Genomic DNA, 269,537 nt, shown 5'->3' on the forward strand with positions numbered 1-269,537 from the left:
GTTGATCACGGAACCAGAGTACCGGTTTTGTAGGTAAGAATGCCGGTAGACGTAAAGAAACGAGGCTATTTGCTGATTGTGGGGCCACTGCAAGATGAACCACATGGCTACCGCAACCGCACAATTTACACCATTTCCAGTCATACTGGAACTATTACTGCACTTCACTTAAACCCTTCGAGGTACACTGTGTATATACCTTTACGCCTACAAAAAAAATATTCACTGTTCTTATGTCTATTGCTTATCACATCGGGGTCGCCAGTTATGGACGCTAGTTTTGGAGTCAAGAATTGCTACAATTAACAAAGTTCGATAACTACTTGAACTTACTATATACGGAGTCCTTCACAACGAGCTGAATCGATATGCATATGGGAAAGTACGTTTCAGCTAAAATAATTTCAGTTTTCTGAAACTTCCACTTCTGAAAGTGGACCCAAACTTCATTATTTTGAGCGGAATGCTATGGTTTTTATTAACTTTTTGGAATCTACGTGAAATTTAAATATAACTTTATATGAGGCATAGTATGCCTAAAGTCCAACATTTTTCAATTATTTCACATTTTCGAAATTTTTGGACACATGCAGCCCTCCACTAAAAAAATTATATTTCCAAGTTTGAGTGAGTCAGGTCTAATATTTTTAGGATTTGGACAAATAACATTTACAGCTTTCAATCTGTCAAACCTTGACAAAAAGTTTAGGTCCACTTCCGATATAACCAGAAGTTTCAGAAAACTGAAATTATTTTAACTGTAACAAGCATTTCGGAAAATCCATGCAAGCAAATTTTCAGAACACTAGTCGCATTACTTTCCCATATACAGATCGACTCGTTGTGAAGAACCCTGTACATATAATCAGTGGCAGTACCATGTAATGAGGGGGGACCTTAGTAGGCGGAAAATATGCAGAGGGGAGGTGCGATGGTTTCAAGGTTGTCAAAGTTGGAAGCTAGTAAATTTTCTTGCATGACCAAGAAACTAAATATGAATAAAATTGTCTAAATATGACGATAGAGATTAATGGGACTCTCTTTATCAGAATATTATAAACATTGTATGGGGGAATGGAAATAAAATCGCAACTTTAGTTTAGTATTGTACAATTTGATACTTGACAGCGCGCGGCGTGGGAATGACTCAAAGCAATAGCACATTCTTGATTGACTGAACAGTCATCTACATCGTGGGTTTTTGTTTTAATTAGACAATTTAAAACGGAAACTGTAAAACGGAAGGTGTTGACTTTGTCAAAATGATTTTATCATTTATCAATTGTTTACTTCAAAGTAAAAATCCCCGTCCGGCCCTCCTGTAAATATGGCACTGCATATAATTAATTCCAATACTCTACGCAATAATAATCATTTTGTATCAAACTGTATTTATTGTTGCCTAGTAGAAAGTATCTAACTATTAATGTGAGTATGGTTGTCTAATGTTAGTACACTTCTGTTCATTGAAATAGCATACAAATATTAAGACATAATTTGGCAATTTTTAGCTGTGTACATTTACTTGACATTCGGTGCCATGTTCACCAATAATAAGTTATCAGTATTTACAAAACAATTTTCATTATACCATAATTATTAACCCTTTCAGTCCAGCCGACTCGGGTAAATCCTCACCAATCAAACCCATTTGTCCGTTACAAGGTATGCTTGAGAATCACAGCGGAATATCTCTTTTTTCTCTTTTTCTTCTGAAGACTACTGAAGCGCAATAAGTCCATCAATCACTAATAGTAACAAATCTCTTTGTGCCGTTGTATCTATAACAACACTATTTATCATCTTTTTAATTCTACCTAGAAGAACTTGAGTTGATATGGACACCTGGTTCAAAACTGTCTTCCTTGGGCATTGTGCATTTACGTTTAACGCCAAAAATCGACGTAAACAGCCAGAATTTCTACTGGTAACTTAAGTTAACGCCATAACGCCAATTTTGGTATTGATATTGATCACCTTGTCCTATTGGAAAAAATCATTTCTAGACTAAAGAGGAGATAGAGGTTGATTAGATAAATTACCATATGTACTATAATAGCTGTAAGAATTTGACTAAGAAATTGGCGTTGCTGCTTTCATTTCTTCAACTTTTGATGAAGTTGGTGTGGCATCTATTTTTGTTTATTTTTTATTTAACGCATCCTTGGTTCATTTCATATGTTGTTAGTGAGCTTCTTGTACAGATTGGATATGTAAAACGAAATCTTCCAGGATTCCAACTTTACTCGAGCAAAAAAAATCTCTTCAGTATATGTACTATGTTTAAAAATGAAACTCACTGTTGTTACCTGGCTGGCACTATCCCCTGGACTTGGTTGATCCAGATCTCGGAATACAGTTCTATATGTAAATAGGGGGATGATACTAAAAACATCAGAAACTAAATGAAATATTGAAGTCAGCTTTGCATCGACATGTTCTAGCACCAACTTGGAAATTGGAAAAAATGGTGGAATTACTATCATTTTTTGCAGTTTTTTGAAGGTTAAAAAAATGTAATGAATGATAATCGTTTCATTGCGAGCAAGAGAGGCGAATCGTACCAAAGTTGGGCAACATTCTTCCGGGGAACAAATTGTTTAACGCTAAGTACGGTTTATGATAGTCAAAATCAGTAAATGTGTTATAAATGCCTCCTTAGTTAATTGAAATTCAAAAAGCTGCCATTATTGCCAAATTCAAAGATGTCTGGTCTATCAGAGACTAGCAACTCATCTAGGTCCTATAGCAAATAGACGAATTAAAGCTTCAGATTTGAAAAACTGTGAGACCTTCTTTATGCATTAGAAATATAGACAATGACAAAGAAAGATGAGAATAAGCTGGAAATATGAGAAAGAAAAATATATCGCTGAAACAAAGAAGTTAAAATGATGAAGTCTTCCGTTGTCATTACCAAACAGAGCTACAGTATGAAAACATTGAAATAAATCGTATTGGTTCATACTAGAACTGCTAATTTGGTTAATTTCCGGGTGTTTTCAGTAAAGTCAATGATTTGGCGGATAGATCTGTCTCCTGTACTGGAAGGATAGCTTCCCTTTTAAATAAGTACATAATAAAACTAATATAGAATAGAAATAATACTTTTATTGATGATAAAACACAATAAATAATTGAATAGGAGAACAAATTTGTTAGTAATGAATTGTGGCTTCATTTTTTTCAATCAATTTTTCTAATCTTCTTAGCATGGAGTGAATTAAATTCCGACAAATATTTCCATTTAATTTAAGGTCTTCTTAAGCTGTTTCAATGGCTTCCCTTAACTCTTCTTGATTTCTGGAACGAAAACTCCTTCTGTTCATTTTTTTTACAATGCATCCCCATAATTTTTTGATGTAATTCGTATCAGGATTATTTGCTGGCCACGGTGTAGTCAAAGCGTCAATATTGTTTTGTCGAAACCATTTTTGAATTATGCGGGTGGTGTGGACAGGTCAATTATCATGTCTGTAATTTAAATCACTTTCATCATAAGTTTGATTTATCGATAGCAACATAATTTTCTCTAGAATAATGAGGTAAACTTCAGAACTGAACCTTGCACCAATCCTGCAGCAAACTCCAGCCCATTGGTACTCATTCAACTACAAATATTTACTGAAAATATGGCGGACTTATTACTTCACTCAACATATTGCTTTTTAAATCTTCAATTTGATGGTCTATGAATGCGAATACGTCCGTCGTATTGCATTGCACGATTTGAATGTTTTTTCATTTGTGAAGACAATTCTTTCCCAAAAATCCAGATCACTATACACATAACTATGTGCAAATACCACTTGACTTGCAATCATTTAAAAGGGATGCTTTCTCTTAACAGTTGCACAGTTTTTCAAATCCGAAGCTTACATGTCGTAGAACAGGATCCTGGAAAGTTTGTTGCATTTGCAGTACTAACAGCCGATTTAAAGAGATGTTCTCTTAACAAAATTGATCAATGCAACATCTTGTGTGCCATTTGAAATTTTACTTCCTCCAGACCCAGCCTTTGGGCGCAAAGTCCCGTCTTGTTCCCATCGCTTCTTTAGTCCGACTACGGTAGTCGTATAAAGCCTTGCTGAGTTGACAGTTTTTGATAGACCAGCTATTAAGGTGTAGACGAACACAACAGTGAAATTGGATGAACACTGATTTTATTGACAGTAGTTTCCTTATATCTGACAGAAGTTAGATAACTTGAACAAAAAGGGAAGTATTAAAAAAGTCACTGCAGACTACGCAGGCGCGGTATCATCTTATTGCTGTTTCAATTTCACGATGACAATGCTTTCACCATGTCACAGTCACAACACCAGCTATCTTTGAATTTGGCAATAATGGCAGCTTTCTGAATTTTAGTTAACTAAGAAGGCATTAACTACACTTTTACTTCAAATTATTTCAGATGTGATTTAAATTGATTCCCTTCCACCATTTCCTATTTTTTTCTTTCTTTTTCCAATCCTGAATTCCTCTCTCTCTTAGGTCTTTCATCACCTCTGCGTACCATCTTTTCCATGGTCTTCCTTTTTTTGTTGTTCCTCCTTGTTCCATATCCATAATTTTTTTGTTAGTCTAAAATCTGGCATTCTCTGTATGTGACCCAGCCACTCTATTATTTTGGGTCTTATTATTTTGCTTAGTTCTGCTCCTCCAAATAGATTCCCCATTTCATTATTTTTCTTTCCCATATATCTAACTTCTCTTCCTCTGCTTTGTTAAGAATCCACGTTTCGCCGTAGCTTCGTAGCTGTCTGTTGGTCTTACTATTATTTTGTATAGATGTAGCTTCGACTTTCTGGAGATTATTTGAGATCTTATTATTACGTTCAACGCTCCCACTTGTTTACTCGTCATCCTCGCTTCTAGATTTTCTCACTCGTCACAGTCATCTTTGATAACCACCCCAAGGTATACAAAACTTTGAACTTGTTCTAGCTCATTGCCTTTTCTTCATTCAGTTGTATTGAAAAACTTCTCATTGATCTTTTTTTGTGGTGTTTTCATTATCATAACCTTCGATTCATCTTCGTTGACTCGATCCACTGCCTCTGCCTTTTCTATGAAGGCTTTGCGGGTTTCCTTTTCCTTAAGCTCGTTTTTCTTCGTTCTTAATTTTAATAAAAAACAGTGGATGGAAATTAGGAAATACATATGCAAGTTTATGAATTATCAGTATGTTTACATCTCCTCATTATTTGATGGTGTCATTGAAATGGTACCATTAAAAATCCCTTGCGAAATACATTATACGGTAAAATTCTTTTTCTTCTTGAAGAATTATTTTCACAGTATCCTAAAACAATTAAAAATAGAGCAGAAATTAATGGAAAAAATAAAACATTTAGACCAGGACTATACAATTTCTTTTACTCAACAGTCTTTCTTATTTCCAAATTATTACAATCTTACACAAACTCAAAGTGCGTTTGTCACTTTTCATCTCGTCAATGAAATATTGGCAAACAAACCTCTATATAAATGCAGGTGTGGTTTTATGGGAGGGCACGGGAGTCGTGACACCCCTTAAATTATCTTACTTTCAGGAAAAGTTTCAAAGCAAAGTATCAAAACTTCGGTACAGTTTGAGCGAAGTGTCGAAATTAAAGGAACTAAGTAGTCACCAAGAGAAAGTTCTGATCGCAGTTTTACTTTTTCTTTTCTTTCTTACTTGTTTTATTTTAATTTATGACTAACCTCCCAAATTCAAAAGCTAAAACCACGACTGTATAAATCTAACGGTAAATTGTATGAATTATATTATTGCATTGAAATATTTGTGAAATTAGTAATAAATTCAACGTTCTTGGTATGATCTAAATACTTTCCGGTCATATTTTTGAGTTGGGTAGGTGTTTCATCTTGAATAATAAGTTTATAAATAAGATTAGTTACTAGTATACAAAAGAAGCAAACTTTGACAAACTAGTAAATTGTATTTCAATTGAAACTTCCGATGTTTAAATTATTTGTTTATCGAAATATTTCATACTTAAAACAAATAATTAAAAACTTATTAATATATAGATAAGTTATAAATATTTCAAGCAATTACAATAATTTCACAATCAATTTATTTGTAATATCCATGGAAGTACCTTTTCTATTTTCATGGTAATTTCCGATAAATATCTGTAACATTTTTGAGCTGAGCATTGTATATTATATATATGATATAAAAAACGGCCCACGATTGGGCTCTTCTCAAAAAGGACATATTCAACGTGATTGGTTGAAATTACATAATTACTACGCTCACTTATACTGATCAGTTGTAGTACACATCTTTCTTCATATTGCAGACGATAGTAAAGGAGCAACTATCAATAGTGTTGGAATAGAAATGCGAAAAGAATGTGAAACTATCATAACAAGGCTAAACTGACATTGACAGCTGGTTCTGACCACAATAATTGGGTGTGTGATATTTCGCAATTTTATTTCTGTTGAATTATATTATTGGTGAGTGAAAAGGCATGTATTTTTTAAACTCAATTCTTAGCTTGTTATTTGTTATATTTTATAACTAATTTTTGCAAGTAATACATATAATGTCAAGTATATGGATGTGCTTTTTGTCAAGTACCTAATCTATTTATGTATGTTTTAATCGAATATGGTAAATTTAGTTGTAATTATTTGCATAAAGATAAGAGGTAATTTTGTATTGCTTTCATTTTCAGTTTATTTGGTTTGGAGATTATTAAAATGTCGCCGACCCCTATGCCTGGGTAAGCTTGAAAATAGCTTTGATTTAAACTGTTTTAAAGAAATTAACTGTATGGTGTTGTGGGGCACAGTAGTTGAAATTTAACAATTCTAAACCAAGAAAGTAGTTGAAATTTTTATTTTGCTTATTTAGACTTTTATGGTGTATGTATATTATATAGCACTGTGAAACTTGTCTATTTAAATCTCGTCTCTACTAGTTTGAGTATCAATTTATATGTTTTTTGTACATTTCAATACTTTCTTTTGTTACACACATACTTATTCTATGTAGCCATAAAGGATTAACACTTTTTCATTATACAATAATATATACAACACAATATAATATCATATTGTGTTAATTGAATATAATGGTCTACAGATCAATACTAAACTTTCATACTATCTAAATAAAAGTTTTGAGTATACATTCTAACTTCTCACAAGAAGTAGGAATAGAAGGTTTGTGACAAACTGGGGATTCATTAGTTATACAATACATAATTGAATATATTCCCCCATAAAAATCATAAATACTTAATCATAAGTCATTTCATCAATTAGATACTAATTATTGTTCTTATAAAAATGGTTATTTATTTATAAAGGCACTAAAGTCATTGTGTCACGAGGCAGGAGTTTAGTTGCTGAAGGCAACTAACTAAATGAGCGACAAAGGGAGTGCTGATTTACATATTATATTTTTTTCAAAATCGCCCAGAATCAAAAATATTTATAATTGAGGCGAGCAGAATAGGTTATGAGTGCTGTGTTTAGTTACACTGCTGATATGATTATTTTTCAAAAATTGGCATGCAAATATTATTCCTCTTCATTTATTTATATTAGTGAAAATAGAATATTTGAATTATTCGTAATGCTGTTGTAAACTGATTGACGTGTAATTGAGTGCTGTCGAACATGAAGCAGATGACAGCTCAGTTACTTCAGTTCCTAGACACTTAAAAGCTATTTCAGTGCCAATTTCTATCGACCAATAGTCATTAATGTTTCACAATACTGCTGTTTTCGAAAAAAAAAAATATTTTACATTACATTGAAAAGATCAAAATAGCATCATTTCAATTTGAGTAAATCAATATCCCACCTATAGGGCTTCTCTAGTTTATTTAAATAGCATAAGGAATTAATTGGAAGTTTTTAAATACACTTTCAAATTCCTATTCAACTCAATATATCTTAATAGTAGAGGAGACTGTGGGAGATCGACCTTCACCGATCTGATTTTTTATCAAATATGACTTATAAACAAATATGCATATGATAACTTTCCTATCAAAAAGTGCTCATAGTTATTTTTAATACAATTAATGTTAATCAATTTTTTCATCACCTTCATTCTTTTGATAACTGAATGAATTTTATCTCAACTAATAGTTTTTAACACAAAGAATATGCCTAGGTAGGTTTGCCTATTCATTTCTGTATATGGCTACCTGGCAAGCATATGCGAACAGGTAAGTCAATATAGGTAACTACACCGACCTGCTAACCAATCAAAATTGATGTCAAAGGTTAGTTATGTTAATTACAAAACCAATTTTATAGACTTGCCTGCAAAAAATCGCACATAAAATATTATTGCCAAGCTAAAAACTTTTAAAGTTTCAGGTATTTTATAGGTGCGAGAGAGGAAGTAGAGGATCCAAAGTCTGTGTAGAACAGGACACAACATAGCAGCTGCGTTAAAAGTATTCAAATGCACATGTGAGTGATAGAGGCAGCATTTATTTACACTTGATGGAGTGACTAATTCATATATGTAATATTCCCATATGGTCAGTTGTTATGGGAAAAAAACGTCCCTATGATACAGTGCCTACAAAATGCATTTTCTCTTTCGTTCGAGACACTTAATCTATACTGCTCATGCTTGAGAATACGCAAAAACGAGCTGGAACCTCGGAGAATAGAGAAATTGTTGTCATTCTGTCTTCCTTAGTTGGAACAGCATCCACTTATAGAAACTGTCCATATAGAAGTATCACATATATGGATTAATTTCGATCACACCTTATATACTTACAGCTATGCAATAATCAAAAATTAATAAATAAGAAAAATTATTTTCAACAGTTTTTTTTTCACTTTAAAGCTAAATTATAAAATTTATTTATTATTTAAAATTAAATAAATGCTGTAAGGCGGAAAAGAGTGAGTGTTACTTTTAAAATATTAGTATAATAAAAAATTAATACATTTATATTTTTAAAAGTGTTAATTACAAAGCATAAAAAATACATAATAAAATTAAATTCAAATATTTATTATTTTATTTTATTGTTCACTATCAGAAACATCAGAAGCTATATACTGATCATCAGATTCTAATAATTCTCTATTTTCTTTCTTGCACCTATCAAATAGCTAAAACTAGTTTTTAGCACGGAAATAATATTTTTTGTTATATAATTAACATATCTAACCTTTGATATCAATTTCGATTGGTTAGCAGATCGGTGTAGTTACTTATATTGACTTACCTGTTCACATATGTTTGCCACGTAGCCATATACAGAAATGAATAGGCAAGCCTACCTATGCATATTCTTTGTGTTAAAAACTATTAGTTGAGATAAAATTCATTCAGTTATTAAAAGAATGAAGGTGATGAAAAAAATTGATTAGAATTAATGACATTAAAAAGCACTTTTTATAAGTCATATTTGATAAAAAATACGTCTCATCTGGTTATCAGATCGGTGAAGGTCGATAGGTCGATCTCCCACGGTCTCCTCTACTATTAAGACGTATTGAGTTAAATAGGAATTTTAAAGTGTATTTAAAAAATGCCAATTCATTTCTTGTGATATTTAAATAAACTAGTCAAGCTCTGTAGGTGAGATATTGATTTACTCAAATTGAAATTACGGTATTTTGATACATAAACTGCACATAATCATTAAAGTGATAAACAAACCTGAAATAGCAGAATTAATTTGTGGGTTTAGGGGCTACTATCCTAATAAAAACTAGGACCAGAAACTATAAATTGTGGGTGACTTTAGTAGACATATAATACTTCAAACTACTAGATTACTTCTAATACAAACTATGATTTACATATTTATATTTACCTTATATATGCATAGATGAATATTTGGGAAATTAATGATTATAAAAAACAATATGTTTGTCCCAGCAGACTGTCTATAACTACTTGATCATGCTCGAAATGAAAATAACCTTTCAACAGTATAAAGTTCAAGCAATGATCAAAAAAAAAGTTTTATGTTCCAGCAATGAATTTGTTCAGTATTAATTCGAGTCGAGCAAAAATGTTTTGAATAAAATGAATTGTCTAGGCAACCTTATATCATTTATTGTGTTTTAGTGGAAATAAAAGTGAATGGTCTAGTGAAACTATATAAAAACATAAATGATGAACACAATTATGGAAAAGAAACCCTACCTGGGTTAAATGTGGTATTCCAACAGCAATTGTTGAATACATGTTCCTAATAGATTATAGTCAAGTTATGCGTAGTGCATCACAATTCAAAATATGATTAGAGCAGACTACTGGAACAAATCTTATATTTTACTTTTTATTGTTATGTCAATTGAAACAGATATGTAACAAGAAATAAAGATGCAGTAAAGAAACGAGAAAACATGTGCCCCGATGACAAGTATATAGAAGTTAACAATAAACACATTATAAATGCCTGGTATCTATAAGGCAGAAAACAAAGATGACTGAACAACAAACTTAAGCCGCGTCCCCACTGGACAAACATTTGTCGAAAATTTCGACAAACTTTTTTGTTTGACAATCAATGTTTGCCGGTGTTTTTGGTGTGGACGCTATCTCAACAAACATTTCATGTGTGGAAGGAAAAGGGGCCGCCATTTTTGTTTGTCTAGAATGTTCCCGTCCTAGATCGAACATTGTTTGTCAGTGACTTCCCCTACCACCTGTTTGGCTTGTTTTAGTGTATTTTGAAATGGTTTTCCGGCGCAATTTTTGAATATACACATTATTATTTGTATTGTTTCATTGAAAATATTCAGTGAAAAAGAGTGTGTGTGTTTTGGAGCCAGGAGAATGTGATAAGGTTAATTAACGTTTACGAAGGTAAAAAACCTTTATTGTGGGACCCTAATAATAATGATTATAAAAACAAAATCAAAAGAAGAGGTGCATTAGATGACATTGCAAAATATTTAGGTGTAAATAATGTCGCCGAGATTAAAAGAAAGATTGAAACTCTTCTAGTGCAATATAGACGAGAGAAAAAGTTACTAGCAACAAATTGTAAGTCCGGGATGGGGGCCACAGAAAAAAAGAAGCCTTAGTGGGGATTAACTTATTTTAATTTTTTGGTGGACAAATCGACACCCTGGGAAACGTTTTCCAGCGTTATATCAGTCCAATTGGAAAATAGCGACAGTCAAGTGGGATCGCCATCCATTAACAGCGGTATGGGATCGTCAGAAAAAAGCTCCACGAGTAGCATGCCGTCGACGTATTCTAATAAAAAGCCTAGCAAGAGGCAAACTTCAGAAGAAGCTTATATCATAATGAAAGAGTGCTATGAGGGAATGTATAAAGAGAGAGAGATGAACAATCTGTTTATGGCGTAAACGTAGAAAATTAATATTTTGTTTACTTATCACTGATCACTTATCGATATTAACAATTCAAACTCCCCATTTGACATTCTCGTAAAATTTGTAAACAAACATCCGGCTGTCAAATCATTTCGGAAATCACCACCACTATATTCATAACGCCGTAACGTCTCTGCCACCATTGACGAGAACGAGGTTCTTCCATTAAAATATAATCTGCTGCAATGCAGGCCAGATGACGGCGGCGTCTCAAATCACCCGTTCTTCGACAATACCTAACTGACTAATGTTTCATGTCGAATCGCAATTGTTTGGTGAAAATGTTTTTCAAATAATTGTTTGTTGAAATAAGAAATGTTCTTTAAAACTGCACTTAATCAACGTGTTTGACAAACTAGTTTCCCCATTGTTTGTTCAATGGAGACGCACCTTAATAGAGACAAGTGCACTGCTACATAGTTTCAGTAAAATAAAATGAAGTAATAAAAGGAAAATGAGGAAGAATATACGATTCAATATAACGGAAATGACAAATGCTAAACATTAAAATCAAAAATATACAGTATTATTAAAGGTAATTGAAGAGAATCATATGGGAAGCAAGATTAATAGAAAAGAAAACAGAAGTGAATGACAATAAAAACACTGCAAAAATAAGGAGAAACGGGATGATACACAAATTTTTCTAGCATCAGAGTATTGGGATTTCAATTTTCATTCTCCTTTCATGTCATGAACTGCATCGATATTTTCGGGGACTGACACAGAAACTAGCTTTCCCGATCGGTCAATATCTTCAATGGAAAATTTACCTCTTTTGAAGCTTGCAGTCCAATTTTTCACGGTCGCATACGAAGGACATTGATCACCAAAGGTATTAAGCATATCTTCGTAAATCTGCTTTGCTCTTAACAGTAATACAGGTTCTTGATGATGGATCGATACTCCAATTTTTCGATTTTCACGATTTCGGTGAACATCTTCTTTCTTTTAATTTATTGCTCAACTCTGGTTTACTTTTTTGACGTCAAACTTTACACTGACACTTCTAAGAACTGGCCTAGGCTAACTAGATATCAATACATCCTCGTAAGTAGCTGATTTTTCTCAGTCACATTAATATAAGACAGAAATTTGGTAATCCGAGAGGATAAGTTAATGGAGGATAAAAATAAGGAACGTTATTGTATCCTTCGACTAAATGACTGACGGATCCCAATGGTTCGCGGACGGGGGTCAGTTAAATTACACTCAAGAGATTGTATCTCAGTCCGGGTTCCATTTGTTTTTTTAAATTTAAATAATTTTAAATAAGAAATTATTATATCCAAAACATGTACTTGTATTGGGACTTCCGGGAAATAGGCTGGCCGTTGATGATTATGGAAGAGGCTGTAGTAATCTTATGATTTTTCTTAAAGATTATAGTGGCGCATTTTTGGGGAGACAATGTCAGCCCCTTGGATGAGGGATGAAGATTGAGTTATGGAATTTTCGGCAGATATCAATAAAAAATCAACGTTCACCGTAGCAAAAGTGTCCGGATAGTTACTTCCAGCAAACCATTTTCGACCATTTTTAACGAACCGAAAGAATAATCTACGTTCCCGATAGAAACCACTGTATATTATGAAAGTAAACAATGTGTACTTTGTATGAATATTTAGTACTTCGTGACGTAAAAAAATATTCAAATACGACCTCTAGTAAATATTTGGCATCCGAATTAATGTATAATAAAAACGTTACGTAAATATGAACAAAAATACGTACCTTCGTCAGTGGAAGAGGAAATATTAATTGACAGTCGTAATTTGTGTACAATTTTAACAGCAAAATAAAAACATTATTAATTTTACATGTATTACCAGTCGAGTTTATTTTTTCGTACGATGATCACATAATTTTTAATAAAGAGAAATCGTGACTATAACAGACGCAGTACAATGTTCAATTAATAAAATTGGGATACTATTCAAGTACCTAATACTTATGTAAACAAGATAACGGAAAAAATGACTGTTCTCATTTTGAGATAAGGCATAATAGCAAAGTACGCGGTTGCAAATTCACGTGAAAATTAAGTATTTATGAGTAATAGTGAAATAAAGAGTGTTTTAAAATGCTAAGTTTGAAGGATACATCGCCAATAATTCCAAATATAGGAGCAATTTCTCAAAGTTCTTTATTACAAAGAAGAGCAAATTCTAAAGAGGAATTAGATTCTTCCTATCACAGATATGACAGTTATGATAATGTTTCATTGGAACCACGCAGCCCTCGGATGCCAGAAAAAACGCCATTTGTTTTGGAGAAACCGAAAAGGTATTTTTTTTGTTCCTCTAGTACTTCTTAGTCAATTTGTTTTCAAATGGATCTTTAAATTATTATTTCAATTGATAGGATCTCGAAATTTATTTATATAGTTCAGTTCTAGATATCTTCTGGACTCTTGGCTTCAATCTCCTGCACTTTCTCCAGTTCCTACATCATGTATATCGCACTTGACTTCTTGTAGCTATTTTTTCTAATCGATTTCTGCTCCCTCCAGCACTATTTTTACAATTCTCTGCTATGACACTCTGGCAGTGTGCTCTAACCGACTTGCTCTTTGTGCTCTAAGTATTTGTGTTATTTTCGGCTTGTTTTATATCATTATTAGCTCTCTGTTTGTACGTCTACTCCAGATAACTTCTGCCATTTTGACACCGGCTTATCGCAGTTCCGGAAGAACAGTGACGTAAATGCAAAAACTTTGGTTTTATGAGAGAGCAAAAAAGAATTTGCAGTTGTATAAAACGTATAATTGAGAAGGATGTAAGCGACAGAAAATAATAGTATAGAGAGTGTGTAATATATGATCTTTCATTTTACAAAGATTAAGATTTGATTACTTTACTTATAACCCCTAAATGCAGATACGTCATTGTTTATATATAAATTGTCCTTTCTTCTAGAAGACGCTGTTACTTCTTTCTCCTACTTCATGACATTTTCGCCTCTGAATAAATAAAAAGCTGTTCGAATCATGTAAGAGTCAATAAAACTACACTTCTCATTGTCAGTGACAGATAATTCAATAATTAATTGAGTTCAGTTGAAGTATTACGACGTCCGTTTTTTTCACCCTCCGATAGGCTATAAATAAAAAATAAGTTCATATAAAAGAATAATTTGATTTTCAAAAGATTGATACAATTACAGTTACTTTTCGAAATAATCACCGAAGAGATTGAGACATTTGTCATATCTATAGATAGACTTTTCAATACCCTCTTCAAAGGAAGTTGCCGCCAATGTAGCCTAACCTAACAATAGAGTACAAAACAGTCCTTGAAATTTCTGGAAATTCCGTATACAAAGCAGTAATAGTGAATCTTCGGTGATCTTTAACCATTCTGTCAACTCATCGAACAAGGACATCTAAAACGACAGATTTGCATCCTTGACCTCTTTCATCATGCACAACATTACGACCATCTTTAAACTTTCGACACCATTCACGCACAACACCGTCATTCATGAAGTTTTGCCCATACACACGACTCATTCTCCGATGGATTTCTGCAGCACCATCACCTTCAGCCTGTAGAAAACGAATCACACTTGGCGGGAGCATCAATAATGGCGGACATTTTTACAGGGCTGCAGCACAACGCCGACTGACGCCTGATGTCAACAAAGGCGGATTGTGTAGTGCGGGAGCTTCGTAGTCGCCTACAGCGCATGCTCTCTTTCTTCAGCCGGCATAGTGTTTTATTATGGAGTCTTTTAAAAATCACTCACTTATGACACGGCCTATAATGTAACATATGGTGAATAGATATCTTAATCCCTCCAGTACAGGAGTTATAAGTTTGACTTTATTTTTAAAAACTTTATTAACACAAAAAAATACAAATTATAATTTAAAAATAATATTGAAAGAACTTAATTAATCCCAATGATTTAATTAACTAAAATTCATTATTAAAGATCCTATTTATATGAAAATAAACGCTGACAAATTTTTATGCAATATAATCTTTTTGCGTTCTAATTTTTTAATAATAATCTCGATTTTTCTGCATATAACTCAGGAGACTGATCTATCCACCAAATCATTTCTGGGGTTTTTACTGAAATCAGACCGGAAATTTACCGAAGTTGCTGTTCTAGTATGAACCAATTTATTTCAATGTTTTCATTCTGTAGCTCTGTTTGGTAATAACAACGGAAGACCTCATCATGTTACCTTCTTTGTTTCGTTGTAGATCACTTTGGGCATTTTTCCTAATGACTATGTCATAAATACCTTATGACGGTCTCGAGTGGAACTACAGTCCATGTGCATATTGGACGATAGCCGCGAAACCGTTAAGCAATTTATTCCCCAGATGATTTTTATTTCACTTTGTATGACTTACCGTTCTCGCTCCGAATGAAACTATTATCAAAACCAATGAGTTGATAGTCCCATTCATTACATTTTTTTTAACCTTCAACAAGTTTTATTTTTAAAGCTGCAAATGAAGAGAGTACTCCATCATTTTTGCCAATTTCCATGTTGGTTTTAGGACAATAGACATCGATGCAAAGCTGGCTTGAATATTTCATTTAGCTTCTGCTGTTTACCATCCCACTATTTATGTAAAAAACTGTATTCCGAGCGCACTCTGGATCAACAAAGGCCAGGGGAGAGTGCTTAGGAACTACAAAGCGAGTTGAGGTCAAAATTCGTACAAGGAGAGGTTACAGAACTGATATTCATTTTTTTATAAAGTGCATGTTCTGAACAGATTTTTTTTGCTTGAGTAAAGTTGGCATCCTGGAAGATTTCGTTTCACATATCCAATCTGTACAAGAAGCTCACTATCAACATATGAAATGAACCAAGGATGCGTTAAATAAACAAAAATAGATGCCACACCAACTACAACAAAAGCAGTACTTTCAGAGAAATTACCAATGGGGTAGTTATGGTGTTGGATATGGATACTTAAGTTATCTGAAGGAATTCTGGCTGTGCCTTCAAAAAAATTAAATCGAAATTCGCGTCGATTTTGGTGTTAAACGTAAATTTTTATTAGAGGTTATATTTATACTATTCGGTAGACTTGGCTTCTCTGATTTATGGCTATTTTCACAGATAATATCAGTCGTAGAATCGTATTTCGAGAATCTTATATTTTTACTTCAGGGATGGAATTCATAAATCACTGGAGTCCCACAAACCACCTTTTATATAGATGTTTCACACAGATGGCTCAAGGTTGATTAATTTTTTTTAAATCAAGTTCAGATCCCTAATTGAATCTGCTAGCATAACTATTTATCAGGTTGGCAAGTTTGAGACAAACTTGGATAATTTAATGTTGGTAGACATTGTTTGTGTGTCCTTTTGATTATGTACAGCGTTAGCCGTGGTTATTTTTTCAAAATGACTTTCGACGAATGTTGTTATCAGTGATTTTTTAAGAGATATAGGATTTGATTTTGAAAAATGTGATGGAATTCTTTTTGGGATCGATATATATATATATATATATATATATATATATATATATATATATATATATATATATATATATATATATATATATATATATATATATTTAATGTTTGAGGATAATTTCATGCAAAAGTTGGCCGCGGATCCGCTTTAGATAGCCCATGCGCAAGGTTCAATTTTTGCACACTCTCCAATATATCGGCCAGTATTTCCCGATAAATGCTTCTTCCCGAATAAATGCTTCAATATTGGCTTCCAGTGCGTCAATCGTTGCTGGTTTATCCCTGTAGACATTAGCCTTAACCCTTAACATGGCCGCACAAGAAATAGTCCAAAGGCGTTAAATCACATGGTCTAGGCGGCCATTTGACGAGCCCCAAAGTGAGATGAACAGTTCATCGAAGGCGGCTCTCAACTTGGTCATTGTTACACATGCCGTATGGCTTGTGGCACCGTCTTGTTGAAAGGCATGTCCCATTTTGGGCAAAAAAATTGCCAATCATCACTCGGTAGCGCACGCCATTCACAGTAACGTTCCGGCCATCGTCGCTTTTAGAGAAGTACAGCTCGATGATGCCACTAGCCCATAATCCACACCAAACAGTGACTTTTTCGGGATACATTGCAATGCTTCTGGCTGGTCTTCACTCCAGTTGCAGCAATTTTGCTTGTTGGCGTATCCATTCAACCAGAAATGAGCTTCGTCGCTGAACACAATTTTTCGATAAAAAAGTGGCTCTATCTCCAACTTTGCCATTCACCAAATGTTAGACGTTGTGGGAGATCCTGTGGCTTCAATTCTTGCACTAGGCGTATCTTATAAAGTTTTACACCCAAATCCTATCGTAAAATTTTCCACGTAGTGGAGTAACAGAGGCCCAATTGTTACGAACGGCGGCGAATCGACATTTCACGGTCATCAGTATCACTGACGGATACAGCCGCAATATTTTCTTCAGTCCTCACTGTACGTTAGCGTATTAGTGGTTTAGTGTCCAATAGTGTGAACTGGGTTCGAAATTTAGTCACAAGCTTCGGATTAGTTCCCTTAGTAGCCCAACCAAACTGCCCATAAATTGGAAGAAGTGTGCGATGCACTATCTTAACCGAGCAAGAATTCACTAATTTGCATGCGCTGTTCGTTCGTAAGTCGATTCATGATTAAATTATAGACCAAACTGAACAAGTTTGACAATGACACACGACACGATTCACGCGTGATCTTTCAAAAACAGTGTTGCCAAAAACATACCAGCAAAAAAATCACTAGTTATATAACATTGAGAATCTATTAATGTGCTGTATTTGTTCCCAAATTCTCATAATGGCTGCCGGCTATAAACAATAATAAATTAACTGTAAGGGATGTATTATAAATATCAAGTAATGAATTATATTGAAATTGGGTATAATTACTTAAGATGTAACATTTTAATTAGCTATTTTTGTATGCAATGTTTTGTTTAAAACTACATAAAATTTTTACCTTATTAGTAAATACGCAAACGTTGTGTTTAGATTATTATTATAATTGAAGGATTATCAGATAAATTTCAAAAACTTTTTTTTACTCGAGTAAAGAAATAATTGCCCTTACACTAACTCAAATATTTTTCTCCTAACAAGATTAGAACTAATAAATTTTCAGATAATACTTCTCAAAATTGTATCTTTTGTGATATATCTTCACAGTTCTGAGATAGCAGTATGAACTACTTTCAAATAATTCAAATTACGCGCCATGATAAAATTTAAATTTGCCTGTATTTTCTGAAGGATTTCATATTATAAGGTTGGCAACTAAGTACTTTCGCTTTTTACTGATAGAGAGCGTTGCTTTATTTTTTGGATTACTTATGTTAGTGCTATACTTTACCGTTTGGCACGTGATATTGGTCACATTAACGTATTTGTAATTTCTATTAAAGCTATTAGTTGGGGATTAATTTTAAATGGAATGCAGAAACGAACAAAAGGAGAGAAAGCTGTTGCGGCTCACAAAGAAATCTGTCAAGTTTATGGTGCTGATTGCTTAACAGAAACAGAACGCACAGGTCAGAATTGGTAACAAAAATTCCGTACTGGAGATTTTTCCATCAAAGATGAGCAACGTTCTGGTCGGCCTACTGAAATTGATGATGACCAAATCAAAGTAATTGAAGAGGATCGTCATATAACTGTTTGAGTGATTGCGAAGAGGCTACATATACCGCACGCAATTGAAAAACACTTAAAATGTCTTGGGATAGTTAAGAAGCTTGATATTTGGGAACCTCACGAATTGAAAGAAATTCATTTAACACAAAGAATCAACATTTGCGATATGCATCTTAAACGAAATGAAACCGACTCTTTTTGAAACGAATCATTTTTTGAGCTGCTTCCAAATGATGAATTCTGATGTTTAATGTCAACAATTAATGAAACTGAAGCAATCAAAGAAAAAAGGCCAGAATTATCAAATCGAAAAGGTTTGGTGTTCTACCATGATTATGCAAAGCCTCACATCTTTGGCAACTCGTAGGAAACTATTGGAGCTTGGCTGGGAAGTGATGCCACATCCCCCATACCGCCCTGATCTGGCACCTTCTGATTACCATTTAATTTGATGTTTACAGAATTCTTTGAATGGTCAAACTTTCACAAATGACGATGACCTTCAATCGCACCTCGTTCAGTTTTTTGCTGATAAGGACCAGAAATTTTATGAGCGCGAAATCGTGAAGCTGAAGGAAAGATGGCAAAAGATCATTGAGCAAAATGTAAAATATATAATTGATTAAAATCTATTACTTTTTAAACTAAAAATATTTATACTACGAAATCGCAATTACTTTGTCGCCAACCCAATAGTAATTCAAGCTTCATGTTCAAACTCTCAATCGACGTCAATTTTGTTAGAGCAAATAACATTTTCCTATTCCCCTATCGACATCAAAGTTCCCAACTTAGGAGTTTCTCTCCCAACTTTAGGGGGAAAAGATGTGAGATAAGATGTTTTTAGGAGATTGTTATAACTTTAAATATTGATATACATCATTGTAAAGAATGAATTGCGTAACATAATATGCATTGAAATGTTACAAAATATGATTATGGTGCGATTCACTCTGCAATGGAATGGTGGGTGATGCTCCACCATTCGCAAAAATGATAGAATTATTTAATGCCAATATGTATTATTTCAAAAACTCAGAATATGAAGAAAACGATTTGTTACTTGAAGTTTTCGATAATTTATGAATGAAGAATTAAGAAAAATGATATTGTCGAATGAAATTATTTATTGATTGTTTGAAATTTATTATTCAAATTATTATATTTTTAATGTTATGTATTTAGATATATTTTAATATTTCTTTTATGAATAATAAATTTTTTTAGAGAGAATCCCCAGTAATTGTGGATATTTTAGGAGTTTTTGATTGGGGCTTTAGGGAGATAAATTTTTGCGAGTTGAGAACACTGCATGTCATATTAGTAGTTCAAGTCTAGGCCCCCAGTCGACGTGGAGCATCTAAATATAGGTGATCTGTGGCGAGTCCTTTTCCTATATTGACATTGATTATCTCTTTAACCCCAATGACAATTATTGTCTCGTTTTCTGTTGTCTCTACTACTTACATTTCCTTCATTTTTATCATCACGAACCTAACTCCATAAAACTTAGCGGCCTTAAATTTAAAAAAATAAATAAATAAAAAAGGAAACGTAATTGTAAACAGATGAGATGAAAGTCATAATAAGCAATAAACAAGGTTACGCGTGAGTCATAAAATAATTTTATTCGATACCCTATGGCAATTAATGATTTATTACCTTTCATCTTCAACATATTCCGGAAAGAAATAACATTTCATCCAAACATGTCCGATTGTGAGTGTTCTATTACAAGGAGGAACAATTTTTGAACATTTTGCAGTCATTTATGTTATATACGAGAGCTGATCACTTTGCAGTGCCCGTGACCCATTTAGAAATCATAAATAAATTATTTATCACTACGTCACAAAAAATGTTACAATAACTAAATCATTTAAAGTATTTACCGGTTTTACTATTAGTAGACTTCGTCCGTATATTATATTATGTTTTAAATTGAAGGAAAAAAAAACTATTTTTTACGCAGTAATTTGAATCGAATGTATTTAACGACTTACCCGTATGTTCTGGAGCAGCAAAAAACTTCATCGTGATAATCCTTATCACCAATATATGCATCAAAGTTTAAAGCATTTGGAATTTTAGCTGAATATTGAAATTGTACTGGTATATGTCTAACAGCAACAACTGGATTGGAGCAATTTGGAAAATTAGTATTTATTTTCAGATCGATTCCTACTGGGTACAATGCTGCAGCTGAAGACTCATTTTAGACTGCCAACTTTACAGCTATAAAAGTCCTGTAAACAATTTTTTCTAATTCCCAAGACAATTCAACCTTTAGAATAAACTCATTCGAAAATATAAGAGCAAACTTTTTTCGAATATATATGCCGGACGTTTTTAGACAAATTATGAAATATGAGAAGTATTACATACTTTCCCTAGGCAGTGTATACAGGGTGCTTCTATAGTCGACCGTCAACGATCTGCCACAGAGATATCTCAATAAATGATTCATTTTGATTTTGACTTTAAATCAAAATTTTGAACACTCAGTACCACCGTAGACTTACTTGAATACATTAGCAATGAAATTAATAAAAATAAGTATGTGGCTGCAGTGTATATAGATTTGTAGAAAACTTTTGATTCAGTAGACATAGAGCTAATGTTTGAAAAGCTAAACAATATGGGACTCCAGAGAACTTGTATTGAGTTAATGAGGACTTACTCTACAAATAGACTTTATTGTACCGTAATAGGTGAAACTGAAAGGAAAAATTTAGTGTCGGAGTGACACTGTACTTGGGACCACTGCAATACCTACGTCTGTTCAAGTAATTTCTTGCTACTGCAGCAAAATGAACAGCCCCATCGTGTTGAAGAGAAAATATCAAATAATATTTTTGAAAGTCCATCTTTAAATACTGGAACTGTAGGTCGCGCTTTGTAAGTGGACCATTCTACTCTATGGAAAGTTTTAAAAGAACAAGTGTTACATCCATACAAATTGACTAGTGTTCAAGCATTAGAACCTAGAGATTTTCAGGTGTGTATGGAATTTTCAAACTGGTATTTACAAAATTGTCGTGAAAATCAAAATTTTCCAAAATATGTGTTGTATACCTACGAGGCTAGATTTACTAGGGAAGGAATTTTCAACTCTAGGAATAGTCACGTTTGGGATGAAGAAAATCCGTACTTTGTTCGTGAAAGGGGATTTCAGCATAAATATTCGGTTCATGTGTGGGTGGGTATGTGTATGTATATAAAAAACAGACTTTTAAGAGAAAAACGGATTGGTCGAGCTTGGATTCTAAGATCACCTGACTTAAATCCTATTGATTTTTTATATGGGGCTATATGAAGCTCAAGGGTTCGTATTCCCATATCAAAATAAATTATTTATTGAGATCACTCTGCGGTAAAGCGTTGTCAGTCGAATATAGAAACACCCTGTATAATATCTAGGCATTCTATAGAATAACAAATGCTATTTAGGCAAAGTATGAAAATAACGTCCTGATGAGCTTATTATGTTGATAATGTACAGTCGGGGGAAAAAATGCATAATCCGATCTATCTCATCAGCAAATTGTCATAGAAACATGCACCAGGTGCTATACTTCATGGATATAAATCTTCTTTATAGTTATGCATTAAAAAACTGCTTAAGGGGTCGTCTTCACATAAAAATTTACACTATCTCAGAATTTTCCAATACTATCACGTAATTTTTATCCTGGAGATCGAAGTTTAGCCCTAGAAAACAAATTTAAAGTCGGTTAGTAGGTTTAAGAAGTATTCTCATCCAAATTTTTAATCTTGTAATGCTAATTTAATTTGAAAATTGCAAATTGTCTCACCTGATAGAGGTGGTTTTGATGATGTGATGAAATTTTTGTAGGTCACAATTTAAATTCTTTTCAAATTGTATGCAAAATATAGAAATTATGATGTTATTTATTTCAACAAATTTGGATTGTAACCTACAAAAATTTTAAAACATGTCGATTTAGTATGATTTCAAATAGAGGCATATAAAATTTCTGCTCAATCAGTCCATTAGTTTTTGAGTCTTCTTCTTCTTCTTCTTATTTTAAGACTGTGTCTTGTGTTTTCAAAGAGGCAGCCTAAGTTGTGACTGCGAGGACCAGCTCTCATACCAGCGCTTTGGTGGTCTTCCAGGCGGTCTACTTGTATTGGATCTCTCTTCCTTTGCGATTTTCGCCAGTCGATCGTTGTTCATTCTATTGGCATGATCTCTCCATGCTCTTCTTCTAGTTCTGGTCCATCTCACTATATCCGGAACGTCACACATTCTTCTGATTTCATTGCTCCTTATTCTGTCTCTTAGTGTTTTCCCTGTGATTGAGCGTAATGTCTTCATCTCGGTTGTTCTAAGAATCCGTTTAGTAGTTGCAGTCTCCGCCCTCGTTTCTATGGCGTATGTCATTACTGGTCTGACACAAATTTTATATATCCGTATTTTGCTTTCGATATTTATTCCTCCATATCACGGTTCGAAGGAATCCTGAATCTGCCAGTATGGCCGTTGGGCGGATTGAGTAGCTCAACGACCATGCTGCCGGTCCCAAGCCCGGATAAAAGAGGAGGGTTGTAAGGCAAGGCTAGCTACCTACCTCATGTAAAACAGCCATTTGCTCAGAGAACGAAGAAAGTAGCCTCAGTTTTTGAGTAACACTCAAAAAACTAAATCCATCGGGAGAAAAATTTGGCAATTTTTGAAAATTTTAATTACGAGGATATATTGAATAATTCTTAGTCTACTATAGAACCAAAAGAACCAAACAAAATTTCAATGTCAAAATATTTTATTACTCAACATATTCTTCTCTTATCGGATATTGGATTGGAAGAAAATTTACGACCTTTTAAATTTTTGTTCAGTTGAGGAAAGAGATGATAGTCGGACGGAGCCAAATCAGGTGAATAAGGGGGGTGCTCTAGTAATTCAAACCTTAAATCACGAATTTTTTGAATGGCAACATGAGATTTGTGTGCAGGGGCGTTGTCCTGCAAAAACAAAACACCTTTGGATAGCTTTCGGCGTCTTTTCTCTTTAATTTTTTCCTGTAAAGTGCTCAGCAATGTCGAGTAGTATTCTCCAGTTATTATTCTATCCTTATCCAAAAAATCAATCATGATTACTTTATGGCAATCCAAAAAAAACTGAAGCAAAAATATTTCCAGCAGATTTTTGGACACGAAACTTATTAGGTCTTGGAGAACCAGAGTGTCGCCATTCCATCGATTGTTGCTTTGTTTCTGGATCGTGGAAATGTACTCAAGTCTCATCCATAGTAACAATTCGGTTATAAAATCAAGTCATGAACTGCATCGATATTTTCAGGGACTGACACAGAAACATCATCTTCAATGGAAAATTCACCTATTTTGAAGCTTGTAATCCAATTTTTCACGGTGGCATACGAAGGACATTGAATACCAAGGGTATTAAGCATATCTTCGTAAATCTGCTTACCTGTTAACTCTTTTAAATACAGGTACTTGATGATGGTTCGATACTCCAATTTTTCGATTTCCACAATTACGGTGGACACTTTTTTCTTTTAATTTATTGCGTAACTCTAACTCTCTCTCTATCTAACTAGATATCAATACATCCTCGTACAAGCTGAGGCGCTTAGTTCCTAAACATACTGACAGAATAACTTCAAATTTGGTCTCTAGGGCTAAAATTGTCTGAAAAATCGATCTATAGGATAACAATTGTTCGCATTAAAAAATTTTGAGATAATGTAAATTTTAATGTGAAGACGACCCCTCAAGTATTATCTTAATACATAACTATAAAGAAGACTTAAATCCATGAAGAATGGCATCTAGTATATCTCTATACGACAATTTACTGATGAGGTAGCTCGGATTATGCATTTTTTTTTCTCCGACTGACATTTCTCAAAAATACAAATATATACAATATATTTGCCAACGTTTATCATGTGGTTGAGGGGCGGAGTCCGGGAATCAATCCTCCTGTTTATAATTTGCATTATTTTTTTTATCCTGGTGCCCCTTGTCGAGATACTTTGACAAATTTCTGGAAAATTATATTCGTTTATTCTAAAATGTGTAAATAATTATATAGACATTTGAAACTGAACAAAAAGTAATATGCCATTATAAAAAGATTTATGAATACCGTTACCGGGGTGACTTTGCGCATTTTTAAAATTTACAATCAAATTTCGGATTTTTATAGATGGATTTTCCAGAAAAAAAATCATCCCATTTGTGCGACTATGATCTTGTCACCAAAAATTGAAAAGTGAGTGGGCAAAGTAATCGCCATGATAGGGTGTGGCATGTTCGAAGGACCAGGATTGAAAAGAATACAAAATTAAATTTACTTTATTTAGAAAAATATTTGTATAGAAAAATCTTCATTCTTCTTGAATTACACCAAACTTAATTCTTTAATAAACTCATTTAGATCACACTTTAAAAATACCTAATGAAAATAAAGGATGGCCAAATAAACACTTTAATACACACATAAAAAAAATAAAAGACACTAAACCCACACTAAAAGAAATATTTAGAAAAATCTTTTAAAAAAAAAGGAAAACTCCTCTTCTTTCTTGTTGAGTATCAGCTTTGAGAACAATGTCTACGCTTTGAATACTCATCTAAAATTCCCAAGAAAATCTCCAACATTGTATGTGATGCTATCTGGTTCCATACGTTGGCCAGAGGAAAGAGTCTCCAGTCTTAGTTTTGAGATCTTGGTAAAGAATTTTCGAAATGGAGAATAGAATAAATGAAGAAATGATTAAATTCAAACATTTTGTTCAATTTGTAATGTAAATAGAAAAACGTAGAATGGTTATAATAAGACTTTAATAATTTTCATAGGTAAAATTAACATTACAATATTCAAAAATGGTAATTTAATGAAGATTAAACAAGAGAACTAGATGAGCAAAGAAGCCCCGCTTTTCTGGTGAAGTGCAAGGTTACTTTGCCTACAATGTTTGGAATGATAAGAAATTCCTAGACCGCTAAAAACTCAGTGGTGCCAACAGTACATCTGGGAAGGTTGATCCAAGATACTCCGAGGGGCAAAGTCGCCTCAATTGACGGTACTATAAATAGAAATTTTCGCAAAAAAATTCGTATTTATTAAAAAACTGTTAGCGTCTATAGTTTCCGTCAGTCTAACCAATAATCTACCATAAACTAAGTATAGTCAGTAAGAAAATATGTTTTTTATTTTTACAGACTCACTAATATGTCAAGGGAGAATATGGTATGCTCTAAATGTGGAGACGGATTTGAGCCGGAAGAGAAAATTGTTAACTCTACTGGACAATTATGGCATCAGCATTGTTTTGTGTAATTATCATCTTATAAGGAAATTATTAGATTAGAAATCAATGTAATCATTAATATGTTTCAGATGTGCCCAGTGTTTCCGAGAATTTAGGGATGGGGTTTTCTACGAATTTGACGGAAGAAAATACTGCGAACATGATTTTCAAGTACTGTTTGCTCCTTGTTGTAACAAATGTGGAGAATTTATCATCGGAAGGGTAAGTTCACTGTTGAGAGGGTACCCTCACCAATATCTGCTGAAATCAATGGTTCAATATTTTGCCTTTACCTATTATGTATGTTGCTCTTGTTCCAATTTGTTGATTAACAAATATTGATATTACATTACTGTTGTTGTATTTCAATTTTTTCATTTTCATTTATATATAATTTTCAGGTGATTAAGGCAATGAATTCAAGTTGGCATCCAACTTGTTTCAGATGTGAAATGTGTTCCAAAGAACTAGCCGATACCGGTTTCATTAAAAATGGAGGTAGGGCTTTGTGCCATGATTGTAACACAAAAGTTAAGGCTATAGGATTGGGCAAATACATTTGTCATAAGTGCCAGTAAGTAAATATTAATATTACTAATATTTCATATTTATAGTTAATTCTAGTCACTCAGATTCAATTATTTGTATGCATTTTTCCATAGTCTGCAGGTTCTTTAATGTTCTTGATCTGTGGTTTTTCCTCATTTTATTGATTTTTTCCCTTAGTTGATTTCAATTTATCATTAAAAACAACCAGTGGTTACTGGATGCCATATCGTTAGAATATAGTAGGTGTAGAAGCAACTCAAAATTGCATTCATTGAATTTTATTATCGTTTTCTATTAACGAGCATGGTTTTAGTGTGAGATATTTTTTCCTTATGCATATTGTGCCGTTGCTTTATGTTTTCCTGCTTCATCATTACAATTTCGACAGCCTGTTGTGAGCCTCGACTCTATCAAGCTAATTTCGTCACTGACATCGATTCCTATTTCTGGTTGAAAGCTCGTATATTATATTAATATTGCTAATGTTTCCAATCACTCTGATTCAATTTATTATCAAGCATTTTTCCATAGCCTACAGGTGCGATTTTTTTTACCTTGGACGATTTCAATTTAGTTCTAACAACAACCAGTGGTTGATGGATGCCATATTGAATATGGTAGGTGTAGAAGCAATTCAATTCCTTGCTGGTATTTTTTGGTGGATTTGAAAGTTACATCAACGATGACATAATTCACTGTAACTGATAGTCATTGCAAAATGGATTTATTAAAAGTGAATAACAGGTTTTCATCAGTTCTACTAGGTGCCCAGGTTTCTGATCTATATGTAAGACATGTCTCTCTACTGAAATTCTGCTTACATATCCCAGTCATCACATATTTTGCTAAATAAGCTCCCCCTACTTTTTTATTAATTATTCAATTCACTTTAGAAGTATGCTAAGGTAGTAAAGTTGATCAAACAGCTAAACTTTCAGATCCCACTTTAGTATACAATACCGTCAGTTTTGTAGCTCTTCTATTAAATGGATTCCCATACACTTTTTCAATAAATATTAAGTCTCTTTTGAAACTCCATTTCTTTACTTTATTATCATGCTTAATTTATGGTGGAGCAACTATGCAATGAAAATTATAACCATATTTATTTATTTACAAAAAAAAGCTTCACATCATACAGTTATCAATTACTAGAGTTTGTTATATTCACCCCAGTACTAGCTCCAATTCATTTTTTATTCGGAAATATATTTAAAATTTCAATATTTCTTTCTATTTATTTCAGTGCAATGATTGATGATCAGCCCTTGAAATTCAGAGGAGAAGTTTATCATGCTTACCACTTTAATTGTGCCGCATGCGGTGTGGAACTCGATAGTAGTGCTAGAGAGGTTTGTTTTTATATTACATATTTTATGAAAATATTCGACTGATAAATTTTAGGTTAGAAATCGTTCAGGTTTTGCTAAAAACGAAATGAACGAACTTTATTGTTTGAGATGTCATGATAAAATGGGTATTCCTATTTGTGGTGCATGTAGACGACCTATTGAGGAGCGTGTAGTTACTGCGCTAGGAAAACATTGGCACGTTGAGGTGAGCCTTCTTGAAATTTTGTTAAGAATAACACAAATTTCTATGGTGCCATGAAACTAAAACTGTCTGCTCCATCCGATGACGTCGGTCTGAGGTCACTAATAGCTCCTCTCCACCCTATATATTGTTCTGTTATAAAAATTAGTAAACCTACATTGTAATGTTGCCAACATATTTGTAAAGAATTTGTCTTCAAAATGGTTTTTAGTTTCATGCGTTTTTCATGGAATTAAAACTAAAAATTTGAAAGAAATAGAGGGGAAAACTATACCATAGTTAAAAAGCAGAACACAGTATTGGAAAATATTTTGTGGAACGTAGGAATTTCAATATAAAATCTTCAACTAACTTATTTGCGATTTACCAAGGTAAATTATAGTATCACGATAAATTATAATACACCTAACTTCCAGTAGATTCCTACTCAACTTTGTGAGTATCCCATTTGTCTATAATTTCAAAGCAATTTATTCCTACAGCTTTATAAACTCATGTTAACTTTGAGAAAATTTCGTTCCAGCGAGACACTTGCCCTACTTACAATAAACGTTAGTTTTAAAATTAATTGGAAAATACTTTTTATGTGGTTCAATAAAGTGGCCTCCATAAACAACAGAATTATATACAATTGATTTTTTTCTTTGGGTTCATTTCTTTTATTTCTATATCCAAAGCTAATTTCCAATCTGCTTTTAGCAAGCAATAAAATGATGATAGAAGATAGGAATCATTTAAAAAAAAATTTAAAATCATTCCATCAGATAACATCTCTTCGTCTTCCTAAAACTGCTCCTGGAGTACAGTTCGCCCCGTACACACCTTTTCTTCTATTTTAATTTCCTGAAAGAGAACTTTTATGCTTTTCATAATGAAGGCCTGTAGGCAGAGAAATTTCATCAAATAATAATACACCGTAATGTATCTATTATGCCAAAGATTTTTCAGTTCTATAAGTAACTTTAATCGAAAAGTGCTTTTACTCTAATTTTTAAGATAGAAATAAAACTTGAAAGCAACTAATTCATTTTTGTATTTAATATTACTGAAATTATCTTCGCTTCTTATATTAAATACAACTCTGTACAATTTTTAATTATGGGTTCGTATCTACGTTTATAAGCCGATTATGATTTTACAAAGTGAGAACAGCTGTAATAACATTTTCGATATTTGACGACCAGCAATAATGCCAGATTGGGAGAACATGGTATTCTTTGTTTAATTCATTTAGTGCTTTTACCAAATCCGACATCGTTATTTATGAGATAACTATTTCATGGCTGCACGACTTTCGGGTGGGATTGCTATATCTCTTTTTTGTTAATTCTTATCCATATCGAATTCCGCATACCTCCCAATCGGTAGAATTTACGCCTGACAGGAGCTAAGATGGGTTCCTATTTATTTTTCCAGAGTTTTGGTTCTTGGGCCATATAAAACTATTGTGGTTTTGAAGGTATCAGCATACCAAGTCATCCTTCCAATTATTTTTGTTACTCGTCAATACTGAGCACATATTTAGTTGCAAGCGCTGTCCTATGCTCTTTTTGGTATTATAAAAAATACAAAATCCATTTTTCATTTGCTTAAGAATACACTGAATAGGTTCTTATACATATATGTAAATTTTGTAGCATTTTGCTTGTGCCAAATGTGAAAAACCATTCTTTGGTCATCGCCATTATGAGAAAAAAGGATTAGCGTATTGTGAAACACATTATCATCAATTATTTGGGAATCTCTGTTTCGTTTGTAATCAAGTAATTGCTGGAGATGGTAAGTAATCTATGAATATTAGTTTTTGATAGTATAAAGTTGGTATTGATATCATTGTACTTACAACCAAATTAATTTTTGAAAATTTTCCATGCATCTTACAGCATCTGATCAAATAATCATAAAAATTTTTTCTCAAAAATCAGTTTGGGATCGTCGTTAATCCCATAGTACAGCCATATACAGGAAAAGTAACGTGTATAAGGCATATAAAAAAGACGCCAGAAGACTTGTAAAAATGCTATTGATAAAGGGAAAGGAAGAGAAGAGGGAGACCAAAGGAAAAATGATTGGGAAATATGTAGAAACGATTTATGGCCGAAAAGTACATAAGCATAACATCTGAAGAAGAACTATGAAAGAAAAAATGAGAAGTGGATATTAAAGGCGTTCATTACTGTCTATATTCAAATATACCGGAAAACACTGTTTGTTATGATGGACAATGCATATTCTTACCTGACTTCCCCAACTGGAAATTCTCCCTCACGAAGTGGCATTCGGCCTCAGTTGAAGTATATGTATAAATAACTGGTACTTAGATGGGATAAACAATTAATATCAAATTGGACGCCACCAGCTTTTTAACGAATGACTTAAAAGTGATTAAAATAAAAGGTGGAAAAACTGGAAACGCCTTATGAATTGAATTATTAAAAACTAAACAAACTCTTCTCAGACACGATTCTTCAAATTAATAAAAAGATAATGAGGTGGTGGTGTACCGGTTGAATCCTTTGTGTAGTTGAACTCCAACCTGGTAGCTACAGAAATGCGGAAACAAAATGAAATGAGGCAGGAAACGGGAACACAGATGGAAATAACTAAAGAAGGAACTAGTAGGTAGAACAGATTCGAATAAAAGGAGCTTATGTTCTAACATATAAAAAAACTGAATTTATATTTTTTAAAAATATAACAAACAGGAATCTGTTGTATTCTATTTATTTTGTTTCTGAAATAAATAGAAAATAAATTTACATTGAAATTATCTTACAAAATTTGCTTAAAACAAAAGGAAATTAATGAAGATAACTGAAATTTTATGAGCACTATATAAAAACCGTTAAAAAGATATAAGAAAAACTTACTAGCGAATATAATTAATACACTTTATAGTGTAGATAGCAACAGAACTTGAATTCTTCGAATGGAGTGCAAGGTCGATAACAAATCAATTTCTTTAAAAACTCGAATGTTAGAATTGAAATAGAAGTGACTTCTGAGCCACAATACGTTTCAAAACGATATTCAAAATGTTTGAACAAAAAATTAACAAGCGAATGTCATGTTAGAATATCATCAAAACCGAAACCGAGAGGTGTATTTAACATGATAAAATTTATGGTTTAGGAGATATTTAGATTTTTAGATCGTTGTATATGTCAAGGAAACCGTTTGCTATAAAGAGACATTCTGAAGAAAGTTATCATAAATTGTATTTATTTATTGAAATTACTGAGATATACTCTTTGATTTTTCACTTCTTAGACGTCTTTGATATGGTTTTATTGATAATCTATTTTGATTTTAAGTCTTTATTATTTAAAATTTCATTTCGACTACTTTCAGTCTGTATCCAAATATCATTTTCTCCTAAAATTGCAGCAATTGTGTTTTCACAAGATTTCTTTGGGCGTCCTCTTGTTCTCTTTAACATTTCTCTAGCTTGCCAAATCTTTTGTATCGGTCTATTGTACTCTTTTCTACAAAGGTGTCCAAATCATCTAAGCTTTTGTTTTTCAATTATTTTAATCATATGTTCTACATTTAAGTCTTTCCTTATCGTTTCGTTTCTTATTCGATCTTTTCTAGTGACACCTTTGATTCTGCCTAAGTCTTCATTTCAGCTGCTTGAATTTTGCTTTTCGGTTAGTTCGCAAGTACCCTGCTTTCACTATCATGTATAAGGACAGGGCGGAAAAACATTCAGAGATTCCAATTATTTCTATGTTTCTTGTATCTGTTTCACTTTTGTTTTCAATTCTTTCAATACATCATCTATTATTATTATTATGATTAGCGCCGGACTCAGTACTCCCCCCTGTCTTGAATATTGTTTAGTCGTTAAATTCTTGCATTGGTCACTATTTTTCCTCACTTGGTTCCTTCTTGTTTCATATATACTTTCTTAATTTGACTCCGGCTCCTCATTGTTGTAAACTATTCCATATTTGGTTTCTTCGAACACTATCAAATGCTTTTTGAATGCCTATAAAACCGATATATACTTTTTGTTTTTAATTTTTTTTTGTTATCTGTCTCAATGTAAATACATGAACTTGTGTACTTCTTCCTTCCTTAAAGCCGCTTTGAGATTCCTCCAATTCCGCTAAAACAAATAAAAAAGAATTTCAAAAATATTTGTTTAGTTGTAAACTTAAATTTGACTAAAGCTGCAGTATAGCTGATCTTCAAGAGTCATTAGAAGCATTTAATATTTAAAAAGATTTAGTCTTTGATTTTAGGGGTAGTATATGACAACTAAGTTTCAATGGAACTTATTAATAGTTTTTATGTTAAAATGTGTGTGTAATTCATATTTTTTATTTTAGTTTTTACCGCTATGAACAAAGCATGGTGTGTTCATCATTTCGCATGTTCAGTATGCGATCAAAAAATGAATCAGAAAACTAAATTCTACGAATACGATTTGAAGCCAGTTTGTAAGAGATGCTATGAAAAATTCCCCAATGAATTGCGCAAACGTTTGAGACGACAGCATGAAGCTACTCCAAAAAAACCAGGTACTCCGGTACCGCCTTGAAAATATCGATAATGTGGAAATTGATTGGATTTTGTTATTCCTATAGAATATACAAAAATTATGATTTTAATTAATTCACTACTAATTTTTTTTTATTTATATTATCAATGAATATTTGCTTTTTTATAATCGAATTTTTAAAATCTAACACTAAAATAAAATAAAAATGCTTTTACATGTATTTAAATTTAATAAATAATCATAATCGAAATTTTTTTGTAATAGGTGTAATATGTTTAAGGGGGGGAAGTACGTGTAAAAGGGCGTTTTTCCATAATTTCCATAACTATTAGATTAATTTATAAATATATTGATGAGTATTTTTTCATAATTTACCAAAATATAATTTAGAAAGTAGCAGGGATATCAGCATACACATCGAATATTGACATCCGACTTAGCAGTTGGTGTACACTATGGAAGCCAAAATTTCCATCCAAAAACAATCGCACAAAGAAATTACTTTTTTCATATGTGTATCTTCTATATAAACCTCAAATTAAATGAAATGCATTTTTTAGAGGGCTGTTCAAATAAATATTTTTTCACAATTTTTTCATATATTGTTTGATAGAAAAAAGGTAGTTAAAATAAAAATATCGCTTATGATTGAGGTTGGAATTTCTGGAACCGTTGATGATATTCATACTGAAAACACTGCTTACACCAACACTCACAATTACACTGTTTGACGCGGGTTTTGATAACAAAGTTATCGTCTTCAGAGACTGAAGTTATACTGTTAATCTTTAGTCTCCTAAGACCTTAACTTGGTTATCGAAACGAACGGCGTCAGACAGTGTAATTGTGAGTTTTGGTGTAGTGGTAGTGTAAACAGTGTGTTCAGTATGATTGAGGCTCATATACAGCACAATTGTGTAAGGAAATTATAAACCAAATTTCAAAATGATTGGTTTAAAACTTTTTAAGTTGGATTGTATACTATTTCGAAAAAACTTGTTTCAAGAAAAACGCGTTTAAAATGTGAATGTAAACTAATTGAAAGAACTTACCAATTAATTAGCTATAATTCCAACACTATATTCCAATTTTGGATACAAAGACATCATTTTAACTTTAAATTGATATTGCAAACGCATGCTATGAAGGTTGGTTGTGAAGTAATACTATATGATTGTTACAAGGACACCAATGCTTCTAATAATTTCTATACGAATAAAATATAAGAACGCGTTCCTTTTTCTTCTTAAAAATACTTACCTGATAGTATATGAATGACTATCTACTCGGTCGCTCCGTTCTGCAAGTCAGGCTATCGGACGCTATACCAAAGATCACTTACTAAATCGCTTATTACTTTTGAACGAATAAGAATTTTGACTTGAAATTTTAAATCTATATTTTTGAATAGTTTTACAAGCGATTGGTGTAAAAAAACCTCTACACGTATTTCCCCCCTAATCCAAATTGAAACTCTAAATGATCCAACTCATTTAACATCAACAAGTTATTGTAATTGAAAATATTTTGAAGAAAAGAAGATTTCAAATGTTCCTTTTTGTATTATAATAATCAAACTCTTCAAATATATGGAATGTGAATTTTTTAAACAATTTTAAAAACATGGTATTTAGGGAAAAAACTAAAGTAATTATTGAAACCTCTCATAAGAGGAAAACATTCATAATTACTTACTTTCTACCATTTCATTTATTTTAGAATGATATTTCTTAATTTTAAACAATGCTTAACTATAATAATAAAAAAATTATACCCAGAATTATTACAATGATGGCGATCTTCAGTGCAGTGGCTTTCTACGCAGAACATATATAAAAACATATGACGAATGCCTATACAATAACAACTAAATTGGAATTTCTGGAATTGGCGATATTCATACTGAATACACTATTATAATATAACCAAGCTATCATCTTTAGAGACTGAAGGTAAACTAAACTTTAATGACTTGACTATCCTGTTTTATATTATATTTTCCCACCAGTAAACCTTCTCCCGCGAAAATTAATTCCAGCGGGAAAAACTCCTTGGCGAGAATCTTCACATTCATTCCTTGACTACTAAACTATAGAGTGGGTTGTAAGGAATTGGCCATTTGTCCCTAAGCTACTCTTACATCTAGCAATTTCAATGCTTTCAAATGCATCCAACAATTTATTATTGGATAACTTTTTTAACAATTTTACATTATTAATATTTATGTCATAATTGTGACTTGCAGCGTCGGTAGTGGGCAATACCTGATTTTCCAGTCCATATTTCAAATGAGCTATGTGCTCTTTAAACCGGATAATAACGGATCTCTTAGTCTGCCCAATATACTTTCTGTCACAATCACCACAGCTAATTTCATATATACCACTCCCCTCCAAATTTGGTATTTTATCCATTGGATTGCACAATTATTGTTTTAATGTATTGTTGGATTTATAAACCAATTTAAAACCCACTCTGCTATATATTCCTTCCAATCCTTTTGTATAAAGAGTCTCTGAAGACGATAACTTGGTTATCGAAACGCGCGTCAGACAGTGTAATTGTGAGTGTTGGTGTAAACAGTGTATTGAGTATACAATCACAGAAGTTATATCAGAAAGTAGCTTAAATGTGGTATTTTTTTGTGCAAAAAGTATTTTTGCTATGTCTGTACTAGTTCTTTATGTATTTCATACTGCCTCGTATTATTCTTGTTTTTTGTAAATATTTCCATGCCAAATGTCAAACTTTTTCAATCTTAATCCAATTATTACAAATTTTTTCTTGTTAATGTATCAACTTGTTTATTAATTGATATTAGTACTTAATTGTAGTATAGTTGCGATCTAAAACCTACTGCTCTGCTTTTTTTAATTTAATTATAATCTGTCTCATGAATTTGAGACCGAAAGAATTGTGTAAAGTACAATCATTAAGTTTAGGTTTTGTTCTAATATTGAAAGAAAAGTGTTTAATAGAAAACTTTATTGGAATTTAGGTAACATTTAACAATTTGAATATATTTATTTTTTAAGTAATAATTTAAAGAGCAATATGTAAATATGTAATAACTATAAAGTATTTCTTCAAATTTAATGCTGTTGAAAATCCACCTTACTACCTTCTTCTTCTCTAGAACTCTTTATGTCCTTTTGTGAGTCTGAGTGTTGTGACCTTGATAACAACATGTACGTTTTGTGGGATGAATACATTTTTTTAAAATTTAATATTTTCAAACTAACACCTTTTCTTATTTCCATGTCAGGTATTGGTTTTACTAAATCTTTCTTTTTCTTTGTTGCCGACTTCAAACTGTATCTTGATTCATAATACCTACAGAAAAATTCCTCTGGAGACCTTGCCTAGATCTTCTTAGATTATTACCATTCTCCTTAAATCCTGCCGGTGCTCTGTACACAATAGATTTTGTTACTTCAAGATGAAGTGCTACTTTAGTTGAAAGCAAAATTTGCTCCACAATCTTATAAAACTGACCATTGATCAAAATAATGTCTCAGAGTATCGAAAAATTATTTTTTGGTCATGTTCCTCATTTGTTTACCAACAATTTTAACAAATATGCTTTATTTCTTTGACATGTTCTTTTCTCTAAAACTAAACCGTTCCAAAAAAGTAAAAAATATTTTATACATTAAATGTTTTTTATATATGTAAGCGTTTATGTGCCCCTCAATATAATAATTTTATAGTTTGAAACAATTAAGGTTTTGTACCATTAAAAATTAAAGCACATACATTAATGACGGGTATGCTCTCATCTAACTGTAACCTATTCTGATATGTTTCTAATGTCTCTTTACGAGGCCAGTAGGTGGGAAGATACCCACTGTAGCAGCTCCTAAGCAAGCTTGATGGGATCGAGGGCAGGCGATAAAAGAAACAATACTAAATATGGAATACTATGGAAGTACAAAACATCCTCGACAACTTTTACATGATGCGGTCGAGCATTATCGCTTAAGAAAAGGGAAGTTGATTCAATAGAAGTATGAAATAAACATTGTTAATCACTTGTACATAAATACACGCAGTCATGTTTTCATGGAACCTTAAAAATCCTGTATATTTAACCAAATATTTCTGCAAATAACGTCTACACCACCTCTGAACGGGTGAATTTCCCACATTGTTCTTCGATTTTGAGCAGTCTTTACACGAATACGCCTCGACTCGTCTGTAAACAATTCAGACTTCTAATCAATGTTGCTATTAATTTGTTTGTATTGTTTGGATAAAGTAGAACCAATAGCTAATATAAAATTTTGGAAAATGCAAAATAAATCTACTTCTCGTGAATTTAAAAACTTACCAATTTTGAAACACAAAAGGTAGTCATTTAAGCAAGTAAATATTCAATATACAGTACAGACGAATCATGAATGGAACAAATAAATTCAATTTTATAAACTTTTGTGGAGCAGATTATCAGGTCATACCACAACCATGTAGATATATGTGTAGATATTGTAGTGAGATCATGTGCCTTTTAAAACTCTTATTAAAAATGCTCTATAGATTTTTTTATATAATTAGTAACTAATTGAGTATAATATCGATAAAGCATTATTGAATAGTATTCTATATTATATTTTATATAATCATATTGTTTATCATGGCATATATTGAAAATTTACATAATTCTTTATTAATTCTTTTCTGGTCCTGTATATTTTGTATGTTATGACTTAGTATGTACCATTAGCACTACGCAAATATGAAGACTTCGCTAGTTTTGGTTATTGGTATTCCATTTTAATTAGTCAAGTAGATTTCCATTTATATATATAAAATATCACTTTTTGTAGAAAGTTGTTTAATTTATATTTGTTACATTATAGAAACTGAATTGATTCAAAAAGTTTTTAAAAATTAATTCGCTCCATTTTTCATAGTAAGGTAATACAGGCAAACATTGGCACATTTTTAATTAACTGTATACAATTGATTAAAAAATTATTATATATGCATTTTTTTATTGTGTAATGTAGGGTGGGGGGGGTTTCAAAAATTTTCCCTTCGTGTCGCACTCTAAGCCATCCCCATAGCTCTCTCAGGGCAGAGGAGCACGTTTATTGAGCTTTACTGCATAACGCCAAAGAGTCACATATTGTAAAGCTGGTAATAAGATCAGATTATGTCTGTCAAAGTAGGGAAAAGTACCCGAATATCGTATAGTTTTTTTGCCACTCAGTGGTTTTATGTTTACACTTTACACTCAGTCTCTAAAGATATACTTTCTTGATATGTGCTCCCAATAATGAATAGGGAAATAAGGTGCAAATATGGGCTAGAAACAATATTAAATGTTCCATTATAAATTTAATGATGGAACGTAATATTAAAAAGAACAGTATAAAAGTACAAAACAATTAAAACAAAAAAAAAAATAAACTGTAACAGATCAACACGAATCTTTTATTGGCGTATTAGATCATACAAAATTGTCTTTTCTTTGCATCTTATACAATGCTCTCCCCATGTATTATTTTTGTAAGGTTGACAGCAGTGACACATTCTTCATTCGCGTTGTCTTCATCATCTGTCGATACATAAGGGACATCCATGTCGTTCTAGTCAGATGAATCATATTTTAGAGGAGGTTTAGCTTTGACCCTTTTTCCTTGCTTGAATAATAGTTGCTTCATACAAGTTGTCTTCTTTTTAGATACATCAGAATTCTTCATAGACTCTTTCTTTGGAATATCTAACCCCTTAACCATATTTGCAGCCATATTTTCATTTCATTTTTCATCTTTTTCCATCGACTTCTTGATTTGGTTTTCCAAATTGTTTTATATGGCGAGCTAGTGATAACTGCGGCTTTTCCAGCAGGACGTCCACGCTTGGGATTGGACGATTTTCCTGGGAAGCTTTGTCAGAGGCTTGAGAATGAAAGGTGAAACAACTATCTTTGAAGAGTTGCCTTCTCCGTGTGTGACGGGCACATAAATGCCACGTCCATTGGCTGGAGTTTGTGCGATGTGTTGGGAGAGAGGCGGACAATGATAACTCCATTTTCTCTGGCCTTCAAAATTATATCAATATTCCTTAAATGAGTTTCATGACCATCTAAAACTAAAACAACGGATCCTTGGTTTGAAGTAGTCTATGAAATGCTGCAGCCAGTCAGTAAAAATATGGGTTTGAATTCATCCAGACTTGTGGCATCTTGCAATGGTTCCTGGCGATGTGCCATCCAAAAGTCAAGCTTCATATTTTGCATAGGAATAAATGGAGGAATAAATATTTCTGAAGTCTCATACCTGTGATTGGAGTCATGAGAGCCAATCATGCATAATAGGTTATGTCAATAGGCAGTTTGTTGTAGGAGATGGGAAATGCAGTTCAAGTTTCAAACCAAATTTTTATATTTTGTTGTATGAAGGGTAGAGGTAAGGAGAACCGTCTTGTATGGGGGATTAGTTGAAAAAGTGTCTAGCTGTAAACAGCAAATTAAATACGAAGACTAGCTAAAATAGCGCTAGTGTACTAAGTGGAAATGATATGAATTTAGGAGTTATGTATATATTTTATGTACAATTTTCAAATGAATTTGTATATTAGTAGTTTCTTTGAAATAGTTATGACTTTCAAAAAGGAATTTAATTTACTATTCTGTAATAGTTTATAGCGCTCGTTTAAAATTCTTCTACTTCCTACTATAGCGCCATCTTAATTTACTTCCTTTTAACAGACATTTTTCGATACACTCGTTGCATCAAACCTCCATATTTGTTTGTTAAATTTATGTCAATCTTATTCTCGTGTCAATGTTGGTCCGTGTGACCTTATATAGTAGATCATTTGAGGCTGCTATATCAGACAAGTGTTATTGCTGATTTCTGTCAACGTGTCTTACCATTCTACTTTTTACTAGTCTCAGGTAATTACAGCGGCATTTTTAGGAATATGTTTGACAATTTATAATGCTATTAAATTTGAAGATAATGCAAATTATTGATAACGTCACTAAATGTTTACATCCAAATTGTGAGTTGATACAAATAACCATTTATTACCCGTATCAAATCGTATGTTAGTCTAAAAAGTGCCTATGAATATGATTTTCAAAGCAGGTTTTTATAGAACTTATTCTGCTAATATTTGTTTTTATTTTTGAATGTCCTTGTTTAATCTGGAATTAATATATAATAATAATAATATAAAACCAATTTAACTTATTTTTATAGAATTTTGATTAATAAACAATTAATATTGCTGTACTTATTTTTATTTTTCGATTTTAACCGCAAGGTATTAAATGGCTGGCATGTTCCTGGAGATACGGAGACAAAAATCTATTGGTAATTTCCTGTATTTTTATTATTCAAATGACACCAACTGTAAGGTATCTTGTTATTGAGCACTAATTCGGGAAGATACATCAAAGTTAAACACGTTAACTTCTGTATAGAATTATTGGTAACTGCAAAATTGAAGTCCTGTTTCCTTCATCATTGGTGTGTCGCCTCAACCTCCAGCCCATAAGCAGAGAAATGAGATCTTAGATACAATGGCCAATTGGCGGTTTAAGTTGTGTGCAAAGGAGAAAACTGTATAAATATAAAATATAAAAAATACCGATTACGAATAGAGATCACTCACCTAAGATCTTTTCACGTCCTACTAACATATTTATTGGTTTAATGACAGACATTTTTGGCAGAAGAGTTGCAAGGGTTCTAATTGTTAAATATATATGAAAATGCAGGGTAAATCATTGATTTTTCGTGATTTCTGCCAACTGAACGAATCAGACATATTTGGTTCAAAATGGTCAAAAACAACAATGGCAGGACGTATCCTAGGATGTAACTGTTCCTTAGACTCCGAAAATTTTCAACCCGAGTCCGTGATTTTCAGATTCCTGGTTTTTTATGTTCCAGAAATTCACGGACTGAGGGTGAAAATTTCCCGCAAAACTTTCAAAGGTCCAAAAACATTTACACCTTAGGGGACGTCCTGCTAAGATGTTTTCTGATCTTTTTTGGCAAGAGGGGGGTTGCAAGGGTTCTAAGAGCTAAAATATTTATATGAAAATGCAAGCAAAATCATCGATTTTTTTGCGACTTTCTGATTCCTGTCAACTAAACCTATCCATATTTGATTCGAACTGATCTAAAAAATATTTGCAGGGCGTCTCCTAGGGTAAATGTTCCCCCTATTTTTGTCTGAAGGTACCCTGGGAGAAAATAATAGGTTTTGGGTCCAAGGATGGCATAAGAGGAGGGGCTTTGGCCAGTTTTTCTGAAACTTGACACAATGATAGTTTGAAGCAAGCTGATTGAAAGCCTTAATGAGCACGAAACCCCCCAACAAAACTACCCTTGAATTGTCCTATATATTCGTGTATTTTCAGAAGCATAGATATTTTTCTTTAAGGAAATATTGAATACTCAATCTCAATATATTTCTATTGTGCCCAGGTATAAAGAAAGTTCTGTTTATCCATGATATAAGGTGGTGGAGACACATATTTTCTGTCATAACATTCATTACCTTATGCACATTGAATATCCATTGAATCCAATCATATTGGGACATTGGGCGGACATCTACAGAAATAGCAAATAAGGTTTAACAGCAAAGATTAGAACCTAACCCACCTCATTTTCCCTACACCTCTTCTATTTTATCAAATGTTGAACTGGTAGCTCTGCTGGGAATTTTTGGGCGATTTTCCACTATCGAAAAAGAGAGGAAACTGGATTCCAAAAGGCATTACCCCAGGTGGGGTCTGAGGGCACAGCCCCCAGTGTAGATAATAATTCTCTCCTCCTACGAAATCTTTTCTAAACATTCATTCGTTTATTATATCAATCGTTGGAAGCTTATCGGGAAAATGTGTCTATTTCTTTTATTTAATATTATATGTTTCAAGCACTTGACATTTAATCATACTTTTAATTTCATGGATCCTGATTCCAGTGCATACAGCCAAAACATGGAGCTAGTGTGGCATGATGCAGGTGACAATGTACCAAAATTGTTAATTATTTTGTAATTGTTGAAAATTTATAATAAGAAATAAAATAACTTTTTATTGATATATAGAGAAATCATGAAACGGTAAACTAAAATTATGTTAAAAATAAAAAATAATGTTTTTTCCGATCACCTCTTAAAAAAATGTTTCCCCCACCTTTAACATAATTTAACATGTTTTGAAGTGGAGCCCCACTTCTATATATTTACCATAAGCTTGCTTCAAACTATTATTTTGCCTTCTAGAAAGAATGACTGAAACCCAATTTGCAAAAAGATTTAACGGGGTCCGTTATGGTTTTATTTTAATGTGATTTTTATTGCATAAAAATAAGGTGATTTAATTCCCTGATAACTAAATAAAAAATATATTGAAACTTCTATTCATGATTAATCTATCTCTTCACTTTCTATTATGCCAAAGGAAAAAAGAAATGAACAAAATTATTTTTATTATATTTCTATTTACAAGGGAATGTGCCTCAAACTCAAAATGTACAATAGTTTTTTTCTTTATGTACATAACAAAGTATAATTTCACTAAAACAAAACAATAAAATACTGTCTTTATTATAATGCTAGCAAAGATGCATAAACCAATGGTATAATATATATACTCATCATTTTTGAAGGATGTAGGGATAATTTCTATTTGAGAAATATCAGTATAGTTTGAACATTTATAAATATTTTTTGAATCACTTGAATTTGTTTTACACAATACACTACAAACAATGAAATATTCCACGCAGGGAATTTATTTCTCAGTGTTCAGTTGAAAATAGAATGAAAAATTTCTAATCCAAGGTGGAAACTATTTTTATAACATTTCAACTTAAATAACGGAAAACTTCTGTATTTCTAACTGAACCTTGAAAAAACAGAATGAAACATATTTAATTGTCCTTCTTCATTCTGGTACTTGTCATACGGTAAATGATGGAATCACGACCAGGATCCATGTTACCAATAGCCATACATATAGCAATGATAGAAAATAGCATAACTACCCCAAACCAAAGAATAATGTTGAACATAACAGGGAAATCCGGGTTGTAGTAAGACGCCAAGTTATATTCAGTTTTCTGAAATAAAATTCAAAATATAAATAATGTAACAACTACTAGCTACTTTCATAGAAAAAATTGATTGGTAGATATTTTCCCAATAAACTTACGTCACTCGAGTCACTATCACTTGCAAGAACACTCCTGCCTCTCCTAGTATGGCTTGCATCGCTAGTTATAACAGTAGTGAGTACAAATCCATCATATAATTTAACAAATGCAGTGTTAAGTCTCAAGATAACTTCATTCAAAATTTGTTTAGCTTCTATTACTTGAGTGGAATTGTCTCCATATAGATCGATAAGTGCATGAAGACCAGAAACTTCAAACCAAAATACATCAGGAACATTATCTTTTGTAATAGTGCCTTTTTTAACCTACAAAATAATATAAATAGTATTGATAAGAAAATAATATTGCGCATTACAAATTCAAATCAAGTAAATCAAAACAAATCAAAATCAAACCAAAAAATATTACAAAAGATAGACCAAACTATGTACGATTTCACTGTAGAAATCTAGATATATCAAGTTTCTTCTTAGCTAGATCAGAATATGAATAAATTTATTACTAATCATCAATATGTTTATCAAACAACACATATTATATATATATATATATATATATATATATATATATATATATATATATTAAATTTTGACGTTTCGACTTTTCTTTAAGTCTTTATCAAAATTTATCTTTCTTTTAAAAATTATCTAATTAATTTACTAATTTCGAATGGTGTTGGGAATTGAGGAGTCCAAATAAAACTAATCTTTTTTTGATACTTCTGCTCTAGGATTTGAGCCTGTGCAGGTTTAGTTACACACACAATATTGTTTGTACAGGTTTTTATATGTGTATGTATTGGTTTCTTTAAATAACATTTTCATTGTTCTTACATGTTACGTAGTTTGTCTTAGATGTAGTGTGTCCTATTCATTTATACATATTATTTATTTATTCATATTGTTACAATATCTAATTATTGTTTTACTTCTAATTCTACAATTTTTTGTTTACTTGTTTATCTTCATCAACGTTCGAGTTATAATGTACCATATATTTTTAGCCTTGATAAAGACTGAAGCGTTGGCATTTTAAAAAACTCTTGAACAGTTTTATTTTGAGTCCTCAACCTGGAACACCATGCGAGATTACATACTAAGAAGGACAATAATATCAACAATGACATTATCTATACTAATATTATAAAGCTGAAGAGTTTGTTAGTTCATTTGGTTGAACACGAAAAACTAAGATACCACTTAAATGGAAAAATCATTTTAGCTCATTCATTGAAGAAGGTTATTGGCTATATAACTTCCACCAATACGAGCAAAGCATCAATTAAAAATGTTGCAAAAACAATGAAAATTTAATGGTTAAAGTTATGTAATAAAGTATAATTGGAAAGTTTTTTTTAAATTAGGTATTAATCCATATCAAAATAAAGACCTTTCATCAATCGACTTCAATGAATACCTTAGGGGCAAATATAATTACAATGAATAGCTGATTACAATAAATGCAGAATATGTATACAATTAAACATGAAAGATATCTAAATAATTTGTTTAATCATAACATAATAAACCCTGAAAGTTGAAATTTCTTTGTTTTATGTGACAGTGCAGTAAATTTTCATCCCATGTTAGTCAATAATACAAATGTTGCTTTTTGGAGGCATATTGTGAATTTGTTTTTAACAGAACTCTCAGTAACTTCGTAGAAACGTCTTGATGGTATCCTAAACTAGACTAAACTATTTGATTCTGAAGGTTTCAAGTAAACTTTACCTGTCTGTGTTAAACCAAAACTGACAATAACTGAAAAAGTGTGATCCATTAAATCACCTAAACCGATAAAAATTTGTATGTATTATTTTCATAAATTATGAAAACAATTTAAACAATAAATTAAATAAAAATTCCATTTTTTTGTTTTATTTGAGTTATGATTATCATACTTATAGTTTTTTTCTTTATGTACCAATGTCCCAAATTGATAAAATTGGTCTTTTTCAGCTGATAAAATATGTTCATATAATGATTGAATCTTGTAGTGAATTAAAAATATTTATCTTGCTATTTCACTTTCTACTATTTAATTATTGTTAATAGAGTTTGACTGCATATTTTTCCGATTAAATGGCTTACTATTAGTACAAATCCTTCATTTGCGGTATTCATAAATATCTTTCTATAAAAAATAATAACTTAATATTCTCATCTTTTGAAGTTTTATTTATTAAGGCGGCAATTCGCATTCTAGGAAATCTCACGAAGTAAGGGTATATAGTCATGACTATGCAGATACACCTCAAAATGTGTGTTACCAAACCTGCACAGGTCCAAAACCTAGAGCAGAAGTATCAAAAAACGATTAGCGTCGACCTGTGTCAGAGTATTGTCATCTAGTGTACCAGAATGTGTGAATCACATGTTACAATTATTATTAAAATTAAAAATTAAAATTATTGTATAATTCATTCTTCTTGTTGCTAGTATTCTTAAAATTGCAGTTAATCTCTCATGAGATGGAATAGATACTTTAAAATATGTTTCCTCATTCAAAATTTTAGTTTTACTTTTAACTCGTTTAATAAGTGTAGGAAAACAAAATTTGCATTATGTTTGCGTTTTTCATTATACTTTTTGATAGCTACAAATAGACTTATCACTATCTTCGACATCTTGGGATATCTTCTTTTCAAATTAGAAAATCTAGAATTTTACCAAGGTGTATGTGGTTTTTAAGTTTCTGGTAAATATACCAGCACAGCAGTTTTGCAATTATATTCTATAGAGTTTCATTTATATTTACAGACGGTATCAATTTTGTTTCATGTAGATATTTTTTTCCTACGAATATTTACCAACTTTTTTCTTAATATTTGCTGTTATTTTTGTGCTTCACAAGTATGAGTTTAGTATAGTCTTTTAACTTCTTTTTGACTCTGTATTTCAGTTTTATTTATATAATTTAACAGCTAGTTACATAAAGAAAAATCTAGAATATTCTAAAAAATTAAGAGAAATATCATATTTTGTAAAATGTGTGAGCATTATTCTAATATAAAATAGGATTGTTATAAAACCTTTTTAATGAATCTTGTTAATTCAATCGCTTTAAACTAATATTCATTCATTCATTTGTAACACTGTAATTTGTGTTTTTCTGTTAATAAAATTTTTTAAAAGTAAATTTTTGAAAATTTAATATATAATTAGCTTTATTTTCTACCTCTTTATTACTTTGGTTTCATAATTTTTTGTTAAAAATTGTTAAAACAAAACAATTTTTTAAGGTTTTATTAACAAAGAGCAACTAATAGTTATGGGAGTTGAATATAAAATGTGAGAAACAGTGTCGCATATATGTTTGCATATATATTTTGAAATTTTCAACATGTTAAAAACTAAATATGTCTCTCAACTGATTTGAATAAATTATGAACTATGCAAATCCTCATAACAAATACTGAAGTTTTCAACAAATTAATCTATATACTTACTTCTTTAGCAATAGCATTCAACAAAGTCATTTCTTTAATAAATCTTCTATCTTCCTCCGAATCTAATCTCAAAACTCTGTGCTTAATTTGTTCAATTTTGCTTGACCCAATGTCTTCAAGAACTGAATATTTGCGAACCTTAAAAGAAATTAACTCTATTATTAGTAGTATTAATATTAATATAAATTTCAAAACGAACATGACCTAATGTAATGTCCACTCTCATTTATTTTTAACTATCAAGAGGATAGATTAATACACATCCATTCATACATGTTTTTGATACCAATTACTCAAATTTTCTATTTTGGAATGATTACTGTTATAAAACTATGTTGATAACAAGAAACAGAAGAAAGCTTGAAGAAACCGCAAAACAACTAATATCAGCGGCAGAAGAGATAGGCCTACAGTGAGACAAAAAACAATTTTAAAGTACATAAACATGATGGGATGTTAATAGAATTGAGGAAGTAGAAAATCATGTATTTGGGTGTACTACTAGATAATAAATGCCAAGAAGAAAAGGAAATTGAACTAAGAATTGCTAAAAGTTACAGTTATGCAGGCAACCTTAGAAGAATATTAACATCGAAAGATATATTCAGATCTACGAAAGTCGAATTTATAAGATAATTTTGAGACCCACCATGACATATGCCTGTTGGTCAAACAAAAATAACAATCCCTTATGTGATTGGTAGATTCGCACCATATCAATGATTTACCAAAAAGCATTGCTGGGTATTGCTCATTAAACCAACCTGTTAAATTTCTGTGATAGGAGATACAGCTCATCCAGGTTGAAATATACAGGATAGCACTTCTTAATTTAAGGTGTAACAGGAGTAGGAACATATTCACCTCAAATGTAATAAAATAATTTTTAAGATATAACACATTTGCACGATTTAGATGTCAACTTCCAAAGGTAGCTTTGCGAAAATAATTGATGATAACTCTGAGCTACTTAAATAATTTAACAGAAAAGTGACAATTTGGTAGAAAAATATAGAAACGATTTTCGACATGAATGACAAAATCTGTAGTTCTCTGATAAGTTTTGAGGTGCTACCAATAAAATGTACAACAGATTTGGTTGAAATAACTTTGGGTATTGCCTAGTGTTATTGTATTGTACAAGAGAGTTATCAAGTATATTAAAAAGATATAAAATATATAATTTTGGGAAACTTATGTGACCTACTTGAAGAGCTTCATGAGCAGCATTATTGTAACTAAAATTATGACTAAAATTACCATGTTTCTATTTTACGGTGAACTTCTAGAATGAGAGATTCAATATATAGAGGGGTTAAGAGCTTAAGGTTTCTCTTCAGATTTGTTATAACAGTGAAAAATTACATGACATAACTTTTCTCTTTTAAAACATATGGAGTTAGTTTTATTGATTTGGTAAGATCATTTGCTGACATAATTAACAATTTTGAGACTAGCTAGGACATTTGTTTTATTTGTTACAAATATGGATTGATTAAAAATGCTCGAACAAGCAATAGAGTGTGACTTGAAAATTTAAATCAATTAAGTTAAATATTGTACTACAAAATTTTTGCAATGAAATCTGAAATATAAATTTTTCATAGCTAATTGTTGTACAATGAAACAATATACGTGTATTGAACTTTAAAATAATTGTACAAATAGAATAGTCACATGACACATTTACAGAGAAAATTTGTTTTAATTCAACTTACATCTTCTAATCCATTGGAGAGTTCAATCCTGACTAAATTAGTTTTCTCTTCAGGATAATGTTCATCTATTCGTCTCTCCAAATTTTCAAAGATGTTAGATTCGCCTATATCAGTCTTAAGAGGGAACCTGTGTCCTTTCTGATGATCGATATTAGACACTCCATCAACATAAACGGTAACTATTGCTTGAGCCACATCGAATGGATCCAATAAGTACATACCTCTCCATGTAGAAAAATGTTCAGTAGAGAAACCCAATGAAGCTGCATATACTTCTTTGAGAGTACTCTCTCTTAATGCTTCATGACCTTTGAAAAGAAGACTAGGTGCATGATGAATCACTGAGAATTCTCCAGCCCCGTGAACTACAAATTATAAAGCAATGAGTTATTATTAAAGATAATAAAAAAATAATATTTACTAGATGTTATGTATGATAATATAATACTTACCCGTAGAAATGAGTAAAAATGCTAATGACATGAAAAAGATCATTTTTCTACTAACTTTAACCACCACACACCCAAACAAATCATATGATAATGACAGTTGAGGTTGAGATACATTAATTAGAAAATTGACAGATTGTAGTAAATCTTCTTTTTATCTTTCAATTAAAAGTGCTTCTATAATAGTTTCTAGCAACCAATATTGACGACTATATTATTTCGAAAAAAAAGTGTATGGAAGTTTCATTTATTAAATAATAATTTATAAAATTGTCAAAATACAGAGTTTGAGTATAGATAATATAAGTCTGTAGCGTTGCAGTCTTAGTCTAGGTAAAAGAGTCTAGTAGAAACCTTACCATGAAATTCATAAGAAAAATCAGTAACATCTTTGACACTGACAAAGGTGTAAAGTTGTATCTATCAAGATTTAAAACTTCTATGATAGAAAGTTAATATTCTTAAATATCTGGTGATACCTGAAAATATTTCTGCTGAAATGTTCCACTTTAGCATCTTCTTTAGATTCCAATGAATTACTTATATATATATGAATCATGGAAGCAGCACAAGATAATTTTGATTTAAAAGATCTCGCCACGAAAAAAATTATATTTGGGGAAGAACTCATTAAATCTATTGAAATATTCAAACAAATAGAAGGTTCACAGAAGTTGTCTCGTAAAATTAATCAGGAATTGAAATTTTTAAGGAAGGTAACAGTTTTGCTTATATCAATTGGATACTTTTGATATATCTTAAATGAAAGTTGATCCTTTTAGGAATTTCCCATATTAATTACATTACCTTTACTAACCATTATCCTTTCTTAGGCTCATAAAAATAATTCTTTAAAAAAAGAGCATCTGCAGTGTTCAAACCTTACCCACTTTTCTGCTCTCATAAATACTTTGAGAACTGTAGAAAAATGTCAAAGTGTAAATAAAGTCTTTGTGCTCGATGGTAGAAAAATCACAGTTGATATTATTAGTGATGGTGGACTCACCTGGACAAAAGTAATTGCAAGGAATCCTAAATCTGTTAGTCAAATATGTATGGGAAATGCAAGCTATGGAGTTAGAAGTATTATCGATCAAGCTGATGAATATATTAAATGTGCCAAACTCCATCCTTGTTTGTTTCAATCACCAAAGGTAAATCATATCAATATTAGTAAGTATAAAAAAATAGAAAAATGTATTGCACTGCTCCAAAGTCTTCAGAAAGTCAAAATAAACATTTCATCTAAATATATATTGAATACCTTGAAATTTTTTGCTTTTTGAAATAATGGGTTGAATAATTGTGCTAAACAAATACCACTTTTATGTCTAATATATTCTATGATGAAATACTTCACTTAGGACCTGTTTATTAATTACAATTTATCTGTGATATAAGTCTTAACTAAGAGTTATAATTGAAAATTGGATTTATCCACAAAAGGATAACTTTTATAAGTTAAATTGTGACATAATTAGTTCTTAGTTCCCAATGGTAAATAAGTTAGTTTCTTGGATGATAGCCCATATATACAATGGAACAAGGAGGGGTTTAGGCTAGATTTTCTAAAACTTGGCACAATGATAGTTTGAAGCAACTGATTTGAAATCTTCAAGGGGTCAAAACTCCAAAACCTCCCCATCCCCATCAAAACTACCCCTGAAGTGTTTGAGGGTACTCTGGAACGCGTGGAAAAGTTTCACTTTATATATAAATTAATTGGAACAAAGACATCACATAAAGGAATTTCAGAAAACTGGATATTATGTTGAAAATAAGCAATTAGTCCTAAATTAACGGTACAGTTTCTTACATAAAAATCATGCTCACCCTATTCCTCAAGATCAATATCTTCATCACTATCCAATATGTAATCAGCAAAATGCATGATATAAAAAAAATTGAATGAAAAATCACTTACAATATGTTTATTGATTTACAGAATAAATACCTTGCCAATCGAGTCTGTTATATTTATTTATATTATTGTCAACATTCTGTATCTGTCAGTTGATAATCTAGTGAATAAAAAATATGAGAAAAAACCAACTGAAACATTTTCTGTAGTATTCAACATACTTAACGAAGACTGCGAAGGCAATTTTCACAATTTTACTTAATCGCATTTAATCAACATACGAATTTAAATACAAAGTTATCACTAGAAGATATAGAAAATGGAGTTCTTTTCTTAAATTATTTCTTAGTTTAATTATACAAAAAAATCTCGAGGGGGTGTATTAAGAGTTTTTTGTAGTTGGCAGTCAATGTGTTGAACTACAAGATAAACATTGCAATTGATAAATGGGCCCCTTAATGCAACATTATATTACATTAAAATCCAATCTATGTATTTAAACATCATGCTGAAGCTACAGATAAAATATAAATGTACTGTATGTTGTACTACCATGCTAGTTGGTAGTATGAAATACAGAATTGGAATCAAATTTGCTGTTTCTGTTTTATAAGCTAAACTACTTTTTACGTTTGTAGATAGTATTTGTTTTTACAAATGGAATTGGTTGTCACATTGCAGCTAAATTAGAATCACGAGGTGTTATTGTCCATGGTGAGAGAGTTAGTGATAACCCCCTAGATTCAGATAGTGATTCAGATGAGGAAAATTCATATATGAGGATACCAAATGTTTCAGAACTTTCTACAAAAGATGTAGCCAATATAAATAAATTGAATCTTGATGTTTCAGCTATGTTAGCTTACTGTAGCTCACTTACAAATGGAAGTGCTCAGTTATATGATTTCAATGTACCAGTTTTAAAACAACATGCTGAATGGGAAAGGCTAAAACCACAAAAACCTATACTTGATAGTTTTTTCAAAGATAAAAAACTCTATTGTTGTCAGACAGCAAAAGACAACTTTGTTAATATTGTTGAAACAGTCGGTGGTCCTTCTGAAAAAATAAGGGCCCAAGAACTGCTAAGTAGATTGATAGTTTTACCAGATGATGCAGATTATACTAAAACAAATTACAATGAAGACTTTGAAGACATATTTGATAAAGTACAGTATTCTGATGAAAAGATATTGAAAGTTGGGGGGAAAATTAAAAAAAGATCTCTAATTGTCTTTACATTCGGTGATAGAATTAAAGCTGTTACAGTTACAGCAAATGATGGATTCGTTAGATCTGCAAAGCAACAGGTAATTATTTATAAATTTTGGTCTCCATTTATGTTACAAGTAAAATTTTCATTTATATCCATAACTCTAATATTTGGTTTTGAGGAGTTACCTTGAATACAGGTACCAGTATGTAAGCTACAATAATCAAAATAGCCTAACAAAGATGTGCATGTGTGGAAACCTCGGGGCTGATAATAGAACCAACATGGTAGGATAAGCTTGTATGCAGATGATATGTTACTAACATACTTCTCACAAACAGCTGAAGAAACAAAAACTTGACAACCACCCTCAAGGTTTTAGTGTATGGTGGCATTATTTAGAAAATGATCCTTACCTTCTGTGAAAATTTCAAGTAAATTCAGGCAGGACGAAACGATTTTAGCCAAAATGCTTCATTTCCTGGAGTATAGGTATCTCCAATAACTATATGATAATTGTTCGCATATTACAAATCAATTTATTAACCCTGTGTGAGGTTAATCCTCTCAAATGGTTATCTACCTGTTTGTTATTATAATACATAGTCATCTACGAGAATGGATGCTTTGAGAAAACACTCTGTGACAGTTTAAAAAGGACTCAACTGTACAAAAAGGTGGTGTCTATCGCTGGCTCTAAACGCCAATTCGGACAAGACCTACCTAATTTTCTTCACTAGGAAGAAAAAACTTAACCTCAAGCCCATTAAGCTAGACGGGCAAGTAATCGAGGGGAAATATCTGGGACTCGCACTAGATAGTACACTTCTCTGGAACAAACATGAAAAAGAAATAATCACCAAAGCCACAAAAGCTCTGATGGTGTGCAGAAACTTTGTAGGGAGGAATTGGGGTCGTAACCCAAAAACGCTAAAGTGGATGTACATGGCAATTGTGAGACAAATCACCACATATGGGGCAGTGGTTTGGGGTATTAGAACTCTCTCAAAGGTACAAAGACTGGCTTGCTTATGTGCAACTGGGGCCATCAAATTTTGCCCAATAGCTGCACTAGAAGTGATAGAAGCCCTGGGACATGCCTCAGGAAGTTGCATAGAAGAGGTTTCGCTTTGAGAAAAACTTCACCTCAAAAATAATAAACTGTAAAAAGAAAGTGGGATCAAAACACCATACAAGAAATGAACATAAATGCCTTTAAATGGTATACGGATGTATCAAAAACAGCAGACGGAATTGGAATAGGAGTGTACGGGCCCAGAACCAAGCACTCTGAGAGCCTGTTCAGCGCATCAAGCATTTTTCAAACAGAAATCTACGCAATTGAAGGATGTGTTCAGCTCAATCTAGAGAGGAACTATCGCAATCAGGAGATCATTATTTTGTCCGATAGTCAAGTAAACATTAGAGCTCTAAGCTCCAAGATCATAAAATTCAAACTCGTTTGGGATTGCGAGCTAAGCAATAAAAATAAAATTAGAGAAAAGAAATAGCTGATAAGCTCGTTAAAGCGTGGGCAGACAAGCTCTTCATGAGACCCGAACCCTTTTGTGATATCAGTTACAGAACAATGGAAAAAGCACTGGAAAAGATAGTAGATAGGATCAAAACCAATTATTGGGAAAACCTCCTGGGGGGACTGAGACAGAAGACGAAGATTTCTGATAATGAAAGCCATCCCACATACTAGACTTTTTAAAAGGAGTGGGATAAATGGATGAGCTGTAAATACTGGGCTTTCCAGTATGTCAGCAATAAAAGGGGACACAATAAATCTTTAGGGTCGCTGCGTATACGAGACCTCAAATTTATATTTACATATATACATTTATGTGCATATTACAAATCAGTTTATCAACCCTATGTGAAGTTAATTCCTTCCAAATGGTTGTCTACCTATTTGTTATAATAATGCTTCAACAGTTAAACAACTTCTTTCAGTTCATTTGCACCTTTTTTGTTAAAAAAAAACTTTAATTTTGTTTAATATTTCTTCCTTTACACATTTCGATTAGAACCTATAAGTATCTTTATAATTTGAGAATTTCTTCACTAAATATTGATCTCAGCTTTCTCAATAATTCCTGGATTTGTTTGTAACATTTTGCTGCTATTTAATTTTTTTAGGGTATAAATTTTGTAGTATTCATCCATGAATCTAGGGCTTTAACGGAACAAAAAGAAAAAGCAATGGCAATTTTAATAAAATAATGAACTATTAATGACATATTAGATAATTCCATTTATATTAAAGTTTACAGTTATTTTAAACCTGCCATTTGTACTCAAAGTATGAAATTATACAATTTTAAGAATCTTCTTTTGTGTTTAATTTTATGGAACCGGTGGAAAGTTTCAATTTTTTCAAATAATGTTGGAGTGCAGTAGTGTAAACAGATTGTTTCAGTATAAATATCACTAACGGTCTCAGAAATTCCAATTTAGAAACTTAACGATGTTTCGGTTTGGTGCTCTTTGATTTTAACCCAGGATTCCATTCCACGGCCAACTCCGACTTAACCTGGTTCGCGTGGTACCGAGTTGTACTTACAACACAGTTTCGTGGGTCGTCGGTAGCTACTTTTAAATAAACCATCCATTACCAAATAGTTTTTCTATTGACTGAAAAATGCAAAAATTAATCGAAATTGTGAGATCCTTTCTTGTGAGATTATATTATGAGAGCAAAACTGAAGGATGATTTGTGAGAGAACAAAGCAAATGAATGAAATTTCTCACTCTTTTTCGCAAATTTTTGTTGGTAGTTGCAACATAATAAATCTTTTGTAATCCTCAGATTCAGACTCCAGATCAAAAAGAAGCTGCTGGCTCGCTATCATCTTGTATACTAATGGGGATTTGGGGCGTGGGCTGTGTTCAATATGCGTTGTTACTATTAAAAAACGTGGACACGGGCTGGTTCTGGCCCTCACGTGGGCTGGGTTCAATTTGCGGCAGGCCTTATGGTCACTGGCCGGCAATACATGTGTTTAAATTTAGTATCGTAGAACGTTTTCGCTTGTCAGTTGCTGGTGGACCACCAACTCGATCGTGACACGTTATGAAAACAGTATTTTTTATTTCATTCCATTTCTAGTCTTGTTAATCAGAGTGTATCAGCGGTCCGGTTACGGTTAGGCGGTGGTTGTACCGATAACAGAATACTTTATTAATTAAATGTTTTCAAATAATTCCACAATATAATTAAAAATGACACTTGTTTCGATATTACCAAATATCACATGTCATTTTTTCATTACTTGGTGGAATTATTTAGAAACGGTGTATCATTTAAAAAACAATTTGAGTACATTCCAATTTAATTTATATATGTGATATACAGATTGTTCTACTTCTCTCTAACTATCGTAATTAAGTTACATACCTACTGTTGATGTTTACCACAATAATGGAAATTTTAAAAACTAAATATAATAAAGGTACATTTTGATTTAAAAAATTTTATCTCCTTCTATCAATTATAATAATATCAACGAAACATGTTACTATTGATAAATACAAAAATAAAATTTGAAATATAAAAAATATATTTCATAGAAATTGGTTAAATATATATTTTTGCATAGCGCTTCTCTAATGCAATGTACTTTTGATAACGTACTACCACTAGCACAATAACCGTCACAACATGGTGCAACAATCAATTTATATTCGAACGCACCAAAGGTTAGGTATCGAACAAAAACGCTACAACAAAACCTAACCTATTATCTGTCGCTTTGACTCTACGCTTTAGAAAGTGTTTACAGTTAACTTAAACTTTTTAATTGAACAGTTAAGTAAAATTGGTTTTATTAGTGTAACAACTTGATTTTTATTATTTACAATGGCCGATTTTTATATTCGATATTATGTAGGCCATAAGGGTAAATTTGGGCATGAGTTTCTTGAATTTGAATTTCGGCCTGATGGTAAGCTCCGATATGCCAACAATTCAAATTATAAAAATGATACTATGATCAGAAAAGAAGTTTACGTACATCAGTGTGTGATGGAAGAACTCAAAAGGATTATAATAGATTCGGAAATAATGCAAGAAGATGATTCCTTGTGGCCCCCTCCAGATCGTATTGGAAGACAAGAGCTTGAAATCGTCATAAAAGATGAACACATTTCATTTACTACATCAAAAACCGGTTCTCTAGTGGATGTAAGTCAATCTAAGGATCCAGAAGGATTACGATGCTTTTACTATTTGGTTCAAGATTTAAAGTGTTTGGTGTTTTCTTTGATTGGTTTACATTTCAAAATTAAACCTATATAATTTTTAGTTCTCTTTATAAGTGAAGTAATCAAATAAAGTATCAATATTCAAAAGTGTTTTAGTGTAAGAAATCCCAGTATATAAGTTTTGTAATTAATATAGTTTTGACATTTTTGAAATAGTGTATCTAATTATATGATAATAAGATTAATTTTCATTACTTTGATAATGTATAAGACTATTCAAAAATATTTTTAACTACTAACATGTGGGTGATTTTATTTCCTTGTAAAAATTTAATAGACTTGAAGTGTATAGGGTTCCAATATACAAGTATATAAGAAATTCATTTTTACAGTTTCTAATAAATCTTTTCAACTATTTGTGTCAATTTTTTATTGTTATCAACATACTTAGACTATATGAATTCTGTTATGAATAATAATAATAATATATTTTTTATAGATAAGAAAGTCTTAGTTTATAAATTGAGGTGAAGCAAATAATTTCAATTTTCTGATTTTCGCTAGTTTTATTTTGATAAATACTGAAATGGACCGAAAAGTCAAAATTATTAACTGTTTTTAAAAAGCTAATTTTATATAATCAAGATGATTTAGCAACAAAACAATGTAAAAAGACCTAAGAAGTAATAATTTCAAAGTTTATTTGGAAGTAAAGAAACCCAAATATGCGAGAGATATGCCAAAATTCACCGATGAAAAACTGCAAAAAGGGGATGCAGAATGTTTCTTCAAAATAGAAAAGATACTATAGCAGCAATATGGCAAGATTCTAAAGAGGATTTAATTCCTTCCAACTGCCACTTCCCAGACATCACATAAGTGATTACAACAGATTCATGGGAGGAATAGATTTGTCTGACCAAAAAATATGCTTATATGACAGAAGATCTACAAAATGGTGCAAAAAGTTTTTTATACACTTTTGCAATGCAATTGTTAAAAGAAAAAAATCAGGTCGACTTGCAAATGCAACAAAACTTATGATGAATATTGGGGACCATTTGCCGTTGGAAAAACCAACAAGAAGATTTGCTCGCTGTACCAAACAAAATAAGGAAACACGAACAAAAACTGTGTGCGCAATGTGCAAAATTGCAGTCTGCAAGAATTGTTTTGCGTTATATAATACGTAGAAAGTTGTATCATAAATATTGTAAAAGGGTGTCATCTAATAAATATTTTTTTGAACCAGTAAACAGAACTTTTCACTGTGTTTTATATCGTCATTTCAGCACCGGTGAAACATATATGTCCCACTCTCGAAAATGACCCAACATTTAAAATTTTTACAGGATGAGTAGACTATTTACTTTAAAGTCATAATATACCTTTTTGTTCGCATTTAAAGGTTTAACTATCGCAAATGAGAAAAGTTTCATTGAAAATATTTATTTTAAAAATATATGGTTAAATATTTTGTGCCAAAACTATAGGGACATAAGTTATGATTTTTAATACCGAATTTATAAAAAAATTATTTCTACTGCAACGAAAATTTTATAGTTTATTCTGTAAACTTCATAGTCAGTCGTAAGAAACTCACTTTATTTGAAATAAACAACAGCTTCATTAAAGCAGCTGGTCTAGTTATTTTTGACGTCTGTGTAAAATAGTTGAAAAGGTTAATTTTTTATTACCATCTTTAGCTATAAACTAACTAACATTCGAATGGTGTTTTTATTTAAAACTTCAATTGCTACTTACCTTGTTTCTGCAGTACAAGAATTATTACAACTAAATACAAATAAAAAACCATCAATTAAATGAGAAATAATCAATGGCTAAAGAAAATTGGCAAATATATTTTTAAATCAATGTCTGCAAGTAAGCTTTCAAGCAATACCTATCGAAATTTTAAACACTTCTGTTTGTTTTGTGCTTAACTTTTTTTGACATTAGTTTCAACTGTTGCATTCAAGTTTAGATATGAAGTTTATCAAACACGAGTGTGTACTTTGAAAAGTGATAATCCGGTGGTAGCTAAAGGTATAAAGAAAAACTTGAAAGCAGTTGTTGTGTTCTGAAATTTAACAGCAATATTGGTGTTACCGCTAAGTTAGATGTGAAGTTAATTAGTGTATAATATGACTAAAGTTACCAAATCCTAAATATATTGTAGTTGCATAGAATAGGAAATATTCCTCTTAAAATTATCTTCTTCCAGTTTACGTTATATTATTAATAGTAATCACCTATTCTTTGGATGATATGAATATTTCATTGCTGATTTTTTTGTCAGTATAAATTCGCGTTTGGCATCACATGGTTGCATTTAACCAACAGCAAGACTACAAACATTTCCGTCTTGATTGCCAAATAGAAGGTCACCAGACTAGTGCAGCAAGATGCGAACGAAGTTCGCTGAGCACTCGAGAAAATTCAGAATACTTCAAATAAATGTGGTCAGGGGGAGACAAGCGCATGATCTACTCACGGCTACTACTAAAGATGTACAAGTAGATGAAATTTTAATACAAGAACCCAATAAATCGGTGGCGATAAACTCAAATATGTTGATTGCTAAGAGAAAAGACATCGTGCTAGCATTCTATTAACTCACAGTACAGGATAAGGGTTGTGGCACTGGGCTTCACCTGAATTGAAATGGATGATGCACTTTCATCAAAGAGAACTCATCAGTAATACGCTTACGCGGTCCCAAAGGTTTATAAAGTTGGAAGCAAAAAGAGGTGTGGTTTTAATGGGTAGGACACCCTCTTTAGCGAGGCGCGAGTCCCACATATTGTACGTAGAAAGTATTTCCACACCTCCCAAGAAACCAACAGCAAGACTAATTTTTATTTGTCAAACGTGTAGATGAAATGTGGATTTTTAAAATTACATATGTTTTATACCACATGTTTTTGATTCAAATGAAACACGAGTTATGCTAAGCCTTAATTTCAATGAATTTACTATTTACCTCTTACCTACACTAAGTATAACATTAAATAATAACAAAGTCATGTTTCCGGGAGAAAAGTTTTAAATGTGAGAATAATGGGGTCTAAAAACCAACAAATAACTTCACAAAGCAAATAAATCTTCACACAGAAGCTTACAGCAAAAGCATTCGCTTAGCCCGCGTTGGCCATTTTCAAGGGGCATCAGCTAATTTTTGGTGCATTCTACTAAGCACTGACGCCAATCATGTTCACAAACACGGTCGCTCCTGTTCTACTTAGTACAGAGAATTACAATCGTGAATCCAAATGGAATGAATGGATTATGAAGTGGTTTGAGCATTCGAAAATAATAACAAATGTCAAAACAGACAAAATACAGTAAAAGTTCTAAGAGATTATGTTATAATTTGTATATCATGGAATATTTTAGTAACGTGCTTAAGTTATTTACATTAAAGTAAAATTCATAGTAAGATATATGGTTGCAATGAAGATTGTGTTAAAAGTTTTGGTAAAACATCTGCTTACTAAGAAATATCGATCGCATTCATCGGAGGAAACCGTTGTGCAACTGTTGTAAACCCCTAGGAGAATCGTGGAGTTGAAACGCGAGAAAAGTTAACAAAAATTAACAAGATCAGAAGTTTGTTACATTAACTGTGTTCTGTGATCAAACGTTAAGTAGCCTTCTTAGAATAAAAATGATTGAATTCGGTCAGGAGGGTCAGAAAAATGAAATAAAGCTCCATGATTTATTCGCATAATTTAGATTTGAATTATAATGTTCATTTATATATACACTGGCGCGCAAAAAATTGCGGTTGCCTCAAAATTTTTATGTACTTTGAAATTTTACGTTTTCAGATAGTATTCGCAACCTGTACATCATTGCATGTGCGTTTGTAAGCTGAATGTGATACTCTATACTAAAGAAAAATGCATTTTTTTTCTTGGATTTGATGATTTATACTGAAAAAGCAACAAATTAAAATTTTGGGCGAAATTCAACATTTTTGTTGTTAAGGAAGATATGGAACGAGCAAAATAAAAAAACTTGATACTAATAACGTATATTCCCTCCTCTTACATTGATGACTGCTTGAAGTTGGCGCGGCATACTTTGAATTAAGTTGCGTATCACATTCTGGTCGATGTTATCCCATTCCTGCAAAAGCAATCTTCTTAGCTCCTGGGCAGTTCTTTGTGCTGGTGTGTGTCTGCGGATCTGGCTGTATGTGGTCTAGCATTATCTTGCATAAAAATGCCACGTCACCATGAAAGGCATAACATGGTCTTCTAGCACCTCCGTAATGTACCTATGAGAGGTTAGGGAGCCAGTTTCTATGAAGACAAACTCTGTACGAAATTGTGCAGTAATTCCCTTTCAAACCATAACTGACCCACCGCCAAATGGAAGACTCTCGTCAATACAAACTTCAACATATCTTTCTCCAGGTCTTCTCCATACTCGTCGACGTCCGTCTGATCCAGTGGGGTAAAAACGCGACTCATCTGAGAACAATACCCAGCTCCAGTCATCATCATTCCAACGAACGGGATCTCGGGCAAATGTCTATCCTGCTTTCCGATGCTGGCGTTGCAACGGGATACCTGTTGCCATTCTTCTGCATGACAGTCCAGCAGCATGAAGTCTTCTTTTAACGGTCCATTCACTAACGTTGACATTTCTCACATCTTCCAATTGATTTCACAAACCGCAGTAGCTGTCCTATTCCGCAAACTTGTGAACACCAAAAAACGGTCATCTCGTTGAGCGGTGACTCTTTTTGCCCAGACCCTGGTCTTCTAGTGATCAGGCTAGGTTCCAGAAAGCGCTGGTACACTCTTTGCACACCACAAAGACTAGCACCAACAGTTCTTGCAATTTCACGTTACTCCCGACCAGCTTGTAACAGCGTAACAATTCTTGCGACAACAATCGGATCTAAAGGCATTATGGGCCCGTTAAATCACTACACTTTGCAATCGTTAGATTTTACACAAAGAATCAACAGTAAACTGGAAAACAAGCAAAGGAAATGTGAATGTTCAATTAGCGCAACGACACATTTTTCATCAAAGTCGTACTCTAATACATCGAATGACAGTTGTCAAGTTTCGGAGAAAATTTGTTTTAACGTCTACTAATCCTTATCAATATTGACGCTAAAATTATTAGCAATTTCTGAAGTGAACTAAATTTTTTGCTTGCCAGTGTACATATAAAAGTGAGTGAATGCTGGATACACATCGTAATTTAAAAAAAATAGACAAAGTACAACCAAATAATGAACATTCGATAAGTTTAATAAAAATAATTTCGCGTGAACACACTACACCGGTAGGTAGCAGTAGTGTTAAGAGCTACGTCAACTAGATGGTATAATGGTACCCATAATTGTTTAAAATAATAATTACAAAGAATCTTTCATTTTCATATATTCATATTTACTTTTTTTAGTAAATATACTGATTTATAAATTGCGTAAATTGTTTACGAGCCGATTTGTGATTGCCTTTTTAAAGAAAATTTCATTAATTTAATAGTAAACTACAGCAGACTTGACCCGTATTGCCCCCACTCTTCTGAGAAACTATAACAAGAGTAGATCGGCTGAATGTATCAATCTAAGTAAGAACAATCTACGAATACTTACAGGAGTTCTGTCGAGGCATTGTCACCTCAACAAACACCTGAAGACGCTAGGCCTAGCAGATAATGTGGCGTGCAGTTTTTTTGCACAAAGGAGGAAACCTCTATCCACATTCTCTCGAAGTATGAAACACTTAGGAGCTCCAGAGCACTATACCTGGTAGCGCTTGGAATAGAAGACGAAGATCTCTGGTAATTAAAGCTATCCCATATTCTAGAATTACATTCAGCTGTAAATGATGGATTCTCTAGTATCGCAGCAAGAAAAGGGGACACAATAGATCCTTTGGGTGGCAGATACGGGACCCCAAATCCATAAATACATACATTAGCCCCATTCAAATACGTCGCCAAGGGGGGCAGGGGGGGCAGTTGTCCCTCCTAGAGATTAAATGTAGCTAGCCGCAAAGCGAACAAAGTCCTTAGGCCTTGCGAACAATTGACTTGATTATCGATTAATAAATTCCGAATCGCATGACAAATTAAGGTTCTATGTATATTGTAGAGAGTATTGAAATATTCAGAATAACATTAAGATTTTGACATCCGTTTTTAAAATCACCGTCATTTTCATCACGATTACATCAGATTTGCAAAAACGCAAGGCCATTATACAGTGTAAAAATATGTAGGTAGGTATGGTGTGTATGTGTATTGCATTTATTTCTACGACAGCCGTTCACCAACATTAACGTTAGTTTTGTGTAGTTTGTGTCCCATTTGTAGCTTTAGACGTAGTCAAAACCTCGGAACACGTTAAAAGGATTTTACTTTTAATTAAAAACGTAATAGACGAAATTATAAAGGAAGCTGCTGTTGTTGCACAGAAAGTCGGACTGGAGGAGGACATTATATCAATGCCCAGTATTTCGAGGAAACAACGTCATAGAAGCAATTATCCAGCTGAAAGCCCTTCAGAATACTAGAAGAGAATCCAAGTAATACCATACTTGGATTCAATTATCACATACCTTGAAGTACGTTTTGCTGAAGAAAATACGCCATCTTTCGGATTATCTAAGTTATAGCCGGCGCAGATGCAAAAGATGACAACTGAAAATCTTAAACTTGTGAATCTATTACCCAGTGTTATGATTTATCGAACATAAAGAATAAAATCGAACTTTGGCAGAAATTGTGGCACGATAAGGTTAATCTAACAAATCTAACAGTTGTTGATGTCCTAAAAGAAACAAATTCTTTTTTTCCCGAAACGGAAAAAGGATTAAAAATTTTAATCGCTTTACCGTGCAGGACCTGTACAGTACAGCGATCCTTTAGCAGCCTCAGAAGACTAAAGAAGACTAAGAAGCACCATGGCAGAAGATCGCCTTAATGGTCCGGCCATGATGAGTGTACACAAAGCTATAATAAATAGAAACCTGAATAATTTTAATGATAAAGTGGTTGAAAGTTTTGCTAAAAATCCCCGTAGGCTTTAATTAAACCAGCCCTGTGGAGGGCTGGTGCAGTTTTATACATTGATATTGATATTAAAACCGTTCTTATTACAATCGTCATCGAAGCAAAGACTTCCAAAGTGTAACGCTTCATGCTATCGACTGTACCAGGCGTTCATATTTTTTATCCTACATAATATTGCTCCATTACCACACCCCTTAGTCATAAGCTACATGTAGACGTTGCCTTTTATGTCTTATACTTTGGAGAATCAATAGAGGTCACAATTTCAAGTACCAGTTGCATTAAAAGTATCATAGTGTTTTGCTATATGGATTTGTTCGTTATTTTGTGACTGTATTTATCCTAAAGAAATAATAAGTTTTATAAACACATAAATGTATTTTAATTAGGAAACTAATTACAGTCAACTTTATACGATTTACAATACAAAAATGTAACAGTGTGCATATAAATTATTGTTTACTATTTTTATTACTGTTTTCTTCAGGTTTGTAAGAATTTGAGTCTGCAGGTCTATCAGGAAAGAAATCGTAATTTTCCCACATTCCTGTTACTTTGCCAAAATAGAAGGATCCAATGAAAAAAACGATTCCAAAAACGAGATTTTTATTGTGCTTCTTTTGTAATTCTGCATATTTTATCTGCCAATTTCCTTCGGGCTGATGATAATCATTATAATTTCCTTCCCACCGCACATTTTTAGAAGCATAACGATTCAATAGCTTTGAAAGATGCTTTCTTTTAAATAGAGATTTATACACTTGTATCGAGAACATATTTAATACTTTCGAAATGTCAAATTTGTGTCAAAATTATGAATTCCCTTAACAGCTGAGCTAAATATTTTTTTTTGTTGACAAAATCAAAATTTCGTTATTCCAAATCTTGTTTTTATTTTTTATGACTATTAAATTACCGTTGTTGTATGTACAGTCGATAAAGTTAATCTTCATTCTGACGTCACTAACAGTAATCAAAAACTTTGGCAACAAATTTTATGATATACGTTCTTTTGGATGTCTTATCATAACCTTATTATGTCATTTTCAGCTGTCGTTTGCATGAAAACGAATTTGTTCAAGGTCTCGTTCGAACAGTTCATCTTGAGAGTCGTACATTTTGCTTGGAGGATATATATCAGACTATTTCCTTCGAAAAATTTAAGCCAACCAAAAAGCTGTAATATTTTATGTTTACCTAGCAACGATCAAATTTCAACGATAATACTGCACTAGTGCAAATTATCGATAATTTGCACTAGTGCCAAATTTTCGTCTAGGATTAATAAACATCATTTGGTTTTAATTTTATATTTTAAGAAAAGGAACAATTATTGTTTATTTTAAATTAAATTTTTCTCGGGAAATAGTCTGCCAAAATGCCCTCTCGTGCATGTCAAATTGTCTCATAATTTCCTCTCGTGCGCGAATTAAATTATCGACAATTTGACATGCACTCGGAACATTAATATTGATTATTGAGTTATCGATCGTGTGCGTGTTTATAGTAAAAAAAAGTGTTTTTAATAACAAAAATAATGGAGAGAAGTGAATTTTATCAATTACTAAGTCTAAAAATTAGTGGTGAGAATAATCGATTTTGCAAGGTTTTTCCTCAACTCTTGTACTTATATGATGGACCCGGTAAACTATTCGATATTAATGAATAGCTATTATATCTAGAAGCAGTCAAAAAACGTTTATTAATATTATGAATCTAATTTCATATCTCTTCGTGAAGAACATATCAATTAAAATGCTTCCACATCACACAAACGTTTTTTAATAGTCAAAACATCGAATTTATGGGTTATACGCCGTACAGACCTTGTTTGACAACCAAAGATTTCTTTTTATTTCCGCAAATCAAAAATAAATTGCGAGATCAACGTTTTTCTACACCCGAAGAAACGGTTGATGCGTTCAAATCACATGTTTTGTACTCAAATAGAAATCGAAAAAATGCTGCGGCAATTGCTTCAAACGCATGCAAAAGTTTATTTATCTCCATGGAAAACATTTTGAAAAACAATCAAGCCATATCCAATAATACGACGATGTATTGATATCTAGTTAGCCTAGACCAGTTCCATGCATAAACAAAATATTGCGTTACCATAGCAACGAACAATAACTTATTAGAAGTGTCAGTATAAAGTTTGACGTCAAAAAAGTAAACCAGAGTTACGCAATAAATTAAAAGATAAAAGATGTCCACCGAAATTGTGAAAATTGAATGCTTAATACCCTTGGTGATCAATGTCCTTCGTATGCGACCGTGAAAAATTGGACTGCAAGCTTATCAGACCGTCGAATTGAGCTAAAACAGAGCAGAAGCACTGAATATTTCATACGAACGCGTTCATCATATAGTTCACGTCAATTTGGACATGAGAAAAATTGCTGCAAAATGGATCCCCAAATATTTAAATGTTGACCAAAAGCGTGCAAGGGTAGAAGCATCGCGTTCGATCTGTGCTTGATTTGAAAACGATGTAGACTTCTTAAACCGAATTGTTATTATGGATGAGACATTTTTATAGTACAGATGAAATACACATACAAACACACAGCGTAATTATGGCGTCACCACTCAGTTAATGTCGATCTCAGTTTATTGTACATCCATCTCTTTTACCCTGAATAGCCAGACAAGAGGCGTATCAAAATCAAATAAAAATTCAAACAGTTCATTGTTAACCGTATAATTGAATCTATGTCCCTTTCCAACTTCATGAGTGAAATCGGGCAACATCGGAAAAAGACTGACAATAATAAAGTATCCATGTATACGAGACCGCTTCTGTTAAACTTGTAATTTAAACCAAGCAAAAACCGTGCACGTTGCCACTTCATTTAGCAAAACATGTTCTACACAATAAGCATACGGAAAACTTGTAAACCCGCCAATGTAGTAAAAATACAGTGAACAAAAGGGATGAGGATATTCTTACGCTCTTTTTCAGGTATGACGTGCCTGTGTTTTTCTTATTTGACTGGTACTTTCACTCTGGTTCTCCAAGACCTAAGAAGTTTCGTGTACAAAAATCTGCTGGAAAAGTTCTTACTTCAGTTTTTTGGGATTGCCATGGACTAATCTTGATGTAATAAAAGCTGTGGAGGTCTGGTTTGCAGAGCAAGAAGAAACATTTTTTTTAAGCCTAGAGATATTGCAGGTTCGCTGTAATAAATGTATCCGAATAAGAGGAAAATATGTTGAGTAATAAAATATTTTGACATTGAAATTTTGTTTGGTTCTATAGTAGGCTAAGAATTTTTCAATATATCCTCGTATATATTAGTTTTTATTTTCAAAATTCTCGTGTGTATTCTCCATTATCATGTTAAGTTGAAACTTCTGTATGCTGGCCATAGAAACTTTGTTAAAAAACGCGGCAGTCAGATTATTTTTGCGGTTGAGGTGTAGGATGCAGGAGAGAACTGAAATGTACCGGAAATTCCAACATTTATTTTGCATTAAAATTTCAAATCCTTTAAAACATAAAAAAGTATAAAATAAAACAAAATAAATTGATTTTGTAAACTTTATTATGGTAAATTCTACAAATCCATTAGAAATAACAGCAAAACAAGGTATATATGAATAACAATAAAAATTAGTCCTACTTTTAGATTTTACATTTCCGATGTAAAAAAATATACTCAAATCCTTTTTAAGAAAACATAAATCATTGACTGTGGATACAAAATACACCTCAGCTTTTACATTTTATCAATGTATCCTAACCTAACCAAAACATTCAAATGTCTATCAAGGCATACATAATAGTTGTAATAGTAATAGTTAGTAGTTGTTTTTAGTGTATACATACAGTAAACTCCCGGTTATGCGAGTCTCGATTAACCGAGCCTGTCTTAATATCGCGACATCTATGGAGAACCGCGATGGTTATTTGTTTATATTACAATAACAACCTCCGCCGAGCCGTAGTCCAAAGACTTTGAAGAAAGGTGCCTAGGAGCAGACGTGTGAAGTCCTTTTTAGGCAGTCCTGTGAGTAGGCCGATGCTACAGTCTAAGTGTGCGTTCACATTGGCAACGCTCAAGCAGTGAGCGTCGAACGATGCCGCTCCAGCGGTGTTAAAAAATCTTTCTGGTTATAGACTTTGAATGAATGTGTTCACATTGCAAAAGACCACCACTCAACATCTGCGATGCAACGCATCGCGCAGGTCGAGCTTCGACCTTGTTCTTTTTTTTGAGCGGCATCGCCTTTGTGGTGCGCTCATGTCTATATTTTTATTCAGTATGGAGTCGAAGTGCGACCAATCTATCCGTTATAGTTTTAATCAAATGACGTCGCAAAATGAGATTATTGATCGTGAGTTATTAATATCGGAAATTCAAACCAGGCCAGCCCTTTGGAATGATAGACACCGTTCCTACAAGACAGGAAAATGGTAGCAAAATTATGGGATGAATTATCACAAACTGTAGGAGTTCCAGGTAAATAAATATATATTTATATTACCTAAACGTTTTGTTGTATTGCATACCCATTATATTCTTGAAAACTAAAAAAATCTTATTGGATCAGTGCGAAGTTCAAGATATTTCTATTTCTATTAAGTTCATGAACGCCTTGTATTTTTTTGCTTTTCTTTAAAATTAGCCTTTGCAATCGTGTACTTTCTATAAGTAATAATCGTTTGGATACCAAATTCATTACGTCCTTTTGGTTCGAAAGTTAGAAAATAACTAAAACGACGCTTAACCAATTTGAACAAGGCAACGCGCGCGATGACATCGCAAAAGCCGCATCGCTCGACATGAGCGCACCACAAAGGCGATGCCGCTCAAAAAAACAAACAAGATCGAAGCTCGAACGGCGCGATGTGATGTGAACGCACACTAAGGCGCTTGAATTTCATAAGAACTTTAAAGACGACGAGGAAACATTTATCACGAGTGTACGCCCCACGACATCCTGTCTCTACAGCGTTGGTGCAACTTTGCATCGAAGTAAGAGGTCTAAGTCTAAGAAGACGACCAAAGACTTTTTTAAGAAATAATATGTCCACTCGTTTACAGGTTTGTAATATGTTTTTGCTTCCAATAAACAAGTTTTATAACCTTTTACGGGGTTTTACGTCTTTTTTACCATAACTGAACTTAACCTTCGTATTATCTGAGATTTCCCGTATCCGAGGAGGTCCCGGTCCCAATTATCTCGGATAATCGAGAGTCTACTGTATATCTATTATATGTAACTTTACATAATAAAATTGATTGTTTCAAATTGCATTACAATAACATTTAAAATTTTCAAAGACTTCGACAAATGATTCTATGAGTACTAACTGTCTGTCATAAACTTTTGTATGCGCATATAATAAAACATTCAGCTCTAGATCTGAGAAAGGATAAAAGATACTCAAATGATTTTGTAAAAATATTCTGAATACACAATGCTTCGGAAGGTATTAGCAGGTACTGTAAGATTAAATAAACAAGAAACTCAAACTATTCAAGTACTGCAGCTGTTAATAAAATAAAAGACTGTTTCAAACGCATTCTCTAATAGTAGTTTATGGCAGCAGTTAATAGTTATTCCAATATAAATTACAGAAGACAGTTATGCGAGGAGAGTTTTTATAATCTGCAATTAATATCGGAAGAACTTTAGTATTCTTGCAGTCATTCATCGAAGATATTGAAAACATTTGTACTGTTAGTATCATTAGTCACTAAATTTAGCCGATTCCTTATAGATCAAATGTAAAAGTAGAATTCGAAGCTGAAACATGAAACTGAAAATTGAGTGATACCAACTTGAACTCTATCATTGAAAGGACAATTAATAAATACTAAAATTCAATAAGAGAACCAATACATATCATGACCTGCAAATTAATTTTTGAACAGCGAATACATCAAATAACATGTATACACCTAATGACATGTATATAAAAAATCTGTCGATGCTGAGTATTCCTTTCAAACGCAGAAATTAACTGATAGAAAACGTGGTTTTAAAACAGAAAATGTAAACATTTGTAGCGGTGGGCACCGGAAGCTATTGTAAGTATTAGTAAGTTTTATCATTTTTCAAATATGAAACCTCTGAGGAAATCTCAGTTTGTGAGATATGAAGTAATTTTATAATTTCAACAGACTGATTAATACTTTCTAGAAAATCTTAAGAGATGTGACAAAAATTTGGACTGGCAATGATGACATTGGAAAAGTTTGGCTAAATCTGTCAATGTGTTAATTTATCAGATTAGTCTGTGACCTTAGTAAAAAATAGGGAACAAGAAAAAGACATCACAGAAACATAAAAAAGCCAACTAATAAATATGAGACCAACAAAAACATTTTGATTATCATGACATACGATTCTTTAATATTCTAACTTGAACCTAAATATTCCTTTTTACCTAGATGCTAGGTAATATCTTAATATAAACAAAAATAAATATTCATCAAAAGTGCTTTATGCTGATATACAATATTTCATCTACTTCTTTATCGGTAATATTAAAAATCTATCAATACGATGTTCAAGACATTTAATTACTTAAAAATTGCTTATATATTGATACCGACAATGGAATAAATATTTTGAACATCCTCTATAAACAATGGTTACATGTATTAGAGACGGATTTTAAATAATGCAAAATGAAGCTCCACCTTATTTCACTTTGAATAAAATAACGAATTAAAATAAAACTAAATCGAAAGAAGCAACTTTCAAATAGAGTTATACCCAATCAGATTTTTGCAAATATTGTGAATTCGGTGATCAATTATTATCCTAGATATTACTGTCTTTTTAAAAGGCATGCAGTATTCTGTATTATTTTACATTATTTAAGCTATCGATTAGAAGATGTCACGGCAGTAATGAATATCAAACTATTTTGCTATAGGAATCGTGCGTGCAATACAGAGACTGTCGGATTGAGCACTCTCTAGTGTTTCATTGATGCACATAGTGGGAACAAAACAAATATTTAATAACATTAACCCTAGATAATGCGAAATTCGTAAAATTTACGATGGTGAATAGTTCTAATATTTCTTTAATTTTACGATAGTCCCGTATATACGTTGATTAGTTTTAACGCGAGCTTTTTTGGTTTCATATTGTGAACTGCGGTTTTGCTAACATTTAGGGGACATGAAGTAATTATTTATTATTTTTACTTATGGTGTTCTGAAAATATGTCGTTTCAGCAGAATGGCTTCAAAACGGCCATTATCTCAGGCTGAATTGGAAGAAGAAATACGAAAAATTAAGGGTTATGAAAACCGCAAAACGTGTTTCTACTGCCCAAGTCAAAAAAGACGGACGACAACAACGTGGAAAATGTGAACATCCGATCTGCTGGAAGCACCGCGGAGACATTTGTATAAAATGAATAGAAATTTGTACTTTTTATTTATATTTTGTTTTCTCATTTTTCGTAAAATGCGGGTATATACTAGGGGTGGGCAAAATAATCGGTAAATCGAAAAATAATAGATTGATCAGGTGATCGATTAATCGATATATTTTTAAAAATAATCGGTAATCGATAATAATCAAATAGTCGACAAATATAAAAATATCGATACGATAATCTTGAGGTCTTTAAAAAGTTTCGCGGCTAGGGCATACACACTATTTTTCGTACAATCGTTAAAATAACCAAATAATATAATAATCAATTTAACGATTAAAAAATTTATTTTCTGAATAATTATTCAACATACCAACATAATTCAATATCAGAATCTTACTTCCGTAGGTTCATTATTTGGTTTGTTTTTATTGGGAACCAAACCATAGTGACTTCTATATATTCCTGATGGTATACTCGATCTTTATCTTGTTTCTTGTAGGAATCAAACCACAATCCTTCTTTTGAAGCTTTATTTCGGATTTTCGATTAATCGATTATTTCTGATTTTTTGATTATTTTATATAATCGATTATATTTTTTGATAACTGCCCAGCTCTAGTATGTACTACCGTCGTAAAATACGTAATGGTGTGTTCCGAAATATGTCCCGTTATCTAGGGTTAATAGAAAGTTTCAGTATTATTTAGGTTAAAAGTACACATATATCTTGGACATTAACAGCATCAAATCATACATAGTAATATTCGTCTTGGGTATGTCGAGACCCTACTTGAGAGTTTTTTTGTCTAATCTAGTTCATAATTAAATACACTAAAAAATAGTAATAAAGCTCTTGAAAATGCGTGCCACAGCTCAGTAATCAGGAATAATGTCTAGAAAAATACATCAAAACCGTTTTTCAATACAGAAAAAATTACATAATGATAAAAAAACTGTTAAAAAACAATAATTTTGAAGGAAATTTCGTCTTATCATGTTGAGTTCGAACGTTGATTATAGTGGCCAAAAAAGGCATAAAAATATACGGCGGCTACTATAATGGCCAATATTTAATACTATTTTAGCAGAAAATAGAAGATTTGAACGGTTAATACGGTGTACAGAAAGGGTGGCGAACACGCCCTTGGTAATTATATTGGTCGTGCAGTACCTGCACAAAGTGCATTAGTCTTTATTTAACATGTGGTACTCGAATGTCTTGTTCAAGATAAACCAGTATTTGTCATTTTTCTGTATAGACTCTATTGAATAAGGAAAGTTGAGGCCATTTTGGAGTTGTTAGAATGATTCCGACGTTTGAGAGAGCTGAAAACCATCGCAAACACTTCAGGGGGCCTCATGACATCGCAATATGTCATCCGTGAATCTCAAACCATCTCACAGGACCGGCTTTTGCAAGCTATGCCGGAACTTCTACACGGATTGCCTGCGCTTCAGTTCCAGAACCACCACAAATATTTAGCCAGCTGGCAAGCTTTCTGAGCAGCCTTCCGAGATTTCTTCTTTCCTGTCAACTACCACTTCGACATGGAAGTAGCCATTAGCAGGAGAGTTCACCAGCTACAGGAAAGTACCGCCACGAACATCGCCGACATACAGACCCTCATCCGCAGTCATAGAAGCATGATGATAATGAAAAACAGTTTTCCTAATTTTTTCAAGACATTGTTCGAGATAAAATTAGATATTGCACGTACGAGGATGGTCTCTAGAATAGGCAATAGTTGCTTCAACAATACCACTGTATTAGAAAGTACACAATCTATACTATGCTTCAAGTTTGACGTCACATTGTTTAGTATTTGTTTGGCAGCCATGAATATTGAACGTTTCCATCGAATTTGTAAACATGGAAAGCATTGGTCATCGTTATGTGATACAATACTTTTATTTGAAAGGCCTTAGCAACCAATATAAAAGCTGAACTAGATTCTACTTTGGGTGAGACTGCATCTTCGTTATAAACGGTAAAATATTGGGCGGCAGAGTTTAAACGAGACCGTATGACAAAAACCAGCATAGCAGTAGTCGACCAAAAGACGTGACGACTCCAGAAAATTCACAAAGCGATACTTGATGATTGTCGACTAAAAGTACTAAGGCATTTTAAAATGTGCGGTACATCACATATTGACTGAAAATTTGGACATGGAAAGCTGTGCGCAAGATGGGTGCCGCTCACAATAGAACAAAAACAGCGTGGTGAAGATGTTTTCATCGAGTATTTGGCAACGTTTCACAGAAATAAAGCCTAATTTTTTCACCCGTTTCATAATAATGGATAAAATGTTTGAGTGAAGAAATCAAGCAAAAACGCCCGCATTTGGCTAAGAAGAAAGTGTTGTTCCATCAAGACATTGCACCAGCTCACACATCCGTAATTGTAATGGCCAAAATTAATGAATTAATTTTTAAATGTTACCTCATGCACATTATTTGCAAGATTTAGCCCTCTCGGAATATTTTCTGTTCCCAGAATTGAAAAAATGGCTCGGTAGTTAAAGATTTTTCAACAGTGAAGAGGTGTTGTTGGCGGTTAAAGGTTATTTTAGGGAGCCTGACGATTCTTGTTATAAAAAGGGTTCTGAATTTATTGAACAACGGTGGGGAAAGTATATGGGGTAAAAAAAAATTTTTGTGTTTTCTTTATTGGGCTACGTAGTTCTGGGACCATCCTCGTATTTTTACAAGTATTTTCTCTATTTTCGGGATTTTCAATTTGTGAATTGGATTAATTTGTAAAAATGCAACTATAACTAATAAACAGTGCAAATAAACAAGTTCAAAAATTAACAAATTATTCGAATACTTGTTTTTGGAAAATGAGATTAATGTAATAAAATATAAAATATTACAACATAGAAATATAATACTTATAACTAATCCTAAAATAACAAACAACAAATAAAGTTTTGTGCATATTATTGCAACTAATCATCTATGGATCCGACATTTTTTCTTGTGTTAACAAGAAACCTAGATAACTAATTTTTTTCTTCTATATACATTTTTTATAAGAACTTTACAGTACAGTTCTAAACTATTTTTATACGTTTTATAAAAGATCTTTTAAATAAAATACTGACCAACGCTGTACAAGTGATACATTGTTCATAACTCTCTAAAAACCAATTTAATCATCACATTTTACCAATTATTGCACAACTGTTCACAATCAACAACCTCAAAAGAAAATCTCACCTTGTACAGTATTATCATTTCAATTAGAGGATTTTTAAAAAGTCACCAATTTAAGTACAAAGTATTTAATTAAATTTCAATCTACATAATTTAAAATATCTATTCAAACGCTAATTTTGTAATAACCTACTATTCTGACTATTGTAATATTTTTTCGGCTCAATCGAAAATAGTGTGCTTTTAGCTACAATTGTTTTGGTGGAAAAAAATAAACTGCAAAAATCCCATGTTATTTAAATGGGAAATGTATTATGATATAAACACTAGTTAATGTGAATATTAAGGGTTGGTTTAAGTCTGATTACCATTACCTAACCATTACGTTAAATTAATATTATATCGTTTCCTAAATTGAAACGCAAACCCATGAATATCTCGATTTGAAAATAAATGGAGGCCATTTTCGAAATAAACGGCTCATCTTTCTCAACTCTGTTTCAATAATCAATATCACTGCATTTGTTAATAAATTATTAAATTGTCCGTTTTTTATTATTTTTTATTTTGATGATACTGGACTATATTTTTTAACATGAAAAACACTTTTATTTAATATTATCATTGAATCTATATTTCTTTGTAGCAGGTCTTTTTTAATCTCCTATTTTAGTTCATGATTTTAGATATTGATTATGTATTTATTTCTAAAAATTCATATTACATATGAACTTGTTTTTCCTTTCCATTATCCACCATAATATTTATATTTTATTTAGTTTTATGACTTTTTATAATCCCCTAAATATTTTTGCATTGATCCAAAAAGGCACATGACATAAGAGTTAGCCAGTACTTTGAAACATAAACGAAAAGTACAGAGTATTACATGTTAAATTTTCGAAAACAGGATTGTCTATGCTTATATATTTTAATCGGGAGGTAGGTAGCTAAAAAGCTTGAATTTGTTTCGAATGTGCGGTCTGACGTCTTCTTTCTGAAAAAAAAATTATTTGTATAATGATTATTGAAGTACTGAAAAATATGGAAATTTCAATTTAAAACCTTTAACTAAATTACTTCCTATAAACCAACATTAATTTCCATTGAACATTGCGATACATTTTTGTAAGCTTAACTGTTCCACTGGATTCTCAATCCACTCTTTGAGCAATGTAATTTTATTAGCATCAAAATCTATCAGTATCAAAATAAGAAAGAAATCGAATTAAAAAGATTATTTGTGACAAAATATGCCATAAATTATTCAACTTGTGTAAATTTAAAAAAAGATGAAGAAAATTCAACAAATACATTTAAATATAATTTTTATCAAGTATAAAATAGAATTATTCCACCAAATATAATTATAGCTATTATTAATGAATAATTTGTAATAAGCGAGTGTTGTACTACCTGAGTAGGTATTAGGCAAAGTGCATGTGTTGATTATACTTTATCCACACCTACATATCGCACATCTAGATCTAAAGAGAGTTAACTCAAAAATCGACCAAATCGAGTTAAACAAAACCTATCTACCAGTAAAACAGGTTCAAAAATATCTCTGCTATTCGATGCTAGATGGCACCATCAACCTTCGCTTACCTCACTCTAAAACAGGGACATTACTAGTTGTAATCAAAAATACAAGTGCACGTGCAAGTTGTAAGCAATTTAAAGTTATTTAAAATTGCACCTATATTGTTGACATTTTCAACAATATTTATTTTGGGTTAACTCTTTGTATATGGTTAGTGCTGAGTAAAGTTTATCTCATTTTGTTGACAAGGTGACCAAATTTTTTATTTTTATTTTGAGTTGTTGCCATATTGACGAATCATTTTCAAATTTTGAGTCAACTCTGTTTTGTTGAGCCAACTTACTGAAAAAACAAGGCTTGTCAAAATATATAACGAGTAGACGAGTAACACTGAAGATTTGTAAGTAGAGCAATATTTGTTGCTTAATTAAATATTGGATTTAAATTGCCTCCCATACAGGCAGTATTTGCTACCGATTTGAGAAGTGAAAAATGGAATCTTTCGAAAAATGCAGATTTCCCCAAATCTACAATCCAATAGAACTATTTTTCTCGTGAAATAAGTAGAAGTATCAACGCTGTTCTATAAATATGCATCGAACAAAACAAAAATAATAGAGCTATTATCTGATTTTAAGGAAAAATCACAGTTTTTTTTCCAGTTGACCATGTTTTGATCCAAGCAGAGGTTTTGTGAAAGTTAAATGAAAAAGTGAAGGAGCTTAAATGGAATGTAAGCAATGTAATATCTGTGAAATTAAATCTGATGATCAGGGTGTTAACAATTATTGCAGTAAAATATAAAACATATTATCAACAAAAATATCAATTTCAACGCAAAAATTGATAGATAAAAACCATTCATATTCCGCATCAATAAATAAACTTATGATTTTAATATATTAATAAGTACTTACCACTGTTACCAAACTTTCTAGGAACGGTATCAATTTCATGAGTTCAGAATCACTTCTGTCTTCAAACCAGCTTTCAATAGGAATCCCATTATTCAACTGAAAAAAGAAAACTTTTGAAAAACATTCAAAATAACCAGTTTTATGATCTTGCTATAAATAGATGTGTGGAAACTTCCAGTGACTGCAATTATTAATTTTTTTTGCTAACAATACTATATAAATAGTGTCAAACTAAAATCTTGGGATATCTTTCATTATTGATGGTTACAAACATATGAAGATAGTCCCGGAAGAAAACACAAAAATTTTGGAAAAAAATATATTTATTTTTTAATGTAACCTCCTTGTAGCGCCATACAATTTTTCCAGCAATGTTCAATAAATTAGATGCCCTTTTTATAACAAGAATCGTCAAGCTCCTCAAAATAATAATCACATCATCATTGTTGCAAAATATTAGACTACTGAGCCATTTTTCAAGTCTAGGAACAGAAAATAATACGAGGGAGCTAAATTTGGTGAATATGGTGCATGAAGTAGCAACTCAAACTTCAATTCATTAATTTTGGCCATTGCAATAACAGATGTGTGATGTGTATTGTCTTGATGTAACAACACTAAAGCATGCGAGAGTTGTCAAGTTTCTCTACATGAAAAGTGTTTTGATGAATTCCGTAACATGTAAAACTTTTAATACTACATTTTTTTTATTTTGTTGAGACAAAAATATATTAGACTTTTTCTATTAATTTTCTTAAGTGCCCAAAGGGTAACTAGTGAACCACTCTCAAAATAAAAAACTATAATTCAAAACATTTTATGCTTATTTTTTGTGGCATATTTTAGTTCACCTTTAACAAAAAACACTTATTTTAATCATCACAGGAAGATTTAATAATTCTGGGCATTATTGAGTTAAGGTCATTTACTTATCAGAACTAATATTTGAGTTTATAAACAAAACTTACGTGGTAACCAAATGCTTGTGGAGAGTTATCAATAATAATGGTCTTCGACAGATCCCTACCAAGTATAGAGAGGTCCTTAATGTAATTACCATTCACGCAAACACAATGTTCTCTAAAAAGTCTATATTTTATCCATTTTCTCTCCGGATCAAGCAAATTGAGTAGTTTATCTGCATATACTCTTTTAGATGCCGTGAAAAGTATAACTTCAAACATTTGGGACACCTTCTCCATAAATTCCTTAAAAAATGGCCTTGTTCTTACGTAAACTGTATATGAACAATCTTGAAATAGTACTGGAAAATGGAAGCTGGCATCTTTGAGTTCTTGGAGACTGCAATGCACCAACGTTTCATCTAAATCTAATACCTGAAAAATTTCGTAAATTATATCGATTTAATTTTGGTTCCAAAATATAATTTTATATCAAAAAACAGTTAATATACTGGACTAATGAACTCATTTAATTTCTCCAGTCTCCTAGTAGGCTATATAAGGCAATTAAAATTTTAAGTACACCAAGTACCATAAGTTCTAATAGAATGTAGACAAATTTTTCATAATTTGCAAATATTTTCACTAAATCATTGTAAATTTTGAATGTACATAGCCAGTTAGTTTGTTTATACATATTTAAGCTGAATAATATATAATTTATACTTTATGATTTGATTGTTTATTACTCAACTATCAGTAAAATCGAGTAAATAGGGTCCAGAAATTCTCTTGCCAAATACAAACTACAGATACTAAAGGTGATTTTATGTCCATCTAACACATTTCACCATTCCCAAAAGTTACTCCAAAGGAAGCTATCACCCTTTGAAGATAACACTGTAAAGTCAGTTTATTAAATTAAACACATCTCACAAAAACCACCACCTACAAATTTTATACCTGGTACATTATACAGGGTAAGTAAGAAGATCTTTACATACTTCTACTATATAAAGAGTCCCTCAGGAATAATGTCGTGGCTGTTAAGAAGTGTCAACTCCTCATCTTTATTAATTTAAAGAGTGATTTGTGAAATTGACTATGAATTGGTAATTGACCATAGTGTTTAAGCAGCTGATTTGATTTTTAAATTTTTTCACGATGCAGTACATTTCTATCAAGCATTCAATTGCTTTAGCTAAACTTAGAAATTCTATGACCGGCTTTAGCAAAATCAAATTAGGGATTCGTATTGGATATTGTCCCATATATAATTTTTTTTAATGCAATAAGTGATATGAAAACGATATATTCGAAAAAGTTGTCGCATTGTTATTCAATTTTTAGTCAGAATCTTACCAAAAATAGAACAACCATAATCACCTATCACATAATTCAAACAAATTTTATAAATTTCAAGTATTTCAACTGAAATGAGTATCTGCACCATCTAATATGTATGTATAAATTCTAGCACATCTTTACTATTTCTAAGATTAGAATCAATTGTTGTTTTTCAATTTCGAATTTATAGACAAAAATCGCATTGGGACATTATTTTCAATAAATAAATTGAGTGAAAAGTCAAACCTCATGTATATGTAAATGTGTGTTGATTATAAATGATAGAAATTTTATGTCAGCTAATAATATATTTTATCAATTGTACCGAATAAAAATCGAGATTGGCATTTCTTAATATTTTATACCCATTGTCATTACTGTCATTATTAACATATTTTAAAATATTAAATACGAATCCCTAAATTGATTTTCCCAAAGTCGGTCATAGTATTTCTAAGTTTAGCTAATACCAGTCGAATATTTGATAGGAGTGTACTGCATCATGAAAAAAATTAAAAAATTAAATAAACAATAGATTGTTTATTATAAATCCCTCTTATTTATAATTATTTATAGTGAACAATTAATCACTGCAAGTATATATATTTGACATGAGCACCTTTAATAATATACTATCCCTTAAAGAATTAGTAATTGATGATTGATATTATTTGTCAGCAAAGATGACAACACATATTTGACGAAAATAGAGCTGAAGTGATAACCAATGCAAAAAATTTTGGAACTAGTTGTCCATACAAAAGCTCACTCACTCTATTATTGGTGGAAGTAACCTAAAATTTGAATCTAAATATGTAGCAAAATCAAATACAGACAATTTAATACTAAATGACAGCATTAAAAAACCTTTTTCCAATGGACAAGTGAAATAATTTTTTATAAAAAACAGTATTTGTAAAAACAATAGTGAAATGAAAATAACTATGAAAAGTCAGAAAAATTAAATGAAATCTAATGGAAAATTTTTTTGCTAATTAAAATTAGCTGTCTCCATAAAATCAATGTTAATGCTAACCAAACCAAAAATTTTGCAAAGCAATAGTATCAAATTGCTCTCTAAAAAAAGTTATTGCTGACAAGTGGCTTCACATGTTTTAAGAAATACCTATATGATCACATGGAATTTTTTGTCCACTAATTAGTACCACATTTTCCCACAGGGACTGATTTGATATTAACTGAGAAATTATTGGCAGCCAATTCTCCAGCAAAATTTATTTGATTTTGCTGGCTCCTGCTACCTTTCTAAAGCCCTCTATAAAAAAGGAATATTCAATAAAAATTTCTTACCAAACTAAATTCAGGACTGGATCTTGTTTTTAAAGGCAAAGCTGGACATTTTGATCTCATTTCACAAGTCAAAGGAGGCAGATGTTTAATAAATAAATATGGATCGAAGGCATCCCAAGTATCTTCAACTTCAATGTGTTCGGGTTGTCTATCTAATCTTTCAACTTCTTGAGAAGAAACACTTGTTATCATATGGTTATCGGGCAAATTTGAGGAATACAATGTAGTATAATCATACACATTTTGCATATTAACATCCTTAGTCATTTCTTCGTCCAACATATTAGTAAAGTCTTGGGTATTGACATTATTAAGATCATTAATATCTATTTGCAATTCGGGGTAATCATTTTTCATAGAAGGATACTCATAATACATAGTTTCGCAAATCTTTTCTGCAAACATGTTATACGGGTACTTGTCTTTTTGATAATCACAAGTTTTTTTCTCCGCGATGTGATATTGTAATTTTTCACTATAACTAATATTTTCTATAGTATTTAATTCAATGGTGGAATATTCTATCTCTTTCGGAAGGTCAGTATTTATCATATCAGGTTGGGTTTCATAAGAACTGGGACCAGATGGTGTACTTTCATAGTATTCACAACATCTATTGGTTGCCGACATATCACTAGCAGGAGGGACATTATTTAAAGTTTCAATAGTTTGAGTCCCTTCTTCATATAATTGAGGGACTACTTGTGATTGATAATTTTCTTTACATTCTTCAGAAATTTTTGGTTTCTTAGGTTCTTTTTCTTTTATGAACTTCTTGTTAACACTTTTTATACAATTTTTATACAATGATAGTGTTCTAGATTTAGGAACCCAGCTCGTTTTTCTCACCGATTTTTTAGACTTATTCACTGTTAAAGAAAATTTGGAGAATCCTCTGCTTCGTTTCTCACTACGCAACCACATTATGCTTAGCCATGCAACCTGAAACAATAATATATGATAAAATGCTGTTTATCACAGCGAATATTGAAAGTCATGAAATAAAATTTGATTTCATGTTTCAATGATTTATTTCTAGTAACCTTTTAGTATTATGATGGAAACTTCAAAAATTTTGTATCATAATTTCGATACATATAATTAAAAGCAAAAAACTGCATCAATAAAAAAAATATCCTTAAAAAAATATGAATAAAAAATATTGAAAAATATTATAAAAAATTAATAAGCACCTATCTTTACAATATTCCAAAATCTGTACCATCAACAGAGATTTTGGAGAAGCGGGTCTATGATAGACGCTACTCATATTAACATATTAACCTAGTTAATAGTGAAATGTTAAACATACTCAATTTGTCAGTTTGATCAAAAGCAAACTAAGTGGAATAATATAGAACAGAAAAATGTCAGCAAAATTAGATTTAGAGATAAAATTTTTTACTGCAGTAATTACATCTGGATGTGAAAATAGTTTTCACAAGATACCGCTAACTGCAGCTTGAGTGAATACACCAAGATAAAAATCTACATACTAAAGAGAATCAATATGCTTAGCAAAGAAATGCTACTAAGAAAGACTACAGTTTTGAAAGAAAATTTATTATGTTTTAAAAAAAGTCAGTGTGAACTGCTAATTAATTTGGAGATAAAAGATAACCATTAAGTAAGATATAGAAAATTCAATGAAATCGGAAAGAATATGATGCATACATGTAAACAGAAGAGATCAATACCCTGCAATTAAAAAGGTGAATAACTGGATACCAGAAGAAAGCAAACTAGGGGACAAAATAAAATGCTGAAAATAAATTACAACTGAGTTGCAATGGAAAGACGTACAGAACAAAGCTAAAATCATCAAAAAAAGAAGGAGAAAATGTAAATTATAGCTGAATAAGCAAAAACCTATAGAAGAATATATAGAGGAGAAAATGAAGTGGAGCAGATAGAATTCCCTTGGAAATGTGAAACCTTTATACATAAATATAAAAATGCTGGGATATAATCACTATATTTGGAAAGTCACCAATATAATGGAAAAATTAAGTGGCATTAACTAACCATAAAATAAAAAAAATATGCATTCAGTTTTAAAATTTCTTGAAACAGGAACTGATACAAAAATGAGAATGTTTAGAAACGGTTTATTTTTATTGTTATAATAAAAATGAAATAGTTATTAATGATGAAATACCTAAGTAATTTGAGGAGAAAATATATTATTTCTATAATAAACTACATGTATGTGTCCATGAATAATTGATTAATATGAGTATTATCATAAGTTAAGTAGTTAAACAAATTGTTCTATAATGTTCTTGAGTTGGTAATAAAAGCAAATAATTGCTGTATTAAATTCAAAATTCCAGGGATTTGTGATAAATTATAATATTAGTATTTCTTTTTAATTTACTTTTTAATTTATGGTTCTAAGACGTAAACTTCTTTTTAAACAAACTTAGGCCTTGATAACTGAATATGCAAAACAATTAAAATTCTATTCTTCTGTAATTCAGTACAATTTGAATACAGTGAATTCAAGGTTGCAAGTTTCAAACAACTGCAAGTTTGTTAATTTTGACTAGCAGATACTGTTAAAAAATATAAGGGCTACTTCTTGAAAGTAAAGATAGTACTTTATTTTGTAATTTTCTTTGGATTTTTTCTTGTATATATAAACGGAATCATTTAAATCGGTAAAATAAATATAAAATCTAATTATTTTGAATATCAAATGTTAAAACATCTACTTTGGAACAAAACTTTAATCGTTCATTCCAATTTTCAGGGCATACTTTTTCATAGTCGAAAATAGAGAATTAATATTAGCATTAGGATGGTGAATAAATATGTAGGACTGTGGATTTAGAATGTTTCCAAATAGTTATCAACAAAATTTCACAAGCATCATATTTAGTTACAACTTAAAGTTCAAATACTTCTTAAGCTAACAGACACAAAAGAACCCTATCAATAGCTTCTGAATTAAATTTTAGTTTCCAATAATTCTCAAAATAAACTACTAAACTAAATAAATTTCTCAAGAGACTAGAGGCTTAATTATTGACCTGAATAAATCTAAAAAATCATTGGGATTTCGACAGAAATTAGTAACTCAAGGAACAATTTATAACAATTCAACAGCAACCACTTGTAGTGAAGATTTAAGCATCTCTGTTACAAGTAAATATCAAACTTGTTGAGAATTAGACTATTTGCAGTGGGGCCTTAATCAGAAGGAGGTTCCAAGACAGAGATTGTAAAGAATCCATACTGTTTGTACAAGAAATGTTCAATACCAGGTTGCGAAGAGATATGCTCGAATGATGAATCAAAATTTGATATTTGTTATTAAAATTCCATCACCCTGTTGCAGCTGATTTTTAGATCATCTAGCAGAGATATTGTGCAAATTAAAGGAATTTAAAAGAAAAAAAAGGTTACAAAACATACAGAATAGAACATTACCTCTGGGAAACTGTGCAATAGACAACCGATGTGAAAATCATAGTTTTGTGCAGTTGTCAATAAATACAGGAGTCTACAATTTGTAAATCACATTGTCTACAAAAAATTGAAATCCTTAAATAATAAAGTTAGCTTTATTTATTTGTACGAAATTTTATTTATATTATGTTTGACACTTTTGGCATTAATTATAAATTACTGACTTTAATATACCTATATTAAAAAAATTAATCTTGAATAACTAAAAATTCTATAGTTTTTAATCTCAGAATTAAATTTACTTAATTAGAAACATGGATTTGCTGAACAAATCATATAAAATAAATTGAAAACAACCAACCAATGCATCTTTCAATAATGAGTAACACCTGAGTAGAATGCAATATTGATTTTTATATCGCAGTAATGATGTAATTCTTTTTGCAAAACGAAACTTTTCTCTTGTGATTTGGAAAATAACAGTGCCATTTTTTCCTTGTGGTCGGTATCTAAAATACCGAAATATATACAAGTATAAAACATGAGATTTTGCTAAAATAGACCTTATTGATTTTTGAAATGAAGTAAAAATTCCAATATTAATATTTAGTATAAGTTTTCTCCCGCCTTACAAGAAAATAAATATGTGAACGATATAAATGGAAAATTGTAAAAACATTTGAAAAAACACAATGCGGTTTATCATAAATATCGGACGCACTTCTACTTTTTTACCCTGAGTGTTTACAAACACTGTGATAGAAGCGGCTTTAAAATGTTTTAAAAACAGTTAGTAAAACAAGCTAAAAGACAAATTCTATAAATTATAAACAAATTGTAGCATACCGTTAAAACCGAAGACTTGATTCCAATCAATTAAGTGTTGTCCAAAGCGTTTATTATCATTCCAATAACTTTACGGTAACATTAAACACAAAGCACTTTATCAAAATGGCGGCCCATTCGATTGTCTGATTGATATTTTGATTATACACATGCGCAATAATGAGTATGTTGGTAGAAAACCTAAAGCTGAATTAAATTAATAAAAACTTCATTGACTTAAACATTTTTCATTTAGAAAAAGATTGTAAATTGTATTTGTAAATTGTAATTTTTGTCAAAATTATTATCTTCACGCTACGAAATAAAAGACAACTCAGAAACAATTTTTGAGATCATTTTTTATGTATTACTATGATAAATGATATACACATATTGTTGATTAAATCTGAATTAACATAACATCACGTACAATTTTATATATGCCGCATTTATCTAAAATAATTTATTCAGCCCAAAAGCTAAGTCAATATATAAAAAAGTATTCAGTATAACAAATCGCGCCATTTTTTGAAAACCTGTTAGTGTGGTAATATTAGTCTAGAAATTTTTCTTGATCGGGGTTGCCGCTTCTTATCAATATTTCGCAAAAACAATTATCTTTATAAACTGTTCTACATATATACTGAATTTGCTCTATATTGAAATATTTAATTTTCATTTATTATGGTACCATGACAAGCTATTATAACATTTAGTTACGAAAATACTGTAATACAAATATACTGCTTAAAAAATCTAAAGACTAACAAGAAATTTGTTTCATTCTGACTGTGTTAACAGTAACTATGATAACACTAACTTTGAAATGAAGCTACAGACATGACTAAAATAACGACTTACCTATAAAACATCCAGTATTATTAGCTCTACTGGGTAGTCAACAATAAAACAACTCTTTCGTTTAATAGGTATAAATATCTATTCAATGTTGCTAGACAACATCAAATAATTGCAATACTAAAAGTATTTTTGCAGCCATGGCAACAGAAAACTTGGTATGCTCTTGGTTTAAGACACTATTGATAAGTGAATATTAGGTTAAGTTTTCTTCTGTCACATGCAGCTGCCAACAAGGAATGTATTGAACAATATGAATTCTAGAAAGACTGCACATTATTGGTTTTAATTCGAGAATTATCGAAAAAAAAAAATAAATAAATAAGAACGAAGGAAGTTACAGAGTAAGGAGTAGTAGCGAGAAATGGTAGTTGCAGTGATATTCTATTAGTGACAATAGATCATTTCGAATATTGTGATTTGAGACGTCGGCCATATTGTCTTGGTGGGCAAAGTCTTTAATTCATTTGTGTATGAAAAATTGATTGTTTCGAACGCTTTTTTTGATTGAAATGAATATCTTTAGCCAAAAAAAAACCGAAAATTAAACACCAATATAACCATAATTTTTGTCCCCTAAAATAATATGGCGGCTGGTTGTGACGTCTTTCAAAAATGACCTATACTACTGTAGTAGTGAAAGTGGTAGTAACATTCGTAATTTTTGTGGAATATTTATAACCGTCAATTGGACGTAATAAGTAATTGGCCGAAAGTCATTATATAAGTTGCATTATTAACCCATGTTAGTTCATTTGTTCAAACAATATCAATAATTACCTGATAACAGAATTTCTCAATTTACTTGCAAATCTCACGTCACCTAAACCACTTGGCATCATTGGTGGAATGGGTTATTTGTCACTTTTTGCGGTATGCCGGTGTCCCTTATTTTATTTTTCATTTAACGACATATCGTTGAGGTGTTGTGTATTTATTTTTATGTTGTTACATCAAAATGGTTACTATTTATACAAATGAAAATAATCCAGCAACCTTAAAGTTAATTATAGCTAAAAATTTAACGAAACAAATAGTTGATATAAAATTGGTAAACGTTAATGGTGAGTATGGGAAAACCCACGTGGAAATTGTTTTAATTTTCAGGAAAAATTGTGTTTTTTAATATTCATAAATTGTATACATTTTAGACAAAGCTATTCCGGAACCGAAACATCTACCTTGTGTGGAAATAGATCATCAAAATGTTCTTTTTTCTCCTAATAGTGCAATATGTTATTTCCTTCAAACTAATGACAGCAGTTTTGAGGAAGTTTCAAATTTATTAGAATGGGAGGCTAGCTCACTATCTCCTCATTTGGCCAATTTGCTGGGTGGTACTACCAAAAATGAAAAATTAAAATTGTCATTGGTATCAGATTTAAATTTCATAAACGAATATCTGCAGAACAAAAATTTCTTAGTAGGGGTAAGTTAGCCAATAGAAAAAATTAAATATAATTAATTTTCTTCAATTCTAGAACTCAGTTACAGCTGCAGATATTGCAATTTGGTGCAGTTTATATCCTCTTAATGCCTGTGTTAAAAGCTCTAAAGAGTATCTATCACCATTACCAAATCTCTCAAAATGGATTGAATCATTATCAAATCTTCCCGAATTTAAGGTAACTACATCCATAGTAACATTTTTCAAATAGAAATAGCGTGGAAGAGTTTGTAAATAGTGCCGAATCAATATTACATAGGTGCAGTTAAAATATGACATTGATAACAAAATTATTGCATCATGCTATTAAAGAATAAGAATATTTGTAGCAATATTTGATGATAAACTCTTTTCATATAATGAAATAATTATTAAACAAAATATTGATAATAAGCAAGTTGAAAGGGTTCAAGCTTTTCTTTTAATTTAAATTGTGTGAACATGCTTTAAATATAAATTTTCTATATTACAATAGATATTGACTACGAGGGTTGCTAATATATTTTATTTAGTAATTAAATGGAAAAAAAATTTAACCTAACTACATCTACAGTTTATTCAATATTTCAAAGATATGCTGAGATTTTTCATATTTTAACTATATCATATCATTTTTGAGTCTTTTTCCATTTAGTTTTAATTTTAGATGGCAATAGCATTTTCTCTGAGTTTGCTATAGAAAACTGTCATTTGTTGATAGTTATACACTGACATGTTATTAGATGAGTTTTTAGGAAACTCGTGTGCAGATATCACGCATTATGCAGAAAAGTTTCCTCAAAGAAACCCACCAAGTAAAAATACATTTAGAGCCATTTAAGGATGTTGTCAAGAAACCGGGAATGTGAGACCTAAAAAAATAAATTCTGACAGACCAAGAACAACAAGAACCATTAATGAAGAGAATATGATTTTAAATTTAATTTATCAAAATCTAACAATTAGCGTAAGGAATGTGGCAAAACAAACAAATATGTCTTCTTCAAGTACTTGGTGGATACATAAAGTGCAACAGTTACATCCTTATCATTACAGACAAGTCCAAGAGCTCTTGCAAGACGATCTACAGGTTAGAGTGGACTTTTGTCATATGTTACAAGACTTTAGGTAACAAATTCATATGTTATCACATTCTACCTGAAAATTGAAATGGTGATATGTACCTGGATTTCTTTAGCAATCACTTATTCGAGATATTAGAAGATTTAATGCTAAACGAGCTAAGATCTCTATTTTTTATGCACGGTGAAGCTCCAGTACACTTTGATAGAAGGTGTCTTAATTGGTTGAGTAACCATTTTCCAAATCGATGGATTGGTAGAGGCACAGAAGCTCCAATTCATTGACTTCCTTGGTCTTGCGATTTTAATCTTTTGGATTACACATTTTGGTCATATCTTAAAGAAAAAGTTTATGCAACAAAAGTAAATTCACCTCAAGAATTGAAAGTCAGAATTCAATGTTACTTTAATGACCTCATAGCTGACTCCCAACCATTTAGAAAATTAATGGATTCTTTAAAAGAAAAGGTAGACTTGTGTATTCTTGAAAACGGACGACATTTTGTACACCTACTCTAATTGAATTCTATTTTATGTTATCAGCCTTATTTTTAAATTTTCATATTGTGATTTTTTGTTTACATTACATTATCATTACTTCATACCAGCATTTGTTATTATTTCATTATTTCAAAATCAAAATATTCCGAAAACGCTACACAGTATCGTGATTTATCAAGAATGCCTTTGGTGTAAAATTAAATGTTTAAATTCACTTGAGATTTTGTTTAACAAATCTAATATTGAAAAAGTTATGTTCAATACTACTAGGTACGAACCGTGTAACTAGCGCCCTCTATGAGAGTCAAAAATAAAAACAAATTTATTGGAATTATCAGTTTTCAAAACATATTCAATAAAATTTCAAGACAATGTTGCCAGTAGTTGCGGCGAAATTGTAAAAAATGTGTATTTTTTTTCTTCAACGCCTTTTATCTTAAATACGAATGGCGTTACGAAAATTTTTTTCAGTTTTCTATCTATCCTAGAAACGAGATCACCTTTTTTTTGAAACACCCTGTAGATTTTGGTTTATTTAACATTATGTTTCGACTAAGATAAACATTCTGAAAGTTATCTACAGGTATGGAAGTTAACTGAAACTTATCAGAATTAACACCCTTATTTATTGAATCAAGAAAATTGGTAAAACAATTTACTAGGGAATGTTCGAACCACGTTAAAATCAGTGACTAATTGATGTCATAAATTTATGTTTTTAGCAAAGAAATGCTGATGTAACAATGAGAAATATAGCAATTCCATATTTGATGATAATCAGTTATTTCTAGAAATATGTCAAATTTGTTCAGATTAATTCCTGTAATTCATATAATTTTTTCTTTATAATCTGTTTATGTGTGATTGGCTATGTAAATAATGCACACATCTGTTGCAATGTATTAGGTTTTCCCATAATTTTATATCTTTTTATTTATCATTATGCAGTTGCTGATACAAAAAATTTTATGGTCACGTGAAATTTGCTTGTTATCTCTTGGAAATTCCAACTGCAAATAAAAACGTTATACATTATTAACAGACTATTGAGGGTTATTCATTTTTCTACTGATTATGTAGTATTCTAAATTGATTGCAACATTGAAACTAGGTGTAAATTTTTAAAATGTATTTTGTCGTGTCAACTACTTTAACATTTTCTTTTGGTACTAATATATAAGGATATTTAGCTATTAGTTTTTTCGCATCAGAAGGCAATCCAGAAATAAATAAATGTCATCCACAAGTCTAATTGAAATGAAAGAAATAACAGCAAGAAAAGTAAAAAAGTATACAAACCATTACAGAACACCATTGAATTGAGTATAGAAATAATTGGAACTCAGAATGAAGTTGACTACTTAAAGTGGTGAAAAATAACAACATATGGTTTTTTCAATGCCAGTAGTCGGGACACATCTTAATAAAATGCCGAGGATCTCACGATAGAAATGTTTGCTAAAGCAGAGAGTCATATTTGCAGTGGTTGTTAACACTAATATGGAAAGGGAATAACCAGAGTCAATAAACACCAGATACAAATATGTATCAAAATAATGTCCAACACCTTTAGCCTATTAAACAAAAAGCTATGTACACTTATTTTGAATGACAATGCTAATACATTTTATGGAATAATTTGAAAATTTATTTGATGATTAACTAGTATGAAACAACATGTTCCTTAGCATGCTATAACATATAATTTAATGAACAATGATGAATGAACTTAATCAGCCAAATTCATTTCAACAATAGAAATAATCATAATATACTTAGCTACAAAATACATTTTAAAAGCCACTTTGATAGAACTGTAAATGAAGGAATTGGCAATTCCATAAATGAAACTAAAATATTAAGACATTATCAAAATTTTACATCTTAAAAATTAATTTTCTCAGTTATAATTGCACCAAATTGAAAAAACTTTATATTTTTGAAAAGAGGACTAAAGTTCCTTTCCAACAAGGTGCCACACGACCCCCTTATTTAAAATTTTCGAGGCGGTGCTGGAGGGGGATAATATTTTCATACTGTAAATTGACAATTCAAGAATAAAAATCGACCTGTTTCAGGTTTTGTTCACATATTACATAATAACGGTAAAATTGAATTTATTCCATACATATGGACTACATTTTATATTTATGTATGGTTTTAGGACGCAGTATCTAGTTTTAAATTAGATATTTCTTCATCTTACAATGCTTTGCTTCTTGGTGCTAAATATCTCTCAATAACAGTTGATGAGAAAGCAAATAAAGGAGCTTCTAAACAAGAAAATGAGCCTCAATCTGAAAAAGTATCACAGAAAGAATTAGAAGCTGTACGAAAATCTTGGCAGAAACACATTTCAGAGTTTCCTAAATTGAAAACTACTGAAGGTCCAGTGTAAGTAATTGACACAAGTGTTAACATTACAATACAACCAGTAATATATTGTCATTTTTAGCCTTCCAGTGCCAGGAGAGAAAAACGTATTCGTTACTTCAGCTTTACCTTACGTTAATAATGTGCCTCATTTGGGCAATATTATTGGTTGTGTTTTATCTGCAGATGTTTTTGCTCGTTATTCAAGAATTTGTAACAATAATACAATATACATTTCCGGTACTGATGAATATGGAACGGCAACAGAAACAAAAGCTTTGGAAGAAGGACTCTCTTGTCAGGAAATTTGTGATAAATATTATAAAATTCACAAGGAAATATATGATTGGTTTAATATAAAATTTGACAAATTCGGTAGAAGTTCACATCCACAACAAACTCAGTAAGTAAATGTATTCTGTATTATTAAATTTTGATAAAGAAATTACTTTACTTTCCCATGGATGTAGGTATTAGCAATGACCTTACTATTTGTTTCTGATAGCAACACTAGTCTTCAAGAGTGTCCGTTCTCACTCAATTCCTCAATGATGTTGTCCAGGTCTTTCCCAGGCTGGATTTGCAAGTTTGAAAGGGTCTGTAGTTGGGCATTCCCATCATATGCCCCAACTATCAAAGTTGAGAGATTTCGATTCAAACTGTTCTCTCTTCTAATTTTGTTTGCTTTTCTCAAATGATAGTAGTTTTAAATAGGATGAAAAGTTGTGTCAATGTTGATATTTTCGAAAATCGTTTGTTTTAGAGTTTGTCAGGACATGTTTCTCACTCTCAATAGCAACGGATTCATGTTTACGGAATCTATCGAACAATTACATTGCGAGAAATGTAAAAAATTTTTGGCTGATAGATTTGTGGAAGGAGGATGTCCGAATATTGGATGTGATTATCCAGATGCAAGAGGTGATCAATGTGATGGTTGTTCAAAATTGGTCAATTCAGTCGAATTGAAGAACCCTCGGTGTAAAATATGTGGAAATACACCAATAATTAAATCATCAAATCAATTCTTCATTGATTTACCAAAGGTAAATGATAATTTAACATTGTGCTTTAAACAAACTATCATTTGCTGACAATGAAATGTTGTATATATATATTTTTTTAATATTTCCAGTTAGAACCACTTATTTATCACTGGTTAAAATTAAGAAGCTCAGGTTGGTCAAACAATGCTGAAGTAATAGCAAAATCTTGGTTAAAAGAAGGACTTAAACCGAGATGTATAACTCGTGATCTGAAATGGGGCGTACCTGTTCCTTTAGAAGAATTTAAAGACAAGGTGTTTTATGTATGGTTTGATGCAGTTTTAGGATACATATCTATCAGCAAATCATACACTGAAGATTTTGAAAAATGGTGGAAACCAGCTAAAGACACAACTATCAAACTATATCAATATATGGCTAAAGATAATGTACCGTTCCATGCTATACTGTTTCCTGCTATGTTGTTAGGTGCTAATCAGGGATATATCACTGTGAATCATCTTATGGCTACAGGTAATTTCTGGGTATTATCTGATTTTTTACATATAGGTGATTATATATAACATTATTAAGCCAAAACCAACCATTTTGTTAAAAGAAGCTATTTAAACACGTGGCAGCGTGCCAACCCAAGTTCAAGTAACAGAACTGGCGAGCAGCACCGTGTGTAATATTAAATGAACCATTTGACACCACTTTTGACCCCTTCATAATTCAAAAACTATTTCAAATAAACGTGTCAAATATTGAGACTTATTAGATATGTATGTCCTCCAAATTTCATAAACACATCTCAAACGGTTATTTAGATATTTATGTTCAAAAATCGTCATTTTTATCACTGACTGACCTACAAAGTTCAAATTAGGCATACAGATAGGTAATCAGGTCAATACAGAGAAATTAATCAGAAATTGGTAAATTTTTATCATTTTATTGTAAGTTTTCTATTTTTTGTTTTCATTATTATGTCATTAGAAATATAAATATTTTTTTTAGAGTACTTAAATTACGAAGATGGTAAATTTTCAAAATCTAGAGGAGTGGGTGTATTTGGAACTGATGCCCGAGATACTGGAATTCCAAGTGATGTATGGAGATTTTATTTGCTTTATGTTAGACCAGAATCACAAGATTCCAGCTTCAGTTGGAATGATCTTGTAACCAAAAACAATTCAGAACTGTTGAATAATTTGGGAAATTTTGTTAACAGGTAATATACAGTAAATTCTAGCTTAAACATTTATTTATTATCTAAGCACATAGGGCTATAAGGCACACTATTGGGCTTTTGTGGTACATAGGAATTTCAATATAAAATCTACAACCAATTGTTCCACTGGATTCCCACCTCACTTGAGTACCCTACTCAATAGAATTGGAATTGATCATTATCAAAACAAAATAAACTGAAAATGTAGATGAAAAACAATATTAAACTGAATGTTATGTATGATGGTGAAACAATCCACTTCTTTCAGCTAAACAATATAAAAATCTCTAAACAAAGATAGTCTCATCTCTCACTATTGTCTACTACACAGTTCAATTATTTTGGCTTTAAATTCGATGAGATTTTTAGCTTATTCAAAGCCAGGTATATAAATATTTTGTTTTAGATGATTCCAAATAAAAAAATCATTTAGAAATAAATCTGGAAGTCCACTTTATTAAACCATTTGAGTACGTTCCCAGGAATACTCAGTCTTACAGTGAATCTATTATGTTAATAATATATAAAAATTGTAGATTCATATGAAAATATTTCTTCCATTAAAATTTGCTGGATTCCCTCCATTTAATATTGTGGGAAGTAATTCCTGGATTGTTGGTACTTTGATAACCATTACACTGTATCTTACACTTATATCAACTTGCTTAGCTATTATGGTTTTGCTTGAAATCTTGATAGGTCACTATTTCTGCATTTCCAACCATTTTTAATATACCATTCTTTCAGTATTAATTGATAACTGATTGGCACAAATGAAAATGAACCAACAACAAAAGTAAGCTAAAGACAAATCCTCACTCACACCCTTTCACTAGCCCCACGACGAGGCGAACTCACTCACCAGATTGAGATAGGCAAATTCACCGATGGACCCAGAACTTATCCTTGGTTCTCCTCTCTCAATGGTCTATGGAGAGAGACCCCTGGCATAAGACAAGCTAAGCCACATATAGATGGACATCTCACACCAAATAACTGCTCCAATTAAACAGACGCGAAGTCCGACTAATAACCGGACACTGCCATCTAAGAAGCCATCTCCACACCATGGGCATTATATCCAGAGTGCCGTTTGTGTATGGAGGAGGACGAAACCACAGACCACGTCATCTGTGAGTGTCCTGCACTCATACGAGCACGGTTTAAACACTTGGGCAGCCTCACAACTTGCCTAATGACATCAAAGGGCTCAAGCCAAAGCGCCTGATAGGCTTCTCAAAGTACATCGGTCTTTGTTAATGTGAAGTAGGGCACCTACAATTAACTATGAACCCTTTCACCACATTAGAGTAAAGTGGACAGACAATCCAGTGGAACAGTTAAGTTCGGCGAAGTTATATTGAAATATACATCGGTATATTGCAAACAAATTAATTCATCATAACTTTAGTCTTAAGGCTATACAAAATTTGAAAACCTCAATTTTTGCTGCGCTAGCATTTTCTCTACGCTCATTTGTAGTTTGAATTATGTATGTAAATTTATTGTTAAATTTTTTTAGGGCATTGGTGTTTGCAAAAAACAATTTCAACAGTAAGATACCCGAGATGAAACTAACGGATGACGATTACAACCTACTTGCGTTATGTACTAGAGAATATAAAGGGTATATTGAGTCACTCGAAAAATCGAAATTTAGGGATGGGATAAGACATATTTTGTCGATATCACGTCTTGGAAATCAATACATGCAAACAAATCAACCTTGGGTGTTACTAAAGGGAATGGAAGACGAAAAGTAAATGAATTGTTGTAACTAAATAAAACTAAGTTTAATGATTCTATTTTTTTAGATTGCGTGCTGGTACGGTTATAGGAGTTTGTTGTAATTTATCTTGTCTAATAGCTACGTTGCTTCATCCCTACATGCCCGATACCAGCGACAATTTGAAAAAACAGTTAAATACCGAAACTGTCGTATTGAATCCTGAGTAAGTATTTTTCAATATTTAATAAATCCATTAGTTCAATTTTGCTAGAAACAAAATATTTTCGTAACTTAAGTCCCAAAAGTACTGCAACCCCTATTGAATTCACATGAATTGAAATAAAATTTTTGTATTGTTAACATTGAAAAGTGTGTAACATTAATTTTTAAATGAGACAATTTAATAATGTAATGTGTATTACTTACTTACGGCTTATCCAGAATCCTTATTTATTTATACTTCACTATTCACTAATTTATTTTTAAAATGCACCATTCACAAATTGATGTTCTCGCGTAGATTTAAAATATTAATACCTACAATACTGTTCTTCGGTCTCCGGACCACTGTTTTATATGTTAAGGTCTTTATTCAAGATTCAAATTCTGAGAAAAACTAACGCACTTCCCAAAATATGAAAATTTGTTTTATTAGGTAAGGGCGGCTACGAGGTTAATTTATACAAATGATCGAGAGAATATGTATTTTTCTATCCACATATTTAATTTAAGTATGCAATCCCCACAATTTTAAATCGTTACTTTTGATTATCAATTTAATATTCGTACTTTTATTTATAGTGCACCAGAAATTGTTACATTGCTTTCACCCGGTCACCAGCTTGGAGAACCAACAGTGCTATTCGCTAAAATTGAACATGCAAGAGCGGAGGAACTAAAGAAGAAATTTGCTGGGAAACAACAGCCTTCTGAAACTTCAGCAGGAAAATTAGTTGGTGTAGAAGTCCTTCAAAAAGAAATTACAAAACAGGTATGAGCTTTTGAGTATTTGTTACCTATAATTTACAATTAATGAGAAACATGGTTGAATAATCTTATTTTTCAATATCTGTAAGTTGTGAGAGTGAATTTATTTTGACTTGAAATTGAATATTTTGATTTTGATCGCGAACTTTTTATTATATTGTAGTATAAGTTTTTGGGAAATTCCTTCTCATGTTATTGCAAACTTTCCCAGTGATACATGATTACTTCATGGAAAAATGTCAAAATATCAAATTTAACAAAAGTAAACACATAATTAGAAGAGAAAATAAATAGAAGTATATTAGTTGATGGAACAATATTCCAATCAGAAAAACACAAGTCAAGGTTAATTTCGATGCACTGTAACAAAAAAAACCTATGGGCATTTACAGTTGTTTCATGGTGTGAATTCAGCAGAGTATATAAAAAAAGGACATTACAAAAAAATCTAGAAGAAAGATGACCAGCCGGCCTGAAATTAGAGAACAAAAGTCAATCATATACAAAATGTAGTGAGTCAAAAAAAGTCTAAATGTAATTATAGCTGCTCAATGGTATGTACCAACCATACATCAGAACCTCCATTTGTTATAGTCTAAAAGACAATACAAAAAGAAAGCAAAATTCTGCAATTGATGGAAAGATTTTAAATGCCTCCAATGAAAGAAATTGATCCCAGACAATGAGAAAGATGACCAACGGGCCTGAAATTAGAGATCAAAAGTCAAGCAAATTCACATTGCAGTGGACTTAATATAACTTCTGAGAACACCATGGAAAGTATCCAAGCATACCATATCAAGATCTCAAAACTGCAACATTCCAATGATAATCCAAACCATAATCAGATCTGAAATTTAAAAAAAAACCCTAAGATCAATAGTGGAATGTATCCAACCATGTTACGCCAAGACTCCTTAATTGGAATAATCCAACCCTCTTTTGTTGGGAACCATTGAGATCTGTTATTCATCTAGTTAAATGATGCAAAGTGTCCCTTATTTTACCCTCCATTAACGTATCGTCTCGGATTACTTACTTTTGTCTGTGACTGTAAATCATAAATTTAACTACATAACTTCAGTTTATTATTGTATTGGTTGAGATTTATTGTACTCTGACCATTCCTAATGGGAACCAAGGTCGTAGTTAAGCGATTCCAAGTGTCCCTTAGACACTTATAGGTCTATTAACATATCAAATTACTTACTTTTATTTTATATAAATATGGTCAACCCTCATTGGTTAGCTAGAAGATACAATAAAAGATATCTTCTTAATGAATAAAGCTCCCTAAAATTATTTAGAATAGTTACAATATTTAATTTTATAGTAATTAATATATTAAACATTACTTTTAAAGGTATAAAGCAGAATGAAGTGTTAAATATTGTATTAATTTATTCTAAATGGATATAGTTGTTACAAATATAATTAATTTTTGAATTGAAACTTTTCAGGGTGATAAAGTAAGACTTTTGAAATCTAGCGGTGCAGAAAAAAGTGTATGGGAACCAGAAGTTAAAATCTTATTGAATTTAAAGAAACGGTTAGAAGAGGCACAAAAGGGTGTCACTGCAGCTCCTCAAAATAATAAAGTGGATCCAAATGAGGTGAAAAGACTTGAAGAAGAGGTAGCTAAACAGGTAAGGTTGTTCCTGCATGATTCTATGTATACTTCTTTTTTTATGTTTTTTTTTTAAATTCATTTCGCCAATATACTTTTAGGGAGATGTTGTGAGGAAATTAAAGGAAAGTGGAGTGGAGAAATCTGTTTGGCAACCTGAAGTTAATAAATTGTTATCTTTGAAAAATGATTTGGCTAAAGCGTCTGGTACGCCACTGGCTGCTACCCAAAAAAATAAAAAAAATAAAAAATAAAACCATATTTATTTTTTCGTGTAATGTTGGGAGTATGTTTAGTTTTTGCTTTATTTCTATTTTTAAATTTTTATGAAAAATATAATACATTATTGGGCAAACATATCTGCTTTCATATATCATTGGGTTTTGTTTGTGATACAGTTTTTTAAGTTTTAAAATTATTATAAACCAATCTTTATTTATTTCGACAATTTTAGTTAAATAAAAAATAAAAATTGCAAATAAATGTTTTATTTATTAGCTACTTATTTCCATTAAATGTAGCTTTTGACAAAACATGATTCCCTCAGTGATAGTGGGAGACCCATTATAATGGAAATATTTTCATATGTATTCGAAACCCGGCCAATAGTGTGAAAATTTGATTTAAAAAGTCATCATAAATCTAATAAAAGCTTGGACTTTTTGCAAACAATTATTTTGCTTATTTAAGTCAAATACTGCCTTTTTCCTTTGAGGTAGATGCTAGTCAATTATAGGAAACGTTGAAAATATTTTTCGACAACTTAAACAGCTAGATCTTTTCCTTTCTATTTTTAAAGGGTCCGACTTCATGGTTTGTTGATATAAGAGAAGTTATGAGAGCTGTATACGCCAAACTTCCAGTACTATCTATTTTTATTTCATCTACTAGCAGGATTTACACTTATCCAAAACTGCAACCTTTGAAAATAATACTCAAAACTATTGGTAAAATACTATTTTAATAAATACTCTATGAAATGTAACTCGATAGATAAAATTAATAGAAAACAAAAATGGCACAAATATACTTGTTGCACTAATCAGTAACAGGTAGGTAAGTTAATAAAAAAATAAATAACTTAGTTGGTCCCTTAAAAAGTATAAATCACAGCCTTTCAAATGTAAGCATTCAGTTTGTTGTCTTATAAATAATTGTATAAGGATCACTTTGCATGAACACATCCCTCATCCCACGATCGTCAAAGGGTTATTCTGAGTCCTTGGATTGCTGGCTCTAGAAAATAGAAACACATTTTCAATTATGATTTTAACAATATTTAAGGTTTTTAGTTTTGTAATTATGCAATTAAATCTTGTATTTATAGCAGTTTTCAACAGGGAAACATACCAATAATATCTATTTTACATATGGCATCAAAGCATTTTGATTCCATATTCAGAAGTTGATAAAAGTTGGGTTCATATTACGAATTTTTTTACTACTCTGGCACTAAATGTAATAAACACTTTCAATCACACATTATGTGTTTTAAATATTCTCCATAAATAATTTTATTCATTCAATTTCATCTCCCCATATCAAATTTTAACTTCCCTCACCTAACATAATATCAAGACTGAAGTTTTGAAAATAAATTAGTTTAGATCAAAGTTACCATCTGCAGATGCTAAGGCGGAAGTAAACAGTGTGTTAAGTTTCAGAAATTCTAACTACTAATATTTCCTCTATCTGGTGAATAGAAGTCACCACAAATCACATTTTTATATTTTTCCCTCGAAGTACAATCTTTAAAATAAACCTGTCAAATTTTGAGCTCATTCCCTTCTAGCAGGCTGCTAGAATTTTTTTGCTAGTAACAAAAAAATTCGTAATAAAAAACTACAAAGTTACATTGAAAGTGATAGTAGACTTTAGAGAGATACATGGAAGTGTTTACAGTTTACACAATTTTATCTGAAATTTTGAACATGAAAAATAAAAGAAAACTAACAAAGAACTGCATGATAATTCATCGTTCTGTCATCTGAGTAAACTAGACCCTTTGAAGTAGGCAAAAGTGCAATAATCTGCTCACAAGTTTATGGCATCTGTATTTTGGAAAAAGAGAAACAATTAACAGTGATTAAAGTTAAACCGTCCCAAAGAAATGGAATTCAAAGTCAAAATTTTCACACAAAAAGTATTTGTCTGGTGTAAGATTAAAGGAGCTGAGTTGGAAATTCTGAAACTGTTAATGATATTCATACTGTTTACGCTACCACTACAATTTTATCTCCAGTCTCTGAGAACGTTAGAGAAACGCTGTCATTGAAATTGTGAGCGTCGTTGTAGCAGTAGCGTAAACAGTGTGTTCATTAAGGGAACTGAAGTAGTATTTTCAAAATATCTTAATTCAGATATTTTTTCATTACATTTCAATGAGTTGAAAACGTCTATAAAAATTGATATGTTGTACTACACAATCACACAAATTCAATCTATATTTCCAAACCCATCCTCTAATAATAACTACAAGAAAAGAAAGCACTGGTGTATATACAGTAAATCTATTGCGTTAATTTCTAATTTCAATAAATCACACCTTACTAGGTTATGACATATTAGGAAAAATTTTGAGAACAAGAATATCAATGTAATATCGCTAACTAGCTCAATACCAATGAGCCAATGCACATGTCAATAGAACATAATGATGAACTTTACTGTTCCATTAGATTCCCACTCCACTTAATAACGAAAATGTGCCTTTTGCTTGCGTTTGCTTTAGTTGATACAAAAAAATGAAAAACAGTTTCCATAGCCGTGTATAAACAACTTATTACCTGAATACAATATCTAACAGATGGAGTTTAGTGAAATTATTGTCGAGAAGTACTAAATATAGTTAATCTACTGTTCACATATGAATCTATGGTTCCAGCAAAAATTCTTTGGGATCATTTAAAACAAAATGTTTATTGAAGCAACAAATTAAGTAAAAAACTAAACTTTGTATTGAAATAAAGCTGAAATATTTAAGACTATCTGGTGTATAATGGATTATTCAGCTAAAAGAAGTTATTTGGGTCTTTACTACAATAATATTTTTGGAATGTCTATTATATCTATTTTTTAGAATGTGCATAAGCCATACTGGCAAAAAGAATCAAAACGTTTTTAAGGTAAATTATTTGTTTCGTGTTGTGTTACAAATAATATTTTCAATAATAATAATTCTCATGAATTGATCACTTGAAAATTTCCATTTTTAGGACCTCGATGTACCTTCTTTGAATTTTTTGAGGATCCCAAAAAGTAAAATGAGGTTCTAGTAAAACAGTTGAATTATATCACTACGTTCTATTGAAATATATACTAGTAGATTGGAAATAAGTTGAAAATTTTATGTTGAAATTTCTGTTTCACAAAATAGTTACGAATACTGATTATAGCACTAAAATCAACTAGTGTATTTTAGCAAGGTTCAAAATCTATGAAAGCGTCATGCAATTCTTTACATCTAGCCGTTCGTATTTGTGAAGCTCAATTTGAAATCTTCAAATGTGTAAAGAAACTAATACTTTCTTCATCCAAATAAAGATAAAATGGATGTTTTATTAGAAATCATGTAGATATTTTCGAATAATCCTAATACGTGAACAGAAACAAGATATTACTATATACTAGTTTATTTTTAAAGTAACCACTGAGCTGATTGAAAACACTCTAAATATCTAAAAATTTATTGTATACTTATTATTTAGATTGCAAGCATTGATTATATTTCCTAACTACAACACTGTTGGTATTACAATTAAAAGTTAATATATTGCGATAATAATTTATTTCATATATTTGATTACTATAATTTCCAATTTACGTGGGACACTTATAGCACGTATGAGGTGATGCAGCATAACACGTAGTTTTGTAATCTACAAGAATGAATACATTGACGCAAATTGATGATGCAGCGCGACCTAAAACGACACGAGTGAGCTCACAGACGTGTCCCGAAAAGTTGATAGAGGGTGTAACGAACACAGAGAACTTTAGATCAGATCATCTCGTATACTTCAGCAAAGTGGTTTCGATTCATTCGGAAATAATTAGCAAAATCAGTATCATTCATTTTAGTTGTAATTATAAATTGTCCACTGTTTTTTCTCTTTAATAAAATAACTTTATTAGGTGATTTAAATTTCTTCCTCATCAAGGAATTGAACATTTCCTCCTCAGCATCATCCGATTTTGAATCCAAACTTAAGTGCAATGACAATAATTGATTTGTTCAATTGCAAAAAATGTCAGATATTTTTTTATGCCAGCTAGAAGCGAATTGCCAATCAAATCCAAACCCCACCGTTTCCTATTTGAAAACACGTGCCTCAATATGCAGATCACCAAGCAGCACGTGTAGCATATACGAGTCGTGTCACGCTACCTCCTATCTGTCCTAATTTTCGCCTTGCCTTACTCTGTACATTACTACAGACAATATCGAAAACAGTCTTCTCGAACGATTTATGGAGGTTTAATCTGGAGGAGGGTTTGCCTCCTTCTTATCTAAAATAAACACGTTCAACTGCGCTGCTAGTGAGAGATTTATTTTGTAAAGCCAAGGAAATTTTATTCAATGTTTTTTAATAATTTAACAAAAACAAGTGTTATGATTAGTCCTTTTCTATACTTTTTTGTACTATGCCTCACCTTAGCCCTTCTAAAATTCTTATCCAACATACATAATATTTAATATTAAAAAATGGCATTGTTTGCTTGAGAAAATTGAATGATATGTGGAAAAAGTCACGACAATTTTCTTCCGCATTTGGCTGAATTTGGGTATGTGATTTCTATTTCTTTACAAAGCCATGCCATCGCTCCTTTTTTATCAAATAAAGTTTTAACTGACTCATAATTTTTCAATTCTATGAGTTTTTGTTGTTAAAATGTTTCTGACACAATGAAACCAAATATTTTCACTTTTGCTTTCACAAGAGTTTTAATTGTTCATTGCATCAGCATCAGTTTTAATAGCATTAAAACATTTATTGTTGAAAGTAGTACGTCAATCAGAGCTGACGAGATGTTATTAGCTACAAAGTTTTCCTAATGAATAATGTAATACACAAGTATCATTTATGGATTCACATATTTCATTAATTTTAAGAAGCCAAATTATATAACATTCAAATTTAGCACCGGAAACTAGTATGACATAATTGGCAAGGAGCGAAAGGCTTAAGCTCGTGTCGGTTCATTTTAGAATCTCCCCCCTTAAAAATCAAACTGCCCCGTTGGGAAACACTGGTATAAAACCTTGTCGAGCAAGTCACAATAGTATTATCAGATTTTCTATACACATTTCAAGAATTTCAATAAAATATGAAGCAGTGTACTAGTAACACAAAAATGCACACTGCTCGATACCTGTATATAGAGGATGAGGATGTTGACCTTGACCAAGATACCAAAAACGTCTCACCTCTTCTAGTTGCTCTTTGCTCGAAAATTAATGCTTGAATGATATCATCTGGTGAAAAAAGTGTTTGGCTCACCCTGTACAAAACTCTGTAAAAATTATATGAAATTATCATATGTAAAAGAAGAGTAGTTATTTCTATGAGTGTATAATTAACGTGCGGCGGCGGATCCACAATTTTATTAGGGGGCTGAAGGCAAAGTAAATGTAACTACATTATACAAAGTATTAAAGCATTAACGGATATCATATAATTGAAGACGTAGTAGTGGAATTTTGCTAATGAATATAATTTACGAATTTCAAACTTATTACATTTATAGCCCGAAAGCCCCCCTCGTAGATACCTCACTGTTAACATGTATATATTTAATTTTCTGATTCATTAAAAGGATAATTAAAAGCAGAACATGAAAACTAAAAAACTGATTACATAATCAAGGTCCAATGTTGTATTATTTAAAGCTGACATACTGTCTACAGCTACAACACTAATAGGCATAATTACTAGCGAAGCAGCGCACAGTGTCTCAAGCAATGGACAAAAATAAAAAAAAGACAGAGCAATGGACAAACATTAAAAAAATCTGCTTTTTTAGAAGTCAATCTAGCATTATGGCAGAGTTGAATGTTAAGAGAAGGTAAGTATTATTCTGATAAATAGATGGTTTGTATCTTGAGTATTGGTCTAATTCCAACTGTGTAAACAGATATTCAACCATTTCATTACATCTATTTATTGTTCAGTGTTTTTATTATTTTGAATTGTTGTAAAAGTAAAATTCTCGTATGTTTAGAGAAGTTATTCTAAATACATCAAAAAACACCTCTGTTTGTAGCTTATTTAGAATTTAAAATAGGAATAAAAATCTGCATCATACAGGTGCTTCTAGGTGATCATCTAATAACTTCTTTGATTTGTTTGGAAACAATCTGGATTATTAAATATTCTATTAATTTCCAATGAAATGACGACATCTAAAAAACATGCGAATAAGGCTGTGGACGAGGTCATAGAGAAATGTGTATTATCACAAAACAACAAAGAAGACCCTAGCGAAGAAGCAATGCACTTTTTGTGATATCAATGTTAGCACAAATAAGGAAACTGATTAACATGTAAATAGTAAGAAATTAATGTATTTTACTAGAAAAACTTTATATTCCTTAAAAGCGCTGTATAAAGCACATTTTTAATTTTGTCCACTATCCCTATACATTGTAAATTTGATATACTTTACCTTGGTAATAAAGCCACTACACAGGATAATAGAGTTACCAACCAATATGTAGGTCTTGACATAGCTATTTGAATGGTCCAATAGGTGCTAGGCAATCCAAAACAATTGACACAGTAGGTGTTGTATATTAAGGAATAGAGGTAAAAGGCTCCTATAGATAAAACTATAGATGCTGCATGAATAATAGTCTGAAAAAAAAATGAAATGTAGTAATATAAAAATGTCAGTACTCGATTACTACTTGAGCTGTTGTGTGTAAAGTTGATGAAAAGCATTCTTGAAAAATATAACAATACTGTATAGAGTCATAATTTCTCAATTTTCAACATTTAACATTTGTGATGTAATCCAAATAAAAAGTTTTTTAATAGTATATTATTAGGCAGAAATGAAATTTGAAAAATTACAAATAAATTCGAAATTCTTGTTCCAATTACCTCAAAGTTAGAGCCATTGAATTTCATTATGATGTTTATATGAAAAATGATGCAATTCACAAAATTCTTTTCAAAGCTTTCATTAGTTCAATGAATTGAAATTAAATTAGAAAACAAGTTAATAAAAATATTTTCCTCGAAAATTGAGCAACTTCAGCAAGTTCCAAGTAGGCGATCTAACCACTAGCGATCTAACGTAGGTGACGATTTTTTATAACAGTGTGAGAGAACGTTTATATAAAATCTCATTACGCCATCTATAAATGGAGACACTGGTTCAATACAGCAGTTCAATTTATTGTGACTCAATAACCAATTGTGTTAAGAATTTCTAATTTGGTTCAGATATTGTCATCCAAATTAAGGCAGTGTGCGAAATTGTATGACAATATATCTATAGGAAGTTGATCAATGTAGTGAATCAAATTTTTCAAAAAAATGTTTCATATCCGACCAATCGAATTGCATAATTTATTTGATACTACAAGACGTATATATGAGTAAATCAGGTATTCAGATATACATAGTTTTAGTGAATCAATTGAAATGAAAATGTAGATTCTAGGATAAATATGCCCTATATTGATGAGTTACTGGTACCATTTAACTTAAGGAGGGAGCTTGTTTTAGAAGTTTAAAAAAATCTTTTTCTTGCATAAATGTCTTCCTAAACTATCCAAGAATCTACCCCTAAAATTTCAGAAGCAAAAACGAAATGTTTTCGGAGTTACCGAAGAAATAGTGAGCAGGTATATGAGCGGACGGATCGCTTGGAGAGCGCGCGTTCCGTCTCTCTATATATTGTACGTATTATAATCCAAAGGAACTAACGGTCTTTCGAGAAACTATTCAATTCCACTGTGTGCCGCATAACACCTAAACAGCTTCACTTATGCATTCGTCGAGATTGCTGCTTACATCGCTGTAGGAATGTTCAATGAAGGCTACAGTGCAGCATTGGAAACCATGCAGTTACTATATAGATTTGATTGGACAGCAATGCAACAATTTTGCCGGGAAAGATATGCAAAAAAATAAACGTCCTAATGAAACGACAAAATTCTCTTCTAGTTGAACCTAAAAAATCTTGAGAAAGTTAATATTAACTCACTTTTTAAATATTAAAATATTTATATAATAATTATTTTTTCAATTTCCGAAAAATTGTTGAACTTTTCACTTTTTGTGGAATTTTCTTTGTTTAACTAGAAGCTATAATATTGCAAAATCCAATTTTATTTGTGTTCTTTGTTTCAGATGGAAATTGCGACCCGCAACTTTCCGCACGACAAATGCACACTCGAGGCGCCTCGGCGAAATTCTTATACCAGGCATAATATGACATTTATCTTAATGAAAAAATTTGAGAAAATTGTTGGAATCTATAACAATAAACCCTGATAGTTTGTTTGTTTTTACACAATTTCTGAAATTTAGAAGGCTACGGCAAAATAAATTAAACTTATTCCTCAGGAAGCCTTTGAAAAAAATTTCTCCAGTCATGTTATCAACATTGGGATAAGTGCATTGCTAACCGTAAGGCGGTATTTTGAAGATGAATTTATGTTAACTCTCTACTTTGCATGCAATGAAATGATTCACCCTTTTTTTAAATCATACCTTCTAATGTTCCATTAAAACTAGCTTAAATGATATTATATATTTGGAGTATATTAATTTGGTATATATAACGTCATTTACACCTAATACTAAGAAAAAATAATAAATAAATAATAGTACTTACCCAGGAACGCATTTCGATGGAAGCATGGAAAAGCATGACAAACATACAGCAAGTAGTTGCAGCAGTCCCAAATTCAAATACATCCACATCTGTATCGTCATAAGCGTATTCACATATAAAAAATATAACCGTACTCTGAAAAAGTGCATCTAACATTGTTAACCAAAATGAAAATGACCTATACACTTTTCCTAAACGTCCCCGACTATACAAATATGGATTCTTCAATAGGATTTGTTGAGGAGCATCTTGATCATACACACCTAAAAAATAATTTTACATGCATTAGCTGAGATTTTAGTAATTTCTGCATTATTGAGATTTGTTTTAGCTTCAAAACAAAAAACAAATAGTATTTTATAGCATTGCACAGTACTGACGAGCTGTGGTAGTTTAAGATAATGTGCTGGATCCACATTAGTATATGAAAGATATATTATTACCCGCGACAGTTGCATGATGGAAAGACCAAGTATTTGCGAAACAAATATACTGAATGACAAAAAAAACGTTTTTGTAAAAATTCAGTTGTTACAGCTTAACTTATTAAGCCACAAATATGGTTTGTTTAAATTTTTACGTTTATATGTTAAGTTGTCAATGAAGCAAAAGCCCTAGGTTGGATTGTTGCATGTCGTGAAGAGCTCATTTAGAGAGGACCAACAGATATCTACACACTAAACTACGATGTCAATGTATGCGCTCTACGCACTATACCACGATTTCAATGAGCGTGTGCTCAAGAAGGTCGAGTTCATAGTACTACAGGCTTTGGATGATGATGGATGAGCGACTACATAACGACAAGCTTGTCGATCGAGGCTTTTGGCTTTTAGAGACCAATTTAGCATCATCCAAGTAACAATTAAATCATTGGTTTGAAGAGCATCGAAGAATTTGCAATAACAGTATGACGTAAAATATGAAGTTTTGGGCTTGTTTTACCGTTCTCAATGGGTGCTGCTCTTCAACGCTTAATATGGTCATAGCCCTCTGTTCTGGTGCAAAAAGAGAATTCAGTGAGAGCAGCAATGGAATCGGGCCATCTTCAATAATGAACTGTTTTTTGTCGGGGGATACACGGTAATCGGAAAAATGTGAAAAGGAAACGTGGAGCCAAATTTAAACAGTGTAAACACTCTGGATGTTAATTTTTGAAACCGTTGGTGATATTCATACTGACAACACAGTTTACACCAACACTACCAGGGAGGGATAAAGGACAAAGACAAAAGGCTTGTTCCTTACAGCCCATACTATAGTTATTGGATTTTAGTTTACCTTCAGTCTCTTATGATGATAATTTGGTTATGGAAATGCGCGTCAGACAGTGTAATTGTAAGTGTTGGTGTAGTGTTAGTGTACACTGTGTGTTCAGTCTGGATATTAAAGCTAAACAGCTACATGACAAACTGATAATTTGTTCAGGAAATAGCGGAGCCATATGGTCATTCTAAATTAATGTACATCGTACAAGACTAGTATTTTTCAAAAAGACAATACCAGACCAAATGATGTAATAAAATTGAAGTCTTTATGGAACAACTGCTCATCAACCATTTAGAGTGGGCACTAAGCTAGCACGATAGCAACTTTCACAGACTTTATCTCGCAAAGTTGAGGTTTACTTGGAATGGAAAGCGGCAAGATATGGATTACCATATCGTAACCAAACCTATGCGCTTCAATGAGTGTATATGGCATTCTATTATCAATTTGGAACTGTTAGAAAAACTCATTCAAGAATCCCTAATGGACTTCAAGTAACTCATTTAAAAATTCTTAATGTGCTTCAAATGTTACAAATGTGACATGTTGACCTAAAGTGAGTCCCAGATATTAGGGCCCGTAAAATTTCATGAAATGAAAAGAACAGTAAAAAACTCCATTTTTCCTGCACTATGAGTTTGTTCAAGTAGTAGTAGTAGTTCAGATACTAATATTATTGTCATTACACTTACCAATAGCTAAAGGAGGTAATGAAGTAAATAATAGATTATATAACATAAGATACATTTGATCGATCATCACTGTTCCAGAGAATCCACAATACATCTGGTACCAAAAACAGAGGAACACAAATGCCTGAAATAATTTTAAAAAGTATAGTTGTATTTTGTACTGAATAATATACTTTAAAAACCTTGGACATCTTAGAAGAAATTTTAATGTTTATGTTATTTTTAATAAAAAAATGAAGTTGGTCAGATATATTATAAACACATGAAAACATTCTAATTTATAGAACATGATTTATTGATATTTCAATATTACTTTCATTTGATGTTAATTTTAAGGACAACAACAACTGATACTGACAGCAATGATGAGAAACCTTATTCTTAAAACTTTTAGTTAAACGTATTCAATTATATACAAACTTTATACTTACAGCATTTTTATAAAAAAAATATAAAACCATTCTCGAAAGTCTATCATAGCTCCAATGACCGTGAACTAATAAGAACTTTTCCAAATACTTGAACCTGGGTAATGCAAAATCTGCAGCCATTACAGCTTGCATACCTTCTTGACCTGATATGCCAATGCCAACATCGGCAGTCTGAATCATCGATACGTCATTTGCCCCATCGCCAATAGCCAATGTCCTTTTTTTAAATTCTTCTTTAACTACCCTGAAAAAGTGGAATCATTATTAATATTCTAAATATTAATTTGAACAAAGAATGTCATTTTAGAGTAAAGTTACAGAAACAAAAAACAGTATTATAAAGTATCAGTTGAAACATAAATAATTACACTCGACTAATAAAATTTCAAGTTTTCTTATTAGTTCGTTTCATAATTTGGAAATTTTGGAATATAATACTAAATAAATCCTAATAATTGTTATGGCGATAACATTAGACACCTTTGAAAAAAGACACCACTAAAATTATATCTAATTCTGATAACTTTGATTTATAATTTTAAATTTTCACAAATATAAACAAGTGTAGTGAGAGAAGTTCTCAAAGTTTAATAAATGAAATGTGATTTGTTCTCATCTTAAAGTAAGGTTATTTTCTCTTTGATATGAGCAAATTATTGAATATTGGCTCAAAGGGTGTCTTAGTATTTCCTATTTACTTCAAAATATGAAATCAATGTAAATAAATAGCATTGGAAGTGCCATTTTTTCAATGTTCTTATGCCAAGAGGCATCATCCTTTTTCAAGTGATTATTAAATTATATATGATATATGTTCGTCTACCTTCTACCAATATACAAGAGTTTTAAGAGTACAGTATATACCAATAATTGATACAACTTCATCAACAGACAATTTTTGAGATATCTTGAGGAATGTTTGACGACTTAATGTATGTAAAATCGAAATTAATGACTCACCTAACAATATAAGCTTTCTGTAGCGGTGTGGCTCTACAACACAATACTGAATTACAGTATGTTGTCAGTTTTAAAAATGGTTTTGTAAGATTTGCTCGCCTGTCTAAAATAAAAGTTAAAGTTTTTCCATCAACAGCCAAAGCTCTAGTTTTAGATTTATTTGAGATTTGTGAAGACCCAATACTATTTAAGGGCCGTATCCTACTGTCTTCTTGCCTTTCTTTTTCCTGGCGTTCTATATCTGCCAAGTAAAAATGAATAGTTCTTTCTGCGGCTTCTTTGGATCGTGCCATAATTTTTAATAGTTCCATTTGAGGAGAAAATAATTTTGCTGAATAAGCTATATTGATTGCCGTTTCCGGTTTATCTCCTGTTAACACCCACACTACTATTCCTGCTGAAATTATATTTGCAAGAGTCTCTGGAACCCCCTCTTGTAGCCTATCTTCAATACCTAAAATTCAATAAATATTTTTCAGGACTTAGAAATCGACGAAGACATTCGAATAAATACAATGACAAATTATAAATGAAAAAATTTCTCTTATAATTTATTTAATAAAGAGAATGGATATCTTTATATAACATTCATGTTTTTATCATATACATCGAAACGAACTTAATAGTCTCCTGAAGCAAAATCCATAAAAATATATATGTATACACCCTTAAGATGGCATAAACAAAGGTTCAGATTTTGAAGAAAATTCGAAGTGTGAATAATAATGATACATGAAATGAAATAATAAAAAAGCAGAGTGCGATTCTCACTAAGCAAGTAGATTTCATCAGCTAATATTCCTAGTGGCAAAGTGATCACGAAAATAAGACATGAGACTTTGATTACAGTAGTAAGTAGAAAGAAAAATTCTCAAATTGTACCCAAAGAGTTCAAAACTTATATCGGGAGCTAGCTCTAGAGTATTTTGGAATTGGCATCAAATACTCACTTCCATTAGGATCCTGTACGAGCGACATTCAGGCAGAAATTCATTGAGAAATGTATGGATAGGAATTTGGAAAGAAATAATCGTAAATGATGCAAAATGATCCATTCTAAGAATCGAATCATAGAAATAAGGAAATCAATATAATTACGTAAGAACGTTTCTGGGGTCTAACCAAATGCACTTATAAGAAAGAAATTTCAAAGAAGAAACAATCTGAAAGAGTATTACTAAAGTCATTTCTTCAAGCTAGAACTTTAATACTGAGAAATCTAAAAAATATTTAAATTTGAATAGAAACCATCTAATGAGACTACATCTAATAAAAACTAACACTTGCAGATTGTTGGGAAGAAGAAGACACTCTAGTTACTAAATTCGCATCTAAAGCCAATACTGAAACAATTTGGAGCATTGAATCTAAGGATGGTGAGTAGGAGGGCAAGCTGTAGAAGATCTAACGACGAAACTAGGTCGCAGTTTAAGGTTACACTCTATATATAATCTACAAAATAAAAAATTATGTAAAGGTCTTAAAATATATTAAAGAGAATATTTATGAAGTTTTTATTTCAGGATATCGGATGGGTCTTTGTCCTCTTCTAATTATACTTGTCCTGGATAGGATGATGAAAACAGTAACAATAAACTGGAAACAATAATTGGCTATATAAACCTAAAAACGGTAAAAATAGATGGATTAGTTTATGCAGATGATACAGTAATCGTAACAGATACAATTAATAAAATGGAAAAAAAGTAGACATATAGATTAAGACGATAGAAGAACTAAGAATGAAAGTAAATATCAAGAAATGCAAAAGGATGGCAATAAATAAAAAAAATGGGACAAGAGAAAGAATATTTGGAAGTTATTTTCACAACGGAAAAAGAGAACAAATCAAATAAGACAAAAAAAGTACAAACACGATAACTGTTCCCACGTTAATATATGGTAGTGAAAATTAGGTAATGAACAAAAAGATATAGAGTAGAATAGTAGCATCTGAGATGAAGCAACTGAGGAAAATAACAGGGAAAGCATTTTTCATCAATAAACATTTTTCACCAATACTTATTAAGGAAAGATAACGGTGACAATAAAAAGATTATGTGAGCGTCTAGAAATATATTGAAGAGAATATTGTTAAGACAATGTTATTACCTGTAGCTCCCAATAAAGTCAGATTAGTTTCAATACTGCAGTAACTGTCTCTTATTTTTCTTTCTAAATTGTCTGAACTAAGTTCTAATTCTTGATGTTTTCGATGCCATTCGTCATATTGATGTTGAGCCAAAACACGTTTTGCCATTACTAAAATCCGAAGACCTTCCCTAGAGTAATTGTTTAAATGTTGTTGTGTTCTATTTATTATCAATTTCTGTTCAGAATCATCTTCAACAGGGGTTAATTGTGGCAAGATTGCTGAATCGGCTCCTAAAAATGAATTGTAATTGAAAAGACTCAATATAATCAAAGAATAATTTTCATCAACACTTGGCCTTTAACTATATGGTAACTTCGTTATCGAATATTATGTAGTGTCTATACTTAATCTGTTTTAAAGAATTTATGGGAATATTCCATTGTTTCGGATTGGCTACAGAAGCAGTGCATGGCAGGCAGAGAGTAGAAGTTGAGAAAGTAGTCAGAATTGAAAAAAACGTCAAAATTTCAAAAAGTAAGTTATAAACCATTATTTCTGGCATAAATAGGTTTGAACTCTGGTATGTTTCAATTTGTCATCAGATATGGGGTTAATTTCAAGATGTAGAAACGCCCAACAAGAAATCAAGTGAATTATTGATGGAGTATCTTGGAAGAGTTAAAACAGTGAGAGTTGGTGTATGGATGAAGTAGATTTAAAGATTAGGATTCCACCATGCTAGGTATATTGGACAGTGTTGTTGCTTTAGATCGATTTCAAGACGGTTTCAAACTATGATGTTGATACAAAAGACAATGAACGCAACAGTTTAAAGAAGGATAGCAGTGATAACAGAAAAGGGCAAGGACAACGTTTACAGGACGAGCTGCAGAAAGGACAATAAATAGTTAAAAACCGGATGTGATACAGAATTACTGTTAATTATTTGTACTTCAGGTTTTGACTGGATGAAATGTATGAAAAAAAAATACTGAAATATGCACTGGTGGATTAGATTTTTGTTAATTAGACATTTTATAACGATTTTTTAATACTTTATAATAATTTAAACTAGTATTTTAATAAATACCTTTTGTATACATGATGATCTGTTTTGTTAATGGATGCTTCACAATGATACTCATTCTCTTTCGTACAGAATCAAAAGATAGTACATTCAGAATTTCAAAATGCAGTTTTCCCTTATCGGGAGTTTCAATATTAACAAAAGTCGGAGTTCTTTTGATAAGTTTTATTCCATAATTGTAGGCAGTATCTACTAATGCCAATTCATCTGGACTTTCTGCTTCAAAAATTGGTTTACGATCATAAGGTGATGGTGTCACAGATACATTTAATTTTGCTTTTTGTTCATCAGTCAAATTCGTACCTTTTTTAAGGAAATCTGAAAATAAACAATTGAATTTTTACTAACAGCCAAAATTATTTGAGATAATGTTCCTTGTTTATAGACCAAGTTAAGAAATAATACATTTTTTGTCTTTTAAACTAAATACATATTACGAATACTGCTAAGAAGTGTGTTATAAATTTAATAAAGATAACATGAGAATAAAATGAGAAAGATAACAATTGAGAAAAATAAGCCACTATTTTGTAATGATAATGCAATGAAATGTCTGAGGCTCTAAAGGGCATAAAGGGAATAAGAAGACATCATATGGACGTGAAATAATTTACAGAGCTCATAAACGTTTGTTCTAAAAGTATCTCTTCCATAAAATTATGGTGGCAGTTTAGAAAGGTTTTGGTTATGAACTCATGACAGCTGATAGGTAGATCAGAGTTTTTGAGCCACATATCTTAATGCAACATTCATCAGGAACGATTTCACACTAAGGTATAATAATGCTCAGTCTTACATGTTGCAATAAATATACATGAGAATTTAGCAGAGTTTGAAATCCCACTAGCAAATTGGTCAACTATAAACCTAGATCTATACCCAACTGAACATGCTTTAGATATTTTTTGGAGGAAAATGCGATCTGTACGAACTCCTGCAAATTCACATCAGCTCCGCTGTTTTAATTGGAGAATGGTAAGAAATCAACCCAGCTTATATTCAAAATTTAGAGCATACCGAGATGAATTATCCTTAATATTTGTGCATACTTCGTATAAAGTCTTTTGTATTGTTCACTTTATTTTCAGTTTTCATTATGTCTCATATTGAATTACATATGTAAACTCATTGTTGTTAACATAGGTTTAAATGTAACGTGTTTTTAACAAAGGGGGAACAGCCCTGTCTCTGGTGGTATGAACTAATTCTCCCAGTATCTTTCCTTCTATCAAGAATTGAAGCCAATGGTACCTATCATTCTGTATCACATGTCCCAGGTATGCTGTTTGTCTACGTTTTATCATGTCCAGCAATGTCCTATTCTCCTCAGAATTTCTTCGTTGGTTTTTCTTACCGTCCATGGTACTCTCAAAATACTTAGATAGATCCACATCTTAAATACCTCCAAACTGTTAATGGTGTTAACCTCCCATACCATATAATAGCACGGAACATATGGGGCATTTTGTGAATCTTATTCACAGGTAAAGGTCAAAGTCAGAGTTCATAAACACGGTTGTGAATCACATGAACGAGCTCTTTACTTTTTCTATCCTGTACTTGATCTCTAGGCCTGATGACCAGTCTTCACATAACCAAGTTCCCACGTAGTAAAATTTTGTTACCCGTTCAATCTTTTTACTATTGCATGATAGTTTTACATTCTGGAACTCATCTAATTTGCGGGTGATTACTAGAATAAGCCGAGTATGTATTCCAATTATGTCCAGGAGCCTTTGAAGGTAATTCATGTTGTCTGCTAACAGGACTGTGTCATCGGTATATTGTATATTGTTGATCAATGTGCCATTCATTTTGATGCCTAATTGTTGACCCTCGATAGCTCCTTGAAAGATGTTTTGCACCATCAAAACTAGTATTATTTTGAAACTGGTCTACAACAAAAAATTAGGTCATAAAACCAGATTTTGATGGTTTTTAGTTTTAATGACTTTGGAATTGGTAGGGAGTTAGTTTGATTTTTTAATTAGGATTATAATTCAGGTACTACATGTCCTTGCTTCAATCTTTGTCATAAGGAGTAGTTTCCGTTTATATTTCTCTTATTTACTTGTTATTAATATGAGCCATTCTAAAGTTTATTTTGGTATTATAAGTTTACTTACTTATGGATGGTATATTGAGCAATTTAGGTCGATTAGCCTTAGAAACAGTAACATCAGTCTGTGGTGTTTCAAACGAAGGTGATGATTCTATAGAGTCTATAGGAGAAAGGGTAGGAACATGTTGATGCCTCTTAGAATCAAATAAATAGGAATTTAATGGTGGGGACGGAGTTACTGAACGCGATTCTTCCAAGCGACTGTACTTGTCATTTGATGTTACAGATTGTGATACAGTACTAGTGGAACTATTCTCGCTGGAGTTCTGTTCTAATTTATCGAAAGAAGTATCCTCGATGACACCTAAAATAAATTCAACTATAACAATTGAATATTTATAGAAAAAATTGGGAAATATAAATATTAATAAATTAAAAATAAAAATCGTACAAATAAAAAAATATCAAGTGATAATTTTTTAAAATAAAGATAATAATTTGCAAATATTAATTTATTTTTAAAATGCTTCTAATTTATGTAGAATTGATCAAAAAGTAACGTTCTGTCTATGGTGATGTATTGAAATAATTTTGAAAATTATTTATTGTCTAAGAAAGCGCTAGAGGAACTGAAAGGTGAGAAGTGAATAAAAACTGGGACAGAGCCAGACTAGAAATTTATAAAATCAACTGTGTTCTATGATCAGACTTTAAGTTGCAAAGAAAAATGATTGGATTCGGTCATGAGGATGAAGAGAATGAATTGGAGCTCCATTTGTCTCCATTTCATATATATATATATATATATATATATATATATATATATATATATATATATATATATATATATATATATATATATATAGTAGGTGAATACAGTATACATATCGTAATCCTTTAAAAGGAAACTAGATAAAGTACCACCACATAATGTAACACTCGTTAAGTGAGGCAAAAATCAACATATATAGCTTCTTTATAAGGAATTAACCTGTAAAAAGACAACTATTGACAGATATTGAAATTGAAAATGGCCTGCCAACGAACGTTCAACACACTCCCAGATGTTAATATGTCAAATTTGATTGCCATTATGAAATTTGATATTTTTAATGGTGAACATACTCAGAACGTATTGTCATACGAGTGTTATTTGGGTTGTTTACAGATACTCTAAGAATAGTTTTGATTGGGAATATAAGTAATGAAATAATACTTACCGCTTGCATTCATTAAATCATGATGTGGATGTTTTGCGCAAACAACTGTATTACAAATTGCTAACAATAATAGGAATTCTTCAATCCGAGAAGAATGATTGTTATTAGAGATAGAAACTTGATCTGTGAAAATACCACCTAATTCTGACATAAGTCTACTATTCACAGCAACAGAACAACATAGATTTGATGTTTCACCGCTCCTAAAATAAAATCAATATCATTAATTTTTGGTAAATGAAAAGAAGTACAATGTATAATGCTTTATTTAAAGAGAAAATGCTTTAAACAATAGCTCATCTTATATAGTTTGTATTCTATTCGGAAGTTGAGTACTTTGTTTTAGAAAAAAGTCAAATCTTACCCATTTCCTTCATTTTCAAGAACATGCTCATAATCCAATCCTGCTATGGCACATCTTCTGAATATCATTCGGTTTTCTGTTAGTGTACCAGTTTTGTCAGAAAAAATATATTGGATTTGACCAAGTTCTTCGGTTATATTTAAGGCACGACATTCAGTTCTCTTGTCCGTGACGGGATCATAGAGATCAGTATTATTATGGATATGATATACTTGTATAATCTTACACATTTCTAAGGTTACATATAATGATAAAGGAATCATAATCTGAAATAGGGAAAAATAAAATTGCTCATTACTCAATTTTCTGTTCAGTTAATCAGATATTATTGGTTAGGAATGAACATGATTGTATGATTTCTATTAATAATAAATTATTAATAGGAAGGAATATAAACCTAGATCTTAACAAGTAGCAGCCAATGTTTGGTAGAATTTTGATCTAATATCCACCAGATTAGTTTTATTTTAGAAAGTGACATACTTAACACATCACTCAATAAGTCGTGTAACTAACTAAAAAAAATTTTTTTTCAAAATACAATACAATACAATCATTGCAACTTCTTGATACCGTGCTTGTAGAAGGATTTGTCTTTTGCCTCAAAATTGGCTTCAGTTTCAGCAATTGCTTCTTCATTTGAGAAGAATTTCTTACTATTTATTTTTTTTTACTTTGTCATAACCCATAACAACTAGATTATATCCAAAACACAAAAAAATAGATTTACACTGCATTAAAAAACATCTGATGGTACTAGTGCGTACATTCAAGTGCCCAAAAACGAGAACAGCGGATAAATCACGCATATTTCATTGTACCCCACTACAGACCCAACATTCCTTTTGCATGATTAGCAAATTTTGAGACATTCCTGAACACTTGAAAATTTGGACTTTTGGGCAGGGTTCAGTGCATCGGGGGTCCACTGTGCGGTATCTTAAAGGTTGCATGTAAAATATTGAAAATTTATATTACTGGAATAACGATTTATTCAAGTTATAAATCGTTCCTTCTTGTCTTAAGTAATGAAAAACGATAGGGAGAAAACTTTTTATTATATGTTATGGGTTGTAGTTAATTTATTGTAAAGTGATTTTGTTGAAAAACCAACTGTCAATTCAGGTTTTTGATGATTTATTTCTTTTAAAGGAATAATTTTTCTGAATAATTTGTACTGGATTGGCAGTACGGGGATGGTCCCGGAAGTACCTGGACTGACCTAGAGATGGCGGTAGTTGCTTGGTATATATCACTCTATTAGAAAATACACAATCTATACAGCATATGATACAAGTTTATGAACGCCAAATTGTTTAGTATTTGTTTGAGCATTAGCCCATCCAATATAAAAGCTGAAATAGATTCTACTTTGGGTGAGACTGTTCCTTCGTTATCAACAGTAAAATATTGAGTAGCAGAGTTTAAACGAGCAGTACGACTTACGAGGACCAGCATCGTAGTGGTCGACTAAATGAGATGACGACTTCAGAAATGTTGAAGAAAGTCCACAATGCGTTACTGGATGATCGGGACTGAAAGTGCGCGAACTAGCAGACATAGTAGGCATTTCAAAAAGTGCTGTATATCGAAAATTAACTAAAAATTTGTATAAGAGAAAGCTGTGCGTAAGATGGATGCCAAAATGGATCAAAAACAGCGTTGTGAAGATGTTTTCATTGAGTGTTTGGCAGTGTTTCACGGAAATAAAGCCGAATTTATGCGCCGTTTTATAACAATGGATGAAACGTGGTCCATCACTTCACACCTGAAATAAAACAACAATTAAAACAATGTATTGAAAAGGAAGAACCAGCTCCACAGAAGGCAATGACCGTTCCTTCTACTGGCAAGGTCATACCGCCGGTTATTTTTGGGAAGCGCGTGGGGTAATTTTCATTGAGTATCTTGGAAAAAGAAGAAAATATCAACGGCTAGTATTATGCGAACTTATTGCAACGTTTGAGCGAAGAAATCAAGCATAAACAGCCGCATTTCGCTATGAAGAAAGTGTTGTTTCATCAAAATTAATGAATTATAGTTTTAATTGCTACCTCATGCATTCTGTTAAACAGATTTAACCCCCTCGGATTAATTTCTGTTCCCAGACTTGAAAAAATGGCTCGGTGGTCAAAGATTTTCCAACAATTAAGAAGTGATATCGGCAGTTAATGGCTATATTGAGTAGTTTGACAATTCTTATTATAAAATGGTTATCGAACTTATCGAACATCACAGGGTAATGTCAAAATAAGTTATTATTGTAAATACTCTACACTTCGCATATTTACTTATTAAACGTTATCTAGATAAATAACTTATAACTGATAACAATGTCGCAACTTTGGAAATGTTTCAATTTCCATGGATGAATTGCCTAACTCGTACTTATATTTTATCGATACCATGATCGCATCTATTATTTTTATCATTAATATGAAATTACTGTATGAACGTACCTGTAAAATAATAATAAAAGTCCAAAAAGTTAAGAAAGCTTCTCCCGAAGCACTATCACTTTCTTTGTAAGGCGCTTGTAAATCGTTATAGGAACTGATCCAAATTTTACATCCGACTGCTCCTAATACGCATAATAAAATTAATATAAGCACACACCAAATCACATCTTGATTCATTAGCTTCTCTACTGAAGATCGCTTATATCTGGGACCCCCATTATTTAACATTGCTTTAGTTTCATGACCTAAAAATATATATTGAAAGTTCCGAAATCTATAGTTTCCAATCTATCCAATTATTACCTGCATAAACAACGATTCCCTCAATAAAATCTGTATTTTTCAAAAGGCACTCTCTTAATAATAAATTGTCAGTTCCAACAGGTACTCTACTTCCATCTGGATGAACGATTGCACCATGAAATCTATAGATTTTTGTCGTAGGAGCTTCTACTTCCACCGTACTTCTAAATTTACTAGGCTCGAAGAAATTTTGCTGAAATAAAATAAATCATACAGAGTGAGTTTTATATATGGAACGCCTCAATTATCTCAGAAAGGGCTTGTACGATTTTTATAAATTTTTGTGTCTTGTAATTCGGCGGTATTTACATTGTTGTCAGATCTTTCCTTTATCCGGAAAAATAATGATCTTTGCAAGCTTCAAAAGAGGTAAATTTTCCATTGAAGATGTTGACCGATCGGGAAGGCCAGTTTCTGTGTCGGTCCCCGAAAATATCGATGAAGTTCATGACATGATTTTATCAGACCGTCGAATTGGGCTAAAACTAAAAATATTAGAAGCACTGAATATTTCATACGAACGCGTTCATCATATAGTTCACGTCAATTTGGACATGAGAAAAATTGCTGCAAAATGGATCTCCAAATGTTTGAATATTGACCAAAAGCGTTCGATCTATGCTCGATTTGAAAACGATGTATACTCCTTAAACCGAATTGTTACTATGGATGAGACTTGGGTACATTTCTACGATCCAGAAGCAAAGCATCACTCTGGTTCTCCAAGACCTAAGATTTTTCGTTCCAAAAATCTGCTGGAAAAGTTCTTGCTCCAGTTTTTTTGGATTGTCATGGAGTAATCATGATTGATTTTTTGGATAAGGGTGGAACAATAACTGGAGATTACTATTCGACATTACTGACCACTCTACGGGAAAAAAATTAAAGAAAAAAGACGCGTGAAGCTATCCAATGCACGACAACGCCCCTGCACAAAAATCTCATGTTGCCATGCAAAAAATTCGTGATTTAGGGTTTGAATTACTAAAACACTCCCCTTATTCACCAGATTTGGCTCCGTCCGACTATCATCTCTTTCCTCAACTGAAAAAAAGTTGAAAAGGTTGTAAATTTTTTTCCAACGAGGAGGTAATAAAAGTTGTGGAGGTCTGATTTGCCGAGCATGAAGAAACATTATTTTTAAAGGTGTAGAGATGTTGCAGGTTCGCTGTAATAAATGTATCCAATTAGGAGGAGAACATGTTGAGTAATAAAATATTTTAACATTGAAATTTTGTTTGGCTCCATAGTAGGCTAAGAATTTTTCGTACCAGCAATTGGATCCACCCCGACCAATCCATTTTTCTCTAAAACGTTGCTTTCCAGCATTATTTCTTTTAATAAACAATTTTCCGGTTTCTTGAAGCCTTCTTTCAATACTTGCAAATGTAGAATGATGTCGAATTCGACGTTTGTGAAAGCTTTGTTGGCTTAAACGAACTGCCATTCTATCATTTTTTTTTTTCTAGCTCATTAATAAATCGGTCAACACTTCAAATGAAAAATTCATTTTATAACAGCAAAATTGTAAAATGTGAAAACTAATTTAAAATTCTATGATTTAATCTGCCAAGATCGTGTCAAATACACAAATTGTCCCAAACTATCAAAAATATGACACGTGCTACTAGATTATTATTTAGAAATTACTCGCAGAGTTTTGTTTAGAGGAAAATTTCTACATCGTTCATTTTAGCTCCATAAAAGGTTATTAGTTTTTTTAACTAAATATAATCAGGCAATTTAAAACAAAATTAAGAGAAGAATTTGCTCCACTGCCGTAAAAATAGAAATGTGACAATGTGTGACTAGGGACCAGGGGGAAGTTTTGTGACGTCACATGTCTAGTACTAATTAAAAAGAGTCGTTTATTGTTTTTAACTAGTCGTCTGTTTTTTATTGGTTACCTGAAATATTGGATGTTGATTTGATTTTTCATTAAAGGCGTAAGTAAAAAATGGGAATATCTGTTTTATCTCAATTATTTTAAAATACACGTATAAATTTAAAAAATGTGTAACGTCACATCAGGAGAGAGGGATTATAAACATGTGACAAGGACGGGGGAAGGGGTTCTAACGTCCTAAAATTCGTGTGATGGATGGGCCGCCCTTAATCGTAGAGGAATTTGGAGAAAACTGACAATAGTTATTTATGCAACAACTGAGTAAAGTAATACCTTCTTTCATAAGTAGGACGGTTTGACGGAAATTCATTTTACTCACGAGTTTCATATAAAAATTTTTCTACGTGAGTAGACTTTAAAAAACTCGACAAGACTTTGATCAATTTTAATTTGTGATAGTAATAGTTACGTTACTACTATTGGTACTTGAATTGACAACATTTAACGTGTGCAAAGAAATAACATCGTCTATAGTTGTATTAGGCACTTATTGGATTGTTGGTAGGATCGTGAACATTTAAAATGTTGCTTGAAGTCAAACTTGTTGTTCCCGTTTTCACTGCGGAATCCATTTTATTTTTTATTGAGTCGTAACCCTCCGCAACTGTGTTGTATTTCCACCCTCCGTGCTTTTTTAGTTGAATTATATCACCACCGGAATTCACTAATAGAGACTCCGAAGAGCGTCGAAACGCATGCCCAGCGTAGTTTTTTGGATTAGGTAAATTCAAAAATATGTTGCGTTTCACGAGAGAATTTTTGAAAAGGTATTGATACCTACAACTTGCGTTGTGCATTTTTCATTTCTATGCTGTAAAAAGAAATGATCTTTTTGGCTTTTGTGGGTCGTTGGTTTTTATATATTTTTATAAATGTTTAATCTATTGTCAGATATTTCACCAATAACAGTAAATCGACGTTGAAAATGAGTTTTTGTATCTGGTACTGTGATGATTAAAATATTTCCGGTATTATTAATATCGTTATATTAAACTCACCTGAAAGATGTTACAAATAATATCTAAGCTTACTTTAAAATTTTTTGCTGTAATAACTTTGTCTGGAACTTGCAACAGAAACTTATTAATTTCTTAATTTTAATTATTCTTAATTTTATAGCCAACTGATTTATTTTTCAAATATGCAAAGAGTTACGAGTATTGACTGATGTCCACGTCGCTATTTACCATTTGGGTGTATTTCAGTATTGAATAAGTCGACGAAAGTATTGAAGACTTCCACATTTTGGATTTAGTTTCAGAGGAAGCTAGTAACATTCTTTCTGTGAAGCTGTTTATGGCTTTTTTAGTACGCCACTCCATAAAAAAATTATATTCCTTTATACTGTTCCCTGAATTTCTCAGGGAGAAGATTCATAGTGGCTGCAGTTGCCGATTCAACAACATCTTCTGGTGTGCAGTTTAAACTTTCTTCACAATTACTCTCCATCGCTAATAATAATACTACACTCCTTTTAATTAGACACAAAACGTATTCTTTTCAACGAATATAATGAAATAAAAGTGTGACAGTTTATCGGAAAAAACGAATTGACATGAAAAAGAAAGCGTTCACAGCCCATTATTTTCATAAAACAATTTTATAATTGCGTTAAAAAATGACACGTTACGGATCTTTTTTTAATGCAAAAGCGTGAAAAACTGAACCGCTACTGTACTTTTCACGCTTTTTGACCGATTCAGACATTACATTTTTTATGAATACAAATGAACGAACAAAAAAGACGTGAATATTATAACGGACGTAAAAAAAATATTATTAAATTAAAAAACTCACCTTTTCAACAAATCCTCTAACAACTTGTCTTTGTTTGAGGTTAGTTTCACCATCCAAGTGACCGGTGTCGATGTAACACAGGCCACTAGTATCGCTAGATCGCAATAATAAAATGTCGGCTGGGACAACTTCATTGTTCGATAAATGTATCAAATCACCAACTCTGACTTCTTTCCATAATACTTTTTTGTACCGACAGGCTTCACTGTAACAAAACACAAGATATTTAGCTAATCTTCTGGCTATCAAATAATACGAAAAATCAGATCAACTGGTCAATTTTTTAGTTAATGCTATCCCATTCTTAAGTGAGCGCGGTTTGAAATCCGACTTTGTGGCTGGGGAAGGATTTCTAGCCTAAACTTTTCTCTTAAGTTTATTCCATAAATGCTCGATAGGATTTAATTCCGGCCTACAAGCTGGCCAACCCATAGCGGTAATTTCGATATCTTGTAAATACTTCCGTGCGGAACCTGCGAAAATGCGTGAATCTTTCACCAAGTCCTGTGTAGACTCATCCTCTTCTATCGCTATCATGCAAGCACACTCTGCTTTCGTCTGAGAAGAGAACGGAGCCCCATTATTCGTTAAACCAATTAACGTGTTCTTGTAGACGAGCTGCTCGGTGAACTGGGATTAATTCAGGACCAGTCACTGCTTTTTTGGATAAAGGTTAGTTGCCCTAAGTTAATCAATAATCATCTCTCTCGGATGCTCGAATGGCTACCTTTTCCTTGCCGAAAGACGTCTTCGATGAAAGTTACCAGTTGGTAACGACGCTAAACAATGGAAACAGTAAACTGACTCAGTTCAGCGCAGTGGCCTCGCTGACTCTGGACTAGTCGCAATAGGGTGATCGTTTGAGAAGGTTTATCACTTGTGCCCATTTTCAGAATTCTTGTTTGCTGTTAACGGACATGTGCATCGGTTGACATTTGATGGTGTGCCAGGTAGATAACACTTTATAAGGGTCCATTAGCACTATCGTGAACAAACATGAAAAAGGTGGTTACTGATCATAACATATTGTTGGACTGTGAAATCAAAAAACATAATATTTTATATAATTTTGAAAATGTTGAAAAATACAATTTTGTGTTCAGGTTTTTTGTCAGTAACTTGCGATTGTAGGGTGTCGCATGAGTATATTTTTTTCTCACGAGTGTATTTATTAAAAGGAGAGATAATAAAATAATGCATATCAGCAAGGTTAAGCTCTAATTAATTTTGAAGATTTTTCTTAATAATATTTTAGGTCACGATTGTAAATAGAATTGAATGCCTTTCATTTTCATTCAAGACTCTAAAAGTAGCACTGATCAACAGTGGTTTTGTTGCCCTCGATGCAAAATTGATATTAAATATTTCAATGAACTCATTTTATGAAACTATTAATGATTTTGTAAGATTCGCTCTCGTTTTTTCTAAATCTTTATTTCTATTTTACATACAACAGGTATGTTTACAATGGCAAGTTCGTTTTTTCAATAAAACGCTTTTGATTAGCTTTTCTTCTATAATTTTCCAGAAAAAAATCTCTTTCTAAAGATCAGCAGTAATCGGATCCCTCCGAACCTAATGCTATAAACGGAGCAGACTTAATGGAAACCTAGTTAAATGTGCATTTATTTGTTCTAAAAAATTATTATTATTACGAAGTGTCTTCATAAATGTTAAAACCTTACCATATTTGTAATTTTTGGGAAATTTTCCACTTAAAGGAAACGGATCTATATTGTTCACAAGGACTATTTTTTGTTTGTATCTAATAGCAGTTTCCGGGGTTTTAATTTCTAAATTCACAAAAAAACTATACATATTGAGGTTTTAAAACTATAGATATGCACAGAAACAACTACAAATTTGAAAACGTCTTTGAAATAAGTCAAATTGCACGGTTTATGTATAGTTCTTCCAATATCAATTACAGAAGACAGTTATGCGAGGAACAATCAATATTTCACAAATACGCAAGGCACTCATAGCAAATCAAGAAATGAAAAATAATGTTTACTCCTCTTATAAAATTCTTTAAATACCTAACAAGCCGTCAGTCCACGTGGACTCATCATCACCAATGAAAACATCGAATCGTAAACATAAATGCATTTCTATCAGCAGAAGATGTCGGAAGCCGTATGTACACAATTTTTTCGAAATATTCCTGCCTACTGCCTGCGATAAGCAGTAGCGTCGCTAGGTGAGATTCGTTTAATTCATAAAATTCTTTAAATAAATAGAAATATAGCGTTCTTTAAACCATCGGCGAATGAAGACAATGAAATTGCACAGTGTAGTGAGAATAAAGACAGGTATGAATTTAATAATGAGGATTTAGATATAAGCTCGTGGCCATAACTAACGCGTCACCCTTTATTTCAATATCGAAACCTAAAATGTTAATCTTTTGGGTTTCTTTTCTTTTCAACTACAAAAAATTGAAGTATACTAAATGTTAGCGATAAAGTGTAGTAGGATTTCTTATTAGCAAATAAATGTTTTTGTGGTTTTTTAAATTTCAATTTTTAGCATATTTTAATGTTTCTTTCATTCTATTGATGTACCAACTTGTGGACAGCAGTACTTTAAGTCTGTTTGGTGTACACCACACAACCAATGGCACATTGATGCAAATATTTCGAGAGACCGGTTCACATTCTAGGAGGCCTGGACAAGGACTTCCTTCAGTTGTAACTCCTCTAGTTGGCCGTTTTTTGCAATTAAATTTATTAAGGAATCGGTCATGTAAATATCTCTGATAGATCAATAAGACGACACCTTCAGAATGCTGGTCTACATAGCAGAAGAGCTCACCAGGTACCTTTGCTAACCAGGCAGCATCGTGTTGCTAGACTAAGATTTGCAAGAAAATTGGTGCCAAGTTTTATTCTGCAAAAGGTAGCAGATTATCCAGAATACAATTATACCAGTTTAGAAACATTGCGACATTTTTCTTCTCTTTACAATCAGTGCACATCCATAACTTTCCTTTGGTTTCCAAACAATAATCACATCCGATACTACTATTGAATTTTTTAATCTTTAACTTCATCGGTGTCATTATCAACAGTTTTATTAGAATCTAATTTGCAATATTTACAGCTCCATTGTTGGAAAGAGATTCACTTTTTTATGCCTGACATGTAGTTTCAAGAAGACGGTGCCACAAGCCACACGGCATGCAAAACAATGGCTAAATTGAGAGCCGCCTTTGGTGAACAGTTCATCTCACATTTGGGGCCCTTCAATTGACCGCATAGATCGTGTGATTTAACGCCTTTGGACTATTTCTTGTGGGGCCATGTTGAGGCTAATGTCTACAGGGATAAACCAGCAACGATTGATGCACTGGAAGCCAATATTGAAGCATTTATTCGTGAAATACCGGCCGATATGTTGGAGAGAGTGTGCCAAAATTATACCTTGCGTATGGGCTACCTAAAGCGGAGCCGCGGCCAAGGTGTTCTGACTAAGTGAAACAAATAGTGTCCCGTTCTCTCTCCTACGAGCGCTTCATTTAGGTATGCGCATTTTTGCGCGCACGAAGCATGCGCTGTGTAGATAAAGCGTCTCGAACGTGAGAGAAAATTAATATTTTCGGCACGGTAACTTTTTTTCCCATACCAACTGTCCATATAGGAGTATTACATATTTTTTTTGTTACACATTGTCATTTTTTTCCACCCTTCATGCGGACGACTATTTTATGTTATTCATCCGTTTAGTGGATGACTAGACACTTCGTTTAAAAAATTTAATTCTGACAAACTGTTGAAAGGAACAATCTCAAAATTCCATACCTTTCATCTGAAAGATTGTACTTAAAAAGAAATATTGTTATTTTTGGCGATCTCTATCAATCAAACCGGAAACTTGATGATTTTTCATTGAGAAATGTTCTAAAATGTTTTAGAATATATAAATTCACCCCCACACTGATATTCTTCGATTGTTGTATCTTCCAATTTTTTTGGTTTACTGTATAACGAACTTTATTTGGGGTCACTGAATGAATGAAAAAAAAAATAACTAATCTTGTTTGACTATAAAGAAAAAATCGTACATGTTATATTTGATAAATTATAACCATTACGCACGAACATGTCTACTTCATGTAAATAATTTTTAATAAAAAATGAGAAAGATCTCTGATTAGAACTAACGAAGGTTACATGGAATAAATGATTTTTCACATTTCCCAAAACATGATAATAAAAAAACTTGTAATTGAAAGATTATCTCTTTTTCTTGCATGGTATTTATTTATGCAAACAACATTGTGCATTGTACGGGTCATTATTTCTTCATAATGTTGATTAAAATAATGGAATTTTCTAGTTGATACTTTCAGATCAGTGACTTTACTAAATATGTACGAGGTCTGATCCCTTAGCTCTGTTTTTGATTTTCTATATTATTTAATTCAATAATTATTTATTATCACGTCGCATTGTAACCTATTAAATATAAACTAGTAAACTAGTTGACTCAAGTAGAGGCCCGAAGTCGACGGTCTTATCGTAGTATCAAAATAGATCGTGTCGAGAAACGTGTAGTGATTAAATACTCGCGTTAAATAAGAGTTGAAAACCAAGGAAATTCACAAGGATTCGATGGATAGATTGGAAATATTTGCAATATCATTTAACATAGTGAAACTCACAATTTTCTCCTGTTTCTTTGATAAATATCTGTCAAAAAAATAGAAAGAGAAGGGAATATATTATTTTTCGGTTGTTTGGTGGCAACTATAGTCTCCGGCCAGCTCCCAGTGAGGACCGGTGTAGTTTACTATAAATATGCTTTCACTCAGGGGCGTCAGTTGATTTCGCTCATGTCTTAGCTTTGTATTCACTTTTCTCCGAATATCAGAAAATAAGGTGAATGTACACTAGTAGTTAAAAGCTTTTGCTCACCATTGTGGGGTATATATATACATAATGCATTCATTAAATTCCAAAATAATACAAATTTCTCTTTCATATTGTCAAAAGAAGGTCGAAACGGTGTCTTGCAAACAAAAAATTTTTGTTTACTTTATACGTGTGCATGTTTATACTTTGTAAGCGAGTGCGACAAGTTTTAACTTGCAAGTAGCGGCTAATTTATTCATAATTATTCAATTGTGCTGGGCTGCGTTAACCTTTATGACATTTTTTATTGAATTCGTATACGAATTGTTTTCGTTCTTGCAAATTCAGACTGGTAAGTTGTAAAATGGGTAAACCCAAGGAATTATCAGTTGAAACTCGTACATTAATAGCAAGTCTTCATAGCCTAGGAAACAGTAACCGAACCATTACCGCCGAATTAAAAAAATCCTCAACGTACCGTTGACTACAACGTGAAAAATATGCATCGGCCAAAAGCTTTGATGATAGGAAACGTTCAGAGCGGCCTCGAAAAACCACAACCGCTGAAGATAAACGTATTGTATTCATCAGTAAACGTGATCGACGACTCACGGGCCCAAAGATTGCAGCTTGGATCAATGAATCTACTGATCTGCCTTTGAATACCTCTACAGTAGAAAGGATATTGAGAAAAGCTTGCCTTTTCGGAATGGTCGTAATGAAGAAACCTCTTTCAAGACGTCAAAATAAAATTAAAAGGTTGCAGTGAGCTAAAGAACATAAACATTGGACGCATGTAGAAAGGGAAAGAAATTTATGAAGGGATGAGTCGAAGTTTTAGATTTTTGGAGAAAGAGTTTGAAAGAATAATGGATGTTAGATCCCTGTGTAATTCGACACGGCGGAGGTTCGAGGATTGCAGTCTCAATGGACGAAACCTCTATCCCATTCTCTTGAAGTGTGAGAAACTACAAAGCTCCAGAGCACTACATCTGGGAGCTTGTGAAATAGAAGACGAATATCTCTGGTAGCTACAGCCATCCCACAATCTGGACGTTTTAGAAGGAGTGGGATTAATATATCAGCTGTAGACACTGAGGATCCCCACTTCGCAGTGCCACAGTAAAAAAAGGGGACTCAATATATTCTTTAGTTCGCAGTATACATGACACTTTGAACATGCATATCAAAAAGTTCATAATCTCGTATTGCAAGATCGACATGTGACTATTAAAAAAATAGTTGAAGAAAGTGGTCTTTCATACAATAACATACATACATACTACAACAAAATCTTTACGATGGGTATCTCTTTCTTCTTTTCAGTGCCGTCTTCTAACGAAGAATGCCGACCATCATTTGATAGACTTCTCCATTTTGCGCCGCATGAATTATATTCGAAGCTTCTAATATTCAGAACCATTCGCGTAGGTTTTTCAACCTGGTTTTTTTCATTCTACCTAACCCTCTCCTATCTGCTATCTTACCTTCCACGTGAAGCTGTAGCAAACCGTATTTTTCATTCCGAAATATATGGCCTAGGTAGGACACTTTTCTTTTCTTAATAGTTACAAGCAATTATAAATCTTTAGCCATTCTTTTCAGTACCTACGAATTGGTTACTCTATCAGTCCAAGGTATGCTAAAAATACAGCCACAAGGCTTCTGGTTTTTGCATTGTTGCTACATTTAGTGTCCATTCTTCATATCGTAAAGCAGCGTGGAGAGTACGTAACATATCGTGGTTCGCCATCGGATACCAATGCTCAGGTTTCTCATTTTTATGAATGTGGATCTTGCCATTTCAATTCTAATCTCTAAATCAGGGTTCCATTTTTATCATTTATTGTATATCCCAAGTATTTGAAGCGGTGTACTGTCTCAATGGGATCCGTTTCTATATGCAGATCTACATTTTGTATTTTTCCCTTACTAATCACCATAAATTTGTTTTTTTTTCTGTTGATCTCAAGACCAGCTTTGACGCCTAATTAAGAATTATCTGTAGATCTTCGACGTTATCTGCCAATCATCCGCATAGCGGAGATTGCTAATTGGTACATCGATAATTTTGATGCCCTTATCACATTCTTCCAGTGCTTTTATAAATAGTTGCTCTGAGTATAAGTTGAACACAACGGTCATAGAATGCAGCCCTGCCTACGTCCCCTAGCAATGCCTATGTCCTGACTTTTCATGTTTCCATATTGGATAAGTGCTGTTTGATTCCAATACAGATTTTTTATAATCTGAATATCCTTGGTATCGAGTCCTGAACGATATAATAGTTCTATAAGTTTGTCGTGGTTGATAGTGTCAAATACTTTTTCGTAATCGATAAAGTGAGCATAAACATCTTTTTGTTGCTCCAGGCGCTTTTGAATCAAGACCTGCATCGCAAAAAGGGGCTCCCGTGTCCCATAGCCGCATCTAAATCCAAACTGTGTATGAACCATACGCTCTTCTAATTTCTTATTTTGGAATGAATAATTCTTTTTGGAGTTTGCTGTTTTGGGAAGTGTTATAAACGTAGAATTCAACCAGTCAGATGGAATTTGACCGGTATCGCAGATATTATTAAACAGGTTTATTACGATATTCAGATTGTTCTCATTGATAACTTTCAAAAATTCAACCGGTATTTTATCGCATCCTGTTATTTTTCCATCCTTTGTTTGTTCTAGGGCTTTTATTACCTCACTTTTTATTATCTAGTGTCTATTCAGATCAAGAGTGTTCATTGCATGACGATCATCAGAAAACAAATATTTGATGTAAGTTTCCCATATCTCCATTTGCTCTTCCTTGTCTATAATGAGCTTGCTGTTTTCGTTTACCAACTTTTCAACCTGTCTTTTCCTATTAGTAAAGGTACGATGAGTGAAAACATGAAATACTAATTGATGCACACATGCAAATTTGAAAAGACGTTTTCAGTCTTCTTATAAAGAAGTATGGATAATAATAAGACATATTTTGCAAGATTAATAAGAGTGTTTCCATCACTATGAGGTAGATACCAAAATGCTGAGGTAGGGAAAACAACCGACGTTCACTACCGACGGAAAAAATTCAAGATGCAGCGGGGAAAGTGAAACTAACTGTATGTTGAGAAAGTGAAGGCGTAATATCAGTAAAATACCTGCGAAATGGTGCCACATTTACAGATAATTATTATGCCAATTTAGTTCCAAGTGAGTGAGCCAGGAATCGGGCAGGGTTCAATTTTAGCCTATTTTAGCCTGGTTATAATGTATTATACACACTATATACCCTGTGTTTTGCAGACGACCAAATTATCTTGGCACAGGACTACGAAGACTTAGAATATATGACAAGAAAGCTAGGAAAGTAGTGTACAAAATACAAATACCTAGGCATGATCATCACTAATGATGGAAGATTAGATGAAGCAATTGCACAAAGAAATAACCAAGGAAGACAAGCAATAAGACAGCTAAATAGGGTATTGTGGGACAAACAAATATCAAAGGAAAACAAACATTGAATATACAACAGCATAATAAAAAGTATAACAACATATAGTAGCGAAGTCTGGCCCCTAAAAGAAAAAACAGTAAAAATGCTTGAAGTCCCAGAAATGGATTATTGGAGACGCGCTCCAGGAATCTCAAGACGTGAAAAAATAAGAAACGAGAGAATCAGGGAGATCATGATAGTGCAGCATACGATTACAGAAGATATTAGGGTGAATTAGTTAAGATGGTACGGACATGTCCAAAGAATGCCTGAAGACCGCATACCCAAACAAATTTTAAATTGGACACTACGAGGAAGAAGAAAGAGAGAAAGACCAAGATTAAGTTGGAGGGAGGGTATCGAGAAGGATAATCGAGAAAGAGGATTGGAAGAAGATCTTTGGGAAGATCGAGAAAGATGTAAGCTGGGAATCGGAAGACGGCTTTCCATCCTGGTTTGCTGTTGAGCTATTCAAAGCCTATGGAATGAATTTAGAGTCTTCTTCTGCAATGAATATGGTTAACTTTATTATCATTAACGACAGAACAAGCGGAATCTGTTCCATATTCATCAAAAATATCTGTACAAATAATTGTGTCATGATTCTGAAGTATGGATTTAAGGGTTTTGTTATTGAGAGTAGGGCACTCAGTTTATGAGTGATAAATGACGTACGGTTTGGGAATAGTAACTTCATACTGGTAGAAGTAGATGGAATAATTCATACTTTGTTTATCCGTAGATCAATATAACTCCTTATATTCAAAATTAGAATAAAAATTCTTGACATTCCAAAAAGAGAAACAATCAATTACTTTCATGAATAAAAAGTTTAAGTCTTAGCTCACGTCATTGAGCACCATAATTGTTTCACAAAGTATTCTACATTAATATCAATACACTTGCTTGCTTGCGTTTGAACCAATTTTCGAAGCATTTTTCTCATTCCGATTGAGGTATCTCCAAAACAAGTGATTTGAATGCATCAATCGCTTCTTCAGGTGTAGAAAAACGTTCACCTCGAAATTTATTTTTGATCTGAGGAAATAAGAAGAAATAATTGGGCGGATGACTCATCAAGTCGATGTTTTGACAGTTTAGGAACCTTTTTGTTTTAGCTGATGTGTTAGAGAATGTGGTATCTAACGCGAACAAATATTTTTGACAGCCAAATGTGCAATATTGAATGTATGCGAGTGGAACTAATGCCCAAGTATGCCTCAATCTCACGTTACCTCACAGACGATCTTGCAATATCAGTTTATGCACAGCATTGGTATTTTCTGGTACAACAGCCGATTTTGGACGACCTTAACAAAATTAAACCTGTAGCGAAATACGACCACGATTGAAATCGGAATACCAGTGAATCATGGTGACTTGCTTACCAAGATTAATGTTCTAAGTATAGAAAAAAACTCAAATAGCACTTAACATTAAAAATGTCAAACTTTATGATGTCAGTGTCAAATTTTACATATTCACTTAAGAGTGGCTATATCTCAAAACTTAAGTAGCAACCCTCGTATTACTTGGATTATTCGTTTTATAATGGTTTTGCACGCATTTGCGAATATGAATATTTTGATTTCCGAAAGTTTGGTATATTAACGGAATATATACTATATATCTGTGGAATGTATAAGGAATGAACTTTCAACTACAAGTATCGTAAATTAAAATATTCGGTCGTGAATCATTCTATTCAATATTTAGAAATCAGTTATTGAACTGAGCATCAACATCCGTCTGAATAACAGCTGCCTACTATTAATTTTTCAAACAATTAGATTACATTTTTCCTGTTTTCAATCACGTTATAATATTGATTCTTTGGAAAATATGCTTGAAACGGTTAGAAAATTGAGTTTAATAATTCCTTAGTCAGCAACGGGTATTTCTGGAAAGCGATTCTAATATTTCAATTACTAGGTCATGAAATCATTTCCTTATTACAAAACAATATGGTACGGTTATAATTGAAATAAAGAAAAAGTGATAAGATGCGGGGTGTGTTCGAATAAATTATAGTTTAATAACACGATTTATTAGAAAACCAAATCTCCAAATATATTGGATAATAATTAATAGATTCATAAAATAAAACAAATCTTATTACATCTATAGTTTATTCGGAATGTACGTGGAGTAAATAAATAATAATAGCGCTAAACGGAGAACCTTTTTAAACCAATAAAATATTACTAGAACAGCAATGGCTAAATTTACTATCAAGTATTCGTATCAATGCGTAATTCAAACAAATTGTTTTTTATGTAATACGAAGATGGTCCTTGAAGTACCTGGCCTAACCTAGAGATGGCGGTAGTTGCTTGGGAAATATCACAGTTTTAGGAAGTACACAATCTATACAGCAGATGTTTCCAATTGGAAGACGCTGTTTAGTATTTGTTTGGCAGCCATCAATAGTGAATGTTTTCAGTGAATTTGTTAACATGGAAAAAATTGGACGTCGTTATGTGATACAATACTTTTATTTGAAAGGCATTAGCCCAAACAATATAAAAGCTGAACTAGATTGTACTCTGGATGAGACTGCTCCTTCGTCATCAACAGTAAAATATTGGGTAGAAGAGTTTAACGACCTGCGAAGACTAGAATCTTTGTGGTCGATCAAATGACGACTCCAGAAATGTTGAAGAAAATCTGGAAAGGAGTACTAGATGATCGTCGACTAGAAGAGAAAGCTGTGCGCAAAATGGGTGTCACTACAAACAAAATAAGCGTCGGATTCACAGAAATAAAGCCGAATTTATGCGCCATTTTACAACAATGGATGAAACGTAAGGCCATCGCATCACACCCGAAATAAAAGAACAATCAAAACAATGGAATAGGGAGAGCCGGACCCAAAGAAGGCAAAGACCGTTCCATCTGCAAGCAAGGTCGTAGCGTCGGATTTTTGGGATGGGCGTGGGATACTTTTCACTGACCATCTTAAAAAAGAAAAAAACTGTCAACAGCGAGTATTAAGTGACCGTTTGAGCGACGAAATCAAGAAAAAATTGTCGCATTTGGCTAAGAAAGTGTTGTTTTACAAAGAGCCCACACATACGGTATTGCAATGGCTAAAATTAATGAAATAAAGTTTCAGCTGAGCATATAAATCTCATACGATACATTTACTGAACAAATTTATTCATATTGGCATCACAGATATTGACAGCTTCATAATAAAAATAGCTGTGTTTTCATCAATGGTTGCCTAGCTGCAGCTGGGATGATAAAGACCAGCTTTCATACCATCTTGTAGGTGGTCGGAATGTATTCGGTTTTTCTTTCTTTGCAATCTTTGCCAACCTGTCACCTGACATTCTGTCCACGTCATCATTTCTCTTGTGGTCAAATAAGCGAACTAAATGACGTTATTTCAATTATTACAATTCGTCATTTCAAGATTTCAATTTCAAATTATAAATAATGCAGGTCTCTCCGACACTAGCGCTTGAAATGGAATGTTTTATTTGTACCCATAATTCAAATGATTAACTTAATTTTTAGTTTATTAGACTATAGTATTTAACATTAAGCAGAATATAAGAAAGATAAATCACATGATAAATATACAGAATTATTTTTAAATTGCCAAGTAATGCAACAAGCTTTTTTGATAATTATAATAATCCATAAAAACATTATTTTTAACGTAATTGCACAATCGTAAACGTCATAAGATTGAAATTGATTTAATCTGTTTTTGAATATCATATCACCTACCTAAACATTTTTTAATGACTCAAAATTTCTTTGCAAAACCTCATTGTTCCGCTTTGCTAACCCAGATTAGTCATTGGATTGAATTCACGGCCAACGGATCGTATTTAGAAGAGAGAGAAAGAGAGAAATGCTTTATTGTCAAAAAATTGTTAAAAACAAACATAAAAATAACTAAACAAAGATACAAATGAAATAAAATTTCAATATACAGAATAAAACCACAATGAATAACAAAATTATAGATAATAATTAGTATGTAAGTCCATGGCAATATTACATCAATATACAGCATGCCCGGAATTGAATATCATTAGTAGAATAGAAGTCGTTTACAGAGTAGAGAGCAACTTTAAATAAATACGCTCTCAAATTATTGCGAAATGCGGGAAAAGATGATTTCGATTTGATTTCAATTGGCAAGTGATTGTGCATTTTTTTTGCATTGTAAAATATTGAGCCCTTCACTAATTCTAAACGTGGAGTAGGTAGGTAAAGGTCGTGCTTCGAAGTGGATAGCCGTGCAACGATCTTTCTGAAATTGGAGAAGCGTGTTTACGAATTAGGCAAACGGATTCAAAGAAGATTAAGGAAGGAAGGGTCCTAATTTTTAAGTCCCTGCAGTTTAGTCCGAGTAAATATCTGACAGCTCTCTTTTGTAATTTGAGGTTTCGCTCAAAATGAGTCGCACCACACGTCCCCCAGAAGGGAAGGGCATATCCGAGATGCGACTTAATAAGGGCATAATAAACTGTTATAAAAGTTATTCAGAAGAAATACTGTAAATAACCCGCCCGCTATAATAAAAATTTCTAAAGGGACACATCAAAGACGCTTCCGCTATTTATAAAAAATGTTAGAGACGCCGCGCGAAGTTGCCTAATTTTAAAATTCCATTGTAAGTAGACAGGGCCGGACTAAGGACCCATTTCGCGAACTTATCCGTAACAATAGTATAAAACAGTCGTAACAGAATACCATTCTAGCATTTGTTCCTTCGGCCGTTCGCGCTACGCGGTCGTGTCCGAATTTGGAATTCTTGCTAAAATGAAAAGCCTTCTGTTACTTGTACAGGGTGCGGCAGCATAACTTCCTTTTTTCAAAAGTTAATAAAACTTATTGTATGAATCAGAAAATTTTTATTCGTTTTTTATAATACAGGCACATACATAAAGTTTTGTTTTACTGAGTTTTGAAGATCAAATCAGTTAGGTGACGTCCCCCATTCTCCATATACTGAGTAAACCGATTTCTGGCGTTTGTCATGACTCTTGCCAGCATAGCAGGCGTTATGTTGGCAATTTCTTCCTGGATGTTCGTCTTCAAATCTTGTAGGGTCCTTGGACGGTTCACATACACACGGGATTTCAAAAAACCCCATAGGAAATAATCACAAGGGGTCAAATCGGGAGAGCGGGCTGGCCACTCCAAATCGCCCCTAATTGAGATAAGGCGCTCTGGGAAGTGTTCCCTCAAAACAGCCATCGATGTTCTTGAAGTGTGTGCCGTTGCTCCGTCTTGTTGGAACCAAGTGTCCCCTAAGTCCAACTCATCTAGCCGTGGGAAAAAAAATTCCTGTAACATGTTTACATACCGGTGCGAATTCACTGTCACTGTGACTTCATTTTCCTCAAAGAACCAGGGACCAATAATTCCACGTGAGTAAATTGCACACCACACTGTGACTTTAGGTGAATGCAAAGGCCGTTGATGCAATTGTCGAGGATTGGTATCAGCCCAGTAGCGCATGTTTTGTTTGTTTACGGATCCACACAAATGAAAATGGGCTTCATCACTAAAAAAAAACAATAGCGTCCTCAGGAACGACTTCCAGAAAAACCTCACACGCGTTCCTCCGAGAATTGAAGTCACGTTCAGAAAGTTCCTGCACAATTGCCATCTTGTATGGATGAAAATGAAGATCATCATGAAGTATTCTCCTCACAGAACGATCGGAAAGTCCAAGGGCAGACGCATGTTTGCGCGCAGAACGCCGTGGTGATCGCAACACTGAAGTTCTAACTAACTCAATGTTCTCCGGTGATCTAATGGGCCGAGGGACTCCAGTTCTTCGTCTTGTCACACTTGCAGTTTGTCTGAACGTAGTGACCCACGTAACAATTGATTTCCGGTCCGGGACAGGGGCCAAGGGGGCTAAATTAAAGCGATTCCGAAAGGCGCGCTGGGTTGCGATCACAGAACATCCGCTCGAAAAGTAAACCTCAACGGCAAACGCACGCTCCTCACTGTTCCAACGCATGATGGCGACTGAACTGTGCCGGGACAAAACTTTATAGTCCCCCCTCTCGAACGAGACCACTAGCACTCTGTTACGACATCTACCGACTAAATGGCGAACTTTTTAAAAAAGGAAGTTATGCTGCCGCACCCTGTATTTTGATATACTATTCTATACGTTAAAATATTGATGATTAATGGTGAGCAATTTATAATGAATATCCCTTTACCGTCTATTGTTATTTGAATAGGTATGCTGTTAAATTTTTTTACATTATTTGAAATGGAAGTACATTTCATAATTGCGATATGACGTTGTTTTGCAAGTTGTTAAATTTCGGATGTTATGAAATTATATCATTTATCTTTATTGCACCGGTTTCAAATTAATCTTTAAATAAAATATATTTTAATTGTTTATCGTTATCTGTTATTATCTTATTGAGGTATGTAATGATGGGTGAAGTATCTGATTATAGCATTTACCTTGAGCTGCGTTTGATTTGAACAAACACTTATTTTTTTAACAATAATAATTCTTTAATCGATATTATCATTAAAAGGTCCATGTTCGGGCTTCTATCAGAAGACTTATGTGCTTGAAGTTCCTTAGCCGCCCACTATCCTACTACAAACTACGAAGGTTGATATTAAAGTTTTGAGAGATAGACATATAAAAACAAATAAACCGATTCTTTATTAACATCAATACATTTTTACATGTTTAAACCAATTGATGAAACATTTTTTCCATTCCGATTGAGGTACCTTACCTCTTCAGGTTTAGAAAAACGTTGACCTCGCAATTTATTTTTGATCCGCGGGGATAAGAAGAAATCATTGGGAGCCAAACTAGGACTGTATAGCAGATGAACCATCAATTAGATGTTTTGACTGTTCAAAAACGTTTTTGTACGAAATTATGTGTGTGAGCTCGCTTTGTCGTCTGGTAAACAAATGCTGTACCATGTATGTACCATTTGGAATTGACCATTTAAGTTGATCTAATGGAACGGTGGCGACATGTCCAGTTCTTTGCTTCGAAGTGCTTGTTGTTTAGTTTCGACTTCATATGCATAGATCCATGATTCGTCATCTGTCATGATCTTATAGACGTCTTTTGAAGCATCGCTATTCATTTTTTTCAGCATTTCTCTGTATCAAACGACGAGTTTTTTTGGGCGATTGTCAAACTATGAGGTATCCAACCCGAAGAAATATTTTTGACAGCCAAATGTTCATGCAATATTGAATGTCTGCGAGTGGAGCTAATGCCCAAGTTTGCCTCAATCTCTGGGCATGTCACATGATGATCTTGCAATATCAGTTTACGCACAAAATCAATGTTTTCTGGCACAACAGCCGATTTTGGACGAAATTTATCCTGTAGCCACCACGATTGAATTCATTTCATTAAAAGGCTTAAGTAGATTGAAGGAGTAGTTTTAATATCTTGGGAAGTGGGACAAACCAAACCCAGAAAAATAGATACCTTAGTAAGGAGTCCATGTATTTTGGAGGCAGAACGATATGCACAAAATATCTTTTAAGATATAGGTACAGAGCGACTGGAAAGCCAAAGCGACTCCCCAAACAATATAATTTAAATCTAATGAAAATTACCAACAGTTCTATAAATTTTGTTAATAACCTTGTCGTGTTTGAAGTATTCATAATAAATAGCGTTTCTTCCAAAAAATGACGTAAATTCAAAGTAATGCGGAATATATTTATGGGCTCTAGTTTTAGGGTCTTCGATGATGATGAGGTAACACATAAACAAAGTTCGATAACTACTTAAACTTACTTTATATACATCAACTAAACAATCTACACAGAAATATATACAAAACTTAAAATTTCCTCGCGCGTACCGAATCTCTAGGAGCAGCGTAGCTTCATTGAGATGTAGGCGTTGGAGAGCTGTTCGCTCCACTGCCCCGGGGTGTTTCCGAGGAAGATCCCTGAGGATGTTCTCTTCCATTCAAAACGTCTCGTCTTGGTCCTTGTCCGTCTTGGTTATTCATAAAACGTGTATCAGGGATATCGGTGAGAAAAAATTTAACTGTCTATTAGGACATTGAAGAGGTTATGAAAAAAAAGGTGTCTTGGAATTCCTGGGTAAAATAATTATTGTTTTATTGAGGAAGATATTCGGGGAAATGTGTAGTTGTATTATGAATTTTTAAATGCGACGGCCCACGACGTTGTCGCCACATTTTTTTCGCCGAAACGACAAATCATTGTGCGTTATGTCGAGTATTAGAGCACATGCAACGATTTGATGGACCGTTTAACAGGGAAAATTCAATATGCAATCTATTAAAAGAAGTTTATTTTTAAAATATGTTAATATCTTATAACGGTTTTAGTAGTATATTTTTTTGAAAATATTCTATTTTTAGACGGTAACTAACGATGTTTGTGAACATAAAATTTTTAATAATACAAACCGAGGTAGGAGGTTATATCAACAAGACATATTTGGACCTTGTTAAGTAATTATGGATAATGCGGCGTGATTTAAGTCATCCGTGCAATTGATGCATCCTAAAATTTAGAAATTTAGTATTTGGTTTATACACGTGAAAGAATCATATACAGTGAGGTCCATTCATTTGCTACGTAATGCGCATTTGAAACCTCTCGGAGTAGATTGATTTTTATACATAAAACCACATTTTCCGGGTGAAATTACTTGAATTCTGATATTTTTTGGCCGCCTACACTCACTAATAAACAGAAATAATTTTATTTCGATTGTTGATTCGTATAAGCAGTACTACGGTGATGAACGTAAACAACTGGTAGGGAAAACACAGTCGGTAATATACTTGTTTTCCTATTATTTTAAATTTCATGATTAATGAATAATGGCTGTGATTACATGAATATTTTTGTTATATTTATAGAGAACTATGTTTCAAATAACAAAATTTTACTTAATAGCCCAGTCAATCTGGAAATTCAACGAAAGTTAGTATTATTTTATGAAATATAATTAAAAATAACATATTAAAAATCCTCATCGTTTCAGTATTTGGCAAAACTTTACTCCAGGTCAAAGGTAAAAATAATTATTTATTATACCAGGGAAAAAGTAAAAAATTTTAGCTCGAGGTTGTATTGTCTCCCTAAGTACAGCGACAAAAAACGGTTTTTTTAAGTGACGTGAAAATCGATGATTTATTATATTATTAGAATATTCAAGAGAGGAAATAATCCATGTGAAATTTGAGCATTGAAATTTTTAGACTATGTTGTACTTACAGCGTTGCTGAGGAAACTTTCAAAGTAATCAAATATCTGTCAATTTAGTTTTGTTATTTGATTTAAAAATTTTACACTTAGTGGTTGTTTAGAAGTTATTTTCGATACTATAGTCTATTTCAGAAAGGTATAGAGCAATAAAATGGGGAATTCCGTCCAGTTCGGCTTAATTTCAGTGTCGACCATAGGTGTAGGTCTTTAAATATTGTGTAGGGATTACTTAGGTAGTATATTATACAGTTACGTTTTGCGTTTAACAGGTACCGCTTGACCTTGTATTAGTGCCTCTGCCTATTTCCAAACCTACTTCAGACTCGGTTTAGTTTAACGTATCAGTATTTGATGTGAAGCCGTAAATAGTGTTGGCAGTATTATAAGATTAGTAATAAAATGGCGTCATTTACACCAACGAAAAGATGTTCCAATAATTCTCCACTATCAGTGAATGAAAAACTTATTTTAAATGTACCCAATTCCATAAAATACGATTACCCAACATTTACTGTACAAGAAACGGTCGACCGATGTTCCCGAATGACTGGAGTCATTCATTAAATTATTGCGGGGGAGAAAAATAGCAGGCCAAGTGGCAACTCCCAAGAAAAGTCCAGGCAGACCAGTAAAAGTCCTTGATGAAGACACTAAAAGTGTAGTTCGAAGAATAGTTCACTCTTTTTTTGATTTTAAAAAAGAAATACTAGATAAGATTTTAATGGAGGTAAAAAGCTTTTATGGAGCACTTTGAGAAATATGGATTTTGCCTGGGAAAAGCATAACCGTAAAGCACTTTTAAAGTTTATGACTTAAAGTAATCGGTTATGTTTGTTTGTACTTGATTGCTAGTTGCTGAAACCTGTTTCTCGATAGAATAAATTTAATCAAAAATATTAGAATTATCAATATTTGACGGTTCGAAATAGTTGTGTAAAGTTTCTAAAGCTTCCATTGCCTCTCGCTCTGAAATTTTTACTGGAGTCTCTTCACAGTCTTCTTCTTCTTCTGTGTCCAAAGAAGAATACATAGCAGCTATGTCATCATCATTGAATTCCCCTGAAATGAGTACATTATCATCTTATTTATTATCCTCTTTTATAGATTTACGAACATACTGAACAACTTCCGTCCTGTTGTAAACCTTAAAATTGTTGATAATACCCTGATCCATGGGCTGCAATTTACTCGTGGTATTGGCGGGCAAGTACAATAATGTAACATAGTCTAATTTGTTAATATTTTTGTGAGCTGTGCAGTTGTCGACAAACATAATGATGTTTCGTTTTTGGGCCCTCACTTTTTTTACCCAATCTGCAAATAATTCAGAAATCATCCAGGCCTTTTTATTGTTTTGATAATTAACAGGCAACGTTTTAATACCTTCGAAGTATCTTGGCATCTTAGATGTTCCAATTAAGAGAAGTGGCAGTTTTTCAGTTCCAGACATATTCGCACTTACAAGGATCTTAAATCCCTCCAACCACACATTACTGCCAGAAAAATTATCAATATGCAGCTTACTTACAAATTCTAGAGCTTTCTCTTTAATCATTGGTCCGCTTATTGGAATGTTATTATTCTGATCCTGCTTTATCCGGGTACTTTTTTTCAGTTGAGGAAAGAGATGATAGTCGGACGGAGCCAAATCTGGTGAATAAGGGGGGTGTTCTAGGAATCCAAACCCTAAATCACGAATTTATTGCATGGCAACATGAGATTTGTGTGCTGGGGTGTTGTCCTGCAAAAACAAAACAACTTTGGATAGCTTTCCGCGTCCTACGTCCCTAATTTTTCCCGTAGAGTGGTCAATAATGTCGAATAGTAATCTCCAGTTATTTTTCTACCCTTATCCAAAATATCAATCATGATTACTCCATGGCAATCCAAAAAAACCGAAGCAATAACATTTCCAGCAGATTTTTGGACACGAAAATTCTTAGGTCTTGGAGAACCAGAGTGTCGCCATTCCATCTATTGTTTCTTTGTTTCTGAATGGTAGAAATGTACCCAAGTCTCATCCATAGTACTAGATCACACGAGTGCCAATGTTCAAGATGTAATTTTCGATTACATTTCAGATATTTAGATTTTGTTTAGTTAGTAAAGTTTGTTAAGGGTTTGTTTCTTAGTCGAAATATGCGCGGTAAATTTAAAATTTGCGATTATTGAATTATTAATTTTGGTATATTTCTTTATTGAAATACCTTGACACCCTGTAGCTAAAATCATATCAACAAGAACTGTTAGTTGTAGTGTGACCCTCGTATTATTATTCTATTTGCTGACTGAATCAAAATATGACTTTTTGATGTACTGACTATTTAATAAAGTTGAAAGTATTGAACCACATGTATATTCGTATTATTTTACCCCTTTCACCCCTTTCTAGATATTTTGGTTATAAGTAGGTTTTTTTTTGGAAAATTTTGATTCACTGCAATTGAATTGTTGGAATTATAATTTTTCTTGGTTTTTGGGGTTCGTAGTTGAATTTTTCCGAAAAAAAGAGGTTTTCAAGGATAGCTTGTTTAAAATGAGAATTTTTCATGTTAATTTGGTCTAAGACGGCGTTTTCTTGATCATTTTGGGTGAAAAATGAAATTTTTCAAGACGAAATTATTATTGAAATTGGAAAAATCAATTTTCTGAAAAAAATTGGGCCTGATTAGTTTTACTGAGAGTAATTGGTCAGATATAGGCTTTTCTGAATTGGATTTTGACAAAAATTGATTTTTCGGGTTAAATTTTTTTTGAAAATAAGAGGTTTTCGAAGTTAACTTGATTAACATGAGCCCTTCTGGTCAAAATTGACATTTTCTTGATAAATTTGATTCAAAAATTGAATTTTTTCGTGACGAAATTTTTGGGACTGGAAAAAAATTGATTTCCTGAAAAAAATTGGGTCGAACTATAGTTTTTCTCAAAATAATTGGTAAAAAATTGGCTCTACCGGATTTAATTTTGACGAAAATTGATTGTGAAGGGGTTAACTCGATTAAAATGAGCCTTAATTCTTTTAAAAACAGGTACTTGATGATGGCTCGATTTTCACAATTTCGGTGGACATCTTTTTTCTTTTAATTTATTGTGTAACTTTGATTTACTTTTTTGACGACAAACTTTACACTGACACTTTTTAATAAGTTATTGTTCGTTGCTATGGTATCGCTGCAATCGTATCTGTATGTTTGGTAGCACCTATTTATGTGAGCAGATGTTTTCCATCATGAAAATAAATAAGAACAAACATCGCACAAGACTTACGAATGAACATCTCCAATCAATTCCTAACATCTTTTATAACTTTGATATGAATTTTAACAACCGTATATTATATACTTATATAATTTAATAAATAAAATATTTCAATAATTCAATTCATCTTATATATTAAAAAAATTGATGATTTCCATTCCGAGTCCATTCAGGCGTTCTACCCAACCGATTTGCTTAATTTTTTTTTTCAATGAAAGGTATTGATGCACAGATCAGCCATCAACCATCGGATTTCATCTAATTTTCACCATTCTCAAGTTATACTCAAATGCGATTTCATCCTGTACATTACTTATGGGAGTTTTTCACATACACACGTTCTATCATCAATATCAGGTTCTATTCAAGATAGAGACTTCGTTTTGGTTTAAGAACATTCGCTGAAACACCTTCTTCTCTTGAGGAGCTAGGCGCGGACATTCAATGTGGAGTTATGGATTTTTGTAGGTTTTTGGCAATTTTTCTACATTCAAAGATCTATATCTCAAGTTCTAAAATAGCTACATAGTTCGTTTTGGTTTAAAAACACTCGCTGAAACACCTTCTTTCTTTTGAGTTTTTGACCATTTAAATCGGTTGAGTTGGAGAGGAGCTAGGCGCGGACATTCAATGTGGAGTTATGGATTTTTGTAGGTTTTTGGCAATTTTTCTACATTCAAAGATCTATATCTCAGGTTCTAATATAGCTACATAGTTCGTTTTGGTTTAAAAACACTCGCTGAAACACCTTCTTTCTTTTGAGTTTTTGACCATTTAAATCGGTTGAGTTGGAGAGGAGCTAGGCGCGGACATTCAATGTGGAGTTATGGATTTTTATAGGTTTTTGGCAATTTTTCTACATTCAAAGATCTATATTTCAGGTTCTAATATAGCTACATAGTTCGTTTTGGTTTAAAAACACTCGCTGAAACACCTTCTTTCTTTTGAGTTTTTGACCATTTAAATCGGTTGAGTTGGAGAGGAGCTAGGCGCGGACATTCAATGTGGAGTTATGGATTTTTGTAGGTTTTTGACAATTTTTCTACATTCAAAGATCTATATCTCAGGTTCTAATATAGCTACAGAGTTCGTTATTTTCTATTACCTGTATAATGATTTCTGATACTTATTTAATGGATTCGATGCGAGCGAAGCCGCGAGTAAAAGCTAGTTTTTTCTCAAATTTCTCAATTGAATAGATGATTAAAAATAACAGTCGGACTTACCTATTATATATTCTACATGTGGAATTATTAATCCTCTTATCACTAGAATGTCTCCTACGATCTTCGAACAAGTCTTTAACGGCTGTAACTCCGAGCACGAACATCACCGGAACCATTGCGATTTCTTTACCGAACGCATTTATTGCCGGAAACCAATTGAGCAAAACGATAAAAATAAAATACAAATTCGCCACTCTGTGGAACTGTTCGAGTAAATTACGCGGAAGGAACGAAAGAAGCGTATATTTTGTAGTCCTGATACTATTATTAGGTCTACGACCGTTCGGATGTTCTTTACGGGGTGTTTTTGGGGGCACTATGTGATTAGGAACAACTATACGGTAACGTTCTTCGATATCTTCGTTTTTTGGAGAACGGCGGATTATGGCGCAAAGCACTCTTCTCCATAACGGTGGCGGAGCAGATCTTCTTAATGTGTAAATGGAATCGGATCTGCAATATACAATACAAATAATACTATAAAAAAATTATTTTTAAAAATTCTTATTTTTCAATACGTCAGTTAAATCAATACATAATGTTTTCTTTAATTCTCACTAATTAATACTAATATTTATCTCTACTCGTATAACTTGGATAGTCTACTTAATTGACTAACAATTTTACGTTTAAACGTAATTCATTAATCTTTTGGGAAAAAATCTAGAATGCTCCGCTTCCGAATTAACTAGAAGCTGAATTTAAGTTCAATAACGATATAAGAAGAGAGGAATGTAAATTCAATTTTGGTGAAATTAGATATTCATTTGGGACAAGTACATCGGTCAGTCAATAAGATCACTCACTAATTGGATAGCAAATTATTTCCCGATAGGTGTTCTTTAGCTACCACATGTTTTTTATGTAGGCCGTTCTATGAATTATGAATCTGCCAGTTTTGACAATTGAGAACAACTACAAAAAATGTCTATTTTTAGAAACAACATTCATTGCCCAAAAAGATCGATGCATTAAGTAAAAAACTTATTTAAACAACCTTAATGAAATCTATGTATTTTGAAAAAGAAATTCAACGCCATCAGCAACCAGCTAACATTACCTAATCTATAAAATTCAACTTTACTCATAACGAGCTTACCTATACGAATTTAATGTAATTCATAATCTAATCAATAGATTTTCAACATCATTCATAACGATCTAATCTAATCTAACCTAGAAAAATTTAATGTCATTCATAATCTAGTCAATGAAAATTAAAGTTTTTGTTAGCAACCAGAATCAATAAGCTTAACATTTGTATCAAGCGTCAATTTGAATATTGCTTTTTGAACTGTATGAATTCAATAAACCACAAAATTTAATACACAGCAATTCTAAATTAATTAATTCGCCGATGATGAATATATAAGTATTTGAAAGCTCGAAAAATATATTAGTACACTTTGTGTTTAATTGTAAATGTATTAACATTTCTATATATTTCGATCTCTACCAAAATATACAGGGTGTTCCAAAATTATCTTTACTTCAAAAATTCATAACTTCGAAAATAAACAAGATATTTATATTCTGTCTTTTGCATGTATTAATGCAAATAATAAAAATTTTTTTTCAATAGACTGAACACTTATAAGTGAAGATGTGGACACCACAACAGAAAGTTCAATGCGTGTCATGGTTCATAGAGACGAAATCATATAAACAGGTTCAATGGAACTTCAGGACAAAATTCTAAAGAGACCCACCATCTAGACCCTCCATCCGTGCATGGCACACAAGCTTCAGGAACACCGGATCAGCATTACATAAAAGTGGAGCCGGACGACCCAGAAAATGTGGAGCGAATATGGCAAACATTCCAGCACAATCCGAAAACTTCAATTCGTCAGGCTTCAAGGCAACTCCAAATGCCTACAACCACAATCCACAGGGTTCTTCGTAAACAATTGCGTCTGTATGTCTATAAGGTACAGTTGCTGCAGGCACTGTTGCCAACAGATCGACCAAAACGTGTGGAATTTGCCGTAGACATGTTACAACGTATTGAGCATTATGAAGATTTCTTGAAAAAGGTGTGTTTCAGTGATGAGGCCACGTTCCATGTGTCTGGTACAATAAACCACCACAACGTACGAATTTGGAGTTCTGAAACCCCACATGCAGTAATCGAGCTTCAATGAGACAGCTCAAAGGTTAATGTGTGGCTGCGTTTACCTGGATATGCTTTAAAACTTTCGCGTTGCCATCCTCACTTCCAACTGCGAACCACTGGTCAGGTAGAAATCTTACGTAGTCGCCGATAATGTAGATTTCGATGGTAAATGAGGTATGTCAAATATATCAAAATAAATGTTTTCTACTATTAACATCTGAAATAATTTCGAAAATTTATTCTGCCGTTCTTCGGCGCCAAATAGTGTTCGCTGGGAAATGTTGACCCAAATAGCGACGCTCTTTGTCGTTGTCTTCAGTTCGGATCTCCAACCCGAACGAGAGTTTGTTATACAACTCTGATGAGACGTAATAACGTCGAAACTAGTCAGTGGTTACAAACCTCTCCTTGCAATTGCGAACCATTGCGGATGTTAATATCGACAAAAATATCGATTGACATCACGCTCTTCCGAGGAGATGTAATTCAATATTCGTCGAGATATTAGCCAGCAAAGTAATTGTTTTTTCCATTGAAGAACGATTACCAAACTAAGTGGTTCTCTTACATCATGGCACAATACATATATAATATTAATTCTTTTGAAACTTAAACGAGTCCCAACCTTTTTTATAATTCTACAAAATTAGTACATAAACAATTTTATTTCATAAGTGGTATTGATACGTCATTTGGAGTTGTTATTAAGTTTAAAAGCTTTCAACAGTACTCATATACATATGCATTTCCAGATAAAAATTTTATAAATGTTCACTTCGAGTTCGAAAATACCCATTAATGAGATAAGACTAAAAATAACTGAAAAAATTACGATGTAGCAGCAAAAAATACGGTTAATAATTTTTATAATAGTATTACGAACTTGATGACATGGATCTATTCAGTTATGATGAAAGAATATAAAGTTTGGCGAATGCGGCGTCTTTCATATTGTTTTTTTAAATGTGTTTATCACATTTGTTTATATTGTTTTTAAGAACCAGTTTCTAGGAAAGCATTTTTATTTGTTTTTTTATGTTCACGTTCTAGAATTATCCGAGAAATTCCTGTCTTGTTTAAATACGTGCTTGTTTAGCAGCGAGAAGTCAGTATATAATGAATATCATAGTGAACGAATTATGTTCATAGTTTTAGATATTTTCCCACTTTCTAGGCCATAGTAATAGTCAATTTAAGTGTAAAATTTAAAGAAGAATAGACTTTCTATCAACTGACAGCGAACCGTAGTCATCAAGCCCGTAGGTACTAGGGGATAGAAACGTTAAGTTTATAAATCCAGATTTGAAGTGATTAGGTTAGGTTAGTGACACACATTTCATTTTTTTTCACGTTGATGCATTTACTCAATTGACACAATTCAATTCCGCGACAGATTTTTTAAACTTTCAACTATCAAAAACGCTTCTAATAACAGTTAAAAGCGACAGCTGGTAAATGAAAAAAAAATTGAATATTCACTTACCTAGAAGCCTGTCTCGAGTGTCCCGATTTCACGGATCCTCTAGGCGCTGGAGTTGCATCGGACTCTTTATGTCCAGGAGGTAATATAAAATCTGTTTTCGAGCCAACTCTGCTATGACCTGGTTTATGAGGTGGTCCGCTAGAATCAAACATTTGCCCTTGAGATAGAGCTCTTTGATGACCCCGCGCACCTTTCATAGCCGACCGACCTACTACAACGGCGGAACTGCTACCCCCATGACTTACGCTGCGAAGATGACCTCTAGTTTCAGGTGATCGGGTCGGTTCCGGAAATGTATAAGTAGAACATTGTGCGTTTGTAGATGGAGCTAGAGTTTCCGTTGGAGGGATGTTGGTAAAATTTTCTCCGGTGTTGATGATGTTCGACATTTTAAATCTGAAATGGAAAAGTGAATAAAGTTATAAACGATGTTCTAGTTCACGTTTCCTCAGTACGAGGATATATTGAAAAATTCTTAGCCTACTATGGAACCAAACAAAATTTCAATGTCAAAATATTTTATTACTCAACATATTCTCCTCTTAATTGGTTAATAATACATTTATTACAGCGAACTTGCAACGCCTCGAGACCTTTCAGAAAAAATGTTTCTTCTTGCTCTGCAAACCAGACCTCCACAGCTTTCATTATCTCCTCGTGGGAAGAAAATTCACGACCTTATAAACTGTTTTTCAGTTGAGGGAATAGATGACAGTCTGACGGAGCCAAATCTGGTGAATAAGGTTTGCACGGCAACATGAGATGTTTGTGCAACTCATTGTCCTGCAAAAACAAAACACCTTTGGTTAGCTTTCCGCGTCTTTTTTTCACGTAGAGTGGTCAGTAATGTCGAATAGAAATCTCCAGTTATTGTTCTACCCTTATCCAAAAAATCAATCATGATTACTCCATGGCAATCCCAAAAAACTGAAGCAAGAACTTTTCAGGCTGATTTTTGGACACGAAACTTCTTAGGTCTTGGAGAACCATAGAGTCGCCATTCTATCGATTGTTGCTTTGTTTCTGGGTCGTAAAAATGTATACAAGTCTCATCCATAGTAAAAATTTGGTTTATGAAGTCTACATCGTTTTCAAATCGAGCACAGATCGAACGCGATGCTTCTACCCTTGCACGCTTTTGGTCAACATTCAAACATTTGCGGATACATTTTGCAGCAATTTTTCTCATATCCAAATTGACGTGAACTATATGATGAACGCGTTCGTATGAAATATTCAGTGCTTCAGATATCCGTTTTTGCCCAATTCGACGGTCTGATAAAATCATGTCTTGAGTTGTGTCGATATTTTCGGAGACCGACACAGAAACTGGCCTTCCCGATCGATCATCATCTTCAATGGAAAATTTACCCCTTTTGAAGCTTACAGTCCAATTTGTTACGGTCGCATACGAAGGATATTGATAACCAATGGTATTAAGCATATCATCGTAAATCTGCTTACCTCTTAGCCCTTTTAAATACAGGTACTTGATGATGGCTCGATACTCCAATTTTTCTATTTTCACAATTTCGGTGAACATCTTTTTTCTTTTAATTTATTGTGTAGCTCTCGTTTACTTTTTTGACGTCAAACTTTGCACTGACACTTCTAATAAGTTATTGTTCGTTGCTATGGTAACGCAATATCTTGTTTATGCATGAAACTGGTCTAGGGTAACTAGATATCAATACATCCTCGTAGTACAGTTTATAATTTTCAATACATTTTCCTTTGAGATAAACACACTTTTCTATTTCCATCTCACGTTGTTTTGGTTGGAAATTGGAGTCACAACAATATACGGTTAGCTTCTTGCGGAAGATTGAATTTTTTCGATGGAGGCGAACCTCTTGCAAGAAAATTTTCTTTATTTTGTCTATACTGCTTTAGAAGCCTGTCCAGTTTTGCGTGTGTGCGTCTATTCCTGGTATCCATCGAGCAACAAATTGAGTTGGATTTAGCTCTTCTACAGTCCCACACATTTATAACACTTCCAATATTATTAAAACTTATATAAAATCCCTCGCCGACAATTTTATTTGATTTACCATAGGCGTAGATACCTTATTTTATGAATTTATTATTTTTATGAATACTTTTAAAAAATCGTTAAAAGGCAATCGAATCATTATAAATTGGTCATCATTATTCGCCGTTATTTAGAAAAAATGCACTTAAATGTAGTCCTACTTGGAACTTAGAAAAAAATCATTATTATATCTCATCAACTAACTGAATATTAAATTATAAAACGTAAATAGACGAGTAAAATGTACCTGCTTGTAAGGGAGTTTGGTTAGGTCCGGTCACTCCGGAATTTATACATAGAAATAGTTTTCCCCGTTTTGTCGCGGATGCCGAAGTGCCCCGATATCGGCAATGATGTTTTCTTGTACTAAGCGGCAATTATCTAGTTTTAGTTATTGTAAAAAAGACAGCCTTATTCTAGTGGGTGGTCTGCGATTTTAATTCTCAGGTTAGCGGACCGCTCCATTATTTTTAAAAATACTTAACGGCAAAGTCTGAGAATTTCTCGACATAAAAACGGTAGTTTTTGAGCTTGTCAGAATTAATGTTTTTATAAGTTAGCCGGCTAACTTGACAGGCGTAATGTTAACTATTAACCCCGTACTACGAAACAATCCGAAACCTGTTCAAATTATGTTTGGAACAATCGGGGATTCAATCTATTAATCGTTAGATTTCTGACTGTTGTTGGAACGCACTTTTAATCAACAATGAAAATGTCAGAAATTTGACGTTCATGAATTTCGTATTCACCATGTTTCAATTCATAAATTTTTTGTTATTTAAACCTAGTCGTAATGTTGCAACATCGAACGATTCATCTAAAATTGCCTTAGTCAATCAAATGATAAACAGCGACAAAGTAGTGATATTTTCCAAATCATATTGTACGTACTGTAAATTGGCTAAAGAACTTTTCGATAAATGCAATACGAAATATACGGAATACGTTCTGGATAACAGAGAAGACGGCGAAGAGATACAAAGAATTTTAGGGATACTAACAGGAGTGAAAACTGTACCAAGAATATTTGTCAATCAAAAATGTCTGGGAGGTAGAGCGGAATGTAAGCAGCTGTACGATACTGGAGAGCTCCAAAAATTATTGATTTATTAACAATATTATCACTGAAGATTATTTTATCAATTCCAATTTGTCTGTATAGATTACTTTCATAATAATAAGTATATCAATAACACGAATTGCTAAATTATGGCAATAAAGATTATTTTTTAATTCGAAATTTCTTATGCTCACATTTTACGAGGTTTGTAGAAAAAATTTCCTATTCAACCCTAATAAACCACCATTGAACCAATATCACACAAGTACCACTGAGATGCAGTCTCAATAACCGCGAAAATTTCATTATAGAAAAAATTTGTTTTCAATTTTATAAAGCAGATTATTGGTATTTGCAATATATCATATTTCTTCCAATATCAATTGCAAAAGACAGTTATGCGAGGAATAATCAAATTCGGTAAACATCTAATAAATCGTCAGTCCACGTGGACTCATCATCTCCACTGTTTACCAATGAAAACATTGAATCGTAAACATAAATGCATTTCTATTGGCCGAAGCTGTCGGAACACGTATGTACACACAAGTCAGGTATGAATTTAATAATAAAGATTTAGATAATACAAACACACCAAGTTATTTTAAATATATTCGAATGTTTAAAAAAGGAAAACATTCAGCAGTCTGATAATGCAATCATAATAAGAATTCCTGAATTAACTAGAGTAGAGTCACGAATAAGTTGACAAAGCTACTGAAGATTTTATACGTAGGACAATTTACGGGGTTGTAACATTAGAAGTAACACAGCAAAAGGTATACTAGTTTAGAAACATTGATTCAAGTTTTGTCAGGATGTGGTTTTAAACACAAAAAACTGAATAAACTGGTGGCAAAGATCGTTCGATGGCGTCAGATAAAAGACTACCGAAATTCTAATAGACGAATGGGGTACAAAAGGTCTCAGTTCCCGTCTGGTACCCAGTTTAAACCGAACACCCTTACAGGTAGGTACATTTTACTCGTCTATTTAGGTTTTATAATTTAATATTTAGTTCAATTTATAATGATTCGATTGCATTTTAACAATGTTGACGCCTGGATTTGACTAAGCCATTTTGTAAATTTACCGAAAATAAGTCGAAAATGAAGAATTAAATTTTTCGATATCTCGCTTCGTTTTCGAGATATCGATACTTGAAGTTGGAAAAATTTAATAATTGTACCTACCTAACTTAACCTTCTCGTGGTGCACTTTGAGTGTAAAAAGTCGTGAATTTTTTACAGCCAAAATTGTCTAAAAAACTTTTCTTCGCGCGAGGATTATTTTAGTTTATTATAATTTTTTTCTTATGAGGGGTTTCGCCCCATCGACCTCACGGGGGCTTCGCCCCTCGTCCCGAAAATAGATAACTTTTGAAAGCATTCAGAACGTACTTTTTGCTCGAAAGAGGATATTTTTACATTAAATTACTGATTAAATCTTCAAACTATCATTAAATATATTTTTTTATTTTATAAATAATGAAAAACAATCTACAATTCTTTTTGAAAAACATTCATAATCATCAGAGAGTGATGAAAGTTATCAAAAATGGCTCATTTTGCTATAAAAATCTGTTTTTTTTCAATATAATTTTGGAGTAACAGGGTAAATAATATAACAATTAAATAAACAATCTTTTGTTTATTGAATTACAAGATTCATATTGAATTTGAAGTGATAAAATATTCATTTGGAACGAAGTATTGAACGCCATCTGTTCAATAAAGCGAATTTTGAACTAACGTTTAATTATAACTTCAAGTATCGAAATCTCGAAAACGAAGCGAGATTTAAAAAAATTTCATTCTTCATTTTCGATTTATTTTGGCCTAATTAAGTCCAATCCACTGTTAAATTGCGGCGCCATGGAAATCGTACTCTCCCCCTTTCTTCCATAAGATATACATACATATTTTTGAAAGTATTTATAAAATGAGGTATCTACACCTAAGGTAGATCGAACAAAATTGTCTTCGCGTTTATGTGGTGATTTAACGAAAATAACTCCTTAAATTTTTTTCTTATTTTCAAAATCACCGAAATGCCGAAATCAAAATTATATTTTGTGTTGTTCCAGGTAATAAACTATCTGTGTACCTTTCATCCAAATCCGTTCACGTAATTGAGTAAGAAACATCCAAACTTTCACATTTACAATGTAAAGAAGGATATTCAATAATTTCGTGCTTGCACAGTCGTAAATAATTGTGACAATAAAATGTATGCTCTCGAAATTAAAACGATACAAAACGTGTTCTGCGGTTCGACAATTCATGACCTTTAATTTTTATTTTAATATGATATTGTGGAAGGTATGCACTTAACGGGAATTTTTTTAATCGCTAGAAAATGTATTTTGCCAATTTCAAGGCAGTGTAATTCGATTATTTACTTAATTTATAAATTAAATTTATTATTGTCAGTAAAGTAGTCTAGACGTATTGAGGTTATGTACTGTAAATACAAACAGAAAACATTATACGTTGAACATCTGTTTTAAAACAAACCTCGTTAGCAAATAATAATAAATCGGAGATGTTTACAACAAAAATAAATCGATGAAAAATGGAGAGAGGTTCGTTGAATTGTTTGTGAATGGGTTGGTGACATTAGTCTTGTAGGATGATTAATATCTTATATTCGGTCCAGATATGGGAAAAATTTTCCTCTGCAAACTTTGAATTATGGTGGATTTAGGAGGAAAGTGTAGTACGGAATGAACAGAACAAAAAAAACTTGACAATTTTTCGGAGATTGAAAGATTTTTTTTTTATTTAAGTAAGCTGACAAAAAAACTGCAAGGATTTAAAAAATGAAAATAAAACTGTATATAAGATGTTAATATAGTTGAAATCCCACAATTCGTATGAGTGGTTCATATTGTAGATCGATTTTATAGGTCATATAACCTAGACAAAAGTTATTTTCTTAGTAAATTTTTGAATAGCGACACAAAGGGAAAGATCCCGTATTAGTTTATAAAAAAGTCGTTACACTCTCGTAGCAAGAGACTATAGGGCATGTGTTACCATTAGCAATCAGCAAATATTAACAAAAATCTCAATTTATAAAACGAATTCCATTTGTTTTCAGATCGTCTTGATTTTAGGCCTCCTCTGTTATAAAATTAGTTTTTTCTAATAATTTTTGAAAGATAGATAAAATTTTTTACGTTTCGACTACTTGCAGTCCTTACTAGATAAAATTAATTCCATTTATTTAATAATTTTGTTCTCATTATTTCTTAACAATTCTTATAATAATTGATTTATGTAATGAAAAATATGATACACAAATAAAAGTTTCAATTTTGTAAGCACTTAATTTTGCAAAAATATGAGAATAAATATAGTTTAAAAAATGAAAAACACGCTTTTAAAGCGTATCAAACTGAAAAGTTGAAAATAATTTTTAAAATAAGCTTATTAAGTACATCACTAAATAAGTCGTGTGACTAACACAAAGATGGCGCTGCCATTGTCAAATCCATATGACGTTTATGAACTACCAACTTTCAAAAGACTATATATAAAATTTCATGACATTTCAATTAATCAGAAAAAAAGAACAGCCATTTAATTGAAGCTACTTTTGTTTTTTTCAAAACTATGGAATCAAAACCATTTATCATTGCCCCTTAATGAAAAAAATACTGTACAAGCTCAGCTTCAAAAATGTTATCCGAAAAGAACAATTTGTTATTGGTTTGCTGAATTTAAACGTGGTCGTACAGACACCGATGATGGTGAACGTTCTGGTCGTCGAATTGAGACGGTTACTCAAGAAAACATCAAAATAGTATACAAATTGGTTATATCTAATCGTAAATTGAAATTGCGTGAGATAGCGGAGGCCGTAAAGATATCATAAGACAGTGAGTTTACAATTATGTACGAACATTGGACCATGAAAAAACTTTTTTTCCAAGTGGGTGCCGCGTTTACTCACAGTAAATCAAAAACAACAACGTCTTGGTAATTCAGAACAGTGTTTAACCAGATTTACACGTAATGAATCAGATTTTTTTGCGTCGATATGTGACAATCATCATCTGAATGGACTGCAATCGGTGAACCACGTCCGAAACTTATACATTATACATACATACTACATAGAGTAGTTAGTTCGCTTGAATGCAAAGATCAAAAAAACAGCCTCATATATCAAAGAAAAAAGCACTGTTTCACCAAGACAATGCAACGATTTACAAGTCGATGGCAACGATGATTAAATTGAACGAAATACACGTCGAATTGCTTCCTCATCTACCGAATACTCCAGATCTGGCCCCTAGTATCTACTGGCTATTCATTGATCTCAAAAAATGCTCGGCGGAGAAAAATTCAGCTCAAATCAAAAGAAACAATTGCTGAAACTAAAGCCTAATTTGAGACAAAAGATAAATCCTTCAACAAGCACGGAATCGAGAAGTTAGAGAAGCGTTGGAATGATTGTATTACTCTTGAAGGAGATTACATTGATGAATAAAATCGATTTTTGGCTAAAAAATGTATTTTCCTTAATTAGTCATACGACTTATTTAGTAATACGTTAAAAGAATAATGAATAAAAAACTATATAGTCCCATATTTTTCATACATCTAGCGCTCCACGCTTTTTTCACAATAATACTACATAATTTTTTTTTCATTATTGTTTTTAGCTTATTTTAAAAATTATTTTTAACTTTTTAGTTTGTCGTGCTTTAAAAGTGTTTTTTTATAGTTTTTTTAAACTGGATTTATTTACCACTTTTTACCAAATTTGAGTATAGCAATTTTTTTGGGTTAAAGGACATATTGGAATATTTGGTTATGAAAAAGCTGATCGATTATCAAAAGATTCAGTACTAAATGGAGTATACAGGAAAAGATGCCATCAATTCATTAAAAGATAAAATGTACGTGTCCTCGCAGAAACACTGGGATACCGCTTCACGATCCTCAAATAACACTTATTTTCAAATTTATCCTACCTTACATTCACCTCCGAACTACAAAACTTCGAAATTTTACTCATCAAGTTTAGTTAGAATGGATACTGGACATGGGAGATATTCCGCCCATCTTGCCAATCTGGATATTATACAATCATCAGCCTGTTCTGCGATGATAATTCTTTTGCTGATCTCAATCACATTTTTTCCGGCAATGAAGCAATCACATTCATAAAACAATTTGTTACAGTCATTTGTTAAACAAAACTACTCCCTACCTTTAAACCTCACACCTTTTAATCATAGATAACCGACATACTTTAGATCTAGTAGTAAATTTTATCAGGATATTAAAATTAATATTCAAGTACAATAATCGAAAGAGACGTATACAGAAAATTTGTAGTGATATTTGTTGAAAAAAAGTTTTCCGAAAAAAAACTCAATTAATGTGGTGGGATATACTAACAGTAATAATGAGAGTTACAAACAAACAAGCTCATCTTCATTCGAATAAAAATAATTCCAGACTGCTTATGATAAATTACCAAAAGGCAACACCAAAATAAAATTGATTCATTTTTTCTCTTTTCTATTAGTTCCGATGATAGTGCGATTTAAAAATATTCGTAATTATTCCACTAGATGTATATATATATATATATATATATATATATATATATATATATATATATATATATATATATATATATATATATATATATATATATATATATATACAGGGTGCGGCAGCATAACTTCCTTTTTTCAAAAGTTAATAAAACTTATTGTATGAATCAGAAAATTTTTATTCGTTTTTTATAATACAGGCACATACATAAAGTTTTGTTTTACTGAGTTTTGAAGATCAAATCAGTTAGGTGACGTCCCCCATTCTCCATACACTGAGTAAACCGATTTCTGGCGTTTGTCATGACTCTTGCCAGCATAGCAGGCGTTATGTTGGAAATTTCTTCCTGGATGTTCGTCTTCAAATCTTATAGGGTCCTTGGACGGTTCACATACACACGGGATTTCAAAAAACCCCATAGGAAATAATCACAAGGGGTCAAATCGGGAGAGCGGGCTGGCCACTCCAAATCGCCCCTAATTGAGATAAGGCGCTCTGGGAAGTGTTCCCTCAAAACAGCCATCGATGTTCTTGAAGTGTGTGCCGTTGCTCCGTCTTGTTGGAACCAAGTGTCCCCTAAGTCCAACTCATCTAGCCGTGGGAAAAAAAATTCCTGTAACATGTTTACATACCGGTGCGAATTCACTGTCACTGTGACTTCATTTTCCTCAAAGAACCAGGGACCAATAATTCCACGTGAGTAAATTGCACACCACACTGTGACTTTAGGTGAATGCAAAGGCCGTTGATGCAATTGTCGAGGATTGGTATCAGCCCAGTAGCGCATGTTTTGTTTGTTTACGGATCCACACAAATGAAAATGGGCTTCATCACTAAAAAAAAACAATAGCGTCCTCAGGAACGACTTCCAGAAAAACCTCACACGCGTTCCTCCGAGAATTGAAGTCACGTTCAGAAAGTTCCTGCACAATTGCCATCTTGTATGGATGAAAATGAAGATCATCATGAAGTATTCTCCTCACAGAACGATCGGAAAGTCCAAGGGCAGACGCATGTTTGCGCGCAGAACGCCGTGGTGATCGCAACACTGAAGTTCTAACTAACTCAATGTTCTCCGGTGATCTAATGGGCCGAGGGACTCCATTTCTTCGTCTTGTCACACTTGCAGTTTGTCTGAACGTAGTGACCCACGTAACAATTGATTTCCGGTCCGGGACAGGGGCCAAGGGGGCTAAATTAAAGCGATTCCGAAAGGCGCGCTGGGTTGCGATAACAGAACATCCGCTCGAAAAGTAAACCTCAACGGCAAACGCACGCTCCTCACTGTTCCAACGCATGATGGCGACTGAACTGTGCCGGGTCAAAACTTTATAGTCCCCCCTCTCGAACGAGACCACTAGCACTCCGTTACGACATCTACCGACTAAATGGCGAACTTTTTAAAAAAGGAAGTTATGCTGCCGCACCCTGTATATATATATATATATATATATATATATATATATATATACATTATTTAATTTCCATTAAAATAATAATAAATTGGGTTATTAACATGTGTTTTAATTGTAACGAACATATGGGAGGAATCTAAAAATATACTATAAAACAGTTATGCTTCCCAATTGATACAATCAGCATTAAGTAACAATACTTGAATAACAATCAGGTACGTATTATGAAAATTGCAACACTAAAAACTTGTATAAAATAAAAAAATAGTCTCTCAAAAGTTTTTTTTAACTTGTGTCTATATTGAACTATTTTTCAATTCATACATATTCATTGTATCACAAATAAAAACATTTGAACCATTTAAATCGACTTAAAATGTCAATCAAAATCGTCAATAGAGTCTTAGAAGGAGAAAAAATTGCCGTATAAAAGAAATACCACGTTTATTTTAAAGGTTTTGTTAAATTTTTATCAGAAAATATTTTCGAAAAGATAGTGAATGGACCCATCTATCTCTTGTTACATTGTGGATAGAAGGTGATTTCTAAAAAACTGATCACTTGTAAAAATTAAAGCACTAATAGAGAATATGAAGTAGTGCGTAAAAAAACGTATTATTAAGGTCTCCGTAGTGTAGTGGCTAGAGTACGAGGCTCACTTGCGGGAGGGATATATTGGAATTGACAATACAAATCAGAAATGGGAAAATTGAAAATGTTGGATGAATTGAAGGTTAAAGAAGAATTCTATCACTATTTTTTTTGCAAAAACTTGATATTTGGAACGAACGATTTTGAGTCTAATGAAATAAGAATTCAAATTACCATCCAAAAGGCAGTGTGCATTTTTCAATATTGATTTTAGCACAAATTGTAAGGTTTTATAGTTAAAAATTTTCAATTTCATTGGGGTGCAGGTTGAAAATGATTAAAAACTACTAAAAGATGTGAAAAAAGTTTCTAATAAAAAGTGTAGAGATCAAGACATGATAACAGTGTCGCCATAAAAACATACATTTATTAAAAAATTATATCATTTCGATTATACAACCATTTTGTAGACATATAATATGATCATATTTTATTAAGCCTTACAGCTGAGTTATAAATTTCAATCTATACTGGCAAATATCTAGGTTTCTGTTACATATCTTTACATACAGGATGTTTCTAAATACAAACTTTAGAAGGTGATTGCTCGTATGAAATTGAGATGTGTCTTTCTTCTATAACAAAATTTCTTCAGCCCACTCCTTCCCAAAATGTCTCCCTTAAAAGGTGGTGACTAAAATTTAGTTTTAATTTTTTTTCTAAAATTTCAGTAATTAATAATTAGAAACTTGGAACTCTATAATTTTCGTGCACTCGCAAAGGGCATTTTTCCAATATTCTTATTAGATTTTCAGTATTTATTATGAATCGCATTACATTTCACATCTTTACTGTTTTTCACTCAATTAATTGAAAATATTATGGCGTTTGTTTTTTTTTCTCGGCAGCTAGGGAAAAATTGAGAATAAAAGATACATTTAAATAAAATAAGGATTTTAAATTATAATTTTATTACTCCATTTTAGTCACCAGTTTTTAGGGGTGATATCCCGAAATGGGGTGGGCTGAGAAATTTGTGTTATAGGAAAGACTCATATTAATTTCATAGGAGCAAACACCTAAATTTTGTCGCATGAATTTAGAAAAACCTTGTATTTTTATGAGATTGTCAAAATATATTCTAGTCCCTCAAATGAAATTCCAGATTTTTTAAACATGATACATTCAATTCAATTAGTTTAATTTTAATCCACACAATAAAAACTATTCAACTTATAGCTAAATCCGAGTCTGGAGATGAGTTTAAAGCGAGCATATTAAGTAGAATCTGTTTATAACTGATTAATAAAAGCCTCACGTCAGATAATTGAACAATGTTTAATAATGTTTTGGGTCAAATACACTGCACGCCAGTTATTGTAATACTAAGATATCTGAATTTGCAATAAAAAAAAAAAACGTTATAGGTACCACTATTTCTTAAACCTATTTTCAACGATTTACAGTTAAAGCATCGATTTTGCCACACAAAATAAATCATATAGGTAATTGAAACATAATCTTTTAGATGATAAACAAGTTCCATACACACAAGTGTTTTTTATTATTGATGTAATGTATTTGTTATATGTATAAAATAAATTTGCCATACATCCCGCTGAAAACAATTTAAGGAACTTTTAGCAAAGCCACTGTGAGGGGAAGGGCACGAAATACATTTCCTAGGAAACATTTCCAGCATAGATTTGTTTTTGCATGGCAACCTTCTCAACATAATAACGCATTTTTTAAGATCTACAAAAATACTTATCATTTCTTAGAAATATCAATATCAAAATAAGATTATTAATCATTTCACAGAACCCAATCACTTGTATGGCATTCAAAATGATAGTTTATAAAATTATTAATAATTTGGACCAATAAGTTAAACTAAATCAATGGTTCGAAAAACATAATACACAGATCACAATAAACATGCAGATGTATCAAAATTGGTTGGAAAAATTAATCGAGTTCATCACACAAATAAGTATTTGGAGAAAATTTTACAAGAAACTACTAACTACCAACCCAAATCAAGTATGACGGTGATAAAGTAATACTAGATCCTAAAATAAAGTACAGAAGTTTTTCCAGAATCTTGTATCAAACCCCAATCTTTTGAAATGGCAGGTTCAAAGAAATAAAAACATTCATTCAATAAATTATTTCATTACTAAAATTATGATTTAATGATACAATTTAAAAAGTTGAATGTAAAACTTAAGAAAAATTAACGGACAAAACTGACATTGACAGTATATCTTTGATATTGAATTTCTCAGAAAAGATTCTTTTACTATGTTACAATATATTTTTGTTGATAATTTTGTTTCAAATTCTAAAAAATGGCAAGTAGGAAGGTTGTTTATAAATAAAAAGCTAATTAAGGTCAACTAGGAACCAGAGAAGTCTAAGTAATTCAACTATAATTTCTTTGTTAGATATGATTTTTAGATAGATAGCTTCAATACGAAAGAATTGACAGAAAATTTGGCATATAAAGGCAAAACAGGTTCAATTTCTATAGAATAATATAACGTAATTCTACAAATTGTTAATGTGTGAATAATACACTATTTCAATATTTCAAATTGCATTGAGAATTAATTGGTATTTGTGCAACTGTATCAAGTCCAAAGATGGTGCTAAGTTAACTCACGGTTTCTGTACTTTAGCTATATATAATATAGTATTTATAAAAGTTTTCTTTTATACTTTAGACCCTTATAAAATGAACCCAATTCGAAGGGATACTTGGATCTAATCCAACAAATTGTACATTATCAAACATATTCAGAAGAAAATTTAAAAATACTTTTTAAATAGCTTTTAGCATCTGATGAATATAGGAAATTTCACACAATAAGCAACCAAAAATGATTCGTGAAACTAAAAATCCTCTAGAGTATAACTAACACTCATTTCCAATTTTTCTGTTTTCATATTACTAATAATTCTCATTCAGATTGTCTCTTCCACTTACTCTTCCCTCATCAGTTATTCATTCTATATACTTTCCAAAAATTATTAGCTCAATCATTTGTCTTTGTCTTTTGGGGGGTAGTAAAGAAAAGTATTTATCGCTCCCAAAATATACATAACTATTTCAAATATGAAATAAAACAAATATGAAAAAATGTAGAAAAAAGCTAACAAATCATGTAAATAATAAAAAAAGCTAAAGAGAAAAAGAAAAGTTAAGTTTTTTTCAGATATATCACCTTTAATTGAATCAGAGAACAACTATTTTGTTTTATGTATGGAGACATAGTAGGTTGTATTTTGTGTACGCTTTGTTACTGTGTCCTTGGGAACTGCATTGTTAAATGTTAATCTCAAAGAGGGTCGAGCAGAACTCCAAATCAAACAATTTATTCACACAATAAATGCAGTGGCATTAGAATAATTATATATTTGTGTTTATGAATTTGGTGGGTAAATTTTGGTATTCTGATTATCAGAGATTTTTACTTATTTTAAGTAAAATTCAACATATTACAAATTTGAATATACACGAAAATGGATATTATTTAATTGCCACTTATATACAGTACAAACCTATACTTTGATTTAATGACTATGAATGTAGATAAATTTTCAACTAAAATACAACAAATGATTCAATATTTGACAAAGTACTAAGATACCCACCAGTTATCTACAATGATTGGTGAAGTATTTACAAAGATTACTTCATTTGTGGTTATATGTTTACATATATCAATTATTTATTCTTGTAATTGTTTTCAAATATATATTTGGAAATATGTGATTAATTCTTACCCACCTTTATTGATTTAAGTATTTTTTACCAAAGAATACACATGAAACTGCTATATCAGTAGTTCAATCAATCATAACATTTTCTTGCTTATTCACTATATTTCAATTTAAATATGTCTGCATAAAGCAATTAGAGTTCATGAAATGCGTTACTTGCTACTTTCTAATGTATCTAATTAATGTATTCTTATTATACAAATTATGTTATGCATACTAAACAACTACATCTTTAAACTCACTTTGTTTTTAACTCATGTCTAACAGTTTTAAAACCATTTAAGGTTTAATAATAGAAATCAAGCAGCTTTGCTTTCAAGTTAAAGCTTAATTTAAAAATATGGGAAGTTATAAGTTCAAGGATGAATTCAGGCGCTTTTTACACATTAATAAAATTATTAATACCACATGAAATAGAGAAACTTGTATTTAACAAAGTTTCTAGTTACATAAATCTCGTAATATATAAAAATGTGAATATAATTACAAACGGTAATTGAGTAGGTAATCAAAACAAATGAAATAATTCAATTCAATTTTTGAATTAAATTTATTTATTCTTATAAGTATGACCTGAATAATTCATACAAACAAGGATAAATAGGATATATGTGAAAACGATAGAGCACTAACAACAATACTAATTTAGCAAAACTACTATTGGCATTGAAAATTATTTTAACAGCTGTAGATTAACACAGAAAGTTTACCTTGGCATTTTAACATTTAATACTATAATCGACTAGCATTTTGCCGTGAAAATGATACTGTATATTAGTTCAACGTCCTTCAAATCGAGATTTTACAAAGATAATAACCATAAGCAGTCAATATATAAAAATATAAAAGTAAAGAAGAAAGGTTAATGAGAAAATCTTAAAACATACAAATACTTACCTTTATTTTTCATATCTCGAAAAAAACTCCATAAATTGCAATTTTTCAAAAAGAAAATATGGTTTGTGTTACACAAATGAGAAAACTATTACATGCCACGCGTAGTAAAGCTTTCAATAAACACTAAGTAACTGAATTTTATTTCAATAACCAGCACCTCTAAACTATTTCCAACTCATAACTTAACTGGTTACATTGGCGCAAACGCTTTGCCAACAAATCGCGAAATTAACAAACGTCAAATAAGGTACGTCATTGGCAGTTTAATGACAATGATATTTGACTGGTCTGCAGTTACACCAACATTAAATATTGTTCGTCTTCAACTTATTCCTGCTTAGGAATATACTCGTATAGTTTTTCACATAATTTTTATAATTTCAAAATAACCAATACAAAGTTTTTAATACTCAATCCTAATGTTTAAATCCGCTAAGAGGAAGAAATAGTATATAAGATGAGAAAACTGTCTGGTGAACAGTTCTGGATGCACACAATAGGTCTAAGTTTAAGTGAGGTAGATTCACGAGTTTACAATATAATGATATATAATTAATGTTCTTAATATAATTAATGTTCTTAATATAATTAATGTTCTGAAAAAATGGCTATGTCATTAGTAGGAAAATACGCATTAAAATAAATGTCACTTCTGCAACTGGCACCACTGGAATGTATAGTGACGTATCAATTTCTTCAATAAAAGTGGGCCGTATCGGTATTGGTTTTGCCGTCAATTGAGTTTCTTTATTAATTTATATTATTAGTGTATTACAATGGATGAAGAATACGATTGCATTGTTTTAGGCACTGGTCTTAAAGAATGTATCCTTAGTGGAATGTTATCGGTTTCGGGAAAAAAGGTATTACACGTCGATCGAAACAAGTATTACGGCGGAGAGTCTGCTTCAATTTGTCCATTGGAGGAACTTTTTGCAAAATTTGGCATTCCTCCTCCAGATGAATCCTATGGAAGAGGAAGAGATTGGAATGTTGATCTCATTCCGAAGTTCCTCATGGCGAATGGATCTCTGGTCAAGCTTCTTATTCACACGGGCGTTACGCGATACTTGGAGTTCAAATCTGTCGAAGGAAGTTATGTCTACAAGGGTGGAAAAATATCAAAGGTAATTTTCTTAAACATGTTTATAGATATCTTATCGCACCCGGTAGGTAGGAAACTGCCGGTTTTGCGCATTTACATTGCAAATTTTAGGTTCAGAACATAACTGTTGGAACAAATTTTTCTACTTTATATAAAACTTATTGAAACTAATATGAGTAGAATTAGACAATTACAGTCCAATTTAGCTGACCTTAAGCCTTTTGAATTTGGTCACACTTGAATTTCCTAATTTAAGTTACTGTAGCTTAATCATATTTTTGTTTTAATATCTTCCAATTAAGTGTTCATTATGTTCGAATTTATGAAATAGATGATAATTATGTTGCTTCTTCAACAGAATATACTTTTTGTGTGGTTAATTTTAGAAAATGTGCACTGGAGCATGTAATTACCAATCTTTCAAGCTCTAATGGATATAATGTTACCTTTTTTAGTTAACTGAAATCGGTAGATTGTCAATGCTTCTGTAACTTTACTCTTTATTCATTATATTAGAGTTTTGGAAAATATCTGTATATAACAAATCATTGTTGATATTTACATCAAAGAACATGTATAGGGTATTCAATGAACAATGGTTGGAGTATATTATAAAAAAATTTAATGTGATCCTTGCGTGAAAAGTTGAAAATTACTTTTTTATGGATTCAATATATGAAACAATGGAAAAATTGCACAAAAACATATATAATATTCAACATTACAAATACTTTGCTCTAAAAAAATTCTTTGCATATATACGAGGGCTGCTACTCAAGTTTTGAGATATGGCAACACTGATGTGAATGACGTTGCCATTATAAAGTTTGACATTTTCAATGAAGAATGTACTCAGAACACTTTGTCAAACAATTTACTATTTGAGTTGTCTACAGATACTCTTGGTCAAAAATGGAATTAAATCACGAACATTTTCATGTGATGATTTTCTATAACTTTTGATGTGGATTAAACCAACAGCTGATCAACAACTCACTTCGACTTTTGGTGATGAAGCACCATCTCAATCACCAGCGTGTCATTGGTTTTCCAAATTCATTTTGACCAATTTGTGGACGTACTTCGCTACAGGATGAATTTTGTGAAGATCGTTATGTAACATCCTGTGAAAATGAGGCATATTTGGGCATTAGTTCCATTCACATACATTCAGTTTTGCATGAACATTTGGCTGTCAAAAGGATTTGTTCGAGTTGGATACAGCATAATTTGACAATCGCTCAAAAAAGCTCGTGTCGCTTGGTGCAAAGAAATGACGAAAAACCAATCATGACGCTTCAAAAGACATCTATAAGATTGCGATATCATTTTTGAAAAATTGCCGCCCATTAATATCACAAGTTTTACGCCCAATTCACAATATAAACTTCAAACTGAATGTGCAAGGCTACTTAGTAAAATTAAAACAAATATCAATTGCCCTAGATAAAGTTCAGAAAGACTGTACTATTAGCGAATGCTCAGAAATATTTAATCACCTTCTTTGAGAAAAATGAAAATTACTCCGACTCTAATATAAATTACTTAGTAAAAATATTTCAATTGGTAATATCTCCAGTATACTATGTTGCTAATATATTGGATCACTGATTTGAAGGTATAAAATTAAGCTAGAAACAAAGAGAACAAGGTCTTGAATATGTGTCACTATATTATCCAGAAGCAATGCTCTTTATTATAAGTTATCAAGCAAAAACATCACTGTTGAAACATGATTTGTTTTCAGAGCTCTTAAAAGGGCTGAGTCTCTTTGAGAAATAACTTAGACCAAGTTACAATAGACCTTGTTCAGTAGCTTCATACAGGTATTGCTTCATCTGCTAGACTTCAGCGTTTGTTTTCTACATTTGGGGTAATTCACTCTAAACTTTGAAATAGGTTGGGCACAGAAAAGGCTTCAAAATTAGTTACAGTATTTAAACATTTTAATTCAAAGTCAAAGTTCAGTAATACCGAATACTGAACAAAGGATACTGTATATTATAAGATTTAATCATATAGGTAGATTTAATTCCATTTGTAATTGAACATTTGAGTAAGAGTCATAACAAAAAGAACATGGATTAAAACATGTTTAAAACAAAACAGATAAGTTGTTTTAAACAAGATTTAAACAAATGTTTTAAACATTTTCTTCTCTCAAGTCATCTAAATTTTTATGCAGTTAGTAAATACGATTTTTTGTAGTTATAAAAATCATTTGCGATAAATAATGTTACTTTTGTTTTATTTTCAAATATCCAGGTAATTTTATTTATTAGAATGTATTATTATTCAATAATTTCATGAGAATAAAGATAATTGCAAATTTTTTATTAATATTTGGGAGTTCATAGAAATATTTATTATTTGAATACTGCCAACGTTAATTATAGCTTAACCTCATAAACAAAGTTAGTAATAACATAAACTTATTACCAATTAATTTTGTATTAATTACTGTATTTATTACTATACGTGTTGTCCTATATATTTCTTACTGAAGTAAAATATACCAGATTATCTGCTATAAATTTAAAAAAAAATTATGGAAAACATGTACATATCGACTAAATTTTACAATATGAAATATAAACAAAGTGGAAGACAAATCGAATTGGTAATCAGCCAAAAATAATACCAGATGTGAAATTATAAATGGGACATTCAGGGGCTACTATCCTTACAGATGCAGGAGATGATGCCATAACAGTGAAAAATTTCGCTGGTTGGAAATCAACGGCGGTAATGGAAACTTATATAGAACATTCCTTAAATAAGAAAAAACAGACATCGCTATTGTAAGGACAGTTGACAAAAAACAGCTATGACATCAACATTGATGTAGAATATTCACAGAAATAAATAGAAAAATCTTCTACTTATAATAGTATCAAAGAAAATAACTACACAGATTTAAAAAGGAAACATTTATTACAAAAAATCAGTGAAAATATAAAATTAAATTTGTAAAATCATTAATAAAATTGTTAAAAATTTTCAATTTGAAGCTATATTATAGTTTATTAAAATGTTCTAAATTTTCTAGAATTTTTCTTGAATGAGTTGTTGAAAAAATATACTGTTCTTTATATGATATATATTGACTTTTTAAGAATATTAAAAAAATGTGAAAAAAATCAGAATTTCAATAAATTACTGACCAGTAAATTTTACAAAAAAAAAACGATGCCCTGGTTAACATAATACCAGCCCTTGTAGTGATCTAAAACAAGAAAATTTTAAAAATTCTCAATCTGTAACGATGTCGCTATCGCATTGACTTTCGCAGAAAAAATATACAATATGGCGTCGACAAAAATTGAAAATACATCAAATTGATTTTTTTTTAAATCCATGCAGACGTGATAGAGAGATATATAAAAAATATTTCCTCCAAATTTCAAAGGAATTGGTCGGATAGAACTTTAGATATCCTGTCAACCATTTCAAAAAAAGTAGTTTCGAGAAAAACGAGTTTAAAGTTTGAGAAAAAATTCCAGTAGAATAACTCGTTCCACGCGGTCTGCTTATTTTTAATAATTTTGCAAAATTCGTTTAAGGACATATTATTAAGGGTCTAAGCTTTGAAAATATGCATAAAAAACCGATTTTTTTCAAATTTCTAGACCAGAATACCCCATTAAGTTTGTTCAATAACAATTGTAATAGCAAGATACTAAAAGACTACTGTTTTTGTGATTTTATAGGTTCCCGTTGATCAAAAAGAAGCACTTGCATCCGATCTTATGGGAATGTTTGAAAAACGTCGATTCCGCAATTTTTTAATATATGTTCAAGACTTTCAGGCTGATGATCCAAAAACATGGAAAGATTTTGATCCAAATACACAAAATATGCAGGCCCTTTATGAAAAGTTTGGTCTAGGTAAGATTATATATTATAACACTTCTATAAAATAATGCAAATAATGTTTTGTAACAATATCTTTCATACATATTTACAAAATTTCTTATAAATTTTGGTTGAGTTGATTTGGTTAGTTGACTGTATTTATCTGTTTTTTGCTTTGATTGATATTATGATTGATTATTTTAGTTATGAGTAAAACTGAACGAATGTGTTAACTTTAATTTTTATTTCTGTACATTTCTAAGCTTCTCTTTTACATCTACTCCTTTTTTAATCGGAATCATTATCAAAAAATAACCTTTTAAAAATCAAAAAGATTCCATAGATGGGTGTTGCTTGAAATTATAATTATATCATACACCATCAAATTGAAATTGTATAAAATAAACTCAACAAATTTAGCATGTTTCAAATTTGAAACATTCTCAATAAATGATTTAATCAGGAAATATTCTCAAGTAATGGAAATTTTACAAATTTTTTACCATATTATTATTATATTATTTCAGACAAAAATACTCAAGATTTTACTGGACATGCTTTGGCTTTGCATAGGGATGATGAATACTTGAATAGAGCTGCTATTGACACTATTAATCGTATTAAGTTGTATTCTGATTCACTCGCTAGATATGGGAAATCACCATATTTGTATCCTATGTATGGTTTGGGAGAATTACCACAAGGTATGTATAATTATTTGTTGATATTAATAACAATGTAGACTTTATGTATATGATGATATGTATATTTTTATTAAATTGTAGTTTTAGCAACCTAAAGGGTAACTGTGCTAAGTTCATCTATGTCCAACACATTAACTGAAAAAATAACTACACCATACACTTATTTTGTAAAAATTTTTGAGTCTCGTAGTCAGCCATGAATGAAGGTGATGTGGAAACTGATAATAAAAATGATGTCGAGAAAGATCTCTTATATTTCTACATGAATTGATAAATGGAAACTGTGATAGTAATGACAATATAACGGAGACACCAAATGTAGAGACAAGAGGTGATGTTATTCTTCCAGAACTTGATACCAATGATCTTATAGAATTAAATGATAACTTGAAGATAGTCAAACAAAACGCCAGAACTTGATAATAAAGTAATCCTTATAACTACTGACTCAAACATTTTAATGTCGACGGTAATTTCCAGAAAGTAGAGACTGATAACTGAAAGGAAATCAAGATTTTACAAAACGTAACGCTGAAGGATGCAGGATATACTCATTTTGAAACACATCTATTTTGGCCAAATCCTTTGAAATCAAAGGAAAAATCAAGAAAAACATCAGGAAATAGAGCTCCCGCAGAAATTTCTTCAGAATCTTTTAGAATTTACTTGAGAGAGAAGCAGGAGAATTAAACAATAGAAGAAGATAAGATGGAAAAAAAGAAGGAAAGATAAAAACAGTTTTCTCAAAAGAAAATTGAAAAGCAGTCAAAGAAGAAGAAAAATGGCAAATCAAACAGTACCATAGAGATTAAAAATAAAGATGTGATACAAGAATGAGCTGAAAAATGTTGAATGTGATTTATGTCCAAGATGGTTCCATCTCAAATGTACCAAATTCAATGGCTCGTCCTATGAAGAAGTATGTAACCAAGAATTTAGATGTGATTTCTGTTAAGTGATTTAAGTTTCTAATAAGAATTACTTTTGTGATTTCTTATAAATGTGTTCTTTATTAAAATATGATATTTTGAATAAAATTTTAATCAAACAATAATTTATGATAAAACTATTTACCTTTTAGTTTCTAGCTGAACACTGGAACACTCGTGGCTGTACATAGATTTTTAAATTATATTAGAAATTTCTTCAATTGTAACTTTGAAATTTTTCTTTAAATTTTTTATGCCAAATACAAAAAACAATGAAAGTTGTAAAAAACTTGTATTGAAATTAAATCAATTAAAATGGTCTTTGAGTTTTACTTAATTTTTTTTTCTAATATGGTAATGTGCAGAGTGGTGTTACATAACTGAGCACTGGCACAGTTACCCTAATATGTGATAATTGTAAAACGTTTATGTAAATAATCAATAAATATTGTTCAACACAGCTTCTCGTTTCATGTAAAAATCAAGAAACTTAAATATAATCCATTGATAGTCCTATACATGTAAAGATTCAATTGCAAGTCTTCAATTTATTGTAAAATTATCCAATAATTGGTTCTTTTTCTTCTTCAACTTTTTGTACTCATTTGTAAGATTTTTACTCCGAAATATCAAATACCTGTCTTGCAGCACCATTGCAATTAGAATATTTGCTAATTTATTTTCTTTTCCTTATAGGTTTTGCCAGATTGTCTGCAATTTATGGAGGTACCTATATGTTAGATAAAGCTATTGATGAAATTGTACTAGGCGAAGGTGGGAAAGTAATAGGTGTTCGTTCCGGCAATGAAATAGCTAAATGCAAACAGGTTAGTAATAGTTTCAATCAATTTAAATACATAGAAACATTCTTAAGTTGTATGATTAGATGCAAAATTTGATTCCTTTCAAAATTCTGAAAGAATAGGTTCAGTGATAAATTGAATCTTCTCACCAACCATATTGTAACAAAGTTGAATAGATTATCTAGTTAGGTGATCGAGTTGGAATGAAATTGTTCTATGCTCTTGGATTGGCTATAAGAGCAGCTCCCAATAAGTGAAGCGAGTGGAGTAGTAAGTGATTAGTAAAAAATATCGTTTTCTTTTTGTTTCAGGTGTACTGCGACCCCACATATGTTCCAGATAGAGTTCGCAAGAAGGGCCAAGTGATTAGATGCATTTGCCTTTTGGATCATCCAATTTCTAATACTAGAGATGCTTTATCGACCCAAATAATCATTCCTCAAAAACAAGTCGGCCGTAATTCCGATATTTACGTTTCTTTAGTGAGTTACACTCATCAAGTAGCTGCTAAAGGTAAGATTATCTGTGACAAAGAAAATGTTATGTCATGATTGTGACCGAGAGCGTGATAGACAAAACTCGATTTTCCTTCTAATCCTTTTGTGTAAACAGGATTGAAAGATAGCATAGCAAATTTTTCTTGTTCTTTATTCTGGGTGGGGAAAAAAGTGGTTTCACTTAGAGATTTCTTAAACCTATGACGATTAACCTATAAACAAGGAATATTTAGCAAAGTGAGTTTTAAATTGATTTATAAATCCAACAAAACATTAAAACAATTATTGGGTAATTCTAAGGATAAACTACCAAATTTGGAAAATAGTAGTATATATGAAGTCAGCTTTAATGATTGTGACGGAATGTATATTGGGTAGACTAAAGAGTTCATTTAAAATATGGACTGAGCGAAAAATCGACTTTTGTCGGTCACGCTGTCAGTCATAATCATAACATAAATATTAATAATGTACCTGGCTGCGAAGAGATACTGCCAGGAGCGCAACCGTAACCGTGATTTTTTAGAATCTTTATATAATTTGCCGTGATGTATATGGAATTTTATCTAAAAAGCAAGTAAACGAAATTTTGTCCCAAAAATAAATCAAAAATACTAGCTCCCAATTTTTTATATACAACCTGTATATATTCCCCTAGTTATAAATATGCATGAAAGTTTGGATTTACAAAAAACCATTGAACCCACTTCATAACACTTCTTCTACTATAACTGTTCTGCTAATGTTGCATGGATGTATCACTCGCCATAACGGCAGTCGTCATTTAGACGATAAATTCAGTCCATTGACGTTCTCTTCAGTTTCGGTGTTCTTGGGCAAACTGAAGTCGCTGTATTCGATGGTTTGGAGTTAAAAGGGAACCAGATGCATCTCGATAGAAAATTATAATTCAACTTGCCAAGTGCTAATTATACTTACTGTGCAGTGCTTATATCAAAGCTACATTTTAATGCACGCATTTACAAAAAATCGATCTTACTTATTCGATTTTGGCGGCCTTTTTCAGGTTATCTGTGATTATTAATGGTCTTCTAAAATTGTGTCATTGCTCTGGACACATCAGATTATTTTAAACCAAGTCGAAGAGCCACTTGTGGTAAGCTCTGCTGGCATTTTTAATGCTGTACAATTTTTATATTCTTCACATTTTCATCTAATATCATCTGTAACTCAAGATTTTAATATTGTAGAATTACTATATTATATACTATATATATATATACTATACTATATATATATATATATATATATATATATATATATATATATATATATATATATATATATATATATATATATATATATATATATGAAGTAGATAGCAATAAATCATTTTCTTCCAATTATCAGTGTTATCAAGTTCGAATTAACATTTTTTATCTATATTTTTTAACCTTGTATAATCATTTTGCAGGTTGGTTTATAGCAATGGTTTCCACTACTGTAGAAACTGATACTCCAGAAATCGAAATTAAGCCTGGCTTAGACCTCTTAGGAACAATTCGTCAAAAGTTTGTTTCTATATCAGATTATTTTGAACCTACAGATGATGGTCTTCAGTCTCAGATCTTTATTTCTGAGTCTTATGATGCTACTACTCACTTCGAAACAACCTGTTTAGATGTTTTGGATATATTTAAACGTGGAACAGGTGAAGAATTTGATTTTTCTAAAATTAAACACGAGTTGGGAGACGAAGAACAATAAACTAGATATGGTACCATAATGTTCCGGTGCAGTTTATTTAGGAAATAATATATGTGAAACTTTTTTGATAATTGTCTATTTTGGTTATTCAAAGTGGCTACGTAGTCTTAAAAGTTCATGATACTCTTTTTTTAAGAATAATTTGATATTCATTTCTAAATATCAAGACATCAGGCAAGTTTTAGATTTGCTTCCCAGAAAAGGTATTTGCGATCACATTTTTTTGTATTCACTATTTTATACACTCTTGGTATTTCAAGAAAATTTTAATAAAAAGAACAATCGAAAATACCAGGTCAAGCTTGATTTTCAAGAATAATCGTAATTTTTGTTTGCAAAAGGAATTTATTACTAGTTAGACATAAGTTATTGTGAAGTTGTATTTATATGAATAATATATAGCTTTATGTTTTAGTTAGATGCATGTCTAAATCATTGGTGATAAGGCACTTGAAAAAAATATGTATATTTGTGATCTGATTACTATACATTAACAGAATTTTAAATGTACGAAAATGTTTTAGTTTGATGCCTTGACCTAAATAAAATAGTTCTAAACATATAAGTGTTGATATATTTATGTGGCCACTACCAAAGACACAATAATTTCACAGATAAAAAGCTTTGGGGATTATTTATATTTAGGTGAAGTGTTGAAATCGTCAACATTCCAATTTTTGCATTAACTCGCTGTTAACTCAAAACTCGTGCAATCATTTTCCCATCGTTTTTGTATACTGCACAAGGATTGCGATCTTTGAAAGTTCTTTTACTGTAATTCAAAATAAACCTAAAAATATTGAGTAGTCTTTTATTTATTCATGCCCGGCGCACACTGGGCCCGATGACATCAAAACGTAATCAAAGGTATATTCCACATTGCCCCACATTCCCCTATCGAGCCATTATCAAGTACCTGTATTTAAAAGGGTTAAGATGTAAGCCGATTTACAAAGATATGCTTAATACACTTTGTGAGCAATGTCCTTCGTATGCAACCGTGGAAAATTGGACTACAAGCTTTAAAAGAGGTAAATTTTCCATTGAAGATGATGACCGATCGAGAAGGCCAGTTTCTGTGTCAGTCTCCGAAAATATCGATGCAGTTTATGACATGATTTTATCAGATAGTCGAATTGGGCTAAAACGGATATCTGAAACACTGAATATGTCATACGAACGCGTTCATCATATAGTTCACGTCAATTTGGACATGAGAAAAATTGCTGCAAAATGGATCCCCAAATGTTTGAATGTTTACCAAAAGCGTGCAAGGGTGGAAGCATCGCGTTCGATCTGTGCTCGATTTGAAAACGATGTAGACTTCTTAAACCGAATTGTTACTGTGGATGAGACTTGGGTAATCATGATTAATTTTTTGGATAAGGGAGATCACTATTCGATATTACTAACCACTCTACGGAAAAAAAATGAAGAGAAAAGACGCGGAAAACTATCCAAAGGTGTATTGTTTTTGCAGGACAACGCTCCTGCACACAAATCTCATGTTGCCATGCAAAAAATTCGTGGTTTAGGGTTTGAATTATTAGAACACCCCCCTTATTCACCAGATGTGGTTCCGTCCGGCTATCATCTCTTTCCTCAACTGAAAAAAAGTTTAAAAGGCCGTAAATTTTCTTCTAACGAGGCGGTAATAAAAGTTGTGGAGGTCTGGTTTGCAAAAAAACAATTTTCCTCGTATAAGGGATTGTAGTAATACATGATCTTCTGTATATTGGACTGCTGGAACAACCAGAAGAAACTGTTGCAGAGCCCCACTGAGTTGTTTTAAGAGACGTTCCTTTTAATTTAACTCAGTGATGATTAATTTAGAAAAATAGTTCGGCTAACCAAAGAAAGTTCCAGATGCACTCAATGACACAATAAGAATATATCTGGACGAACCTGTAAAAACTACAGCATTAAGAACTGTTTTACTTTTTATTTGGTTTTGATTTATATAAACTTATTACAAATATGTAGCTGCTAGGAATATAATTGATATACTATTAAAAGTTGTTAAGGCTCTCTGAGCGTTAAATTGAAATGATTTCATTTAGTTATTGGCAGCATTGAAGTTTTTTGGTAATGGTAGTAGGTAATAATAATTGTTTGGGTATCTCCCAATCATCAGTGAGTATGCATTCACAAAATTACTGAGTTTCAATAGACAGGAATAAGTGGATGCATTCATAAAATTCCCCTAAACATTTCCTGAGTTAAATGATATTAAAAGAAAGTAAAGAAAAAACTACTTAAGATTTATTGTCAGTTGAATATAAATTTCAAATGTTTGAGGTTATTTTTCAAATATAATGTACCTGGGATAATTGGATGCATTGACTGAACTCATGTATCTATTTCACAGTTCATAAACTGCTACTATTAAAAATGGTTTCAGGTTACAGTCTTATATTAGGTGGTTTGCGAGCGGCTACGGGGCGGAGCGGACGCGTAATGAATGCGTCGCGGTCACGTGGCATAATTGTTTGTAGCGCACAATACACTCATTAACAAAATAGATTCCGAGGAAGAAACACTACTGTTGGCTTTGTTACTTCGAAGACGCCGGAGACGAAAACGAAAGCATCGGCGAATTTGGGAGGCCCATTATCAAACAAATTACAAATCTCTTCCCTTGCCTTTTTTTTAGTTATAATCACTAAATTCTCTGCTTTTTTGGTCTCATATTATGTAACGAGTTTGAATTTTCACTTATTTTGTATCAATATCCGAATCTCTCAATGATGCCATGATGATACGAGTGATCGCCTACGTCCTTTAACATTCATGTCTCGTTACGGACTGAAGTGAGGCTTGGCGTTTGTAAGTGACAGTACAAAATGGCATCCACGCTGCTATTCGCAATCAGCTAGTATGACAAGGCCCTTAGAATTGAATTCTTTGCGTTTAATTGACAGCACAATTTCAGAACTAGAAATTATTTGAACAAAATACGTTAATATACCAGTGTTGCTGTAACTCGTGTTGAGAGAGGAGGTGTACATAAGAATCTAAAAATTCAATATCGCTACCAATCCAATCACTCCCTTTGATGATCGCTCGCTTGTGAGAGGAGTGAGTTAAGAATACCGCTCCAGGGAGCTAACTTCAAACAATAAAGTAAAATCGTTTTTATATAAAAACTAATCAGTGATTTTTTAAGAGGTATAGGATTTAGTTTAAAAAAAAACTCAAAATACTTGAAAAAATTGATGAAATCTTTATTAGAGTCAATAGAACAATCAGTATAATTTAATGTTTGAAGATTTCATGCAAATTTGGCCGCGGCTCCGCTTTAGATAGTCCATGTACAAGGTCCAATTTTGGCACACTCTCTCCAATATATTGGCCGGTATTTCACGAATAAATGCTTCAATATTGCCTTCCAGTCAATCTTTGCTGATTTATCCCTGTACACATTAGCCTTAACATGGCCCCACAAGAAATAGTCCAAAGGTGTTCATACTATCTAGGCGGCCAATTGACGGGCTCCAAACGTGAGATGAACTGTTCACCAAAGGCGGCTCTCAATTTGGCCATTGTTTCGCGTGCCGTGTGGCATGTGGCACAGTCTTGTTGAAACCATATGCGGGCATTCCAGTTCTTTCATTTTGGGCAAAATATCGTCAATCATCACACGGTAGCGCTCGCCATTCACAGTAACGTTCTGGCCATCGCCGCTTTTGAAGAAGTACGGCCCGATGATGCCACCGGCCCAAAATCCACACCAAACAGTGACTTTTTCGGAATTCATTGGTAGCTCTTGCAATGTTTCTGGCTGGTCTTTACTCCAGATGCGGCAATTTTGCTTGTTGATATATCCATTCAACCAGAAATGAGCATCGTCGTTAAGCACAATTTGTCGATAAAAAAGTGGGTCGCTCTCCAACTTTGCCAGCGTCCATTCACCAAATGTTAGGCGTTGTGAGAGATCATGTGGCATCAATTCTTGCACCAGCCGTATCTTATAAGGTTTTACACCAAAACACTTTCGCACAATTTCCCACGTAGTGGAGTAACAGAGACCCAATTGCTGCGAGTCGACATTTCACGGTTATCAGTAACACTTGCGGATACAGCCGCAATAGTGTAAACTGGGTTCGAAACTTCACAAGCTTCCGAATAGTTTCCTCAGTAGGCCGACCAAACTGGCTATAAAATGGAAGAAGTGCGCGACCCACGCTCTTGACCGAGTATGAATTTTGATAGTAAAATTCAATAATTTGTTCCTTCGTAAGTCGTTTCATGATTAAATTATAGACCAAAATGAACAAGTTTGACAACGACACAAGACACGATTCACGCGTGATCTGTCAAAAACAGTGTTGCCAAAAAGATACCAGCAAAAAAATCACTCGTTAATTACTCTCTAACAATTTTTCTTTTCTCTCTTATCATTTCTAACGATTAGCATCAACGAAATTTTAAAATAATTAAATCAGTAAGCCAATTTCATAGAGGTGATTTTAATGCATTAAAATGTCAAGCAATATAAGTTATTGTCTCTACATCCTACATATATGTTATTTTGATACTGTACAGGAGATGAGAAAACTTCTTCTGGTAAACTACCTTTTTTCAAAAGAACTAATGTTTCGAAATCTATGAAATAAATTGTACCCTTATTAGAAATACCGACGACAACAGTAACATCATTATTGTGATATATAAGCGGAGTTGATGATATTTTAGAATCGGTAGAAAAACTCTTGACTGATTTATATGTATCTCCGCACACTTCTAATATATAAATATTTTTATCGTGACAACCAAAAACTACAGTGTTTTGAAAACATACTAATGATGAAAACAGATTGCTATTAATTTCGAACTTCCATATCAAATCCCCGTTTCCTGAAGACAGACAGAATATTACACCTAAAACAGACGGTACTAATATTTGTTGGTACTTCGATAATAAGCAAGGTGTTCCAAAAATTGGACTATCACAAGTAAACTTCCATTTTACATATCCTTTGCATTCAGACAAGCAATAACAGCTTCCGAATGTAGTTGTTGCAAATACACAGTCATTATCTATCAGTATATTTGAACATACGCATCCATCGACCCCCGTTTTCCAAATTATTGACCCGTTCTAAAAATTAGAAAATCACAGTTAAACATAAATTTGACCATTATTTAATAAGTTGATAAAATAATTTATATGTATAAAATTCTTGTAATGAATAACAAGTGGAGACTGCATCTCCCACTCTTAGATTATTAAGATCAAAAGATATTTCAAAAACCCCAAAGTTACGCACGCATTTACACAGTTATACAACCAATGGTGCTGTATGGCAGTGTGTGTTGGATCATGAACAAAAGAGAAGAAAAAAAAATAAACATATGGGAAAAAAAGAAAGAAAGGTACTAAGGAGGAGTGCGAGAGAAAAACGTTGAAGATACTGTAAGGATGAGATGGGATATGTAGTTAGAGTAAAAAGACTTCGTTGGATAGGGCAAATAGCCAGAATGGACGAAGACAGTTGAGTGAAAAGATCCTTGTTAAGGGGAGAAGGAGCAAAAAGGAAAATAGGGAGTTCACGGAAAATAGGAAAAGAAGCATGTAGAGAAGATTTAGAAAGAATAGGAATAGAGAACTGGCGTGAAGCAGGTATGAACAAAAACAAATGGAGATGAAGCAATAGAGCGACTCCAAGTCTTGTGCCTAAAAGGGCTTTTGAGTTGTTTATATATATATATATATATATATATATATATATATATATATATATATATATATATATATATTTCAACTGATTGTGGATTGAAGTTATCAGAGTTGTCATTTAGAAATTGATGTGTGTTCAAGTTGAGCGGGATCAAAATTCACAAAATTACCACAAATATTCTAACGTCACTTTATTTCATTATATGTCAACAACACATTGATTTAAAATTTTGGATTAGCTTTGAATTTAGCCAAAAATTGAAAATAAAAAACTGCGTAAATTTCATTGCAACCATATGAATAACTTAAAGAATTCATATTAAAAAAACTCACCTCTACACATAAGTTGTAGACATGTTTATCGTAAGAACCAACAATTATTGAAGTACCATCATTGCAAAAAACCGGAGTGCTTTGAATCTTATCTTTAGTTTTGAATTGCCAAACTATTTGCTTATCCTCAAAATTTATACAATGCAATGTCCCATCAAAACATCCTATATACAAGTAGGTCCTGCAAGGTGAGACTGTAGGAGTGCTTCCTATGGAACCACTGAGGACTTCTTTGAATAATTCTTTGCCACTTTCGTCCAAGACAGCGAATAAATTACAAAAACTACCAACAGCAATCCGTACGTCATTATTGCTGAAAAATTATATTGAAACTTTGTCAAATGAACAAACAAGATTATAAGAAAAAAAAAAGGTTAATACTAAAAGCTTATAAATTACTGGTAAATCAATAGAAATTCCCTGAATAGATTCTTTTTGTCATATAAATGTGGAGAGCTTCTGACACTGTCAATCAGTGTTCCATCATCTAATGGACATTGTAGTATTAAAAATAAAGCACCACGGCGAAAGCCAGATCTCCGTTTCGCCAGCAACGCAAAGTCAGGAAATTGCATTTGGGAAATGCCAAAATCAGGTGCTCTGTAATTTTCACAGCACCTGAATACTCAAAGTTGCGGTGCTAAGAAAACTTGATGTTAACAACGCAATGAAAATAATTGAGGTAATAAAATAAGGTCCTTATTAGGTACCGAAGAGTCAATATCGTGAAATACCCCGAATAATTTATAAATGAGTTAATTTCCGTGAGATTACGAATCTAAAAATCAGGTATCTCTAAAATTAAAATCGATACTCAATCAGATATCAACTAAGCAGAACATAAGGTGCTTGTGGGAAATTTAGATGAAAAAAATCATATGCGAACGGGAGAAAAGTTCAGGGTAACTGATAATTCTATACAAAAGGAAAAATATAAAATGAATTTTTGAAATGCTGAATATTTAAGTGCTTTAACGGAAAAAAGAAAACATTGCAACGCATTCAACTTTATTGGTGATAAAAGCCATGAGTTATGCAATACGTCTAGGGGATGATTTTTTATCTTTGAAATAGAAAATGAAGTGCTCACTAAGTAATCAGAAGACAGTAGAGAAATATCATTTCTACAGTGTTTGGAGACCTTAAAACTACCATGCCTGATGTACTAAGCCCTAGTAGGTTTTATCCATTTTGAAATCTGACATAAAATTAATCTGCGCGCCATAACGCGAATAATATTTCCACAACCAAAGAAAAAGGATGTTGTAAACAGAGCAATACCACCAATACAGCCTGCCCTAACGTATTCTGTGCTCATAACCTCACAAAATTAAGGAATTAAACTAAGAATTTTTTGCATAAACTACAAACAGCATTTCAGTGTCTTTCAACTAGTAATTTAATTTGCTAATATAATGGTAATTTTTAATTTTGGCTGCATAGTCCAAGCTTAAATTGAGTGTTACCAAAGCCAGGGGCGCAACAACTTAACTCTCAAAGGAGGTGTCCAGCGAATTCTTTATAATGACTAAAAAAAGGTAGCCACATTGGCTTGTTGAACGTCGCTGTATCTTATGAAAAGTAATGGATTGTTGTAAGAAAATTAAATGAGTTTGTTTTGATTGGACTGTATTTTAATTTATCTTTTTTTCAAATTCAACAAAAACTATCTTTCTGTAATCATTTACATTTATAAATTATTGAGCTAGTGCTAAGAATTATAAGGGATCTAATGTGTTTATGAACGTGGCATAATGCTAAATTACTTAATATTTTTTCACTTATGGTACTTCGTAAGTACGTTTTAATAAGTCGTGCAACTTCTGAAAATATATCACTGACATGAAAAGTTTGCCTGCTTGATTTAATTTTAAATTGGGTTATTTTATTTTAAGGAAAAATTGGTGTCCACTTATTTTTAGGGAGTGTTAAGACACCCTGGACACCTCACGCTGTTGCGGCCCTGACCAAAGCTCATTCAATCAAAATCTCCCACCTTCATTCTATTAAATTCTTAAATTACTCACGCATGCTTTACTTGTATTCACTTCAGTACAGCTGTTAATACTGCAACTTTGTTATCAATTATTAAACACAAGTATTTATATTATCAAACTATACTACTAAATTGGAGGTAAGGGGTTGATTATACTGTTCCACAGGGGACAAGTGACATTGGTAATGAATTTTGGAAGAGCCAGTCACTTGCCACCGCCGTAGCCATAAATGTTTAACATTATTTACCAAAATGACACTCGAATATACAAAAACGAAGATAAAGGTAAACCAAAGAATGTCAAAATGTTTCCAGACCAGTACAGAATTAAAACAGAGAGATCGATTATCCACTACGCTGTTCAATATACTATTAGAATGGATAGTACGTGAAAGCGATTATCCACTACGCTGTTTAATATAGTATTAGAATGGATAGTACGTGAAATCGATTTGAACAAAACAGGAACACTAAAAACAAGAACAACACTACTTCTGGCACACGCAGAAAAAGTAATAATTCTTTCAACATCAGAAAACAAGCTTAAGAAAATTGACAGAGCTTTCATAGAAACAGCAGAGACAGTGAATCGAAGTTTATAATAATGTCAATACCACAGAGGAAAGGAGCAATGAGAAGTTTTTCACTACAACTGAATGGAGAAAAAGTAATGAGAACGTCTTGGGTTTGTTATCAAGGACGCTGGTGACGAGGAAGGAAATCTAGAAGCAAGGATAATGAGGAGAAGTTGACAATATGGAGCAACGAATAAGATAAGTTCCAAAAAAATCTCCTACATATATCTATACAAAGCAATAATAAGAACAACAGTGAGCTACCGAGGCTAAACGTGGATTCATAACAAAGCAGAAGAAGAAAAGTTAGATATATGGAAAAGAAAAATATTCAGGAGGATACTAGGGGGTAAAAAGAAGGGAGAATTATGGCTGAGACCAATGAAAAGAGGGTACACAAAGGTAATAAAAGTCATAAGAGGAATTCAAGACTGGTAAACAATAACAAAAAAATACGAAAGAGTGGAAGGGAGTCTATTCCAAGCAATGATAAAAGGCCAGCGCTTTCCGGCTAGGAGGAAAAATAGTTTAAAAGTACTGATCACAAATAATTAAGTTGAATATTTAAGCACTTTCAAATTTTGAGTTCATAACACGAAGGTTAAAATAATCACAATTTATGATGAAACTCAATTAGAACTTACTTGGATAAAGAACTAGGTTGTTCCTGCTTATAAATACAGGGTGTTCATAAAGTAATTTGACTTTCGATATCGCATTAATCGATTAGAAGAATACAGAAAGTTCCAATACTGTAAAATAACGTATTAATATTGTAATCCTAACAAAATTCGAACTATTAGAATGTTTATCTACTTTATGAAGCCAAATCATCTAAGAATGCCATCCGGTAACCAGACATTGCCATTTCCATTAGAATTTAGGTTAAATCCTTTCAACTAAGAATTTATACAGACATTGAATCAATGTTTTCAACACTGAAAGTGATTATTTATTATTTTTATAACTTACTTATCTTTAAAAATTAAGGGCGTGGCATCAACACAAGCTTTGAGATTATATTTCCACAGTACTGTAACCTGACTAATTTCTTTCTTTAATTGTTTTATTTTTTCTCTTTCTGAATCATCATCCATTGTCCTTTTCAAAATATTACGTCTACCAAACCGTTTTACGATTTCTTCACAATTAGAAAAAGTATCATGTAAAAGAGCTTCAGTCAAGTCGTCGACATATTCAGCATTTGTCAAATCTTTGAATTCTTGAATTAACTGTATTGCAGTAATAGACTTTCCACCCAATTCAAAAAAACTGTGATTTTTTAAAAAATTCAAATGTTTAGTATCAAGTCCAAGGTACTTACACCAAAGATCTTTGAAAATCTTATGTACATCATATTCTAAGTTATCTAAACTCATAGCATAAAAATTTTCTAATTTATTTTCGTCTACTTTTCCATGAGGAGTTAAAGGAAAGTTTTGTAATAAATCAAAATAATCGGGGAAACTTGCTTCAGACAAAATATGCAACAATTTATTACGAATTTTCTCCAGTATTCGATCTCTAGTATGTTTGCTTTGCATTTCCTTTAATAATACGAAAGTTAATATTTTGTTGTATTTATTGCTCCAAATACATTTGCTCACGAGGCTGCAATGAGTGAAAATAGTTTCCTCAATTTCGGCGAGACCGATCTTGTGACCAAAACGTTTAACAACTTTGTCTTTTCTACCTTTGTAAAAAAAGTTTCCATTTTTAATCAGAATTATATCGCCTGTTTTTCTAAAATTTGGTACATCAGTTTTTGTTAATTCGTTATTAATGTAACATTTTCTTGATTGACTACCTAAAACAAAACCTCATAAGTATTTTCAAAATTGTAACTTTCAAAGAAAAAAAACTGATTAATTAAAAAATTAGAATCCCTTCAATTTCTGATGATGTTTATACCAAACACATTGTATCTAAGTGTATATGCTGATGGGGTGACGATTCACCGATCTGTTGTTCCCTCTTCTCTACTCACTTTCTTAGAACCGTATTTGAGACTAGTAGGTTCTGTATGGTTTCAGTGATTCAATGTTGTCTTTGTTGCTTTTTTTCTATTTCTTCCAACATTTTATCTGAGTTGATTTCACAAATTTATTTTAGTACATACAAATGGTGTTTGTCTTCCAGTGACTGGTACTCACAACAGAGTCCCATTTTATTTTTGCCTGATTCAATAAGTATATCTAAGCATTTCCAATCCCTAACAGAAGTACTCATCGCTTTAACCTCTGTCATGATTATTATTTTGTCTTTTATAATTCTTATTGGTACAGAAATGGGCTTTCTTTTGGGTGTTTATAAGTTTTCTGAGAGAATGATATACCACTAATAAAATGAGCGTTGGTCAGCAACGTCCATCTAAAAATCTATTTGAAGATAAGGAATACAAAATTCAATATACAATTTCTTGAAAACAGAAAAAGATGTATACTGAAACATTTGATGTTGATGGATTATAGCATGATATAATGATATTCCAAGGTTGTACAGATTTGTCTAAAGAATGTCGAGCACTATAATTTTACCTAATAAGAAAACAAATTATTGAATTATAATAGACCAGAGGGTCTAAATTTTTCAAAAAGTTTATTGGATTCTAATGTTAAAATCAATTTACCTATTATGGCTTCTCCTAGTCCATTGTTTATCTCTAGATTATTTTCATCATATACCTTTATAATGGTATCATCTAAGCAAGTACCAATAGGTACGTCATCTCCAACAGTTTCGTCTGTTATTTCATGAACAGTGGCCCAACAAGAAAGTTCGGTGACACCATAAAGATTAAACAATCTTAAGCTATCTTGTCTTTTGAATTCCAATACTCTTTTAGGAAATACTTCACCGCCCAGTGCTAATATTCTTAATTTAGTATTGGAAAATATTTTCTCTATAACCATATCATTCCATCTTAGAAAAACAGAAGGTACCATTTGAAGAACTGTTATATGGGTTGTATTGAATAAAATGTCAAATAATACTTCTGGGTTTATGTAAATATGGTGAGCGACCATAGCGATTGTAGCACCATTTAATAAACCCATTAACATTTCTATCAAAGATGGGTCGAAGGAAAGTGGTGTGCCCCAAAATATTATGTCACTGGATGTTATATTGAATACATTGCTGAAATAAACAAAATTAATATTTTTATTATCCTCTATTCCTATAATATTACAGGGTACCCACTAGTTTTGAAATAAAAATTAGTATTTGTTGGGAATATCACAAGTTTCGAATCTTCAAGTATAAAAATATCAATCTTGTCGAAGGTATTGCTTAATATCTGATTTTTTCTAAAATATTCTTTTCGTTGAAATTTTACTTAAAACTTGACACTAAAGAAGATTAAAAGATAACTTTTTATAGCTATTATCCTATTCAAATAAATTTTTGTATATTTTTTTACACCTTCCTACACATTTTATTCTGGTCTCAAGCGTGTCAACTGATGTCTTCCTCGAAAATACTTTGAATGTACTTAACCAGTTAGCGGTACGGTCCTTGAAAAACCTTGGTCTCCCGGACAACTCTCTTCCATTATTCTCGATTATGTACTTTTCTCCGCCAGTTTCGGACTCTCAGTTGTTTTAGGTCCTGTTCTACGTTGTCAAGCCATCTTATGCGTGGTCGTCCTGGTAGTTTGCGGCCTTCCGGCCTTTGCCAGTATAAGAGTTTGACGACTCGATCCTCCGGCATCCGTACGATATGACCAAGCCATATTAGTCTCGCACTCTTTTTCCTACCAGGCTGAGCTCTCCATATAGTGTCAGTACGGATGCGCCATTCTTCTTGGTCTTGGATTGGGCGCCGAAGTTAGGTTAGGTTACTTTCTTGTCCCACGAATTGAGTCTCAGTTCATCTCTAGCAGTCATTTTCCTGGTTGTTTCAGAAGCATACATGATAATTGGTCTTAGTACTATATGGTAGATCCTTTCGTTTTCAGCATCTTATGGTCAATGTAATACGCCTTGTTTCGAGCTTTTACTCTCTCATGTATCTCCAGTGCAGTCTCGTTGTTTTCAGTTATGGGAGAGCCAAGGTATTTAAAGTTGTCAATATGCTCGAAGGTGTAGTTATCTACCGTACACGCTGCCGTGTCTGCCTGGTCTTGGTTGCGCGACAAGAACATGTACTTCTTTTACACTGAGCCCAGCTCGATTGGATTCTTCGTAAAATGTCCGGAAATCCTCTCCAAGCTCTATTTCTTTTCTGCTTAACAAGTAAACACCGTCTACGTAGGCCACCTTCTGTCTTAATCGCTTGAGTAGGGTTCCTCCCGGGTTTGTTTGCAGTCTCATAAATACTCTTTCCATGGTCACGTTGAACAGAATATAAGAGAGAGCATCTCCTTGCTTCAGCCCTCTTCTGACATTGAATTGGCGTGATTCTGTGCCGGCTACTTTCACCTTGCAGTTGGTGTTATATGGATTATGGCCACCAGTCTTATTAGCTTGTCAAACCTAACTCAACTTTTCATAAAGGTTTTTACGCTGTCGTAAGCTTGCCGGTAGTCTATGAAGAGTAATTGCACTTTTATATTGTATTCGTAGCACTTGTCAACGATACAGTGGATGGTGAATATGTGGCCTATCGTTGCTCTACCTCTTCTGAAGCAACATTGGTAGTCACCAATCACTCGTTCTGTGTACACCTCCAGCCTTGTAGACAGTATCCTGGTTATTACTTTGTAGGTGACTTTCAGTAAGGGAATGCCTTTGTTTTGAGCCTTTTTTGTAAATAGGGCAAATGGACTCTTCTTTTCAGACGTTCCTGCTGAGTCCATTGATCCTTGCCATAAGTTGTTCGCTTCCGTATTTAAGAAGTTCTACAGATATGAGAAGTTTATTTGGGGACTTGTGGTTCTTGATTGCTTTGATGGCGTCCTCTACTTCTTTCCTGGTAGGCTCGTTACTCTCACTTCTGAGGTTGATTCGGACCTTCAAACTTGGAATCCCATCTTCTCCTCTTTGATCTCGGTGTACATTTCTCCCATGTATTTGGCTTCCGTCGTTTCTTCTATGTGCTCCACTTTGTTCTTCTCAAACTTTTTTTTCTTCCTTCGAAGACATACGCTACGTTAGTCCGAGCCCGGGTGAAATATCGCTTGATAGTACGTGTTTCCCTCTGAAGGTATCGCAGTTTCTTACTATTCCTCTCTTCTATAGCTGCTTTGCACTCGTCGTCAAACCATTACTTCCTCTCCATCGTCCATCTAATCTCCTGTTGCTGCTGCCACAGAGTTCTGTATCTTGTCGTACTCCTCCTCCACGGTCCTTTTCTCTTCCTCGCTAGCTATCTCTCGCCTCCGGGTTTGATATCAGCTTCTGCGAGTAGGCTGTCTTTCATAGTCTCTTCAGTCTTTGCTTGTACTTCATTTTTACCATGAAGTGATTTGAATCAGCATCAGCACCTCTGTAAGTCCTCCCGTTCAGGACGTCCATTCCGTGTCTAGTATCAACAATAACGTGACCAATCTGGTTTTGGTTGACTTTCAAGTAGCTTTATGGATGTTCTTCCTTTAGTAATATGTGTTTTCTACGGTCATTTTCTTACCGACGGCGTAATTAGTCGTTGGATTCTTCGTGTTAGCTCTTTCGTTCTATAGTAAGTTAGGTCATACCCAGGTACGCTGTCATACACTTGTTTCAATGTGTCATAGAAACTGTCTTTGATAGTCTAGCCGGTGTGCTCCGTTGGTACATACAAACAGACTAGTGTGATAGTAGTACTTGACTTGGCACATTCACTCATTGATGGCTTTGAAGTCAGTTACTCTGTGTAGCAAGTTTTTTACTACGAAAGCTGTTCTCAAGGTATTCTGGGCAGGCCCGCTTTACAGTATAGTACAATGTATGGCCTTGATAATGTCTGAAACTCTCCAGCGCACTTTCTGAATAGCAGCCACATCAACTTTGTACTTGAGGAGTTCGTTTTTAAGGTTCGCATAAGCTCCAGCTCTTGGTAGGGTGCGTACATTCCATTTGGAAAATTCCAAAGTTCTATTCCTTTGCAAGGAACAAATGGGAGAGGTCTCCTAATTTGTTACTTGTGAAAAATACCCTTACAACATTTCAAAATTCCTTTCTAATGCGCTATGTAGAATGTATTAAATACCTTGGCAATTTGTGACAATTTTGCTAAATGGGGCAATTGATTTATAGATAGCACATTCTTTAAAAAAATGGAAAAAATGTGATAGCAAGTACCATGTATATTACTAATAGGAATTATTAGTTTTGTGTTTTCGCCTGCTGACACCATCATGGTGACCACAGAAAAATCACTGAATTTTCCAGGTTATATACATAGGTGTCAGCTGTCTATACAAGGTGTATCTTTACCAACATTTAACTACCAGATATACATTACTGATAAATAAAACTATTTCAATGCACTTATAATGATTAAATCTCAAGTATTAAAGATCGGGCATAAGCCCCTGCAAACTCTACATTTAAAGACCTCTTGCTACTCTGGCAGTGCATTTCGAAGTAATGTGCAGAATTAAAATTGAATAACCAATTCTAGGTGATTATTTAATTATACAGAAATAGAAAGAATCATAATGGACTGTTTTAAAGAGAATCAGATTTGTTCTGATAGTTATTTAGTTTGGATAGAAACTTGAAATAATCTTATGTATAATTAAGCGTAAAATTAATTAAAACCAAACTCACATTAAACTTGAAGTGTTCCTTTCAATGCAACTGTAAGGTATCCCAATAATTTTATTGTTTCCTGTAGTCCCCGATGATTTCATAATACAAAATATATCATTTCGAAAAGCTTCACTCCTTTGTATAGTGATATTTTTCCAAATGAACATCATTTTATCATTGTCTATATTAATTTCATACATCTTTTTAAAGTTTTCATTACCAATAGTCTCAAATGATAATACATATTCTAATTCAAGATTGTCTGTACCTTTAACCAAATCTTTTGAGGATACATAAGTAAATGCACAATGTAATTTGTGTAAGCTAAAATTGATGCTTCATTATGTTTCTATTCAAAATATTAAGTAATAAGTAAATCAAAAACAGTTTGGTTTCGTAAACTGTTGCATTACTTTTGAAGTAAAACAATTTAGAAGATATAGAAAAAAATCAAATAAATAACTTTTAAACAATGGTTTTTTCCAGGCTTTCAAGGGAAATGATATATATTTTTACAATTTAATTTAAAACAGTAATAAATAAAAAAATAATAAAATAAAAGAAATTTATGTTTTACTCAATCAGGTTAAATATAAATGACATACCTTAGTATTATTGAAGGGAGATAAATATTTTTTTCCATCATTAAGCCTATACATTTATGATAACAATTTATGAGAATTTTTTCAAATTCTCCAAATAATGTTTCAGCAATTTCATACATTTCTTTAAACGTTTTTGATATAATTTGATCTTTATTATACATAATTATTCCAATTTTATCTGATTTTTTAGCAAAAAACTTGTTAATTAAAGTACTCATGGTAAAATTACAACTAGTTAAATTTTTTAATAAATAAATAATATATAGGTTATGTTAAACACAGCTCATACTGCGTTCGGCTGTGTACATCTGAGGACTCCAATAATCTACATTATTTCGATCTCACTACTCGGTTTGGTCATATACTTTTTTGCTCCCAATCTTGACGATTCTATACTATTCTATTCATGGTTATTAACTAGAATGCTTTCTACTAGCATCCATTATAATTTAAAGCCAAACAAGGCCAGTGAATACTAACAGAGTTCTGTGTATCTGTTTGTTTCTGAAGTTTGTCCTGCGCATGCTCAATAGTCGAGTTTTACCGTCTGTTTCAATAACTGGATGGAACACACATTGTTAATCTGCACCTCGTTTCTATCAAGAATTAATAATTCTGCACGTATATAAAAAAGATCTTCCTAAACAACAACTGTAGTATCTTCGGACAATTTAACTTCTGCACTGTTATAGGAGAGCACTCATATTTGTTTTAGGTTTGCTCTTGTTAGATGCACTGGAACTGGACCAGTGCTTAGAGTGTATAGAATTAGTTAGGTTTTCCAAGTACACTTATTGCACTGTCTAAACTGAGTCTATACCCAGTGCAAGTAGTACAGTGAACTAGTTCTCTTGTACTACTACTAAGAACAGCGACACTAGCTCTGGTTATGCTACAAAGAACGCTTTGTTGTACACTTCCTGAACTAATTCTGCTAGTGCAGCTACCAAAAACAAACCTTTTGACGATTGTACTTTTGTATTGTGTGTCGTTTTTGTATATGTTACAGACAAAAGCCAATTTCATGAGAAACTAGTTTTGCCTAGGGTAAACTAGTTCTTCCTATAAGCTAAGCAATAGGATTAACTAGTATAGCCTTGTACAAACTAATTTGATCTAAGCCCGATAGGATAAACCAGTTTAGCATAGGCCATAATAGTTGATCCTGAGATAAATAGGCACACTATAGAATAAACTAGTACGGTCTAGTCTAAACCAATTGAGTCGAAAGAAATTGAGCGTACATGTCAGGTCTTGTACAGGCGGGAGTTAGATTTGTAGTTTTAAACGCATTTTGCGCCGTGCGCGAAGTATTCAGTTAATTACTGCAGTTTTAAATAAAAAGTTTAAGTATTAGATATACTATAATCCGTAGACTAGGCCGTACTAGTTTATTCTAGAGTGTGCGTATTTAAACAGCCAAATCTCAATATAACGATTTTTTTTAAACCTTCTAGAGCTCTACATAAGATAAAATGTAAATTTCGACTCAACAAAACCAATTTTTTTAGTTAAAAACTCGTATATTGAATTTTTGTCGACCCTGGTAAAAAAATCACCTTGATATAACGATTTTCTTATTAAGAATCTCAGTATATCGAATTTAACTGTTAGTTTATTGAACTGTCTGCGTCCGTTCTTCCATATATTAAAAGTACGAAAGTTAAAATCGTGTCAATACTTTTCCAGACATCGTGTTATAGCAAATAGAATGGGAGTGGTTTGGAGTACTAGAGCTAGTCTGAATACCACGAGGAACAATCTCTCAAAGGTACAAAGACTGGCTTGCTTATGTGTAGCCGGGGCCATGGAATCTTGCATAACAGCTACACTAGAAGTGATTCTAAATCTCCCACATAGTTCTGGAAAACGTGACAGGGAAAACATCACTTAGAATGTTCAGAGTCGGAATTATCAAAGAAAACTCATCCTTAAATAATGACAACCCTGAGACATGCCTCAGAACGTTGCATCAAAATGGTTTATATTTTTTATCACCGTTTCCTAACCAATTCGGCATGTGATCATATTCGCTTTCAGCTCTGAATTTTTATTTATGCTGAATCAGTTCTACTATTTTTTATGTATTTACTACTCATTGCGGATCAAATTCCCAACCAGTTTGGCATGGATCATATTCACTCTTTCAGTTCTGAATTTTTTGTGATAGTTTCGTGTTTGCTGGACTCACATCGACTGAGTCTATTATTTATTCTGAAACAAATCTATCAGTTTGTTATATTTTTACTACTGATTGCGGATCCGTTTCCTAATCAGTTCGGCGTGTGATCATATTCGCTCTTTCAGCATCGACATTTTTTGTGACAGTGACAGAATAGGTTCTAGCACTTCTGTGATAGTAGACTTTGCAGGTGAATCCTATCGCACGCGCCTTTTGAAAATTGCAGTTTGGGATTCTTCAAATCCGAAAGTTTTAGTGACAGTTATGTGTTCGTAAATCGGTAAAATGAAATCCCAAACCGGTTCATAATCAAACGTTTGTATCACACCAATACAATATTGATTATGAAATGGTTCGGAATCGATTTCAACTATGACTGAAAACGTTAAACAGTATTTTAAATTGGTCTGGATGATTATTTAAGATATGTATTAATTAATTATTGAGGGGAGAATTGATAAAATTAATTTTATTAGTTATTTATCTCAGTCACGATTTTTTTCTAAAATAAGCAAAGAAAAAGCCAACAGAATCAATCTTCGAATTTAGCCCAAATCTTTGTACAAAGTTTCTTTGTTCTTCTGTTAATGAAGTTCCTATCCATCCAGGCTCTCCCAAATTAAGGGGAGGTTTTAATAATTCTATAAAGTTGAAAGTCCTCAAGGCCCATGCTATAATACCTTCATTTTCAGCCAAAGTTATAGTACAAGTACTATATACCATAGTCCCACCTGGTTTCAATAATTTAGTAGCCTGAAAAAAGTATTAGATGTATTATTTCATAATAAATACTCAACGTTTAATTGAAAATTTCATGGTTCAAAGTATGTTGAAGAGTATTTCGATTATAGGAAGAAAAAAATAGTTTTGAATTGTGGGTTTGAGAAAAATTTATAAACGGAATTTTGATCATCTGCTACCGATAGCATGAACAACCTAAATATGTTAACCACTGGTTTATCTAATTTTGTATAACGCCAGTCATCAAATAGCGAAAATGTTCTTATTTTGTAAAACCAAAATCGGCTTACAAATGTAGAAAAAGAACCCATAATTGACAGTTGAGAAGATAATTGCAGTAAAACTAAATACAAAGAGGAATTTGTTGCTTCAATATCCTGACGGTAATCTACCCACCGCAATGTAATATGCGTATATGTTAAAACATTATTTCCTGGATAGCATCTCTTCTGTTTTCAACTACTTTGGCGTCTTCCTGTGCTAGACTCTCTGCTAGTACATTTATCGAATTTGCAAATCGACTTTTTGATGGTTGCCATAGTTCATTGTTCACAGCAAACGCTCGATGTTGTTTTGACCAATGTTCCATAACCAATGGAATTCTTTGAGGCGAGGAACATAACATATCATTTGAAGCGATTTCCTTCCACTTTTTCCTATTTTTCGCTTTCGTCTTCCAGTCGTGAATTCCTCTTTCTCCTAGGTCTTACATCACTTCCTCAATCTTTTTTTATTGTTCCTCCTTGTTCCATGTCCATCATTTTTTTTTGTTGCTCCAAAACCGGGCATTCTCTGTATGTGACCCAGCCACTCTATTCTTTTGGATCTTATTATTTTGCTTAGTTCTCCTTCTCCAAATAGATTCCTTATTTCATTATTTATTCTCCTCAGCTTTAAATATCCCTCCTTTTCACCGCCTAGTATCCTTCTAAGTACTTTTTTTCCCCATATATCTAGCTTCTCTTCCTCAGCTTTGTTCACGTTCACGTTTTGTCTCCGTAGCTCATTATTGTTTTGTATAGATGTAGATTCACTGTTTCTGCTATTTCTATAAAGGCTTGTTTTTTGATGTTGGAAGAATTATTATATCGTCTGCATATGTCAGTAGTTGCGTTGTTCTTGTTTTTAGTATCCCTGTTCTGTACAAACCGATTTCACATACCATCCATTCTAATACTATATTGAAATGCGTAGTGGATAAAGGATCTCCCTGTTTTAGTCCTGTGTTGGTCTCGAAATATTTTGATACTCTTTGTTTTGGTATGTTTGATTGTCAATTTCGTAAGACTTTTGACTTTTTTGAATACTTAAATCGTTCATAATGCTGTACAAATGGTTTCTGTTTACAGTATCGTAAGCTTTTTGGAAATCTATGGAGACTGAGTAAATTGGCAGATCCTAATCATACCCCATTCTTTGCGTTTGCCTCAGAGTAAAAATGTGGTCTGTGACTGATCTTCCAGATCTAAACCCGCATTAGTAGTCTCTGAACAACTTTTTCCCATATACTTTCAAACTTTTATCTCCGGCTTTAGTGAAAATTTTGTAGGTTGTATCTAGTAGCGCTATACTTTTGTAGTTTCTGCATTCATTTCTTTTTCCTTTCTTGTGTATTGGTACCATTATTGTCATTTTCCACGTTTCTGGTATTGTCTTTTGTTTCCATATACTGCTTATTGAATGATATATTCTCGTCTTCAGTGCAGTTCCACCATACTTGATTAATTTTGGTTCTATTTCGTCCTCTCCCAGGGACTTGCCTTTTGTTAGTACCTGAATTATTTCTAGTATTTCCTCCTTTGTAGGTGGCAATATATTTTCGATATTATTCCATGGCTCCTGCCATTGTACACCTTTCTTCGTTTAATATTTTTTGAAATGCTCTTCCCATCTTTGGATCATTTCGGTCTCAACTATTATTATTTCCTCTTTTTTATTTTTCATACGAGTATAAATAGTGTTTTGCTCAGCTTGCCCTTTATTGTATTTTATATCTTTATAGAAATTATTCATTTCTGTGTCTACTTCTGCTGTTCATTCCTTTGCGTTTCTTTGCTCTACACTCTTCTTCGTTGTTCTTTGCTCTTCATACAGTTTTTTATCTTCATCTGTTCCGGTCTGTAGCATTTTCTGTTCGGCTCGTTTCCACTTCTCAATTTCTCCTTCACATTTGGCATCGAACCATTCGTCCTTTTTTCCCCCCTTCATTTTCTGTTGTATTATTTTACTTGTCACTTTATTTATGGTTTTCTCTAAATATTTCCATTCTTCATTAATATCAGGTGGTCCAACTATAATGCACGATGTTAATTTGACATTTCTTTGTTTCAGTGTTTGACTAATTCAACCATGGAGAGGTACACAATTGAACAGCGCGTTAAGATTAATGAAGCCTTTTACGAAAATGAGCGCTCAAATCAAAATGCATTTCGTGTACTTCGTGATTTTTTTGGTCAGCATAATCGACCAAATGTGTTCACAATCGGGAGAATTGTGCGCCAATTTCAGCAAATCGGGTCTGTAGGAAATGTGAAAACACCTGTGCATGCTCGCCCCGTTAGTTCTGCGGAAAACATTGCTGTTGTTCGCAGAAGAGCCGTCAACCTCGATTCGTTCGTGCCCAATAATTAAACATCTCACGAACATCACTGATGCGAATTTTGAATGAAGATTTGAATTTACACGCTTACAAGGTTCAACTGACTCAAGAGCTGAAGCATGCTGACCATTTCAAGCGTCGTCAATACGCCGAATAGTTGGTTGAACAGACAGAAGTGAGTGGTGACCAAGAAAATAATCTTCAACGACGAGGCACACTTTCATCTCAGTGGATTCGTTAACAAGCAGAATTGCCGCATTTGGGCAAATGAGAATCCACGAGTGATTGTTAAAAAGTCGATGCATCCACAAAGAGTGATTTATGGGCTGGCGGCGTCATCGGGCCGTACTTCTTCGAAAATGAGGTTGGCCAAGCAGTTACCTTGAATGGTGTCCGCGAGATGATAACGGACTTCTTGTGGACAGAAACTGTTGATATGGACCTGGACGATATGTGGTTCCAACAGGATGGCGTCACTTGCCACACAGCCAACGAAACAATGGATCTTTTGCGGAGAAATTCAATGGTCGTGTTACCTCACGTCGTGGCGATGTTAATTGACCGCCACGATCATGTGATTTGACACCGTTGGACTTCTTTCTTTGGGGATATTTGAAAGAAAAAGTGTACGTCAACAAGCTAAGAACAATTCAAGAGCTAAAGGATGAGATAATTCGGCACATTAACGACTTTGAACCTCAGAGTAATTGAAAATATGGACCATCGGATAGGCATTTGGTCGATATTTTGTTCCACACATAATTATCATAGATCCTTCTATCGTTATAAAAAATATTAAGATAATTTTCTGAAAACTTTTTGTTTTATTTACAATTAACATCGTGCATTTTGGTTGGACCACCCTTTATTATAGCTCTGGTGTTCTGCTCTAGATCTCGCTTTAGTTCTTCTACGAATCTAAAATAGCTGGTGAAAATTATAGAGGAAAACCAAGAAAAACACGGATTGAAAATGTGAAAAAAGCTACTAAGATAAAGAGAATGAAAGTATAGAAGAGAAAACGAAAGATAGAAACGCATGGAGTAAAAAGTGTATGTTATGACCCCCAATGAAACAGTAATAGTAATTTGGCTCAAAATTAAATAAAAATATACACAATCTACTTTCAATAATAAATAAACAATATAAATTATTAATAACTACAATATTTAATTGAGCGATTATCATGAAGATATAATCAGAATAACTTTTTCATTGTTTTGATGGTTCGAAGATGTCCAATTGTGCCAAAAAAAATTATTCATATTGTACTAAATATACTTACAGTTTCAAATAATTTGCGTTGTAACGGCACATAAGATTTAATTTCATTTTCAGACATTCTATTGGCTAATTGAGGTCTTTTTCCCAGACCACTGCAAGGTGCATCTAAAAGTACATTGTCGAAAGATTCTGGTAGAAATGGTGGACCATTTTCTATAGTTCTAGATGAAGTCTGTGACTCTATAATAATCGTCGTAGAATCAGCTTGATAAACTTTAACATTCGCCCCGAAATTTTCACAGCGTTCTTGAAGTTGTGATACTTTTTTTGGAGTTTTGTCAATAGCAATAATTACACCCTGTATTATGAGAAATATATATTGTAATATTTTTCTTGTCTAGTGACGTCTGTTAATTGAGAAGAAAAAAGAAAAAAACCTTGAGCGCCTTTGACCAATTATCGTACTTAATCATGATCATCATCAAGCCCTTCAATCCTTTTGGATTACGGCTATCGCTTTTAGTGCTTCAAAATCTTTTTCTGGGGTGGATTACTCCTCGATTTCTATTTTTGTTTTCTTTATAGTTTATCGTTTGTCTTGGCTGCTTTTGTTATTATTTTCCCCTATTTCGTTTCTTCAAGTCTTTCTCGACCTGCCTCTTCTCCTTGGCCACAATGGGATCCATTGCGTTCTTTTTTTGATAATTTCAGTTGGTCTTCTTCTCATTATGTGCTCGGCCCAGTTGAGTCTTTGTGCTTTTATGTATCTCACTATATTTTAATTCCCCAGCTAATTCTCTATTTATTCGATTTTCTTTGCTCTCCATTGTCCCTCCTGTGTTATGTTTGGACCTGTTATTCCAAATATTTCCTCACTATTTATTAACGAAGTAGCGATCTCAGTGAGTCTTCATAACATTGTGAAAAACTTCTGATTAATGATCCTAAATAGTAATTGATTCGAAATAATGATCTAGATCAAATATATGAAAATAAGAGAAATGAATTGGAACTGCATGAATTATTTTCTAAATTTCGTTTTCGAATTTAATGACATTTTTTATATACATACAAAAGTGGGTGGTTGATGAATACACCTCATAATAATTTAAAAAGGAACTAGACAAAGTACCTCCACATTTATAGTTCTTCTAATATCAATTGCAGAAGACAGTTATGCGAGGAACAATCAATATTTCATAAATACGAACGGGACTCATACCAAATTAAGAAATGAAAAATAATGTTTACTCCCCGTATAAAATTCGTTAAACATCTAACAAACCGTCGTCTACGTGGACTCATCATCTCCACTGTTTACCAATGAAAGCATCGAATCGTAAACATAAATGCATTTCTATCGGCCGAATATGTCGGAAGGCGTATGTACACAATTTCTTCGAAATATTACTACCAGAGACAGTCTGCAATAAGCAGCAGCGTCGCTAGGTGAGATTTATTTAATTCATAAATTTCATGAGTAAATAAATTTTCCAATTATGGAGTAGTTACGAAAGGGGTTGCAGTTGATAATTCACAAAACCGAAATACATGTAAAGAAAAACTGAAATCAGTTGACAAAACTACTCAAGATTTTATCCATGGGACAATTTATAGTTTATATAAGAAGAATAGGGTTGGGACATTAGAAGTAACACATCAAAAGGTAGCATATTATCCAGAATACAATTATACTAGTTTAGAAGCATTGCGTCAAGTTTTGTCAGCACGTGGTTTTAAACTCAAAAAACTGAATAAACTGAAGTGTAGTGTAAGTTAAGAACGTGAGATGTTACATTACTTTACACCAAAACCTCTCAAACCTCAACAAATCCATATCGTATTGTATTGCTATATAAAAACAAAAAATCCTCACCTTATTTTCCATAAGTTCGGCTATATATGTGGTTTTATTTCCCGGTGAAGCACATAAATCAATCACAACGGATCCTCGTTTGGGATTGAGAGTTTTGACGCATAAAATAGAAGGAAGGTTTTGCAGTAAAATATCACCTGCTGGTAGTATGTTTTCATTTATAGTAGGACATCCAGATATTGTCTTTGATACTTCTACTGCAATACCACTGAAACAAAATTTGGAAAAGAAAAACGAATGCATATATACATAACCTCCGTCAAATTGTTTTTCACTCTGACCTCATACGCAACAAACACCAATGGTACGTTCCATCCAAGAAATGGTGTCAAACAAAGACTGTTACTGGGCCTTAGGCGAAACTAACTACTGAAAATGTGTTTTTACTGCAGTAGTATTTATAACCTTCCACAAAATCTATCCTGTGCCAAAGGGTGCTTTTACTCTGAAGGTGAATGCCACCCCATCTTGGAGTGAGAATTTATTTCATTTCTTCATTTAAAGTACACATATTTTATTATAGTTTTTCATGAATAACTTGAAAAGTTATTATTTTATCAGCAAAATCATTCATAATAAAAATGTAGCTGATAAAAAACAAAGAGATTCGTTTTTTATTTTTAAGGACCTTTGTAAATTCAATAACTGTGGCTTTTTTGGGGGAAGCCCGAAATTAAAAACCTTTAACCCCAAATGACTTGAAATTGATGAAATTTTTGGAAAAAACACAAGAAAGCTTTTTCACACCACATAGAAAATCCTTTGAAAGAAATGAGCACTGTTAAAAGTCTTTTGCATAAAATTTGACCGATTTTTTCTTTTTTGGAAAAATGTAATAGTTATACCCCTCGCTATTGCCACCCTAATTGAAATTATTCGTAAAACATTCGCAATTAACTTTATTTATGTATTATTGATATGATTCATGTGATTTTATCGGTTTTGATTGCTTATTTTAGAAAAATTAATTGATTAAATTGAACATTGCATTTCTGTAATCAAATCAAAAACTATTCATGTCATGAGAAAATGTTTCAATTATTAATTGTAGTTTCTCTTCCCAAAAACGTTTAAATATATTGTGTCATAAAGAATGAAGAAGATGCATTAGTTCAAAGTTTGCATTCTCGTACCAAATGTGACTTATGCAACCCCTTTGAGCTGCACCCTTTTCGAAACCGGGGGTTGATTGCTATGATGCTAAAGTACTTGAAATCCCCTACAAAATGCCCGTTTAAAAAGTTTCTAGCTTGAAAATTGAGCGAGTTATTGTCGAAAAACTAACTGCTTTTTTTTCAAAATTTCGGAAAACGAATTTTGGACCAAACAGAAGCATAGAGCATACAATCGAGCAACAACTGGCATGAACGAGAAGAGGAAGAAGATATTAGTGATGATGAAATATAATTATTCAAAATTGTTTTTCATATCATTTTTTAAATGGAAATTTTTTCGATTTTAAAAATATTTTTATTATATTTCCGTAAAAAAATGTTGACTGCAATTTTGAAATTTTTGGTCATTGAAAGTGGGTTACATAAGGGTTGAAATATTTAACACGCAATACTTCTTAAAAATACCGAAGAATTATTCTAAATTCAATATAAATACACTTTTGAATCATTTATTTTAATTATAAAAAATTCGTCAAGATTATTTTTTAACTTTTCATACTATTAGAGGATGATTTGGATGGTTTGCATAAATTTGATCTACAGATTTACGAATAATACATTTTAACTTCACAATAAGTGTCTTTAAAAAAAGCTTTCAATATTACTGCACTCAGAGGATGGTCTTTACAGAGGTTGCACAAGTCCGATTAATCATAAACTTGTTTGGGAATATCAACAGATCTATGAATAATTCATTTAAACTGTATTTCACTCAAATATATGCTAAAATTAAAGATTTTTGAATTTTTTACGATAAGCCGTAGTTTTAACATTAAAAAATAAAAAGCACCCTTTGGCACAGGGTAGATTTTGAATAAGAGAGAGCTTAAATCTCAATCTTCATTAAAATCGAGGTTGATTAACAAAATTCCACAATTTTAACGTTTTTTACCGCTGGTTCCTAGCCTAATAAGGGTGGAATATATAAAGTTTGTATTTAGTGTTTTTAACATCAGATTAAAAATCATTTTGATCAACCCTATACAAAATAACAATTACTAGTATTTGAAAAATAAATTTTCATACAAATTTACTTCATATCTTTTGATAATAACATAAATCAAGAAACTTTACAATTTTTGAATAAATTTACTAAAACTGCTTCTCCTTGAAATTTGTAAAACCTACTTATATTGTATATTTTTTGTTGAAAATAGATGGTGACGTTGCATTTTTATTTTACCATTTCCAATATGTATTTTAGATGTACTATCATAAACCTTTTGGAATCCTTTTTTACATTTTTTGGCAATATCTGCATATATACTAACATCCTCGTTAAGCTGACATCCTAAAATAATTGGTAAGTAGATTTCGACTATTGCTTCCAAAACTGTATATTCAAAAAATATTCCATAGCCAATTAAATAATTAGGAAAAAATAAATAAATCTATTAGTATCCTGTAGAAAATGAAAATTGGTATATCTCAGAAATTTTGCATCAAATTTCTACTAAGAATTCATTTCAGTTGAACGAACAAAAATTGACTTATAAAAATCAAATGTTTTAATAAATATTCTATTCTTCCTTAACTCACGTAAGGATAAACTAGAAGCTTGTTAAGTCATAGAAACTCTGCACTAAGCTTTTTCCAATGATCCAGAATTTTATGGAACAATTTTTTTTGAAGCTACAAAATAATCAAATCTTGAGATTGGTAACAATTTTATTTCATTTATTTTTCTTATCTTTTTCTATGAGGACAAATCTTAGAAATATATAAATAGATAATAAAATAAAATGCTCATGAGTTTTCACAAAAAAAGAAAATGATTTTACCTGCAACCATTCCTAACACTCCAGGTGCATATATGTGAGCTCCTCTTAGTATTGCCGATGCACATTCTGTGTCTACTATAACTTCTTTCTCATGTTTGTCAAGTTCTTCACATAAAGTTGTATTTTCGATAACAATAACATTACTGAGACAATGATGAATATACATTTTGGTTTCTTTTAGAAACTGTCTAAGAATATGCAGCACATTTTGGACGTTATTTTTTAGAGTATTAACCCTTACAGTAGTCATTTTTGGGGAAGAACATAGCCATTTTAGAGTAAACATTAATTCTTCATTTGAAATCTGGAATGACCGCGTAGAATTAATTAGGTATAGGATGTGAAATTCAGTACCACCAACTGCAAAAAGATTGAACTTACTTTATTGTCATAATCCAATTCAACTAACAAACTATTTATCAGTTTATAATTGAAGTTTTCTTTGAATGGAGAAGTGGGATACGGCATTTTTCATTAAATGCTAGTAATTAGTATTTATATCACCATAACATCAAAATTCAAGACATGCACTACTGTGGAGGTTAGATCTTGATGACTAAAAAGTCACGTGGCATGCGTCAACCAATGCGACACGCTGATCCTCAAGACGTGGCATAAACTACGATTCTCTTTCAAGTCCGCCATATTGACATTCGACAACTTTTTGGGAGGACGGGTGAATGTTACAGCGTTTTTCTAAAGTATAAGGTGTTTTTTTTTCAAAACGTAAGTACCAGTCGAATTTACAGTAATATTGCTTTAATTTGACAAATTGAAAATAGGTAGTAGTTCGAACGATTTCTGATATTTATCCTTTTTCTTTTGCTAATGCAGGGTTTGGTTTATAGTGACAACAAGTCAAAAAACGGCTTGTAAGGTTTCTGTGTTAAATAGTTATTTTAATGTGAGAAAAAAATAGTTAATTCAATAGAAATGTGACGTGTTTAAATAAATTACTATTAGTTTTCTTTTTATTTACCCAAAGAAGTATTTTTTACAAATATTAGATCAATATGTCATTCGTACACAATGTAATATACTATGATTCTTAATTTTGTCTTTGTTCTAAAATTAGATGATTACCAAAAACGAATAACATAAAATTATTTAAACATTAATAATTATTTTTAGGTTTATAAAGTAAGCAATCACTATGGGTAATGTGTTTGCGAATTTATTCAAAGGCCTTTTCGGCAAAAAAGAAATGAGGATATTGATGGTAGGGCTTGATGCAGCTGGTAAAACTACTATTTTATATAAACTTAAATTAGGAGAAATTGTAACAACTATTCCAACTATTGGTAAGTACTTTTTTGATGACATGTACTTTTCTGTCATTTTTTGATATCTATTTATTCTATAAATCTTTAATACAATAATCAGCAAATATTTTTTCTAGTTAATCAAATTTATATAAATATGTAGTTATTTTAATTTGAGTGACTAATTTACAATTATTAGGAATAAATAGGTGACTCATATTATAAATATACATAGTTCACTGGCCTTAAATTGATATAAGTACATAACTAAATTATTTGTTATAAATCTATTTCACCATTTGTTTAATAGAAGTATGTGGTAATATTCTTACTATTTACTTGGGTTTTTGCCATCCAGAGTTATCTCATCATTTTGAATGAATTGTCTTTAATTAAAATAATTAATTAAACTATTAATTAATAAAGTTGAATACATGGAAATATCATTAACTTCATTTCATATGTTAATTAAATTAAGATGATTAATGTCATACGAGCTTAGAACTGCAAAGCAAATGCAAACATACACAATTTTTTGGTGAAATTTTCAAAACATGAGATTATTTTTTTTGTCAGGTCCATTTATACATGTGATAAATTCCTATTTGTATAGTGATAAATAATTGGTGAAGTTATACCTCATAGTTAACCTTTCTCTGGGCACTATGCGTCTGTTGGATGACAGACAGGTGTTTTCATTATTATTAGGAAATGGGAATCACAGTTGACTTTTCGTGTTTGAGTTATTCCACCTCCTACTTGTCCTCTACAACAAAAGGGTGAAAGTATATATCAGTCCTTACAATGAATAGTGAACAGTGAACACATTGAAGTGAAAGTTGGCAACATCTGTAGCACCAATTGGTATTTTTATCAAAAATCTCGATCATTATTTGATAAGAATACTACAATGAACAATTTTATAGTATTAGCAAATAAAATCATCATTAAAAGTGAATTGGAAAGTGAAATAAAGCAAAAGTTCTATTTTGTCCAGAATATGGCTAGCACCTGGTGGTGTTGCAAAAGTCTAAGCGCCCGATGGAAGGTTAATACCAGTAGTTCAGAGAGAAGTAAGATAGATTTGAGAATTCAAATATATGTTTCTAGGGAGTCAAGTATTTTATGTAGGTTGAAGATGGTTTTGACAATTAAGAGATTCCAAATTTCATCATGAACAGCAAATTGAGAACTCGACACAATCTACTTGAAGTACTCTGGAACTTGACAATTTTTCAGAAAAAAGAGTGATAGTAATCAAATACAAGAGAGAACCAATGAGAATAACACAGATCTTCTAAAGCATCTCTACAGAAGGAGAGGCCATTAGTGAATGTTGATGTCAAAATGATTGGTGACAGGAACATCATAGATATGTTACCGTAAATATGTTATTAAACATAATAACTAGTAAAAACCTGAAATAACTAGAAGTAATGGTGGTTTATTTTGTACATAACTGGTACATTTTCTCTTCTGTCTTCAGTAATGCAACGGCTATTATATTTCTGAAGGTATCTTTTGCTTAACCCACATCAGAAATAGCCACCGTAACATTATCGCAATCATTTGCAGGTGTATTAGTTTTTTCACTGTAACTTTTTATCTTTTTATCTACTGAATTAGTGATTGGCTTGCTTCTTTTTTTCAGATTTTTTTCAACAGATCGTTTGCTCTGGCTATGGCTATCCCGTGAACAATCTTAAGCTCTGGCCATAAACATTTAAATTCGTTTATAACAAAGTTCGCAAATTTTCTACCGTTAACTGTGCGGCGCTCCAAATGTCACAAGTATTTGGTTCAAATTGTATGCGATTTCTTCAGCTCTTTAGATGTTAAAGCTATTAACAAATGAACTTTGTCAAGTGATCTTGGTAAATCATTATGAATCTGATTGGTTCCACATATATAAGATCTACTTGGCATCGGCTGTTTTAATTCATTGTGTAAAATTCGTTTAGAAAATAATCCCCTTTTCTTCTTAGATTTCTTACAATTGCAAACTTCATACATACATAAATACGGTTTCTGTAAAAATACATCAACAGGAGACCTTCTGGCTTGTCACTAAAGTTTGGATTAAAGCTATAGAGAAATATGGGGAATCCAGAGCAATTGTACTGGACATATTGAAGGCTTTTGACAGGGTTTGGCATAATAACTTTCTAAATAAATAAAGATTGTACAATTTGACGTCCTCACTTATTGACTATCTTAGTAGCTCTCTCAAAGACTGATGGATCCATGTCACTATCGATGGACATACCCCAAAAAGGTCAATGCTGGTGCTCCCCAGGGATGCATCTTGTCACCACTCCCTTTCTACTATACATCAACGATCGACTCGACAATCCTAATCTATAACTTTGCCGACGATAGCACATTGGTGTCTTCATTCAAGTGAACCGCCCCAATATAAAATACATATTTTAAAGATTACAAGAAAAATTATGGAAGATTTCAATAAATAAAACATCCAGGTGATGTCTGTCACAATTTTGGTTTGTTTTTTATACTATATATGTAAAAAAATATAGTTATTTTATTATTCTTGAATACTTATCCATTTGACTACTTATGTAGGAATAATTATATGCATTTATACTAGTAAATGAGATATTAACTTTCACGTGTATAAATCATAAAGTTTTTATGCATCATTTTTGTTGAACGGGTAGATTATCCATGTATTTGTATTTTTATTGTGACGTGAATAAAATTCAATCAAAATGGTTTTAAAAATATCTTATTAAACATCATTCAAAATATTTTTTAGGATTTAATGTGGAGACTGTAGAATATAAGAATATTAGCTTTACAGTGTGGGACGTAGGTGGTCAAGACAAAATTAGGCCGTTGTGGAGACATTATTTCCAAAACACTCAGGTGAGTACAGTTATCGTGCAGTTAACCATGTATGAAAAATATATGTGTATGAATTTTTAGATATTATTTGTATTGTGAGTAAAATATTAATTATCTAGCTTGAAGTTGAGACTTCCTTTTTTCCAAGTTTCAGTTGTGGCTTCCATTTATCTTAAATAATTCTTTATTCATCCAATGTTATTAAGATAGAAGAAGAGGAAGAATATATTACCACAGTAAAGTCATATTGAGGAATAATTATTTAACTTCAAAGCTATGACAATTTCCTGGGAAATTCTAACATTGTGACTTACCATGTACAATACAATTATTCTGAATCACCAGCATCACATTCATCCTCCTCAGAATCTCTGTCGTTTAAATCAATTACAAGTCTATTTAAAACTGACCATGTTGCATATATTGGTTTGCAACTTTTTGTACCTGATTTATGGCATTTCTCAAATTCCCTGTGCTAATGATTTGAACATTATTTCATTATTACTTCCATAACGAAGTGAAGGAGGAATTTTTGAGTAAAGTGTTATTAGTTCTTGTCTGTCATTTTAATCACATTAATTCGATTTGATGTAAAACAGTAGTACAGAAGTAATCTTGAAACAATTCTTTTTGGCAAATTATTTTCGTTTCTAAAACCTCCATGACTTGATGCTTTGTATAATGCTCTTTGAAATATAAATCTTGTTCAAGTAGATACTCCTGTATGTCTGCTTTGGAAGAATATTAAGTTGAAATTTCACGAATCTAAAGAGCTAGCCTTAACATGCTTTGAACTTAATACTGTTTCATTAACCTAACCTTATTCTTTACCACAATGCGTATGCGTTTACCTCTGGAATGGAGTGCTTTCGTTTTACATTTTCAATTATCGTTTGTCCAGTGTTTGAATCTAACATACCTCAAGGATATGTTTCCTTTTCAGTTCCACAAGAATACCTTGAATATTTGGCATTATGTTTGTTGCGAACATACTGTAGATTGTTTCGCATATTGGACTTAACCTATCAGTTTTGATTTTAAAAAAAATCCTGAAACATTCCTTTTTAGTCGCATTGATTCTCATCTTGCTTTGTAATTTTGTTGAGTGTAGTCTGAGAAGTATTTGACAAAAACCTTGTTTCCTGGACATCATAGCATCTCTTCTGGACATTCCTCGACTATAAAGTCGGTTAAAACAAGTTAGAATAACTTTTTGAACATCTGTTGATAGATGTTCCCATCTCTTTTCAACTGCTTGGCCTCTGTGTGCTAGACTCTAGTAGGACGTTTACCGATCTGCAAATTGACTTGTTGATGGTTGATCTTGAAGCCAAGGTTGCCACATACTTTATCATTCATAAAACTTTTATTCAAGAATAATTTAACCTTTAATACACTACAAATTTTGGCAGCTCACAATTAACTACTGCTGTGGACAGGACACTACTAAAAGTACCTACCTGATGATCATAGAAAACAGAAATGATTTTATTTGGCACACAAATGCTAATTTTTTGGAAGAATCATGATTACATTGTTTAAAAAGTAATGAACTGTTAATATTTTCTTAATAAATATATAATAGAAAACGCAAAATATTGTGAAAACCACGTAGCATCGGGCAGGGAGGAAGAGTCATGGAAAAGGCTACGTGCAGGGAGGGAGAGGTCCTAAACAGACTAAAACAGACATTGTGGCTTATGGATATTCTCCAATTCCTTATTTACGTTCAATATTTTATCAGTATTATTCAATTTAGTGAATGGTTTTATTTAGGAATTTAAATGGATTAATTGTTTTGTAATGTTCATCTATACTTTTGAATGATTGACTAATTGTGAAAATTAAATATTGTTATGCGACCTATAAAAGTTGTTTACTATTCAGTTCGCAGTAGGGCGTCTCTTATCTCTTTTTGTAAAGATAATATTTTCCCTATTTGATGACTAGCATATTAACAATTTAAACTTCTATTATCATTCATATATTTTTGAAACAATTAAAAAAATTAAAATTACATTTATCATAAAGTATACTGCCCTTGAAAGTTGTTCAGATTGGAACTGGATTGTTTTTGTTTTCTCCTTTAGAAATTCTTTCTTGATAGTATAGGTTCATAAATGTGGGTGATTTTTCCATTTCCATTTTTCAAATATTTCATTGAATAGATGGTTGAATACAATACGTGAGTTGGTTAAAATTATCAGCAGATTATGTTATCACTAGTGATAAGGTTATTCATAATAGAAATTGCATGTTATTGAAAAAAATTGTGAACATTGAAAGGTACATAAAACTAACTTTATATAGACAACAGACATATAAAGCTCATTTGCAACTTTGATTGTGAGTTTATTTTTTGTAACTAAATTAAATTTACGTATAGTATCTTCCTCTTATGTAAAAGAATTTATGGTTTGAAAAGCATTGTTCTCATTTTCTTTATATATATATATATATATATATATATATATATATATATATATATATATATATATATATATATATATATATATATATATATATATATATATATATATATATATATATATATATATATATATATATATTTAAAATTGGTTATCATGCCTGTTTATATAATTAATTTAATTTTCGAGAACTGTCAGTGGTATTCATATTGGAGACAAAATTTATTATCACATAAACGCACATCAAACAGTTTTACTTACATTATAATGGTATTACTTTATGCTTAACTGTTCTTTAGGCTCACGTTTAACTTACCACCAGATATAGTAAAATGCATCACCCAAAAATAGTAAATGATCACTAAAATTAAAACCGCATGAAATTATAACCAAAGTTTTTACATCTTACCATCCTATTAAAGCAAATGACTCCAAACACATCATTGTTAACCCTAAAAATAGTTGATGAACATCAAACTATTAACCACATTTTAATTTAAAATGACATGGAAATATTTAACGTGTCGTTGTCCCTTTAAAGTAAATTACTCTAGGTTAATAATTAGTTACCAAAACAGTTAACAAACTACTAAAATATGATTATTATTATAGATTTTTTTACTAAGACCCAGCTTTCTCTAAATTTATTAACCACTTTAAAAAAATGATTTTCTTAAGTGTTTATTCAAACAAAGGTTAAAAAATGAAACTTTTACAGCTTCAATAATCCTTTATTGAAAACAACTGTAAAAGTCAGTCCTTTTAAAACTAATAATAAATATTTTAAAAATTTTAAGAAGAATCAGTCTTCTCTATTAATTTACTGCACAATTGATGCTTTCTTAGCTTTGGCTGGTTGTCCTCTTTTGTGTTTCATGCCAATCGGAATAGCTCTTGCCTCTGAAGGTGGATGGACATGCTTCAGCCGAATTGCCAATCCAACGAGATGCTTGTAAATATAATCTTTGAGAAACTTTGGGCAACTGCATGTACCGTGTAACAAATTTGCTCTTTCCCGTTGCATTATTACTCCCACTCCCTAAAATATTGCTCTATGTATTCGTCAAAGGTCTCCTAAGGCAAGGAAACAAAACATGAACGCAAGAGCTCGCACGTAACTGACTGAATGTCCGCGCGAACGCGGCGCTTACGGTGCGGTGCCGCGGGGGTGGCTTGTAAACCGGAGACTTAACTTAATATGGCATCACTATACCTTATTGGTAAAATGCCAACATTTTATGGCAATCATAGAGGTTTTTCCAGAGATTTGGTGATCATTTACTAATTTTGGTTAGGTGTAAGGTGTAAGTGCGGCCTTGACTAAAACAGCTAAGATTATTGTAATTTTAAAGTTTATTTTTTGGTGTTAAGTATTTATTTTTGGTAAAAGAGTTTAGGACACCGAAGTATTTTTTGGTGGTTATTGTATTTGATCCCGTTTTTTACTGTATGTACTGGATTGATTTGGTCTTTATTTTTACAGGGCCTAATTTTCGTAGTAGACAGTAACGACAGGGAGCGTATAACTGAAGCAAAAGACGAATTAATGCGAATGCTTGCGGAAGATGAACTACGAGATGCTGTACTTTTGATCTTTGCTAACAAGCAAGATCTTCCAAATGCAATGAACGCTGCAGAAATTACCGATAAATTGGGTCTCCATTCATTACGTAACCGCAATTGGTACATTCAAGCTACCTGTGCAACCAGCGGAGATGGTCTTTATGAAGGTCTTGATTGGTTATCCAATCAACTGAAGAACGCCAATCGTTAGAACATAAAAAGAGGAGTGCGCAAAAAGTGTGCGAGTGCAGATGGTTTTTCTTGTACTCTTGTCGTGTCAATCTCGCGCGCGCGCGCGAAAAGATTTCGTATACCATATGTTGCAATTTTTAGTATCAAATTGGGTGATTAGTTAATTTGAGGGGTCTTGAATATTGCAGTTGGTGACTGGTGTTGTACACTACGAATAAAAAAACAATAGTTATAAGTTGAAAATAATGTGAATCTCTGCTTTTTATGTTGAGAATTGTAGATAAAAGTAGAACCTTTTGCATTATAACATGGGACGTTTCAAGAAGTTTGCTTTTGATAAATATTCACACCAAGGCATATTTTATTTTTGACTAACAACATTCCAAACAATGTTATAAAATTGTGATATTTTTTACTCCTCACTTAAAATGCTTTTCAGTAGAAGAAAATTTTTGCCATTATAAAAATATTTTTTTTGAATAATTTTTCTTTATATTAAATAATAATTGGGAATTTATTACATTCTAATATGTTTTGAAGAATTTTTCAAAACCATTTAAAAATATGTTTCTGTATAATTTTAAAAGGTTCCAAAAGATATCCCCTTTTTATTACACCACTTGTCGCTAAATGCATCCGTTCTCCCCATACAAATTACATTATGCTAAATACGCAGTATATAGTGTATACTAAAATTAATTTATTCGTCGTCCCATTTCAGGTGAAAGCTTTTTTGTACCATATATAATTTTCATTGTTTGTATTAAGTTAAAATGTACAGTAGACACATTGTATTTAAAATAAATATTTTTGATCTTAACAATTTAATGGTATATTGTAACATATGGTAAGGCTGTTTTCGTATTTAACAAATAAACCAAGAACATGTTTTTGAAAAGTCTTTTGGGCACGGCTCAAGTATTTTATTGTTTAAAATTACGGAAGTACGATAAAAGTTGCGCTCGAACCGGATAAGATTTTTTTATTAGCCTAAATTAGTTGGAAAAGAAAAAAATCTTTTGCCAAACTATAAGTTTGAGGTTTATCATAAAAGTGAGATTTTCTTTATAATTTTGGCGAGAATATAATTAAATTGCAATTTCTTACAATTGTGCGTCGCACATCAGTTCAGGTTGTCTAGTGATCCTTGGAAGCTTGGTTGGAAAACAAGAACACATTTGCAGGTTTTAGTGGCATCTTTGAAATTTTTTTCTATAGAATATTAGTAAACAGTGTTAATACAAGTATTGCAATTGAACATTCAATGCTGACCAAATACACGACTACCAGCAAAATCAAAACAATTTCACGTGTTTATCTTAGAAAAACTATACGGAAGTGGAATTGAAACTTGACAAACATACAATGATTAATTTTTTGATTTCAACCACTACTATAGGAATTATGAAGTTTTAACAAAAAATGTAGTAAGTTTTGAAAACACATTATAAAGACAGTGAAAACGCATATTTCCTTTTCTAGCTTAAATTACAGTTTGGTAGGGTCTGGGTATGCTTAGAGTACTACTTTTCATTTCATTTTGGGCAAAAGCACTACCTACTTCAATGAGATGTAAATGTATGTAAATTATAAGAAGACTATAAGTTATATCTAAAGATGCTCTATTGAATTGAAATCAGAGAGAAAGCTACTACTACAGTTCTCTTGAATTGTTATACATACTAAAACACCGGTCATCCAAATCAAGTTATCATATAAATTATCGGATGAGCGAGAAATATTTATAACAAACATTCTCTCCCAAGCAGATCAACTAGTTGCCAGCTAAGATTGTTTATTTTATTCCCAACATAATAAGGGAATAAGTGATGGAGCTTATAAGTTATTCAACATTCAGAGTTGGTGAATACTTTTAACAAATTGACATTCAATTTGGGAAATCAACGTGAATTATTTAGAACAAACCACTCTAATCCATTTCTTTTGATTTCACAATTTTTCAGTCCATTGTTAATAATGTTGATAATTCTCAATTTATTGATTGCTCGTTAAAAATATTGATGACTTAACATATTATTTAATATTGTGCATATGATTTTCACAGCAGATCATCAGAGAAATCATTATGTGTCTCTTCTATATGAACCAGTATGCTGTTACACAAAAATGGAAAGATGATATTTTAGTTTAGGTTCATTTAATGAAGACAGTAACAGCCTTTTTTAAAAACTATTGGTTGAAAACTGTTTAAACTAACGTGTACCAATTTCAAAAAAGTCGTTTTGAAAAAAGTATCGCTGGTTTATACGCTCGGGCTCTGAAAGAACAAGAAATTTTCATATAAAATTTCGGGAAACATACTTTCATTAACAATTTATGTATCTAAAAAATCCGTCTAACCCTGTTTCCCCCTTAAATAGTTTTTTTGATACCAACGTGAGCGTTAAGCGGTAGGTATCTTGGAATTTTTAATTTCGGTTCGGAAACAGAATCCAAAACTTCAAAAAAATTGCTATTGCTATTTTGGATTATTAAAAAAATGAAAATATTTCTTATATATAAATAATAAACAATTAGTGACGTTTTTATTTGTTCAGCAAATATTGAGGGTGTCTAGACACTCTTATGTCAAACTAGATGTTGTTTTATGTACAATTCTGTTCCCTGAAAAAGCATATACTTAAATTTTGCCTGCGTAAATCAGAGTTCCTACCTATAGTCACTTTCATTGTCAGTGACAGATAATTCGATAGACAATTTGAGTAAAAGTACTTAATGCATCCTCAGTTAACTTAAATTAAGAAAGTTGCCATTATTGCCAACTTGGAAAATGGCTGGACTGTAAGGGTTAATAATTGTGGTATAATGAACATTTTTTGGAAATATTTTACCTGATAACTTGATATTGGTAAATATGGCAACAAATGTCATGTAAATTTACAAAGATAAAATATTGTAAAAATCGGTGTGTTATTTCAATGAACAGGAGTGTACATCTTAACTAATTCATCATTATTGGAGGTAGCGCTCGTTGAAGATGACACTGATGAAGTGAAGCATGGTAAACTATTTGAATTTCGATTCTTAATCAATCATTGTTGAAAGAAATAGAATAAAACATTGAAAATGTAAAAATATTAACGAAATATGACTTTTCTTACAAGATTGGTGCTACTTTAGAAATTTTTCTAAAAAAAAACTTTAAATTTGGTACATTGTATAAGCAGAGTTGTTTTATAGTAATTTTCTTTGTCAAATTTCACATTAAATTCTGTTTACAGCATCATCTTCAAAGAGCACTAGCTCCACTAGAAGAAATTTTTGAATAAACGTATACTAAGTGACAATAAACTAAACCATCGGTATTAATTCGTTTATTACAATTTTTTTGTATATATATGTGGTAGCTTTAGGTACTTAACCGAACAAAATTTGAAAAAAGTCAACCAAATAAAAATGAAAAGTTAATAATGTGCCCGACAGTCGATTTTTTAAATGTTTCTCATCAAAGGGAACGTGTACCTTATGTCAAAATGGAGAATGGTGTAAACTGACTAATTTTTTCCCATAATCAACCATACGTGTTCTATGGATAAGAGATAATAATAAGATTTTGTTGTCCAAGGGAACAAATCGACTGTATTGTTCTCAAAATTAGTCAAAGGAGGTAATGCCCAAAATGATCTGTATCCAAGAGCAATAGCCCCCACGATATTGTGATCCAAGTAAATTAGGTGGCTAAGAGTGAGAGGACGGTAAAAAGTAAGACCACAACTTCTTGTCCGGCGATGAATATCTCATAGTGTAATTGGCCTGCCATGTTTTGTAAGCTATTTGGCTAGAGCCAAAAGCTTAAGGTGGAACGTTCTTCTGACATGTCCTTTACCTCTAGCTAGTCATCCTTGATTACATAGGACGTAGGATAAATTATTTGCCATCTATATCAAACCTGCCAAACTGTTGAAAATCTTCTTTTCTTCTAATTTAGGCACGTTGAACAAATTATAGCAGCTAGAAAATAAAATTATCTTCACTTCCCTTTTCTGTGATTGTTCATTATCCTGGCTCAATAAAATATATTCTTAGCATTCTTTATAATGATTAATACTGGATGTATTGTTTCTTATGCCACTTAGTATTAATTAGGTGAAAACACTTCTAGGATCTGTACTTTGTCCTTATGCCTAATCTAACCTAACCCTGTAGGTTGAGGATCAGAATAAAGCGCGGAGGAAATTTAATACAAATATGATTTTCAGATTGCCACATAATGCAAATATGATTCACGGGTATTTGTTTTTCATCCGGTTCGGTTGCGTTGTACTGTACATAAACTATTTTTGTTTACTTCTCATATTTGTAACTCAGATGTGGAGACTTTTGAGGCGTAAGTTTATTTTGACAAACTGTGGATTTAAGATTATATTATAAGTGATTTATTTAAATCTATTTACGTTTTTAATATTTTCGTGGACATTCCCTGTTTGTCAGCTGTATTATTAAATAAATTTATACTATTAATTGTGGTCTTATGATTTGTTTATAATCAAAAATACGCTTGTAGTTTTTTTGTGGTTTGTAGTTTACAATAGTAGAACAAGAATAACATTCAGTTAACTAGAACAGTTTTATGAGAAACATTTTTTTTAGTTCAAAAGCAGATGTTCTCACTTGTAACACCATAATCGACTTATTACTCATAGATAAAAAAAAATCGTCAGAAAAAGATGTTATTGGATTGGATTTAAGATACAGTAGTAAGAAGGTAATATTAAAACAGTGTGACTAATTCTTCTATGCAATTTGGTTTACAGTATATTTGACAATGATTTTTGTGCTTAAAACCTCTAGGAGTTGCATCTTTGTATATTGCTCTTCTAAATATAAATCTTGTTAAAGTAGATACTCCTGTTTGTCTGGTGTGAAAGAATATTTTGGAATTTTACGAATGTATCTTGAATGATACAAGGCGTTATCTATTTGCATGTAGTGTTGGTACCAGTTATTTTGTGAACCAAGACTTGAAAAAGGTCACTTCAATATCCTGGTGGTAATCTAAAGAGCTGTCCTTAACATGTTTCGAACATGATAATAATGCATTTTTCACCCAACCTTGCTCCCCATTGCAATGTAATATGCATACGCGCTTACTTCTAGTGCGTTCGTTTTACATTTACTATTATCACTTGTCCAGGCTCTACGAACAGTACCGTGGCTGTCAAACCATGTTTCATCCAAGTAAAAGATTTGTCTTCCCTCATTACGATACTCTCGAATTTTTGTTCTACAGAGTGGCCCAAAAGTCGCGCAACCAATTGGAAAAAAAATGACATTGCGTAGCAAAAATACAAAATTTATTCGAAAAAAACGAAATATACAAAATTAGTTTGAAGCAAGGCAAAAGCTGACTCCTTGGCATCATAACAGATGTTCGAAATGACCACCTTGTTCTGTGCACTTCAGACATCGCTTCTTAACAGCTTTACAGATGCGCGCAAGTGTAGGTTTATCTGCATTCAGCGTATCGACTTCGTTGGTGATTATGTTATTCATGGTCTCCACATCTGGTAAAGCATTTTTGAACACCCTATCCTTTAAAATTCCCCACAATGCAAAATCTAAAGGGTCAGGAGATCTTGGTGGCCATTCCACTTGACCTCGTCTACCAATCCAATCCGGAAAATTTTGATTTAGGAATTCGCGAACAATTACAGCGTAATGGGCCGGCGCGCCATCTTGTTGAAGAGTTGACACACGACCAGAAAAATCCGGGTTATTATTCAGTTCTTCGCGCAGTTCCATCAACAAATCAAGGTATGCAGCACCTGTTACTGTTGTGTCGAAAAAGTAAGGGCCAATGATTCCGAAGGAGCAAACACCAAGCCATACCGTTACACCTGGAATATTTAATTCTTCTTGGATGGTGATATGCGGATTGTCTGTAGACCAGTATACGCAATTGTGTCTGTTGATTCGGCCATTTAATTTAAATTGTGCTTCATTTGACCACAAAATGGTTTTAAAGAAGTCTTTGAATGCTTCACATCGAATTACGTACCACTCAGCAAACTGAAGTCTGCGGTCCGGATCGTCTTCTGTAAAAGACGTGGTCTGTAAACATGCATACCTACTTCCTTCATTATTCGCTGCAAGCTGGAACGAGAAATTTCCAATTCATGGCAAGCTTTACGGACTGATCGCGCTGGTGTTTTAACAAAACTCTCAGCGACGATGTGTAGGTTTTCTGCAGTTCGCACGCTGCGTGGCAGCCCCGAACGCTTCGTATCATTCACAGGACCATTTTTTTCGAACCTTTTTATCAAGCGATATACAGTTTCACGGCTCGGAACTTGACTGTTAGGAAATTTTTCGGCAAAATCGGAGAAAATGTTTTGATAATCGGCATGATAACGTTAGTACGAGGTCACTAAAAACACGCGTTCCGCAATTGTGAACCAATAACTCGATCCCGTTGCCATGGTTACACATTTACACATTTAAATACCCTCACCGCTCCTTTACACACGAACAACTGTAAGATATTCGGTAGAAACGCGTAACCTTGTACTAGTAGGGTGAAACCAACTCATGCGCATTTTGTGTTAGCGTTGCACGACTTTTGGGCCACTCGTTATATTCTTTACTTTGTCAAACGACAACTTTCCATTTCTGATTGCCATTTATTTACTGTTTTATAATTAAAACCATGTTTTTTCGTACAGAACATACCTTTTCAACTCTGCAAGAATACTTTGAAGATTTGGCATTATGTTTGATGCGAACATACTGCAGATTGTTTCGCATATTGAAGTTCACCTATTTTTGAAAAAATTCCCAAAACATTCCTTGTTCTTCTTATTATCACACCTTGCTATGCAATATTGTAGAGTGTAGTCTGATAAGGATTTGTCAAAAACATTGTTTCCTGGATGTCATAGCCATTTCTTCTGGACATTCCTCGACTATGAAGTCGGTTGAATCAGTTAAAATCACTTTTTGATTTTAACAAGTTCCCAACTAATTACAGACTGTGAACCGGAAACCCTACTAAAAGTAACTGAGGATTATAAAAAATATTTGGAATTATTTGTAATATCTTTTTTACGTTTAATATTTGATTTAGTAACTATACTATACTTTCAAATGATTCACTGAAAATTAAATATTGTCCTGATCAATTTTTTTAAACAAATTTTAAAAAAAGATTGAGTTATTTGAAATTGGGAGGTTCAAGTGAAAACTTAGCAGAATTTGCCTAAATGATATCTCTAAACATTCTAAATCTTAAAATTCCCCTAAAAATGGTCAAAAATATCATATATCAATCCTTTCTTAATTTACATCAAATAAAGAGGGAATCTTTCCGCGAATGTTTATTTTAGATCGATGAGAATATAAAGAAAGTCGAAGCTATCTTAGTTTGAAATACTGGAACACACTGTTTACACTACCATTACGCCAACACACAATTATAGGCGCGTCAGACAGTATAATTGTGAGTGTTGGTGTAGTGGTAGTGTAAACAGTGTGTTTGGTATGAATATTACCAACGGTTCCAGAAATTCCAACTTAATCTTGGTTTGAAGTTAAAAATAGTGACCCCCGTATACCCCGACTCACGAAAGCTCCTATTTTTCAATTCTGTTCGGGTTTTTTGAGATTTCCGAGCTGCCTGTGAATTATTAAAAACATATTCAGAGATTTTGGGACGGGCAGACGGGCACCACTTATATGATTTTTGAGGGGTTTGACTGAATCTCGAAGGTGGGTGTTCCATTTGGGACTAAATTTTCAGGGTAGGTTCTAAACATAAAAAATTGAAAAAATAGTTTTCGTAGTCTATAATATTTTTTTGTATATATATGGCTGTTCTCATTCATTCTTTTCTCTAAACTAAAGACATTGAATATTTTGTTACAGCAACAAAAACCACATAATTATTTATGTAGATCTTATTTAAGCCTTCATTACATTATCTTTTGGGATTATATTCATCAAAAAAATGTTTAGCTACATATTCGGCGATTGCTAAACAAGAAGTAGCTGCGGGACTAGGCAAAAATACGCAATTAATAATCCTTTTTTGAATATCATTTCCCTCGAAAAATTCAAATACGAAATCATCCTGAAAAGTACCATCTGCGTTTAGGAGTTGTGTTTGAACTGCAACGGGACCATTACAAATATCATCCTCATTGAAATCTGCCAATTTTTTCAATTTCATTACGTAATCAGCTGGACACAATCGTCTCTGTACCTGAGTTAAACATTTTGAGATATATCGCCGAGTCATATTTAAAAAATTTGGAGATGTTAATGTATTTCTTAAGTATTTCAGATTCAATTCTTCTTCATTGTAGCCTTCTACACTAAACGCAGGTACGGCAGTAGGTCCTAGAATAAATTGAGATATTTGAATGTAGTTAAAAATTAAAAAAAAAATAATATTCTCATTGTAATATATACTAAATATCTTTTTATCAAAATAGAATGAAAATTCAATAAAATCGACAAACGCACTTCCTTCATTTTGACTCTAACGCATCTGGAATAACATCCTAGTCATTATTTGGTGAAGGAAAAGAAAAACATAATTAAATCAGTTTCTGAATAATGGTCATCCATAAATCAAAGTGTTATATATGTACAATATCACCAGAATACTATTCACCATAAATCTACATTTATTGTTCGGGAGCTGAATTTTTTTCAACGTGGTCGATGTTGAAAACGAAACGAAAATCGCTTCTAACGAGGTAAAAAAATGATTGAGTTAATTAGTGATTTACCAACGCACACAACCTGAATACAATAAAAAGTAATCATGTATGAGGGATCAATAAATTTTAAGGTTAAATAACAGAACAAAAAACTGCTTTATGAAACAGAGGATGGTCTGAGAACTAAGAGAGTTTTTGAAGGAGCCGCAAAATGGTCAGTTCAAGAACTCTGGAAAATATGTCGGTATCCTCAGACTAGAGCTAACTGACGGATACTACCTTGTTGACTATGCCGATGACATAGCTATTGTCATCACTGGAAAGGATATATAAGATAACCAGCGTCATGCGGATTCTGAGAAGATGGTTCGATAACCAGCAAAGATTGAATCCAAGCGACTAAAATCATCGGTACGAATGAATCCATAAAATATTTAAGATTCACTTTGGACTCGAAAATAAGTTTTAGAGATAATACAAAAAAAGAAGCAGACAAAGCATCAATCTCACAATCTTTGAGCCGAGTAATGAGAAATATTGGGGAATCTACTGACACCAAAAGGAGACTGTTGATGTCAGTCACAAATCAAAACTCCTTTACGGCGAAGAGATATAGGGACAGACTACGCAGATAGAAATCTACCGCAACAAGTATCAGTGGCGGACTAAGCACGTCAGAGGCTCGGGGCGGCAAAGCTGAATGAGGACCCCCAGCTTTAAAAAATGTAGTTCGACTTATATTATTTATGCCAAATAAACATATATATCTACAATATGGAATGGATATGGGTGAAGAAAATAAAATACGAATCGATCGACAAAAAAATTAGATAAAATGAATCAAAGATAGTTTTTTGTAGCGTGTGATATGTTTTTGTGCCTTCAATTTACTGAACTCCTTAATAACTTCTGTGATATCGATTTCTTTTGAAATTTTTTCTATTGATAGTCGTTCTTGACCCATTGTAGATCGAAGATAATTTTTAATCAGTTAAGTTTTGAAAAGTGAAACATAATCATTATTTTATTTCAATAGAAAACAAGTATGTAGTATTTATTTTTTCAACAGAGAATTTAAAAATAATTTTGACAACCTGGTACCCAGTAAGCGGTTTCTCTTCTGAGAAATTGCCACGATAGGCAAATAGATCATAGCTAAATTATGAAGCCTGGGAAATAGTGCCTTCATGTTATCCCACATTTCCAACGCATTTCCCTTTATAGGAGTAGATGACATGAACATTTGAAATTCTGTTTCTGCTTTAGTTTTATCTTTCGTATTTTTTTTCATATTGTGTGTCAATATTTTAGGTAGCTCCATATGTCACTTTCATTATTATCGTCTTTTTCCGATTCGTCAGAAGACTCATTTGCGCTCATTCCATTACTCATTAAGTAATTGTTTTTGTAATTTATGACTTTTTCCTTTGCAATAGAAACTTTAAAATGCATTAACTTGAAACGAGAATCCAAGGCGGTAGCAATTGCCAACGATGAACAAAGCTCTAGTTTGTCAAATTTCCTTGACATTTCTTTGTCAATTTCTTCTTTTAATGACAGGGTGCATTCAAATGTTTGTGAATATTTATCTAGCATGTTTCGTAAGCAGCATACAAGAGGAATGACTTTACTCACTGTGATATAATTTTGCCCACAAATAAACGTTTACCTTTTTAAGCTCACTATTTAAACTAAACCAATGAAAAAAAGTATAATTATGTTAATAATAGATACTTTAGCAATACACAGTTGTGTTATCTATCAGAGGTAACAATAACTTCACTTAATTTGCTTAATTGATTGTGACTTCTATGATACGTCAAACAATAACAAAACAATGGTCGTCAGTACTCGTCAGTGTGGACAAGCGAAACAACCGCTTCGTGTTGCGCCTGCGCCTGCGCGAGCGTTTGTAATGTTTGTATTGTAGAGCGAACGAGACACTAAACAGAAAAATCTAAGCTTATGACTAAGAAAGATAAATGTTTGTGTATTAGCGTTTGTTCCATAACATCGATTATGAAGAACGATGTAAAATCGATGTTTTAGGTTCCGACATCGATATTTATGAACGATATATCGATGTTAAAAAAATCGTTTGCATCCCTACTCTCGCATGGTGCAACCGAGATGCAAATGGTCGAAAAGTATTGAAGTATAAGCGATATACAGGGTAACAATTCACTGAAGTCCCATTTTATTATAAATTGAAGGATTTCTTGGGCTTTTCATTTGGCAGCAATGTCCGTCCATACTCGTATCGCTTCTAGCATAAACTTTGTTTCAATAATTTGGAAAATATTGATTTGTTTCATGGCCCCGTATCGTGACGACAATTCTTGTATGAATCGGTCCATGCATTCATACATTGATCGACGCATTTCTTCTTGAATTGATAATCCAGTATCATGAGCTGATTCACCCGGCATCGTTCTTTTTATCTTCCTTGTTTCTTGATGTTGATGTCCATGTTATTGCATTGCCAAAGGTTAAAGCATTGTCTACAATCGTGGTACGTATCCAATATCCAATGACCAAAGTCATTTTTTGAAACTGCAAATATTGTTGAACTGAATTTACTTCCTCCAGTAAAGAAATTGTAGATGGTTAGAAAGGTAAAATCATAAACAGCCGGCAGGAGCAGGCTTGCTCCTGATCTTGTATCTACATTTGCTTTTGTTGGATCTTGAAAATGTTCCAAAATACTCACAATTGTCTCAATGTTTTCTTTTACAACTTGTACTGTCTCGTAATGAGCACTCTAGCGAGTATCTGATAAACGTTTTCAATTTTTTCCAGTTTCTTCTTTCAATAATTGCCATCTCTGTGTAGGTGACGAAAATAACGAATATAGTTTCTCTAGTTATTTAAGAACTAATATCTCAGGATGACGAGCACAGTGCATTGCCGCGCAGAATTTTTATATTCTGGGTGGCAATGAACTGTTATTCTTCTAACTCTAAAACTAAACTTTTTTGTTGTGTTTTTGCCCAAGGGGAAACTATACGAAAGCATAATTTTGGTTTCTTTTTATTGCACAACCATTGCCGACGTGTAGTTCATCTCAAGTCCTGAGAAGGAGTGAGAGGTGATGAGACATTATAGCTCATTTGATCGTCTTCTTGTGGGCCCTTCCATTTATTTTAAAATTTCGATTGTACTAAGCACATTTTCATAGTCTTGTTTAAGATTTGATCAGGAGAATGCGGAGGCATTTGGGGCCCCCAAGATCGGAGATCGGGGCCCGGGGATCGGAAACCATTCCAGTAAAGCACGCGAACGTAGGAAAATATACAAGAGAATACGGAAAAGGCCAACGAAAGCATCGACAAAGACAAAACCGCAAACGAAGAAAAAGTCGTGACCATGGATCAACGAGGTAGATGGACTGCACGCCTCTTGCCATATGTTAAAGGCTGGATAGAGAGAAATCACGTGGAGGCGAACTATTACTTGATCGTACCACTGCACTGTTTGAACGCTGATCCTGTTTAAACTAGCAAAAGTAGAGGGCCACACAGTCATTTTAGCTCACAACGCGAAATACTGTAAAAAAGATCGGAAAATCACTCACGAGAGTATCGTAGGGATTATGATCACACAACAACGAATTAACAGAACAAACGCAAATCAAGCGAACAGCCATTCTGTGGAATGCTAACGCTGGTTCAGGAAGACAACCTCAAGCTTAAAGTTTTATTGGGTAGTACAAGTGAAGTACAGCCCTACACACCGATCGGTCTCGTAAAGCCACTGATGGTGCTAGAGCGCATTTCCTTCCTCTTCGGTTAAAAAAAATCGGAACAAACGATACAAACCTTTAGCTGATAGCATTGACATTTCAAATATTGAAGTAAAAATTACCCTCTCCTATGTCAAAAATCCAATTACTTCATTCAGTTCCCGAACGACAGTGAACGAGATATTCTGATCAATTATTTCATTTAGAAATATACATTTTTTTAATATGAAACTCACCTAATAAAGTGGTTGTAGGTGTTGGTGATAGATGAACACCTAAAAAGGGCAATTCCAGATCAGGTGTTTCATATATATTCACTTTAACTGGTTTTCCCTTTAAAATATGATAATTTACTCGAAACGTAACAAAAATTCTGCTGTTGCATATTGATTCGCCTCGGATCAACTCGTAAAGTTTTCCTGATTGTAATCCGCCAGAGGTAATCAGATATTTTGTTTTTATATGAAAATTTTCATTACATTTCAATAAAATAGGATAATCTTGATCTCCTGAAGGTTTTACAGAATTGACATTGTTGTTCAAGAGGATGTCGCCTTTATTCATTCTGTAGTCTTGAGCTGAAAATGAATATTTTTAAACAACAAATATTTAAATATACTTATAAAATATCAATTTTCATGTACAGTTACAGTAGAATTCGTTTATAATGACATCGAACGTCATACAAAGCGTTTTGTAAAGAAAAACTTTTATGTAAAAATGTATGTACTTCAGTATTTTGATAGAGAAACATAGTATACATATTAAATCAACATTAAAATTGCACCTAATAAAGTACTTACGATATATGTATGTACTATTTTCAATTTTTTAATTTAAGTAATCTGTAATAACAATCTTTGATACTATTCTGTATAGAAGACATCGCTATGGTCAAATTATCATTTTCAATATTGCTATGAACAAATCCTGATAGTAATTATGCAGCCTTAATGCCTCTTCTGCGGTAAGTAATGGTTCTTCCTCGACTTTCTCTTCCCTATCACTTTCGAGTTGTTCCTTAGCATTAATGTTCTGTACGATATTTTCATCAGTGGGTTCTTCGGATGTGAGGAGAGCGCTATCAACATAATCTTCCCACATTTCCGGTGATGCTAAAGAATCTGAATTTAGGTTTCGTGACCAAAAAGATAAAGGGACGTCATCTGCTTCATCAAATTCATGATGTCGTGGTTCTCAATGAATTCTGCATGTTTGAAACAGTTGTGAATCATCATTAACCATCAGAATTGCATCTAGCACCATTATTTTTCTAGAAGAGTTGTTTTTATTAGCATCAAGACAATTAATCATTTCGGGCACAAGGTTCTTTCTAAAATTCGTTTTGAGTGATCGGATTATTCCCCGTTCCATTGGCTGTAGTACTGATATTGTATTCGGCGGAAGGAAAGCAAGTGTTGCAGACTTTAAATCAGTAACTTTTGGATGCGCCGGGCAATTGTCAACCAGCAATAATATATTTTTCTTCTTCACCAAATCACGATACCAATCTCGAAGCCATTTTTCAAAAATTTTACGATTATTAGCATAATCGACATTTTTCAAAACTGTACTAAAATTAGAAAATGGATCGTACATTTTGCTGCAGAGAATATGTGATTTACCATTTCGATTCACGTTGTATATCCATGATTGTCGTTTAAGTTACGTAAACAATGAAAAAAGTTTGAGGTCCCGTTATTTCGTCACTTCACATCACACCATTTGACTTACGACGTTGATACATCGCGGTAACAATCGTAACAACACAAGATTATGAGTAAAATTTCGATTCTCTTAAAATGGAAGTAGAAAATAGTTTCTTCATACTTTCGTAATGTAATCAGAACCAAATATGTTGCGTAAACGTAATTCATGCGAAATATTATTTTGCTTGTATCAATATTAAATCTATCATCGGAAGATATTTACGAAATTTGAACACAACCTAACTTAATAACAATCTACCATTAGAAATTTCAATAGAACGTCGCGATATACATATTACGATAAACTAAACTCTTCCACTGGATTTCCACTTGAGTATTAGAATAGAATTCGATCAGTATCAAAATAAGATTGGGATGGCATATTTTGAAATGAAGTGATTACTGTTGCTTTTAGGTAGAAACAAATCTGGAATTCACGTACAATATCAAACGAATGAACTTGTGTGATGGAGAATCAAAACGAAATTGAAAAAAAAACAACGGAGATTCTACGTTTCACACATCGTAAATGTAGTTTGTCCATTGTAAAATAAAGGCGGGGAAACACCAGATTTGTACGAACAAACAATGAACGATTATTTATATGGGCATAATAGGGAAGTATATTGTAGGTCCAATCTGGAGTAATTGAAATTTCAAATAGATATTTACCTTTCACAAAATCAACACGTTCCCATCATTTCCTGTTGACTTTCATGAAAATTTGTTCCAATAAGACCATTTTCCTGTTTGCGATAAACACGAGGTTTAGAATTATGTCCTGTTGTATATGCTGAGTTGGAATTTCTGGAACCTTTGGAGATATTCATACTGAATACACTGTTTACACCAACATTCACAATTATACTGTCTGACGCGCGTGCCGTTAACCAATATTCAGTATTTTCCTAGGGTATGGTGCAGGTATGTAGATGATATTTAATACGAAGAAGGCAAATGTAGACAAATTCATTTTGGAACTCAACTCAAAATATTCATCTATAAAGTTCACCTATGAAATGGAAAATAATGGACAGTTACCATTTTTAGATACTTTAGTAATTAGGAATAGTAATAGGTTAGAATTTGATGTATTTAGGAAAAACACCGCTACGTGCAGGTACATTCCGGCTGATTATTTTCATTGTATCCAACATAAGATGGTCAGTCTCCATTTCCTAGTACATCGGTTAATTCACTTTCTACTTACCATCGAGAGATACAATTGGAAAAGTCCTACATAGCTAAGAAATTGTAAATAGGTTAATTAATCGTCATAGGTTTAAGAAATCTCTATGGGAAACCATTTTTTTTCCACACTCAAAGTGAAAAACAAGAAAAATTTGCTCTGATACCTTTCAATCCTCTTTATACAAGAGGGTTGGAAGGAATATTTAGCAAAGTGCCTTTCAAATTGGTTTATATATCCAAAAATACATTTAAATAATTGTTGGGCAATCCTAAGGATAAAATACCAAATTTGGAAGAGTGGTACATATGAAATAAGCTGTGGTGGTTGTGACGGAAAGTATATTGGGCAGACTAAGAGATCCGTTATTGTCCGGTTTAAAGAACACACAGCTTATTAAAAATTGTTAAAAAATGTATCCAATAATAAATTGTTGGATGCATTTGAGAGCATTGAGTAGCTTAAATAGGGACAAAGGGCCAATTCCTTACAGCCCACTCTATAGTTTAGTAGTTAAAGAATGAAAATGAATATTCCCGCCAAGGATTTTTTTCCTGTAATTAATTTTCGCGGGAGAAGGTTTATTGGTGGGAAAATTTAGTATAAAACAGGTAAGTCAAGTTATTAGATTTTAGTTTGCTTTCATTATCTGAAGACGATAACTTGGTTATCGAAACGCGCGTCATACAGTGTAATTGTGAGTGGTGGTGTAATAGTGTATTCAGTATCCTATACACTACTGTATAAGGCAGTGTATAGTACATATTGCTATATGGAACCAGGTTCTATCTCTCGTTGTACTCTGCTACATTCTAGTATTATAAACCTTACTATATCCTGAAACACTGTATTCGCCTTATCGTTCAGTATCCTATTTCATGCCTCAGTCCGCAGTCCTTTATCTTACAGGTGTCGTCCGGCCCAATAAACTCTGCTAACACCCAAATCCGTTGGTAGCAATAGATCAATACAAGCAATCTGTTTGAGTTTAATACAGCAAAGACCCAAGCTGGTGTTTTTACAAAAAAACTTTGGCACTGCAGCTCAGGATTTGATCCTATCTGGACATAAAATAACACGGTAGTGTAAAAGGGTTCACCCTCTTGTACTTGTTCTTTACTTAAAACACTTATAATTCTTCATTACCATTTGAATCTGTAGTATATAACATCCGACCGTATATTGCAGTGCCTTATATCAATCAGGGCTAGACTGGCCATAAAAACTTTGTTCAAAAACCGGACAGATTATTTTTGCGGTTGAGGTGTAGGGTACAGGAATGATCTCAAATGTGCCAGAAATTCCAATATTTATCATGCATTTAAATCTCAAAGCCTTTAAAACATCAAAAAGTGCAAAATATTTTTAGGATGTTTAATACTGGCCTAACCCAAAACTGTATAAAATGTTTTACAGTTAATCATGTTTATGCAAAATACTTATGTTTATGATACTATTGATACAAAATACAAAACAGGGTATTAAGAAAACTTCAAAACATCCTCTTAAAAATTTTATTTCACTATAATAAAAGATCTCACTCCAATTAAAAAGTCTGTTGTATCAACATGTATAGCAGTGACAGTTCAATCAATATTTTCACTTGTCCTGATTGTTGTGTAGTTTCTTTCTCTTTATTCCAAAAGTACTTCTGGGAACTCCTTATTTTTTTCAATACACTTGTTTTTTATGAACATTTCGTAAAATTCATCACAAGAATGATCGAAATTCACTCGGACCATAACACGGAATTTACCGTTCGATTTGTAGACAAGCTTTTTCAGATGACCAAATGTTATTCATCAGGGAAAATACATGTTCAACTGGAGCACTTGTTCCTGAGAAGGAGAATTGGATCATAGGAAATGTCTTTGCGCAGCTTGGAAAAAACCTCTTCCATCTTTCCTCAACTGCAGTTTTTACCTTGTTTTTATCAACTCTATTCCACTCAGATATATTTTTTGATACTATTTCTTTGACGCACTGCCATTGAGTAAACAGTTTTGTTTCTTTATTTTCATTTTAACCAATCTGTTTAATCTGGTTTGCATTAAACGCAAAGAGGCTGCTTTGGATCTCATCCCATGACGGAAGTGTTTATAATAAGACCCAATGTAGTTTGTGAGCGTCACTAGAACTGATTTACCACCTTTCTAGGTACTCAACACACGTTCAGTTAATTTTTTTCACAGCCAAGGTGATTTTGCAAATTCACCAACTTAAATAATAACTGTCACTGTCAAAAAAAGTCCATGGCCTACAGTAAGTTATTAATAAAAACAATTCAAACAGCTTACCAAAACTATTTGTTACCATTTCAAAATTAACGTTTCCGGTAGTAGGACACCAAATTGATCTTAATCCTTTACATCTGGGCTCTTTTTCTAATATTTTATCCATGGTTTCCAACAATTCTAAACCATCTACTTTATTCTCCAATCCTCGTTCATAAAGTGTCTTCAGACTTTCAATTTCTCGCACATCGGTAGCTGTTATGAGTTTTCCATTTTTTGTGTACGGTATTTCTTGTTGATGGCAATAATCGTATAAACTTTTTATTCCCTTCTGGCAAAGTTTTGCTTTCAGCGAACCTGGCCTAAAAACACGCAAGTTATTACAACGATTTGTGTTCTATCTGTCTTTTTAAGGTTTTAAGATTGTCATTTGTCACCTCATTGTGTACTTCGAAGTTGCATCAAATACATTTTAAGTTATTGTGAATTGGTTACTTGTAAATAACTAAATATTACACTGGTTGTTGCAATTTGGAAAGAAATGGCCAAATACTAGAAGAGTATATTCGGTAATGTGTGTTTTTTGTGTTTCGAAAGTGTAGAAAGGCAACAGCTGTGACCAAAAATATTGCGATGTTTATCCAAGTGCATTCAGCGTTCGTAAACGGTAGAGATGGTTATCCAAACTCAGATTCTATAGTATTGATATCCCTGACCCCTATTGATCAGAAAGACCAATAAAATTAGAAAACTGCATGCTAAAGGTACAAGTGAAACTAAAAACATGTCAGTCAATCAGAAGAACTCTCAAAAATCCACATGGTACAATATATTTTATTGTACAATAAGATTGAAAGGCGTTTAGAATCCAAAAGATCAATTGACTTGCACAGTAAACGAAATGCTGCGCAATGTTTAGTCGAAGAATAGTGTTGATCCCGTCTGCACTGTGCGTAAAGCGACATGTCCGAACAAGATTTAGCTGCTGCTTTAGTTGTCTTGCTTGTGGCTAAACGTAAACGAACACGTCGCGTCGGTGGTCGAAAGATTGGTACACGAAAAGGCAGAAATACACTCACGAAAATCTTTTAAAAGATTTGATGATATCTGAGGAAGTAGACTTCAAAAATTTTATACCTCGGAACAGTTTCAAAATCAATTAGAACTGGTCACGAAATACTCTGGAAGCTTTGAAGTTTCATAGTGCTGTTTCCCCACAAAGTCTTTCTTTAATAATTATGGATGAAATAATACATGTTTTGAAGGAATTAATTAAGGTAAATAAATGCTATAATCGTTTATTTATTAAACTGTATATATGGAGATAATGAATGTTCGTTTGCCACTGTGTGACCAGCTTTATTTTAATGTTGAAAATTGTTAATGTTTTGGTGTTTATCTTGTTAGTTATTTGACAGCCGCTCAGGTGGAAATTCAGCTTTTTCTCTTGAGAATAGTAACTGTTGGAGTATTTATTTTTACATGATAATGTCAGCAATAGCATATTTAGCAGATTTGTTGCATTGGTTTCATTTTCTTAACATCTGCAGCACACGATAAAGCTTAGGTTTGATATTCATCTGGTTTCTCTTTAAGACGGTTAGCTGCCAATTGCAAAAGTCATCGTCAAGTTTTTTCTTGTGTTGTCTTCGGAACTGCATAGGATGTAGATGGTGTTTTATCTACTCCAACAGTTTGTAGTATCCTCCTAAAGAAGATAAATAATTTGTTTTTATTTCATTTTCAGTTACCGTAAACAGCTGAGGAATGGGAACAAGCTGTCCAGGAATTTTGAGAGCCAGTGGAATGCCGCTCATGTAATGAGAGCTATAGATGGCAAACACGTGGAAATAAAGAAACCTCCTGGTGTTAGATCATACGGTTGTAAATGCAAACTACGAGTTCTTTATGGCTGATGTTGGGACTAATGGTGTATCGATGGAGTTTTGCTAGAGAATACAACATTTGGAATGCAATTACAAAATAATGCTTTAAATATCCCACCACCTGCGCTGTTGCCTGGACGTTCTCGAAAACTTCCATACTTTTTTGTTGGAGGTGATGCTTTTCCAATGTCTCTAAATTTAATGAAACCAGAGAGCCAAACTGGATTAACAAAAGAAAAAAAAATATGCAATTATCGAATATCGCGAGCTAGAAGGATGGTTAGAAGTGTTTTCGGTATACTAGCTACTCGTTTTGGAGTATTTCAAAGAGCATTATGACTTGTTGTTATCTACACAATTTTCTGAGAAAATCGTTTCGTGATAACTAATCTGGAATAATACACCAACCATCTCAGGAAGTATCAATAATATCAATAAAAAAAATTCGCTGAATATCGCGAATAAAATACTGGACGAATACAATGCATTTTGTAACAACGAAGGTGCAGTTCCTTGGCAAGAGAAAATGATCTCGTAAAACATACAATTTTGTAATTATTTGAATAAAATAAATTGAAATTTACCTGTATATAATTATTGTCGAAACTAGAACATTCACTCTCTCCTCCCGAACTATCCCGAAGTATCCATACTAGACTGTGAATCCGATGCGGATTCCTGATCGTGTGAAAAAAATATTTTATTATAATACCACAAAGTAGGTTGGTATATATCGTCTGTACTAGATCCGGATTTCATCGACTGGAGATGTTTCTTAAGCTTCTTCCGGTAGTTAGTTCTCAAAGAATGGAATTTTCTCTTCACATCATCTTTGCTTGCCCGTGGAAACATCCATTTATATTTAGACAACAATGTTCCGTCACTTTTTTTATCACGGTCATGATATTCCTTGACATTCCACAAAGATGGCAATTCTCTATACAAGTGAATACATTCGACAATAAACTCTCTGTTCTTAATTTTTTCATTCTCTTTTTTCGCCATTATGCACGCGGGCGTGTACTTCTCGTCAAGACGAAGCACAGACGAAAAAATATTGTGCAATACTGACCCTACACAATGCAATGGAAAAATATGGCGCAATAAAAATTAAACTCACTCAAACTTCTGTTCAATCATTGTGCAATCTTTAACCCTAAACGGTCAATAATTTTGCACAGTTCGTAATATTCTGTCGGCTTATTATGTCCTGATAGTCGTGCCAAAGTCATTTTAATGTTGCTGTTATTTGTTCACTTCTAAATAATTGATGATCAGATTTTTATTAAAATTCATGATACCAAATACCAGAAGAGCATATCCTCGCCATTGTATGGTTTCATATATGTTACTAAGCCCGCAGATGGCACTGCAAATGGTGGTACAGCGGTCATATACAATCCACCACAGTCATAATTTAAAAAAAAACTTCTATTTATCTATCTACCTGTTCCGTATACTGCCGAACTAAATTTAACATCGAAAAGAACGAATATCTAAAAAATTTTTCGCACATTGGGAAACATATTTACTGCTGAGACCAGTTCCATACATAAACAAAATATTGGGTTACCATAGCAACGAACAATAACTTATTAAAAGTATCAGTGTAAAGTTTAACGTCAAAAAAGTGAACCAGAGCTACGCAATAAATTAAAAGAAAAAAGATGTCCACCGAAATTGTGAAAATTGGAGTATCGAGCCATCATCAAGTACCTGTATTTTTAAGGGTTAAAAGGTAAGCAGATATGCTTAATATCCTTGGTGATCAATGTCCTTCGTATGCGACCGTGAAAAATTGGACTGCAAGCTTCAAAAAAGGTAAATTTTCCATTGAAGATGATGACCGATCAGGAAGGCTAGTTTCTGTGTCAGTTCCCGAAAATATCGATGCAGTTCATGACATGATTTTATGAGACCGTCGAATTGGGCTAAAACGGATATCTGAAGAAATGAATATTTTATACGAACGCGTTCATCATATAGTTCACGTCAATTTGGACATGAGAAAAATTGCTGCAAAATGGATCTCCAAATGTTTGAATGTTGACCAAAAGCGTACATTTCTACGATCCAAAAACAAAGCAATAATTGATGGAATGCGGACACTCTGAGAAGTTTCGTGTCCAAAAAACTGCTGGAAAAGTTCTTGCTTCAGTTTTTTGGGATTGTTATAGAGTAATCATGATTGATTTTTTGGATAAGGGTAGAACAATAACTGGGGATTACTATTTGACATGACTGACCACTCTATGGGAAAAATTAAAGAGAAAAGACGCGGAAAGCTATCCAAACGCCCCTGCACCACAAATCTCATGTTGCTATGCAAAAAATTCGTCATTTAGGGTTTGAATTACTACAGCACCCCCCCTTATTCACCAGATTTGGCTCCGTCCGACTATCATCTCTTTCTTCAACTGAAAAAAGTTTGAAAGGTCGTAAAGCAGAGGAAGAAGAAACAGGAGATTCAGGTGTATATTGAAATACAGTGAACGTGTCAAAGTGCATACTAATGTGCTCGCCAATCAACGAATGGAAGAGAGTTCTGAGATGAGAATATCAAAGCGCTATAGGCCAACAGACCTGCGAAAAAGGTTTAAATAGTATCTATAATCATTGATTAACATGATGTGAACAATCAGTGTTAGTCTTGATTAACCAAAAATTTTAGATTATATAAGTGTATGTTTATTGGAACAATCCCTTTCATGTTTTTTCAAATAGTCATACTTATTGTTATTCACAAGGACAGATTGTATAATAGATGGGGTTAAGAAAAAGATTAGTACATTACGCACCTAGAGGGCGTATACTATATTTTCTCTCCGGATTGAAAAGTTCGTCTTTGCCGTATTCTAATGAACAATGAACAAACTGTAATCGAGAGTAAACATTTCGATAAACAATTCGTTGCTACGATACCGGAAGCAAAAGAAAGTTCTTCCTGGGCCGCTTTTGTCCCGCATACCAGGGACAAAAAGCCATCCTATCCCGGTGAGAGAAAGAAATTAATAATATGTGGTCCTCATATTTGAGAGAGATCCCAGAAATTTTGCGCTGTTTTCACGAAGTCTTGAAGTCTTTGAATAATATTTAATATAATTTTTGAAGCACAATTACACTGGGCGACAAGATTTTAGTAACATAGGCGAGACCTTCATTTTTAAAATGGAAATACCCCTCCAATAATAGAAAAAACATTTATTAAGCCAAAACACATACCACTTTTCAATAGCTTAATTATGCCTGTTTACATTGGCAGGTAGGTAATTTTATAAAGGGGCGGTTAATATCGGTGAATTTTATGGCCGAAAAAATACCTGAATTGCTTTGTTTAGAATAATAAACATACAAATAACATTAAAAATTAGTATTCTGTTGAGTTTCACAGTAAGTGCTTCTCTGTTTATAGTGCAAAAAGTGATTATAAAGACGAAAATGTCAAACGCGCCGCAGTTGCAAAACTTCTGATAAATTTTGTAATATTTGTGGAGAATTTATGGTGAAATCGCAAGTCAGGTCATTTTCCGAAAATGTGAAAAAAGCCTATTTCAAATATTTTGGTACTTTAATTGGAGACCCAGACAAGCAGTGCCCCCCCACGCGTGCTGTTGTTGCGTAGGGGGCCCACTGCTTGTAGTAGTGTCATTGTTGCAGTGGATGAATGGGAAGAGAAGAAACTTAGAGCATAGAAGGTATACCAACAGTTAGTTGATGAACTTCTAGACGCCTACAAATCCCTTGGTGTTCTAATGTCATTGATAATTAGTTTTCTCTATTCTCATTCGACATTTTTTCCCAAAAACTTGGGAGCTCTGAGTAATGAGCAGGGTGAAAGTTACCACCAAGATATTAGGACAATGGAAATTCGGTATCAAAGACGATATGATTCGGCCATGATGGGTTATTACTGTTGGTTTTTAAAAAGAGAAAGTGCAATCTCTCATAAAAGGAAAAAGTAGAGCTAATTGATATTTAAAGTGATTTTTTTTCCAAATTTTTATCTTTTAATAGATGTGAGGTATGTTTATCAGATGCAAACTATAAATATTGTCAATATATACGATTTAAAAAACGTGGAATTATTTTTTCAATAAATTTTAAATATTTTACTAATGAATATGGTTCTATAAATATAACATAAAAACCTTACGTGTTAAAATTATTTTTTTCATATTTTCGTATTTGTATAGGTCCATTTTATTACAGTATGCTATTCATTCTTGTGTTACTACAAAAAATTTTTTTGTCGACCAGTGTTATTGTCCGCAATGGATATTGCAATGGGATAACACCATGTTGGTATGGTCGAAGCAAGAAATATCGAACTATTGGTATAGTTCTTTGTTTCATTGACTTGAACCCTATAGAAAATCTATGGGAAATTATTGTCCGTCGAATTTACACTTTCAATAAACAGTCTGCCGTAATACCTAAATAAACTCCAAAATGTAACACAAAATAATTAGGCTAATTTAAAACCAAATTTGTTTATTAATTTAGTTGACAGTAGAGTAGATATATCATTAATTTATTAATATAATTTTATGTTAAACATTTATGTACATGTGGAGATATAGTTATAGACCTTCTACTTTCAATATTTTTCTGAAATAAATTACGAAAATCGTGTATAAGCGTTTTACAATCTGTATTTTTCTAATTTAGTTTCATTATCAGTTACCTTTAATTGAATATTTATAAGTTAGGTTAAAATATGTTCCAGCCTTCCGTATAATAACATTGACGTTGGAAACATCGCTATAATTTTTATGTAGGATTCCATTGTACTGTTTATTTAGCTACGCAATATGTAATGGAAGTGATAAATACTGGTATTAAATGAGAAAATATTCTTTGAAAAATGTTTTTTTATAACCTTGTTACACTTTCAGATAAGTATGTCATTTATGACACAATTTATTTACATTCTTCGTAATTTGTTATTCCTTATGAATTTTATATAAAATTATTATGAAAGAAAAATGATGGATTAATGAAAAAGTAGAACAATGATTATTTACAGTTGATTTCAGATTATATGTACTGAAAAGTTTTCAAATATAATAAAACATAAATATTAGCTAGAAAAATATGAAAAAATGATTCGTATATTATATAACCTGCATTGAAAATGCAAATTTTATTTCCTTACTTTCATCTCAAGTGTAAAAACCAATGATTTTTTGCCTGCACAGTGACTTTGACATACACGTTTTCAATAAATTACTGTTATCAAGAATAAGGAAAACTTTTCGGTTCTAAATGCCAAGGTAATCTTTTTGAACTTCTCAATATATAATATAATAATAGAAGAAGTGGTCGATATCGAAAAACAATTAAATTTAAAGGTCGTTAATGATGACGTTCAAGAATTGCTAGATTCACACAATCAAGAGCTAGCAATTGACGAGGTTATAGAAATTCATAAGTAAGAACAAGACTTTGAACAAACTGATTCGCTAGAACCAGTTGAATCGGTAATTAAAATGATAATTGCAAACTTAACAGAAGGACTCAATTCAATTGAATCAAATTTTGGAAAAATTAGATTCTAATGAAGAACGCGTTTCTACTACAAAACGGGGAATAAAAAATTACTGGAATGCTACAAGGAAATTTTGCGTAAGAAGAAGAAAAAATTTACTCGTCAGATTTATTCCCTGAACAATCCAAATTAGAATATCTGAGAGTTTATGAGATTATCAATTGGAAATATTCCGAAGGAGCTGCATCATGATCTGATGGATAAAGGTGCAAAAATTGTGTACAAAGAACTCGATGCAACGATTCAATGCAAAACCAAACTTGACATTATCAAAATCTTGTAGATTGTAGACTCTTAGAGAAATCGTTTTAGCTTCTCAGCTACTTTGCTTTTATGTCTAGAATATATTTTGAACAACACTGTACATCTCATCGGTCTGCTTACAAAATACGTAGACTCCTACTAAAGCGGGTTATTTTTCTTGTGTTTTTAGGTCCAACTTCTTAAAGTGTAAGTGTGTAAGGTGTGAAAGTGTGAAATAGGCAGAACATTCGCAGAGTAGATTCTCTGCTATTTCTATGGCTTACTTACAGAATATGCGATGCCTATGGCTTTAAGGTGGTATTGCTATAGAAATGAAGACCGACCACCAGTTTAATGTAGTTTCTAGACATCATGAGAAGTTTCTCAGACGTCTAAGCTGATATGGTTATGAATCTTTTGGATTTGCCATCTCCATCTGATTCTTTAGCTATCCTTTCAATTTCTTATTGATGTGACATCTTCGTCAACACTTTTGTTTGCAAGCGTTCTTAGAGAAAATTTAGAGTCTGAATCTTCCAAAGTCTTTGATGTAAATCAAAGCTACATTGAAAACGTTGAGATATTCGGAAGAGATGAGTTTTTCAAAAATATTACGTGCCATGTTTAGAAACGCCTAATTCAAAAATAACGATCTTATCGTCAACAGGAACCTCTAAACTAGTCGTGTAGTAAAATATGAAATAAAATGAGTAAAAAAAATAAACCAATTTTTCTAATTATAATTATGAATTTTCTCAATGAATATTAATATTTAATGGCTATTAGTCGGAAACTGTTCTGGTTCTCTCGCTTCGCTCGGACAGGTAACTAGTTTGAAATTGTTTTGTTTCATTTCTAGTCACACCATATATAATAAAGTGCTTCTTTATTAGTTTTTAAAACTTCTCCAAATGAATAAAAGGTATTATTTGTCATTGTTTGCAGAAATGATCTATAGTATCTCCAGATTAGTATTGCGCGCTTTAGTTATATCAAAAATGGAACGGTATCTGTTATACATCAAATAAATAAGGCCATTTATGATAGTAATATAAAATTACTACCGGTCTTTCAATAGGTTTTGTCCCTAAATAAGAGATTATCGGAGCATTCCACTAATCGTTGACTAACAATCACAACGACCCTTGTCCAGAGGTGGGTCGAAGTGGGCATTGAGAGAATTAGCTAAGTTTCCAAAACTCAAACAACTGAGATTGCAACCATGGGGATATATCTCATTATTTGATACGGTATGGGATATTATAATTACTTTAGAAGTATGATTGTGACGCATATTTCACTATCGCTGCAGAAGATATTTTGATTTTACTTTAATTTATATCAATTAAGCACTCTACTGAAAAATTCAATAACTTACATATTATAACACAATCTGTTAAAGCTTTCGCTTAATTTTTGTTTTGTTTTCTCATTCGTTAATATTTATCTCAAAGCTCAAAACGCTATTCCACTGGGGTTCACGATTATAACGCTTTCTGTACTAGGTGGAACGGGACAGATCGTGGTCATGAACGTGATTGTTGTGAGTTCTTATTGAAATGCATCCATGTTATAGTACGTTTCAGTTTTCTCAAAGTGGATTTATGTCTTTATAAATACGTATGAGGTTTTATATAGATCAACTTTTAGCTATTCAAAGTTAAGTTATAGATTTTAGCATTTGGTAGGAAGATGTCGTACCACATGTAAATTATAAACGCTTGTTGAAAGTGTATAAGGGCTTATAATCTTGAATTGTGATAGAACCTCAGAAAACATAACAAAATTAGATAATTTGATTATGTAAGAGCGACGATTAACCGAGAGAAGAGAGAGAAACCGGTTTTGACGTTAAGAGCACTCCTATTCCCCAATCGTATTCCTTTTAAAATCTAACTCGCTCAATAACTTGTTGACGACATTGATTTCCGTAGACTTTCTTCATTCTGTCATTTTCTTTGTCAGTTTTGTTATATTTTTGTTAAATTCGACCAAAATACACTGAAACTAATCAACCGACCGACTTCTTTAGCAAGCTTATAGTATAGACAGGATCATCAGACATAGGGTACATATGACTTGACGGTAGCAATCCTCACGTGAAAAGAAGTGGGCCATGCAGGTGAAAAAATAAACGCCGAGTATTATTGTTAACAACTGGATGAACTGGATTTAAAATTTCGTGAAATACGACATAATTCACGAAAAAAAATCAGTTTTCATCAAGATAACGCATGTTTTTAAACAGCTCAAAAAAATCATCGCGAAAATCACTATTTGTAAAGTATAAACTGTAAAAATATTCAGCGTAATCACGAGATTAAGATCCATACGACTTTCGACTATTGTCACCTCTAAATAAATATTAATTGTGAAGAATTATGTTCCGAAAAGGTGGTAGCAGCAGTGAAACATCACTTGAACAGATGGATTGAAGTTCAAGAAGATTGTATTGAATGACTAAATTTATTCAACAATCAAGTATTGATAGGAAAATACTAAAGTCTTCGTTAAGAAATATAGAAAGTACTTCTTTTCACGTACCTATAATATATTCCACAATGAATAACTCCACTATTGTTTCTACTTTGATGTTTCCCAAATATATCCTCTTTCTCAATCAGAATTGTCTTCAAGCTCGAACAATTCAGCTTCAGTTGACGTGCTATAGCTGTTCCTATTATACCTCCACCAATAACAGCTACCTCATAACGAAGAATATCATCTTTAAAAGTTGATTCAATATCGGAAGGTAAGTGACCGGAAAATGTTCGTATAGTATTTCTGAAAATTTGAGTTGCGGTTTTTGTTAGAAACCTAAACATAATAACTTAACTTTTCAAATGACATTTATTAATGAAAAATGACAATTTATTTACTCAAAGTCAAATATGCCAAATAGGATTGATACAAAATTAAAAGCAACAGAAAAAGTGGGACTATTGACGTTTCTGACATTTCCATTTACACAAAATCAAAAATTGTTTTTACTGAATATATTTTTTATAAGGAATGCTACAAGAGATTGTCAATAATGAATTTATTGTGGCATTATTTTTAGTTACTTCAATTTAAGGTTTGCACGCACTTTCCAGTCCGATCTAAAACGACCCGCAACGCTACGGAATGCGACCTGGTACGTAAACAACGCGCTCTACTCGGCAACGTCGTGGTATAGAGTACATAATGAATCATATTTTAGTCATTTTGTATAGTATAGTTTTTGTGAAATTCATTTTATATTTGACTTAGCCATAGTGCACAAATTTTTCTAGTAAACTGAAATAGTATATTATGTAACAAGTTTGGAAAGTGGTACATTTCGCACTAGTAACGAGGGTGAAATACACTTTCCAACGAGTTGAGTACACTTTTTCCTACGACAACGTAAAAAATTCTTCAAAAAACGTATTTTTTAAAAAAGAAAGTCAATTAAACAATATCACACATTTGTTGAGAAGTATTCAACACATGCGTTGAAAAGTACATAAACATTTTTTATTTTGTAATTTTCATTCAACTACTTTATACATTACCCAGTAATAACATTTAATTTTGATGTTTAAATTATCTTGCAGACACCAGTATGTATTTGATCACCAATCACAACAAACTTTAAATTTTTATTGTAAACGCTAATATAACCTCAAAAAAATCATATTGTCTACTTCTTCAGTCTTCCTAAATTTGGTCTTTTGCTTTTCAGCACCTAGCCAGATTCATATTGTATTGGCATATTCCCTCTATCATTCGAGACCATATATAACATAAGAAAAAGAAGCATTTCAATACATGTATATTTTGTTATTTTTTAGTACATGTGTAAAATAAGCTACTTAGGTAAAAATGAGTGTGCAATCTATCATTTACAAAAGTGGTCGTAGGAAATAGTTATTCACGTTATAAGTCCAGGAAATGATTTAGTACGGTACAAGTTAGGTATTTATGGACGAAGCGCGAAGGAGCCGAGGCAAGAATATCTAATCGAGTAACGTAATATCGTATATGGTTTTTATCATACTGTTTTCGGATTAAAATAAAAAGCAAAATCATATTCAAACATGAAATGTCATATTTGACAATTTTATTATTCTCTTATTCTCTAAGGTAACACTTTGCATTTTCATTGGGAGAATTTAAGAGTACTGTAAAGTTGACTTTACAGTACAGTATGAGAAAAATATATTTTTTTGAGTCCGGAAAATGGCATTTTACTGTACTGTACTTTACAGTACTCTTAAATTCTCCTAATCCCGTTTGAAATAATAATTGTTAACAATGTTACCTTAATGACTTCTTGTCTCAAATACGACATTTCATATTTTAATATAATTTTGCTTTTTGTTCAGAACCGAAAACAGTATGAAAAAAAAACATATTACGATATATGTCCGGAAAGTGATTTAGTACGGTACTCGATTAGATATTGTTGATTCGGCTCCTTCGTCGCCTGGTCCATAAATATCTATCTCGTACCGTACTAAATCACTTCCCGCACATATAACTGAAATAACTAGTTCGGGTGCTTCGGCGGGCGATTTAACGACCAAAAATAGTAGAAAAAATTCTAGGCTTATTAAAAAAGTGTATTAAAAAATAATTTACCAGATGATACCGAAAACCAACAAAAAAGTGATAGCATACATATAAAACTAAGTATTGTGGAACTTCTGGAAGAAATTATAGTTTCTATTGAGACAAAAATGTGATCCGCATTTGGAACATTGTATATTTCTTTACTGTACAATGGCCAATGTGATTGGCCATCTAGCCTGACGTTTTTTGGAGGAACGTGGGGTGTTTTTGCAGACCTTTTCGTTTCTTCCTGTATTTTTTTTTCAAGACCTGATGGTCTACCCCTTTTCACTATACGGTTGAAATTGACATTACACAAACAATATGCAATCTCAGCACTTAAATCTCATCAGTTTAATTTTTTCACTTTTTTTGCGAGACATCTTCGGTAAAGCAGCCACAAATTTACAACCATCATGTCAAGAAGATGATAGAACAACCTCATATACCATTTTTTAGATTTTATTTTGATTTTGTAACGGCCAATGGGGCTATCCATAAGATCAACACCCCCATATGGAGGTTACAGTCATGATCTACACAACTGGGACAGTCAATGTTCAAATGTTGCAATACTTTTCTGTCATATCGATCAATTTTTCCTTTTGGTAACTCTCCAGAATAAGTTGATAGCAAACAAACACTTTTGTTGTCTTTCCAGGAAACGGATGATATTTCCACACCTTCAATATCACAAACATATTCAACAAATGTCCCACGGTCCATTTTTCAGCAACATCATCCGAAGGTAATTTGCAGTTTGGAATACGATTATGTCTAACAGTACCTAGCGAGTTTATTCCTTGCCTACCGAGTGTAGTAAAGGCAAAGGCATGTAGTAGTTGTCAAACTTCTGAGCTTGTGGGACAATTCTGATAAACGTAACGACCAATTTGGCATTTACGCTTAGATCAGGTTCTTCTAAACGACGATGCTTTTTGTCATTTTCTATCCAGTATAAATTTCAAATGAAATATACCCCATTTGTGTAACTTAGCAGGCATATATTGTTTCAAATAATGAATGTCTGGCTTTAGAAGCGCACATCTGTCCATCCATTGAAAGTTTTTCTTCTAATGGAATGCTTTTTTTTATTCAGCTGGTCAAGGACAAAGCATAATTTATGTAGGCTATCTCGTTCTGCATTATTTTGGGTCAAATTAGCATTGTCATTGAAATGCATGCATTTTCTTCAAACTCGAAACGTGTCTCGCTCGTGATATTTTTATTTGAGTATAACCCAAGGAATTAGACCAATAAATTCGACAATTAGGCGTTTGAACCAAAGACATATATATGCAAATGTCCAAGTATTGGTTTATATCGATTTAAGTCAAGCCAGAAGGTTTTCTTGGATTTTTTTCAGTAATTATTGGATTGATACACAATTTTTTGAATTAGTTCATCATCAAAAATGTTTAAAAAAAGCATAAGGTGTCGACAAATCCAGTATGGAATTGGAAAGGGTGGTGTCTCCCTTGAAGGCGTTTGCAATTTCATCGATAACCCGATTTTTCCTTTTGCCATACCACATTCTTGCACTGTGCATAAGTGACACTATACTAGCAATATCATTCTCTGGTATCCCTGGGATCCCTTTGTTGGTCAGTAGGTTTGTTATTAGCAATAATCCCATCCTCAAATTTTAAAGGTAGGTAGATTTTCTTTATAAAGGTAAAGGTAAGTTTTATATATCAATGTCCTAGTCATTGACATTTTGCTTTCGAATTTCTCTTTCCAAACATGCTTCAGACACGCTGACATCCAAGTCGTCGTCACTGTTCCACAAATTCCTGTAGTTCGTTCAGATAATGGCTTCTTATTGTCCATCTTAACCCTGCACTATGTTGCAGATTTGATATAACCAAAAAATTTTAATCCAGGAATAAATAGTATATTAAATAACATCTAATATAACACGTTTATTTCACTTATCATCAGCAACAAAAAAATATCCTTGGTATCGTACATAAGTTTGTATCAAACCTGTTACAAAGCGCATCAAAGAGTTTATATGGGTCAGACTCACATTAGGTTATACGAGGATGTATTGATATCTACTTAGCATAGACCAGTTCCATACGTGACCATAGCAACAAAGAATAACTTATTAGAAGTGTCAGTGTAAAATTTGACGCCAAAAAAGTAAACCAGAGTTACGCAATAAATTAAAAGAAAATTGATGTCTCCCGAAATTGTGAAAATTGAAAAATTGGAGTATCAAGCCATCATCAAGTACCTGTATTTAAAAGGGTTAAGAGGTAAGCAGATTTACGAAGATATGCTTAATACTCTTGGTGATCAATGTCCTTCGTATGCGACCGTGAAAAATTGGACTGCAAACTTCAAAAGAGGTAAATTTTCCATTGAAGATAATCACCGATCGGAAAGGGCAGTTTCTGTGTCAGTCTCCGAAAATATCGATGCAGCTCATGATATGATTTTATCAAACCGTCGAAATGGGCTAAAACGGATATCTGAAGCACTGAATATTTCATACGAACGCGTTCATCATATAGTTCACGTCAATTTGGACATGAGAAAAATTGTTGCAAAATGGATCCCCAAATGTTTGAATATTGATCAAAAGCGTGCAAGGGTAGAAGCATCGCGTTCGATCCGTGCTCGATTTGAAAATGATGTAGACTTCTTAAACCGAATTGTTACTATGTATGAGACTTGGGTACAATTCTACAATCCAAAAACAAAGCAACAATCGATGGAATGGCGACACTCTGGTTGTCCAAGACCTAAGAAGTTTCGTGTCCAAAAATCTGCTGGAAAAGTTATTGCTTCAGCTTTTTGGGATTGCCATGGAGTAATCATGATTGATATTTTGGATAAGGGTAGAAAAATAACTGGAGATTACTATTCGACATTATTGACCACTCTACGGGAAAAAATTAAAGAGAAAAGACACGGAAAGCTATCCAAAGGTGTTTTGTTTTTGCAGGATAACGCCCCTGCACACAAATCTCATGTTGCCGTGTACAAAGTTCGTGATTTAGGATTTGAATTACTAGAACACCCCCCTTATTCACCAGTTTTGGCTCCGTCCGACTATCATCTCTCTCCTCAACTGAAAAAAAGTTTAAAATGTCGTAATTTTTTTTTCAACGAGGAGGTAATAATAGCTCTGGAGGTCTGGTTTGCAGAGCTGGAAGAAACATTTTTTTTGAAAGGTCTAGAGACGTTGCAGGTTCGCTGTAATAACTGTATCCAATTAAGAGGAGAATATGTTGAGTAATAAAATATTTTGACATTGAAATTTTATTTGGTTCTATAGTAGGCTAAGAATTTTTCAATATATTCTCGTATAAAAGAATGGTGTATCAGATTTGCTATTTGCGCATTATAGGGCTAGGACTATGCATATGTGGGCTCAGACTTAGTAAGTACTATTGAAGTGAAGTTTGTGTTCTATTGTTAAAAAAACAGTAAGTTGTTGAAAGTCAAAGAGAATGTAAGATTGTCAGAAAAATGTTTAAAAAAATTAATTAATAAAAAAATCGGTAAATGTTTCTCTCCCTTGATTTGACATGGTTTGCCTAAAGTATTCGATATAAAATTTCATTTTTTTTTTCAGAAAAAAATTACGCAAACCAATTTTTTTGACCGAGAGAGTCAGGCAAGCCTTTTTAAAAGTGTGTGATGAGGAAGGAAATTTCTCCCTCATTACGTAGCATGATTTTTTTAATTTTTTACGTTTTAATGTTTACTTTAAGATTATCTTGGTTTGCGGGCTTAGAAACGGCCGGAGATATCCAACAAACCAGCTTAAAATCCATTGACTCCGAACTCATTTCCGATAAATAGAGTTATAGCATTGTATAAAGAATAGGGTAGTAGAACAGTCACAATGTTAGAACCATTTGAGGCAATTTTGCACGCCATCTAGTTACTTTTACGCTCGTTCTTCATAAAAATGACCCGTAGCTTAGTGCCATCCGAAATAAACATCACTATTTTCAACAACTAAATTTTTTTGGAAAGATCCCAACTAAATATGTAGTTTTCTTTATCTTCGAAATTCGAGCCGACAGGACATTGTTGCTGATTTTACTTTTTATTACGAAAGAGACACAAATACCTATTCGATAGGAATCTTTACAATAGATAGATAGGGCGTATTTTGAAATATCATGTTTCTAATAATGTTGTAGCATGTATTCATCTCGAACCGAAAATAAACTTAATTATTTGTCACTAATTACAATGTATAAAAATAGTTATTTTCCTAACAAGTGCGGAAAGTGATACTTTCCCACACGCGACTGCAGTTGTCCCGAACGACGCGGAGCGGAGTTCGGGCAAGCAGTCAAGTGCGGAAAGGCACTTTACGCATTAGTTAGGAACATTATTTTTTCTACGACCGTATATACCACGACCAATTTTTCAAAAATTATTTTATTCCAACAAACATAATAATATACGAAACTTTAACTAAAAACTACTAAGTATTATTGTTGTTAAATGTTAATAAACAATAAGTATTATTAGATTGACTTTATTAATAATACATAAATGAAGCACATAATACATGAATAAAAGTATGCACGTAACGCAGTATATAAAATGCACTTGAAAAAGTCTTTCGTTTAATTATAAATGAATGGACTGTAAAGAACACTTTTGTATATACACTGATAACTGGATGTGAACTGCTGAATGCGACTGGCTGTCGCGTGGGCTGGTGGCGGACTGACCGTGGTGGGTCATCCTTCGGGGCTCTTCAGACAGAAGGGGAAGAACAATAAAATTTGGCTCTCTTGGTTTCCCGTCTACCTGGCATTTTCAATTCGCACAGGCACAATTATATTTAGTGTGCGCATCGTTGCTATACTCCAACACCCTTCCTCAACGAACGCACACCTGCAGTGATTTATTGACATACTAATCCGCCTTTTTCTGCAAAGTATCGTAGCTTGTTTTTTTTCTAATGGCTTTGTTAGCATGTCAGCAATCATTTCATCTGTTTGGCAGTACTCGTCATAATAGACACCGTATTTTTGAGAGAAGCCTCGAGCCACGAGGCGAGCCTTATATCTCTCCACTTCTCCTTTCACGTTGCGTTTTGTCTTAAACGCCCATTTACAGCTGACGATGTTTTGTTCGCTAGGTCGCGGCACGATTTCCCATGTGCCATTTGATCGTAAAGACTCGATCTCTTCATCCATGGCTTTCTGCCAATCGTCTTTATCGGGCCTTGATAAGGCCTCGATCACAGTTAGCGGGTCGGGCTGTTCTTTTACAAAATTAGCTGTAGCTTCATACCTGGCGGGCGGCACGCCTCTGTTTGACCTGTTGGAGCGCCTGACCGCTGCTGGGGTTGCATCAGGTATACGAGCGGGCGGCGCGAATCCACTCAAACCGCTGCCGCTCCCTTCTTCTGCCGAAGTAAAATCTTCGTTGTCTGACCCATCTTCATTGCCGTGTGTTGATTCGCTTGAACTGCTGTCATTGTCTTGAACATTCTCGAGGTCTTCATCGCAGTTGCCGCATTTCGAGAATATAATCTCAAACTGTGTAGAATCGTCTTTCTTCAAAGTGTCACCGAAATGCACATATCGACTTATCTTTATGCCATTTGTCTTGATGTCGAGAAGGCGATAAGCTTTCGATTCTTCGGAGTAGCCGACGAAAATTAATTTCTCGGCTTTGTCATCTAACTTTTTTCGCTGCTGATCGTCGATGTGTCTGTAAGCTACGCAGCCAAAAATGTGTAGATGCTTTAAGTCTGGTTTGATGCCGTACCATAATTCAAATGGTGTTTTACCTGTCGCTCGCGTAGGCGATCTGTTTTGCAAATAACATGCAGTGTGAATTGCCTCACCCCAAAACTGTTTGCCTAGCTGAGCGTCCGAAAGCATACATCTTGTAGCGTCTGTCAAATACTTGTTTTTTCTTTCTGCGACGCCGTTTTGCGGCGGCGAATAGGGCGCGGTGTACTGAATGCGAATCCCTTCCTTTTGCAGATATCCGCGTAAATCATTATTTACGTATTCACGGCCTCGATCTGATCTGATCATCTTGACGGTCTTGTTGAACTGAGTTTTCCCCATCTGCACAAACTGCTTGATGAATTTCGTAGCTTCATTCTTATGCTCTAAAAGATACAAGTGCGTGTATCTCGAAAAATCATCGATGATGGTTAAAACATACTTTTTACGACCGACCGTGAGCTCCGGCATTGAGCAGACGTCTGTGTGAATTAAATCGAGTGGAGCCTTTGTCTTGCTAAATGACTGTTTTGGAAATGCTAAGCGAGGCATCTTGCCCTTCAAACAGCACTCGCAGATTTCCCGCATACCGCAATCGACTACCTGGATGCCGGTAGCAAGACCCTTCGCTGCCATCTCCTTTATAGCATCTGGATTTCGGTGCCCGAGACGTCGGTGCCAAACATGTTGGCAGCTTTCGGTGTGTCCTTCACTGATTTTTTCTTTTACGACTTGATTGGCCGTACAGGCCCTTTGCGCTGTCTTTATCTCGTAGAGATCTGAATTTGAGGGGGCGCGCGCGACTTCTTTCACCTTTCCATCTTTTACGATGCTGCAGCTATCCTTTTTAAAAATAATTTCGTAGCCGTCGTTGGTCATTTTCCGAACCGACAATAAATTTGTCCCCAAACCGGGAACGAGCAGCACGTCGTTTATTTGCAGTTGTGAAAATTTTTCGCCGTCGGCCGAACACTTTATGGCCCCAGACCCCTTGCCTTCGATTGCCGCTCTCGTCTCGTCTGCGAGGCAGACAAATCCCTTTTTACTGGGGTCAATCTTGTCGAAAAATTCTCGAGACTGCACCATGTGGCTCGTTGCGCCTGAGTCCACAATCCAGCTGCATTCTGTTGTCCTTGCGCCTAGACAAATCTCGCGACACGTGTAAGCAGTTCCTGTCTGTTCGCGCTCCTCGGAAACTTTATTGCCTTTTTCCTGCTTCGCTTTCCAGGCCTTATATTTATTGCAGTTTACCTTGATGTGCCCTTCCTTTTTGCAGAAGAAACAGCTTCTTTTGGATGTCTGATTGCCGCTGCTATTTGCTTTATGATCGGCCTTCATCGCTGTTTCTTTGCCTGAAATCTCCCTTACTTCTTGAGCCCCTTTGCGCCTCATGAATTCGTCGATTAATTCGATTAATCGACTCTTCACGAATTCAGAGGTGAGGTCTGATTCGGGCCTACTCTCCAAAGCCGTAGTGAGAGTGTCGTAAGACTCCGGCAAACTCGATAAATAGAAACAAGCAATTACGTCGTCCTTCATTTCTACGCCTAGTGCAGCGAGCTTATCAAAATATTCTGACATTTTCGCAACGTGAGCTTCCATGTCTCCGCTCTCTTCGAGAGTCATGCGAACAACGCGCTTTAAAAGGTGTACCTTATTTGAAGTTGTATTCTTTTGGTGATGTGACTTCAATGCCTCCCATTGATCGTGCGCCGTTTTCTTCTCCTTGATGAATCGCAATTGGCTATCTTCAACTGTCAAGCCAATCACGACTTGAGCGTCTTGATCCTTCTTCTGCCAAGCGGTAACGGCTGTAGCAGTAGCTGCGGCAGCAGCAGCGATCGCGGCGGTGTCGGCTCCGGCTGCGGGGGGAACTGTAATGGCCGCATCTTTATCTTGACGAACCACGTCCCACAAACCGTCTTTTATCAATAGCAACTTCACTTTGAAACTCCATGTGGAGTAATTGTCACTGTTCAATTTTTGCACGTTATACCTTACGCTTTCTTTCTTTCACTTTACTTTAGTTCACTTCAGTGTTTAACTTTAAATTGTCCTATACTGCGTTACTTAACTTTATGAGCACTTTTATTTATTTACTTTATTGTATTATTGGGCTGGGCCCATAACCTGTTGTTAAATGTTAATAAACAATAAGTATTATTAGATTGACTTTATTAATAATACATAAATGAAGCACAATAATTCATGAATAAAAGTATGCACGTAACGCAGTATATAAAATGCACTTGAAAAAGTCTTTCGTTTAATTATAAATGAATGGACTGTAAAAAACACTTTTGTATAAACACTGATAACTGGATGTGAACTGCTGAATGAGACTGGCTGTCGCGTGGGCTGGTGGCGGACTGACCATGGTGGGTCATCCTTCGGGGCTCTTCAGACGGAAGGGGAAGAGCAATAAAATTTGGCTCTCTTGGTTTCCCGTCTACCTGGCCTTTTTATTTCGCACATGCACAATTATATTTAGTGTGCGCATCGTTGCTATACTCCAACAATTAAGAATCTTAATATTGAAAACACAATTTGTTGCATTCTGTAGACTAGTAAGAATTGCCGGTCCAATGGAGTTATTTGGTTTAATGTGGTTTAATTTAGAAGAAGATTGTACTTATTCGGTCACTTCCCAGACGTTTTGAACAACTTTGACGTTTTAGTAACAATTACACGCCTGGGTTGTCATAGCAACTGCTATCAAACCCGGGTGGTTTGATAGCAGTGGCTATAACACTCCTTTGAAGAATGTACAAGGTTATATAAAAAATATCTTCATTATTTTATATTTTCAAAAAATTAAAAATGCTACAAGAATTATATTAAATGATTAAATTTTATTTGATGGACTATTTCGTGAATATTTATGTACCTGTAGTAACAATAGTTATAATCACCGAAGTAAAAAATTATCTAATAAAGTCAGAATATGCATAATTTTATTTTCCCGCACTAGTGCGGGAAAGTGACACTTTCAAAGCTAAAATGCGTGCGGGAAAGTGGGTTAAAACGCACGGTCGTAGAAAAAAATATTTTTGTAATGAGTTCGTGAAGCACTAACAAATGAAACAAATAATTTTTCATTAATCTGTTAATCATTTAAATTTGGGATAGAAAGAAGGATCCTTGCACAAAGATATATAAAATATATATACTCTCCCAGTCCCATGGTGACGGAAATAATATGAATTTGTGATTTCAGAACCTCGGTCATGAATGTATTTTTGAAACATTCATATTTTGATGATATTTTGAAGAGGCGAAAAAATAAGTCCTGGCTATTTTGTACATTGTTTTTAACTTTCAGTTGATTTATGTGATTTATCCATTTTCCCCTTTCTTCCAGGGAAACATATTTTTGATTTTGTTCCGTTTTCGTACTATATTAATATATTTGATAAAATCAAGAACAATAACTTGTAAAAAGTTCTAACTATACTAATATTTTAAACGTAACGAGATGAAATATACTAAATGTATCATAATACAATATCGTACTAATAATTCAATTGATGACATTGTGGAATTATTCAATTGTGAAATATGTCCTTTCTCGAAGAAATGGCGTTGTCGATATTCGGAACTTACTAAATCTATTTGTTGCTTATAATTCTGAAGATACCTAGATGATAATTTTTATATAAATATTATATTCATTGGCTTTGTATTGAAAGTTACGGAGCAATGCGAAAATTTGGATAAGACCAATAAATAAATAAACTCTTTCTAATAAAGAAAAAAAATTTGTTCTATCAAATACTACTAAAATACCTACTTATTATTTATACAATGGCCTCATCCTTACCGATAAGTGTACCAACTAACGCAGGACCGGTTTCACATTGGAGAGCCAAAAGTTATAATAATCGAAAATATTATTTATTGTATTATCTATTTATACTTTTTGGATTGATCACAAAATAGGAATGTTAAAACTGAGCTTATTGTTGATTTAAATATATTTATATTAGTACTGGTACTAATTTAACAAAATGATTTTATTCACAAATCTGTTGTAGGTAAATCAAGCAGAGTCATATATTTTTGAAATTATAACATATTAAATTCCAATACAAAAAATATATACCATTAAAAAATATATCCAAGGTGTCATATTTAATATAGTTATAACGTTACAAAAAAGACACCAACTACTACAGTTGAAAATATAAATTGCCCTTCTCCAGGATTTTCTATATATAACATTTTTTAAAAATAATTAATTTGTTCTATAGTTTTAAATAGGCTGTTTCTATTATTACTGTAGGAAGTTATGGATAGGTAAGTCGGGAAATAAATAACTAACATCAATATTTGTTGGGATGATAAATTCATTTATAATGTGCGACTGGAAAAATGTACTTGAGGAGCTTGTTTCTACCTTCAACTTTCAGAAATTATATTTTTACAATGAGACCTTAAGTATGTATGGTCATAAAAGCGGGTACTCACTAACAAATAAAATTATCTCTTGATAAATGTGTTTTTTGCAATATATATATAATGAAATTGAAACTAAAATTCATTTTTATTGAAAGTATTCAACAATCTTAAGATGCTATATGGCATCACTATATTCTTACTCTTACTAGATAAGAGGACAAGAATGAACAATGGACAAAAATGGTGATTATATTATGGAGGGACATTACATTGGTTAAAAAAGTTCTTTTTTATATCGAAAACACCAGGTAATGTTTAAAGAAAAGCTTTCTGTACATTTTTTGACAAAATCAAAACGAGTATCTACTACAGAAACGTATTTGAGAATAATCATTAGAGATGTTAGTTATGCGAGATAAAAGTGTGCTATATTGATTAAATTGACTGATAATTATAATAAATAAGCATATCCTCATTAAAAACCTATATGTTTGCCTCGTGAAAGCACGAAACCTCGTATCGAAGATTTGTTGGTACATGTCTATAGTAAATTTGTATTCAAATAAAACTAGTATTTGATATTTCATTCAAACATTCTATGCTGGATAAAACAGAAGCATAACTTTCATGTATAACTTGAGAATGGAGGAAATTATAATTTTCTCCTTAATTGTTAGTATTTTGTCAATCTGTTATGGCATAGAATATAGTATAATAACAAGATTATAATATGTGATAAAAAACAGTCTATATACATTTGAACAGGTGAAATTTTTGCCTCATTGACAGGATAATTTCCAAATATAAACACACAGACACACTACCTTATTATTATGTGCTTAGTTCATAAACATAAAAAAATAACAAAAAATACTATTTCAATTTTTGTGAAATATTAAAGTTCAGTCCTTTGTATTCGGCTAGTTGTGTTTATGTATATGTTTGAAATATTTTCCAAAACGTTTTAATCTATTCTGTTTGTCTTTACTGTAAAGGTGGCTTCTAAATTTAAATTTAGGTATGATTCAAGTACTATTGATAAGTTTATAAGATTGAATGAATTTGGAATTTGTAGTAAATCATTGTACTCGTACAATATGCAATGCCATCATAATACAAATAAACTCATTATCAGAATTATCTTTTATTTGACGATAATTAAATACCTACTTATGTTTAGTATTGAACATTTGTAAACAGTCATTTATTCAGATTCAATATTTCTTATTCCTTTATGAAAAATAATTATCTTAAGAATAACTCACTCGAGTGTATGATCCATTTTTGACATCTGGTAGGGTCACTCACAGGAAATCGGTACATTTTAATTGTAGGATCTGATCTCTTACTTAGTCCACACTTATTTCCAGCCATTTCTAAAAAATTGAAAAGAAGAAGTGATTATTTGTTATATGAATACATTTTAGTAGTAAATAGTTCGCTAAATATACAGTTTTTTTTTCGAAATTGTAAGCTGTAGCATTTATACATCTAGCGCCTCTTATAATTTGAATATATTAACTAAGAGAGTAGTGATGTATATAAATTGTAATAATATCCACTTACTTTAAAAATGAAATATATATCAAAGTTCAAAGATTCTCAAATAAAAAAATAATCCAAATGCACGACCAACGGAACTCAACAATAACACAACGAACACAATACAATAATGAACTCAAATTGCAACTTTGCTATAGGCACCCAAAATAAGAAACTTTACAACGCAGCTTAAGGGTTGAATATAATATTTTAAATAATTAAGCTAAGAAAACACATGATTCAAGCTACGACGTACAGTAAGAAAAGACGTGCTGTGGACGCCTACTCTCCACTGCCATCTATTGGTGGCGTCCACCTCGTCAAATGATATCCTCATAAGGTTAATCTACTATCCTATTCTTTATACAATGGTTACAGTCAATGAATGGTCCTCTGTGGAAATACTATTGTTCCATAATGATTATAATTTTTACCTAAGTTTTGCGCCCACGTCTCATATTCTTCTCCATTATTAAAGATGATATCCACTATCACTAAGAGCTTGAACTTAAATTCGCATATTTTAAGTTTTTCATTTGTCTGAAGAGTAAATAGCTTTGACATTTTTTAAAAATTTATTTTTTAAAGAAAAAAGAGTGATCTTCTCCTTAGTGGTTGCATTACACATGAAACAATTCATTCTGTATTTGTAATAATTTGTATAAATCGAGTAGAAATATTTATTAAGCTGAAGAAAGTATAGAAACCATAGTAGTTCTAGAATATTATAGATCTTTCAATATCAATTGCAGAAGACAATTATGCGAGGAACAATCAAATAAATACGCATGGTACTCATACCAAATTAAGAAATCAACAATAATGTTTACTCCCCTTATAAAATTCGGTAGACATCTAACAAACTGTCAGTCCACGAGGACTCATCATCTCCACTGTTTATCAATGAAAACATCAAATCGTAGTCATTTCTATTGACCGAAGCTGTCGGAAGGTGTATGTACACAATTTATTTGAATTTTTTCTGCTAGACAGTCTGTGATACGCAGGGGCGTGGCTCCTTGAGATTTATTTAATCATAAATACAAACACAGCAAGTTATTTTATATATATTCAAATGTTAAAAAAAGGAAAATGATACTCAAGATTTTATACCTAGGACAATTTATGGTTTATATAAGGAGAACAGGGTTGCAACATTAGAAGTAATAATGGCAGCAAGTTATTCAGAATCCAGAATTTAGTTTAGAAACATTGCGTCAAGTTTTGTCAGCACGTGGTTTTAAACACAAAAAAACTGAATAAACGGATGGCAATTACCGAATGGTCAAGGATAGTTCGATGGCTACAAAATTATTTGCTTCAGATAAAAGAAGTTATAATAGATGAATTGGGTACAAAAAGGACTCAGTTCACGTCTGGTATCCTGTTTAAACCAAACTCCCTCATAAGTTTTGTCAGCACGTGGTTTTAAACACAAAAAAACTGAATAAACGGATGGCAATAACCGAATCGTCAACGACTTCAAGCTGGTTTGCTGGATATTTCCGGCCGTTTCTGAGCCCGCAGACCAATATAATCTTAAAGTAGACATAAAAACGAAAAAAATTAAAAAAATCATGTAACATAATGAGGGAGAAATTCCCCCGTCATCACACACTTCTAAAAAGGGCTGCCTGACTCTCCCGGTAAAAAAAAAATAGTTTGAGTAATTTTTTTCTGAAAGAAAATGGAATTTGAAAGAAAAAATTATGGATTGCCTAATAATTAATTTTTTAAAAAATATTTCCGGCTTTTCAAATCCACATTGCATACCTCGCGTTTTCAATTCCTATAGTTTAGAACTATCAATTTTCATAAAAAAAATTACATGCTCTGTGTGAGAGGGCTTTTTAGATTGATAGTTTCTGGACTATAAAGATCATGAATCTCCGAAAAAAATGTACACACGTTGTCTGGAACATGTCATAAGCTTATGCCAAAAATTTTTCACGATTCTGTTCAATATATATTTATTCGCATACTTTTGTATAGTATATGGTTTTTCAAATTTTTATCTTTCTATGTTTTTGATGCATCTATTTTTAGAGAAATCTTTTTTTTTGTCTTTATGAATAATTATACTAAAAATGTTTTTTGTCTTATAGAAAAATAAAATGCAATGAGAATAGAAAAAAAAATCAGTAAATCGCAAATTATAATTTTTTTTTTACATAAGGGTTGATTATTCTAATCCCAACAATAGTTCAACACATACGGGTTAATTTATAGATTATGTTATAGGTATAGATAAATAAAATTTTTGAACTACATGATATTTAACAGATTTAATGTATCCTGTATAGGAGCTATTTTTAGAGTGCAATTCAAGTTGGAAGAGTGCAGTCCCGGTTTAACGGAGAAATTGAATCAGTTCATAAATAATGTTGCGTTTCTTAATTCGAGTGTTCATATATCACAAGTGTATGATGCCCACACACTTTGCAAAAATGTTTCTGAAGAATAAGCACAGTATCAATTAAATTTATTTGAAAGCAAGAAAATTTATTCCATTTTTTTTAAAAGATTTTGTCAGAATTTTGAAGGTACACGAATAATTTATTGGTATTATGAATTACGTTCGTTAAAGTTTTTCATCACATTTGAAGAATAAATGCTGACGGCGTGAACATATTTCTTGGAATTTAAACATGATCGACTATTTATTATTGTACAAACTTTTTACTTGCGGTTTTTCAACTGTCACGGATATTGTCAGAAATATGTGGCACGCGATGGAAACTTTATACTACCAATATATAAAGAGCGCGGCTAAATTATGGAACAAATTCATTACACAATGAAAGAAAGCAGATTTTTTTCTTTTTTACTGAGTTCACAGTATGTAATTATAATCCGCTATCTTAAAACTACGAGAAATATTGAAATAAAATTGTTATATCAAGTGAAACGCATTAATTACACTTAAAATAGAGACATAAATTTTTATTCTACATAAACAAACAATTTTTTTTCTTCTATAAGTCAGTTGTTGCCATATCTCTTTGAGGCTCCAATGGTAGTCTGTAAACATGGCTGGCACCCATCTTCACTTTTGAATAAGTTTGAATCAATTTCAATTACGATTGAGATACATCCAAAACATGTAATTACCAACGCCCCCTCCGCTTCTTCAGGTGTAGAAACATTGACCACACAATTTATTTTTGATCTCTGGGGATAAGAAGGTGCCAAACAAGGGCTGTACGGCGGATGACCCATCAATTCAATATTTTAACTGTTCAAAAACGTTTTTGTTTAAAATGATGTGTGAGAGTTCTTCGCATTGTCTTTGTGGAGAATGTTTCGTCTTCTGCGATTAGTTTCCCTGATTTTTTCGAAAGCTACTAGCAAACCATTTCAGAATTGAACATTCCACTTTGCTCTATTGAAACAGTGGCGACATTTCCAGTTATTCAGAAAAAACAGATGACCATTTGGTTCGAAGTGCTTCGTGCGCGAACATTTTTTGTTGGATCTGGCTCGTCTTGAAAGACCCATACAGTCCATTGTAGTTTACTTCGGGGTTCATATGCATAGATTCAGGATTCGTTGCTTCTCACGATCTTTTGAAGCACGACAAATATTTTTGACAGCCAAATGTTGATGCAATTTGAATTATTGAATGTATGCGAGTGGAACTAATGTGTATGTATGCCCCAATCTCACGGTATATCTCATAACGATCTTGCAATATCAGTTTAAGCACAGCTTCGATGTTTTCTGGTACTACAGCCGATTTTGGACGATGTGCGACCACGATTGAATTTGGAAAACCAGCGGAAAACGGTGACTCGAGATGGTTATTCATCACCAAAAGTTGTAGCGAGTTTATCGGTACAATGCTGTTGTCTTAAACCACGTCATAGAAAATCATCACACCAAAATGTTTCAAGTAACTGTAAACAACTCAACTAGCACTCGTATGATAACACCTTCACCATTAACCCTCGGAAGACCAAGCTATTTTTGGTTTTATGTTGTACCAAGGTTGGATAAAAAGTGCCATCAACTATTCAGTGTGTACTACCGCTTTTTATAGATTGTATGAAATGGTAAAATATTATGTATGAATAACAAAAATGTCAAATGAAAAGTATCTATTGAATTAAAAAAATAATTTTCATTTCAATAATAAATACATACTTCTAAACAAAGTGAAGTTAAATTTCAATTACAATTTTTTAGGAATTACTGTAGCAAGACTCACACACGTAAGACTTTTGGAAATGAGTCTCACCAGAAAAACGTTTACATTTGCTACAAATTATTATAGTTTTTGAATTTTTTTTTTGGTGCGATTTCTGCAACAGCAAATATGATTTCGACGTGCTGTTCCTGCCTCTGGAGCTGCTAGTTGGTCTTTTTGTAGAGTGCTTTCTGACCATCTGGTCCACCGTATCGACTCCTTAGTTGAGTTATAAAATAAATTCACGTCACCCTTATTTTTCAATTCAGCATTGATTAGTGCGACGTAATGTTGAGTAGAGCAGAGAAAAAATAAGCACCTTTTTTGGGTTTTTCACGATGGATGTATGATACAAATGTAACGGGTGGTTGTCTTGATGCAGGATCAGTAAACGCAAAAACATATGAATGTACTTCTGTTTTTGTTGTTAATTTTAACTCCTCTGGGATTCCTTTTCGGTTTGTCTGCATTGTGCCTACAAGCGTAATGCTAAAATTTTGGTACAATTCTTCTGCTAATTCGACAGATGTATAAAACCTGTCAGTGGACAAATTGCGTCCTGTATTTTTTAGTGGTCGTACTAAGCTCTTCACAATCGCTGTTGGACCTCTTTATGCGGGTGTAGTTTCTCAGATTTTCCAGCATATACTTCCATTCTTTTTTTACAATCACGATTTGAAAACGATGTAGACTCCTTAAATCGAATTGTTACTATGGATGAGACTTGGGTACATTTCTATGATTCAAAAACAAAGCAACAATCGATGGCGACACCCTGGTTCTCCAAGACCTGAGAAGATTCGTGTCTAAAAATCTGCTGGAAAAGTTCTTAATGATTGATTTTTTGGATAAGGGTAGAACAATAACTGGAGATTACTATTCGACATTACTGACCAATCTACTGGAAAAAATTAAAGAGAAAAGACGCGGAGAGTTATCCAAAGGTGTTTTGTTTTTGTAGGACAAAGCCTCTGCACATAAATTTCATGTTGCCATGCAAAAAATTCAAGATTTAGATTTTGAGTTACTAGAATACCCGTCACCAGATTTGGCTCCGTCCGACTATCATCTTTTTCCTCAAGTGGAAAAAAGCTTAAAAGGTCGTAAATTTTCTTCCATCGAGGAGATAATAAAAGTTGTGGAGATCTGTTTTTCAGAGAAAAAAGAAACATTTTTTTTAAAGGTCTAGAGACGTTGCAGATTCGCTGTAATAACTGTATCCAATTAACAGGAGAATATGTTGAGTGATAAAATATTTTGATATTGAAATTTTGTTTGGTTCTATAGTAGGCTAAGAATTTTTCAATATATTTTCGTATTATTATTATGATTTGCAAATTTGTTACCTAAAAATGAGTTGGTATTGCGTTCAGGCGGAATTCAAGTTAAAAACTGAACAGAACTAACGAAAACAAAATAATCACCTTACGATTTTGCGAGGGAGCGTGTTGGGCAAAGACATAGCACTTTTTAGCCACCGATTTTGAGTTTAATCAAAAAAGTATGACGTTGTACTATGCAGTTTATGTTCACGTGGCAGAAACAGTATCGACCTAGAAACAATGTAGAATTTTTTCGAATTCTTTTGGAAAATTTAAAGAAGATATAAAAAAATATCTCAAGGTAGCATTAAGTGCCAAACCTTGTTCGTTACAGGGTTAAAAATGTCAAACTTTATGATGGCAATGTCAGATTTGTCATAATCAGTGTTGCTATATCTCAAAAGTAGCAGCCTTCGTGAAAATTTATTCCCTATTGTTTATTAAGTAAACTTAATATTACCCCGGATATCTGTGATTTTTTCAATATTGCATAGTATTCACAAAAATCCTGAAATATGCGTATTTTCAATTTTTGGGAGTCGATTTTTTCGATAATACGTAATAAGCTAACAATGTGACTTTGCCAGTTTTGAAACGATTATTAGTTTTTTTTTAATTGAAATTGAATATTGTAATTCAGTATTCAGTAAAGGCATAGTGGGTCGATTATTATTTCTAGGGAATGCACGTATATTTCATGACAGAGCTTTAGAATAGTATAGAATATGTACTTTCATCGTTAGCTTCGAACAATCACATTCAAATTTGAAAAAACGTTCAGTTTACATGAGAATTATGCAAAGGATCAATTACCAAAGATCATTTCATTCAATTATATTTTTTCGCTGAAAATTGTCTTGACTTTAACTATCTTTAAATTAACAATTAACAAACTAAGAATTAGGAAACTTTAGAAATTACAATAAAAAATTCTAATACTGTTTCTCTTTGTTAAATTGAGATTTAATTTTGAAATTAATAAAATTTAGATAACTCTGAAGAAGTCAAAGGTTATGCTAATCCCAAGGCGGTTCGTGTAGTCGTATCTTTCTAGGAAATCTTTTTAGAGGGTTATGTCGCCTGTGCTATCCTTTCAAATATCTAACTCTAAAACCCAGCGGCGTTATCTTAACTTTTTTATTATATCCTTTAGTAGAATTATTATCCCGAATCGCATGTATCTTAAGGAAATTACAGGTTCTATTTGTGAATATAATATTTATTCACTCCGCTATTGGAAACAAATATACACAGTGTGACTCATCTGAATTGGAAAGAGAAGTTACTTACTGATTTTAACCAAAGTATTGAACTGAATATCTATCTATCTGGAAAAGGATCCTGACGGAAAACTACTTTTTTGATGAAAACATTTATATATTTCTTCTAAGTACTTGGTCCTGCATGTTTCCGATTATTTTGAACGATCCAAGCAATAATCTATGGGAAGCTCCATAAAAGATGCGTTTGTTTCTGTTATTACCTCTTCATTTGTCTGAAATCCATTTTGTTGAATTTAGGAACAGAAAGGAAACAGAGGAAACCAGCTCAAGTGTATATGGCAGATTAGGCAAACGAATCAGTCATCAACATTACATTGTTCAGTTATAGTTCATTAGAATCATTGCAACCTTTGCCTGCGGCCATTGTTTAACAGGCAAAAATGGTTTTTCGTGAACAGTATCTAAATATACAACAAAAAAAAATAAATGACTTTAATTTACAATAATATACATATTTACACTTGACAAGAAGCGTTGCGGATGACCGAATGCTGGAAATTCACAATATTTTAAAGTGTATTTAGAGAAAATTTCAAAATTTTATTTTTGATTAATAATGTAATCATCTCCGTCATCGACAACAGTTAGTCATCTAGTATACAAATTTACAAAAATACCAGACCGATCAAAATTAATTGGTGTCTGAGTAAAATATTTCGAGCAGGTATTTTGAACACGTACTTAATAATTTTTGCGATATTTTTGGAAAATCCTGCGCTATTACTAGCGGTTTGTTCGTCCGTCCAACTAGAACAGCGAAATCTTATCCTTTTCAGTGATTGAAGGTAAATCGTTTACCTTTAGTCTCTGAAGACGACAACTTGGTTATCGAAACGCGCGTCAGACAGTGTAATAGTGAGTGAGTGTTGGTGTAGTGCTGGTGTAAACAGTGTATTCAGTATGGATATCACCAATTGAGAGAGAGAGAGAGACAGGGAGAGAGAGAGAGAGAGAGGGAGAGAGATTTATTTTTTTAATGGTAGAAGCGTTTGTTGGAGTGGGTACTTATATAGGAATTTTTCTTCTGCAGAGCCGGGATTGTGATGGTTGCGTGTGGTTGTGTTTGCTAACTTTCCTGGAGGATCACAAGCGAAGATTTAGGATTTTTGGTTAGAAGAAACCAAAAAGAGAGCTTCTTGTATCAGGTTTTTCATTGATTTTTTAAAAAAATGTTTGGTTTTTATGTTAATTTTATATTGAAAAGGGAGTGGCTGCATTATTCCCTATCGTCGGCCATTTGGCTGGAGAATTGGCCTGACGATCAACGAAGAGTGTGTCGTGTGGGTGTGGGAGGCCGGGTTTTATCTAATGGATATGGAAGAGTCGGGGAGAAGTTTAACGGCAAGGTTGGTTTTAGTATCACCAAAAAAGGGCATTTCTGGATTTGTACTTCAGTGGGAGGTACTTGGCTTTTGGGTAAAAGGATGGATGCGGCTACCCACGCCGGTAGTTGTATCCGTAAAAGGGGGTAGTAGTAGATAACATTTATGATGGTACCTGCCTGGATTTCAATAAGGATTTTGGTGTCAGCTGAAAGATCGTAGGGAGTTTGGGGTTTTTTCCAGAGTGACTAGGATAGTTTCCTGGAGGATTTTTGGGGTTTCCTACCTCTTCGGATAACAGGGGTGGGAAGCGGAGTAAGAATCGGCGCAATTATTACAGATAGGGGAATTTGATTTAGGATATTTATCGTGTTTGTGGTCCGATGCACCACAAGAGAGACAGATGGGTTTGGCCTGCGGAGTAGCCGGATAAAGAGCAACGGATGCAGTATTTGGGAACTGCGGGAATGACGTTAAAATTTGAGGCTTCGCAGTTCCAAAAATTCCAACTTAGTTAATCATAAGATCAAATCCCAATATCAAATGACAATGGACGTCAATTGGCGTCAATAGACAAGAATTCATGTTATGTGCGGCCATTTTTCATTTAAAAAACCAATTATGAGAATTGTCAAGAAATAATGAAGAAAAATAATTAAATAAATGAAATAATTGATATTTTTCATGAATACTTCGTTTTATAAATTAATATTTCTGTTAATATTTTCTGATTGCTAACGGTAAAAAATGCGCTACCCATGTAGGAGCCTCCAGACTTTTAACGACGGAACTTAGCTTGGGCCAACGCTGGGAAACCCGCCAGAGTTTTACATACTGGGCCCATCTTAAAATCCTATATGGGTATAGCCTCTCGCGCCGAAAATGCAACGAATTTTTTACTTGTTTAATGTTGACTAGTGTTATATCTTAATCGATGCATTGTATTATGATAACTTTGAATGATTTCATGCCAATATCCTCGTACCGAATCCCATTCGCGTAAAGAAGTACAGTTACCTTGTCACAGATACTGATGTCTTTCTTCGTGTCTATTTTATTGTTACATACGTAATTAAAACTAGCCGAAATAGGTGTTAACAAGATGTTTTAATCTAGTCGTCTCCATTTTTTTATTGGTTCGGATTAACAAAGCCACTCAATAATTCTAAGTTAGCTGTTTGAATTTACGACACCAGGACTTAACTGTATTGAAATTTTCTTAAATAAATAATTCATTAACGAATAAGGACACTGTTGATTCTTCGATTTAAATTATTATATTTACATTCATTTTTAAATAGAAATTTTTTATACCTGATGCTTAAAAAATGTAATAGCGTATTGAAAGAAGAACAAATTTATTAATTTTATTCATATGTTATAAACAAAGTTTCATTGGTATAATGATATTTGTTTGTGTTTATCTGACAGAATATTTTTATTATCCCTTCTGGCTAACTATTGCCTAAATAAAGAATCATTGATAATTTCCATATATAAAAATAAAGTACACTATTATGGATGGATGTAAATTAGTCGGTTATCCCTTTATTTGCATTTCGAAAAGGGTCGCTTCTGATGACATGTCGCGTTACAAGTACGACTCATTATTACGAATACGCAAAATTCAATTCTTTTTTAACGCAATACATTCCTCAAAATATGTCTCACTTAAAAAGCTGAAGATTGTCAAATTGAAACCTATGAAAAAATACTAAATTTTGATGTTAGTAGCAATCTAGCCTAACCTAACCGAAATATTTATGTACTATTATAAATGCTGCTATTGCATAAAAAACTAGTCAACGTGAAGTGGGCTGTTGTTTTTTCTTTTTGATTGCGTCAGAAAAATCTGGCAACCAATTCATCTATAGGGATTATGTGGACCCTTAAATTCCTGCGGCGACAAGTTTACCGCCACCTCCTAGTGTTATAAAAGTTATATGTACGCCTTTGACCAATCTTTTCGATTCACAGTGTCTCTCACATTATAGTACAGGTAAAATAGGATTAAACCGGAAATTAAATTGGGCGCTTCTGATTTTCTAGCTTTTCAGACGTTTTTTTGGTTACTGAATAAGTCTAGCGACTTTAAATAAGACTATGACCACGGGTCTTATAAATTTTGAAAATCGTAACTCAATAAAAGTTTGAAACGCGAATAACTCGAAAGCTAAGAGGAATTCGAAAAAAACTGACGTAACAAAAAATGTAGAACACAAAAAAGGTTTCCAGGCATTTTTTCGTTGGAGTCACTATTTCTGAGTAAATCTTCCTCAACGCTGAAAGCCGGAGCAGCCGAATTTAAACCAACTTACGTTTCAGGCGCACATGGAAACTGCTTGCTCTACCTATTGGAAAACTACTTCGTTTTCAAAAAATTAGAATGCATCATGACGGTTAAGATCTCTATTTTCTACTCGGGTAAGCTAACATGATTTTCGAAAATCTTGCGTGATGAAGTATATTGGCCACATAAGCACTTGAAGTTTCAATTTTATTACTCCCCATATAAACAAACAAATCCAAGGAGAGATTTGTCGTTCGTGTTATTATCAATATTCTCATCTATATAACATACATGAACTAAAAAACACTATCATGAACACTATCTTCGTTCTCGGTTGATTATTATTTCAATATTCACAGACTTCTTAATATTTTCTTTTTTGCAAAAATGTGAGTACTCATTTTGTGCTCTACAGTTTTGGTTCTGGAAAGCTATGAGGCGAGATTTGGCTAAATTGGCGTGTAGCTTGACTCCCTTTCCCCAATTCTTGCCCCGGCCAGCTGTATACAACGTTTATTCTTGTCTTGGTATCCATGAAAGTCAGAGCTTACATTTGATTCTCACGCCGAGTGCGAATTACGTTCTGTGATTAACTTCACATTTCAACTTTTCTTATGAGTTTATCAATTTGGTTTTCAAGCAATAAGGGGCAAAGTGAACCGGCATATAATTACCCATGAAGCAATTGATTGTAGATTTCTCGAGAAAAATGACAAAGACAGGAACGTAGACTGGCTCAAACTATTATTTATTTGAGTCTTTTCTGCATTATATCGAAGATTGTGCCTCCTGTCGTAGTCGTGGTACTGCCACTTTAAACAGTGGAAAAACTAAATTGCAACAACAGTTACGTGACAAGGGATTGGATAAAGCAGAATTAAAGCCAACTACTCAATCACATCTAGTCGATTTTCATTCAATATGTTGCCGACGAAATGGACTGTACGAGGAGGTATTCCAAAAATAACCGGAATTATTTTTTAAATGCTGTATATTTACAACACAACTTTATCCCCTTCAAAATACTCTTCATTACAAGTAATACATTTGTTCCAGCGATGCTTCTACTGATCGAAACATTGTTTGAACTCATCTCTATAGATGGATGCAAGCTCCTGTCTCGTTCTTTTCTTTATGTCTTTAATGTTTTCAAATCGCCGTCCTTTCATGTCCCTTTTCATGCGTGGAAACAAGAAAAAGTCGTACGGAGCCAGGTCAGGTGAGTAAGGTGCGTGGGGCAGCGAAACCATGTTTTTTTTCAACCAAAAATTGGCTACCAGTGATGGCTGAGTGTGCAGGTGCGTTGTCATGGTGGAAGAACCAGTCACCTGTTTGCTGAACTGAGCTTCAAGATATTCCACAGATTTCAGACAGTTAATCTTCAACATTTTTATCGATTCGGGCAGTTGATGGACGTCCAGAGCGAGGTTTGTCATCAATCGACATGTCGCCATTTTTAAATCGAGAAAACCACTCAAACACCTTCATTTTCCCCATAGCATCATCTTTGTAAGCAGTTTTCAACAATAAAACAGTTTCAGTAGCGTTTTTACCGAGTAGAAAACAAAATTTCACTGGGTCACGTTGTTCACTTAAATTTGCCACCAAAAAAAGAAGAAGCAGCAGTGAAACAGCATTAGCAAAAACCGTCACTAGTGACGAACAGAACGTGGCAGGTCAACGGCCCACGTGGCACTGAACTGGCGACGAGCTGCGCTAGGCAGGCCCTAGTGGCAGAAATCAGTACTACAGAAGCTCGACCCATGCAATGCTATTCCGGCTACTTTTGGGTACCTCCTCGTAGATGCAGTTTTACATTATGAGCATAGACAAAATTACGTTTGTTTAAAACATTCATATCTTGTTCTCAGATTTGTGCTTATATTTTGTTGACAATAGTTTATTTATTCGTTTTTATCTCATACGTAACTGAGTTTTTATGAAAAAAACTGAATACGTTATGAATTGGAAGATTATTTTATTTCACTCAGAGTTTTGGAGGTATGTTAATTCTCGGAGAGAACTAAACTACCTATTCCTAACCTTAATACATTTTGGATTTAATTATCAATTCTATACATAGCCTATAGCTGGTTTTATGACCTGTAACTCGAAAATCTTTTTATTTTTTGAGGTTACAATGTGTTTAAAAGATGTTTAAAAGTAGAAAACTTTATTTCCAAATAATCATATTATAATCAATATTATAAAAGTAAAATATCTTAAAAGAAAAGGATTTTTGCATTCTATATTCCCACAAACATATACAATGGTTGATCCGTTTGCTCCACCTCAAACATTTAAAATATAAAATTGACAAAGATCTTTTTACTTCTTTCATTGGGGTTCACACTTTTTTTCCGTTGGTCCTCTAGTATTTTTAAATTGTCTCAAAATAATGATGGTTCACCCTCATCAAATCACTCATTTACTAAACAAGTGAATCTATTATCCGAAGAAAATCGTTTACTCGCAAGTTTTGGAAATACTAACCGCTGGAGGTCATTTTGAGAATACTATGCTAAACTTATTCGTGAACTAACTGAACTATTGTAATAGCATAACTGTGACGGGGTGAGTTTCCTGGTGCAAGAGAGCAACTTTGTGCAATTTCCTCCGGTACTTTTCTTCTGGCACATTACGAAACTGAGTTAGCGCGATAAGTACCTGTAATTGTTCACTCTTTTTCTAGTCCACTATAATTACGCATCGAGCATCCCTAAATTCGGATAGCAGGTATGATGGGCTCAGTATTAACTATCTCTTCTTCCGTTGTTAAAACAAAATGAAGCTGACACAATATTAATCTACAAACAAAATCAACGTGTAACACTCAATAGTGAATCATTTTCATGAAATATAAAACATAACGATCCCTTGTACTACAGCCCTTCTGAAGGTAATGCTTCAATAGATTCAATCTAAATATAATAGGTTCTAGGTTGACCTGATGATAAATGGATAAACGCGGAAATACAAAGAGAAGCATTAATTTCAAAGGTTTTATCAGAAGTTACTTTCTATGTACAATGAAATTTTTAAAAAAGCAGGTCGTAGCTAACAGCTTTATCCAAAGTATATTTAATTTCAAGATAGACTAGATATAAACCATGGGAGCTCGTGATATCAATAGGGGGTAACTACTTTTACACTTGAATAAATGTTTATCTATAACGTTTTCCTATCTGAGTGAAAAACTGAGAATCCACAAATATGATTTTGTTTCTCCTTTAAAATTAAAAAATTCTTAAATAATCTATGAAAGATGATATTTCAATTTCAATCTTCTGTAATCTAAATTCATACTTTTGCGTACGTTACGAAGCACTTTGTAACGAAAGTTTTGTTTTTTTTTTCTCCTTTCTTCAACTAACTTTGAACAAACTTTGATACGAGTGGTTATCATAGGATAAAAGAACTGTTACCTAGTGCTAGTACTTACAAGGAAATTAATTAAAATGTATTTTAACTTTTCACTTTGTTCTCAATTGAATAATTTATCGTAGTTTTTAATTACACCTTGTATATCTCATGTTAAAGTATATTTTGTCTTACGTGAAATAAGCAAAAATAAGTGGTTCTTTTTCTTCAACTGAAATTTCATTATATCATAATATAGATATTACTATGTTACCATGCTGAGACGTTTCTAATACTTGTCAATAATTTTATATAAATACAATAAAACTAGTATATTTTATATCCAAATATATTTACGCTATTATCCATGGAAATCCTATACACTGTTAATCTACAACAGAAATAAAAACGCACTTGCAAAGGTCATTATGAGGGCGCCAGCGTGACTACGGATTGACCACACCTTTCTTGGTTTACATCTTCTATTCATCTTTTCATTGCGGCCTCCTATGTACTATATCTTGTATTGAAAAAAGTGTCATTGCAGTTCTTAACCAACGATATTTAAATATACTCTATAATTAATCGTTGCATAATTAAAGTCTCAAATAAATGAACTTCAATTATTATTATTTTTTGTAGTCCATCTTATTAATTCAAAAAATGTTAATTTTTATTAATTAAGAAGGTATTTGAGACATGCAGACTTGTTAAATCTCATACCCTACACTGTAGTGGAAAGAATGTTTCCGTGTAGCAGAATTTGAAATTTGATAATATATACAGGGTGGCCAAATAATAATGCAAAGTGTTGTATCCTCTACTTCTGAATATATATCGTGGGCTCACCAACGAAACTGACCAAATTAACTACTAGCTACTTCAAGTTAATATGTCACAATTACTAATAAGAAAGAAATGAACTACTAAAAAAATTTTCTATTTACCCATGTTGTCATGATAACAACACCAAGTCGACTTGGCATGGAAAGAAATGAAAGCTATAATATCACTCAAGTCGTGTTACTGACACACAGATGGTGCTGCCATTGTCAAATCCACATGCTGTTTATGAAGTACCAACTTTCAAAAGACTATGTGTGAAATTTCTTGACATTTCGATTAGTCAGAGAAAAGTGACAGCCATTTAAGTGAAGCTACTGTTGTTTTTTTCAAAACTATGGATACAAAACAATTTATCATTGCTTCTTGACAAATAAAAATACTGTACAAGCTCATCAATGGCTTTAAAAATATTATCCCGGACTCTGCTCCGTCGAAAAGAACCATTTGTTATTGGTTTGTTGAATTTAAACGTGGTCGTACAGACACTGATGATGGTGAACATTCTGGTCATACAATTGTGGTGGTTACTCAAGAAAACATTAATTAAGTCCACAACTTGGTAATATCTAATCGTAAATTAAAATTGCGTAGGATAACTGAGGCCATAAAGATATAAGAAGGCAGTGTCTCTCAATTATGCATGAACATTTGACCATGAGAAAGCTTTTTTCAAAGTGGGTGCCGCGTTTACTCACAGTCGATCAAAAACAACAACGTGTTGATGATTCAGAGAAGTGTTTGGCCATGTTTACACGTAATAAATCAGATTTTTGCGTCAATATGTGACAATGGATGAAACGGGGATCCATCACTTCACTCCAGAATCAAAACGATCATCATCTGAGTGGACTGTATCCGTTGAACCACGTCCGAAGCGACCAATGGAACAACAGTCAGCTGGGAGTGTTATGGCTTCAGTATTTTGGGTTGCGCACGGAATATTGTTTATCTACTATCTCAAAAAAGAAGATATAATCGATAGCTAATACTACACCGAGCTGTTGTATCGTTTCAATGCAAAAATCAAGGAACAACAGCTTCATATGTCGAAGAAAAAATCATTGTTTCACCAAGACATTGCACAGATTCACAAGTCGATGGCAACGATGGTTAAATATTACTAATTACACCCCCAATGACTACTGGCTATTCGCTGATCTCAAAAAAATTCTTGCCGGTAAGAAATTCAGCTCAAATTAAGAAGCAATCGCTGAAACTGAAGCCTATTTCGAAGCAAAAGACAAATCCTTCAACAAGCACAGCATCGAGAAGCTAAAGAAGCGCTGGAATGATTGTATTGGTCTTGAAGGAGATTACATTGATGAATAAAATCGATTCTTGGCAAAAACAATGTGGTTTTCTTAGTTAGTCACATGACTTATTGAGTAATGAACTGAATCATGTTTTTTAGGGAGTGCAGCAACGGTTGAAGCGAACGCTTCAGAACTTATTAACTGCAAAGATAAACGCTGCCCTTTTTACTATGAATAATTTATTTTCAAATTGGCACGTAAAAGACTAGACAACAAAAGTAGTTCTTATTATGTGGAAAAATTGGAAGTGTACCAATTTTAATTCTTATTAATTCATAGTCTGGGAAATAATCAGTTAAGGTTTGCGATGTTCTTACAAGAAATAAAACAATTTATATTTCCCAGAAGGTATTCGAAAGCTCAGAATGTATTAAAGTTAGTACACTTTGATATTCAAGTTTTCCACATTCCCACTAAGAAAAATCTATAATGCCCTACAATTTTATGATAGAGGCAGATCATAGAAACGAACAAGTATCTCTAGCCTTAAAATCTATTTGACACGACTTCGAGTACAAAATTAGTTTATTGCTTTTTCTTTCAATAAGTTTTTGTGTCATATTACTGCATTGATTTCCTCTTTAAGAAACTTCGTTATTTTCTATGAAACAGATTGCGATAAATATATGGTTACAAATCATTGTTTATATCACGTACTGCAGAAGTTTATTAATATTTCCACCATAGTGTACATTGAAACTTTAATAAATGAATTTTTATTTCGAAGCCTCAAGGCTTATGTATGTTAACACTCCTATTACAAGATTAGAAAATAAACAATCATCAATGATCAGCAATCTTAACGCATACATGCTGCGAAAGAAATTACAGATACCACTGTGTATTTAAATTTGATCCCATATCAAATAAAAAAAAATATATTTCTAATGATCTCAAAATCGATTTGGACACTACAACGTGAATATCTCACGACGTGAGTTGATTTTACGACGTACGTTTTACTTAGATACTTTTGATGTTTCTCTTCCAAGAATGTTTCATTCATTTCTTGAAAACAAAAATTTTGTTGAAAATACAAATATTTTCTGCATCCGCATTGAAAAAGATAAGTTACCTCTTGTTGATTGAATTGAATGGAAACATTGACGTCAACATATCGAATTAGACATTGCCATCATAAAGTTTGATATTTTTAATGGTAAACGTAGTTAGTGTGATACGAGTGTTATTTGAGTTGTTTACAGATACTTGAAACAATCATTTTGGCCAAAAAATGGAATTAAATCGTCAACATTATCGTGTAATGACTTTCGACGTGGATTAAACCAACAGCAGTGTACCAGATCAACTCACTTCGACTTTTGCTGATGAATCACCATCTCGAGCCACCGGGTTTCGCTGTTTTTCTTAATTCAATCGTGGTCGCACTTCGCTACAGGATATATGTGATGTTGTGATTGATTGATATTGCAAGATCTTCATGTCACATACCAAGAGGTTGAGGTTTACTTAGGAATTAGTTCGACGTGGCGCTTTAAAAGACCGTGACAGGCGACCATTCGTGGATCTATGCAAACGAACCTGAAACTAAATAACAATCGACTGTATGCGTTTTCCAAGATGAGCCAAATCCAACTGGACAACTCGCCACCGTTCCATCAGAGCAACGTAGAAAGGTCAATTCTGAATGCTAAACCAGCATTTGTTTACCAGAAGTATTCGAAAATATCAGGGTAATCAATCGCAGAAGACGAATCATTTTCCACTACAATGCAAGCTCTAACACATCAGTTTAAACAAATGTTTTCGAACAGTCAAAACATCGAGTTGATAGGTCATCCGCCGTACAATCCTTATTTGTCACCCAATGATTTCTTTTATTCCCGTAGATCAAAAATAAATTGCGAGGTCGAAGTTTTTCTACAATTGAGGAAGCAGTTGATGCCCTCAAAATCACATGTTTTGAAGGTACCTTAATCGGAATGAAAAAAATGCTTCGACTATTGGTTCAAACGCATGCAAAAGTGTATTGATCTTAATGGAGAATATTTTGGAAAACAATATCCAATTATAAATATTGTCTATCTCAACCTCGTAGCAACACTTTCAAGAGAAATAACATTGAAAAACTACACTTTGCTGGCATTGGAAGATTGAAGAAAAAAATATTTTAAGAAAATGCTCCCATATATACCCACCGAAAGTGAAACTTTCGATCAAAATTCTATTAGTGAAAGCCTAAGAACTTTTTTAATATCTTATGTTAAAGCACTCAGTCAAATGGTACCTGAGATGTTCTAAAATAGTGGGTGTTCATTTTGTAGTACTTCTTCTGACGTGTGATTAATTTGAGTTTAAATAAATACTTATATCATTGAATTATTAATTTATTATATTTTTTGCTATATCTCTAAATAATAAAATTGAAATTTACAAATTATTATTTTTTCAATACAACTCATGTTTATATACTTATCTAATTTATTATATGATAAAAGAAAAGTTATTTCAATCCTTTTATTATACTCGTATATATAGTCATATATCATGATAGTGAATCATTCACTTTTATAAAAAAAACATATATACAGAACTGCGAAAAAAGATCGTGAAATAATGATAACATGAAAGTTTATGGCAAATCCACTACAGATTTTTCTTTTAATCGATTAATAATGGTTAATTGCACATAGCAATTAAGAAACAAGCGCTAATTTGTAAAAAAAATAAAAATAAACAGCAGATCATGGACCACGAACTCAACATCCATGAAGGTTAATGAGATTCCTAATTAGAAGTTAGCAGTAGCGTCGATTACAGTTAAATATATTTCAGTTGAATTTATCAGAGATGTGTAATCAACAAATTTTATGTACTCATGTAACATCAATTTCTAGAATCGTAATTCAGATAGTGTTGGCAAATCTCTGAGAAAATTCAAATCAATGTAGGTAAATGTTAATGTACCGTTTTTGATATACGAATCAACAGTTATTTTGAAAAATGATAAATGATTCAACTTTAATTATGAAGAAATGTAAAACAATGTCAGGTTTTCCAAGGAAAATTACTATACAGGGGTGCGCTACAACGATTTTCAATCCGTTGAGATAAGGATGCGCCAACTCGAGACGAAGGATATTTCAGGCAAACGAAAAGGTAGTCAGAGTATATAAAACAACTCGTTACGGATTCATTAAGAGTATTACCCGGAATTTAGTACCTAATCTATTTTATCAAAGTTGGAAAATCTAAAAATTGAAATGAAGGCATAGCTTTAACAAAATTTTTTATCAGGCTGAGCTCTATATGCAACGGTGTTGAGAGAACGTCATGAAGATTCACAAAAAGATCATTTCTCTCATGGAGTAGGTTTGAGCCACACTTTATTTGTATAATGATTTTTTCTATCCCATACGGGAATGTAACAGCAAAATTTTGTGCCACCAAGCAAAAGTGCAATGACTTTAGAATCACTACAAATCATCTAAGCGTGTTAAATGAATTGAAGTCGACAGTGCCCTGCTAGAACTTCTGTTAGTAATCGTCGATTTCTTTTACTTAGGTTGATATATTCAACCGATTTAATGTGATTATAATTTCCCAGAAGAGTCTTTGTCTGTTTCAGCCTCTGTAGGTTGTCCAAATAATTGGTTTTCTTCCTATCTACCTTCTTTTCCACTGCTTTTCTGTAGCTAATACCACAGAAGGGTTCGGGTCCTATGAACGGTTTGTCTGCCTCCGCTTTAGCGAGCTTAAAAGTTATTTCATTTCTTTT

At 32.6% G+C, this 269,537-nt stretch overlaps 11 protein-coding genes and 2 long non-coding RNA genes across 21 annotated transcripts; 8 read left to right on the plus strand and 5 right to left on the minus strand.

Moving 5' to 3' along the window:
• Positions 1-6,140: 6,140 nt before the first annotated feature.
• LOC130453042 (LIM and senescent cell antigen-like-containing domain protein 1) lies at positions 6,141-40,120 on the plus strand. Of its 3 annotated transcripts, XM_056792632.1 has the most exons (9): positions 6,141-6,471; positions 6,693-6,740; positions 26,180-26,293; positions 26,358-26,490; positions 26,670-26,842; positions 28,064-28,169; positions 28,222-28,374; positions 30,009-30,150; positions 32,706-40,120. In XM_056792632.1, the coding sequence occupies exons 2-9, from the start codon at positions 6,718-6,720 to the stop codon at positions 32,915-32,917; spliced, it is 1,056 nt and encodes a 351-aa protein (XP_056648610.1). In that variant the 5' UTR covers positions 6,141-6,471; positions 6,693-6,717; the 3' UTR covers positions 32,918-40,120. The 3 variants fall into 3 exon arrangements, with proteins under 3 accessions (XP_056648610.1, XP_056648611.1, XP_056648609.1); XM_056792633.1 differs by lacking the exon at positions 6,693-6,740; XM_056792631.1 differs by lacking the exons at positions 6,141-6,471; positions 6,693-6,740 and adding an exon at positions 10,040-13,641.
• A 1,572-nt stretch (positions 40,121-41,692) lies between these two features.
• On the minus strand, positions 41,693-48,775 carry LOC130440760 (ATPase H(+)-transporting accessory protein 2). The gene is made up of 5 exons (XM_056774082.1): positions 48,642-48,775; positions 48,190-48,554; positions 46,472-46,609; positions 43,062-43,328; positions 41,693-42,969 (listed from the first exon to the last, which is right to left on the minus strand). The coding sequence occupies exons 1-5, from the start codon at positions 48,682-48,684 to the stop codon at positions 42,781-42,783; spliced, it is 1,002 nt and encodes a 333-aa protein (XP_056630060.1). The 5' UTR covers positions 48,685-48,775; the 3' UTR covers positions 41,693-42,780.
• Positions 48,749-54,047, plus strand: LOC130440759 (UPF0415 protein C7orf25 homolog). Of its 2 annotated transcripts, XM_056774081.1 has the most exons (4): positions 48,749-49,354; positions 49,472-49,792; positions 51,138-51,809; positions 53,858-54,047. In XM_056774081.1, exons 1-4 carry the CDS (start codon positions 49,196-49,198, stop codon positions 53,939-53,941), a joined length of 1,236 nt encoding a protein of 411 aa, XP_056630059.1. In that variant the 5' UTR covers positions 48,749-49,195; the 3' UTR covers positions 53,942-54,047. The 2 variants fall into 2 exon arrangements, with proteins under 2 accessions (XP_056630059.1, XP_056630058.1); XM_056774080.1 differs by lacking the exon at positions 53,858-54,047 and having other exon boundaries at positions 49,020-49,354; positions 51,138-53,206.
• Positions 54,048-55,411: 1,364 nt separating this feature from the next.
• LOC130452894 (protein mago nashi) lies at positions 55,412-56,068 on the plus strand. Its single transcript, XM_056792397.1, has one exon. It carries the CDS (start codon positions 55,578-55,580, stop codon positions 56,013-56,015), a length of 438 nt encoding a protein of 145 aa, XP_056648375.1. The 5' UTR covers positions 55,412-55,577; the 3' UTR covers positions 56,016-56,068.
• Positions 56,069-66,540: 10,472 nt separating this feature from the next.
• On the minus strand, positions 66,541-84,073 carry LOC130453228 (CTD small phosphatase-like protein 2). Its single transcript, XM_056792854.1, has 5 exons — positions 83,753-84,073; positions 79,496-80,437; positions 76,904-77,272; positions 75,936-76,031; positions 66,541-74,472 (listed from the first exon to the last, which is right to left on the minus strand). Exons 2-5 carry the CDS (start codon positions 80,417-80,419, stop codon positions 74,407-74,409), a joined length of 1,455 nt encoding a protein of 484 aa, XP_056648832.1. The 5' UTR covers positions 80,420-80,437; positions 83,753-84,073; the 3' UTR covers positions 66,541-74,406.
• A 1,319-nt stretch (positions 84,074-85,392) lies between these two features.
• LOC130452952 (methionine--tRNA ligase, cytoplasmic) lies at positions 85,393-97,017 on the plus strand. The gene is made up of 13 exons (XM_056792499.1): positions 85,393-85,653; positions 85,741-86,018; positions 86,071-86,214; positions 89,763-89,992; positions 90,054-90,374; positions 90,735-91,017; positions 91,107-91,491; positions 91,978-92,191; positions 93,714-93,950; positions 94,006-94,143; positions 94,722-94,911; positions 96,368-96,553; positions 96,636-97,017. The coding sequence occupies exons 1-13, from the start codon at positions 85,548-85,550 to the stop codon at positions 96,786-96,788; spliced, it is 2,865 nt and encodes a 954-aa protein (XP_056648477.1). The 5' UTR covers positions 85,393-85,547; the 3' UTR covers positions 96,789-97,017.
• A 458-nt stretch (positions 97,018-97,475) lies between these two features.
• On the minus strand, positions 97,476-163,272 carry LOC130452953 (phospholipid-transporting ATPase VD). Of its 4 annotated transcripts, none has more exons than XM_056792503.1 (18): positions 163,037-163,272; positions 147,677-148,072; positions 144,078-144,530; positions 122,027-122,231; positions 118,324-118,516; positions 118,021-118,265; positions 115,562-115,827; positions 115,198-115,400; positions 114,042-114,341; positions 111,919-112,233; positions 110,846-111,118; positions 108,734-109,187; positions 107,774-108,017; positions 107,343-107,466; positions 105,382-105,644; positions 103,201-103,388; positions 101,963-102,048; positions 97,476-97,770 (listed from the first exon to the last, which is right to left on the minus strand). In XM_056792503.1, exons 2-18 carry the CDS (start codon positions 148,063-148,065, stop codon positions 97,736-97,738), a joined length of 4,236 nt encoding a protein of 1,411 aa, XP_056648481.1. In that variant the 5' UTR covers positions 148,066-148,072; positions 163,037-163,272; the 3' UTR covers positions 97,476-97,735. The 4 variants fall into 4 exon arrangements, with proteins under 4 accessions (XP_056648481.1, XP_056648478.1, XP_056648482.1 ...); XM_056792500.1 differs by having other exon boundaries at positions 97,477-97,770; positions 101,908-102,048; positions 163,037-163,253; XM_056792504.1 differs by having other exon boundaries at positions 97,477-97,770; positions 107,343-107,436; positions 163,037-163,217.
• On the plus strand, positions 151,385-154,096 carry LOC130452954 (uncharacterized). The gene is made up of 2 exons (XR_008911010.1): positions 151,385-151,741; positions 152,858-154,096. It is a non-coding gene; the product is annotated as an uncharacterized LOC130452954 (long non-coding RNA).
• A 400-nt stretch (positions 163,273-163,672) lies between the features above and the next one.
• On the plus strand, positions 163,673-173,460 carry LOC130452955 (rab GDP dissociation inhibitor alpha). The gene is made up of 6 exons (XM_056792505.1): positions 163,673-164,163; positions 167,852-168,029; positions 168,524-168,700; positions 170,326-170,456; positions 170,744-170,945; positions 172,365-173,460. Exons 1-6 carry the CDS (start codon positions 163,813-163,815, stop codon positions 172,655-172,657), a joined length of 1,332 nt encoding a protein of 443 aa, XP_056648483.1. The 5' UTR covers positions 163,673-163,812; the 3' UTR covers positions 172,658-173,460.
• LOC130452956 (uncharacterized) lies at positions 168,782-169,786 on the plus strand. The gene is made up of 2 exons (XR_008911011.1): positions 168,782-169,127; positions 169,181-169,786. It is a non-coding gene; the product is annotated as an uncharacterized LOC130452956 (long non-coding RNA).
• Positions 173,461-175,857: 2,397 nt separating the features above from the next.
• On the minus strand, positions 175,858-189,011 carry LOC130453445 (beta-alanine-activating enzyme). Of its 2 annotated transcripts, XM_056793202.1 has the most exons (6): positions 188,521-189,011; positions 187,934-188,239; positions 183,871-184,379; positions 182,214-183,048; positions 178,671-178,983; positions 175,858-177,758 (listed from the first exon to the last, which is right to left on the minus strand). In XM_056793202.1, exons 1-6 carry the CDS (start codon positions 188,736-188,738, stop codon positions 177,135-177,137), a joined length of 2,805 nt encoding a protein of 934 aa, XP_056649180.1. In that variant the 5' UTR covers positions 188,739-189,011; the 3' UTR covers positions 175,858-177,134. The 2 variants fall into 2 exon arrangements, with proteins under 2 accessions (XP_056649180.1, XP_056649181.1); XM_056793203.1 differs by lacking the exon at positions 187,934-188,239 and having other exon boundaries at positions 188,521-189,007.
• Positions 189,012-190,027: 1,016 nt separating this feature from the next.
• On the minus strand, positions 190,028-200,630 carry LOC130453446 (tRNA (cytosine(72)-C(5))-methyltransferase NSUN6). Its single transcript, XM_056793204.1, has 6 exons — positions 200,480-200,630; positions 200,099-200,402; positions 199,446-199,608; positions 197,143-197,350; positions 195,328-195,624; positions 190,028-191,455 (listed from the first exon to the last, which is right to left on the minus strand). The coding sequence occupies exons 1-6, from the start codon at positions 200,564-200,566 to the stop codon at positions 191,192-191,194; spliced, it is 1,323 nt and encodes a 440-aa protein (XP_056649182.1). The 5' UTR covers positions 200,567-200,630; the 3' UTR covers positions 190,028-191,191.
• On the plus strand, positions 200,520-209,310 carry LOC130453447 (ADP-ribosylation factor 1). Of its 2 annotated transcripts, none has more exons than XM_056793205.1 (4): positions 200,520-200,824; positions 201,230-201,399; positions 204,137-204,246; positions 208,138-209,310. In XM_056793205.1, the coding sequence occupies exons 2-4, from the start codon at positions 201,252-201,254 to the stop codon at positions 208,426-208,428; spliced, it is 549 nt and encodes a 182-aa protein (XP_056649183.1). In that variant the 5' UTR covers positions 200,520-200,824; positions 201,230-201,251; the 3' UTR covers positions 208,429-209,310. The 2 variants fall into 2 exon arrangements, with proteins under 2 accessions (XP_056649183.1, XP_056649184.1); XM_056793206.1 differs by having other exon boundaries at positions 200,820-201,002.
• Positions 209,311-269,537: the final 60,227 nt, after the last annotated feature.

The sequence above is a fragment of the Diorhabda sublineata genome, chromosome 2 (assembly GCF_026230105.1).
Source record: "Diorhabda sublineata isolate icDioSubl1.1 chromosome 2, icDioSubl1.1, whole genome shotgun sequence".
Taxonomy (NCBI): domain Eukaryota; kingdom Metazoa; phylum Arthropoda; class Insecta; order Coleoptera; family Chrysomelidae; genus Diorhabda; species Diorhabda sublineata.

Bases quoted from the DNA above. Each gene is read 5' to 3' on its own strand.
- LOC130453042 (XM_056792631.1), top strand. From the start codon at position 13,439: ATGCTAAGTTTGAAGGATACATCGCCAATAATTCCAAATATAGGAGCA. The intron at 13,642-26,179 runs GTATTTTTTTTG...TTATTTTTACAG, and splicing joins GTTTTGGAGAAACCGAAAAG to ACTCACTAATATGTCAAGGG. The intron at 26,843-28,063 runs GTAAGTAAATAT...TATTTATTTCAG, and splicing joins TACATTTGTCATAAGTGCCA to TGCAATGATTGATGATCAGC.
- LOC130440760 (XM_056774082.1), bottom strand. From the start codon at position 48,684: ATGATCTTTTTCATGTCATTAGCATTTTTACTCATTTCTACGG. The intron at 46,610-48,189 runs GTAAGTTGAATT...ATTTCTTTTAAG, and splicing joins TCTCCAATGGATTAGAAGAT to GTTCGCAAATATTCAGTTCT. The intron at 42,970-43,061 runs GTAAGTTTATTG...ATTTTATTTCAG, and splicing joins GTGATAGTGACTCGAGTGAC to AAAACTGAATATAACTTGGC.
- LOC130440759 (XM_056774080.1), top strand. From the start codon at position 49,196: ATGGAAGCAGCACAAGATAATTTTGATTTAAAAGATCTCGCCACGAAA. The intron at 49,355-49,471 runs GTAACAGTTTTG...ATCCTTTCTTAG, and splicing joins AATTGAAATTTTTAAGGAAG to GCTCATAAAAATAATTCTTT. The intron at 49,793-51,137 runs GTAAATCATATC...TTACGTTTGTAG, and splicing joins GTTTGTTTCAATCACCAAAG to ATAGTATTTGTTTTTACAAA.
- LOC130452894 (XM_056792397.1), top strand. From the start codon at position 55,578: ATGGCCGATTTTTATATTCGATATTATGTAGGCCATAAGGGTAAATTT.
- LOC130453228 (XM_056792854.1), bottom strand. From the start codon at position 80,419: ATGTGGTTGCGTAGTGAGAAACGAAGCAGAGGATTCTCCAAATTTTCT. The intron at 76,032-76,903 runs GTAAGTTTTGTT...TTCTTTTTTCAG, and splicing joins CACAAGCATTTGGTTACCAC to TTGAATAATGGGATTCCTAT. The intron at 74,473-75,935 runs GTAAGTACTTAT...TTTTTTTTTCAG, and splicing joins TAGAAAGTTTGGTAACAGTG to AAAGAAGACGTCAGACCGCA.
- LOC130452952 (XM_056792499.1), top strand. From the start codon at position 85,548: ATGGTTACTATTTATACAAATGAAAATAATCCAGCAACCTTAAAGTTA. The intron at 86,019-86,070 runs GTAAGTTAGCCA...CTTCAATTCTAG, and splicing joins ACAAAAATTTCTTAGTAGGG to AACTCAGTTACAGCTGCAGA. The intron at 94,144-94,721 runs GTAAGTATTTTT...TTTTATTTATAG, and splicing joins ACTGTCGTATTGAATCCTGA to TGCACCAGAAATTGTTACAT.
- LOC130452953 (XM_056792500.1), bottom strand. From the start codon at position 148,065: ATGTCGAACATCATCAACACCGGAGAAAATTTTACCAACATCCCTCCA. The intron at 114,342-115,197 runs GTAAGTATTATT...AATTTATTTTAG, and splicing joins TGATTTAATGAATGCAAGCG to GTGTCATCGAGGATACTTCT. The intron at 105,645-107,342 runs GTAAGTGTAATG...ATTATTTTTTAG, and splicing joins ATTACCTCCTTTAGCTATTG to GTGTGTATGATCAAGATGCT.
- LOC130452955 (XM_056792505.1), top strand. From the start codon at position 163,813: ATGGATGAAGAATACGATTGCATTGTTTTAGGCACTGGTCTTAAAGAA. The intron at 168,030-168,523 runs GTAAGATTATAT...ATATTATTTCAG, and splicing joins TTATGAAAAGTTTGGTCTAG to ACAAAAATACTCAAGATTTT. The intron at 170,457-170,743 runs GTTAGTAATAGT...TTTTTGTTTCAG, and splicing joins AAATAGCTAAATGCAAACAG to GTGTACTGCGACCCCACATA.
- LOC130453445 (XM_056793202.1), bottom strand. From the start codon at position 188,738: ATGAGTACTTTAATTAACAAGTTTTTTGCTAAAAAATCAGATAAAATT. The intron at 183,049-183,870 runs GTAAATTGATTT...GTTTTGTTTTAG, and splicing joins ACTAGGAGAAGCCATAATAG to GTAGTCAATCAAGAAAATGT. The intron at 177,759-178,670 runs GTGAGTTTTTTT...TCTAATTTTTAG, and splicing joins TCTACAACTTATGTGTAGAG to AACGGGTCAATAATTTGGAA.
- LOC130453446 (XM_056793204.1), bottom strand. From the start codon at position 200,566: ATGCCGTATCCCACTTCTCCATTCAAAGAAAACTTCAATTATAAACTG. The intron at 200,403-200,479 runs GTAAGTTCAATC...CGGTCATTCCAG, and splicing joins AATTGGATTATGACAATAAA to ATTTCAAATGAAGAATTAAT. The intron at 195,625-197,142 runs GTGAGGATTTTT...CTCATAATACAG, and splicing joins CCGAACTTATGGAAAATAAG to GGTGTAATTATTGCTATTGA.
- LOC130453447 (XM_056793205.1), top strand. From the start codon at position 201,252: ATGGGTAATGTGTTTGCGAATTTATTCAAAGGCCTTTTCGGCAAAAAA. The intron at 201,400-204,136 runs GTAAGTACTTTT...AATATTTTTTAG, and splicing joins AACAACTATTCCAACTATTG to GATTTAATGTGGAGACTGTA. The intron at 204,247-208,137 runs GTGAGTACAGTT...TTATTTTTACAG, and splicing joins ATTATTTCCAAAACACTCAG to GGCCTAATTTTCGTAGTAGA.